Here is a 288,358-nt window from a genome sequence, read left to right on the forward strand (position 1 = left end):
TTAACAGTGAAGTCTATTTGGACCTTCACAAGAATCAATAAAGAGAGTTAGAGCCTGATTGCAAGTTTCGGTGGTCATGGAGCAGGCGGCACGCCAACGGCCCCTCCAAGACTGCCGAAACTCACCGCCACCCGCCAGATTATAAATAATCTTGTTGTCTGTCAGGATGATGGTGTGGCAGGCCCATGGCGGTGCTGTTTAAAGGCTGGTTGTGAAGCTTAAACAGCACCACCACAGGACCGCCAGTGCACGTTCCCTCACATGAAGTAATGCACCATATTGTGCATTCCTTCCCATGCAGGAACTGGGTGTGTAAATATACAGGGGGGGGCACAGCATGTGGCCCCCTGCATGCACCCCTGTGCACAGTGGCAAGAGGGGGACCGATCTTTCTTTCCTTGCCGCCAGCAGCTACATGGAGAAAGAAACTCATTGACACTGCTGCTAGTGCAGAAAGTTTTAATATGCTTAGTGGTGCCTCAGGGCACCATCTAGCATATTGAATTCCTCAGACCGCCGCAGGACCACCAGGAAACGCAGTTCCTTGGAGGTTGCAGCGGCCCAATGGTGGTCCAATCACAAAAGTCCTAATAGGGCGGTCAGACCGCCGATGACTGGCCCGCCACCGCCGTGCGCCAGTGAGTCTGCCCCTAGAGATGAGTTAAAGGATTTTTATTAACAAATCATTTTAAAATTGATTCATTCGTTTAGTAAATATTACATTTTAGTAATTACAAATTGAGATAATCCATTAGTCAATATATCAATACAAGATCAATTACCACAATATTAAGAATCACAAATAAAATAAAATAGAGAAAATACAGCAAGTGTGTTCCGTAAAGAAAATACCCGATCTAAATTAATCGAGGTTTTGCCAACAGAGGTCAGTATCTTCAATAAGCAAGGTACAGGGTCAGTTTCTTAGACCCAAATGAAGGGTTCTGATGAAAGAATGAAACTGCTTAGGCATGAAGCCTTCTCACTTTAGCTATGGAAATTTTGTGAAGCTGGAAAGAATTCTCAGCTATAAATCAGCAGGCATACCTAGACTCAGAGGGGTATCTCCTATCCAGTTCTGAACCGCCGTTAAAATTAATGAACGCACACAATGTCATTTTGCCAAACGTATTTGTAACAGATATTGCAATCTCCAAATCCAACAACCAATCAATCCTCAGCAAACTCTGGGAGCAGATAAACCCCCTAGTTTCTCACATTTTCACAATGAAGAACAGAATCAAGGCTTTGAACCAATACACTCGGTCATTCCTGTAGCTCAGACAATTCTTCCCATGAGTTACATTTCCTGCCATCTCCTCTCCTCCCAATGAGAATCTCATTATCAATTGTCTAATACATAACAAATGGCATTTAACTATCTTAAAGAAGGCTTCCGGAAAGTTAATACACATGCAGTGGAGAAGAAAAACGTCACGTGCAGGACAACAGTTTAATGTGAGAACAGGCCTCTTAACCCTAACATGTAAAGTCGACATTTTACATGACATCAGTAGTCAAGCTAACCTAAATCGGTACATTATGTCTCTTCATTTGTGTGATTGCAATGTCTAAATATGACTACCTACTACAGTTTCGCATTCATTATACATGTGTTATTCAACATAAAATCCACAATTTTCATAAAAATTCACTTGATTGGCAAAATTAGGAAATTAGCTCTATCAACAGCATTCCAATGTCATGTGTGTGCCCCAGAAATTTCAAGTTTAGGCTGCTGGTGATGAGGCGCCGACCACCAGAGTCTTTGCTAAGGGCGCTGCTTAGTCCACTAAGTCCTATTATTTATCATTAATATTTCCTTAACGTTTACCTCTGCCCACTATTATACCACTTTTAATTTTGCCTTATTTTAGTTTTTTTATACTTTCTACTTTTTTAACTGCTCTATCCAATTTTTGTTTAATTCATGTCATTCCAAACATTGTATTTTTTTTATTAAAAACAAAATATGGGGGGTCACAGGCGCTGTTTGGGGCAAACGTGAGCCATCAACACCGGAGCCTGCCATACCTGGGGTCCTGACGCTGTTGGTCTCCCCTGCCACTGCTGCCAGCACCACCGCGCGACTGCAGAGGGGGGAGACTACAGCTCCCAGGCTGCCCAGCGGTCCCGCCCACTTCACAGCAATCTCGCGCCCGGAGGCGCATAAACAACAGAGGCTACCTCGGTGGAGCGGGGGTCACAGACGCTGTTTGGGGCAAACTTGAGCTGATTCCCATCAACACTGGAGTCTGCCATACCTGGGCTCCTGACGCTGTTGGTCTCCCCTGCCACCGCTGCCAGCACCACAGCGCGGCCGCAGATGGGGAGACTACAGCTCCCAGGCTGCCCAGCGGTCTCGCCCACTTCACAGCAATCTCGCGCCAGGAGGCGCATAAAGAACAGAGGCTCCCTCCGCGTCGCAAAGGGCGGGCCGTCTTTGACCGTCCGAGGCAGGAGGAGGCAGGAGGAGGCAGGGCTGGGCCAGCCACCTGACAACCTACTATGGGTAAGCGTAAGAAAGCTACTAATGCAGAGGAGGGGGGTAAGAAGACCAAGGTGCCGAGACACTCAGGGACAATCATTTCCTACCTTTCATCTGCTGTGGGGGCCCTCACAAAGGAAATTGCAAATGCAGAACAGGAGCTCGGCTTGGCCCCTTCACCCCATACAAACCAAACTCATGTTACAGAGACTGCCCAAGCGCCTCATATACCATTAGAGCCTGAGATGGTTGTGATAAATTCTAATAACATTATTGTACCTACTGTTTGTCCATCCCCTGGAAAATCCCCATCCCCGCCTTTGTTACAGTGTACCCGGGCTACTGGCCACAAACTGAAGAAGACGACAAAAAGGAGAAAAAAAGCAGAGGTTATTCCAAATATTGCCACTGTGACTAATGATAATTTTGGCGAACAGTTAGAGGCCTTGTTCATTGCCCGTATTGAGCCTCTGTTATTGGGTATAGCGAAAGATATTGTGGAAACTTTGAACACTTGCCTTGCTGGTCTATTAAAGAAATGTGCCTTAATAGACACATATGTTGATAAACACACCCTAGTTCAGGAACCCCCTATGGTGGGTGTTGATCCTCTAGGCAAAAGAGTCAAGAAGGAAGTTAGACCCTCCGCATCCACGGTGACCAGTGTTGGGTGGCCCTAGATAACGCCAGGATCGGGGATTCCCATATAGGTTCCTCTAGTACTGACACCATTCGCCCAAACCTAGGCCCCTTAGGTAGTTTTGTACCAACACCAAGTCTAGTTATTAGTACGCTGGCAAGGGGCTGCCAAGTAAAATTAGACCTGCCCCCGGAGGCCTCCCCCTTATTGCCACATTCATTGGAGTTGCTCCACTTAAAGAGGGAGAGCCTGAACCAGTTGTTGACCTAATAAATAAGGCTAGAGTCTGGTGTGCTGATTCTTGTAGCGGAGGGATGAACATTTCAAATAGGATCATTATGGCAAGAAGAGTGAGTTGGATTGGGAAATGCCCAAAGAACATAGAGGGGGATTGTGTCATAGTGAACCTCGATCGCCCTGATTTGGCTGACAGGCTTTTCTGGGATGGCTCGGAGTTCTCACAAACAGGGCAAATGAGACCAGTTCCCTTGGGATTTTTTTACCCGCCCACAGAAATACATTATGGGGCACGTCGCCCAGCCATGGTAAGGAGAGGATGGAGCTCAGAACCGGGAGGTGCAAGACTAGTGGGGAAATCACGCAGGCATCCCCCAAAGGGGGGCGAGGGCGTCCCAGTGGCCCCCCACCCCCAGAAAACTTATACATCTGTTGAGGGGTGTGGGCCGGTCCTGGGCAAACGATTTGTCCTTCTTTCAGATTTGGAGGAAAATGATTGACAGCTAGTCATGACGCCGCCTGTCACGTTCGGAGTTCCTAACCCTGATGTGACAGCGGTTGTAAAATCATCAGTTGGAATGTAGCTGGTATTAGAGCAAAAAGGGCAGACACAGCCTGGGTTGATTTTGTCGCTAGCCATGACATTATAGCTATTCAAGAATCTTGGAACCCTTCCTCTAGCTTCTGGCTGGATGGCTTTACCAGCTTTGCAGTCCCGGCCATCCCAAGCACTGCGGGCAGAGCAAAGGGGGGCCTTATCTCCCTCTTCTCGTTAAAACTCATGGGGACACTAAACCTTTTGGAGGCTGGCTCACCAAACCTCTTAATTGTTGAATGGGTAGTTTCTTCCAACCGCAAAATCATCCTAATTAATTTTGATAATTCCTGGGAAAGGGACAATAGTAATGAACACATTTTCTCTTTGGAAAAATCTTTATCCAACCTCAGTCAAAATATTTACACTAATTTCGAGCTCATCTTAAACGGCGATTTTAATATTCATCCCTGTAGTGACTTATGTCACGCAGGAGAGCATGAGGGCCCAGCAGGCTCGGTGGCTCCTCACTTTGAGCACACAAAGTCAGGAGAGGCCCTCAAAGAGTTGCTGGCCAATTTTAATATATTTGAACTGAGCAACACCGTGGGGGAGGCAAGAGCAATTACCTTTAAGGGTACTGACCCCGGTTTAGTGATAGACTATATCTTTTTGACCCCTGGTATCCTACATAGGGTTGTGATCTACAAAGTAATTGTCTCGATATATAGCGATCACAACCCGGGTTTGCTTGAGTTGCACTGGGGCGACCCCATGGGCATTGAGTCCTGCCCCTCTCAAACGGGGCCTGCTCTACTTCCCATAGACCAAGGGAGAAGGCTAAAGTGGGCAAAGGTAATCCCTGAAAATTTCATCGAAGAACTGCTCCCCAAAATTGAGGGTAACATGGCGATTTGTCAGGATCTCAATGCTACCAATCTAGATATTATGGGGGCCTTTGAGTCAATATGCGTACAAATCTCGAATTATTTGACGATTAAATCAGGTCAGGGAGGAAACAATCACCATAGATGGTTTGACTCTAACTGTTCAAAAGCTCACAGGGCATTAATACAAGCATTGAAAACTACCCCGAGAGATAAGGCAGTCATTGCCAACTTGAGGAAGGTGTACAAGCTAACAATTAGCGGAAGGAAAAATGACATAAAAAAGGCAGCATGGGAATAACTACTCTCAATTGATGTACTGCGCGATAGCAGCCAGTTCTGGGCAACAATTAACCAGCCCTTTTTTTCAGACTCAGAAAACACAATTATGGACTGTGTTATCTCTGATGACAAATGGCTTCATCATTTTAGAGAAGTTTATGGTGACTCAGATTCTGACGCCTCATGTTGTTCACTGGTGGCCCCCGAGTCTGCCCCCCTACTTTTCAACTATAACGAAGTGGAGAGAGCAATTTCGGAGACCTCGAAAAACAAGGTTTCGGGGCCGGATGGCGTACCGGCAGACCTTTATAGACATTCACCAAAACTTTGGCCAAGGTGATAACAAATGTCTTTTGCGCTGCCAATGGTAACACTTTCCCTGCCACCTGGGCCACTTCAATCATCATGCCGATATTTAAAAAGGGGCAGCGAGATGATCCGGCATGCTATAGACCCATCTCCCTCTTAGACTCTGCGATTAAGATACTAGGCAGAGTCTTTGGGGTCCATTATGATGTCGGGCGGATTTCCTCCGCCAGGCTGGCGGTGGCTACCGCCAGCCGGATGTATGACGTTACAACGCATACTTTTACTCCGCATACCATTACAACGCGGTATTTACAACGCATACCGTTACAACGCATAGCGCTTTGAGGTGCTGCATAGTGGTAAGTATAATTTACTATTCTAACTCCAGTCCCCGTGGACCCTAGGGAAGGTGTTGGATAGTAAATTATACTTATTCCCTATCCTAGAGCGCCCCCCAGCGCAATGCGTTGTAATGGTATGCGTTGTAATGCCTGCGTTGTAGTGGTAGTGCGTTGTAAAAAATGCGTTGTAACAGGTGTATACCCCGCCAGCCTGGTGGAGGAAATCCGCCCGACATCATCAGCCCAATTCCCCCCCGCCATATTAGTATGGCGGGAGGGACCGCAGCGGTGACAAACACTGCCCGCATGTTTTCCACCCCGGTCGCCTTGCGGCCGGGGCAGACAACCAGTACCATGGTGGCGGTGTCTGTTAGACACCGCCCGCCATATTACAATGGGCTGTGGACAATGCCTTTCGGAAAGGCATGCGGAGACTCCCTGCGGGGGCCCGTTGCAGGCCCCCTGGGAGTCTGTGGCTTGGGGGGTGCACATGGGGGGTTCCTATGGTACTCCCCGCATTTCAAAGTGCAACATGGCAGGCACCGCTCGGTGCCTGTCATGTTGCCCTTTGAAAAGCACAACGTGCACTTTTACCATTGCGGCGGGCGGAGAATTCCGCTCCACCCGCTGTAATGGTAAACATACAGGATGCGCCCGCCTGCATGGCGGGCGCATCCTAATGCCTATGTCGGGACCCCTGCACTGTTAGCGGGCGGTCCACTTCTCCGTTAGGGTGGCGGGCGGCCAAAGCCCACCACCATCCTAATGGACCCCTTACTGTTTAAGTTAAGGGACAACATAGAGAGAAGTGGGGTTTTATCAAACATACAATATGGGTTTAGAGAAAAGAGAGGCACCGTGGATCAATGTTCAAACTTGCATCTTTTAATTTCCAAGTATACGGGAGCGAAGGAGGGGTCGTTATTTCTGGCCTTTATGGACCTCTCTTCGGCCTTCGATTTGGTGAACAGGGCTAAGTTGTGGCCAATCCTCTTGGAGATCGGGATTGACCCCTCACTTGTAAACTTTATGGCGTCCCTTCACAGGGAGTTGTCTGCAACGGTTAGGGTCACCAAGGAGGGCAGGTGCACGAGTCATTTTAAATCGGAGCGAGGAGTGCGAAAGGGCTGTATTTGGCCCCCCTCCTTTTCACCATTTACATTAATGGCCTGGGAAATTATGTAGATGTACCAGGGGTGGACGTGCCGCGTGTAGGAGATGCAACATTACCGTCTCTCCTATACGCGGACGACGCAGTCTTATTAGCTCGTACCGGAGTGGGACTCCAGAGACTGTTGGACCTATTTGGGGTCTTCATGGATCGGCTGGATCTAAAGATTAATGCGAAAAATTCCCATTCGATGGTGGTTGGTCATCATAGAAATAAGTGAAAATCCAAAACCTTTGTGTGCAAGGGTGAGGTGGTCTCCAGGGTGGCCGTCTTCTCCTACTTAGGGGTTCTCTTTGATGAGAAGGGGACGTAGGCCCCTCAAATCAAGGCAAAGAGCATATCCGTGCCTAGATCCACGTCAGCCCTGAAGGGCTTTTCAAAACGGCTAGGGGCTAGGCCCATGGAGGCCCTTTTAAAAGTTTACAACACTAAATGCATGCCAAACATATTTAAACTTACATTTCCCACTCTAATCAATGCAACAGTAGGGAAAGGGTTGGATAGTGGAGGGGTAAAAATAACTATTCCCACTAAAGTGAGTACAACAGTAGGGAAAGTGCTGGATAGCAGAGGGATAACATTTACTATTCCCACTCCAGTCAGTACGACAGTAGGGAAAGTGTTGGATAGCGGACGGGTAAAAATTACTATTCCCACTCCAGTGAGTGCAACTGTAGAGAAACTGTTGGATAGCGGAGGGGTAAAAAGGATTATACCCACTACAATGAGTGCAACAGCAGGGAAAGTGTTGGATAGTGGAGTGATAAAAATTACTAGTCCTACTCCAGTGAGTGCAATTGTAGAGAAAATGTTGGATAGCAGAGGGGTAAAAACTACTATTCCCACTCCAATGAGTGCAACAGTAGGGAAAGTGTTGGATAGTGGAGGGATACAAATTATTATTCCCACTCCAGTGAGTGCAACTGTAGAGAAAATGTTGAAAAGCATAGGGGTAAAAATTATTATTCCCACTCCAATGAGTGCAGCAGTAGGGAAAGTGTTGGATAGCGGAGTGGTAAAAATTACTATTCCCACTCCAGTCAGTGCAGCAGTAGGGATAGTGTTGGATAAACATTGCTATTGCCACTCTAATGAGTGGAAACGTAGGGAAAGTGTTGGATAGCGGAGGGATAAACATTACTATTCCCTCTCCAATAACTGCAACAGTAAAGAAAGTGTTGGATAGCAGAGGGGTAACAATGACTATTCCCACTCCAGTGAGTGTAACAGTAGGGAAAAATTACTCTTCCCACTACATCCAATTCAAAATTAAACAATCAAAATATCAACAACAAATATTTCAAAAACAAAATAAATAAAAAAATATATATAAATATGTAAAATATTGAAAAAATTAAAATACAAATATAGTTCATATTATAAATTTAAAAAAAATTATAATGTTAAATACATATCACTATTACCTACACATATTATCTAAATATTTTTCAAACAAAAATAATTTTAGTTACAAATTATTTATAAACAAAAACATTATTACAAACATTCATTTTATTTACGTCCTACCCTATTACACCACACAATTCATCGACATCTAAATTAAAAATAAAATGTACTTCCATGATTAACATAATTAATTAGCAATTAAATAAATATCATGAATTAAAAAACAAATTATACCACATAAATATACATTACTCCCCACCCTTTACCCCTGTAAGCCCCACAACCTGCACCTAAAAATCATTACACAATTTTAATATTTAATTTTCAATTCATTATTATTGATTAACAAATAATGATTAATTCATTAAAAATAAATTACTTCCCACCCTTTACCCCTATAAACCCCACAAACCATACTTAAAATTAATTACATGACTTTCATATTTAATTTTCAATTAATTAACAACAAATTGTTAATTATTAAAAATAAATTATGTCCCACGATTAACACTATAAAATATCAATTAAATAAATATTAATAATTAAAAAATATAATTAATTTCTTATAATTAAAGTACTTCTCACCCTATTCCCCTATAAACCAACAACCTGCTACAGAACTAAAAAAAATGCAAAATTGAATTAAAAGAAATTGATACCTACAATGTGACACATATATTAAAAAACATAAACAATACTTATTCACAAACATGTAAAACATATACTAAAATACATAACACTAATTAAAAAAATGATATTTTGAACAACTATTTTTTGGGAAATTATATTATTGACTTCTATATTTTTAAAAATGATATGTCTTACCTTAAATTCAATATTCTTGACCACATTATTCTTGCTGTCGATATTTCTCACTGACAATATTTAGGACTCAATATTCCTGTAGTTCCAACCCGCTATTTTGTTTGCACGCCGATGCAGATATTTATCCCACCCATCATCATCATTTATCACCCCCGTCGCTGTCCATGGCACTTAGCCAACCATGACCTATTGCAGCATGGTGCAAATTGTGACTGCAGTGTTGGCTGTGCATTTGATTGTGCAATGTGCATCTGCTTGAGGTTAATGCAGCATTTACAAAATGTTCCATGTATTGCAAACCAAGCACAAGGTGTGTTTTCTTTCGCCCACTCAGTCGCTTCTTGGTACGTTCTTCCATCTCAGCATTCCAAAATATTGAAAATTCCATTCTTGGGATGTGCAACATTTTTATGGGCATGTGAAGTGATTCAAAAATATATGTCATCGTTTCCATACCAGAGTTACACCTGTTCGAATGTTTCCCTTTTGTCCTCTATAGTGACTGAATAAGCCAAAGCTGAGGCACATGATGATGATCAGTGACACCATAATCTATAGCAAAAGCTCTACCTACCCAGTCCAATCCCTCTAACATACCCCGCAGTAGAGGCAGTCAAGCTTCCTTTCCTTACTGACAAGCAAATTAATTTCAGCCAGGCAGTCAGTGCTTTAATGTGAGGCTTGGGTGGGTGAAATATGGCCCAGTGACCCTCCTAATCAGATCAAATTCCATTGGCCTTAGGGCTCCATTAATGTACTGCTACTGTGCCCCTCACTATTTCATTTTAAACAAGTGTTTACACAGAGCATTGTTTCCAATAGGTCTTTTTACTTTTAGTTTTTTTTCTCTATATAGCTACTCCGGCTGCTCTATCACCATTACCACCACAGCAGGAGATAGCATCTCGTCTGCAGATACTGGAGACCATCCAGGATGAATACTGGCAGCTGCCCTTACCAAGGAAGCATCTGGCTCGGGATCCATTTCATCCAGCCATCCACAGCCTCCCGGCTAGTACATCACTGGAGCCACGGCCGGCTGTCAGGGGCCCAACGACCACTGCTGCCCCCAACCTGCTCAGATAGACTTTTCCAGTGGTGCCTCCAGCAGCTGATGAACAGATTTGAAAGCCAGATAGGATGGATAGAACAGAACCTGGATCAACTCCGGACCCACATTGACAATTTTCTTTTTTGAGCCCTCTTTAAAAAATTGTTTCTGTGGTTGTTAGTGCAGAGTGGGGAAGGGAGTTAAGACAAAGTATTTGTTAATTTTGGACAGTTGTATTATTTGGACATTAGTTTGGGATGGGACGAGTTGTTTGGGGATATGGGTGTTACTGTTGTGGCTGGAGAGCATGGATTTTATTTATATTGGTGAAAGAAAGTAAATCCAAAAAATATTTTACTACTTTATGTCTCAAGTAGCTTTTCTTTTTTTGTGTTTTACTTTTACTTTGCACTGCTGCCTATTTGTGCAGCCTGTTTTTTAATCCGTTTATCAAAGTGTATACCAGTTAGTTATAGTTAGTTTTATACCCTTGTCTTACTACTCCCTGTAACTATCTTGACCATTAGGGGGTATTCTGCTGGGATCTATATTGCCTACAACAAGGTAGACAAACAATTACTTATCTGCATTAGAAATTAGTTGCTTACTCACTAACTAAACTAGTTCACTTCACTTCATTGTTCTCTTAACTGAATAGCCAAAGTGATGGCTGCTACCTCTCTTAGTCTTCCAACCTTTTTATTTACTTCAGGGTTTCCCAAGGTGCCATTGTTATTCTTCATGGTGGTGGCAGTAGTAGAAGGCTAGTGCACTAACAGGGAAGGCATCACAAGCGCGTTCCCAGTCCCCACTACATGAGCTCCAACTGTAGGACTAATCGAAAGTCAACTAAATTGAAAGAAAAACACTGAGTTAGTGGGTTATATATATTTATATCATAGCTTTACAAAGACTGAGACTATCACCAGACTATGACACAACAAATACTATCTGATAATATAACACAAAATAGCAACAGTAATTTCTTCTGAGTAATGGGGAGCTAGCATTTAATTAAAACTAAAGTTGCAAAATCCTCAAGTCAGGAAAAGTGGACTCAAAGTTTGGAAAGAACAAGGTTAAGGGTTTACGCAATATAATGTTTGAATGATGATGCTGACAAATTATGTTTTTCTATATCTAAAATATGGATCAGTTGTATGTGTTGGTGGGTAAATGGGGCCAGTGTGGGTGATTGCGCAGGTAATAGAAGATCCGGCAGTAAGTTGGCGTCGACTTCACAACATCCGCACTACCAAGTGTGATCCATTTATGGTGTAAATTAAGTCACACTTCAATTAATCACACAGCCCGGGGAAGGAGGGTTATGGGTTTGATGAATGGATGGGAATGGGGATTCAGGGAAAGGTGTGACAAAGACAATCACTACACAACTACAACATTCATCTGGGTGAGGAGCAGCACATCATCACTCTTTTGTGGAAGGAAATGAAGGAATGAGTATGACAAAGTCCAGTTAAGTGTATTGCAAACATTCCTTTGGCCCTAGAGACCCACGTTATTATTATATATCTAAAAGTCGAATCATCTAGGTTCACACAGTTCTAAAAAAAAAATGTTTTAAAGAAAATTATATTGAATTGCCAAATTAGTAGGTGTATCTGCATTCTTCTCAGATCGTCCATCAATCTTGGGTGCCTGACTGAAGCGATCTGGTATGGTCAGCAGGAGCTTTTGCCTTTTGTGTAGAAGAAGAGAAGGCCTGCGGATTGTAAAACAGAAAGGATATTGTAGAATCAAGGAGAAGGACAGAAGGTAAGCTTCAAGGGGAGTGTACCATGAAGACTCAAAGGCAGAGTAAGAGCTTAGTCTGCTGCAATCATTACATTTAAGACTCATATGGGTTCGATTAACTGTGAAGTGAGAGCAAATTACAGCCAATCACAGACAAGTGGCAGCATGTACTGGGCTGATCAATCTCACAACTGTCATCATAACATTTAGCTAAGCATGTGCATATTGTGATGATGTGACATAACAGGTCGGTCTCCAGCTACTTAAGTTACAACATCAGACCCCTCCCCCGTCCACATAATAGAGGAGTTCCACATTTGAGCCAGGACACACACTGAGCCGCCTTGGATTTCCCAAAATAATGCACCTCTCACCAGTCTAAAGAGCTGAGTAGGCCTCTTAGAATCCCCATGATTTTTTCTCTGATTGGCCATCAATCATAGGTGCCGTCCTGTGAGGTAAGCAGGGGTGTTATGGAGCTTGTGCCTTTTATGCGTGAGAAGAGAAGGCCTATGGTTTGTGAAACATAAGCAGTATTGTAGAGTGAAGAAGTATAGAAGGTAAGCTTTATGAGGAGTGTATCAAGAAGACTCAGAGGAAGAGCATAATTTGCTGCAATCATTCATTTTAAGACTCATGTGTGATTGATTAACTGAGAAGTGAGAGCAAATTAAAACCAATCACAGACAAGTGGCTGCATGTAGCGGGCTGATCAATCTCACAACTGTCATCATAACATATAACTAAGCGTGTGCATAATGTGATGATATGACATCACAAGTCTTTCTCCATTTACTTACGTTATAACAACAGATCCCCCACCGACCATATAATAGAGAAGTTTAAAATTGGAGCCAGCACACACACTCAGTAGGATGCCTATTGCAAAAAGCCAGTAGCTGACTACACAAAATGGCCACCGGCCACATGGTCATACAACAACACAAAGCAAGGAGGCATGGACAAGAAAGAACCCATGCAGGCCTATGGTAAAAAAGCACATTGACTGGCTATACAAAAAGGCCCCTGGTCACATGGTCAAACAACAACAGCAAGCAAGAAGGCATGGCCACAACAAAGAGCATTTGTAGGCTGCACAAAATGAGAGCTGGACACATGGTTAAACAACAGCACCAAGCAAGGAGACATGGACAAGAGTGAATACATGCAGGCTTATGGCAGAATTAGAAATTGCGCTCTAGTTGCACAGCCTGTTTCTTTAGGGTTTATACTTTGTTGGTTGTGTTAAACCATGGGTTTACGGGTGCTCTCGAGGTGACGTCTTCCGCCAGGTGGCTTATGGCAGAAAGCACACTGGCTGGCTTCATAAAATGGCCACTGGCCACATGGTCAAACTACAAGCAAGGCAGCATGGATAACAAAGAACACATAAAGGCCTATGGGCACTGACTATACAAAATGGCGTCTGGCCGCGTTGTATTGGAAACAAAGACACACAATGGCTAATGGTAAACACACTTACAACCAGGCCAGATAAAAGAAGCATGGTAACACTGAAGAAAACACTAGCATTAATTTAGCAATGCCAAAAACAAAAATTGACTGAGCTGTACAATTTTACAACAACATACATCCTCCTAAGGCATCACATATATATTACCCGACTAATACACTTTTAGCAGAAAAAAAGTAAAATACCCCCAGAAAACACATTTGTAATTTAATCCAATGCAATCCCTGGCCTAAATGATGTTTCAATTCAACATGCACCACAGAAACAGTTGTTTAATGCAACCATGATTAGTACTGGACCTGCTGCTGGTTGACCCATTGGCAGACTAGAGTACATAGTAAAATAAATGAGCATTGGAAATGTATTTAAACATTTTTTGAAAATGTACTGAAATGCGCAACAATTTTCCTTTACAGAAGAAGAAAAATTATATGCAAAAAAACTAGGTCCCTACTGAAAGTGCAGGCCACCCACCACAACAAATGTAAACATAAAATAAAAGCACAAATAAATCATGGTGCATGCCCTCGATTGAACTAGCAACAGCCTTAGACAACAGTTTTGGAACTTACTTGAGATATCCCAATGGTTTATATGTAGTAGACCAAGATAATGATCTTTACTGCTCCAAATCCAAATAAAAAGTGAGAAAGAGATGGAAAAAGCACTGGGAAGAGCCTGTTGGACTGGAACAAGAATTTGGAGTCTCTAAAGCACTTCCTCCTTGTTGAAAAAATGAAGTACATTTTAGAAAAGGCTCCTTGCACTAAACAATAACTTGAACGGTCCGTTGGAGGCGAGTATTAACTTAAAAATGTATTTTCAAATAGATTTATCGGATTCTTGAGGAGAAAATCTCCTTGAGGATGCAGCCGCCATCGCTGGCGCTCACTCATGTTCGTTGTCAGAAAAAAGGAGTCGAATGTCACTCGTACGGCCTAAAGCCATGCTAGTGGCCTTCAAATCTCAGGAGGACTCTTAGGCGACCAGCAAATCTTGCTGGCCCTCATGATCACCCAGCAAAACTCGTCACACACGCCAGCACAGGTAAAAACATGACTTAAGTGCGCCAACCAAAACAAAATTCTGTCACGAAGCAGGAGGCCGAGTTCATTGGAAACTCCACGTTCTCCACGTAGCATGGAGTTCCCAAATTTTGCAAACTCCATGAGAGGAGCAGAATTTTACGCCCAGGCCTAGTGATGATGCAACCATTTAGTGCAGGAAAAGATTGCAGCACCACAAATGTCTAGGCATAGGCAGGCCAGTCATGTAAAGACAAGCACAATGTCCAGGAACTTTCTGACGGGGTCACTCAGCTGCCACCCATGGTAGAACACAAGAGTTCCAGTTCCCCAAAGTAAGTGCTGGCAGTGCACACCTTCAACCACCAGCTCAGATTAGTTACTGTACTTATCTCCTGTTAAAATATTACACAATATAATTTCTTTTATATCCTTTGTAAAACCTCACAAACTTTGTTGTGTTTCTCAAAAAGACACAAGGTCACATAAGGCGCGTGGTCCTCACAGCTGGGATGGCATAGTCACTGCATCTTATTGAATACTTTCTGACCTGGTGCTGGATTTGTAAAAAGTTTACTTCAAGAACCCATATATTGAGGGTCAAGGCATGGCATAGTAAAGGGGTGGAGTCATGAGGGTAAGAGCTTTAAAAACAGAGTCTGACATTGTACTAATGCATTTAAAAAAAATATATTCTGCAAAGAAATTGGCCTTACAGAAAAAAGGGGAGTGCAGGATACAAAACTGTTTATCATGAATCAATGTGAGCCAGACAAAAACAATGGGCCCCATTAGGATGGCGGGCGGATTGCCCCCGCCAGGCTGGCGGTAGCAACCGCCGACTTGGTGGGGGCAATCCACCCGCCATCCTTGCTACAAAGACCCCCCGCCATATTAACATGGCTGGGGGGTCCAAGGCGGATGGAAATACCGTCCGCCGCTTTTCCACCCGGTTGCCTTGCGACCGGGGCGGAAAAGGGTTTATTTGGTGGCGTGTCTATCAGAAACCGCCAGCCATATTAGGATATGCAATTTTCAATGCCTTTGCCACGGAAAGGCATGTGGAGTCTGTTCTGAGAGCCTGTTGCGGGCCCCCAAGGACTCTGGGTGGTGGGGGTGCACATGGGGGTACCTATGGTATCCCCAAGCAGTTCCATGCACAACATGGCAGGCACCGCGTGGTGCCTGCCATGTTGTGCATGGAAGTGCACTGCATGCCTCCTACCATTGTGCCTGGTGGTGCTGAGTGCACCGCCCGCCACAATTGTAGGAATGCTGGATGCGCCGCCACTGTGGCGGGCACATCCTAATGCCATGCACGGGACCCCCGCCCTTATGGCGGGCGGTCCCTAGAACCATGAGGATGGCGGGCGGGCAAAGTCTGCCCACCATCCTTATGGGGGCCAATGTGTTTTGGCCGCCCACTAAACAGTTAAAGCAAACTTAAATTTAATAACTTATGAAACCTTATTTTTTTGTGCTCAATCACAATTTCTTTTTCTTTTTGATGTGCTCAAAAATATCAAAAATATCCAATATCCTATGGCCGCTACTATATTAAATGTGTGTTTGACCTCAAATGTAAAAGCTTGTTAGTGGAATAAACCTGTACTAATTCATTAACCAAAGTATCAGGGGGTTTTGCCTTGGATTTGTAATATGTTGCCAGGCTTCGGACACTCATAACTTCTGTTTGAGGGTTGCTTTTATCTCACCCATGCTACTTGGAATAAGGATGAAGCCGCAGCACATTTCAGCCATCTTATACTTGGCATATGCTTTCCATCTCCTTGCTGGATCCATATTTCCCCCCATCCACCCGCCTCTCCCCCACCCACTCATTCCTCGGTCTCTGTCTGATCTGAACTACATTATGGTTCATAGAGTTATCTTCAAGCCCATTTGTGGCATCTTTACTGAACTGTAATTAGAACAGGCCATCATAGAACTACCATAATTTGTGCTGTGTTGTCACAATGCCTGCTACCATATAATTCAGACAACTCAAACCAGTACTCGATTTGTATAAAAAAATCTTCTCCAGAACCTAATATTTAGGGGTCAGGGTACGGCAGAGTAAATAGGGTAGAGTGACAGTTAACTTACACATTTATTTTAAAAAAAAGCTGCTAAGAAATTGTCAACAAGGACATATGTGATAGTAAACTGGTTCTAGCTCACTTACGGCTTGATTACGAGTCTGGTGGTCCACGGACTGCCAGACGAGTGGGGGGCGCAGCAGTGGCTGTCTCCTGAGTGCCCTATTACCAGCGACGGCCCGTGGAGGGAGTTACGGTGGGGCAGGAGGGCGGGGAGGGGGAGGGGCAGGGCGGAGGTTGCTATAAACCGGCATATGGATAATTGCAGGTAATTAAACAATTTAATTAATAAAACGAATTTCGTAGTGTGCCTTGCATCGCAAAATGCAATGCAGTGCGAGCTACGAAATTCGTTTTATTAATTAAATTGTTTACTTACCTGCAATTATCCATATGCCGGTTTTGAGCAACCTCCACCCTGCCCCTCCCCCTCCCCGCCCTCCTGCCCCACCGTAACTCCCTCCACGGGCCGTCGCTGCCTATTACAACTAGGATGGATGGGCCACCATAGCCTTCAACATCCGCAAGGGAACCGCTGTTCCCTGGCAGTGTTCAGGAGGCCACAATATGCTTTGCTGGACCGCCACGGTCATGCCAAGCATATTACAAGTTTCCTCTCCACCGGTGTGCTAAAAATGTTTCTACTCCATGAAAATCATGGCGGAGAGGAAACAAAGGGGGCCCAGCAGGCTCCCTTTGCCTCTGCCACATGGGAATGCTGCGGACCACGACTTTGGCGGTGCGGTGGCAGGGCAGACCCGGTGCCGCACCACCAAAGACGTAATCAGTCCTTTAGTTTGTAATAAAGAAGCTGTATTTTTAAGTATCTAGCAGCTGCAAAGATCATCGGGCGCCCAGCAATTTCAAAAGGATTATAGTAGTGGTAAGATAACTCTAGTGGCTAACATAGTTCTGGAGAGGGTCTGTGTTCAATCCAGTAATAGTTTTGACACATAAAGTAGCATAGAAGGTTACTATGACTGCATATGTGGAACATGCTGATCTTAGACTGGTGTTTTATTATCGAGAGGTAAGTGGGCTACTGCTTTTGCTGATATCATTTTGTTGCTTTCAGTTCATGTTTTGTAAGTTTTTTAATATAGCAGTGTTGAAGTTGAAGTTAAGGGACTTATAAAGCGCTCGATCACCATGCGCTTTCTTGGCGCTGTGGAACAAATGAACCGCTGAAGCAAGGAGGCAAATTAGACTAGGAAGGCTCGGGAGAACAGGAAAGTCTTGAGGGCTTTACGGAAATCAGTATAGACTGGAAGGGACCTAACAGTGATGGGGGGGGAATTCCAGAAGGACGGCGCCAGGGAGGAGAACTTTAGTCCCCCAGTTTTCTTCTTCCTGAAGCGAGGCACGCACAGTAAAGATTGGGAAGAAGAGCGTAAGTCTCAGCAGGGGATGTATGATTTGATCTTTGCATTGATAAAGACTGGTGCAGTGTCGGCCAAAGCCTGGAAAGTCAAACAGCCCATCTTGAAGAGAGAGCGTTCGGCAATGGGGAGCCAGTGCAGTGCTTTTAGCAGAGGGGTGACGAGGTGGGATTTGGGAAGTTTGTAAATTAGTCGAGCGGCCTGATTTTGAATAAGCTGCAGGTGCCGAAGATCGTAAGCAGGGGTGCCTGTGTACAGCACATTGCCGTAGTTAAGCCGTGAGGTGACCATGGCCATGAGAATAAGCTTGAGGACGGTAAAAGAAAAAAAACGGGAGATCTTACAAATAGTGCGAAGTGTCAGAAAGCAGGCAGAGACCACAGAGCTAATCTGGGAGCGCATTGTAAGCTCAGAGTTGACTTTGATACCCAGAGTTTTTACTGAGGAGGAGGGGGAAGAAGGAGACCCAAGAGAGGGAGGCCAGAAGATTGAGATCTAGGGACTGGAGATGCCGCCCGTAAGAACCAGTTCGGTCTTATCGGGGTTTAACTTAAGGTGGTTGCAGTTCATCCAGTCACTGATGAAAGTCATGATTGTATGAAAGTTCAGTATTGAGGCAGGCCATGAGAAAAGAGTAAAGATCAGCTGGAGGTCATTGGCATAGTTAAATACGGAGACCTCCATCTGTTGAAGAGCAGATATAAGAGGACAGATATAGAGGTTGAAAAGAAGGGGAAAAAGAGAAGAGCCATGTGGAACTCCGCAGGGAACAATACGTGTGGGACTAGAAAAGTCTGCAAGCTGAACCGCCTGGGTTCGGTTTCCTAGAAAGGAGGTGATGCACGCCAGGATGAGCCCTCCAATACCGGCGCCTCTGACAAGGTCGAGAAGGATGGTATGGACGACCGTGTCAAAGGCAGCGGACAAGTCCAGGAAGACCAACGCTTGGAGGAGTTGGCATCCATGCCTCCTCTTAGCTCATCCAGGACAGAGAGGACAACAGACTCGATGGAATGAGAGGGGCGGAACCCTGCCTGGTGGGGTGTTAAATAGCGACTTTACTCAATGAAGTTGCTGAGGACTTTGGTGACATGGCATTCTAGGATTTTACCCAGGAAGGGAAGAAGGGAGATGGGGCGGTAATTAGAGGGAGAGAAAGGATCCGCGCTGGGCTTCTTTAGGATGGGAATGATTTTAGCTGATTTGTGTGTGTCGGGGACAGTTCCCTGTGTAAGGAAGTTATTGAGCAAGGTTAAAGGAGGCTGAGGGCACGCAGAGAAAATTTCTTTCAGTATATAGGCCGGGCAGGTGTCCGCGGGCGAGCCAGATTTGACCTTAGTCAGCAAACCATGGAAGGTTTCCTTGGAACCTGCCGGAAATTGATCTAAATGGAAGGAATTGGGCGTGGGTGAGGGGCTGTGAAAGGATGGGGAGGGAATTTGGATGTTGGCCTTAATGGTGGCGATTTTCTCAATGAAATAGTTGTTAAAGGAATTACAGAGGAATTGTGAAGGGACCGGTTTAAGGGTGGCTCTGTCAGAGGAGGCTAATTCGTGAACTATGGTGAATATTTCTTTGGGTTTATTTTCAGCCAAAAGAATCTTGGAAGAGAAATATTCAGATTTAGAGTGCAGGATAGCTTTTTTATATTCCTGAAGTAAGGTGGTATACTGTAATTTTAGTGCAGGGCAGTAGTCGCGCCTCCAAAGGCGCTCTGCCTCTCTTAGTGCGAGTTTCTTTGATTTTAACTCCAGATTGAACTATCTGTTAGCCTCATGAGCTCGTCATGTTCTGACACATTTGAGGGGTGCGACTTGGTCGCATGCTGCGGAGATCCAACTGTTGATGGTATTAGCCTGTATATGAGGGGAGAGGCAGTCAAGATCAGGCGGCAGAGCTAATAAGGAGGAACAAAGAGTGGCTAGATCCACCTGGCTCCAATTGCGGGCCCAGATGTTGCTAGGAAGGGGGGGCTTAGTCGCCAAGTCCTGGTCAAAGGTAAAAGAAATGAATGAGTGATCAGACCAGGGGCAAGGGGAGACTGAAAGGAAGGAAATAGGAGTGTTGGCTGACCAAACTTGGTCTAAGATGTGGCCAGCAGAATGTGTAGGGGTGTGACAATGGGAAGTGAAATTCAGGTTGAGAAGCAGCTCTGTAAAGCTCTTAGACATGAGGTCTTCGTGGGGGTCAGTAGGCCAGAAGTTAAAGTCACCTAGGACCAGAACAGAGGAATTATTAACTATCAGGGAAGACAACAATTCATGTACTGCGGGAATGAAATGAGGCATTGGCTGCGGTGGCCGGTAGAGCAGTGCACAGGTAAGGGGGACTTTGAAAGAAGCAGAGCCACCAAGAAGTCCACCGCTTGAATGGGGGAAGACGGCAGTGCCTGGAAGTGAAGATTAGAGCGAGCAACCAGGGCAACGCTGCCTCCAACTTTCCCCTGTGGGCGGTCGGAGCGCACAACATAGTGCAAGCGGGGTAGAGCTGACAAGATGTCAGGTAAAGAGTCCGAGGAGTACCACGTTTCTGTAAGGAACAGGAGGTCGGGTTTACTGTTTCAAGAAAAGCAAAGAGCTCGAGGTGGTGTTTAACCGCAGACCGGGTGTTAAGAAGGAAGGCGGATAAAGGAGAAACAATACCAGGGTGCAAAAGAGGCAGAGGAGAGGGCGCCGGGGCGGTAGGGGTTGGGGGAAGCCCCAAGGGAGGGGAGTGGTAGAATTGGGTTAGAGTATGCCACGGTTGTCAATGTAGGTGACCATAGAAGCACTCAGCGCCGTGAAAGGCACGGAGCTGATCAAGGGTATAGTTTAAAAAAAAGGCATAGTGGGGTGCCCCTAGCCCCGGCCGGCCGCGGACGGGCGCACACGGGCTTGCCTTTGGCGCGCATTTGGCGCGCCGCAGGCGCGTCCGCTGCGCGTGTGCATGGGCCCAAGGTTAAGTAGGTCTTTAGAGCGCGAATACTAGAGCGCTGACCTATGCGGCCAGAAATAAGGTGCCTGAGATGGTGCTCGCAACCCCGTTAGCCCTCCGATAAAAAGCGGCACACAGCCGCGTCGGAACGAGGCTAGGGGAGCGAGTGAACAAGGCAAATACAAGTAAAAACAGTGAAGTTTTTTTAAAAACAAAAACAATGCCGTTACACAAGAAAAGCAGCCACGCAGCATGCCCAGCATACAACCACCCTCTGCCACTGGGTTCGGTTGTGTCCGCTGCGCGTGCGCATGGGCTCGAGGTTAAGTAGGTCTTTAGATCGAAGACTAGAGCGCTGACCTATGCGGCTGGAAATAAGGTGCCTGAGATGGTGCTCGCAACCCCGTCAGCCCTCCAATAACAAGCGGCACACAGCCGTGTCGGAACGAGGCTAGGGGAGCGAGCGAACAAGGCAAATACAAGTAAAAACAGTGAAGTTTTTTTAAAAACCAAAGCAATGCCGTTACACAAGAAAAGCAGCCACGTAGCATGCCCAGCATCCAACCACCCTCTGCCACTGGGCACGGTTGTGTCCGCTGCGCGTGCGCATGGGCCCAAAGTTAAGAAGGTCTTTAGAGCGCGAAGACTGGAGCGCTGACCTATGCAGCCGGAAATAAGGTGCCTGAAAATGTGCTCGCAACCCCGTCAGCACTCCAATAACATGCGGCACACAGCCATGTCGGAACAAGGCTAGGAGAGCGAGTGAACAAGGCAAATACAAGTAAAAACAGTGAAGTTTTTTTAAAAACAAAAACAATGCCGTTACACAAGAAAAGCAGCCACGCAGCATGCCCAGCATACAACCACCCTCTGCCACTGGGTTCGGTTGTGTCCGCTGCGCGTGTGCATGGGCCCAAGGTTAAGTAGGTCTTTAGAGCGCGAATACTAGAGCGCTGACCTATGCGGCCAGAAATAAGGTGCCTGAGATGGTGCTCGCAACCCCGTTAGCCCTCCGATAAAAAGCGGCACACAGCCGCGTCGGAACGAGGCTAGGGGAGCGAGTGAACAAGGCAAATACAAGTAAAAACAGTGAAGTTTTTTTAAAAACAAAAACAATGCCGTTACACAAGAAAAGCAGCCACGCAGCATGCCCAGCATACAACCACCCTCTGCCACTGGGTTCGGTTGTGTCCGCTGCGCGTGCGCATGGGCTCGAGGTTAAGTAGGTCTTTAGATCGAAGACTAGAGCGCTGACCTATGCGGCTGGAAATAAGGTGCCTGAGATGGTGCTCGCAACCCCGTCAGCCCTCCAATAACAAGCGGCACACAGCCGTGTCGGAACGAGGCTAGGGGAGCGAGCGAACAAGGCAAATACAAGTAAAAACAGTGAAGTTTTTTTAAAAACCAAAGCAATGCCGTTACACAAGAAAAGCAGCCACGTAGCATGCCCAGCATCCAACCACCCTCTGCCACTGGGCACGGTTGTGTCCGCTGCGCGTGCGCATGGGCCCAAAGTTAAGAAGGTCTTTAGAGCGCGAAGACTGGAGCGCTGACCTATGCAGCCGGAAATAAGGTGCCTGAAAATGTGCTCGCAACCCCGTCAGCACTCCAATAACATGCGGCACACAGCCATGTCGGAACAAGGCTAGGAGAGCGAGTGAACAAGGCAAATACAAGTAGAAACAGTGACATTTTTTAAAAACAAAAACAATGCCGTTACACAAGAAAAGCAGCCACGCAGCTTGCCCAGCATACAACTACCCTCTGCCACCGGGTTCGGATGTGAGATCTATTTATTGGTATCAAGCAGCTGCATGCAAACTGTAAGTCATGGGTCGAGACCCTTACTATTTTGTTCTTAATCTTTTGGTATTCTAAGATTGCTAAGGTTTCCTATGGGAATTAATAAACTGTTGTTAGTACAGAAAACCACAATCACTGTGTTATTTTTTCATACTTACTTTGTGTTTCTACCAACAATTCACAAACATAAAGGGCCTAATTACGAGCCTAGGTGGTATTTATCGCACATGCTAAATAATGACACCACAGGGCACGTTATATATGGAGCACAATAGATGCCACCTATTCCAAGTTGCTGGGGAATAACATGCAGATCAGTTTAGTGTTTAATGCATCAAAATGTGAATGATACAGTGAATACCCAATGCTCTTCTCTGTTAAATTTTGCCCGGTTTAACCTGCTGAAATGTAACAAAGTTTGAATAATTTAACCATCCGATACTTATGCATTACATACCTAACAACTAGTAATTTCAACCTGGGTTTTCAGCATGGGTTATAATTAATGGCCCAAAAAATAGTCAATCCCAAAATGTCTTCAAGTATGGCTGATATGTGATTCCGACTCCTTATAACCCTCATTGACTGATTTTTTGTGTAAATATCTTTATTTGTATTTTCTGTTTTTTTCATAACTGGCATCATAGTTTTATACAGCATTCTCAGTCGTCCATCGCAAAATTATAAAAGCCCATTTAACTTACAATGATACATGTGACAACAATAATAAAACAATATTCACACATCATTCCTGTTGACAGATACATATATTATGTTGAATACATATGAAAAAGTCTCAGTATGCTATTGCTGGCATGCATTGACACCTCATGGGCTATGTATCTGATGCAAGGCCATATTTAACATAATGAGGTAATTGAAAATGTTATAGTCAAGTATGTCCCCTAACGTGTACCCCAACGTCTCCATGTACAAGTTTAAAGTGCATGTAACTTCCCTCCGCAACCGATTCTGATGACGCAAATACATTTGCGTCCAACGTTAACATGTCCTCTATCAGATCCCCCATGAATGGATTGATTATTCAGTTCCTAACCATGCCTTGCCAACGTCTTTACATGGTGCACTTTCACGTTTTTCCTGGCTCTGCTGAGCTAGGCCCTGATTTCTGCCTTCGAACCACTTCTGTCTCTGCCTCTGAAAGCTGCAACATGGAGATGCATCCCTGACCTCTGCCTTACTTTCTTGCCAATTGAAGCGGTGCCTGGCTCGGCCTGGCCTGCCTGCCAAACAGTATTTTGCCTTCAAGTTATCAGTCAGCCTCCTCGAAAAACACATTCCAGTCCAGTGAAATAGGTAAACAGCTTCCCGGCTGCAGAGCAAAGGGCCTTCCTGTCTCCTTCATGTAATTCATTGCTCCCGTTACCATGGTAGGCCCCTGGCCCCGCGCATTGCACTTAGACACATATACATTTAGTATAGAATAGCCTCTGCCCGAGAGACCTTTTACTTCAGATTAACATCCCCCAAACACAAGATATCAGACATGTTATAGGAACAGGTCGATTTGACATGCCAGACTTCTGTCTCCCCTACTAATGCTAAAGTCAAGCCCTCAGTTTTCCCCAGATACACATCAATTACACGTCATACCAGCTGCACGCGCACCCAGGTCATAGGTTTCAGCTGACTCTGCAGAATCCTCTATGCACACACCCACTTATGACACGTTTTTGTGACGTTTCCAGCACACACCTCCGTGCACGCCTTTGTACACGCCTTTTTGCTACGCACATGTGTTCTTATCATATTCTTTTCACTTGTCACGCCTACTGTATCCATTGCCATTACACAGTTTTACTATATATGTCATGTACTGTTAATAAATCGTTGACATCTTTTTGCCATCATTGCATATACCCCCGAACCCTTGTATTGATGGAATTGATTTCCATGGCTCGAGCCATCCCGATTAAAGCCCGTATGACTCAGACACCACGGACTCTGACTCTCATTGATTGAGCTATTCTTTTACTTGTCAGTAATTATATGGAAAAACTTGTATACGGTAAATTATATTTACCACATAATTTGGCGCCCGAATAGGGACCCCTCCCCCACCCCACGCGCCGGCGATGCGTCGCAGGCCTTGCCCCCTACCACAGCCGTGACGGACTCCTATGCGCATCTGCAGGTTTTCCTGTATCTCCCTCAGGCCTACGGAGGTGACGGAGACTGCGGTCGACATCCAGACGAGGCGGTGAGGAGTGCGGAGGATCCCGACCAGAGCCCAGCCGAGAGAACAGTGTCCGAGGTGTCCAGAGGCCCACCTGTCCGAAGCGTCGAGGCGCATGCGTAGTGCGCGGCAGCAGCGACGTCGTAGCAGTCCAGTCCAGTCGAGTTTCCGAGGCCTTCCGTTCCGCGCTTCCCGGTGAGTACCGTTGCTGGGGACGCATCAAGACGGGTGCATTAATTTGTATCCGGTCAAGACGGGTTTGGGTACACAGATCCGGTCTGCACTGTTTTAGCAGTGTATCTCAGCAGTACATCTAGTAATTCAGTTATTCAGTGATTCAGTATTTTGTTATAGCATGTTTTAGTCAGTATCTGTTCGAAATGCTTCAATGTGTTTAATGTCGTGGTATGAGTGATTGTTTACATTTCATTACTGTGTTTATTGTGTTCACGTCCAGAGTAAGGTAGCAATGCCGTTATTCTCAAAGTTACGACAGATAGGAACCAGGAAAGGGATACTCGAAGAAGCAGTACCCGTCCCACCTAGGGACACTCCAAGACATTTTATGTACCACAAGCATGGCTTAGATGCCATACTGTACTTAGACTTATGGGTGGACTATACGAAAGACTTGGCAGAGAATCAGAGATGGCCCGTTACAGGGACATGGGATGCCGAGTGCATCATGAGAGTAGAAGAAGCGTTATGGAAAAAGAAAGCCAGACAATCACAGAAAGATGCCATAGAATTGTGGCGCAAAGAATCGCATAGACGGACAGAGAAAGAACTCAGAAAAGCAGAAAAGAGTAGAGAGGATTCCGAAAAAGCTAGAGAAAAGGAACTACTAGAAGAAGGACAGCGAGTCAGAATGGAACAACACGATAGACAGAGTAATACCCTTATTACAGGACTTTATCCAGTTCTGGCCGAGGGCCTGCCCAAGGCGACCCCGGAAATACCAAATGATCTGCCACCTCCATTGGTTCCGACTAAAGTACGTCATAAAAAGACCGCAGCAGATATTTTCCTTTCTTCCTATTTAGATGATGTAGCTCCCGCATATACCAATGTACCTGTACAACCTGCTAATAATAATCTGCCACAGCATATTCCTGCTGATCAAGCCACGACCCTTCCACGGCACCAATTTCCCGCACCTGGTGTCTCTTCCCCTACTGGTCCCCCTACTATTGGTCCTCTTAACCCTTTTGCCACAGATGCGACTCAGAGTCAGTCGTCTCCGTTAAATGTACCTTTCCCACACCCATTGACGACAAGTCATGCTCATGGTTCTGCCACAGGAGGTGCTTCAGGAGGTCCCTATCGTACTCCGCCACAATTACATCGATTGACAATGAGAGAATTAGCCATGCAGCGTACACCTAAAGCAACCCCAGCTGAAAAGCTTAAAGAAATAATTGGAGATTGTAGATACGATCCTGTCCCTGGCAAGCAAGGGGACCTGTTGTTAGCATCATTACGTTTAAGACGTGTTACAGATTACTTGATGACATTACCAGAAATGCCAGAACATCTAGACAAAATATATCATTTCATTCGATCGGGGGGAGGGTCCAGAATGTGTTTGTGAAGCCATGGCATATCAGAAATTCGAGACTCAAGGGTTATTAATGCGATTTTTGATTAATTGTTTGATTAGGGAACAAGATCAGCCAGGTTATTCTCAAAAAGAAATGGAAGGATTGACAAAATGGAGTCAGAATATTGCAGATTGTAAGCATGACAAAGAGAAATGTATAGATGCTATGACTTGAAAGATCCGTAAGGTAATAGTGGCAATACATGCCCGACGCAAAGCTGACAAAACACCCGAGTCAGACGACAAAGAATCCTCAGAGGAGGAGGAAGAACCAGAAAATCCAGCAGCGACTCAAGGCACGATAGCTTACGTAGGTAGGGCGAAACTCCCTAAACAGTATTCTCTTGATAGACCTTGCAACAGACCCATTCGTCCAGAAAGCAAGAAACGTTACCTTTCCCCGATACCAGAGCAATGTTCCCTTGAACATATTTTCCAAGTTACTGATAATATATTAAAAGAAAGAGTAGGTTATCATGAACTCAATACCTTACGTGATCAGGAACTAGCCCGGTCCGCAGTCCAATGGGCTGGGGATGACAGTATATATAAAGATGATTTAGTAGTGCAAACATTTTTGAGTCTTACTCCAGAAGAACAGCGACTAGCTGGTATATACATGACCCAACATCTTATTGTACAGTATGAAAACCAACAATCTGATCCAGGTCCATTGTATAATCTATTGCAAGACTTACTCCTGAATAGATGGAGAGGCCTAGGTACTGATTTGATTAATGTAATTCTCGAACAACGCCATAAATACAGAACGTTCTTGACTCCACATTTCGTTCCGGTTCCACCCCCAGTAAGCTATCCTTTTCACCTAGACAGACAGAATCCTTTACGAGAAGTACATCCAATCTGTAAACCAGATGATACATTTGAACGCGTATTTGTATACACGCCCATAACTAAAATGGAATTATTAGAAATGAAGAAAATAGTGCCTAGTCATGACAAAGATCCAGCAGGGTTTCACCGTGAAATAAAAGACATGTTACTCATGGGAGATTATACATATCCCGACATTATGAAAATACTGAAAGTATTATTGCCTGCCGGTACTTACGAGAAACTCAAAGAAAAAGAATGGGAGGTGGGAGATAAAAAGATTAATTGGACTGAATTGGAAAACGAAGAAACCGGTCGAACCCCAGGTTTAGGTCTTGGGGAGAAAACTAAAGCATTACCAGGATTATTAGTACAGGTTTTGCCAAGATTATTGACAACTAAAAAGGAGGACTGGGATGCGATCTCAGCCTGCAAACAGAAACACGACGAAGACACTAGTGATTTTTATTCTAGATTCGAGAAATGTTTTATTATTAATAGTGGCCTGAAAACAAGTAGCGAGTCTTACCCACACCTATTTGTGACCAAATTAGTCGAGAATTCATTACCCCAGGTTAAGAACCGTGTATTGAAAGTCGAGAGCACATGGCAAGCGAATACTCCTTCCCAAATGTTACAAATGTTACAGTACCACCAGAACAGAATTAGGGAGGAACATGATCACGAACAGAGACGTATGAAAGACACGAAAATGAAAGTGCTAGTTGCTCAGTCAGTTCCAGCTGATGGTCAGAAAAGGGTTACGACACAGTCCAATAATTCGGCGGCTCCTGTTAAAGGGACATGCAACTATTGTAAACAGCCAGGTCACTATGTAAACGATTGTGCAGTTCTGAAACACAATATAGCCACAGGTAAAACTAAAGAGAGACCTCGTCCACCTAGACAGGACCAGGTCCAACAACATATTCCGCAGAACGTGCAGCCTATGCAGGTTCCACAACAGACCGTAGCGGTACCACAGCCCCAGCCTATTGCCGCGACACAGCATGTCACACAGCAGATGTACCAGTATGCACAATCCGATTACCCTGATTATCAGCAATACACATGAAATAGCCTAGAGAGGGAGGTTGGCTTGCCTCTTATTGAGGTTCCTGTAGATCAAGAGGGTCCTTATGTACATAGTCAGGTATTAGGGAAGGATAGAAAGTTTTTGATTGACACAGGGGCAAGCAGAACTACCATTAGTCATGACGAGGTTCCAGGGGCACCCCTCTCAGGCTCACAGAATGTTTCCCTTGGATTTTCAGGAAAGCCTATTGTTAATGAAGTATCGAAACCTGTTTCCCTTGCAGTTGGTCCTTTATCCCGTACTACAGATTTATTGCTCACGAAATCATGTCCAGAAAACTTGCTTGGTATCAAGACCCTGAAAGCTCTAGGAGCTGTAATTTGTTGTTCTCCGGAAGGAGTAAGGCTGTTCCTTCGTGATTTCAAGGGTCATTATGTGTTGAGAGATTTTGATCCCAGGTTACAGAATGTTCCTGCACATTTATGGGCACAAGGCCCCACTGATGTAGGTTGTATGCACATTACACCATACCGTGTTACACTCAAGCCAGGAATTGTACAGCCCCGAATCAGATAATACAAGTTACCACCTGATGCTGTAGTGGCTTTACTGAAAATCATTGACGAGCTCATTGCACAAGGAGTGGTTGTAGAAACCGACTCAAATGTTTGTAATTGCCCTATCATTCCGATTCTTAAACGCACTGATCCAAATGCACCTCCAGTCTATCGATTAGTGATCGATTTACGGGAATTGAATAAATGCATTGTACCACAGTATCCAGTGGTCCCAGACATCTCTTCATTATTGACAGCTATTGATTCAGAGGCGACGTTCTTTACTGTAATCGATCTCAAGAACGCCTTCTTTAGTGTCCCCATTGATCCGGAAAGCCAGTACCTTTTCGGATTCTGTTTAAATGGCCGTAGCTTCAAATTTGCACGCGCCCCTCAAGGATTCACAGAAAGCCCCAGCATCTACAGCCAAGCATTGAAACGACAAATTGACAGTATTCACATGCCTCCTAACACTGCCCTACTCCAATACGTCGATGATCTGTTGATCACCGCCCGAAGTGAACAAGAGTGTGAACAAGCATCACTGACAGTTTTGTATTTCCTGGCGGACAAGGGACACAAGGTGTCTCCTTCGAAGTTACAATTCTGTGCCCAGCAAGTGGTGTACCTTGGGCACTTGCTGTCCAAGTGGGGTAGGCAGCTGACACCTGATCGTATCCAGTTAATTGCACATCTTCCGCAACCCAAGACACAGAAGGAAGTACGAGCCTTTATTGGACTCACTTCCTATTGCAGACAATGGATTCCCCAATATGCATTTCTAGCTAAACCACTTATACAGTTGACAACACAGGAGGCAGCGTCTTCGTCTGTCCTCCCTTGGACTCAGGAACATACACAAGCTTTTGACGAATTAAAGAAAGCCTTATGTCAAGCACCTGTTTTAGCGACACCATGTTACAGCAAACCTTTTACACTTTTTGTCACAGAACGCGATGGCACAGCGTTATCGGTTCTCACTCAGGTTCAAGCAGACAAACACAGACCGTGTGCTTATTTTCAAGTACATTGGATCCAGTAGCCCAGGCCTTGCCTGTGTGCTTAAAATCAGTTGCAGCAACAGCTCTAGCAATCAGACAAAGTGATTCCATTGTATTAGGACATCAATTGACAGTACAGGTTCCACACTCTGTGGAAGTTCTCCTAAACAGAACACAGACTCAGCACTTGACCATAGCACGACTGACAGGTTATGAATTGACATTATTCCAACCACACATAGAAATCAGACGCTGCAATACACTGAATCCTGCTACACTTTTACCATCGAGCACAACAGATCCTACTCCACATGACTGCGTGGAGGTCATTAACACAATCACGAAGCCCAGACAAGACTTGACAGATGTTGCATTACCCGATCCAGACCTGACACTTTATGTGGATGGTTCATGTATGAGAACAAGTACAGGAGAGCTAGTGGCCGCGTATGCAGTGACCACTGAAACTGAAGTCTTAGAAACACATCGCATTGACACCCTGTCAGCTCAAGCAGCAGAGCTCATTGCTCTGACCCAAGCCTGTATACGAGCCAAGAACCGTAAAGTAAACATATACACAGATTCACGTTATGCATTTGGAGTCGTACGCGACTTCGGTGTTCTCTGGCAAGAGAGGGGTTTCCTGACCTCTCACGGAGCCAAAATCCAGCATGGTCCCCTCATCCAAGCTCTGTTGGAAGCAATACATTTGCCTACAGCCATAGCCATCATGAAGTGCAAGGCACATACAAAAGTTACAGACACTGTTTCCCAGGGTAACGACCTGGCAGATCGAACAGCGAAACATACAGCCCAGACTCATACTCATACGACTGATATGACAAAGACTGACGTATCTTCACTGACACATTGCATGACAGTTAGGGACCCCACACAAGATGTCATCGACATACAGACACATGCTACTCCAGATGAAATAAAGAAATGGACTGAACAAGGAGGGGTCCAGACTGAACAGGGATTGATGACGAAAGGAAAGACCACATGGTTTCTCCCCGACTCTATGGTTCAAGTTATTATCAACACTGCACACAGTCCAGCACATTTAGGAGAAAAAGCCATGTTAGATAGTTTACAGAACCTCTGGTTTAACAAACATTTACGAGCAGCAGCGAAACAGAAAGTGCGTACCTGCATGATCTGTTGCCAGTTCAATCCAGGAAAAGGTATTCCCGTGGAACGAGGTGGATTTCATCCACCCGACCATCCTTTTGAAGTCCTCCAGATGGATTATATCCAGATGGACAGATGCCGAGGATTCAAGTATGTCCTCGTAGTTGTATGTGCCCTATCCCGATGGACAGAAGCATATCCCGTCCCAGATTACACTGCTCCGACCACTGCCAAGCAGTTGGTTCGTGAATTCTTCCCACGGTACGGTTTGCCCCGTGTCGTGTATTCAGATAATGGTCAGCCATTCTCGTCCGAACTCATGAAGCAGGTTTCACTTCTGTTAGGTTATCAATGGAAGTTTCACTGTGTCCGACATCCCGAGGCAGCAGGTCTCGTGGAGAGACACAATCAGACTCTGAAAACACGTCTTGCCAAAGTGTGTAAAGAGAAAGGCGTAGATTGGATAGTAGCTTTACCAGTTGCCCTCTTTTATATGCGAATGGTAGCCCATTCTAGGACAGGGCTATCCCCGTATGAGGTGGTCTTTGGTAGGCCTCCTAATATGTGGGGGACGCCTATGCCACGAAAAATAACTGATGTTGACAGTACTATGCTGACAGATTACCTTGCTTCCTTGATGTCTGCACTACTATCATGTCATTCACAGGTTGCGGCAGCTTTTCCAGACAACACCGTGGTGAAACCGCATGAGCTGGTCCCAGGAGATGTCGTCGTAGTTCGCAATTTTGATCGGTCAAGCCCTCTGGAGCCCCGCTGGAAAGAGCCGAAGATCGTTTTGTTGACCACAACTGCGGTGAAACTAGAAGGAAGAAAAGGCTGGCTCCACTCGAGCCATGTGAAGAAATTTCATGGACTTCCGCCAAAGACTGAATCCCAGCCCTATCGCATTCCAGACACTGATACTAAACTCCCCCTGGTAGAGAAAACTCCTCAGCAGGAATATCGAATGAAATTGAGGTCTAGTAAGTCAGACAGTTTAATTGTTTAAGTCCCCCTCGGGTGAAGCGGTTAGACAGTTTCTTGACATGTACAAGTTAGACCCCAATAGAGAGAGAGATAGACAGGAGATCAAGAAAAGAAATTATTGTAAAAATCTCCGAAGCCGTTGTATCTGCACGTTACTTATTATGTTTTTTCTGAGTCTTACGTTAATCTGTATCAGTTGGATGTTATATATGTACTTTCCCATTGCACATTCTTTTTCCAATGACACACGTTTAGTGAATTACCCCCACATGAATTGTCTTATCGACTTGCGCTGCGCAACAATACATTCATCCGTATGTTACACCATTCTCATCAGATCAACAATGCTACAAATTGTTGGATATGTGGCCGACTCCCTCCATATCAGAACTACAAGGGAGCTCTGCCCCTCTTTCCTTACCCGTTTACACATAATGGTTCCTGTGGTGCATGGTTTAGTTTAATATCCTCTTTAGATACTGAATCCAGAGTTTCCCAAGGCAAATGGATATGGGGAAACCTGAACACAGTCATGAACAAAGCATGTTTCCCAGACGAAGAAGGTATTCCACAAATGACAGGGACCGATCTAGAAAATGAAGTGTATGGATTAGGAAATTTTACACTTAACCTCATGATTCTAAATGTTCAGTCAGAAACTAGTCCAGACTTGCCATCTATATCAGTCTTACCAGCAAAAGGTGTATTATGCGTCAGAAAGAATGGTTCAGTACATCTAGGCCATAGTGACTGTACTACTGTGGTCGAATTCAGTGATGAAGGCAAGTCTACATTCAAAGCTTCCCGACATTCCTATTTCATTTGTGGTCATACAGCTTATGTACGTTTACCTCTAGATTGGGATGGTACTTGTTTCATTGCATTCCTATTGCCACCAGTTTTTCTAGCCCCATCTGATTATCACAGGAATTCCCGCCTCAATCTCGTTAGGCACAAAAGAGATCTCCCAATCGTTGATCAGACTGAAACTACATGGGAACAATATACAGATATCAATAAAGGATTCTTTCCTTATTTAGGCACTGTCTCAAATAGTAAACTGATACGCAAATTAACCAGAATCCTCGAAGCAGTAGTGAATGAGACTACTTCCGCTTTGGGCAACTTAACAGAGGAGCAGTCTGCTATGAGACTTGTTGTTCTTCAGAACCGCCTTGTCCTTGACGTCATCCTGGCCGATAGGGGTGGAGCTTGTAGAGTCATCAGATCCAGTTGTTGCGTGTTTATTCCTAATAACGCACCATCAGTCTATAAGGCCATCACCAGACTTCACGAAATTGCCCATCAGATACATCAGAACCCAGGCTTCTGGACTTGGTCCGGTTGGCTCTGGAGTGTAATAACAGCCTGGGGATGGAAGCTATTGTCATTCCTAGGGATTATATTGGCCATAGTATTCAGTTGTTGTCTATGTCTTCAATGTGGGCCAGCGATTTGCGGCTTGTGCGCCACAGCTTGTATTCCCCGCTCAAGTTCACGTTCCCATTCCCGAATAAAGAAAGAAGAACAGATGATGTTATATGAACAGATAGATGGTCTCATGAAAATAGATATATCCTGATGGGTCCGTAGGGGACAAGGAGGGAATGAGGTAATTGAAAATGTTATAGTCAAGTATGTCCCCTAACGTGTACCCCAACGTCTCCATGTACGAGTTTAAAGTGCATGTAACTTCCCTCCGCAACTGATTCTGATGACGCAAATACATTTGCGTCCAACGTTAACATGTCCTCTATCAGATCCACCATGAATGGATTGATAATTCAGTTCCTAACCATGCCTTGCCAACGTCTTTACATGGTGCACTTTCACGTTTTTCCTGGCTCTGCTGAGCTAGGCCCTGATTTCTGCCTTCGAACCACTTCTGTCTCTGCCTCTGAAAGCTGCAACATGGAGATGCATCCCTGACCTCTGCCTTACTTCCTGCCAATTGAAGCGGTGCCTGGCTCGGCCTGGCCTGCCTGCCAAACAGTATTTTGCCTTCAAGTTATCAGTCAGCCTCCTCGAAAAACACATTCCAGTCCAGTGAAATAGGTAAACAGCTTCCCGGCTGCAGAGCAAAGGGCCAAGCCGTCCTGTCTCCTTCATGTAATTCATTGCTCCCGTTACCATGGTAGGCCCCTGGCCCCGCGCATTGCACTTAGACACATATACATTTAGTATAGAATAGCCTCTGCCCGAGAGACCTTTTACTTCAGATTAACATCCCCCAAACACAAGATATCAGACATGTTATAGGAACAGGTCGATCTGACATGCCAGACTTCTGTCTCCCCTACTAATGCTAAAGTCAAGCCCTCAGTTTTCCCCAGATACACGTCAATTACACGTCATACCAGCTGCACGCGCACCCAGGTCATAGGTTTCAGCTGACTCTACAGAATCCTCTATGCACACACCCACTTATGACACGTTTTTGTGACGTTTCCAGCACACACCTCCGTGCACGCCTTTGTACACGCCTTTTTGCTACGCACATGTGTTCTTATCATATTCTTTTCACTTGTTACGCCTACTGTATCCATTGCCATTACACAGTTTTACTATATATGTCATGTACTGTTAATAAATCGTTGACATCTTTTTGCCATCATTGCATATACCCCCGAACCCTTGTATTGATGGAATTGATTTCCATGGCTCGAGCCATCCCGATTAAAGCCCGTATGACTCAGACACCACGGACTCTGACTCTCATTGATTGAGCTATTCTTTTACTTGTCAGTAATTATATGGAAAAACTTGTATACGGTAAATTATATTAACCACAATATTCAGGACATATCTTGTCTGGGCCAGTATCACAATACCTAGTATACATGCTATTCCATCACATAATAATAACCTGCTTTTCAGCCTTGAACAACATTATAAATAAAATACTGTAAATTGACAATGTGTGATAGGAAGTCATGCGTGGGTACCAATAAGACCTATTTTTTCAATAAACATATAATCAGAACTCAATCTTACAACACTACAAACTGCCATTGAAACTATATAAATCGGGTCGCAGCCACATATCTTAGCATGATGATTCATTGACTGCCAGCATTATCGTATGGCTTGCCTAGTCAGGGGCTAAATAAAGGCATGTACCTGGGTACAGCTATAAAAACAGCAGTGAGCACCTCCCCTCCCGGAGGCGTGTGGGGCTCTGGTGATCACTAGTGATGTATCAGGGATCTTCTGGATTTGTGATTGTCTGTATGTCAGGGTGCAACAGCCCCTTGTATTCATGCAACTGGGTACTATCATGTCTATTGCAGATCAGCGGATTGCGCATCCTCTTTGTTCACTGCGGCACCACCTTGAAGGGCCGTTAGCATAGCTTCCCAGCCCTGCACTATAGGCTATTTGCCTAACCCTGCCGTCTCCTCCCTATGTAGCACCGTGCTCTCCGTATGTGCCCATATTACAAGTGAATGTTTCCAACCAAATACCTCTGGTGGATCCGCATGTTTCCATCTTTTCGTTATTAATCTTTTCGCCGTGATTAAACCCAGATCCCAAAATCTCGAGGTGATCTTATTGTTTTTTAATCTGACATAGAGTCCCAGTAGGCAAATCTCCCATGACAGCGGTAGGGGTGTGTCGGTACATGTGGCTAGTATTGTGACCACCTCTTGCCAATATTGCTGCAGAAATGTGCATTCCCAAAGCATGTGAAGCAAATCCGCATCTAACTGCTGGAGGCACCGGCATGCAGAGGTGTCAGTATGGAAATATCTATTTATCTTGTCAGGTGAGAGATACGTCCTCTGTATGATAAACGTCTGTATACATTTGAATCTGGAGTTCCTCTGTATGTGTTTGGAGCTTGCCAGCACAGCATCTCATTCTTTATCATAACCCTCATTGTCTTATGTAACATTTCTTGTACATTGATTTACACATTTGTGTGATTTATTATGCCTCTGTGTGTGATGTAAGGGGAACCGACATCTTACACTGGGATGAGAAGCCCTATAAAAGTATTACATTAAAAAAACAGTAGGTGCCATAAATAAACCAATATCTGTTTAATTTCTCACACACAGAGATAACGCTTGCTTCCTATTAAGGAGTATGCAAGCACATCTCTTACATATGGAGTTGAACAAAGTTGAAAACCCACCTCCAATGGTTTTTCTTAAGTACTTGTGAGTGGTCACAAGCTCTGCGCGGATGTACCACGTTACCACGCGTACTTTTAGCACGCATACCATTACCACGGATTTTTTACAACGCAGGTCATGTTACAACGGATACCCTTACAACGCAATACACTACAACGCACATACTATTACAACGCATACCATTACAACGTAAGTATAGGTAAGTATATATATTTTATTTAAAAATATTTTTGTAATATTTAATTTAATAATTCATTATTATATTTAAAATAATTATTTTTTAAATATTTAATTTAATTATTTATTATTTAATAATTAAATAATTATATTAATGAAATTATTTTTAATTGTAAATTTTTAAAATATATATTAAAAATACCCCTGTACCCCAAAACCCATACCCAGCCCTAAAACCTAAAAATACCCCTGTACCCCAAAACCCAAACCCAGCCCTAAAACCTAAAAATACCCCTGTATCCCAAAACCCATACCCAACCCTAAAACCTAAAAAATACCCCTGTACCCCAAAACCCAAACCCAGCCCTAAAACCTAAAAATACCCCTGTACCCCAAAACCCATACCCAACCCTAAAACCTAAAAATACCCCTGTACCCCAAAACCCAAACCCAACCCTAAAACCTAAAAATACCCCTGTACCCCAAAACCCAAACCCAGCCCTAAAACCTACAAATACCCCTGTACCCCAAACCCCAAACCCAGCCCTAAAACCTAAAATACCCCTATTCCCCAAAACCCAAACCCAGCCCTAAAACCTAAAAATACCCCTGTACCCCAAAACCCAAACCCAGCCCTAAAACCTAAAAATACCCCTGAACCCCAAAACCCAAACCCAACCCTAAAACCTAAAAATACCCCTGTACCCCAAAACCCAAACCCAACCCTAAAACCTAAAAATACCCCTGTACCCCAAAACCCAAACCCAATACCCCAATACTTACCTTTAAACGTACCTAAATTTACGATGTAATGGTATGCGTTGTAATAGTACCTGCGTTGTAAAAAAATGCGTGGTAAAGGTATCAGTGGTAATGGATCCTGCGTGGTAATGGATCCGTGGTAACGGTACTGCGTGCTAAAAAATCAGTGGTAACAGTTACATACCGCTCTGCGCCTTTGTTTTTCCATCCACTGTATTAACATTTATGTGTTTGGCTCCAGATAGCTCCTGAACAAAAGGGTGGCTTATGCCCCTTAAAATAATGTGTTTTTTCTTAGGCCCATCAAACACAAAAGGAGGAATGACCGCAATTTGTCTAACCATTGGCAATTGCTCAGGGTAGCATCCCAACCCATTCTTCTGCTCACTATGCCACCTCAGTTTGGACCCAGCCAAATGCAAATCAGCCTTGACCATGCTCCTCATGGGCACAATCAAGCCCGAACTGCAAGGTCAGATCCTCACCTAACCAGATCACCAGAAGCAATCTAGGACTGGTTCTACCTGATAAGGGCTCTTCAGACATGCGTAGCTTTGTTCCAGTGGCACCGTGAGCTCAGGACCCATTTCTGAACATACCTTTGCCATTTGGAGTCATACATAAAAACACAATAAAGGTGAGGGGAGGAATGACTGCAATTTGTCTAACCATTGGCAATTGCTCAGGGTAGCATCCCAACCCATCGTTCTGCTCAACATGCCAAATCAGTTTGGAAATTGCCATATGCAAATCGGCCTTGCTCCTACTCCTCATGGGAATAACCCAGCCCAAACTGCCAGGACAGGTTCTCACTGTACAAGAACACAAGCAAGCTAGGGCGGGTTTTGCTCTGATAAGGGCTCATGAGCCAGGTATAATTTGGTTCCAGTGGCACAGTTTGCACTGGACCCATTTCAAGGCACACCCTTGCCACTAAGGGAGGTACATCAAACACACAAAAGGCTATCAGAGGAAAGCTTGCAATTTGTCTAACCACTGGAAATCCCTGGGGATAGCATCTCTGGGGATTACTCCTCATGCCACCTCAGTTTGGACCCAGCCATACACAAATCAGCCTTGACTCTGCTACTCATGGAAATAGTCCAGGCCGAACTGCCAGGCCAGATCCTCATTGAACCTGACACAAACAACCTAGGACCTGTTCTGTCCTGGGTCCATATTATATATTAGGGCACAATTTCCCTGTTTGCACTTGGTGCATCTTAAAACATGTGCACTGGGTGCAAACAGAGCAAGTGCACCCTATAACATAGAAGTTGCTGACCCCAGGGCAGATGCAAACTTGTGCAGCCCTGGGGGCAGCTCATTCAAGTGAAAGTGCACTCTTTGTAATACAGCCCCTGGTAAGCAGGGATGGACTAGGAGCCCAAAGCAGCCCTGGCAATTTTATTGGACTAGCTCCCAAGGACTGAAGAGGTTGCAAGTGTGAATCACTGCTGCTATTGTTACTGGGAGCTGATATTGCCACTACAAAACCGGCCTCCAGTAACAAAACTGTCCCCCCACCACTGCAAAATCAACGCCCACCCTTCCAGCCTCCTAGGGAAAAGCCTGATGCCCGTTATGGCCAGTCCGGCCCTGCTGACAAGGGTTCATCAGCCAGGTGTAACTTGGTTCCATTGGCATAGTGAGCACAGGACCCACGTCTGGGCATAACTCTGTCACTTAGGGTGAAATATCAAACACACAAAAGGTGATAGGAGATATGCTTGCAAATTGTCTAACTACTGCCAATTGTTTGGGGTGGCATCCCAACCAAATGTTCTTTTACTCACCATGTCACCTCTGTTTGGACCTAGTCACATGTAAATCAGCCGTGAACCTAGTCCTCATGGGAACAGTCCAGCCCCAACTGCCGGTCCACGTCCTCACCAAACAGGAACATAAGCAAACTAGGACTGGTTTCAAACTCATAAGGGCACATAACTCAGATATAACTTGGCCTCAGTGGCACAGTGAGTACAGGACCCACATCTGGGCATATCCTTGCCACTTAGGGTGGTGCATCAAAAGCACAAAAGGTGATGGGAGGAATGCTTGAAATTTGTTTAACCACAGGCAATTGCTCTGGGTAGCATCCCAACCATGTCTTGGGCCCAGCTGAAATCTAAATCAGGAGGCCCCATCACCACCTGCACTTTACAGCCCTCAATAGAATGCGGATCACGTGCAAGCACTGCTTGATGTGTCAGGATGTCAGAAAAATGGTACCAGGACAAATTTAGCATGTTTATCTTTGTTGGCCAGATCCCAAATGCAGCCCAAAACGAGCCATGGGAACCAAGATCTGGTGCAACCACCATATTTTCTGGCAATGATCTAAAAGGAAGTTGTTGGAAATTGGGGTTTTGATTGAGAGGGTGAAAACCCTTCTCAGGCAACAACCACCATTCTTGTCATGGTGAATAACAAATTCACTAAATTAACTTATGCTTAACCCTCTGTTAGCTTGCCACAGAAGCAGACAGGCTTAACTTTGAGGCAATGTGTAAAGTATTTATGCAGCACCTGGACAGAAATAGAGTGAAAACCAACACAATAAAACTCCCATGCCACTTTAGAAAAAAAGAGTAAAATGTAATAACTTATTTGATAGCAAAACAACAAAATCAAATCAGTAGAATGGGAGTAATGAATGTTTTAAGCTTTTAGTTAAAACATGTGCCTAAATGATCAAAGGTTCAATCTCAGACATTTAGTTGAGTGAGACCTTGGCAAAGTCGAAAGTTATGACCAACCCCGATGAGCCCAGTTTCGGATACATGAGGTGGATTGGGCCCGGTCTCGGCTTACATTTGGACGTAAAAGAAATTTCAAAGGAAAATGTTTGAGAGGGTAAAGTGCAGTGGGGCAGGGCAGGAGCCGGTATCTGAGGAGGAGTCATTGGGTAACCACTGGACATTTCTATATTTGGACTTTGTCACTTTTTTGGAAATGAAAATCTCGAGCGACGTGAATCTGCGGTCCATTGCCAACCAGAGCTTCACAAGGTTGGATACCACTTCTGCGAGGAGCTACTGAACAGGATTTTCTGCTGTGGAGAAGAATGTAGTAGGAGCTCCTGCGGAGTCAGGATGACAGACGATGTACCTTGGGCAGATTGGCGAGCAGATAGGTCCCAGTCTCCTTTCAGTCCTCAGAGCACTTTTTTGCTGAACATTTTCTAAATCTAAAGATTTGGGTTTTGGCTGTTGGGGCACTTTTAGCACCACTTCCATTGGACCAGGAATGGGTGCGCACCCCTTGGAGAGTAGGACTCACTTCAGGCAGGGTCAAGTGCACAGGGTTCAAGATGTTGAAGCTTTTTGTGACCCTTGAAGTCAGAAGAGGAGGTCAGCCAACTAGCACTTGGAGTGACTCTGGTAGTCCTGTGTTCAAGCAGGGCAGTTTTTAGGATCTGCAGGGCAGTCATCTAAAGTACAAAGAAGGTCTCAAGCAGCAGGGCAATCCTCTGAAGTACAGGACAGACATTCTGAGTATCCATCGGGAGGACCAGGCGTAAACTGAAGAGTGGGTCTGAGTGTCCTATTTTTATATCTGGTGCCAACTTTGAAACTTCTGAAGTTTTATCCCCACAGATGGTTCTAGGATTTCCTTCCTCCCTGCCCAGGCTCCAAGGGTTCTGGGATGACAAAAGACATGTGTGAAGTTCTTTGTGTGTGTGCTGGGGCAGCTCCTGTGAAAAGTAAGTGGGGCAGGGAACAGCTCCATCCTTCCCTTCTTGGCAGGTTGGCCCATCCTGTCAAAGCCTAGCCCCTCTTTGTCTCACTGTCAAAGAAGAATCAACAAAGGTCAACTGCTAACTATTCGATTATGTGACACAGGTAGGAAGCACCAAATGGTTAGAACAAGAAAATGCCAACTTCCTAAAAGTAGCATTTTAAGAATTGTGACTTAAAATACGACTTTACCATTAAAGAGGATTTTAAATTAGAATTATTTAGAGACCAAACATGACATTTTTACCTGTTCCCAAACAAAAGTCATCACTTTTTAAATGTATTAAGGTAACTCAGTTTTATCCTATGGGAGAGAAAGGTCTCACGGTAGAGAAAAATGAAACTTTTGAGTTTTTGTGTTGCAGGACATATACAACTTAAAAGTACATGTCCAACTTTTTTAATGCACTGTACCTTGCCATATGGGCAGTTTAGGGATTACCTTAGGGATGATTTATATGTATTATTTTATTTGGCCATGTCTAATTTGCAGTTTAAAACATGCACACAGGCTGCAGTGCCAGGTTTGAGACATGTTTTAATCGTCTACTTAAAGGGTGATGCAAGCCCATTAGTAGCAGTTAATGTGCAGGCCCTGGGTACTCACTGTACCACTTTAATAAGGACTTATAAGTAAAATTAAAAGTGCCAATCAGGTGTAAGCCAATGTATCTATGTTTTAAAGAATGAACACAAGCGCTTTAGCACTAGTTGTCAGTGGTAAAAAGCATTGAGTCCTAATTCCAACAAAATGAAATTCAGAAAACAGGAGGTGTGAGTGCAAAAGGTTTGGCAGTGCCACTACACAGATGGCCAAGTCCAACAGAAGTGAACTGAGCTGAATTACTAATGCTTCTTAACAGATAAAGGGAAACAACATTACTTATCCCTTTTTGGTGGCTCTCCACCTTGTCATGAGGCCGACTTCTTTTGGGCAGTTCATACTAGCCACCAAAGTCAACATTTTGGTAGGTTTGCATCCCTTCTCCCCATAATTTTTATGGGTGTTAATGCCAAGTCCACAATTATGCTCCAACAGGGGTAATAACATAGAGACCTTAATGGAATAATGGGAGCTTGCAATATGGACTGAGGTAATGAGCTCTAGCGCCCCTACTGTTTCTGAGTAAGACACAACCACTGTGTTTATTGTGAGTATTGCCTGCTTAAGCTAATTTGGGCTCTGATTATAATTCTGACACAATGTATGCATACTGGCTCGCTCACCTTGACAGCAACTTGGATCCATGATGTTTGAGTTTTGACTTTCATCCCTCAAAAGAAATATTTGCATCTTCCGGGTGGCTTGAGGTGGGCGAGACAACAAATTTTTCGGGAGAGCCAAGTTAAGGGTCTATTTCAAATTTTAGAGCCTGTGCAGGAGCCAAGCCCTGAAAGTTGTTGCTATGTAAATCATAGACCAACCATCACCATCACATAAAATATGAGATGGTGATGGTTGAATTTGAATAAAAAAAGAACCTGAAGACAATAAATTGAGAAACAAGGAACTTTATTGCGCTACCAATTGTGTATTGAAGTTGGTCTTACATGTGCTGCTGCTGTCTACGATTAAAATGTTAATGTGTGCTGTGGACTGTCAATACACCCCTACAGGTGGCATTACCAAGCAGGGCTGGCTCTAGGGCGGTGCGACCGGTGCCACTGCACCGGGTGCTGACTTCACACGGGGGTGCCTGTTTTGTGTTTGCTAGTTTATATATAGTGCTTAAAAACACCTGCTACCGCATTCCTGGCCTCTAGCAATGTTCAGGCAGCAACTAAAATGTCAAGAAATCTCCGGTGATTAATGTTCTTCCAGGTGAGATCTGAGTTTTGTCTAATAGACGTTTATTACTTGAAGTTTTGATTCATGGTAAGGTAGAGCAGAGGGTTAATATGCTTGCTGCAAAGAACATGTATGTACCATGCATCTAACAAAGTGAATGTAATGTAAACAGGTCAGTGGGTTACTGCTTTTGTCAGAGTCTTCCTTTTGTTAGTTGCAGTTTACAGTGAACTATTAACTGTCATCAAAGAACTGCTTGCAGACTTCAAGGTATAGATTAATGCTTATGGATTTTTTCTCCAGACTTTCCTTATTCTAATGTTGCAGAAAGGTTTCACTTGGATACAAATCAGTTCTTGTTATTAAAGAGAGCATTAATCCATTGTGTTACAATTTAAATTCAGTTTGTGCTTCTCCAGACCAAGTACTCTTCAACTATACTGCCTACCAATATGGCTGAATGTAAATTCACCCCTTGTTGTCCATTGTCTTATATAACATGTCCTATACACTGTTGTACACACCTATGATTGATAGTCTCTGTGTAATGTGTGCATTATGTACAGTGCTCTGACACCCTTCACTTTTATGAGTGACACTATAACATTTTATTAAATGCCTCTGAGAGAGAGTGGTATGGTGACTGTTAAAGGGTGATAGGGAGGGAATCCTTGGAGGAGGTGGTCATTGGTGGGGCGCCAAAATACATTGTCGCACTGGGCGCCACCAGTGCTAAAACCGGGTCTGTTACCAAGTATCAGTATTCAGTAACGACGAGATTTAACTTGACACGTACCCACGTGTTACCCTGAAGCTGTTTCAGTGTGAGTGAAGACAGTAGTTCTCCCTTGTATTTTGATAAGTATGAGGGTTTTCTGGTTAGAGGAACGGCGTTTAGAGTAGACTTTCATAACAACATTTTCCGTGCTTTTCAGCTTGTCTCGCGTTATTTCCAGTCACACGCCTTTTACTTATCGTTTTAGAGCACAGCAGTGCGTGAGATGGCTGAAATATGAAGGTGTCAGCTGCACTGCCTTGTAGACAGGTCGGCCTGAGAAGTATTGTGAAGCACGCACTTCCCATCTTCCCAAAATAAACTTTCAATTGGAATAGGAAAGTTTGGGTGATTTGTTTGACAGCCACTTGTGCGCGAGTGCTCACTTCCCTCACAGGTGGCCTGTCACGGGGCACAAACACCACCCTGGTCCTTCCGAGGAAGAAGGCGGTAAGCATCGAAGATCTGCTGACAGGAAGAGCTGGAAGCCGACATCACGTCCACCTTGAAGCAGATTGCTCTCGAAGACACTTCACCGAGCAAAACAAGAGCGAAGCGAGTTCATGTCGAACGTGCGTCCAAACAAGACAGTACAGCAAGCAAGCAACAACTACCTGCACCTGGAGGCAGCCCAGCATTTAAAAGTTACCCGGCCATATTTGGTCTTCAGCATCGCTGTTCCTGCAATTGGCGTATTTAGAATGTTAACGAGAATGGCTCAAGGTTCCAGACTGCCACTCCTACCGCCAGGAAAATAAATAGTGCTTTGTATAGAGGATAAAGTACCTTTACTGTACATAATCTATATAAAGCAAGATGTCAAGGAGCTCCATATTCATATATCGATATGGAGTCTCTAAGCGAGGACCTTTATAAATAAGATTCCCGTTTTTATGGTATTTATATTTGCCATTTCCGTCTGTATTTATCCATATTTATTTTTTGCTTATGCTATCTGTTTTTATCCATATTTATTTTAGGTTTTGTGGAAAAAGTAAGCTGAAATTAGTTTTATTCCACACTTATTTAACCAATAAATATGCACTCGCATGAATGTCTGCCAGGTTTCAGAGCTGTGAACACCCACAGAACAGAAATCAGTGCACTTAGATGAAGATATGCACATTTCAGTTTCCTCCTTGTGCATATCTACTGCTGTTAAAGCCTCTTTACTAAAATTCCTTTTTTAACCCCCTCATCTAGCAATTCACACATGTATTGGTCTGGCAGTCATGCCAGACAGTATTTAGAATTACCCAAAAAGCAACCCAATATCCGTTTTATCCACATTTAAAAATAAATACAGACAAGAAAAGGAATGTTTTCTGTCTGTATTTTACTGTAAAAATCAGTGAAAACGGAACACAGAGAGCCTTATTTATAAAGCCAAGAAAATGCGAGGTGGTCTGCAATACCCTCATTATGTGCATTTGGGTCATTTTATTCCTCGGAACTTTTGGCTTCCTCAAATTCATAATGCATATGTTCTGAGAGATGGTGAAAAATAAATATGCACACATTTAGTATGCACAGCTTGTGAATGCCATTGGAAACTGGCTGATAAAAGGGCTGTGTTTCTTGACAAAACTGAGCATGCCATCTGATAAGAGTACGTCACTAAGAATGCGTACACGGATATTTTTTAAACATTGAAAACATTTTTAGACTATTGGTCTAATGCACTTACAACGAAACAATAAGATCTGCAGCCTAAGACGTTTGTCTGTGCTTCCCAAACTTTTTAGAACCACAGCCCAGATTTTAGAATGATAAACCTTTGCATACCATCTATCTTTGATTGAAATGAGGCAGGGTGGTTTTTTAATGCAGTAACAGCGATTGTTTCTAAACACTACTTCCTTCATCACACCCTTGGCTATCGGGCTGTAATACTTGTGATATTAATCTGCCCATAAAAGTGGCAGATGGTGAACTGCACTGGAGTCAGGAGCTGAAACACTTTTCAGTGTGAGAGCCTGGCCTGTAGCCTCGGTTCACTAAAATCACATGGCTTCTGAATACATCTCGGTGCAGATAGCAGTGATTTAAGCAAATTTGAGAATTCCCTTCTGCAGTGCAGTATTTTCTAAGCTTCACCGCTATTTTTGTGTTGAAACAAGGCATAGTGGTGCATTTTGCACAATAGATAGATAGATAGATAGATAGATAGATAGATAGATAGATAGATAGATAGATAGATAGATAGATAGATAGATAGATAGATAGATAGATAGATAATGGCAGTCACTAGTAGATAGTTCTAGTTAGGACCTAGTTTCCATAGGAAAAGTGTTTTTTGTCTTGCCCATATCTTTGGCGGCAATTGACGAATCATCATGCCATTTGCAAAATAAAAGTGTGCTGCTGGGTCTCATTGTGCATGGAAAGTTTCAGGTTTCTGCATCAAGGAGACCCTAAGAAAAAGGGAGGGGTTCAAAAACAGTGTGTTACCCATGTTAATTCTTATAGGGATTTTAAACAAGACTATAGTCCGAACGGTTAGCTTGAATTACACTAAATTTGGCAGAAAGGTAGCTCTTGGTCGAGAAAGAACCCTTTTTAGGTTTAGCCTGCACAGTGCTTGCATGGTGCTTGAGAAAACTAAAACTATTGTTTTTTATATAAATTCCTCTCTTTCCTGGCTTTTCATTGGTTCCTGTGTGTGCCACTTACCTTTCCTCCATTTCTATTGGCTGTAGCATATTTTCCTGCATTAACAAATGCTAGTTCTTCGTCTGCTTCTCTTATCAATTTCTCACTGCAGAAATACTGTTAACATCCGCTTTGGTGGAACTATATTTTCATGAAGTCTTGCCTTTTACTCTTGCAGCATTTATATAACAATTTATCACAGGATAAATTAAGTGGTTTGCATAGAATCAGAATATGTTGCACAGCGTCGCTGAGACTCGTACCTGGATCCCCAGGTCTCGAGTCAGCAGCTATGGCCACTGTGCCACGTCCTCGTCCTCACTGTGCCACGTCCATGTTATCTGTCAGGGAGATCTTTCCTTCTCCCAAACGATAGCAAATTAAAACAGCTCTTTAATCATTACATAGATGAAACCGATGCATTACCAATACTTGTTGTTATTTGGTGTAAATCCATTCGGTAGTTTTCGAGATATTTAAAGAAAAACAAATTTGCATATCTAGATGTGCAAATACTTTCCAAATATTGACCATCTTGTGCAGAGATCCGATTGGCTGCCAGCACTTCAACCAGGAAGTGTTGCTGCCAACACTTCAACAAAGAAGTGTTGGCAGCCATTTTGGGACTCGACCTTAGCAGAGTCCCCCCCCCAAAAAGTAAAAATAAACAAAAGGGGACAGGATAGAAATCCTGGGATCCCCTTGGCCTACTCTGGGGTCCCTCAAAGGCTCTGTCAAAAAAGCATTTTTTAATCACATTTTTGCCTCAAACTAACAAGGATTTGTGAATTTGTGGCAATTAAAAAAAAAACGAAGTGTGGTCTCCCATGCTTATTTACACTTCCGCCCCACATTGGCCAGGCTCCAGGGGCATGCTTAAAATAAAGATTGGGGTGCACCTGCCCCTGGCCGCACAGACCTTCCTCCTTGCCCCAGTTGGGCACTGGGGACCACCACCTTCCAGGGGCCAGAAATATAAACTAAACACAGAGGGGTGCTACGCAGTCCCGTCCCGGGTCATATTTAGCCTTGGGGACCACCACCTCCCTGGGGCAAGCACTTGAAAATGAAAGAAGAGGGGCAGTGAGGCCCCCCTCCTGTAATGGAGTAATGATGTGATGTAATATGTGAGGTCATTAGTCGTGCATTGCGGGGGGCAAAAGTTATAGTCAGCCCAGGTAACTATAACTGCTGAATTTCTATGGTTTTGTATGAGTGAAGTCTGAGCTATATTATAATGTCTCTGTAACCTTTGGTTTTTGCAGTGAATATTATTTATATTACCTACTGGCGGTCGCCAGTAGGTAGTTATAGTTCGGACATAGTTTCCATAGGAAAAGCGATTTTTGTTATTCCAATAACTTTGGCGTTGTTTGACGAATTTTCTCACATTTTTCAAAACTAGTGGGGCTCTCAGGTCATTTCCTGTGTTGAGAGTTTCAGGGTGATTCGTCAAGCGGGGGCTGAGAAAAAATGGGGCTCCTAAAATGACTTTTTCCCCATGTTAATTTCCATAGGAAAATTTAGACAAAGCAACAGCCCGAACTGCTGAACGGAGTTACACCAAATTCGGCAAAAATTCAGGTCTTGGTCCAGAAAGCGACTTTTTTTTAAAATGGTATAAATCCGTTAAGTAGTACTTCCTGAGAAATTAGAAAAAGAATTAGTTTGATATCTGTCCTCCAAAGGAAACTTTAGACAAAGCTACAGCCTGAACTGCTGAACGGAATTACACCAAATTTGGCAAAAATGTAGCCCTTCATTCAGAAAGCGATTTATTTTTAAATGGAGTAAATCCGTTCAGTAGTTCCTGAGAAATTAGAAAAAGAAAATTTCGATATCTAGGGCAGCGTGGGTTCGCAACCCTCCCGGGCACGAGCTTCACTCTGATTGGCTGCCAAAACTCCAAACCAGGAAGTGTTGGCAGCCATCTTGGGACTCGGTAGAACCGAGTCACCAGAAAACAGAAAAAAGAGGGTGAAAAACAACAAGCAATTGCAATGCAATAGTTCTCGCATTAGGAAAGTTTGAGCTATTGGTATTGTAAATGAATTTTTTTTAAATTTATGTGTTGGTTTTGAAAATAGAGAAATTAATAGCTTTGTCATTTACAATGCCAATAGTTGTAACTTTTGCAAATGTGACACCTATAGCATTCGTAATGCAATATGTGTTGTATTTACGTGACTTAGATGTATTGATATTAAAAATAACAATCTTTTATTTTTTTTTACTAATTAATACTTAAATAAAAGGTATTATAATTTATGGCAATAGCTTAAAGTTTTGTAAATAACTTTTGTGAAGATTATGTTCAGTGTATTTTATTGTGACGAAAATCCAAGAACAGAAGTAAAATATTAACATCTTTTTTTGACATATGTGATGAAGCTTGAAACATTGAGAGAACATATTTGAACCAGTTGTTGTTGAATGGTTGCACAGAGTGATGCTGTGGCCTTGAGTGGTGCTGAGTGATGCTGGGGCGTTGAGTGGTGCTGAGTGATGCTGTGGCGTTGAGTGATGCGGTGACGTTGAGTGATGCTGTGGCATTGAGTGATGATGTGACGTTGAGTGATGCTGTGGCGTTGAGTGATGCTGAGTGATGTTGTGGTGTTGAGTGGTGCTGTGGTGTTGAGTGGTGCTGTGGCAATGTAAAATGTAGCAAGGCGAGAGCTGGAGGGGCCTTGTGAGGAACCAGAAACATTTGAAGCTAACGAGGATGGCAGAGAGCTGATGAAAGGGACGCTTGTGGATGCCTGACGCTTGTGGATGTCTGATGTTTGTGGATGTCTGATGCCTGATGCTTGTGGATGTCTGACACTTGTGGATGTCTGACGCTTGTGGATGCCTGATGCTTGTGGATGCCTGACGCTTGTGGTTGCCTGACGCTTGTGGATGCCTGATGCCTGTGGATGTCTGATGCTTGTGGATGCCTGACGCTTGTGGATGTCTGATGTCTGATGTTTGAGGATGTCTGATGCTTTTGGATGCCTGACGCTTGTGGGTGCCTGACGCTTGTGTGTGCCTGACGCTTGTGGATACCTGACGTTTGTGGATGCCTGATGCTTGTGGATGCCTGACGCTTGTGAATGCCTGATGCTTTTGCATGCCAGACCCTTTATGGATGCCTGACGCTTGTGGATGTCTGATGGGTGATACTTGTGGATGTCTGATGCTTGTGGCTGTCTGATGCCTGTGGATGTCTGATGCCTGTGGATGCCTGATGCTTGTGGATTTCTGATGTTTGTGGATGTCTGAGGTTTGTGGCTGTCTGATGCTTGTGTATGTCTGACGCTTGGGTATGTCTGACACTTTTGGATTTTTGACGCTTGTGGATGCCTGAAGCTCGTGAATGCCTGCCTCTTGTGGATGCCTGACGCTAATGGTGTGTGTGTGCCTATTAAGCATGCTCTGACCGCTGTTTGTGTCAGCCTGGTGGAAGCGTGCACTGACGGCTAGTAATGTGTGTGCATGGTGGAAGCGTGCACTGATGATTGGTGATGATGGCAGGTGGCGTGTGTGCCTAGTGGAAGCATGCACTGACAACTGGTGGTACGTATGCCTGGTGAAAGCGTGCAGTGACGGATGGTGGTGTGAGCCTGGTGGAAGCGTGCACTGACAACTGGTTGTGTGTGTGCCTGGTCGAAGCGTGCAATTATAGCTGGTGGTGTGACGGCTGGAGTGTGCCTGTTAAAACGTGCTCTGACAGTTGGTGGTATGCGTGTGCCTAGTGAAAGCGTGCACTAACGGCTGGTGGTGTGTGACTGGTGAAAGTGTGCACTGACGGCTGGTGGTGTGTTTGCCTGGAGGAAGCATGCACTGACGGCTGGTGGTGTGTGTGCTTGGTGGAAGCATACAACTATAGCTGGAGGTGTGTATGTTTGGTGAATATGTGCACTGACAGCTGGAGGAGTGTGCCTGTTGACATTGAGAGAACATATTTGAACCAGTTGTTGTTGAATGGTTGCATAGAGTGATGCTGTGGCGTTCAGTGGTGCTGAGTGATGCTGTGGCGTTCAGTGGTGCTGAGTGATGCTGTGGCGTTGAGTGGTGCTGAGTGATGCTGTGGCATTGAGTGATGCTGTGGCGTTTAGTGGTGCTGTGGCATTGAGTGGTGTTGTGGCAATGCAAAATGTAGGAAGGCGAGAGCTGGAGGTGCCTTGTGAGGAACCAGAAACATTTGAAGCTAACGCGGATGGCAGAGAGCTGATGAAAGGGACGCTTGTGGATGCCTGACGCTTGTGGATGTCTGATGTTTGTGGATGTCTGATGCCTGATGCTTGTGGATGTCTGACGCTTTTGGATGCCTGACGCTTCTGGATGCTTAACGCTTGTGGATGCCTGACGCTTGTGGATGCCTGATGCCTGTGGATGCCTGACGCTTGTGGATGTCTGATGTCTGATGTTTGTGGATGTCTGATGCTTGTGGATGCCTGACGCTTGTGGGTGCCTGACGCTTGTGGGTGCCTGACGCTTGTGGGTGCCTGACGCTTGTGGATGCCTGACGCTTGTAGATGCCTGACGCTTGTGAATGCCTGACGCTTGTGCATGCCAGACCCTTTTTGGATACCTGATACTTGTGGATGTCTGATAGGTGATGCTTGTGGATGTCTGATGCTTGTGGTTGTCTGATGCCTGATGCTTGTGGATGTCTGATGCCTGTGGATGTCTGATGCCTGTGGATGCCTGATGCTGGTGGCTGTCTGATGCTTGTGGATGTCTGACGCTTGTGTATGTCTGACACTTTTGGATTTTCTGATGCTTGTGGATGCCTGAACCTTGTGAATGCCTGACGCTAATGGTGTGTGTGTGCCTATAAAGCGTGCACTGACGTGTAGTGAAGGAGTCAACGCGTAGGTTAGAAGAAAGTAGTTTTAATGCAGGAATGACAACTTGACATCCACAAGCAGAGTAGCGCAGTTAACTCAGCGAGATCCAACAGCAGAATGGGCTGCTGACACAGGAGCATTCTACATGACATACAGAAGTTCTAAAAACGACATCATGTAGGAATACAACACACCTCCCACCGAAAAAAAAAAAAAAAAAAAAAAAAAACAATAAACCCAAAGATAAATAAAAAAAACAAAACATTGTGAGCAAACATAATCCTTAAGCTTTACAGGAGCATGTTTTGCACGAGAACTACTGCGTAAACAAACAGGCTGCGAATCACTGCGTGAACAAACAGGCTGTGAAGAGCACGCCTGGGAAACAGCATTTTGAGAAACATCAAGGGCATTGGAAGGAGCCACTTGTAAAGAAAAATTGTTAGAACAAGCTTGAGGCAAAGATACCTGAGGAGAATGCAAGTTATCAAAGACTTCATGAGAACCATGAAAACCGGAATCAAAATCAGGAACAGAAAGATTACCAGAAGAACAAGGATCCAAACGAACATTCTTACTATCCAGAACATTGGACTTGCAAACTGAAATACGCCTGAAATTCCAAATGTTACCACCCTCTACTCTTACGGCCTTACTGAAGACCTCCGTAACTTTGACAGGAGAAGACCACCTGGATATGCCTTTAGGAATGATACCGCCAAACTTCACCCTCACCAAGTCACCAACAGAGATTTTAGGAGAGAAAGGTCTTGGGGAAGAACTCTTAAGCATTTTGTCTTGGTATTTTCCCACGCGGTCTCTAATACTATTCATATCTAACTCTAGATACCCAGTGTCTTTCGTCTTCAGCCACCAAGGAAACATTTTGGTACCAGGTTTCCTGCAACTCAACATTTCAAAGGGGGATAAACCAGTAACAGAATTGGGAGACATGCGATAGGTGAACAAAGTAGCCTGTAGAGCTTTTTTCCACTTTAATCCACTGCGTAAAGCCAATTGGCAGGACTCCTTAATCACTCTGTTAAAGCGTTCCACCTGGCCATTGGATTGTGGGGAATAATTTGAAACTCTTTTGTGAAGAATGCCACAAGTTTCTAAAAATGCAGAAAAAACCTCACTTACAAACTGCGGCCCATTGTCGGAAACAATTTCTTCAGGTAAACCCTCTCTACAGAAGACTTCATTCAAAAGCTCAACAACAACTTCGGAATTAACCTTTTCAACGATTTTTAATTCGGGCCACTTGGAGAAGTAATCCACAAGCACCACAGCAAACATGTCTTTCCCTGACTGGTAATTAAAAGGGCCTATGATGTCAATTCCCAACTTTCTCCAAGGTCCACAGGCAAATTCAACAGGAGAAAACCCAGAGGAGACTGGTTTCACAGATTTGTCGCTTAGAGAACACGGAGAACAATTCCTTACCCACCTGTCAACCATAGCATCCATACTAGGCCACCAATAAAACTCTCGGATCCTCCTTTTAGTCGTGGACATCCCCATGTGACCTTCATGGGCTAAACTGCAAATGGATTCACGAACATTAAGAGGAGGAACAATTTTATCGTCTCTGTACACCATATCATCGATTACCGACAATTCATCTTTTACTTTGAAAAAAGAAGCTAAGTCACCACACAACTTCCTCTCCTCAGGCCAACCAGAACTCAAGAAAATTTTAACCTTAGCAAGAACCTCATCATGACGCATAGCATCAGACCAAACACTTTCAGTGATGGAGTTTTCAAAGTCCTTACCACCAATTAGATTAACATCACAAAGAGTGAAAGCAACATCACATTCATCACAAGTATCCGTGTTAGGAGTATCACAAACTGGAAAACGTGACATACAATCTGCATGTACATTAAGCCGTCCGGGGACATAGACAACCTCACACCGATACTCTTGCAATTTAGCAGCAAGACGAGCAGTGAGAGTTCTACCACCACCAGCTGACAACATGTTGACAAGAGGTTTATGATCAGTCCTCAAAGTAAATTTCGTACCCCAAAGAAATTGGCGAAAATGCTGAGTAGCCCAAGTGCAAGCAAGAAGCTCCTTTTCTATGGTAGAATAATTAAACTCGGCGTCTCGTAAAGTCCTGGAAGCATAAGATACAACATTTTCCCCAAAACGATCCTTTTGCATTAGAACGGCACCAAGCCCTACATTACTGGCATCTACACAAACAATGCAGTCTTTGTGGACAGAAAAGGGTTTAAGAAATGGAGCATTTACAATTTTGCTTTTTAAAGAATCAAAAGAGGTTTGCTGTTCTGTACCCCAAAGAAATTTGGCTTGTTTTTTCAGCAAAGACCGCAAGGGGTGTACAATAGTAGAGTAATCTTTGACAAATTTACCATAAAATTCAGTAAGTCCTAAGAAGGACAACAATTGTTCCTTTGAGGAAGGAATGGGAGCATCGGTAATACTTTTTACATGATTGAGTTTAGGTTTTATGCCATCTTTAGAAATCTCATGCCCCAAATATTCAACTTTAGGTTGTCTAAATTTACACTTGTTAAACTTTAAAGTAAGACCTTTTTTTTGCACATTGGACAGCACACAATGCAAATTGTGATCGTGTTCCTCAACATCTTCTCCAAAAATCAGGATATCGTCTTGGAACGCAATGGCTCCTTTACATTCAAGAAGAACCTCTTTCATCAGGCGTTGGAACACAGACGCAGCACTGGCGAGTCCAAAAGGCACTCGCAAATACTGGAACATGCCTTCAGGAGTCACAAAAGCTGTAAGTCTTTTTGAATCCTCGTGTAGCTCAACCTGATGGTAGGCACTAGCTAAATCAATTGTTGAAAAAACAGTGGCACCTGTGAGAGAAGAAATCAATTCGTGGATGTTAGGGAGAGGATGTTTATCTACCCAGATTTCCTTGTTCAAACTGCGGAGATCCACACACAGACGGAGCTCGCCAGAACTTTTGAGTGATAAAACAATGGGAGAAACCCAAGGAGAGGATTCTATAGGTTCAATGATCTGTTTTGATACAAGATCACCAAGAATAATAATAATAATAATAAAACACTTATAAAGCGCCTGGCTGCACAAACTGTGTGTCCCCGCGCTAACTGCTTATAAATCATCCAAAAGGTGGACCCAGAGCTACTAGAGAAAGGGAGTCATATCAGCTAGCTATTTAGGGAAGAGGAACGTTTTGAGTTTTGCTCTGAAAATTCTTTCGGACGGTTCCATCCGCAATTGAAGGGGGAGATCGTTCCAGTGCTTAGCAGCTAAAAATCGGAAGGATTTACCACCCATTTTAGCTTTTTTAATGCGGGGGATTTTAAATTGCATTGCACCAGATGACCTTAGAGCTCTCATTGGTCGGTGTATAGTCAGAAGACTACCTAGGTACAGGGGGCCTTTGTTATGGGCTATCCTGTGGGCATAGCAGAGATTTTTAAAAATAATTCTTTCCTTGATAGGAAGCCAGTGCAGTTTGGTTAGGGCAGATTTAATAGAAGTTTTTCTCGGGAGACCTAACACCAGACGAGCCGCCGTATTTTGAATGCTTTGAAGCTGGTGAAGGCCTTTGAGATTGAGACCTATTAAAAGGGCATTACCATAGTCCAAATGTGGCGTTATTAAGGCGTGAACTATGGTTTTTCTTGCTCCTATAGGAATCAAGTCAATGATTTTTCGGAGGATTTTAAGTATGCCAGTGCACTTTCCTATGGTTTTATTCACATGGGTTTTGCCCGACAGGTCAGAGTCTATCATGACCCCCAAATTCTTTACCACTTTGGCAGGGGTGGGGAGATTTCCCAGTTCACAGGGCCACCACGCATCAGACCACAACGATGTTGCCTTCCCCACCACCAATACCTCTGTCTTCTCTCCATTAAGGCGCAGACAGTTATCGTCCATCCAAATGGCTACTGCCGACATGCAATTTGAAAAAATTGCGGCATTTTCCTTACAGTCCGGTGTAATTTTAAACAGAATGTCCTTAAGTTTCTCACAATAGGCTAACGGAACATTCCTGACCCTGTGTCTGACTGGAATGGCATTGTCATTCAGGATAATCCTGTGCTTGAAATCAGCAAATTTACCTAAGGTGTCCTTAAAAACATCAGGATTTTTTTTTTTAGTGTTTTCAACAAACAGGGAATTGTCTCCCACATCGCAAATACTCAAAACATATGGTTCACCTAAGTAAACTGGGGGGTTGGCATTGGGATCAAGTTTAATGCCAAGTAAACGTTGATGTGGCCAACTTAAGATGGCAACACCTTTGGTGGCGACATAAACTTTCCCTTTTGCAAATCTATCAGCAACTTGAATGTCAGCCCAAAAGAAACCTTCCATATTTATTTTCTTCCCAGTGTAACCACCTGGAGATATATCAGACGTCAATAATTTCCTGTCGCCCCACAGATTTTTAAACAGATTCAAACCGATAATGGAATACCATGAGCATGAATCCATCATTAAAAGAATGGGTTGGTTATCAATTAAAATGGTGTAAGAGGGAAACTCTTTCTGCTCAGAATCATCCACAGATAGAATACAATTGAAACTTTGTAGAACTTCTTCCTCTTCCTGAGAAATATAATTGACCCTTTGGGAAGAACGACAAACATTAGCAAAATGCCCTTTCCTTTTACATTTGACACAAACTCTATCCCAAGCTGGACATCCCCTGTAATTTCCTAAATGGTTAGAACTACCACATCTGTAACAGTAAACATTTTTCCTGTAGGAAAACTTATTATCAACAATATTCTTATTTTCAGAAACTTTCTTCTCATTGTCTTTTCTAGGAGGTAATCTATTAAAATTAGATGAAGTATTTTGACTCTTAACCAACAAAACTTCAGTTTCAGAAACTTGAGGCTTGGATGTTTGACCTCTGATTTCCGAAACAAACAATTCGGATTGCTCAATGCCTTTAGCAATGTTGATAACAGCGCTCAAGGAAGATTCTGTACCCAACCAAAGTCTTTCTTGAATTTTCTTGCTTTTGGTGCGCATTATTATCTGATCTCTGAGAACTTGTTCGTAAGAAATGGTTTCAAACGCACACGAACAAGCCAAAGATCGTAAGGCAGAGACATAATCCTCAATAGATTCATCCTGTTTTTGAACGCGGGAATAAAATTTGAAACGTTCCATAACAGTATTTATCTTCCTTCCGAAACGAATTTTCATCTGTGCACAAGCTTTCTCAAAAACATCCATATCTCCTGCATCATCAATTGATGGAAGATTGTCAAATTCTTTAATGCCAGCACCACCAAGACAGTGTCTGAGAAGCGCTAACTTGCGTTTGGCTGAGCACCCATCTTTTTCTAAAACATCAACATAGGCTAAGAACATTGGGTGCCATAAATCCCATTCAATGTTAGGATCACCAGCAATTTGTAAAAAGTGAGGTGGAGCAGAGATATTGGACATGCTTGTTGTATTTTAATAAATTAAATTGACTTGAAAGTAAAAATAAAAAAAATAAAAATAATGAAGAAATTCAAGTACCTTATTGTTAGTAGGGCGCTAAGCAACAAATCCGGTAGAAAAACGAGGCAAAATGACGAAGAAATGATGAAAAAGAGAATAGCTTCGTGAAATTTGCTTTTCCGACTCACGAAGTACATAAGCAAGATGGCGGCACGTTGTGACGTCAGACGTAGTAGAGGTGAAAGGGTAATACCCAGAATGCACCTGATTTCCGGAATTGGAGCGATCGGCACGTAGAAGCAGAAGCTCTTCGGCGTTGCTAGGCGCTGCAATGGAGGTTCCTCCGTGTTGCCAAGATGCAGCGGGTGCAGAGGGAAGTGCGAGGCAAAGTTCCACGCAGTTTGAAGGATGCGTCTAACGGAACTTAGCACACGGTATGAAAAGTTATTTTTGCAAAGTTGGAAAAAAGTACAGAAAACTCACGGTTAGCACGTTGAAGGTGATAAGTTCAGGACACGACGATGAAAATGTCGGCAGTGCTAGTAGAAAGGCAATTTTCAATTTTTCCAACAGCTGAAACGTGAACGTTGTCATTCAATAAATCCTTCTTGTTAGCAGCTGTAGCTGTAGTTACCCAGTCGTCGCCAGAAATTATGTAGTGAAGGAGTCAACGCGTAGGTTAGAAGAAAGTATTTTTAATGCAGGAATGACAACTTGACATCCACAAGCAGAGTAGAGCAGTTAACTCAGCGAGATCCAACAGCAGAATGGGCTGCTGACACAGGAGCATTCTACATGACATACAGAAGTTCTAAAAACGACATCATGTAGGAATACAACATGACGGCTGTTTGTGTCTGCCTGGTGGAAGCGTGCACTGACGGCTAGTAATGTGTGTGCATGGTGGAAGCATTCACTGATGACTGGTGATGATGGCAGGTGGTGTGTACTGTGTACCTAGTGGAAGCGTGCACTGACAACTGGTGGTGTGTATGCCTGGTAAAAACGTGCAGTGACGGATGGTGGTGTGTGCCTGGTGGAAGCATGCAATTATAGCTGGTGGTGTGTTTGCCTAGTGAAAGCTTGCACTGACGGCTGGAGTGTGCCTGTTAAAATGTTCACTGACAGTTGGTGGTGTGCGTGTGCCTAATGAAAGCGTGCACTAACAGCTGGTGGTGTGTGCCTGGTGAAAGTGTGCACTGACGGCTGGTGGTGTGTATGCCTGGTGGAAGCGTGCACTGATGGCTGGTGGTGTGTGTGCTTGGTGGAAGCATGCAATTATAGCTGGTGGTGTGTATGTTTGGTGAATATGTGCACTGACGGCTGGAGGAGTGTGCCTGTTAAAACGTGCAATGACAGCTGGCATTGTGTGTCTGTCTGGTGAAAGCGTACACTAACGGATGGTGATGTGTGCCTGATGGAAGCGTGCACTAACGGCTAGTGGTGTGTGTGCATGATGGAAGTATGCACTGACTGGTGATGATAGCTGGTGGTGTGTGTGTCTATAGGAAGCATGCCCTGATGGCTAGTGGTGTGTGTGCCTGGTGGAAACGTGCACTGATGGCTGGTGGTGTGTATGCTTGGTGAAAGTGTACACTGACGGTTGGAGGAGTGTGTTGGTTAAACCATGCACCGACAGCTGCCGTTGTGTGTCTGCCTGGTAAAAGTGTGCACTGACGGCTGGTGGTGTGTGTGCCTGGTGAAAGTGTACACTAACGGCTGGTGGTGTGTCTGCCTGGTGGAAGTGTGTACTGCGGCTGGTGGTGTATGCCTGGTGAAAGTGTGCACTGACGGCTCGTAATTAGGGGTGGGCGTAGTTCGCGGAGTCGGACTCCGCGGAGCTACGCGAAGCCGTAGTTGCACTCCGCGAACTACGCGTAGCTCCGCAGCCATGCGTAGTTGCTTGCTAGGCCTGTTCGCGCGCCGTTTTTCGTCTTCGGGAGCGCGGTGCGCGTGTTCGGGGCGTTGCCTGCATGCTCGGGATGGCTAGCGCGCTAAGTTACCCAAGAGGTTTGTCCCGCCCGCTTGCGTTCCCTTATTTCCTGTTCCGGGTCACAAGTAACGTGGTCGCGTTGTGCAAGACATGTTCGGGAACTCATCTTCTCGTTCGCACTACAAAAGTGCGTGATCGCGCTAAATATCGCGCGAACCTACCCACGCGGTCGCGATGGGCGCAGCCATCTTGGATCACACACTCTGGCTATGGTTTTGGGCCTACTTTTGCATCTTGCTGAAATCTCTTCAATCCTGGTCTTTTTACCCACTTTTTCAAACTTTCTTTAGTTATTACCTATCTCTCTCTGTGCCTAGGTTTATATTTTTCATTTTATTTCTACTTTTACAACTTTTCTATTGTTTTATTATACTTCCTTCTTTTACCTTGCTTCTTCTTTCCCCTACTTTTTTGTCTTGAACTTTTCTTCTCCCCTCCACCCAGAACCATGGTCAAGGGCGCCAGCAGCAGCGGCGGCTCAAAGGGCATGGTGCCTGTGCCCCAAAAAACCCGGCTGCCTTGCGGCAGAATGCGCCCCCTAGGGGTGAGGCCCCGCCAACTTTTTGGGGAGGAGGAGGTGGCTGCCCTGGTGTTTTTTATCCAGCGCCACCTCCCCTTGATGTTGGCAGCAGGCGGCAGGCCCGGCTCCGGCTACCACCATATTGAAGAGCGTCTCCGGCGGTGGGTGAAGGTGCGCCGGGCAGTCTTCCGCTGCTCCGGTATCCGGCGTACCCACCATCAGCTGACCCACCGTTGGGCAGACATTTTGGACCGGGAGCAGGACCTGTTGGACCTGCTTGGCGTCGAGGTCGTGGGTCTTGGTGAGTGGCTACCCTAAAAAAAAAAAGTGTGTGTACAATATATATCTCTATAGTAGTATAAGTATTGGTTTTGTATCTTTGTAAATCTTGGCTGAATAAGTAACGCGATGACTGGTGCTCCTAGTTACATTTCCGATGTATTCCGTTATTATATCTACTGTAATTGTATGACACTGGTCTGTGCTGCGCTTCTTCATCTTCACTGACTCTTGCGTGTTCAATTTGGCGCTAGTTTTTGCTGTTTATTGATGCGAGATTTTCTTTATTGTAGAGAACTGAAGTTAGTTAATGCTATTAATAGAGTCTTGTCCTTCCTTTGTCCGTCAGTGAAATAGCCGTTGATGGATAATTGTACGTGTTTGCATATTGTATCATTTTTTTTCACGGCCTTCTCTTCTGCATGAATCCTCCTCTGGCAATGAATGCTAAAGTTACTTTGTTCTTCTTACCTCAGCCAGGGCCGGCTTTAGGCATGTGCAAGCTGTGCAACTGCACAGGGCCACCAAACGCCAGGGGCCACCCCACCAATATATATCCTTAATTTAATAATCCTCAGAGGATGGATACATATTTGCGTGGCGGCCCCTGGCAGGGATTTGGTGCCTCCGGCTCTGTTCCACTTTCAAAAACCCTGACTCCCCCCTCTTCACTGGCCTCCGTGCTCCGCCCCGACCTCCTCTTCCGGGCCCCCCTACCCACGCTCCCTGGCCAGTAGTCCAGGACCACCATGAGCCTAGAGCCGCCCCTGCCTCAGCCCTCCATAGAACTGATGTAGTTTGTTTAGTGAGTGGGTAGGGCAGCAGTAGCATTCAGCCAGTAGCAGAACAAAATATGATGCAATGAACGTACAATTTCGTGTTAGTATGCACAAAGTTAAGCATGTCTCCTCCTTGTGATCTATGCATTTTGCTGGCAAAAAATTAAAAAGAAATGCCTACTTACAGATAATTGATTGATTACCCCATTCTTGAATCGGTGGTGTTGTTCAGGTGTTACTGCCTCTGTGTTACTTAGTAATCTGCAATCAGAATGTTTATGGAACATTTGATTTGTTTTCTCCAAGTATATATACACTAGTCAGTGGATCATGCAAGGCAGTAGTCATTTGGTAGATCAATGTTTGTTTCTTTTAATGTTGTAGCAGTGGTTTTTGAAATGCTGTCTATGTTTCACAGCACTCAATGTTTTTCTCTTTCTTTATTATTTCTTACATGAACCACAGAACCCAGGGGCAAGCAGAAGGCTGGAACCGAGTCGGCGGGTGAACGTGAACCACAGGCACAGAGCTCCTCTACTTAGGATCCTGCTGCTGTCCCCAGTAAGTCCAACAGTGCTTTCTTTTGGAACAATGATATTTCCCTAACTTTCTAACTGAGCTTTTTTTCCAACCGATTAATGACATTTCACCTAATTAAATTTTGACAAATGCTTGTTTGATTTTGATTATGTTTTCAAAATTTGGGGTATTACTATCTGTCCCTGCCTTTCTGTTCCTTCAAAGAGCCTCTGCTACGACTCTCTGTGCTACTACTAGACTGTCTGTAGGTAAGCTTGCCCTGTTGCCCACTCTTTAGTTAAGGTACTAATCTTTTCAAAAAATCTGTGAAAGAATAGCGGAAGGCACAGGGTCCACTCCTGTCTTATGCTTTTTCCTCTGTAATGTCTCTTCTTTGCAAATTGACACCAACCAAGTATGCATCCAGATGTTGGTCTAGTATTTTGTAAGCGTTAGTATACCACTACTACTCTTGCGGGTATTCTTCTATGCAGTCACATACATAACTATGTATGCACCACAAAATTGGATGTTGGTGATAGGCAGGTTGGACCTTACTTACTTACAGTCTTACACCTCAGTCACAGAACTCAGAGGAACCCACAATTCAATGAACGACAACCTATATGGGCTCAGTCATTGGTCAATTATTCAATTACCCCTTTCCTGAACCCCAATACGAAGATGCCAAATGCTTTTATTACACAATCCATAACCTAAGTAACCCTCTTTTGCTCACTCTCTCGTGTAAGTCTACAAGACAACAGACACAGAAAATATACTTCCGAGTCAATGTGGTACTTCAAAACCTTTATTTTGTTAGAAGTAACTAAGCAAGTAACATCAATGTTTTTAAGTTGTTCCGTGAAATACGTCAAGGGCCACCAGAAAAAATCCAGAGTTAAAAAAGGCTGAATAAAGTAATCTACATTTGTAGAGCTACCAGTGCACGATAGGGAAATGTGGGAAATGTCGGAGACCCCTCACCATTGAACGTATACTGGTTACATATGCCTCTTTTTGGTAAGCCCTGGAAATCTTTGCTTCGTAGAAGGAAATCTTCTCATCTGCCGAAAAATAATGACAAAAGTGGTGCACGTTAGACAGTATGAAAAAATTAAATACATTTATGCAAGTTTTTAGCTGTCATGCTAAAAAAAAGGTGTAACCTGAGGCTGTAAGCAAAACTCGATTCCACAATCCACATTCAAAAAGTAAATACGGGCCTTTTTATTTTCTAAACTCTTCAGGTGTATGCTTTGAACAATCATGTGGCCTCAAAGGCGTCTTCTCGTACTGCGCAACAAGCTGCGAGGTAGCATGCGCAAAACTCTAGACATTGATGTACAAACTGGTTAGGTTACATGGTTCAGTCTAACTTTCCAAGGACTAGAGTAGCAGTATAGATGAGATGAGCTTGGGTACCATACCATAACAAATGAATGCTAATATGTGTAGTGAGTTAGTTACTCTGCTGTACTAGGCAATGTGGACTACTACTGATTACGTTGTACTTAACTGTTTTGCAGAACTCAATTCTTGGTGAACAAGTACAATGGGGGCTGTGCATCCATCTATAAAAGTGTACTTATTTTTATTTGTGCAGAACCGGTACCATCCACCAGTGCCGACGGGGACAGCGGCGCTGCGACGGCGTCAGCAGAGGCGATCCCGGAGGGGAGTGGCAGACCAGAGGCACCTACAGCAGCACCGGCAGCAGTGGGGGAGGAGCCAACAACGGTGGGCGATGGTAAGTTACATTCAATAGTGATCCGCATTACTTGGTGGGTGGGGAAAACTTCCTCACTGTACTCTGATATTTATAATGAACTTGAAGTTCTACTGGACAATATATGACGCCACCTTTGTCATTACCAAGCTTAGCAATAGCATTACCACCAGCGAGAATTGATAAAATAACAGGCCTCTTCTGTGTGACTACAACTCAGCTGTGAAAGGTTGGTGGCAGACTAAAAAAGTCTTATCCACAACATTACATGACCGCGATGGATTAACACTAAGGAGATTGATTTTAAGTATGATGAAAGGAGCAAGGAAAAAGCACCAATCATCTAATATAGAAGGATACTTTGGAATCAGCAATGCAGGTGGCTGATAGCAGTCGGATGCATGGGTTGTTGTGGAAGCATAGAAAGGGGAAAACACAGCTGCCTGCGTGGGTGGGAGACACATCCAATATCGGTGGGTAGTGGATGGATACTAGTGTCAGCAGCGGTGTTTTGGTTAAACCCAAAGGCAAGGGAAGGAGGGGACGACTGGATGCATTCCGGGTTGTTGCTGGCGAAACACAAACCACCTAAGGTTTGTTGCGCGATATAAAGAATGATAGTCTCTACTAGACATTTACTAGTACTAGCTGGCCCCTGTTAATTAATATTAGTTTGAGACTGTCACTGTTCCCGGAAGCACAGAGTATATGATATAAAAAAACGAGATATGAAAAAGACAGGTGTTCGTATGTGTGTGACCGTTGAAGTACACCCATGCTATGCTACTAGGGCAGGCATAATGCCGTGCCAAAAAGTCAAACAAATTAAGTATATAAGCCGTAGAATGTGCAAGATAGATAAAACACCATTTTTTGTACTCAGCTTGCTTGCTAGTGCTACTGTACTGTGCCACTATGTGTTGAATAAATTTTGTGTTCTTGATTTGCTGGGATTTTGGATTACAACAATTCTGTCTCTTTCTTTATAGTTACTCCTTCAAAACCAACCAGAAAGGAGTTGGCAGTCCGGGCCCGGCAGCGGAAACTGCAGGCCATCGTTGAGGCCTACCGCCGGCGGGTGGCTCAGGCCGAGGAGGAGGAGGAGGAGGCGGCGGCAGCAGCTGCTGCCTCTTCCAATGCCCCGGCCCCCAAGCCTGCAGGAGTACGTCGGCGTGGTCAGGCAGCCGCCCGCCGCCAGATTTTTCCAGCATCGGCCACCCCCCCACAACAACATGCATGCCAATGTAGGTGCCGCCAGTTCCAAAGAAAGATTCTCCTCCGGGTAGCCAGGCTGGAGGCTCAGAGTCAGACAAATACTCAAATAGAGGAGCGTGTGAAGATCATGGTTGATAAACACTTAAAAGCCCGCCGGCTTTGAGATGGACCCTGTTTGTTGTTTGCCCCTTTTTCAATCCTTTTGTTGGTGGGTGGGAATTGGGTGTTGGGGTTTTTTACATTAGAGTGAACGTTGGAATTTGGTTGGGGTTAGGGGAGGCGGGTAGGGACAGCTGTGGGGTAAGATTTGTACATATTTTATTTTTGTATCATCTTTATTTATATTATGTTAAAAATAAATGGCACAAAGTTATGTTCAAAAGAAAGCATTTGAAGTTCATTTGCGTTTCTTGGGGGGTTGGAGGGGGGACTGTTTCACCAAATAATGTATGTTGTGCAACATCGCAAGGTTTAATTGGCCATGCAGGTCGGTGGACAGTGCTTTCTAATAAAAAAATATATTGCCCACATCTTTAACATGCAGACAGATAGATGCGGTAAACCCTCACCGAGTTATATTTGTAGTATTAGAAGAACTACCAGTCTGTCTTGCGTTATACCTCACTGTAATGTTATCTTACCTGTGATTGCTGATGATGATTTATGATGAAGTGTGGCACAGCAAGGGCTGCATTTGTTTACCGAGACAATGGAGAAGAATCTGTGGTTCTGAACTTCTGTGATAGTAGTAGTAGACATACCCTGCCAGTAGCATTTTGAGACAAAAAGAAAGAGGCAGTCATTTGCGTGACAGACAATGTGGGGGTAGTATAAGTAAGTAAAGTACATTACACGGTTAATCCAATATTGCAACTGCTAAACTGAAACAAAACAATGGTTTTGGGGACTGGAAACTAAGTGCAAGAGAGAAGATAAGAAGTTCAACTGTAGTTGTAGTACTCACGGCAACGTCAAACTTTTCTAAATCATAATGCTTTAAACTTAAACCCAAACAATTACGCCAATTCATTAGATGTATTCGTTGTTTGATGTTAATGGTAAATTATTTGGCATTATACACAGAGCTTGAGTTGGGAAGCCGAAGAAGATCCTGGCCATGCCTTGTTGACATTTCACTATTGTTGCTTTCACCACATCTGCCCCAGCAAGCGCGTGATCAAATTGTTGGTGTATATTTAATGTAAGAAACATCACACCTCAATGAAACCACGCAGCCCGGGGGAAGAGGGTTAGGGTTTGTTGAATGGATGGGTACGGGGTTTTGGGAAAGGTTTGAGAAAGAAAAACAGTACGCATGGAGATTGGAGACAACAAAAGCAAAACAATGAAGACGATGATTTATGATGTTGATCCACTAGCCAATGAATGTAAGGAATAAACGTAAGAAAAGGACACGCTGAATATCATTCTTGGTTTCCCGCCATCCAATTGCTTGATGATGAGGATTAGTGCTAAGGGTGAGTTGATGCTCATAGTATAATAGCAGTGGGTGAAAATCGTCCAGCCTGAAAAAGAAAAGGCAAATACAAAAGAATGTGAATGACCTAAACAAATTGTAATACAGTGAAGATAAAAAAAATAATACAAGAGGAATAGTCGTATGAGAGGACTTTCAGACTGAGGCGGCTTGGATACAATATGTATAAGTCTACTAGTTGCACATCATTATTAATCTAGAAGTACAAAAAAAGACAGGTGCCAGCACAGAACAGGCCCACGACGACACAGGGTCGCCCGTAATACAAACTGCATTTCCCTAAAAATTTCACAGAGCCACAGAAAGGTGAATGAAAAAGCAACCTAGCATTTACAAAATTAATCAACAAAATCAATGCGTCATTCTCAGTCATCAATCATACCACTATTGTACTCTACCACTGCACAGTGCACACACATGTAGTAGCCTGGGTCTACTGTGCTGTGCCTCTTATTTGTATTTATTACCTTGTATTCCACTCCAAGAAACATCGTACATCAATCAGCTCAGATCCAACTGCCTGACAGCAAAGATATGGTGGTCACCATCATTATCAGCAACAGCAACTCAGTCTGTAGTGAGTGACTACGATAAATTAAGTCCTGACTGCATCTGTAGTAGTAGGAACACAAGTGCGTAAATAATTTATATTATTAAATAACATGGAAAAATTGGCTATCACGTGAGTCTGAAGTTACTAGTATACTTCAACGCCATGCACATTTGCTCAGAGTCAGCAAAACAATACATCCAATGCAATGCATGGCTTCATTCATTTAATATACCTGTCTTGCTCTTCTCTTTCACTGTCAGATGATTGATCACAGATGCTGCCGAGCCTTTGTAATGCGAGTCACAACAAGTTGACTTCAGTTGTGGATGCCTGCTCAAGTTTCTTTTGACACTGAAGAGTCGTCTATGAATGCCTGCAGACAGAGGTGGTAGCCTTAAGACTCAGTAAGGCAGTGATGAGTTGCTGATTTCAAATGAAATAGAGGATGGCTATAGTCATGTACGGTTCACTTGTTATGGAGGGACTGTTAGAGGCTACATTATTGTTATTGTACTATACTCCATCTACAACATCCAATGTATGGCTGGCAAGATGGAATTGTATTGACTTGAGTGGGAGCCAAGAAGATGGAGGAAGACTCTGAGGAGTGCAGTCAACATGGAACATAAATGCACAGGCGTGCAACTCCAGGAGGTAAATAAAAAAATACAGTGAAAATAGCCGTTGATGGATAATTGTACGTGTTTGCATATTGTATCATTTTTTTTCACGGCCTTCTCTTCTGCATGAATCCTCCTCTGGCAATGAATGCTAAAGTTACTTTGTTCTTCTTACCTCAGCCAGGGCCGGCTTTAGGCATGTGCAAGCTGTGCAACTGCACAGGGCCACCAAACGCCAGGGGCCACCCCACCAATATATATCCTTAATTTAATAATCCTCAGAGGATGGATACATATTTGCGTGGCGGCCCCTGGCAGGGATTTGGTGCCTCCGGCTCTGTTCCACTTCCAAACACCCTGACTCCCCCCTCTTCACTGGCCTCCGTGCTCCGCCCCGACCTCCTCTTCCGGGCCCCCCTACCTACGCTCCCTGGCCAGTAGTCCAGGACCACCATGAGCCTAGAGCCGCCCCTGCCTCAGCCCTCCATAGAACTGATGTAGTTTGTTTAGTGAGTGGGTAGGGCAGCAGTAGCATTCAGCCAGTAGCAGAACAAAATATGATGCAATGAACGTACAATTTCGTGTTAGTATGCACAAAGTTAAGCATGTCTCCTCCTTGTGATCTATGCATTTTGCTGGCATAAAATTAAAAAGAAATGCCTACTTACAGATAATTGATTGATTACCCCATTCTTGAATCGGTGGTGTTGTTCAGGTGTTACTGCCTCTGTGTTACTTAGTAATCTGCAATCAGAATGTTTATGGAACATTTGATTTGTTTTCTCCAAGTATATATACACTAGTCAGTGAATCATGCAAGGCAGTAGTCATTTGGTAGATCAATGTTTGTTTCTTTTAATGTTGTAGCAGTGGTTTTTGAAATGCTGTCTATGTTTCACAGCACTCAATGTTTTTCTCTTTCTTTATTATTTCTTACATGAACCACAGAACCCAGGAGCAAGCAGAAGGCTGGAACCGAGTCGGCGGGTGAACGTGAACCACAGGCACAGAGCTCCTCTACTGAGGATCCTGCTGCTGTCCCCAGTAAGTCCAACAGTGCTTTCTTTTGGAACAATGATATTTCCCTAACTTTCTAACTGAGCTTTTTTTCCAACCGATTAATGACATTTCACCTAATTAAATTTTGACAAATGCTTGTTTGATTTTGATTATGTTTTCAAAATTTGGGGTATTACTATCTGTCCCTGCCTTTCTGTTCCTTCAAAGAGCCTCTGCTACGACTCTCTGTGCTACTACTAGACTGTCTGTAGGTAAGCTTGCCCTGTTGCCCACTCTTTAGTTAAGGTACTAATCTTTTCAAAAAATCTGTGAAAGAATAGCGGAAGGCACAGGGTCCACTCCTGTCTTATGCTTTTTCCTCTGTAATGTCTCTTCTTTGCAAATTGACACCAACCAAGTATGCATCCAGATGTTGGTCTAGTATTTTGTAAGCGTTAGTATACCACTACTACTCTTGCGGGTATTCTTCTATGCAGTCACATACATAACTATGTATGCACCACAAAATTGGATGTTGGTGATAGGCAGGTTGGACCTTACTTACTTACAGTCTTACACCTCAGTCACAGAACTCAGAGGAACCCACAATTCAATGAACGACAACCTATATGGGCTCAGTCATTGGTCAATTATTCAATTACCCCTTTCCTGAACCCCAATACGAAGATGCCAAATGCTTTTATTACACAATCCATAACCTAAGTAACCCTCTTTTGCTCACTCTCTCGTGTAAGTCTACAAGACAACAGACACAGAAAATATACTTCCGAGTCAATGTGGTACTTCAAAACCTTTATTTTGTTAGAAGTAACTAAGCAAGTAACATCAATGTTTTTAAGTTGTTCCGTGAAATACGTCAAGGGCCACCAGAAAAAATCCAGAGTTAAAAAAGGCTGAATAAAGTAATCTACATTTGTAGAGCTACCAGTGCACGATAGGGAAATGTGGGAAATGTCGGAGACCCCTCACCATTGAACGTATACTGGTTACATATGCCTCTTTTTGGTAAGCCCTGGAAATCTTTGCTTCGTAGAAGGAAATCTTCTCATCTGCCGAAAAATAATGACAAAAGTGGTGCACGTTAGACAGTATGAAAAAATTAAATACATTTATGCAAGTTTTTAGCTGTCATGCTAAAAAAAAGGTGTAACCTGAGGCTGTAAGCAAAACTCGATTCCACAATCCACATTCAAAAAGTAAATACGGGCCTTTTTATTTTCTAAACTCTTCAGGTGTATGCTTTGAACAATCATGTGGCCTCAAAGGCGTCTTCTCGTACTGCGCAACAAGCTGCGAGGTAGCATGCGCAAAACTCTAGACATTGATGTACAAACTGGTTAGGTTACATGGTTCAGTCTAACTTTCCAAGGACTAGAGTAGCAGTATAGATGAGATGAGCTTGGGTACCATACCATAACAAATGAATGCTAATATGTGTAGTGAGTTAGTTACTCTGCTGTACTAGGCAATGTGGACTACTACTGATTACGTTGTACTTAACTGTTTTGCAGAACTCAATTCTTGGTGAACAAGTACAATGGGGGCTGTGCATCCATCTATAAAAGTGTACTTATTTTTATTTGTGCAGAACCGGTACCATCCACCAGTGCCGACGGGGACAGCGGCGCTGCGACGGCGTCAGCAGAGGCGATCCCGGAGGGGAGTGGCGGACCAGAGGCACCTACAGCAGCACCGGCAGCAGTGGGGGAGGAGCCAACAACGGTGGGCGATGGTAAGTTACATTCAATAGTGATCCGCATTACTTGGTGGGTGGGGAAAACTTCCTCACTGTACTCTGATATTTATAATGAACTTGAAGTTCTACTGGACAATATATGACGCCACCTTTGTCATTACCAAGCTTAGCAATAGCATTACCACCGGCGAGAATTGATAAAATAACAGGCCTCTTCTGTGTGACTACAACTCAGCTGTGAAAGGTTGGTGGCAGACTAAAAAAGTCTTATCCACAACATTACATGACCGCGATGGATTAACACTAAGGAGATTGATTTTAAGTATGATGAAAGGAGCAAGGAAAAAGCACCAATCATCTAATATAGAAGGATACTTTGGAATCAGCAATGCAGGTGGCTGATAGCAGTCGGATGCATGGGTTGTTGTGGAAGCATAGAAAGGGGAAAACACAGCTGCCTGCGTGGGTGGGAGACACATCCAATATCGGTGGGTAGTGGATGGATACTAGTGTCAGCAGCGGTGTTTTGGTTAAACCCAAAGGCAAGGGAAGGAGGGGACGACTGGATGCATTCCGGGTTGTTGCTGGCGAAACACAAACCACCTAAGGTTTGTTGCGCGATATAAAGAATGATAGTCTCTACTAGACATTTACTAGTACTAGCTGGCCCCTGTTAATTAATATTAGTTTGAGACTGTCACTGTTCCCGGAAGCACAGAGTATATGATATAAAAAAACGAGATATGAAAAAGACAGGTGTTCGTATGTGTGTGACCGTTGAAGTACACCCATGCTATGCTACTAGGGCAGGCATAATGCCGTGCCAAAAAGTCAAACAAATTAAGTATATAAGCCGTAGAATGTGCAAGATAGATAAAACACCATTTTTTGTACTCAGCTTGCTTGCTAGTGCTACTGTACTGTGCCACTATGTGTTGAATACATTTTGTGTTCTTGATTTGCTGGGATTTTGGATTACAACAATTCTGTCTCTTTCTTTATAGTTACTCCTTCAAAACCAACCAGAAAGGAGTTGGCAGTCCGGGCCCGGCAGCGGAAACTGCAGGCCATCGTTGAGGCCTACCGCCGGCTGGTGGCTCAGGCCGAGGAGGAGGAGGAGGAGGCGGCGGCAGCAGCTGCTGCCTCTTCCAATGCCCCGGCCCCCAAGCCTGCAGGAGTACGTCGGCGTGGTCAGGCAGCCGCCCGCCGCCAGATTTTTCCAGCATCGGCCACCCCCCCACAACAACATGCATGCCAATGTAGGTGCCGCCAGTTCCAAAGAAAGATTCTCCTCCGGGTAGCCAGGCTGGAGGCTCAGAGTCAGACAAATACTCAAATAGAGGAGCGTGTGAAGATCATGGTTGATAAACACTTAAAAGCCCGCCGGCTTTGAGATGGACCCTGTTTGTTGTTTGCCCCTTTTTCAATCCTTTTGTTGGTGGGTGGGAATTGGGTGTTGGGGTTTTTTACATTACAGTGAACGTTGGAATTTGGTTGGGGTTAGGGGAGGCGGGTAGGGACAGCTGTGGGGTAAGATTTGTACATATTTTATTTTTGTATCATCTTTATTTATATTATGTTAAAAATAAATGACACAAAGTTATGTTCAAAAGAAAGCATTTGAAGTTCATTTGCGTTTCTTGGGGGGTTGGAGGGGGGACTGTTTCACCAAATAATGTATGTTGTGCAACATCGCAAGGTTTAATTGGCCATGCAGGTCGGCGGACAGTGCTTTCTAATAAAAAAATATATTGCCCACATCTTTAACATGCAGACAGATAGATGCGGTAAACCCTCACCGAGTTATATTTGTAGTATTAGAAGAACTACCAGTCTGTCTTGCGTTATACCTCACTGCAAAGTTATCTTACCTGTGATTGCTGATGATGATTTATGATGAAGTGTGGCACAGCAAGGGCTGCATTTGTTTACCGAGACAATGGAGAAGAATCTGTGGTTCTGAACTTCTGTGATAGTAATAGTAGACATACCCTGCCAGTAGCATTTTGAGACAAAAAGAAAGAGGCAGTCATTTGCGTGACAGACAATGTGGGGGTAGTATAAGTAAGTACAGTACATTACACGGTTAATCCAATATTGCAACTGCTAAACTGAAACAAAACAATGGTTTTGGGGACTGGAAACTAAGTGCAAGAGAGAAGATAAGAAGTTCAACTGTAGTTGTAGTACTCACGGCAACGTCAAACTTTTCTAAATCATAATGCTTTAAACTTAAACCCAAACAATTACGCCAATTCATTAGATGTATTCGTTGTTTGATGTTAATGGTAAATTATTTGGCATTATACACAGAGCTTGAGTTGGGAAGCCGAAGAAGATCCTGGCCATGCCTTGTTGACATTTCACTATTGTTGCTTTCACCACATCTGCCCCAGCAAGCGCGTGATCAAATTGTTGGTGTATATTTAATGTAAGAAACATCACACCTCAATGAAACCACGCAGCCCGGGGGAAGAGGGTTAGGGTTTGTTGAATGGATGGGTACGGGGTTTTGGGAAAGGTTTGAGAAAGAAAAACAGTACGCATGGAGATTGGAGACAACAAAAGCAAAACAATGAAGACGATGATTTATGATGTTGATCCACTAGCCAATGAATGTAAGAAATAAACGTAAGAAAAGGACACGCTGAATATCATTCTTGGTTTCCCGCCATCCAATTGCTTGATGATGAGGATTAGTGGTAAGGGTGAGTTGATGCTCATAGTATAATAGCAGTGGGTGAAAATCGTCCAGCCTGAAAAAGAAAAGGCAAATACAAAAGAATGTGAATGACCTAAACAAATTGTAATACAGTGAAGATAAAAAAAATAATACAAGAGGAATAGTCGTATGAGAGGACTTTCAGACTGAGGCGGCTTGGATACAATATGTATAAGTCTACTAGTTGCACATCATTATTAATCTAGAAGTACAAAAAAAGACAGGTGCCAGCACAGAACAGGCCCACAACGACACAGGGTCGCCCGTAATACAAACTGCATTTCCCTAAAAATTTCACAGAGCCACAGAAAGGTGAATGAAAAAGCAACCTAGCATTTACAAAATTAATCAACAAAATCAATGCGTCATTCTCAGTCATCAATCATACCACTATTGTACTCTACCACTGCACAGTGCACACACATGTAGTAGCCTGGGTCTACTGTGCTGTGCCTCTTATTTGTATTTATTACCTTGTATTCCACTCCAAGAAACATCGTACATCAATCAGCTCAGATCCAACTGCCTGACAGCAAAGATATGGTGGTCACCATCATTATCAGCAACAGCAACTCAGTCTGTAGTGAGTGACTACGATAAATTAAGTCCTGACTGCATCTGTAGTAGTAGTATTAAATAACATGGAAAAATTGGCTATCACGTGAGTCTGAAGTTACTAGTATACTTCAACGCCATGCACATTTGCTCAGAGTCAGCAAAACAATACATCCAATGCAATGCATGGCTTCATTCATTTAATATACCTGTCTTGCTCTTCTCTTTCACTGTCAGATGATTGATCACAGATGCTGCCGAGCCTTTGTAATGCGAGTCACAACAAGTTGACTTCAGTTGTGGATGCCTGCTCAAGTTTCTTTTGACACTGAAGAGTCGTCTATGAATGCCTGCAGACAGAGGTGGTAGCCTTAAGACTCAGTAAGGCAGTGATGAGTTGCTGATTTCAAATGAAATAGAGGATGGCTGTAGTCATGTACGGTTCACTTGTTATGGAGGGACTGTTAGAGGCTACATTATTGTTATTGTACTATACTCCATCTACAACATCCAATGTATGGCTGGCAAGATGGAATTGTATTGACTTGAGTGGGAGCCAAGAAGATGGAGCAAGACTCTGAGGAGTGCAGTCAACATGGAACATAAATGCACAGGCGTGCAACTCCAGGAGGTAAATAAAAAAATACAGTGAAAATAAATGCACAGGCGTGCAACTCCAGTAGGTACATAAAAAGAATGAGTGGTGGGGATGGATTTGGTTGTGGTTTTTAATATTAGCAGTTTTGCACCAGAAAGCCATTTTTAATAAGAAAATAAATAACACAAATAAAAGAAGGGAGAAAGTACCAATTTAAAAGCCTATTGGTCAGGGAAGAGGAGCTCGTCCTCAAACTCTGGGGGTTCGGACAGAAGTAAGTCATGTAACACAGTAGTGATGATATCTTCGGGCTCGCTTTCTTCATCCTTCTCTGATTCACGTACAGTATAGTCTGGTGGTATGAAGTGTTGATTCATTTTTATCATTGTCAGCCTCTCCACGCTTTTGGGGGAGAGACTGGTCCTTTTCGATGTCACAATGGCACCAGCAGCACTGAAAACCCGCTCAGAGGGGACACTGGCTACAGGACAAGCCAGATACTTTATCGCCAGCCTGCTCAGCACTGGCCACTGTCTCCTTCTTTCATACATACCAATAGACCAATGGGCTTTGCTCCATGAACACCTCTGTTGTGTCATCCAGATAGGCCTGAACCATCCGCTCAGTGTTCATTGGTGCTCGGCTTTGCTGGTCCTCTTTCTCCTTTGCAACAGCAACGGACTTACCCATCCCCTTTTGTAGAAAAAAAGCAGTTATGCTTTTGGTTGTGTCTGCTGAATCAGATTGTGTAGGTGCTGCTTTTGGTACTGTTGGTGCCTGCTGGGAAGGGGACGCACTGCTCTCATGCTCTGATGAACTTGCCTCAGGAGGATGGCCTGGAGTACTTTGACTGTCCTGGGCTGGCACTGGCAGGCCTTTAAGGAACAGCCGTTCAGTTTCTAAATCATTAGCTTCCACAGCTATGGAAGTTTTGTAATTGGCAACATCCCCATCTGAAAAAGGAATTACTGCCCTACTGCTGACAAACAATTTGTACCGTGGATCCAACATTGTTGCAGTTATGTAATTTTGATCTGACACAATCATTTGAATCCTTGCATTTCCAGATAAGCGGTTGGCTAAGGCCTTGGCCAAGGTATATGCATCAACTTTTTCTTCGTCACCTTCGTATGTTTCACAGACCTCCTTCAGCTGTTGCTCGAGCATGTACAACAATGGGATGGCTTGGCCCATAGTACAGTCCTCCCTGCTAACTGCACGTGTGAAGACCTCAAAAGGTTGTAGCATCTCTGTCAAGCATTTAATGATGTCCCACTGCCACATCTCAACGGTCAGGGTTTTAAGATTATCAGTAGGATCCACTAATCTTCTTGACATTACATAAGCATTCAGTGGTATGTACTGCTCAAAGAGACGCTCAAGCATGAAATAAGTAGAGTTCCAACGTGTTGGGACCTCCTGGATCAGTGCCTTGACTGGCAAGTTATGCTCCCGCTGAATGACGCGTAGCAGCTTCCGTGCTTTAAAAGAATGGTTAAAATGCGTGCATATTCTTCTGCAGATGGTCAGTATGTTGCTGACTTTGGCTTCAGTTTTCAGAAAGTCTTGCACGACTAAGTTAATGCAGTGTGCCAAACAGGGTACCCTGTAATACTGTCCTTCTCTCATTGCCTTCACTACATTACTGCCATTGTCGGTGGCAACAAAACCAATCTTAAGGCCTCTTGGTTTCAGCCATTCAAAAACCTTGCTGTTAAACTCAGACAAAATGTTTTCAGCAGTATGATTTTTCTCCATATCAAACATGGCTACAGTTGCATGTCTGCGAGTATCATTAAAAATCCCAGCAACGTCAAGAAGGCCTGAAGTTAACTTGTCTTTAACACCTGCAAAAGAGATCCAGTGTGCGGTGATGCACATGTAATCTGCTGTGGCTTCGCGACTGCTCCACATGTCTGTTGTCAGGTGGATACAATGGACAACACTCTGTTGTAAGGCTTTCCCAATCAATTCCAGCACGTCGTGGTGTAGTGCTGGAATAGCAACTCTTGCAAAATAGTAGCGACTGGGAACGTCCCATTTTGGGGCGAGTGTTGCCACTAATTCCGGAAATCCCACTGCCTCAACAAATGAAAATGGGAGAAGGTCGAGTGCCAACATTTTTGCAAGTTTCGCATTGTACAAACGTGCTATTGGGTGGTTCCGCTCGTACTTTCCCTCCTGCCTAAACATGCCAGTAATGGTAAGCTGCTTGGTAATTCTTTCTGTTCTGCTAGACGGACCACCTTTCAACGCAGACTTTGCACTCCTTGGTGTCTCCGGCTGACTCTGGTGCCACTGAGAAGTTGCTGATGCGGAGGATTTGGACTGCACCACTCCAGTGCTGGCGACAGGGCTCATTTGTATACCACTCCCAGATAGAAGGTCATCGTCTCCCTCTTCTTCCATGAGTGGACCTTGTAGTACTGTATCTCCACCAACACCAGTGCTTACATTTTTTAAGCTTGCAAGGTGGTTCTCCCACTGAATTAAGTGTGTTTTTTTCAAATGGGTCGTTTGGCCTCCAGTACCATAGTTTGTACCAATCTTACCACGACTAACATTGGTATGACAAATGGTGCATATAGCAATGTTCTCCTGATGTGGGTGAACCGTAAAAAAATCCCACACTGGAGAGCTAAACTTTTGTCTCCTGCCATAGGAAGAGGACCCACTTCCAATGCCGGATGAACTGGAGGATTTTTGTTGAATTTCCCTATGTGACAGTTCAGTACTAGTACTGCCACTACCTCCTTCTGTTGAGGTGGCTCTTGTGCTGGATGTCGCACGCTGCCGGGCCTTCGCTGATGAAAAAATGGGAGCTGGTGTTACTTTGGGTGCTGAGTGTGTAGGAGTTAGACGTGCTACCTGCTCATCACTAATCGCAGCCCTTCTGGATAGGGTGAAAATGTTGGTTTCTACATCCTCTGCACCAGGAATAACGCTCGTGATGATGACATTGTCAGACCCGTCTTCTTTATCACCAGCAGTATCCTGCTCACCTACATCGACCTCCATTAGTTCAAGCCTTGAAGGATCCTTCCTTTTTCCTAGCCTGGTCTTGGGATGTCTCTCCTTTGAATGCTCAGATACTCGTGGTGGATGCCATTCCTTATCAAGGTCATCTGAAGGGATGCTTTGCGAAGAACTCGATGCACTGCCACTAACCCTCCTTTCCCTTGGAAAAATTAAAAGGCAATAGATCACCTCCAGAAGTGGCTTCCTCTTCTTCTTGCTCGGAATGAGGCTCTACTTCCTGAACTGCCCCGACATCGGGAGGAACAACTACTACTATTGCGTGCGGAGATGGTGGTTGTTGTTCTTGAGGAAGTACTATAGCGGGCTGTGGTTCTTCAACAACTAATATTGTGGGATTTGGTTGTTGTTGTTGAACAACTTTTGCGGGCGGTGGTTGTGGTTGTTCAACAACTATTGCGGGAAGTGGTTGTGGTTGTTGAACATCTACTGCTGGCGGTGGTTGTTGAGCACTTTCATCTTGCGTGGATTGTGTACTACTTTGAGACAGCTATAGGTTTAGTTCAGGCTCAGTATCACTGCTTTGTAACACTAGGCTGGCTACCTCTTCGACCCTCATGTGCTTGGCCCTGGGTTGGTGGCTTGCCCCCGCTAATGCGGATGTGCTGGCCCCAGCTTGCACCCCGGACACCGCTGCTGCAGGCGTACCTTTTGGGGGCCCAAAAAAGGTTTTGGGGTCCATACCAGACTTAAGTGACACTTCTTCTGTACCTTCTTGTCAGCAACTTTCTTGGTGGTGGAGGACCTGGTACCTGCTTTCTTAGGGCCCATCTTCTTCTGATGTCAGCACACAGCAGCACTCAGTAGCACAAATTGCAGAGATGTGTGGTCAGATGAGTCACACCACACGTGGCGTACAACTGAAGGACGTCCGTCTGGCAGTAGAACGGGCGATGGATGAAAACAACCAGCACCTCCTCAGTCTTTTTTTGTGCACCTACAAGCAAAGAAGACAGAACAACATCAGTCAAACAAGCAGTAAGCCAACATGAACAATTGAAAGACACACAGGCCAATGTATAAAACACAAAACAGAAGACTAATACTACCAGCACCACAGCTCCCAGCCACATGAAGTCCAGAAAGAACCAATAATAAAGTCAAGCAGGCCTATATACCAATATGGACAGAAAAAGGAGGATGCCTGCTACACATGACAGGTTAATGCAAAGAAAATACCCCATGGCTAAGAGGTTGGAAACCTACACCGCAAAAACACATACAAGGCATAAAATTATTACACACACACAAAAAAGTTACCTACACCCCTGCCCAGACAACAAATTTGGGAATGCAATGGCATACACACATGCCCTAATGATGGTAATTGAATAGACCGAATAGAAACAGCTACATAAAGCAGCCCCGCTAACTACTAACTACCTCTGGGACTCTGGCCTACTGTCAGATCAGACCAAAAGCAGGGAGGCCAATGATAAATGCACAAAGGAAGTACCTATAAAATGGCCACCACCACATGGTCTGTCCACCAACAACAACATGGCAGAATCATCACAAAGGAAGTACACACAAAATGGCCCCCACCACATGGCCTGGCCACCCACAACAACATGAAAAGAAAGAGAAGACAGACAATAAATGCCTATGGCAAGGGGACAATGCTTAGCTTCACAAAATGGACACACCACACCACCGCCCTAATTGGTCACCCCAACCATAAACAAGAAATCATTACATAGAGGACAGAAAGAAACTGGAAGTGGTCCATGCTCCAATAAGACAAAACTACAACCAAATGACACATAAATGAGGACTTTTTGTAGCACAAGAAACACATTAAACATTTTCGAGGAACTTTTATGCAACTCGGGACATATTGTTCGCGAGATTGCAAAATCGGCGTGTTCGGCAGCGCGAATCGAATGAAACGTCGTTATCGCGTTCCCGAGCCAGTACATTGAGCGCGCGAACAAGACAAAAAATGTAAGGTCGCGTGTCCACACTGTGCGACGTTACCAAAAGTACGCAAGCAGTATTCCTAAGGTTACCTACTGGCAGGGAGTGCCATATTAGTTACACACAAGCAACCAAAAGCTGAAAGTACCAACATAAAAACAATGTGAAGCAATCCAAAGCCATACACGATGTAATTAAAGATACACCACAAAAAGAGTTGATTAACTTGAATGCACCTATGGCTGTGAGTAGTAGTACCTCTGCCCTACTGCCAGAATAGTCTAAAACCTTGGATGCCTAGGGCAAAAGCACAAAGGAAGGACACACAAAATGGCCACCACCATAGGGCCTGGCCACCAACAACAACATGAAAAAAGGATGTACCCAAAATGGCCTCCACCCCATGGCATGGCCACCAACAACATGGCAAAATCAGTCACAAAGGAAGCATACATAAAATGGCCGCCACCACATGGTCTGTCCACCAACAACAACATGGCAGAATCATCACAAAGGAAGTACACACAAAATGGCCCCCACCACATGGCCTGGCCACCCACAACAACATGAAAAGAAAGAGAAGACAGACAATAAATGCCTATGGCAAAGGGACAATGCTTAGCTTCACAAAATGGACACACCACACCACCGCCCAAATTGGTCACCCCAACCATAAACAAGAAATCATTACATAGAGGACAGAAAGAAACTGGAAGTGGTCCATGCTCCAATAAGACAAAACTACAACCAAATGACACATAAATGAGGACTTTTTGTAGCACAAGAAACACATTAAACATTTTCGAGGAACTTTTATGCAACTCGGGACATATTGTTCGCGAGATTGCAAAATCGGCGTGTTCGGCAGCGCGAATCGAATGAAACGTCGTTATCGCGTTCCCGAGCCAGTACATTGAGCGCGCGAACAAGACAAAAAATATAAGGTCACGTTCTCACACTGTGCGAAGTTACCAAAACTACCCAAGCTGTATTCCTAGGGTTACCTAATGGCAGAAATTGACAGATTAGTTAAACACACCCAAAACCTGACATACCCCACACATAAAAATAAGATTTTCAAAATCAAACCAAGCCATCCATATTTTTCTAATTAAGGGTACACCACAAAAACAGTTGATTAACTTTCATGACCCTATGACTAATACCTCTGGCCTACTGGCAGAGTAGGCCACAAGTTTGGAGGCCTATGGCAAGAGCAAAGTGGCTGGGAAACATAAAATGGCCGCCAACACATGGCCAGGCCAACCACAGAAAGTTAATACTATGAACTCAAGCATGCCCACACACTAACTACATGGAGTACTATGGTCAGCTATTGGCTTAAAAAAATAAACAACATTTAAATTACACAAACAGAAATTCCACAACAGACATTGCTATTGCATAATGATGACCATAATCCAATGCCAGCCATGATGTTTGTTTACAAACTTGAATACAAATTTAAACACAGACCACAGAATTATGATTTTACCCATGGGTACCTCTCTATGTAGCCTGGATGAAATTTAAAAAGAAATACAAGTTGGGACCTAATAAAAGTACAGGCACCCATCAATAATTTAAATCCAGGAATGAATACTGTAGTTAAAACATCTAAAATCAAACAAGCACAAGACTACAACATCATACTCACTCATACATTACTGAAACTTACTTGAAAAAGAGAATTCAAAATCCAAAAGTCCTCAATAAAATCCAAAAAAAAGCAATAATGCAGCCAACACACACAGAAAGTGATCCTGCCAGCTCAAAATCCAAATGAAAGTGAGCACCTCATGGACAAAGCACTGGGAGGAGCCTGGTGGACAGGAACAGGAAGTTGTAAACTCAAGAGCCCTTCCTCCTTAATCTTCAAAAATAGAGTAGAAACAGAAAGAGGACTCCTTCCCCCCAAAAAATACAGCCAAAGGTACAACTTTAAGGGGTTTCTCACTTTTTTGCTAACCAAAATGGTACTTTATTATTATGGGTTAACTTTTAACATGCTCGCGAGTTATTCTGTGCAAGATTGCAGGTTCTGCGTGTTCGGCAACTCGATGTTACCAACAAGCATCCTCGCGCGTCCTTATGGCGCTATCGCGCATCCAAATGACGTTATCACGTTCGCACAGTCGCACGGGAGGGTTTACAAACATGGTGGCACACGCGACCGGGAAAAAGCGAACGCAGAACCAAGGTAAGCTATTGCCGCGCACGCGATAATGTTATTCAGCACGCGACAACTACGCTACGCACTGGATCACGGAGTAATCGACAGCTACGCGTACTCCGCGGAACGCGGAGTTGACGAAACTCCGCAAACTCCGCGAACGCCCAGGGTTACTCGTAATGTGTGTGCCCAAGACAAACTGTGAAACAAAATTAACAAGTGTAAAATAAAAGTGTAGAGTGTGAGACAAAGAGATCAAACATGTGAGAGCAATTTTAATCTCCATTCAAGATACATAATGGATAGTTATATACCTTTTGCGTTAATGTGACATAAAAAAAAGAGAGAAGGAAGAGAAACAATCATCTAGTGTACTGTGTAAACTTAAAATAAGGTACAAATGTCATTTAAGCTAAATAATACAAAACCTCCTTGACGTTGCCTGTGACTAAAAAAAAACTTACATTGGCTAAAAGCCCTTACATATTGCTAACAGGGGGAAATACTTAGATGCGCCCATCAGAGTGCCGTTCCAATTTTACAACAAACACATTACTGTTTAAGATACTATATATTTCTAAAAAAGAGAACCTTTTGTATGTTAGGAGTTACGTGTAAAATAACTCGGCTCCCAGAGGAAACAACACTTAAGGAGGATGTCTCCGTGTGGCTTGAGCTCTGCTGGCGCCTCGGGCATGTTTAATGTTTTCACTTGCAAATGCAAATCCATTAATTAAGCAGGATGGCTGGATGGCTCTGTCTGGCTTCAGGCCCATTGGCGACTGTTGTCTGTTAAATGCGTAGTATTCAAGAATGTAGCATTGTAAAGCAAGGCAGCATAGACAGATTGATGCCATGATTGTATGTGCTCTATGTAAAGCGTCACGGCTGGGGGTCTAGCTGAAATACAACGAGAGTTAGAGCTATTGGCGCTGGCCTGAATGGCAATATTTTATAGTGTTGGATGTGCTAGGCTGAGTACTGTGTTAATACTGGGGACACCACACAGGGGTTGACGGAGTGAGCTGTGTGAGGCAGCACACAGCACTGCCGGGATGCACACTTTATGGCACGGCAGCCTGGGGCTGCGGGATGCATGGAAGTTAATATGTCCTGCACTTACTGATAGCTGTTAAAAGCAGTCACAGGCTAGCTTCAGACCCTATGTACTGGGCACAGAGCAGAAGCAGGTAGAGCCCATGGCTGCAGCTTCTTTGCACAGGATGCTGGTGGTGGGTACATTACCATCTGAATCTTAAAAATGTATTAACAGCAGCAATTAAGGAGTGGATCGAAGTCCGCAACCACAGCCCCTCTGAAGTGAGAGCTGCAGGGGAAGCAACCAACAACAGGGGCGGAGTTGCATGGCGCTGCAGAGAAATAGAGCTGAGAGTTTTGAAGCGTAGCTCTCAGCTCTAGCCCTTAAATGTAAAATAAAAGCAGTGTTATTGATAATTAAATAAAGGTGCAATTTCATGCTGTGTCGGGAGGTGGAAGAGGTGTTATTTTGAGGAAATCTCACAAGCAACACACCAAGCAGATGAGCACAAAGTAAAAGCAGTGCTGTTATTTAATAAATAAAGGCGTAAGGGCATGCTTTGTCAGAGGTGGGAGGGGTCTGGAAGCGGCACTGTTACTAAATAAATCAAGGAGCCCAGGCATGCTGTGACAGAGGTGTGAGAGGTCTGCTTTTGAGTAAAGGCAAGAAATAATTATGAAGCACGTGGCACAGATAAAAATAAATAAAGGCGCGCGCCCATGCTGTGTCGGAGGCGGGAGGGGTCTGAATGCGGAGCGGTTATTAAATAAATAAATAAAGGGGTGCAGCGATGCAGTGTCAGAGGTAGGAAGAGTCTGCTTTGAAGGAAAGACAAGAAACAAGTTTTAAGCACACAGGCGCTGTTATTAAATATATAAAGGCATGCAGCCATGCTGTGTTGGGGGTTGGGAGGGTTCTGCTTTGGAGGAAATCCCACAAATAACACTCCAAGCAGATGAGCCCAAAGTGAAACCAGCACGGTTATTAAATAAATAAGGGAGCCCGGCCATGCTTTGTCAGAGATCTAATGGATCTGTTTGGATGCGAGCTAAGAACTTTTTTCAAAGCACACGGGCACCGTTATTAAATAAATAAAGGTGCACAGCCATGCTGTGTTGGGAGTTGGGAGGGGTCGGAATGCGGCGCTGTTATTAAATAAATAAAGGTGTTGAGAGGTGGGAGAGGTCTGCTTTGTAGGAAATCCCACAAAAAACACTCTAAGCAGATGCGCCTTAAGTGAAACCGGTGTTGTTATTAAATAAATAAATGGCAACAATAAGGGTTCTGGCTAAAGCAGTAAGGCTGCGCCAATATGACAATCAACAAAGAGATGCCAGTACTGCATTTGAATTCAATATATTGGTGAATTGAGTAACAATCCTCAATTCAATGAGACCAATGAATCAGTATATAGTCTTATGAGTATTTCTTTTTATTTTGATTTTCTTTTATGTGTTTTGTTTTCTTAAGTTTGAGCAAAGTGCTTTTAAACGAACAATTTTTTACAAAAGAAGAGACTTGTAAAGTGCATACAAAAACATCAATTATATACAAAACCAACAAAAACAATTAATCTCCACTCTAATTCTATATGTATTGTTTTGCAACACGATTAGAGGACACATATAACATTTAAAAGGACTCCACTTAGTGCACTTAGCGACATAGACACACAAGACAAGACAATGTTACAATGGTATAACAAGGATTCACCGTTCCTAAAGAAAAATGTAAACGCCATGTTGTCAATAAAGTTTCCGTTAGAACAGGTGCGGATACTGGTGTTAAGTACAAAGTCTGTTTAAACTTATTTTATATGATAGACCATCCAATAATTCAATTTAGTCAGTTTTAGTCATGGAATGATTGGTCTAATGCAAGGACGATGATTTTTCAAAGGGACTGAGGTCAAGGGACTGAGGTCGACGCGTTTCGAATCCCTTATGTGGCAGGGATTCTCATCAGGACCATGTGGACTCAATCTAAAAAATAAATCAATAAACATTCTGTCAGTCGTACTGGGTGACACTCAACTTCAAACAGTCATACATTCTCTCAGATCGTACCTGTATATAAGATTACAGTGGTCGGTCTCCCAAGAGATGGAATGCTCATATAGCTGTAATGTAAATGAGCATGGTTAGGGTCAATGTGCCAAAGAAGTAAATCAAATTGATGTGGAACACCAATCTGTGTACTTACATAGATCTGCAATTTTTTCCGCGTGGTCAGATTATATTCACTTTCTTCCAAATGTTCTAAAAAAAGAACAAAGTATTTTTAGCTTTGGCACTGCTAGTGCACATGTGGGCATTTAGATTGCACGTGTAAGCATTGGGGTGCTCAGTGGTGAGCATTTTTTAATTTGCGTGCCGGGGTCGTGTCACGGAGGGAGAGTATGGTAGAGGGAAACTAATTGCCGTATCCGCGTATAATGGCGGCATGCAGAGCTTTAAGTTACTAGTTTATCTTTGGCACTGTAAATGCGCCTGTAGACATTATAAATGCTAGTATGGGCATCTTTGCGTTGAAGGTGCTCGGTGGTGAGCGTTTATTAAATGCGTGCCGGGGTCGTGTCACGGAGGGGGTGGGTGGGTGAAATAAGTTCAAATGGAAGCGTGTGGAGGTGGGAAACTAATTTAAAGGAAACTAATTTAAAGAGAGCGCTTCCGTAGTCCGCGTACAATGGCGGCATGCAGAGTTTTAATTTGCGGGTTGGTCCGGTTTGTGGAGTCTCATTACGCGTAGGGAAATCTTACCGGTGTTGGTATTAAGAGTTGCCTCCATACGCATCCATGTCAATTGCTGAGACGCGTGAATAATGGTTCCGGTTGACCCGGATGTTGAAATGAATATGGAACCGCTGCTGGGGTTGATGGGATTTGTAGTTTCGCTGCTTGGGTTGATGGGATATGTAGTTTATTGGCCAATGAGGCAGTGTTTGTACAAAGTATGTGCTTGATCCTTTGTCTGTGGCATATTTAGCGTAACACATTTCGGGTAGATTGGGAGTGTTTCCGGTTGCTTCATCTCTGGAGGATTTGATATGCTGTATAAGCGACGCTGTCGCTCATTTAAATCAGACAAGTGAAGGGTCACACATGATTATTTAGAAAGTGTCGAGAAGTATGTGAATATACTAGCTTCATGGGAGGACAGACCTTTCTGTTTATAGGTTATAAAGTTCCGACATCTCGTTTAAGCCACGAGTGGCTGAGTTAAATTTCAGGATCAACATTGCTTCTCGTTGTTTGAGTTTGGCCTCTAAATCTCCGCCCCTCTGGTCATGCTCTAACTTCGAGATGACAGTCCATTTAAAATCGAGGTCGCCATGTGACTCATCGATCCAATGTTGTACAAGGGGTGCTGTGATGATTTTTCTCTTTATTCTAGATTTATGTTGAGAGATTCTCTGTCTGATTTCCTGATTCGTTTTGCCTATGTATTATTTGGCGCATGGGCATAGAATGGCGTAAATCAAATTCTTAGATTTACAATTTGTGAAAGCATTGTGCTTCCATGAGATTCCTTCGTGTTGGAATACATTCCCTTCAATTGTCGAGTTGCAACACAGGCATGTGCCACACTTTTTGTGTCCTGTGACGGGTGGTAAATTGACAAACTCCCGTATTGTAGGTGCCTTCTTGACAGGGACGGCTGCTCTGATTATTTGGTTCGCAATGCTCTTGTCCTTTTTAAAGGCAAAAAGTGGTTTGGCGTTTAATTGTGTGTCAACATCTTTTATCAAATGCCAGTTCTGATTGATGATCTTTTTGAGAAAGTTAGATGAAGCTCCAAATGTGGTCACACACACTGTGCGCTCCAAATTTTTCTTCTCAGTCTTCCTTAGTAATTCTTCTCGTGGTGCCCACCATGCGCGTTTTATTGCTTGTTTGACCAATTTAGATGGATAACCGCGATCCAAAAGTCTCTCTGAGAGTATGTTAGCATGATACATGTACTCGTCTTTGAATGAACAATTTCGACGTATACGGAGAAATTGGCCTATTGGTAAGTTTTCTTTCAAGCTGCGCGGGTGGTTACTTGAAAGTGTAAGGATTTATTACGGTCAGTCTCTTTTCTAAAAAGAGTGGTCACTAACTGTCCATTTGTGCAATAGACTTCCACATCTAGGAAGGAAAGTCTTGTAGATGATGACTGAATGCTGAACTTAATATCCCTTGTACGATCATTTAGCCATCCATGGAAATCAGCTAGTTGTTCCGTTGTGCCTGACCATGTGAAAAAAATGTTGTCAATGAAACAAAGCCACCCCCCTATCCATTGTGAGAAGGGGTTGTTGTTATGTACGTGTCTGTCTTCGTATTCACTCATGAAAAGTATGGCCAGCTCTGGGGCGAAAGGACAGCCCATGGCTACTCCCTTTATTTGTAAGAAGAAGTCCTCCTGGAATTTAAAGTAATTTTTGGTCAAAGCCATTCTAGCCAGTTTCAGAATAAAGTCCGTAGGAATTCTTGCTGGGCGGAAGCCCATCGACAGCTACTTGACATAGAATGTTATCGGAAAATACGATCAGATCCAACGACTGAATTCCAGAGAGAACTTGAAAAAATACTACAGGATGGTTTTGACCAAGGATTTCTAGGCAAACAAGAATTCAACTATTTAGTTAATAAACACCCAAGAACTCCCTTGTTCTATGTACTTCCAAAGGTACATAAGAATGCCAAATCGCCCCCAGGACGCCCCATAATATCAGGGTGTGATTCACTTTTTGAACCTATTTCCAAGTTCATCGACTTTTTCCTTAAACCGTTCACGTTGACAGTCAAATCTTTTTTGAGAGACACCTCAGATTTTCTGTGTAAATTAAAACAATTACCATTCACTGAAGGCCGGGATTTATTAGTCAGCATGGATATAGTTTTACTATATACTCAAATCCCCCAAGACCAGGCTCTGGAAGTGGTGGAAATCGTTCTGGACAAAAGAGATCGACCAGCAAGAATTCCTACGGACTTTATTCTGAAACTGGCTAGAATGGCTTTGACCAAAAATTACTTTAAATTCCAGGAGGACTTCTTCTTACAAATAAAGGGAGTAGCCATGGGCTGTCCTTTCGCCCCAGAGCTGGCCATACTTTTCATGAGTGAATACGAAGACAGACACGTACATAACAACAACCCCTTCTCACAATGGATAGGGGGGTGGCTTCGTTTCATTGACGACATTTTTTTCACATGGTCAGGCACAACGGAACAACTAGCTGATTTCCATGGATGGCTAAATGATCGTACAAGGGATATTAAGTTCAGCATTCAGTCATCATCTACAAGACTTTCCTTCCTAGATGTGGAAGTCTATTGCACAAATGGACAGTTAGTGACCACTCTTTTTAGAAAAGAGACTGACCGTAATAAATCCTTACACTTTTCAAGTAACCACCCGTGCAGCTTGAAAGAAAACTTACCAATAGGCCAATTTCTCCGTATACGTCGAAATTGTTCATTCAAAGACGAGTACATGTATCATGCTAACATACTCTCAGAGAGACTTTTGGATCGCGGTTATCCATCTAAATTGGTCAAACAAGCAATAAAACGCGCATGGTGGACACCACGAGAAGAATTACTGAGGAAGACTGAGAAGAAAAATTTGGAGCGCACAGTGTGTGTGACCACATTTGGAGCTTCATCTAACTTTCTCAAAAAGATCATCAATCAGAACTGGCATTTGATAAAAGATGTTGACACACAATTAAACGCCAAACCACTTTTTGCCTTTAAAAAGGACAAGAGCATTGCGAACCAAATAATCAGAGCAGCCGTCCCTGTCAAGAAGGCACCTACAATACGGGAGTTTGTCAATTTACCACCCGTCACAGGACACAAAAAGTGTGGCACATGCCTGTGTTGCAACTCGACAATTGAAGGGAATGTATTCCAACACGAAGGAATCTCATGGAAGCACAATGCTTTCACAAATTGTAAATCTAAGAATTTGATTTACGCCATTCTATGCCCATGCGCCAAATTATACATAGGCAAAACGAATCAGGAAATCAGACAGAGAATCTCTCAACATAAATCTAGAATAAAGAGAAAAATCATCACAGCACCCCTTGTACAACATTGGATCGATGAGTCACATGGCGACCTCGATTTTAAATGGACTGTCATCTCGAAGTTAGAGCATGACCAGAGGGGCGGAGATTTAGCGGCCAAACTCAAACAACGAGAAGCAATGTTGATCCTGAAATTTAACTCAGCCACTCGTGGCTTAAACGAGATGTCGGAACTTTATAACCTATAAACAGAAAGGTCTGTCCTCCCATGAAGCTAGTGTATTCACATACTTCTCGACACTTTCTAAATAATCATGTGTGACCCTTCACTTGTCTGATTTAAATGAGCGACAGCGTCGCTGATACAGCATATCAAATCCTCCAGAGATGAAGCAACCGGAAACACTCCCAATCTACCCGAAATGTGTTACGCTAAATATGTCACAGACAAAGGATCAAGCACATACTTTGTACAAACACTGCCTCATTGGCCAATAAACTACATATCCCATCAACCCAAGCAGCGAAACTACAAATCCCATCAACCCCAGCAGCGGTTCCATATTCATTTCAACATCCGGGTCAACCGGAACCATTATTTACGCGTCTCAGCAATTGACATGGATGCGTATGGAGGCGACTCTTAATACCAACACCGGTAAGATTTCCCTACGCGTAATGAGACTCCACAAACCGGACCAACCCGCAAATTAAAACTCTGCATGCCGCCATTGTACGCGGACTACGGAAGCGCTCTCTTTAAATTAGTTTCCTTTAAATTAGTTTCCCACCTCCACACGCTTCCTTTTGAACTTATTTCACCCACCCACCCCCTCCGTGACACGACCCCGGCACGCATTTAATAAACGCTCACCACCGAGCACCTTCAACGCAAAGATGCCCATACTAGCATTTATAATGTCTACAGGCGCATTTACAGTGCCAAAGATAAACTCGTAACTTAAAGCTCTGCATGCCGCCATTATACGCGGATACGGCAATTAGTTTCCCTCTACCATACTCTCCCTCCGTGACACGACCCCGGCACGCAAATTAAAAAATGCTCACCACTGAGCACCCCAATGCTTACACGTGCAATCTAAATGCCCACATGTGCACTAGCAGTGCCAAAGCTAAAAATACTTTGTTCTTTTTTTAGAACATTTGGAAGAAAGTGAATATAATCTGACCACGCGGAAAAAATTGCCGATCTATGTAAGTACACAGATTGGTGTTCCACATCAATTTGATTTACTTCTTTTGCACATTGACCCTAACCATGCTCATTTACATTACAGCTATATGAGCATTCCATCTCTTGGGAGACCGACCACTGTAATCTTATATACAGGTACGATCTGAGAGAATGTATGACTGTTTGAAGTTGAGTGTCACCCAGTACGACTGACAGAATGTTTATTGATTTATTTTTTAGATTGAGTCCACATGGTCCTGATGAGAATCCCTGCCACATAAGGGATTCGAAACGCGTCGACCTCAGTCCCTTGACCTCAGTCCCTTTGAAAAATCATCGTCCTTGCATTAGACCAATCTTTCCATGACTAAAACTGACTAAATTGAATTATTGGATGGTCTATCATATAAAATAAGTTTAAACAGACTTTGTACTTAACACCAGTATCCGCACCTGTTCTAACGGAAACTTTATTGACAACAGGGCGTTTACATTTTTCTTTAGGAACGGTGAATCCTTGTTATACCATTGTAACATTGTCTTGTCTTGTGTGTCTATGTCGCTAAGTGCACTAAGTGGAGTCCTTTTAAATGTTATATGTGTCCTCTAATCGTGTTGCAAAACAATACATATAGAATTAGAGTGGAGATTAATTGTTTTTGTTGGTTTTGTATATAATTGATGTTTTTGTATGCACTTTACAAGTCTCTTCTTTTGTAAAAAATTGTTCGTTTAAAAGCACTTTGCTCAAACTTAAGAAAACAAAACACATAAAAGAAAATCAAAATAAAAAGAAATACTCTTAAGACTATAGACTGATTCATTGGTCTCATTGAATTGAGGATTGTTACTCAATTCACCAAAATATTGAATTCAAATGCAGTACTGGCATCTCTTTGTTGATTATTAAATAAATAAAGGCACACGGCCATGGTGAGGTGGGAGGGGTCTGCTCCGGAGGAAAGGCAACAAAGAGGGATTGGAAAAATGAGCAATAAAACGAGAGTGATCGGGCACAAGAGTTACACTAACAAAACAAGGCTGACCAGGAGGGAGGGGGAAAAGAGAGGGGTTACGGCGGACGTGAAAGCGGAAGTGATGGGGGGAAGCAGCCGAGTGGTGTATGTATGCCTAAGCGAGGCGCTAGGGAGAGCGCGGCTGACCAGGAGGGAGGGGGAAAAGGGAGGGGTTACGGCAAGCAGAGGAGCCTAATTACATCCACAGCTTGAAGTCTTTGAAGTCTGATGCGAGGCACAGACAAATGGGGCAGTGGGGCAGAGCCTGTCGGGGAAAGCACTCCAACGTGAACTCGAGCGGCCATATGGAGAGGGGGGGGGGTGCTGCCTAGTGAGTTTAATGCCCGTGGCAACAGAGGGAGAGCACGGCGCGCGCGCACCAACTGTCTGGGAGCAAATGGAAGCTCTTAAAAAATGCGCGTGGTTGTGGCAGCTGTTGACAATGCGCGTGATTGTGTCCACATGAACTGTACGTGATCCGCAGTTGGTAGAGATTTTCAACTTCCTACTATATACTCGCCTATCTATCCCTGGGGGATAGAATAGTCTAGACCTAACAAAAGGGGGCAGGGTAGAAACACCCTGACCCCCTAGGCCTGCTCTGAGTGTCGCACAAGGATCCCCAGGGCCAAAAAAAGCATTTTTTAAAAATAATTTTGGTGGAAATCGCGATGGGGTCGCAAATCCCACCAACATTTTTTTAAAAATCGAAGCGCCAGCTCCTGCGCTTCGTTTTCAAAAAGCCCCATGGGTGGGCCAAGTCCCGGGGGCACTGCCAATTAATTAGTGGGGGCCCCTGCAGCCCCAGAGACCGTCACCTCCCGGGGCTGTAAAAAGAAATGTGTGGAGGCGTCTCAATCCCCCCGCGCTGCCTCGGGGACCACCACCTCCGCGGGCTGTGAACAAAATGCGTGGGGGTCCCATTCACCCCCACACTGCCCCGGGGACCACCACCTCCCCGAGGCCCTATGTTTTTTAAAAGAAAACCTGTGTGGGGGGATTGAGCCCTCCACAGACCCCGGAGCCACCACCTCCCCAGGGCACTAAATATGGAAATGCGGGGGTCTGTTAAGGACCCCCGAGCCCCAGGGACCACCATCTCCTCGGGCTTTGCACTGGTAGGGAGTGGGGCATCGCGGCCCCCCTCCTGCAGCCCTTGATGGCACTGGGGACCACCACCACCCAGGGCCTGCTCCTGCAGTGTTCTAGTGTCCCAGGGGGCCCACCCCCAGGACACTGCTGTTTGCTATGGCAGGGCGGGAGCCGTGTGGCTCCTGCCCTGTCATAGCAAACACTGATTTGGAGCGAAAAATACAAATGGTTCAGAGAGGCATGACAATCTCAGACATTACTCCTACCCCTCCTCCTACTTACTTACTATCTCTTTCTTCCCCTCCTCCCTCTCCACTCCCCCTCCCTCTTTCCTAGCTCCATCCTTACCCTCCCCTCCCCCTCTCCACCCCCATTGACCTCCATCCCCTACCCTGGCACACTCACAGGACCCCGCAAGCTTCTGCCTCCCCCCACTCACAGTCCCTCTACTTTGGATGTTGAATCACCCGCTCTCGCCCTCCTCCAAACACTGAGGGAGACGGCTGAGAGTAGAGCGGTTACCATGGCAATACGGGGGACATGCACATCTAGGGATAATAGGGGAATAGTGGCAGAGTCATGGGGCATGCTCTCCTTCCCCTCCATCCTCTTCCCGGTGGATAAAATACGACTCAACCCAGTCCCATGGCATATAGACTTTCCTTCAACAGCCACATCCCAGATCCGATTGTAGCAACCCCTGTATTATTCGCAAGATTCAATACCCAGGTAAGCTCCCCTCTATTACGCTCCTCCCTCTGGGATGTTGTCACCTCTCTTCTTGGAGCCTTATAGGACCCTGACAAGATTCTAACCGCCTAGATAGAACTCGTGCCTAACCAGCATGATTTTATATACCTGGACCCCCAAAGGCACTCAACAACTTTGACACGCGACTCTACGCCTGCAGAGACCAGCCCCACAGAGGAAGGATCCACAAAACGCAGCGTGGAAGGTACACAAAGCACCCTTGACTCTTATGCCTCTTCCCACCTCCCTCCTCCACCACCCATATTAGGTTAACACTACTTGTTGCTCTTACGAGCTAGTCACCAAACATCTGAGGTTTCCCCTTACTTATGCAGATTTGAGATAATGCACTGATGGCTGAAACTGATTATTATGTATGTATACACCTCGTCGGTGCAAATGATGTGAAAACTTATTTAATAAAGAATTCAACACAAAAAAGTGATGAAGGACTAATTTGTAATGGCAAAAAAAACTAATGGTTATGGTAACATTATGGTTAGGTGAATTTATCAATGACAACATTAATGTTTTGAACAAAAAAAAACACAGAAATTCAACCGTTTATAGCTAGCAGCACTAACTATAACTTGTGCCCACGTCATTCCCCGCTTTTGACCTCACATATGACATCACTCATGACATGTTCTATGAAATCATTTAAGACATCATTGATGACATCTCAAATGACATCATTGACCCTGAAATTTTCCAGGAAGGAGCTGAGGTGAAAGTTTTAAGGTATTAGCAAATCTAAAAATGCTCATTCTATTGAAAAGTAGACCTAACTATAACTACCTACTGGCAACCACCAGCAGTTTTATATAGTACAAACACAGCCCAAGGGCATTGTAGCACTTTACATTGCCACCATATTATACAAGTCAAATTTATTTTAGCCTAAGCATGTGAATTTAAGTGATTTGCCCAGCATCAAACGATGTTGAGTCAATGCCAGGGCTCAAACCGGGTTCCCTGGATCCAGAGTGACCAGCTCTGACCATTAGGTCACATCCATATTTCTCAAGTTATATGTGAAAGTCATACACATGTGGTATGTTGTGTATGATTGCATATGGTGAGCACATTCTCAGGTAAAATGTCTTTGTGAAGTAAAAAAACAACAGCAGGCAATACTGTAAAGTTCACCCTGAGTCTTGCTTGGGAATACTTGCCAAAGTTTATTTTAAAAGTGAATTTAGGAACATTGATCAGCACCTTTGCTCTGGTGCACAAACACAGCTAACCATTTTAAATATAACTTACAAGTAGACCAGTACTTTTGTGACACACCAAAAATCAGCTTGCAATCCACCGTTGGATATCAACTCCCAGTTTGAGAAACGCTGCTCAAGACATTTTTTCTTTTTCATGTTCCAACTACTTACATTCAGGGAACAACTTTTTTTTACCACTCCAGGGGTCTGCACCCTCTGGTGCTTACCCCTTCACACCCATGGCCCTACTCTCCTTGTTGTTTACCAACCACCTGTGCTCATCCAGTTCTGATTTATTATATAAACCCTTCAACACCACCCTTAAACTCTCCCCACAATCCAAGCTACTGCTGCCACTACTCCATCGAACACCAGTTTGCTCATATTATGGCTTTCAACAAACATTTGCAAAGTCAACATATGAGCAATCCAATGCTTATTGCAAGGTATCTTGAATGATTTCGACATTCTGTTCTATTTTCATTTATTAGGTGATTAACACAGATAGATGAAGCTGCCTCAACCTCGTCATGTAGTACAAATTGTTCATATTGGATAGTATTATATATATGTTCGGTGAAGTAAAAGAGTTTTCCCAGAATTTTCGTAGATTGTCTGCTGCCACAGTTCTGTCTCTATTAGCATCCATGAGAGGATGAAGTTTGTTTCTCATGTCTGATCCTTGATAGTACAGAGATTTAATCCCCCTCACCACGGAGAGGCTGAGCCCTACTTCTCTTAATATACTGACTCTAAGGCAATCTCCTTTGTCCCCCTCACAAATGTGCATGTTTTGCGTTTCGGCTGGGAACTTACAAGGGCATCTCTTTTGGCACTTTTCAACTGTGTGGTCGCTGAGGTTCATCTATCTAGAGGACGGTCTCCAGTCCTTTGTTGAAATTTGAAAAGTCATGATCTGGATCTTTAGCATGCAATCTCTCTGTGAGCCATCAGTGTAGGAATGGAGCACCAGGACTGTGGAGCTGATGATGGGATACCATCAATGTTCAAACAACATGAGGGATGATAGTGAGCCCAGCGGTTCACTGCATCCACCCTCCTCTCAGGTGATAGGTAGGATCTCAATTTGACTCTTTGTTGCAAGTAAAAAAAAAAAAATTAATCATCTTATTGATTCATCTAACATGGAGGTGTCACACCTGAGACTTTAAAATAACAGGTCAGAATCAACCAAGTCGAATGCTGCAGACAGGTCCAGAAAGATACGTCAAATCATTGCCGCCTTCAGCAAGAGCATCAGACCCCAACACCAGCCTTAGTGTCTCTGTCCCAGAATGAGATTTCAATCTTGGCTGTTGGGGGTCCAAAACTTGTTGTGATTCAAATATACCCCCGGTACTCAGGTAACGTCCCTCTCCGGGATTTTAGAGACCAACGGTAGTTCTGCAAGGGGGCAATAGTTTTGTAAATCGTCACGGTCAGCAGGGAGATTTTTATCAATATGGTTTGTATACTTTGTGCAGGAAACTCCACGCCGTAGCGACTGCTCTACCTCCTCTTGATGCAGGGTGCTTGCAACTAGTCCAGGGAAAGCATCTAGTGAAAACAGGGTGGCTTGGTTGACTGGTGCTTGGGTGATCACATTATGCTATTTATACTTAGTAGTATTGTGCATCCTTTAAGGCGCTTTTAGGCTTAGAAAGGCTGGTTTTTGTCCTTCATGTCTGAGGAAATATTTACATTACCCCATACATAATCACACAATTGTGATACCACAACTGTGTTTGATTAAATTATATTTGGACAGTTATGATGTCAAATGGAAATACCTTTAAGAGTTTTGAGTTAAATTATTTATGTTTATTTAATCCAGAAGACACTGTAAACAATAGTTTTGCCTAAATTATGGATTGTGTTTTCATTTCCCCTTTTACAAAGTCCCGGAAAGAGTTTATTGGCTTTGCTTTCTTTCTCATGGCATCCTTTCTTTAAGGTTGCACATACAATGTTTATGATTTACACCACTCCCATTAGAATAATGGCAATGCTGGCTTCTTACTGTTTTTTCTTGAACATATGTTTGTGCAGCTTGCACGGAGATTGAAAAAATGTCCCACGGATGCCACTGTAAACATTTTTTTGTTTGTGCACTGAAAAAATGGAGCGCATTAGATTTTTCCACAGCTGCCTTGACAGTCCAGGGCTAAATCGGGCCAAAGCTCCACACACAGTGCTATAAAATGGGAAAGGAAGGGTCCTCAGCGAAATGCCTGCGAAATAAAGAAGCTCTAGGGAGAATTTTTTCTTGTCCCGGGAAAGTCTATGAGGACTCAGTAACGAAGCAGAGACTTTTTTTCTGCTTCACCCCCTCACCAGGATGATGTGGAAGAAATGTGAGCCTTTTCTGCTTGATAACCCTGCAGCTGCCCAAAACATTTAATATCCGACCAGCTTTGAGACATAATTCTGAGATAAAATCTTCACAGAGCCATACACTGTCATGCATCAAACATCAACCATATGCACGTGGTAAATTTGCAACTGTCTGGGCCAGCACATTTGTAGTTTGGAAACCTGATCCCATAAATCCTCCCTCCAACAGTGCACTGGGATCTCTGAAATCCATCTTAGCCATACAATGCTGAGTGCTGGTACAAACCCATGGCCCAGTGGAGCACCGTTGGTCGGGCTTCGAGCCGTGCTGCCTGAAGTGCAGTCCACGGCCCTGCGGGTATAAAAGCCTAGAACATGAACAGCAATGGAGGCATCCCTGCCATTTTCCCTTTGTCCCTAGATGTTCCCGTAGATTTCTGATTTCGGCGAAGTTGTGGGGTAAGAAATCTCAAGTACCCTCTGAAATTTGAGAACTAGAGCTTCTCAGGGTACCGTTGATATGTCCTGAGAATGGGATGCAAGTGCATTGGTCTCTAATCCTAGTAATCTTATATCCACAATGCCCAAGCTAAAGCCCTGGCTGGTGGTAGCTAATTAGAGTTTTAGGATATATATATATATATATAGATGGACACGGGAAGGTTCCCTAATAGCCTCCCTGTGTATATTGATGTCCAGTGCCTTTTGGCAGATTGGGGTCCTCTTGTGTTCATTTATGTAATAAAGACAAAGTTCATGAACATTACACGCAATCATCAATGGTGTAACCCTTTCACATTAGGGTAAGTTATTTATAGTAATAGCTTTGTGATCATTACATGTGCCAATGCCATTAGCAATAATCAGATATCCTCCAAACATTTACTTTAGAGTAAGAATGGAGTTTGCATGATGGAGGATTAGCACGGTCAAAGGACAAATACGTACCTCAATTTGTCTCCCTCTCAACTGCTGTGTAAAACATTTTTGGAAGCAAGCTGTACCAGAGGTCTGGCTAAGGATCATAATTCTATCTCAGCCTGACTGGATGGTCCTTTCAAATTGCTATGTTTTCGATATAGTCTCAAAGTGCAATATTCTGGATATAGTTTCAACGTGCTATGTTCTGGATATAGACTGGCACCAACCCAGTTCCTGGGCTTTGTAATACGTTGGAAGTACTGAGCAGCTCACTGAACCTTATTTCGTTTAAGACCTGTGTAGACACTGCTGCTGAAGGCGTTTTCCAGCATGTGGAGGGGTACTGCTCATTCATCCTACCTAAGGCTGAACCCCAAGGCCCTTTGATGGATGGTTGGCCCGCATTGATGCGGCGGGTCTTGCCCAGCATGAAAGTCCTCAGCCAGACCAAGGGTACTTGAGAATGCATCCAGTGACTTGAAACCTTCTCTGCTTCAAAATGAAACCATGGACCTCGGCGTGTTTCCAGCTCTCTGGGAGGGTTGCTGTCTCAAAGTGGATGTTGATTGTTTTCCGGAGATTGGGTGCGATGGCTGTGCTGGCTTTGTTGAAAACGTGGTGAGGGCATGGGTCAGATGGTGATCAAGAGTGGATGGAGTTCATGGTGTCTTCGTCGCTGACGTTGGACCATGCGGTCAGGCGACTGGTGCGGGTGGTGGTCGCAGGGGTGGTGGTCTCGGTGGTGGATGTGGGGGTGGCGGTGTTGAAGCTGTCGTGGATGTCTGTGATCTTGCCGTGAAAGAAGGTGGCCAGTGAGTTGCACAGGTCTTGTGATGGTGGAATGTGGTTGGTGTTGAAGCTGAGGTTGGAGAGTTCTTTCACGATGTTGAAGAGTTCTTTGCTGTTGTGTACGTTGCTGTCTAGGCGGTCCTTGAAGGCGGTCATCTTGGCGGTCCTGATGAGTTGGTGGTGTCTGCGGGTGGCGTTCTTGTGGGATGTGTAGCTGTCTGGTGTTCGGTCGCGGAGCCAGCTCTTCTCCAGCTTCCGACAGGTGCGCTTGGAGGTCCAGAGGTCTTCGGTGAACCATGCTGCTTTCTTGTTGGTGTGATTGGTGGTGGAGGTCTTGAGTGGGGCGAGGGTGTTGGCGCAGTCATTGATCCACTGTTTGAGGTTGATGGCGGCGGTGGAGGTGTCGGTGGGATCGGCGGGTGGTCCCAGGGCAAGGGTGGTGGTCAGTTGGCCCTCGGTGACCTTGCCCCAGCAGCATTGTGGCATCTGTTGGGTGTGGTGGTGTGTGGTGGGTTTCCTGAAGGTGAAGTGGACGCATCTGTGGTCTGTCCAGCGGGGTTCGGTGGTGTGGTTGAAGGAGACGTGGGGACTTGCAGAGAAGATGGGGTCCAGTGTGTGTCCAGCAGCGTGGGTGGGTGTCGTCACGAGCTGTTTGAGTCTGAGGTTGGCGAGGTTGTCGATCAGGGCGGTGGAGTTGGCGTCGTTGTTGTTCTCGAGGCGGAAGTTCAGGTCCCCGAGGAGGATGTAGTCCATGGAGGAGAGGGCATGGGTGCTGATGAGGTCAGTGATGGAGTCGCTGAACTGTGGTCGGGGTCCGGGTGGTCTGTAAACGAGTGTTCCTCTGAGGGTGGTGTTGGGGTCGGTGTGGATCTGGAAGTGCATGTGCTCGGCGGTGGTGAGGGTGGCGTCGGTGTTGGTCGAGACTCTGAGGGTGTCCTTGTGGATGATGGTGATTCCCCCTCCCACTCCTTTGGTGCGGTCTCTGCGGGAGATCTTGTAGCCTTCTGGGATGTCTATGGCGATGTCTGGTGCCGAGGTGGTATTCAGCCAGGTCTCCGTCAGGAAGGCGACGTAGGGGGTGGGTGAGTCTAGGAGATCCCAGAGTTCGATGACGTGCTTGCAAGCGGAGTGGGTGTTGAGGAGGATGCATCGGAGGTGGTTGGGTTCTCTGGTTGATGGATTGGCGGGCCAGATGCTGGTGAAGCTGCAGTTCCGGCAGGTGAAGGGTCCTTGGGTGCGCTTCGGGGTGGCCCGGTAGCAGGAGTGATCTCGTCCGGGGTTGAGTGCGTGGAGGGTACCGGAGTCGTAGTACAGGCTGGTATTGTGGCAGCTTCGGGGTCCAGGGGTTCTAGCTCTTGGCCCGGTCCAGGCATGGAATGGTGCAGATGGGCTTGCCTTTGGCGCACCAGAGGCGCGCCTGCTGCGCACGGCCGCCACGCAGCGGCCACCATAAGAAGGGGAGGTGGGAGAAAGGACCAGCGAATGGGCAGTCAGGGGTGCGGGGCTGCAGGGGAGGCAGCGGCGTGAGCGGAGCGGGTCGACAAAGGGAACGGAAGGCAAATAGGCACAGGTGACGGGGGCAATAAAGCTTCAGAAGGCAAGGCAGGCAGAAATGGAGTTGCGGGGCAGCGAGGGGAACAGAGTTGAAAAACTTTGATCTTAACCTCCTTCTAGGATTCTGTTTTGTAAAAAACCTTTTGACTTTCTGCTTGAAGGTGGATGCTGACGTGTTCGACCTGATCTCCAAAGATAGAGAGTTCCATATTCTTGGTGCTGATCCAGAGAAGATACAGGCGTAGGCCTTCTTTTCCCTGAATCTGGGAGATTATAAGAGAAGGGAGTTTGCGCTATGCATGGATAGGCTTACTAATATTGTGAGGTTATTTTTGATGTGCCTAGGTTTATCATGGTGCAGGGCTTTTTGTGTCAGGCAATCTAGTTTTTAATTGGAGTCTGGTTTCTACTTATTTATCATTGTAAAATTACCAGCTCTTCGCGTAATTAATGGATTGCATTTGGGTATTGTATTCTGAGAGATCTCCACTTTCTGACTACTAACACAATGCAAATATATTTGACCTATAAACAATTTTATTGAAAGTGTGGTGTACTACAAAATCTTGGTTAGATATTATATGTATTTATTTAGTGTTCTTTCAATTATAGTTTATTGCAACTGACATAATAATGTTGCTATGTAGTTGTACTTTCTCCACACAACTCCCTAGAGTTTTTGCTTTGATTGCTCACTATGTCTTATCGGAAAAATCTTCCGATGACCGGTTTCTGGCATTCCATCCAACGGTTATGGATTAAACCGAGATCTTTTGACTGGGTGTGAGTGTTTGATTGATTCAGATGCTCCGTCCATCACCACCCCCTTTTGTACCGCTTTTGGCCGCCATAAGTGTGGCAGGGTATGCTCAGACGTGAGTCCCTTGCTCACTTTGCCACTGGATTCAAGCAAGCCGGGCTGAAGATGGCTGGAATGCCAGAAACCGGTCCTCGGAAGCTTGTTTCCGGTCCAGGGAAGACATGGCTTGGCAGTTCAAGCCGGACTGTTCCCATGAGGCACAGGGTCAGACTGATTTGCATATAGCCATGTCTGAACTGGGGTGGCAGAGTGAGCTAAAGAACGGTGATAGATTAAACCCAGATCTTATGACTGGGTGTGAGTGTTTGATTGATTCAGATGCTCCGTCCATCACCACCCCCTTTTGTACCGGTAGTGTTGAATGTGACAGTGGACATTAATGCATCAAGGGTACATCACCCCTTAGGGCTCAAAAGTTGGGCTAAGTAAAATAAACACAACCACAGGTCTCCATAAAGCGTATATCTGCCTGTATCAGCATATCCTTCTTGGTTGTAGGCCTCTCCAGCCTCTTCATGTTTTTTTTATTACTAAAACAGCAATCTGCACAAGGTGAACCCGAGACTTTTATCTTTTAGAATACTCATTTTTTAGGTTGAGCCTAGGCAGCGACTATGCGCTGCATGCAAGATATGCTGTATTCACTATGTGGGCTTTCATTCTACCCCTCGCTACTAATTTGTTAATGGGCAATTTGTTGTGAAAAGCTTGCTTCTATGTGGTTTCTTTTACTTATATGTCCCTCATTCTCTCTAGTTCTGTGCCCTTTAGTATTGACCTATTACTAGTCTCCTGTCTGTGTAGCGTTTACCCTTTGTGTTTTTTTGCACTCTTTTATTTTAATGTTTACTTTAAGCTTGTGCGCAATGAGTTTTAAGTTTTTCATTGTATAATATGCTATCTTGGTTTAGCACGGCATGCTTATGTCTACAGCTTTTTGGGATTTTATGTATTTTTTTCTTAAGGTTCCCTTATTTTGTATGTTGTTTTCACTATGGTACCATCATCTTAAGGATATAATATCTTGGTCTTCAGGAGGAGAATGCCCTGGATTTCATTAGTTAATCCTTGTACTAGAACGTTGCATTTTTTCTTTTGGATAAAGCCCCTCCCAGGAGTGGAAGATAACCAAAGAGCCAGCAGGCTGGCTGCCTGGATGATAAGTCATGAGCAGCCCCCCCACCACTCCTTTCACATCACTGTCTAGATCCACTCCCTAGAACTCCGGTGTCAGAATTGGAGCTGCTTGTTTTCTAGCTCCTTTCTTTAGTAAACAAAATAAGTTCACTGCTGGATGTACCACGTACAGTTACGAGATGTGTCCAAAGTGATGCCTTTTGCTCTCTTTCTTACCAGTTAGTGGTAGACTACAAGCCATCGTCTTTCGGGAAGCCTCCTGCAGAGTTCAGTAGGGCTGGCACAGAGTTTTTCATATGCACCCACCTACTAAATGTGTATATCATTAGAGAAATCTAACAACCTAATTATAAAGCCAGCCACCTCCAGTTTTTTGCCGGAACACCACTTCTAGGCTTTAAGTTGCCTTTCTTTTTTCCTCGTGACCCATGTCAATGGATGGATGTTTTTAATGTTTTTAGGGGATAAATTGTCCTCAGCATCCTATTCTTTACCTGGGGCATAAGTAATGCGCTTCACAGTAGAGCTGGAGTGGTCCTTAACGTAGGTTTTTCAGGCAACGGCAAAGAGGACGCTTAAAATCAGTAATAAGGCTTATCTAAGCTATCCAGAAATAGTTAACACACAAATAAGATACAATGGTAAGCTGTGTGTAACAATATTATTGGTCGACGGCGTTTCGATCCCAAACAACAATTAACTGGATCGTCATCAGGACTTGTGAATATTATGTGCCTGAATGTAGTAAGCAAGCCTGTGGAGAAATGGGGGAGAAAGGCAGGGACGGCTTTAGAAGAGAGCAAGCCGCTAGGTTTCATTACATATATAATGTGACCATGCACGTTGGGGCTACTTGGTGTAAGGCGGTCAATCAGCGTTATGTGCCAAATGGCGATGAACACAGTTAAAACAGAAATGCCATAAAAAATGGTGAAAAATAGACACGCATCGGCTCGGGCATGCAGAAAGTGAAGAGGGCAGTGATTCCGTTGGTGAGCAGTAGCCCAATACTACTCGTGAGAGAGGATGACCAGTGACTAAGTACGGTCGTGATTTGGAACTGGCGGTGAGAATTAGCGAAGCGAAGATGACCAGTAATGTATTGTGGTCGTGATTTGAGACTGGCGGTGAAGAATGGTGAACGGTTCCGTTGCAACTGAAGTGCATAAGTCGGTGAGAGCTGGCCCGGGGAACTGGCACGGTAATGCCAGTAAACACATAATGACCACTAACTCTGTATGGTGGTGATATTTAAACAAGGCGGGTGGCGAAATGATGATCGGTTGCGTCAAAATGCACGGCGGGTGAGATACGTGAAAATATGGGGAAAGAGTCTAACCTGTAATAGTGGAAATTGCGGGGAGGAACTGGCCTGAGGAATGGATGGAACACAGTGGGTTCACTCCGGGTAGGAAAGGATTGTCCCCATATGTCAGTGGAATACCTGGGAGCGCCGGTAGGGGAAGGAGGAAGTAAGCCAATGATTCATTGCCAAAAGTGGATGCCGGGTGAGAAGAGTGCTGGCAGCCCTGAGTTTACCTTGGGTTAGAGATGAGAATCAAGAACTGCTGACATTGGAGCACCGGGGACCGTGGGGAAGAATCTCCTCGTCGGTTTCCCTTACTGGAGGAAAATGCCTGCCAAGGGAATTGTTAGCGGCATTGGCGGTATGGAAATTCTTGAAAGGATTGTATCACGAGAGGCACGCTTACCTTCCAGCCGGTGGGCGATTACACAGGACTGCTTGTCGCAATGGCGTTTTGCGGTAATGACGTACCGGTGTAGTCAAAGGTTTAAATAGGTGGAAGTGAAGGCGGACTCGGGCGGCCATCTTGGGTGAGCGAGTGAGGTGAATTCAAGGATATGTAATCCGGCCGACACGTGAAAGTATAGCAAGAAAGAGAATAGAGCGTTTAGGAAAACTTATGAAGACATTCATCAATTGGACACAGTATGGTGAAAATAGGGTAAAAAGAGACATTTGCATATAATTTTGCGATAACAACCTGAGCACCAGCACAGCATCACTTGAGCACCATCAAAGCATCACCTCAGCACCAACTCTTCACAAGCACACAACCACCTCAGCACCATCTCAGGATCACTCAGCACCAACTCAGTATCACTCAGCACCATTGCAGAATCACTTCAGCACCAGCACATCATCAGTGCAGCACCACCTCAGCATCAGCACAGCGCAACCTGAGCAATCACCACAGCTGCCCCTCAGCATCAGCATAGCACCACCTCTTCATCAGTGCACCACCAATGCAGCAGCAACTCAGCATCAGTGCCTGCACCACCTCAGCATCAGTACAGCACCACCTCCAGATCAATGCACCACCACCAGCACTGCCCCACTTCAGCACCAGCATAGTCCCACTTCTGCAGCAACTCAGTACCACTTCAGCATCATTGCAGCACCACCCCAGCATCAGCACAGTATCACATCAGCATTACCCAGGATCACCTGTGCACCAGCTCAGCACCACTAGAGAACCAGCACAGTCCCATCAACTTAGCTTGACTAGCAGCACCACGGCATCACTAAGAACCACCACAGCATCACTGAGCACCACCTCATCAAGTTCAAGTTCGGTCATTTGTATAGCGCACTACTCACCCAGAGGGTCTCAAGGCGCTTGGGGAGGGGGTTCATTATTTGTCGAATAGCCAGGTTTTAAGTTCTTTTCTGAAGGAGATGTGGTTCTGGGTAAGGCGAAGGTGAGTGGGGAGTGAGTTCCAGGTCTTGGCGGCAAGGAAGGAGAAGGATTTGCCACCCATGGTGGATTTTCGGATGCGCTGGACTGCGGCGAGGGCTAGATTGGATGATCTAAGTTGGCGGGTGGGTTTGTAGATGGACAGTCGAATGTTGAGGCATTCAGGTCCAAGATTGTAGAGGGCCTTGTGTGCGTGGGTGAGAAGGCGGAAGGTAATTCTTTTGTTGACGGGAAGCCAGTGGAGGTCTTTTGGTGACCGGTGATGTGATCTTGGCGAGGGATGTCTAATATAAGTCTCGCTGATGCGTTTTGGATGCCTTGGAGTTTTTTTCTGTAATTTTGCTGTGATTCCGGCGTATACTATGTTACCATAATCCAGTCGACTCGTCACCAGTGCGTGGGTGACAGTCTTCTTGTCTCGAGGGGGATCCAGTGGAAGATCTTTTTGAGAATGCGAAGTACGTTGAAGCAGGAGGATGAGACTGCGTTGACTTGTCTGGACATCGAGAGAGAGGAGTCTAGGATGAAGCCAAGGTTGCGTGCATGGTCTGTGGGTGTGGGTGCTGTGCCCAGAGCGGAAGGCCACCAAGAGTCGTCCCAGGCAGAGGGGAAAGATCCTAGGATGAGCACCTCCGTTTTGTCTGAGTCGAGTTTGAGACGGCTATGTTTCATCCATTCGGCTACTTCTTTCATGCCTTCGTGGAGATTGGTTTTGGCGGTGTTGGGGTCTTTGGTGAGGGAGAGGAATAACTGGGTGTCGTCGGCGTAAGAGATGATGTTGAGGTTGTGTGCGATGGAAGCGAGTGGACTCATGTAAACGTTGAAGAGGGTGGGACTGAGTGAAGATCCTTGAGGTACACCACAGATGACTTCAGTGGCCTCTGAGTTGAATGGGGGAAGTCGGACTCTTTGAGTTCTCCCGGCGAGGAATGAGATGATCCAGTCCAAGGCTTTTCCTTGTATGCCGATGTTGCTAAGGCATTGTGTAAGGGTGCTGTGGCAGACTGTGTCGAAAGCGGCGGAGAGGTCGAGTAGAATGAGGGCCACTGTTTCTCCGTTGTCCAGTAGTGTTCGGATGTCGTCAGTCGCTGCAATGAGGGCGGTTTCGGTGCTGTGTTTGGCTCGATACCCGGATTGAGATGGATCGAGGGAGTTGTTGCATTCAAGGAAGGCGGCGAGCTGGCTGTTGACGGCTTTCTCAATGACTTTGGCCGGGAATGGGAGGAGGGATATGGGTCGGTAGTTTTTAAGTTCGGAGGGGTCTGCTGTGGGTTTCTTCAGAAGGGCGCTGAGTTCGGCGTGTTTCCAGTTTTCTGGGAAGGTGGCAGAGTTGAACGAGCAGTTGATGATGTCCCGGAGATGGGGTACGATGATGGAGTCAGCTTCGTTGAAGATGTGGTGGGGGCAGGGGTCGGTTGGCGAGCCAGAGTGGATTGAGTTCATTAGGCGGATGGTGTCTTCAGTGGTGATTGGGTTCCAGGCGATAAGGTTGTTAGTTGGCGGAGCGGGATCTGAGGGGGGTGGGGAGGGTTGATCGCTGGGAGTATTCTCGAAGCAGAGGTCTTGGGAGGGAATGATGTTGTTAGATGCTGCGGTGGGGTTGGTGAATTCTTTGACAATGTTGAAAAGTTCCTTGCTGTTGTGAGTGTTGTTGTCGAGACGATCCTTGAGTGCTGATTTCTTGGTGGATCGAATCAGTTGGTGGTGTTTGCGGGTGGCTGCCTTGAGGGTGGCCATGTTGTCGGTGGTTGGGTTTTTTCTCCATGTTTTCTCCAGGGTGCGGCATAGCTTCTTGGATTTTTTACGGTCATCATTGAACCAGGGAGTCTTTTTGCTGGTTGATTTGATCTGGTGCTTTTTCAGGGGTGCTAATTCGTCAGCACTGTGGGTAATCCATTGCTTGAGATTGGTGGCCGCTTGGTTTGGGTCCAATGAGAGGGTAGGAGGGTTTAGGTTGAGTGATGTGAGGAGTTGGTCGGAGGTGATTTTGTTCCACTTTCTCCTAGGAATAGGTTGTGGGCGGTTGTGGTTCAGGGTGGTTTTGTAGCTGAAGTGAATGTAGCTGTGATCCGTCCAATGGAGAGCTGTGGTGCGATCGAAGGAGATGTGTTTGCTGGAGGTGAAGATAGGGTCGAGCGTGTGTCCGGCTGAATGGGTGGGGGTGTCAACAAGTTGTTTGAGTCCGAGATTGGCCATGTTGTCCAGAAGGGTGGTGGTGTTGCTGTCGTGTTTGTTTTCAAGGTGGTAGTTGAGGTCTCCTAAAAGAATGTAGTTCTTGGAGGCGAGGGCATGTGGGCTGACGAAGTCTGTGATGTCATCGCTGAATTGAGTGCGGGTACCTGGAGGCCTGTAGATGAGGGTGCCTCTAAGTGTAGTCCTAGGGTCGGTGTGGATCTGAAAGTGGAGATGTTCGGCGGTTGCAAAGATATCGTCCGAGCTGGTTGTGATTTTGATGGTGTTCCTAAGGATGATGGCGATGCCTCCTCCTGTTTGATTGGTGTGGTCTTTTCGGATAATCTTGTAGGCGTCTAGTATGGCTATGGCGATATCGGGTGCAGATGATGAGTTCATCCATGTTTCTGTAAGGAAGGCGATGTCCGGTGACGTGGTATCGAGAAGGTCCCAGAGTTCAGTTGCGTGTCTGTGGACCGAGCGGGTGTTCAGCAGGATGCACTTCAGGCGGTTAGAGTCGGAGCTGTGTGTGGAGGGATTGGGTTTGGTGAGGGTCCTGAAGCAGTTGAACTTGCAGGAGAGGCAGGCGGATGGACCGTGGGTACGTCCTGGGCTGGCTTCGCAGCATTGTGGTGCGCATCCGGGGTTGAGGGCGAGGAGGGAGGCGTCGTCGTATGTGATTCTAGAGGGATGGGAGCGGCGGGGGCCAGGGGTACAAGCGCTGGGCGCGGTCCAGGCGCGGACGGGCGCAGACGGGCTTACCTTTGGCGCACCTTTGGCGCGACTGGAGCGCGATCGCTGCGCGTGAACGCTGCGCGGAAATGCATCTGTCATATGCGGATAGTGGAGGGGGAGGGGCGAGGGAGGAGCAGCTGGGAGGCGGGTGCATGCTGGGGAGCCTTGCTACGAGGCACAACAAACAAAATGGCCGTGCAACATAAACAAACAGCTAACCAGGCGGCCAGTCCGAGCTACGATGCAGTTATTAAATCAGCAAATCACTTCAGCAAATGCGAGCGCACAATGAATACTTCTATTATCAGCAAAATGCAAAATGCGAGCGCACAATGAATACTTCTATTATCAGCAAAGTGCAAAATGCGAGCGCACAATGATTAGTTCTATTATCGTCAAAATGCAAAATGCGAGCGCGCAGTGAATATTTCTATTATCACCAAAATGCAAAGCAGTCCCACTACGATGCCCAGGCAGCCAGAGCGAGCGCATCACTCAGCAGCATCACCTCAGCACCAGGGCATCAGTGCAATACCACCTCAGCACAATCTCAGCACCACCTCAGCACCAGCCCAGCACAAACCCTGCACCAGTGCAGCACCACCTCACTACCAGCGCACCACTACTTCAGCATCTGTGCAGCACCACCACCTCAGTATAAGTGCAGAACCAGTAAAGCATCACTAAGCGCTATAACAGGATTACTCAGCGCCACCACAGCACATCACCACCTGAGCCCCATCACATCATCTTCACAGCACCACTGCAGCACAACCTCAGCATCAGTACAACACCACCTGAGCACGAGTCAGCTTCACTCAGCACTACTTCAGCAGCACCACTGCAGCACCAGCTGAGCATCACTCAGCAGCAAATGAGCACCACCACAACAGCAGCACAACATCATCACAGCATCACCTAGCCCCTGTAAGGCACCACCTCAGCAAAAGTGCACCACCTCAGCACCAGCAGAGCACGATCTGCACACCATTGCAGCACCACCTCACTACCAGTGCAGCACTACCTCAGCTTCAGTGAAGAACCACCACCTCAGCCTCAGCGCAGGACCAGCACTGCATCACTCAGTGCCACCAAAGCATCACTCAGCACCAGCGGAGCATCTCCTCAGCAGCACTCAACACCACCTCAACACCAGTGCAACACCACATCAGCAGCAACTCAGCATCAATGCAGCACCCCTTCCGCATGAGCAAAGCACCATCTCAGCATCATCACCACCTCCTCACCAATGCACCACCACCAGTGCAGTATCAACTTAGCATCAGGACAGCACTGCCTCAGCACCAGCTCAGCACCACCTAAACATCAGCACAGCACCATCTCAGCGCAGCACCACCTCAGCACCAGTGCAACACAACGTCAGCAGCAACTCAGCATTAAAGCAGCACCCCTGCAGCATCAGCACATCACTACCTCAGCATAGGCACAGCACCACCACAGCACCACCTCACCATCAGCACAGCACCACCTCAGCATCACCACAGCACAGTGCCAACACAGCATCAGTCAGCAACACCTGAGCACCAGTGCAGTACCACCACCTCAACATGGCTCAGCACAACCGCAGCATCAGCAGAGCACCACCTCGGCACCAGTGCATCAGTGCAATAACATCTCAGCACCTCCTCAGCACCAGCACAACACCAGCAAAGCACCACCTCTGAATTCGTGCAGCACTACCTCACTACCAGTGCATCACTACCTCAATATCAGTGCAACCCCACCTCAGTATCAGTGCAGCACCAACAGATCATTGATCAGCGCCACCACAGCATCACTCAGCACCTACAGAGCACCACCTCAGCACCAGCACAGCACCACCTAAGCTTCACAGCAGCATCACTGCAGCACCACCTCAGGACCACTTCAGCAGGAGCAGCACCTGAACATCACTCAGCAGCACCTTATCCCCACCACAACACTAGCACAGCATCACCTCTGCATCACACAGCACCAGTGCAGCACCACCTCAGCATCAGCACAACACCACCCCAGTGCCACCTCAGCACCATTGCAGCACCACTCTACATCACTGCAATATCACCTCACTACGACCAAATCAACACCTCAGCACCACCTTGGTATCACTCAGCACCACTTCAGTCTGGCCTCGGGATCTCGCACCTATTGATTCTCCCCTAGTGATCGTCTGCTGCTCATGTAATTCAGGTACTATTTACCAAGCTGCACCCTCCCGTTATTTATGTCCCCCCACCCCAATAACAAACGAAATCTATAACAAACACGTATTAGAACTGGCAGGTAGAAGTTGCCAGCATTGCGAAGACAAAAACACTCTAAAACCTTTTTTTTATGTTAGTTTTTTTAATAGGGTCATTCAGTTGTACAAAATGTCTTCTTGATAATATATAAGGTAGCAAAAGTGCTCATCATTGTTTTTACATGCTGCACAGCAGACACACACTTCTACAACATAGCTTAAAGACATTAGTAAAGCCAATAGTTCAAGCTAACACTTATAATGTCCCACAGGTGCGACCTATAGACTATGCCAATGCTTGTTTTACTTCTGCTGACATTTGGGACCTGCTTACAAAGTGACTGCCATTACATTGTCTTTGAAATTGCATTCACTTAATCTCTATTGAAACTCCTATAAGCATTGAACTGGCTTGATACTTTGGCCAGTCACTAGAGAGACATTCTATCAATACTCAACTGTGAAATGTTACATTGTGTGACACATAGGCAGGTGAATTGTGCACTACACTACATGTTCACAACGTATTGAATCTGGAAGAGTGTGAGTTTGTAGATTTGAAATGTAATTACAATATCCAAGATTAGAATTCAAAAATCTTCTAGAATTCACAATTTTTGAGAAGATATAATTTGATTGTTTTCATCAGTGAGCGATGAAATGTGCAAGTGCACACCTTAACAGAACAGAATACCAATTATTGTTTCGTTTTTTCTGCTTTGAGTCATATGCTCGTCCTGACCATGAGAGAACGCCACAAGGAAAGGTACTAGAGGATTAGGATTTCAAGAAATGTCAAAGCCTCCAAAACAAGGTAAGGTAAGGAGTAGTCTCTCTTCTCTCCTGGGAGCTCGCTGGACACACTGGCTTTATGATTCAAAGTTGCATTTCTGCTTGCAACCTTACCATTAAGTGTGGGATGTCTTTGCAGCACATTACATGGGTTGACTGCCCAGGAACGTAGTTTGAGCAGGATACAGCCTGTGCTAACTCCTTAATAAGAAGTGAGGCCTAAAAAAGCTTTCTAGTACTTGTTGCTGTAAAGTAATTGGAGGTGTGAAACATGTTAGAATATCCCCAGGAATCGGTCCTGTATGAAAGGCAGACACTTCCATCTTGTTTTGTGGAGGATATGACCAGGTAGATTTCCTTGACCATAAACCCAATCTAAACTAATTCTCAAGGACATGATTTTGAAGTAAAAGAGTGTAGCTGTGACTTGTTTTGGAATATCTTCTTTACAATTCCATGTGGGAAACAGAGACACTGAGTACCAGACTGGACAGGACCTCTTACGATTGATTAGGAAAGACTAACTGAGCTGTCCAGTCCTCTGCATGAATCTTTTCATAGAGGTACTTTGTACAGAGGCAGGTAGAATCCTCGCTAGCGTTTAGGTGTATTAGAGTTGCTCTTCTTTTCTAGGATTTACACCCTGTCTTTTTTTAAGCCTTGAAGAGCCTAGAAGCTGAATGGCGTAGATTGAGGAATGTTAACAATTGTTGCTATCTGCATTGTAAAAGGACAAACAAAGACTTAAAAACCAGGTGAAGAGTGTAAGGTAACCAGCATTTGGTAAACCCACACAGGAAGGTTTTCATGTAGACTGAGTTTGTGCAAACAATTTCAAAAGAACTACCAGAAAACATTGAGGTGAGTTTGCTATCCAGACATAGAACCTGTTTACGAGTTGCTTAATAAATTCTGACACATGCATAAACTTAGTTTACTCATGGGTCAAAATTATGAGTTAGGTTATATTCAAAGTATCCTCTAATTATTGGATGTATTAAATCACGGAACATTCATTACATTTCGGTAGGTCAAACCTGCTGACATTTAACGTGGAAAAGTATATGGTATATAGTGTATCATGTGGATTATGGTGCAGTAAACACCAAAATCTGCATACTATTCTGCAGAAACTCATAATACGTGCTATTTATTATAGTAGATAAATACCAAACCCATGGTATCTTTATTTACCATGAGCGATAAATAGCACCTATACTTGTAATTAGGCCCACAGTGGTTTACCTTTTTTTCCCCACCAAAAGGTATTCTTTATTTCTGAAGACTTTCTGCTGAAGGACCGAGGGAATCCTGCAACACCTTTGCGATAAAAATCCAAGCTCCTCAAATAGTAAAAGTGACTTGTTTCTCTTGGATGGATCTATCTCCACAAATCCAGTTCAATGTAAGCAAGGAGAACCACTAGCAGGACTCATGGAGCCCTTGTTTATTGCATGCTGCCCATCTACAGCACTTGTGGACACTCAAGTAATATTGTAAAGCCAAATCTGAGGAGGAGAACCTACACTTCTACACAGCTAACACAATGGTTCAGCACCCCACAAAGTACACAGTGACAAGAGTAGTCAGAACAACAATTGATAAAATAAATTCAGTAGGACTTAAAGTTTTCGTTCTTGCTTTTATTCAAAGTCTTCCTACAAAAAACGTAGTCAACGCGTTTCGTCCGAAGGACTACTTCAGGGCTACAACAAACAAATATACAAAATACAAATATTATACAAAACTATTTACAATAAAAACAATGATTTGTGGTGTCTTAGAATTCCCTCCTCACTTTTCTTGGACATATAGAGGTTTAAGAGCAAATCCTCTCAGTAGGCGTACCATGCTTGTTAACCTAATGATATGTATAAATGTGCTGGTGTAATTATGATGTACCACACATCATTGTTTTTATTGTAAATAGTTTTGTATAATATTTGTATTTTGTATATTTGTTTGTTGTAGCCCTGAAGAAGTCCTTCGGACGAAACGCGTTGGCTACATTTTTTTTGTATGAAGACTTTGATCCATTCAAAAGCCTTTTGAGAATGAACATCCCAAAGGAATGGTACATTTTTCTTGAGCATGTCAGTGAGAGGTTGAGCCCTAGAAGAATAATCTGGTACGAATCGAGAATGAAACTCACAAAGTCCAATGAACAACTTAAGCCCATTCTTGTCTATGGGAGGTGGGCTATCAACAATGGCTTTGATAAGGGCAGGTCTGGGTTCAACACCTTGCTCGGACAAAACATGACCTAAATATTCAATCTTTTTGACCTTAAACACACACTTTTCTTGTTTCAAGACAACACCACTGTCCTGCATAACTTCAAGAACGCGAAAAAGAGCTTCATCATGAGAATCACTTGTATCACAATGTATCAACACATCATCTTGGAAGACTACTACGCCTTTTATTCCCTTGAGCATACCTGACATAATCCTTTGAAAGACTGCTGGCGCAAAGGCCAACCCGAATGCCATACGACAATATTGGAAAGACCCAAAAGGCGACACAAATGCCGTGAGATGTCTTGAAGAGGGATCAAGGATAATCTGGTGGTACGCCGACGCCTAATCTAACTTTGTGAACCACTTGGAACCACGAACCAAGCTTAACATGTTAGAGATCTTAGTTAGGGGATGAGAATCCACCCAAATGTTTTTATTTAAGCTGCGAAGGTCAACACAAATGCGAAGATCACCATTTTTCTTCTTCGCGACAATCAAAGGAGACAACCATAGTGAAGGTTCTATAGGTTCTATGATTCTTTTTTACACAAATCATTAAGTTCTTTCTCCAATTGGTCCCTAACACTAAAAGGTACATTTCTTGGTCTGTGTTTGACAGGAATGGTGCCATCTTTAACTTTTATGACGTGAGTGAAACCTTTTATCGTGCCAAGTATTTTGCTGAATACTGAAGGATGATGTTCAAACATGTTTGTCAACAACATTATCAGAACCAACTACAGAAACTTGATCTTTGGTACCTGGCCGCAGTACCATTTTAAACAACCCTTCGATGGCCACATACATTTTTCCATGGATATTTCTTCCCCTGAACTCCAAAGAATCTTCAAAGAATCCAGCCAACTCAATTCTCCTTCCCTCATAAGAAACGGGAGATCTATCTGGAGGGAACAAAGAACGAGAACTCCAAACTTCAGCAAACAATTCCATTACCATTGTAATTCTCGCCCCTGAGTCCACTAACAAATTAACAATTTTTCCTCCAATATTTATATCTACATAGGGGTCAACACATTCAGAAATATCCTCCTCCACAGTGCCAGACATGTAACTCACAACAACAACCATATCCTTTAGGTCATCTTGTATATTGCAGAGGTTCCCCTCACTGCTCTCAACATTAGACACATTCGCAACAGGTGACCTAAACTGTTTGACTTCAGGAAAAAGCTTTCCACTTTGACAAATTTTAGCAAAATGTCCAAATTTTCCACAGATCCTACAGACTACATTCTTTGCGGGACACGATCGACCAGACTTAAATGTGGAAGATTTCCACAGCGGTAACACATGTTGTTCTGTCTGTATTCTTTATTCTCAAAACGTGGAGGACTATTACCATTATTTTCTTTTGTGCAGATGACAGTAACAGATTCATTTGACACAACGTTTTCATCTAGTTCTTTTATAAACATTTTTGAAAGTTCAATGCTTTTTGCTGTACGTATGGTTTCTTCAAGAGTAGGATTACCCATTGACAACAATTTTATATATCCTAGATCAATTGTTCCGTGAACCCTTCAAATTGATAGTCTGCACTCAGTTTCCATAGAGCAGAAATAAAAGTTTCTACATCTTCACCAGGCTTTTGTTCGCGTTTAAAAAATGTATGTCTAATAACTACAATGCTGGGTTCAATGTCAAAACGAATTTCTAATTTCTCAACAGACTCAGTGTATTCATCAAGTTCTTCATCATTCTCTGCGCGAACTAAAGCAGGTAGATGCTTATACACAGATCTTCCCTCAAAACCTAAAGAATTGAGAAGAAGAAATTTCCTATGTTCTGTCATAATACGTGACGCCCCTATTGCGCCAATATAAGTTACGAAGGCTTCATACCAATTCCTCCATGGTATAGGGGGATTACCTGGTGATTCAAGAAAAGGTGGAGGTGGAGAAACTGGTTGCATATTCAGATAAGCGATATGACAGCTAAAATAAAAAATGTTAGGATAACTTAGATCTAATGAATGTACATTTCACTGTCTCCACTAAGCCCTTGAAAAGCTGATTTTATGTAAATAAAAGTAATTTTGCAATATATGTTAATTGCTTGACTTAAGAAAAGATCATTATGCACATTACTGTGTTTCTAGCATACAATAAAAGTGTACCTAACTATTTGATGAGTATACGTGAGCATAACACTGCCTTAACACTCAATTCAACATGTAGAGCTTTTTGTAACAAAAAGACTGCTCCTGAGATAATTCACACATAAATTTGCAAGAGCGTGACACTGTACTTTATCATTTGAAATATGAGATTCCTTTGAGAATAACATACGTTTCACTGTTTCATCTTGACACACTGATTATAAAGTGTGCATGTCACTGTTCATCTCAACACGCAGATTTCAAAGTGTGCGTGTCATTGTTTCGCCTAAACACGCTATTTGACCTACAATAAGTGTGCCTGTCACTGTTCTCCTTTTTGCACTGTGAACATGATTACAGTGCAACTTGCACTTCTGAAATACCCTCTTTGTGACTGTGTATAATGACTTCAACACGCCGTAATAATTACGATGAATAAAGTGTGCGTGTCACTGTTTATCCTTGGCATGCTGTAAAAATACTTTCGTAACTTCTCTTTTTAAACACAGCATTTCAATAAAGTTAAATTTGAATTGAGTAATTTTAAAAAACTCGGTGGTTTAAAGCCTAGTTACAGACGCCTTCTCTTTTCGCGAAATGGCCGTTCAACGTACCTAACCATTCACTCAGCGTGTGCGTTTATAATCCAAAATGGAGTCTTAATTGGAGTGCATCGAAACTGATGATGCATTTCAGATGTGTGTCAGTGACGTCAGGAGCGCAAATAAAGTTACTGTGCACTTCCCTTTTCGTGCTAAAGACTGTTCTCCCAATTCTTGCAGGATGCTGTGTGTTCCTCCCAAAAGATAATAAGGAACAAAATACCTTCTCGACTTGACAGGAAACCTCAAAACGATCACCTCGTCTCCATTGATCAGGAGAAAATCATTTTTCTTCTATTCTTCAAACGTGGATGCACTCGTGGATTCGGCGGACACCTGTACCTCGTCCCCACAGTTTTCTGTAGTAAGTAAGCACTGTACACGTAGTAGTTGCAGAAGCAGTATCTTTATTTATCACAGGTGCCGCGCAGCTACCGGCAAGGGGGAGAGTCACACAGCAACTGCCCCAAAGTATGAGTCACCTTAAACATTCTAAATAGGAACAATACAGCTATCTGGCACGAAGAAGCTGGCACGTGGAAGATAGCAATGTACTCTATTAATACAAGACCACTACAGAGACTCTGTCCTTAGCAATGATAGAGTAATTTTGGAGGAGTGGTTATTGCTGACATAATTTAATGCAACTTATGAATTCCGTGTTTCCAGGTAAATTGGCTGCCTGACATGATACAATATTTGATTCTCTTTTCTTTACTGATTTTCGTGGTGTGCACCCATCCTAGCTAGATAATGACCACCAGGTGCCACTTTGAAATGTTTATGAGAGGTATACCTGTCAAGGTGACAAACTAAAGCAGGATCCTTTGATAAGAGGTAAATTGTCTTTCTTGAAGACAAGGAATTATGGCAGCCTCTTGACCAGGCACCAGTCTGCAACTTCCACCAACTGTAATCACAATATTCCTCAAAGGAATCATCTGCCTGAAGCTACACTTCTACATGCTGACCCAGCCCTCGCTGTGCTCAGATCCAGGCCAGATATATTCGCTCTTCTTACAATTAATCATTAAATGAAACCTAAAGACACATAGACATACAGCAATGACTACACCACAACTACCATAGAACAACATTCACACGACAAAGAACAAACAACACTTAGGGTTACAAGTTGAAAACTTCAACTAAACTAAAACACCATGTAGAGTTATAAGTAAAGAGGCCCAAAAAACCTATCCCTAGAGCGCAACTACAGAAAAGCATCTCAGTGGCATTCATGTTTTTCAGAAATTTCACTGTCAAGACTATTCAAAGTAACAATTCTTGGAATAAGACAGGGATTAGGGAGTGAAAAAAATGTGGAAATCAGTCCCATTCTGGAGACCTAAGAAATTGCTGTGCAATTGGATAAGAGTTTCAGAACTGTGACAGGAGTGGACACTTCACAAGAGTACAGAAGTGCAGGCAGGAGTAAAGTATTTGTAGTTCATGAAAGCATAGACCAACCCAAGATGCTATGTATTCTGGAGACGGAGAAGAGTAGTGGAAGAAAACAGACCATCAGCATTATTCAAAGCTAGTGATCAAGAACTAAAGCTAACTGTGGATTCTCGCGCACTTTATAGAATAAAATGAAACCAAGAGCATAAAACCCATTCACGTTGCTGTATTGTTAAGGTGATAAATGAAAGCAAAAGCCTTTGATAAAAGATAAATCTTTCATATTGAAGATAAAGACTTGTGACAGCCTATTGGCCAGAAATAGGCCTCTAACTGCCACTAAGTGTAATTGCAAAATTTCTAGAAGGAAATACAATCCTGGCAGAGCTCAGGGCCAGGCCAGACACAGGTATAACATTAGCTTAACTCATTGTTGGTGTATATTTTGAAATCACAGATTGAGTAATTTACTCCTCAGCATTTTGAGATATTTTCAGTCCTAGAAATAGAAAAATATTGGTGACCTGTTTATTGCAACTCTATGAATGATCTATTCACAACAATTGCATCTCCAACCTGATTATGAATTTAAAAGCAGGATAATTCTCTCTAAATTTAGGTTGCTATCAGATCCTTGTCCTGAGGGAGACCTGTTTAAAGTTTTGTTGGGAGTCGAAACATCAACAGCATTCTACTTGGTCATGCATGTATTATGGACCGCATACCCTTGACTAATAGCATGTATGGAATTCTAAATATTTATCATTGTGACATTTTGTACATATTCTTTCTGTGCACTCATCACTTTTCTCACTGTCTAGTGTACTGTGTCTTCACCTGGAGCACCTATCGCCAAAGAAACTTATTTGTTGGTCCATATTATTTTGTGTCATTTCAATAATACATGTCTGCCCATCTACATGATGTACTGTTCATTTATTTGTTCCAGGGTTTATATTAGCAACTACTGAGGCTCCTCAAGTTACTATTGTATTTAAATAAATCAGGAGAACTACTTTCTAGTTTTATACTATCAATCCACATTATGACATGCAGATCAAAGCAATATGGTGAAGCACATTTTGAGAATACTCTGCCCTACACATTTGTACTTTTGCATTTGTGGCAACCCTGAATCTGTTGGAAACGTAGTGACAGTATCTCCAATGATAATGCTCCAGAACTCCTCTGTAAGGAGACTAAAGAACTGGGTTTGACAATTCTCACCACAGTGAACACATTCTCCTGAGAGGAAAATGGACGTTTGTGGAAGAAAAAGAGAGAAAGACGATGGATACATGGTCCTTCTCTCATCTGACACAACAACCTTATGCAATGATCAAGGTGAAAATTGGTCTCCTTCTGTGTTAAGTGGATAATCTGAGAGTGGATACATAGGTAACAGAAATACGTTATGAAGGAAATATATTGTTTCTTTGTTAAGGTGTCAGAACCCTTTGCAAAGGTCTGTCTATACTGCAATTGTTTTACCTTCTGCTCCAAGCACCACAGCTGCCAATAGCTCTAGAATGTACCAGGAAACAACCCCCAGCTTGAGAACAATGAAGAAACTTTGAGCAGCAGTATCATCAGAAATTTCACAGCAGCAGATGTTTTCACAGAATCAGAGCAGGACAATAAAGCATGTTTGGAATACGTAGAGAACTAAAGAGAAGGGAAAACACACAGAGGGAGGGGGAAAACACAAAGCCACACTCGCCAGGATGCTGAATAAACTGTATGAGAACAGGAAGCATAAAACCAAGAAAGCTGTGAGACAACATGATTCTACAACTGATCCTCTTGCGTTGCTCCAGAAGTACGAAATTCTATAATTTTGACAGTCTGATTGGCCACACTCTGAGTCACACTAAATAGCTCTCCTCCTACTCCTCTGCCCCAATCTCCATAGACCAGCTATCAAGATCTTCCAGACTTCTTGATTAAACCACTGGTTTCGAGTTTTCTGAAATCTTCCTATGCAAGGTTGTCTCCAGCTCTATACCTTCTTCAATCTTAATAGACTTTTCTATTGGATCATGACAGCTTATGAGTGTAGAAATGTTACACAGTCACAAAAACAATGCTGTAACTCTTAAATGTAAAATAATTAATGTACTACTAACACTGAAGTCCAGTATATAGAAGGAAAATATATTGCTCAGTGTGGGAAACGTTATAAATCCAATTATTTATTACGTTAATTGATTTGTAATTCCCTAATATGTTGCCATAACCGCTTCATAGAGCAAGGAAAGCTAAAGTAAATATTCAGTCTTCAGTTCAGAAGGACATAGGGGCCGATTACGATGGCGGGCAGATCGCCCCCGCCGGGCTGGCGGTAGTCACCGCCGGCTGGCGGGGCGATCCGCCCGCCATCCAGACATCAAAGATCCCTCGCCTCTTATGATGGCTGGGGGTCCGTGGCGGACGGAAAGACCGTATGCCGGTTTTCCACAACTCGTCGACCGGCGGAAAACAAGGTTAATATGGTGGCGGTGTATGCAAGACACCACCATCCATAATACAATGCAGGTGGTAACTCGCGTTTCCATGGCGGGAAAGGCTCACGGTCCTTTCTATTGGGGGCCCGTAGCGGGCCCCCAGGGTGTTGGGGGGGTGCCACAGGGCGTGTTTACATAGTGGGGAAGGGAGGGGACGGGGCCTGAGGTAACATGTGCAAGCACGCCATGTAGCGCATTTTAAGTTGTGCAAATGATTCCCCCTCAATTCTGAGGGCCCCTGGGGGACAACTAGCAAGCCAGGTGCTCCCAGTTAGTGCCACTGCGCTGCGTTGCAGAGAGGTGGTCCAGGCTGTGCCCCTTTTCACACCTCTGTGCAATGCAGCTCTGTGGAGCTTACTGGAGGTACCTAGAGGGCTAGTTGGACCCCAGGGACCCTCAGGATTCAAGGGGACTTATTCCCCAACTTAAAACGTGCCACAGGGCATGTTTGCACACATGTCACCTCAGGCCCACCCTCCCTTCACCAGTGTGGAAAAGCGCCCTGTGGCGCATTTTAAGAGGTAGTTTTAATCCCCCTGCCCTATTATATACTAGGGACTTACAGAGGAGGTCATGCTAATCATAGGGATACCCCAACGCATAGTGTTCCCTAGTGTATGTAGGTGTTTTAAATGTATTCTAAGTGTCTTTTAGTATAGCACTGGTTCTAGGACTGGTTAGTCAGTCAGTTACCACCAGTATCCATCTGAAAAAGTTGAGGGTACAGGATGATTTTGCAACAAGGCCTCTCTCTGCTCCTCTGTTTGTTCTTTCTTCACGTCTTCCTTCTTCCTGCACTTTTCTTCGTCTTTGAGAACTTCTGTTGCTTCTTTCTGCATTTCTTTTGCTTCTTTCTGTGTGTTATTCTTCGTTCTTCACATGTCGTACCTCTGTAGGCATTGGTAGAAACTACCATTTAAAAAACCTTAGAAATTCACTGAAAAAAACATGGGATTCAGGCACGTTATAGTTACAAATTAGCATTTAAAAAAACCTTTGAAATTAACAAAAAAAACCATAGGTTTCAGCCACGTTATAGTCAGGAATCAGCATTTAAAAAACCTTAAAAATTCACAGAAAAAAACATAGGTTTCAGGGGCGTTATAGTTAGTTGGACATTTCACCCATACAAAACCATTGAAATTCCCCTGTTATAGTTAGTTCAGCTAACTATAACTCGCACGCCCGCAATGCACTGCTGATGACGTCACATATTACATCACTCATGGCATGGTCAGTGACATCACTCATGACATCACTGATGACATCACTGATGACATCATCCTTGTGATAGAGTGGCAGGCCTCCTCTCACTCTAATATAACCTTTGATGCACACACTCAAAAATACAAACTAACATTTACAAAACAATGCACATACCAATACCAGTTACAACCCACCTATTGATTATATATATATATTTTAAACATTTATTGTAACATTTGTATTTCCTTTGATAAAAAACGAGTCATTTTTTAATAGGTGACCTGCATTCTGTGCAGCTTAGGTTTAATGGTGATGCGTCTATTAGTTACAGATAATGGCATTACTTCTAGTCCTACTCCCTCATCTTCCTTCTTTTTTATTTTTTTAATATTTTTAAATTGTATTTATTGATTTTCTCAATCAAGTACAATAGATCATGCATAAACAAACAATTAACCAAGACATTGCACATTATATATCCTCAATTGGATGCTAGTCATAATGCTTTGTTACACAATGGCATATAATTTTCAATTTTACAAACATCAAGGCAATAGAATTAGATACATATGATTAGTCCCAGCTGTTGGGGTCAATCCCTGCTTTGTTCTTTTTCCATATAACAATAGTTTACTGTCACAGAGTACAGTTCTGTGCCTGTGCTTGATTGTGAACATCAGTCATTAGATTCTACCCTTATAAGTTTATTAATGGTTCCCAAATGTCTCTGTGGCAAGATGATGCAGAAAGCAGTTCGGCATAAGTGATAAGTTGGTCCTTGCAGTAAATTAGGTCAGTCAGCCATTCCTTGAATTTGGGGGCATGCCCCCGGCCCCACCTGCATGCCAGCCTGCCCCCGGCCCCACCTGCATGCCAGCCTGCGTTTAGCGAGCAATAGTCCCAGTGAGACAAACCTCCTGCACGATCTCGGCATGTCCGCTGTGTATCCCAGGAGTGTTGTCAGGGTGGTGTCTGGAATAGTGAGTCTTGTCAATTTGGCTAGTGCCTCTAGTACCTCATCCCAATATTTACTAAATAAAGGGTAATGCCATGCCAGGAGAAGGAAGTCCGCTCACTCCCGCCGATATCTTAAGCAGCGGTTGCCTTTCCTTAATTTAAACTTGTGCTGCTTAATTGGGGTACAGTAAATTCTTTTCAAAAACTTGAAATGGGTAATGCGCAATCTGCTGCTTACAGCGATGGCCTCTGTTTGCGAGCAGCGTTACGTCCATTGGTCGTCTGTAAAGGGCTCCCCTAGGTCCGCATCGCAGTCCGGCCTGGCCCCATGTGCCCCTTGCGGTCGCTCAGTCAGTGCCATCCGGTTGATTTTAGAGACCGCATGGGCCGGTCCCTCTAGTTTTAGTGTTGCATGGAGAGTCTCCAGGATTGCAAGCTCAGCTGCGAACCCAGGGAGATGGGCTGGGATCTTGTGTCTGAGTCTCATATAGAAACGTACCGCCAGTGGAGTGGTCCTATCGCTTGTCAGTAGTTCCTGACGGCTTTTAAATTGTCCCTCTAGGTAGAGCTCTCCCCACACCCTTAGGTCACGTTTGCGGAACATTTCCCGACATGCAACCCCTTGAGTGATTGGTACCTTGGGCAGATGCGATAGCGACATGAGAGGCGAGTATAATTCTGGTTTCCCTAGTATGTTGGACAGTCTCTTCCATATGTAATTGAAACATCTAACTGTGTGGTGTTTGACCCCTTCACTAGGAACCGTGGTTGCTAGGAAGGAATTTAAAGGCGTGGGCCACATGTATCCCTGTTCGACCTCACATTCCTTCTTTTTTTTAAATTTCTGTTTATTGACATTTTCAAAGACAATAACAATCTTACATATAGATGGAATAATTTGAAAATGAAATAATATTAAGCAGTGCATTGGACTTCTACAGTTCTTAGGTGCTGAATAGAATATCATCACAAGATACAGTGCAAACAAAAGAAAATGCATATCATTTGGAGGACACAGTCGAGCCGTTCCAGGCAGTCAAATAGATAGTACTTCACTTCATAATTAAGAGGCAATATATTCCAGAACAGGGTAGATGCATACGTCTCAAGGTCAACAATAACCACAGTAGATGCATTAATCATCAATCGCGGCAGAGGTCAGCCACTGCTCATAAGGTGCCCAGATGTCTTTAGGCCTGGACTTGGCCGGCATAAGTTCCCAATAATTGGAGAGCTGTGTCATGCAGTATGTCGCGCTTGTTATCCATTCCAGTTTCGTGGGGGGTCTAGTTGCCCCCAGTGCATGGCTATCTGTCGTTTTGCAAGTACTAATAGTATTGCTGGCAACTTGCGTGTCTTGTGCTGTACAGTGTCAAGCACTCCAAGGAGCGCCGCCAAAGGCATGCAGGGCACCACCACCCCTGTAATGTCGTGTATGTGACCCAACACCTTCTGCCAAAAATTTGCTATTGACCTACATTGCCAAGCTAGATGTAAAAATGTAGTCCCGGGAATACCGCAGCGCCAACAATGGTCATTCTCTCTGAGCCCCATTCTGTGGAATTGAACAGGTGTACGGTAGAGGCGATGTAGATATTTGAAATGTATTAATCTGAGCTGGTAGTTTGATGTTAAGTGCTCTAATTGTCTACAACCCAATGACCACTGCATGTCAGTGACAGGCTCCCCCAGGTCCGCCTCCCACTCCCCCCGCGAGGCCGGGACAGCGACTGGAGATGTCTTTTGTGTAATTTTGTATATGCTGGAGATGAGCTTGTGACCCGACTCCACCAACAGCAGGTTTTCCAGCACCGGCAGTACGAGCGACGGGCTTGGGAACGTATCAAATCTGCCCCTGCAGGAAGCACGCAGCTGATAAAAGAGAAGTGTGTCCAGAGCAGAGGGGGAGGGTCGGTGTCACAAAATTGTTGTAAGGTAATGAAAGTGTCTGCGGGGAAAATATATCCTTCCACCCTAAGGCTATGTGCCATAGCGTGATCTTGTGCCCTCCTGTCCATGACAGGCCGACAGTGTGGATTCTGGAGTAGGGACATCGTCAGTGGATATAATAGATCAAGTCACGCACTTTCGCAGATTCCCTCTCAAGCCTATCTCATAGCTTGCACTGTGTCTATTTCGTCCCATGGACATTTATTTACCTGGAATAGGGCAGTGGAAAGCAGGAGTGGGGCAACCCTGTCCACTTCAATGGCCACGTGTGGTTGGTAAGGTGTAGGATGAACCCAGAAATGCAGGAATTGTGCCTGTGCACTTAGGGCATATAATACAAAACCTGGAGCGGCCATGCCCCCCTGCTCTTGTGGCAGGGTCAGGATCTCCCAGGCAATCCATGGCTGTTTACCAGCCCATACCAGGTACGAAAACAAAACGAGGAAGTGCAAAGGCAATGGTGATAGAATCACCCTCCTAGACGCTGTACATAACCAATGAGATTCTATCAATGTGGGGAGTGAATATTTTATTCGTTTTTATTAGCTATAGACGGTAAACAGACAAAATATCGACTACAAAATATCGAATGGACATAATATTGAGTAAAAAATATAGGCTGGACAGAATATCGAATGGACATAATATAGACATCAAAAATATCGTTTTGAAGGTAAGTAATGTAATATCGAATTTTAAAATATAGATAGTCAAAATATCAAAGTACATATTATAGGTTAATAAAAATATCGAACATTTAATAATATCGAATTTTGTATAGTGTATTTTATGTGTTAAAAGTGTTTATTTATGTTATAATGTAATTTAATTAATTAATGTAATGTTATTTAAATTTTGCGTTATTTAATTCTGTAGCGGGTTGTGGGTTTATAGGGGAATAGGGTGGGAAGTAATTTAATTATAATTAATTAAATATGTAAATGTATTTATTGGTATTTGTTTATATTTAATTGCTAATTAATTTTTATTTTGTAATTAATTACATTTTAATTGCCAATTAATTTTATTTAATTGATTGATAATTATGTTAATTTAAGTAATTTAATATCTGTAGCGGGTTGTGGGTTTATAGGGGAGTAGGGTGGGAAGTAATTTAATTATAATTAATTAAATATGTTAATTTATGGAGTGTTATTTATTGATAATTAATTGTTAAATACTTGTTATTTGGTAATTAATAAATTTTATTTGAGAACTAATTTTATTAAATTGATTAATTAATAATTACGTTAATTTTACTAATTTATTTTCTGTAGTTGGTTGTGGGTTTATAGGGGAATAGGGTGGGAAGTAATTTAATTATAACTAATTACATATGTTAATTTTTTTGGGTATTAGATTTTAATTGTTAAGTAACTTTTTAATTACTAATTAATTAATTGTTAATTTGCAATTAATTAGAATTAATAGATAACTAATTGTAATGAATAAATCAAATTAGTATTTGTAATTAATTAATTATTATATTATATTAAATTGGTAATTACTTTTAATTAATTTTTTATAGATATTAATATATATATATTATTAAATAATATATGAAGTATCTACTTTCCCTACTGTTGCACTCACTGGAGTGGAAATAATAATTGGTACCCCTAAGCTATCCAACGCTTTCCCTACTGTTGCACTCTCTGGAGTGGGAATAGTAATTTTTACCCCTACGCTATCCAACACTTTCCCTACTGCTGCACTCTCTGGAGTGGGAATAGTAATCTTTACACCTACGCTATCCAACCCTTTCCCTACTGTTGCCCTCTCTGGAGTGGGAATAGTAATTTTTACCTCTATGCTATCCAACGCCTTACCTAATGTTGCACTTTCCGGAGTGAGAATAGTCATTTTAACCCCTACGCTATGCAACGCTTTCCCTACTGTTGCACTCTTTAGAGTGGGAATAGTAATTTTTACCCCTACGCTATCCAACGCTTTCCCTACTGTTGCACTCTCTGGAGTGGTAATAGTAATTTTTACCCCTACGCTATCCAACCCTTTCCCTACTGTTGCACTCTCTGGAGTGGGAATAGTAATTTTTACCTCTACGCTATCCAACGCTTTCCCTACTGTTGCACGCTATGGAGTGGGAATAGTAATTTTTACCCCTACGCTATCCAACGCTTTCCCTGCTGTTGCACTCTCTGGAGTGGGAACAGTAATTTTTACCTCTACGCTATCCAACGCCTTATCTAATGTTGCACTCTCTGGAGTGGGAATAGTAATTTTACACTTCCGCTATCCTACGGTAATAATATTGGATATTTTTTAATTATATTATGTTACTATATATATATGTTTTAACAAATATGATTGTAAAAATGTTTTATAACTTTAATTAATCATTTAATTGTTATAAGGTAATTTAAGTATTTTTAAGTATATTTTAGTAAATAATTTTTAATATTAATTTAATTTAACATTGTTTTTAAATAAGTCAATATTTTTACAAACTGTATTTTTGTAAACAATATTTTTTACTCGATATTTTTGTACTTACCTGTTTGTAGATACAAAGTCGATATTCTGTCTGTCGATATTTTTTCGCTGATATTTTTGGTAGTCAAGATTATGTCCCTCGATATTATGTCAGTGATCCGCTATAAAGACCTGGGGCCTCATTTATGAAAAGTGACGCATCGCTGCGTGAAAACAGCGATGTGTCACTTTTCACTGCGCACTCCTTGGGACATTTCTGATGCGTCATATTTAATGTATGACGCATCGTGTCGCAAGGAGTTACAGATACGTCAGTATTTCTGACGTATCTGTATGAAGCGTAAAAAAGGGTTGACCTGTTGTGGTCCCTGTAAAAACAAAAAGGGGGAAAAAATACAAATGTTGTGAAAAACACATAAAGAGAGACTATTCACATATTGATCAAGACCTGCTTATTTGCGTGGGTCACATTGTGGCATAGTATCCATGCGGATATAAGGTTTAAATCTCTCGTAGTCACACTGGACATAGTAAGAACCTTGATGTATTATTCATCATATTCTTTATACATGGGGTCTTGTGGCCCTACAAAATCTCACACAGAACAGTACACACACCTCAATACATTCCACACACACAATCTACAGCGATCCCATGGTGTATGGGTCTGATCGCAACACAGGTTCCAAATAGCGAATGAAAATGCAATTCTCGGAGACTTAATACTTAGTGGAAAAAAAGGGGGGGAAACACTGGTATGTTTTCTGAAAAAACGAACGAAAAGCAAAGCGTGAATGCATCTACATCTCTCCGACGATGTCTGTAATTAGGCGACCTCAGGAGCAGAGAGGCCTGCACCGGCCCCCGTAGCACACACAGATTTCAAATGCGGCCCTCAGTCGGACTGCCACGCAGTCCAGCCCTCGCAGCCACCTGCCCGCCGCGGTCCCAGGGGGGAGGGGTACCGATGTCCAGCGCGGGTAAGGATAGGAGGGGGGAGGATAAGCGGAGGCCCTCTCACCATCTACCGTGATCCATAGGTCCCCGCAGTTCGATGAGAGCCCAGCAGAACAGGCTCTGTAGTGTGCTCAGGTATTCCCACCGCGCGTTCCAGATTTAAACAACATGGACCATTAACTTAGAACGAGGCTTGAAACGCGGTATTATTCCACCGCGCGGTACAGACTCATATAACATTGACCCTGTACAAACTAGAAAAACTGTCCCAAAGAGACGTAAATATCCAAAGGACACTTGCCAAGATAAACGAAAGTTTTTTCATTAGAATAAGAATTACAGGGCTAGAATGGCCGAGACTCTCAATCATGATACGCAAAGCGTAGCCAAAACGAGGAGTGCTTTAAGCTAATACGAGGCATGGAACGCGGAAGTAAATTAACCCGCGTCGCATCAGGCATAAACAAGATCCCGCCTAGACGCGGACCCCACACAGCTGTTTTAAATTAAAGACATGCCAATTATCTGCCAATAACGGAGTATAAAAAAAGACTGCCACCGCCAACGAGAATTAGCACTTTCTCGGAAGACGGAAGACAGAGAACAAGTCAGAAGCCACACGGACGGGCGGGACGAGAACAGATACAGAGAGACAGGTATGGTCCCACAACCTTGGGAGCCTCGCACTATAGAATGAGAGAGCTAACTAACTACTCTCCTCATCTCCACTATCTCTTAGGCACGCCAGGCTTTTCTGAGAGGGAACTAGGCACCCTGCCACTACCACCCGATCCCAAGACCCCTCATTCGTTATTAATAGGTAAGATCCCCTGCAAGCTCCCCACTGAGAATGGCTTCAGAATAGCGGAACCCCTAATACTACCTACATTTATTTTAGGACACGAAGTAAACGGAGGGTGGCCCCTGTCAAAAACAGCAAATAGCAAGCGGAAAGGAACAGAAGTACCAAGCTGAGGATAACATTTCTTCAGGTACTTTTGTACATGCAACCCTATAGTGACCAAGAGACCATAGAATTAAAATATAATTAATGACAACACCTTCGTATAATAATACCTATATTTGGTGTACAGGTGTGATTGCATCCATGCCCCCATATCTCCCAATTCAGGAACAAGAATGTTTAATCAGGACTAACATTTTCCAAAGGGGAGACCATTTCCAGGTAATCTAAATTCTTTAAATATCAACATTAATATAGTACTATAAATAGAATATGTGAATCCAACTTTGGCTACTTATATCTTTGCAGGCCAAGACAGTTTCAGAACACCATCCATTAATTCATAATGCTTAGAGCGTTAAACCACACAAGAAAGATGATTTAAGGTAATCTACTCTTTTGCCCCACCCCCCAATATACAATGGGAGTAAACTCAGGGCTTGTACAAGTGAGGATTCATGCCCTTACGAGTTACCAATATGACGGGTACCCAGTTTGTTAGCTTTTGGGTAATCCTTACAACAGAAGCCCACATACTGGTAGGACAAACAAGTTGTGATGTAAAGATGTTTTTCCAAAAGTATGTGCGTAGAAATTTTCCAGGGATGATACCACAATAAGATGTAGTTGATCATTGCTCTGTCAACCTTGTGGATATAACAAATGTAAAATGGTAATGATAAATGCCGATAACATTATCCAACATAAGCTGATCATGCCTAAAGTAATCTTCACAGTGACAATAACATGTTACTTTATGCTATATACTTATTGAAATATATTTACCAACAGGATCTATACATAAAGGCAACCATCCAGTGCCACTGTAGGAGAGTCATAAACAAGATTACAAGTCTTGATAAAGATGGCAATCATCTAAAAAGGCCATCGAAACGCGTCGACGCATACTAGTGCACAATTAAACTACCAAACTCGCCCCAAGAACATCGAGAAGAAGTCGGGTTTTGGTTTGAGCTAGATTGGATATTTAATGTGCATAATCTAATGACAAATTGTGACTGTCTGTGTTTGTTTAATTTCTCTCCCACCAAATGTCTGTCCTATATGTCTTTATATAACTTGAGCAGGTCTTTCTTTCGATCAATTGTTTAGTAATTTTGTATATACATGTTTCATTCATGTTTTTTAACACATTTATGTGATGATGTTTTTATAATTTCTGCATAGAGTTGTTTAACTCTATTTTTATCAAGTGTCGTGTTCATACAATTCGGAATTGTTAATTGTTTTAATAAAATATTTTTTATATTTTCATACAAATACTGTTGCCATGTTTATGATTTAACCTGTAGTCGCTTGTGTCCAAGACGAGTATTTGGGCTTCAATATCTATTGAACTGAGCCAAGGGATAGTCTTATTCACACTGTGTGCTCAGGCCCGCCTCTGACCTCAGACCTGCCGCCGGGAGAATCGCGGAGTTCGGGCCCAGGCGATTCACACCGCTCCGTCCGCTCCAGCCATGGCACACTCTGCCCACCGCCGCCCCCTGGGGATTCTCCGTCTGGTCGCCATGTTGGTTCCTGCTGCCAAGCCCCCAGGTGGAGGACTCGTTCCCCGGCAGCGTGGGCCCAGTTCCCTCCGGTTGCGGTCTCCGCTCTAATACGCCAATGCACGGGACAATAGACAATTACGCCCCATCCCGTGCAGCATCGATTTCTCATGTCTGGGTGGCGAGATGCGGCGATGATGGACGGATACCTGCAGGATAATAAACTTGGCCGGCAGAGCCTCTCTACACAGCGGCCATCTTGATGCTCGGCTCGGCTTAACCGATGAGGCATGCTTGCCTCCAATAGACCCATCCCACTACAAAATAAAACACACCCCACCTCCTCCTGTAGGTAAACAAGCCAACCAGCCACTCAATTGTTTTGTACTAGAATGGTAGAAGGACCTTGAATCATAGCGAGGGAGTATGACTAAGAGTAAGGCCATTATTCACAACTAATGGATGCTTTACATTCCGTCCCTCCCTCATCTTCCTTCTTAACCAATGAGATATAGCAAATAAACAGAGACAGAAAAATGAGTCATGAACATCAAAATTTAATACAGCATAAACAGAAAACCCTTCCATTAAATCATTGAGGACAAGACTCTGCGACCCAACACGTTATCCAGACATTCCAAATCAGCAATCATATAGTGGCGAACGAAAGTGGAAGCAGGTTACAGCCTGACAAATCTCCACCACAGAAGTACCCTGCAATTCTGCTACAGTAGCCACCATACTCCCTTAGAGCACTCCTGAACACCAAGGGGGCGATTCCGATTCGGGGAAAAAAACGTCCGTACGATTTGTATCCGGAGCCCTCTCCGTATGAATCGTACCGGTCCGTCCGAGTCGCGTAGTACGATCCGTATTACGTGAATCTGTCCGAATCATCGCGATCCGTACGTATTGCAAGGCTGAAACCGTGAACCGTACGACTCGTACACATGCCGTACGACTCGTACACATGCCGTACGACCCGACGAGTACGATCCGGACCAGGGTATGAGGACATGATTCGTACGGTCCACGTCAGGTAAGGGCGAGCCGTACGGAAAAGCACACAAACACATACACACCATACGGTCCGTACACCCCATGATCGCAGGGGTACGCACCGTCCCCCTGCGATCATGGGGTGTACGAGCCATACTCCATGTACGATCGGTGTACGAGTCGTACCCCATGTACGATTGGTGTACGAGCCGTACCCCATGTACGATCGGTGTACGAGCCGTACCCCATGTACGATCGGTGTACGAGCCGTACCCCCATCGTACATGGGGTACGGCTCGTACACCGATCGTACATGGGGTACGGCTCGTACACCAATCGTACATGGGGTACGGCTCGTACACCGATCGTACGGAAAAGCACACAAACACATACACACCATACGGTCTGTACACCCCATGATCGCAGGGGTACGCACCGTCCCCCTGCGATCATGGGGTGTACGAGCCATACTCCATGTACGATTGGTGTACGAGTCGTTCCCCATGTACGATTGGTGTACGAGCCGTACCCCATGTACGATCGGTGTACAAGCCATACCCAATGTACGATCGGTGTACGAGCCGTACCCCATCGTACATGGGGTACGGCTCGTACACCGATCGTACATGGGGTACGGCTCATACACCAATCGTACATGGGATACGGCTCGTGCACCGATCGTACATGGGGTACGGCTCGTACACCGATCGTACAATGGGGGTACGGCTCGTACACCGATCGTACAATGAGGGTACGGCTCGTACACCCCATGATCGCAGGGGTACGGTGCGTACCCCTACGATCATGAGGGGTATGCACCGTACCCGGGGGGGGTAGCGTTCCGTACCTGTTTCGGCGCGAACTCTGCTTTTACGGCTGTTTTCGGCTCCTGTAGAAAAAGGGTCGTACGGTGCGTACCCGACACGAATCGTACTTGCTGGGTCGTAAAAACCAGCCGCGAACCATACAGATGACGTGTACAGCGGGTTCCGAGGGAGAATCGTACGGAGATTAGAGTCGTACGGTGTCTTGTACGACTCGTACGGAGTACGGCTCCTGGTACGAATCGTACTTCGTCGTATGTACGGGGGACGTTGCAGGGTACGATTTGTACGGGAAAAACGCTCCGAACGGCTATTCGGAGCGGTTTTTCCAGAATCGGAATCGGCCCCCAAGTGGGTGAACCACACCCATCAACTCATAGATCATCAAAACCATGGAACTAATCCATCTACTCAAAGTGGCTGCAGTCGGTTTCTCCACCTTCTTGACAGGCCTGAAATTCAAAAACAAAGCATTCCCTTTTCGGAATGACTTCACCACACCCAAGTACCACATTAAAGTATGCCTCACATCCAAACAATGCAATCTGCATTCCACCTCCGAAGTAGGCTCAGGACAAAATTCAGGTAAAATAAACTCCTGACTGACATGAAAAGCCAAATTCACCTTTGGCACGAATGAAGGACCCAGGACCAGAAAAACCTATCCTGAAAGACCTTACAACAAAGACACTCACAGGACAAAGCCCTCAACTCCCCCAAGCACCTAGCAGGAGTGATGGCAACCAGGAAACAAGCTTTAAAAATCAAGAGCTTCAAGGGAATCAAACTGGGGACCTGTAAAAACTTCCAAGACCAACTGAGAATTCCAACCAGTAAAAGACTCCACCGGCCTAGTAAACAAATTCAAAAGCCTCTGAATAAACCTAGTCATCGGCCCATCCTCATATTTCAAATTACGCCAAGAACCATGAAATGCCGTAATCGCTGCCCGCTTCACCCGCAATTTAGTAACTGGCCAACCCATATTGATGCCATCCTGTAAAAACTGCATAGTCAGAAAAAGATCTGTTAGAGCTGGATCCATCTGCTGCCTCTAAAACCTTGCTGAAAATGCCCTCCAATGGCAGGTATAAGAATGAGATGTAGAGGGCCTTGTAGATGCCTTTAAAGTCACCACCAATGACCCGGGAAGAACATAGGAGATGGGACAATGGAAAACCCCATTCCTGACTGCACCTCAACAACTCCAGATGCGGGAATCAATTAACACGGGGCCTATGAGGAGCAACCAAAATCACCTGGGTCTACTCCCTATGGACCCGCACCAGAAACGCCTTATCAAATGAAAGGGGGAGAAAGCATAAAGCAGACCCAGAGGCCAACCCATCTATTTAATAAGTCTGAGGACACCGTCCCCTAGAACAAAACCAATGCACCTTAGCATTCCCTGGGAAAGCAAAGAGGTCCGACACGGGAAGGCCCCACCTCTGAACCATCAGAACGAAGAGTGCAGCAGGGAGAAATCCTATGATGAAGGAATCTCCTAGCTCAACAGACCCGCCCTGAAATTCTCCTTCCCCGATTGTATAGAGCACTCAGAAATAGACCCCAGTCCTGAGTCCAGAGGAATATGTCTTGTGTTGTTTATTTTATTTGTTGGGCTCTTAAGCTGGCATATATATTCCACCGTGGGATTTGAAACTTGGGAGCATATGCACAAGCCCCTATCGCCACCACAATGTCACTTTTACAGATGTTGGGTGGCGATAGGGGCTGCACCTTATGTACAAGGTAGCGTTAAGCCACTTCAAGTGGCTTAACGCTGCCTTGTACATGAGGCCCACTTTCACTCTATGGTTAGAGTGAAAAGGGTGGTCAGTGGGTGTTGCAGTGGGTGTTCCACGGCAACACCCATTCATTTTGATGCTGCCCCATATGTACAAGGGTGGAGTACATAGGAGGCAACGCCAAAATTAAGACCGGGTAAATCCTGGTCTTAAGTTGGTGAAACAAGGAGAAATGCATTATTTCTCTTAGTTTTTGCTTTTTTCAGCAGCACACCTGGAAAAAAGCAAAATGCCATGGTTTGTTTATGTACAGGAAGGTGTCCCTTCCTGTACATAAACAAACCTTTAAAAAAAAATCAATTTTGTCAGTTTCATGTGTGCTGTATGAAACAGCACACATGAAAGCGACAGAATAGCATTTTAGGATTGTTTATGTGCAGGAAGGGACCCCTTCCTACACATAAACAATCCTCCCCTGCACGCAGACATCCTTGCACTATGGTGCAAGGGTGCCTGCATTGGCGCTAAGTTGCTAAACTTAGCGCCATCACAGGGGGAAATGTAAGGCTGCACCACATTTTTGTAAATATGTGCAGCCTTGCGTTTCAAATTGGCGGAGCGTGGCGTTCAGCCAAGGAGGCCAACGCCAGCTACTCCACTTCTTTGTACATATCCCTCTTAGTATTTTTAATTTTATTTGCAGTGGTTACTACTTCTGTTACTGGTAGGCTAGAGACACAATATTTTTAATTTCAAAGGCAAACTCACTGTTTGTTGTACATTCCACACTTGTTTTAGATTTCACCATATGCTTTGATAAAATGATAATAACAGCTTAGTATGGCTGTGTGTGGGTAGATATTTGAGAACTGTTTGTATTATTGCCTGCTGAAAATCTAGCAATATTTTTTGAGAATATGAGGTGTTAGGATGAATTTTACTTTGATTAAGTAATTCATAATAAGTTTCACTTTGCTTGTTAAGCATTAGTGGGTAAGTCAGGCCTACAGTACTATTATGGTATTCTCAATCTATGGTGTGTATTTGTGTGCATGGTGGAGGGCACGATTTGAAGGCATCGTCCATCATTCATGTTGAAAACACAGCACACGGAAAATCCCACACCAATTTAGAAAATATAGTACATTTTAATGAATTATTTGACATTTTAATGAATAAGTTGACACCAAAATCACAAAAATGCTTTCAGTAGTACTGAGTTATTAGTTTTTAAACTAAAGCCTAAGAGAACAAAGTGCCTAGTTACGCAAGACCCGTTCAAATTTGAAAAATATGTCTGATCGTGATAAGAGCACGAGATGGATATAAGAAGTGGAGTGTGCCCAGCCAGCACTAACCTTTAGACCCAAATCAAGAAAAATGTACTGAGAAGGTAGAAGTTGAGCAGGGTAAGATGTTGTCTGAGGAGGAGTAGTCATCATCGCGGAGCCGCTGCACGAAGTGGCGGCGAAGATTTCCATGTTTTTGGAAGTCAAAAATATCCAGCTGTACAAGGCTTGATGCTCTAGTTGAAGAGTGCACCACGAGGCCGGCTACCCCTTATTCAAAGGACCGCTGAACAGGATTTGCTGCTGCAAAGAAGAACGTAGAGGGAGCCCCTGCAAGGTCAGACCATCTTATGATGCACCTTAGGTGAATAGACGAGCAGGTTGATCCCTGTCTGCTCTCATTACTCAGAGCAGTTTTGCGCCCAAAAAATGTACCATGATTTTGAATTTGGCTATCTAGGCAACTTCAGCAAAAGGGGTCCTGGACTGTGGAGGCACCACTTATAGAGGTGGCACTCACTCAGGGTAGGTCTATGTGTGGGTTCAAGATGGTTGAAGCCTTCTCTGTCATTGAGCTCTGATCAGGGGGCAAGCCAACTAGCCCTTGGAGTCCCTCTGGTAGTCCTGGATTCAAGCAGTGTAACAGAGTTCAAGCAGTGGGGCAGGTCTCTGAGGGTTCAAGGCAGGTTTCAGGCAGCAGAGAAGTTGTTCTAGGTTCTGCAAAGCAGTCCTCTGAAGTACACAGCAGACCGTAGCAGCAGGCAGTACTCTGAGAGTCCTTCCAAAGGTCCAGAAAGTTAACTGAAGTGTGGGTCTGAGGGTCCTATTTTTGTACCTGGTGCCTTCTTTGAAGTAGGAGAGGTTTCTAGAGATTTTCCTTTAATGTGCTTGGAGTTTCCTGCCTCCCATACTCTAGCCGCTGCATGAGTAATTAAGTTGTAACAAGTCCTTTGGGTGAAGGCAGGTCATAGTCTACTGATTTGCCAGGGGGCTGTGCCCAGCTCCATTCCCCACCTGGCATCTACACCCAGTCATGTGCCCCAGGGACAGGCTGCCAGCACCAAACAGAACAGGACATTGCCAACTTTCTAAAAGTGGTATTTTCAAAATTGTGACTTAAAATCCAGCTTTACCATTTAAGAGAATTTAACGTTTCAATTTCTCGGACATCAAATATGAAATATTTATCTGTTCCCAATCAAAAAGTAGCACTTATTAAATGTAATAAAGCAACCCAATGGTATCCTATCTGAGATGTAGGCCTCACAGTAGTGAAAAACACATTTGTGAGTTTTTCACTACCAGGACATGCAAAACTTAAAAGCACATGGCAAACCTTTTACTTACAATACACCCTGCCCTTCAGACCACCTAGGACCTACTTCAGGGGTGACGTATATGCAATAAAAGGGGAGTTTAAGGCTTGGCAAGGGGCTTATTTTGTCAAGTCGTAATGGCTGTGTAAACCGCATTCAGGCTGCAATGGCAGACCTGGGGCTTGTTTAAAAGGACTACTTAAGTGGGTTATAGGGAGTGAGCACAAGCTCTTTAGCAATGGTTAGCAGTGGAAAAGTACACAGAGTGCGAAGGCCAACAAAAACGAATTCAGGAAAATAGGACGTTGAAGGCAAAAGGTTTGGAGAAAGTGGGGGGGGGGTCTAAAAACAGGACTAGCTGTAATGAATGTCTTAGGAAAGCTAGCTTGCGCAAATTCTGCTAATACTCGCTCCATATTCTGACTCTCTGGACTCAGATAGAGAACGATGTCATCCGTAAACAATTTTAATTTTGCCATACCTAATACTGGAGCTCTAATTGTCCTATTGTTACAAATGTTAGCGGTCAAGGGCTCAATAAAGAAGGTAAATAAGATGGGTGAAAGCGGGCACCCCTGTCTGGTCCTCTGATTCACATTAACTATCCCTGCTAAGTTTGCATTGATAACTGCCTGACCCTGTGCCCCCTAGTAGATATGACATCAAATTTTTATAACCAAGGGGGTGGAACCCCATACTTGCCCAGACCATAAAAAGGAAAATCCCAATTAATCAAATCGAAATCCTTTTCTGCGTCTTCAATCATGACAGGAGCTGGAGTTTGATTATTATTAAAAAGGTTGAGTGGCTGTACTAAAAACCCTGTGCTTGCAGATATTATCCTCCCTGCGACAAACCCTGTCTGGTCTCTGTGGATCACTTCTTGTGCCAAAGGGGTAAAGCGATGTGCCCATATTTTCTTTAAGATTTTATAGTCTGCATTAGGTGGACTAATTGGTTTATAGGCATTAATATCCGTAGGATTTTTTCCCTTTTTCACAAAACTAACAATGATGGAGTCTTTGAAAGTTGGGTGAACAAAGCCTCCTGCCTTAACATCATTAAAAAGCTTGGTCAGGAAAGGTGTTAATTCCTTAACAAAAACCTTATATAATTCTATTGGTAACCCAACATTTCCACAAGTTTTAGCAGCCACCATTGTATCCAGGGCTGCCAAAATTTCTTCTCCTGATATATCAAGTTTCATTTTCTCAGCCAGGGTATTTGACACATGCAGAAGATTTACGCCCTCGAAATAATGCTAGATTAACTCTGGCTCAACCCTATACTTAGTAGCAAATAACTTCTCATAATGCTCCACAAATACTTTGGAAATCTTATCCTTGTCCGTCACCCTATCCCTGGTCCTAGGATTAATAACTTCAGTAATTAAGGCAGCTTCCTGTTTTAACTTAGTTGACCAGGCTAGCAGTTTACCTATCATTTGACTTTCTTCATAAGTTCGTTGTAGGAGCTATTAATTTCTTCTAACAGAAAGAATTGTCTTAATTTCTTTTTTGCTTTTTCAAGCTGACTATCAGCTAACCAGACACCCCGTAAAGAGGCATTCTTCTGCATCAAAGCTGTATAGACTGCCTGCCTGAGTTTGGCTATATGAATGCTTCAATCTTTAGACTGAGTGGCCATAAAAGCAATCATTTGCCCATGCACTCCCCCCTTAAAAAACCCCCATACTGAAAAACCTCAGTTGTTCCCTCATTGATCCTAAAAAAATCTTGTATCGATTCCCTTATGCCTACTACCCATTGTTGACTTGAAAGAGTCCATCCATCTGCCACCTGGCTCTTGTCCTCCTTCCCTCCTCAATTACTAGATCTAACTTAACCAAAGATTGGTCTGAAAATGAGTTGGCCCCTATTTCCGAGTCAGTATGTTTGAGGTAGCGGGATATTATAAAAAAAATCAATAAGGGATGCAGTTTGGAATCGACTGGAATAGCAAGTGTATGTGAGCGCTTCCCTTTGAACTTTGCGCCTTGGGTCAATTAACTGATGATCTTGTATTATTCTATCTAAAAAAATGCAGTCTTTGGCTTTAATTGTTTTTTATTTTTATTGACGTATCCTTTAGCAAATCTTCAATGTAAATAAAATCCCCTCCAAAAATAATCTGCCCCGGAGCTCCTCTTAGTAGTTTGTTAATCTTTATCATGGATGTGGGTTCATCCGTAATTGGACCATAATAGTTAACAGAATTTAAAATGGCCCCATTTAAATTCACCGTTATCCATAGCCATCATCCAAGAGGATCCCTCTGAACTTGAACAAATTCGCAATCCTAGCCCCTACTAAAATATATTGCTACTCCTCTCATTGCCAGCCCAACTGAAGCAAAAAAGCTTTTAAAATGCACTTGGGATAAAGAGTTTTGATGAATTTGTTTTCAGATGAGTTTCCTGGAGAAAAAGGACTTGTGGTGCACAGGAAGCCAACCATCTAACTAGTCTTCCATACTTTTGTTTGTTTAAAATTCCATTGACATTAACCAAAATATTTCGACATTTAATACCCATCTCTATGGTTTATTAAAAAAAAATAATAATACTTAGCTCAAAACCCTGTTTTCCTCCCCTCTCTCCACTATGCTTCTGGTCTTTTTAGTGCCATGCACCTCTTTGACTGCTTCCCTTATCCCATACCCTGTCCCTCAAGAGATGTGCAGAGGCTCAGGAGCCACATCTCATCCTCCCCAAATACTCTTATGGGGTGCCCTGGTGCTGCACTCTTGAGTGACCATCCCCGCTTCCTTACTGATCCATCATTACACTCTGTAGATTCTGTTCTATTTCACAGAGGAAATTTCTCTTAGCAAATTCTGCGCTTCCTCTAAATTTGTAAACATATGGAACTTGCCTCTCACAAGTACCCTCAACTTCGAGCTGTTGAAGCCTGCGCACCTTGAGTTTTAAAAAGATATAAAAATTTAATGTACTCTATTTGTCTACGTGCGGCTGTGCCCAGCAAAGATTCTACAGCTAGAAACTTCATCAATCGAAAATTGCCTCTGCTGGATTGCCTTATCTAGAATCTTTTCTTTAATACAATAATCAGCAAAATTAATCAAAATTGTGTGTGCAAATTTTGAATACGGAAATGGGTGGGAGGGGACCTAATGTGCCTTTGGTATCGCGAGGTCTCCAAAAAATTCAGGCAACACATTCTTCTTAACAAAAATCTTGACCCATTGAAGTGTTTGGGGCCCTCTCACTTTCCTTCGGAACCCCAACTATTTGTAAATGTGCACGGCATGAGTGGTTCACGAGTTCCTCAAGTTTACTCTCTAAGTTCGCTTTTTCCTTTGTTACTTCATTCACTTTTTGATGCATAGTATTTATTTGGTCTTTCAGATGTTCGATGCTTGATTCTGCTGAGTGTATTCTAATTGGAAACTTAGACACTGCCTCCTCAATTTTTCCAAGGCGTAGATGGAGGGAGGCTATTTTGTTCACTTGACATTTCTCCATTTCTCTTATTTCCTTTAGAATAAGATTCAGCATAGTCTTTATATCCATTTGTTGGATGGTGTCTTTTTCTTGAATTCGTTCCGGCGAGCTATGATGAACTTCTCAGTTTTCCTTCTGGTACCTGACTTTCCGTCCTAAAACTTCCAGTCTTCCTATGCTAGATGATGGGGGCTGAGGGGGAAACTAAAGTTGAGTTGGCTGCAGCGGTAATATTGAGTCTTGTAGAGATGCCTGAGCCTGGGCCTTCGCCTGGGCCTGAGCCTGTGGCAATAGTGTCAATACCTGACCATGCTGTTGGAGATCTATTGAGGTATTATTGGTCTTTTGAAGGGGATTTTTGAGAGCTTTTTCCTCTAAAATGGCTATCTGTTGTGAGAGTTATTGCGCATTTTGAGAAGGACTAACTGGCGTCTCCTCAGAGGACCCCTCAAAAGGTCTTTGTGGTTTTGCTGGCAATTTTGCCGGTGCAGACTGAGCAGCCTGAGAACCCTGCGATGCCTTTCCTTTTAAAAATAGAGGGAAGTCCTTATAATTTATCATTTCCTCCTTGCTTCCTTCAGCAGTTAAGTCGACTGCCTGCTCTTCCTCCGATCTTGTCCCCTATTCTGGTACACCTTCTATTTCCTTCAGTGTGTCAGGATCTCTTATTCCCACTTCCTGATGGAATTCTGGCGGCTCTTTTTCATAGCTCTCAAAGCTAGCGTTTATGCCAGGTCACTTTTCTCAGTTGTGCTCATCTCTAGCCGCGGTTGACACAGCTTTTGATTGCGCTTATCGCATTTTGGCTTTAAGACCGGCTGCAGAGTCGAATTTAGCCATTAGATTTGCCTGCTTTAAATGTTTTCCCATTTTTTATTTTTAAATTTGGGAGCCTTCCAGTGACTGCACTTAGATTTGCTCACAAAGCCCAGAATTATGGTCAATTGCCTCTGCCCAGCCTGGCTCAGCTCCGCTCTGCTTAGGTCTTAAGGTTTGGGGGCTGACTACTCTCCCACTGGCCCCTTAGATTGTTTCTGAGGCTTCAAATGCCACGAAACAGGAAACAATTAGACCAATCAGCCCAAAATCAATCACAGTTCAAAATTCAAAGACAATTGGAACGAAAGCCTGGTCTCCTAGGGTCAGCCTCCCCACCCATAAATAAGCAGCCGTGCCTCGCTGCTGCCAGCACTACAGTTATCGCTGTGAAAAAAATGGCCAGGTTCACCTTTTTTAATCAAACTCGCTGAGCGTCTTCCTTTCCTTTCCATTTCCCTGGCGCTCAGCCAACAGTCCCGAGCCGCCTTCTGCCCACTGTACACTCGCAAAATCAGCCAAGAAGGGCTCCAGTCTAAAGAACTCAAACTTGCTGCACAAAGAAAGCCAGCTCCTGGTTTTAGCGCGTTTCAGCGTGTGCCGCTGCTGCACTGATTCCCCAGGCTGCGATGTCCATTTGCCGTACGTGGATCTGGAGGTTGGGGGAGGAGCGCTGGTCACTAGCAGCTGCTTGCGATCATGCCGCCTACTGTCCCATTTTCGGGACCTCTGACTGGGGACTATAAAATTAATCAGAATAAGACTGAGATTTTAAAAGCCCTTAATACCGATCCAATTCAATATCTAGGGATATATGTCACTAGTCAATATGGGGAACTCTATAAATTAAATTGCGTAGTTATGCGGAATAAAATGTAAAAACTGCTAGACGACTGGTCATTATTACCCCTCACATTGATAGGCTGTGTGGCCCTTATTAAAATTACCATTTTGTCTTTACTTGTTTTTCTTTTTACAAATATCCCTATAAAAATTAATACCATCTATTTTAAGGAGCTTGAAACAATGTTTAGAAAGTTTATCTGGAGTAAGAAGGCACCCAGGGTGAAACTCTCGGTGCTCCAATTGGATATTAACCGGGAGGGGCTCGTACTTCCTCAAATTCGTACATATTATGAAGCAGCCATTCTACATCTGACAGCGCGCTTTGTGGACTCAAATGGATTAGTAGATCATTTTTTGGGGGATAAAATGTTTCAGGAGGCAGGTTTGCAGATTCTGACATTTTTGAAAACAGCAAAACTTCCTAAAAAACTAGGTACAAGACTTTTCCGGACTATTCGTATAGACTGCAGACTTTCTTTAAGCAAGCAGGTGCAACAGGGTTTTATTATCTAAAAATAGGAGAATGTAAAAGTCTGGGTCTTCCAATACAGACTAGACTTTAAGAGGTTGCAATAACTGTGGCCTGGAAGATCTAGGACATTTTCTGATGGGCAATAGAGTGATCACTTGGGAAGAGGTCCAAAGTAGATGTGTTGACCGGAGTAAGCCTCGATTTTTTTAATATATACATATTGTATATTTTTTTAATAGATAAAATCTCTCTTCAAGTGCCGGTCCAATTAAGCTAGTAACAGCACAATTGTGAGCAAAATTAAGATGGGTGAGAAATTGGTACCATCTTTTGTGCTCAAAAAGGGAATCAAACCTTGTCGAAAAATTTCCACAAAAAGTCACCCAGGAGACACAATGTGCACTTTCGAAGTGGGACTGGCAGGCCATATCACAGTTAGGGAGTGAGGCCCTAGGAGCAGCCAACTTTAAAAGAATGGCTTTTTTGTCCCGATGGATGGCATATTATACACCCAAAGCACTACATAAAATATGTCCAGAATTGGAGAATAGATGTTTTTGCTGCCAGGCAGAAGGAAGGGGAGATTGACTACATACTTTTTTTACTTGTTCAAGGTTAGGGCAATTATGGGAAAGGTTCTTCGCTGCCTGAAGTCGAGAGATCCAGAAGAGATTAGATCCAGAGGCAAATGTAACTCTCTTCGGAATTAATAGGCAAGGTGCAAACCTGGCAATAACAAGAAGTGGGGAGAAATTTATAGCAATTGCATCCCTTGTTGCACGCTCTTTCATACTTCAGAGTTAGAGCTCTTCAAAATTACCTACTTATGTGGGATGGCTAAATAAGATGAAACGAACAAGGAAATTGGAAGAAGCGTATGCAACGAGAGAGGGGCTACTAAAAAGTTTACTGCTGTTTGGAATTTTATGGCGAAGTTAGACATCACGCCGGAAGAATAAGATTATATTGTATGGGAAATTTCGTCTTAAATGAAAGGGGGTTGTTAATAAAAAAATTAAAAATGAAAAAGAAAAATGCACTTTAATTTCGCACTTTAGGATGGGGAGTTTAGGAAGATGAAGGAAAGTTGGCACTGGATGCACTTTACTACTTTAAGTACTGCACTTTAGAATAAAGTAAGGATATTAACCACTGTATTTTATAAGAATTGTATCCAACTGGATATTTCTGGAACATGCCATACTGCACTTCATGAGTATCTGCTTAATTGAAATGTGTTTTATATGTATAATAAATATTGGTCTAATGGTGTTTTAATTCACTGTTTTAAGATATGGTTGTTTATCTTTTTTCTGCTTCTGATCAATAAAATAAATTAAAAAAAACAAAAAAATAAATAAAATGCTTATTTGAAAAAAGCCTTGAAATATTAGGGCAGGTTTGCCAAATTTTACCACAACACAGTCTGGGAACCAAATTAGTTGCACCACTTTCCTCAAGGGGAAGAAAGCAGCGCAGAGCCATGCTTTGTAAAAAATGTGTCACTGCTGCTCCTCCCCTACGCTGACTCGCAAACAGGCTACCTCCCTCCACACACACACATTATTACCATGATGCAAAGGAGTGTGTGGGGTGTCTTGAATAGGTTTTGTACTGGAAATATTCAGTTTCAGTACAAAATCCTATGGGGCAGATTTATGTTAACGGGCGCATCCCCAGGGATGCGCCAGTTAATGTGCGCCACTGCTCCGCCACCCATGGTGCGCCGCATTTACAATGCGGCGCACCATGGTGCAAAAACGGCACAGATGCGTGACGCATCTATGCCGGAAAGGTGGTGCATTGCTGGAGTTGCGTCGCAAGCGCGACGCAGCTCCAGCAAGGCTCGGGGGTGCCCCATCTTCACAATGCTGCGTCAAGACCTACGCCTGCTTCAAGCAGGAGCAGGATTTTGACGCAGCATTGGCCTGAAAGTGACTGAGTGAAATCTCATAGATTTCACTCAGCCACTTTCAGGAGGCGTTCCTGCGCAGGAACGCCCCCCCTGCGCAGGAACGCCTCCTTATGGATCAGGGCTTTACAATGTGACGCATCTCCTAGATGCGTCACGTTGTAAATAGGGCACATTGTTTGCGCCGCCATTGCGTCAAATAAAGTGACGCAATTGCAGCGCAAAGAAGCGCAAGGGCATCATAAATCTGCCCCTGTGTTTTGACAATTTTTATATCATTCCTTACATTGGATTGGTGCTGCACATTACATCATACATACAAATTGTAAAAGTTTGGATGTGCTACAATAAGTTGTTATTTTTGTATGCAAAGCTCTGCCTCAGGATCTTAGTAGATATGGCTTTCCCAAGTACCACTCTTGAAACAAAGTGGAGCAAAACAGAGAAAATCCTAATTTGAGCGAAAAAAGGGTACCTTTCCAGCATAAGATAGTGTTTGCGCTAGAAGGTAAATCCCCTTTCCAGACTTCGTGCCACTTGTGTGACTTTGCATAAACTCTTAGTAAGACTTCCCTGTTGGTTTCCTATAGAGAGAGAAATACCCACTTCAAACAAGCATTGACCAGGAAAATGGGTCTGGCGTTGGTCGCCATTATTTTGGCAATTCTTTTTTGTTTTGTCATGGTTTTTACAAAACATTATTGTTTGGAAAGCTGTTGGGCCCTCATTAAATCTAAAAGAAGCATTAACAAAGGCACAAGGGAAAGGAAGGAGGAAAGAAAGAAGGAAAGAAAAAAGAAATCAAAAAAAGCAAGAAAGAACAAAAGAATAGAAGGAAAAAAGAAAGAAGAAAAAAAAAGGAAAGAAAGAAGGAAGGATATTGGATACTAAAATCAATCAATCAATCGATCAATCATTCAGTCAATAAAACAGTACTTGTTATGCATGGCTTATCACCCATGAGGGTATACAGGATCTGGGCTGCGGGTTTCAGTCGAAGAGCCAGGTCTTGAGTTTCTTCCTGAAGTCTGTCAGCCAAGGTGATGTTCTGAGGCGGAGGGTGTTCCAAGACCTTGCAAGGTGCGCGGATACATGGTGTCTTTGAGTGTGAGGTGGGCAGAGTGGAGGTTTCTAGATGGTTTGTGGAAGTTCAGGCACTGGTTCAGTTATGCTGGTCCTTGGTCGTGGAGGGCTTTGTAGGAATGGATCAGTAGTTTGAACTGGCACTGGATGGGGAGGCAGTGGAGGTCTCTCCTATACTGGGTGATAGAGTTTCTTTTGGGCTGGTTGAGGATCAGTCTGGCTGCTGCATTCTGAATCATTAGGAGTCTTCTCATGAGTTTTCTGCAGTGTCTGCATTGAGTGCATTGCTGTAGTCCAGTCGGCTGGTGATGAGGGCCTGTGTTACTGTTTTCCTGGTGCTGATGGGGAGCCATTTGAAGATATGCAGGGAGTGTGAAAGCATGCTGAGGAGACTGCATTGACCTGTTGTTTCATGGAGAGGTCACTGTCCAGGATGATGCAGAGGTTGCAGGTGTAGTCTTTTGGAGTGGGTCCGACTTCCAATGGCCGAAAATCTGCACTTTAGTTTTGTCCGTGTTGAGCTTCATGCAGTTGTTCTTCATCCTAGTGGAGACATTTCTCACACAGTTGTGGAAGTTGGCCTTTGCCTTTGTTGGGTCAGCTGAGAGCGAAAGGATGAGTTGGGTGTTGTCGATGTAGGAAATGATGTTGATGTTGTGGGTTAATGGTGAAGAGGGTCGGACTGAGGGATGAACCTTGCGGGATGCTGCAGATGGTGTGCTAGGATTGTGAGGGGAAGGGAGGGAGATGGATTCTCTTTGTGCAGCCTGAGAGGAAAGATGCCATCCGTTTAAGTCAGTTGTCTTCCATCCCAATCTGGCGTATTTGGTTGATGAGTATGTGGTGGGAGACTGTGTTAAAGGCTGCGTAGAGGTTGAGAAGGATCAGAGGGGCTGATTCTCCTCTGTCAAGTAGGTTGCGGATGTCATCTGTCACGGCAATCAGGGCCATCAGGGTCATCTCAGTAATGTGGTTGCCTCTCAATACTGATTGGGAGAAATACTGAAACATCAATCCCAACTCCACCTGCCACCCCATCTCACTGCTCCAGCTTCCCACCACAGTCTGGCCTTCTCCGGGACGTTGGTGGGAAACTGGAGCAGTGAGATGGGGTGGCAGGTGGGGTTGGGATTGATGTTTCTGTATTTCAGTTGTGGAAGTAACTTACTAGAGCATCGTACATTTTTTGTGATGGGGGATCGAGTTTTCGGTGGCACAAAATTGATGCCCTGCTGTCTAAGGTAGTGTCATTCTCTTTTGTTATATCATTAGAACCTTGAGGAAAATCTTTCCTTTTATCCCCAGAAATACTAAGAATTCTGTTGTCTCCTCACTAATTTATCAAAGCTGGACTAATGTAAGGGCTTGTATATGGATCTCTAGGTAAAACTACTTGGGAAGCGCCAGGTGGTGTGGAACGCAGCATCCAGACTGACTCTAGATATTCTCAAATAGCAGCCCATATCCTCAGGCATTTGGGAACTTCATTGGCTCCTGGTGCGGCAGCAAATTAAATTTCAGGCACTCAGTGTGGCCCATAAAGTCTTGCACAGAGAAGGACCAAAATTTCTTTAGAAGGTTTTTAACTGGCGTACTCCAATCAGACATCTTTGATCAGCCATTGCTAGATTGAGTCAGGAAAGTGAACTGGGGAGGAAGGAGTTTCATTAACAGCACAGCCAGGCTTTGGAACTCTCTTCCATTGCATCTTAGGACCATACCCACCCTTCTTGCTTTCAGAAAGGAACTCAAGAATTGTTTGTTTAGCAATTTGTAATACCCCGGCTCAGTATGCTCATGTTTTTGCAAGCGCCTAGGCACCTATGGGTAGACGTGCACTATACAAGTCTTTCTAACATAACTTGGCAGGTGAACTTTCTGACAATGGTGAAACGTTCCTAGGTCTGGTTCGTGTTGGCCTTGATGCCATTTGTGAAGTCCTCCTATTTGCTTCCCTGAGTTGGTGGTGGTAAGTGTTGTGGGCAGAATTGAAAGTGACTCAATAAGTGTTTCTGCGCCAACTTCTTTCTATGTGTTTGCATCTGCATTTCATCATGCTGTAACAGCTCAGTCATTTGGTGGACCAGTGCATTTGGGCTGGTTTCGTGGTGGAAAATCGGTCGGCGGCACTGACAATCCAGGCATTGAGGTCCTCTACTGCCTGATTCAGGTTGGCAGAGATGTCGGTTGGGTGCTGATGAGGCCATTGGTCCATGGGTGCTGTGAAACTGGTCCAGCTGCTGAAGGGGGGCTGTGACAGTTGGGGGTGGTGCAGGGTGGTTCGCCGGAGTTGACGTGTACGAAGTAATGATCAGACCAGGTGAGTTCCGTGGTGGCTATATCTGACTGTTGCTTTATGTAAAAAACCCAAATTATACCTTAAGTAAGTTTTAATAAAACATATTTGCTGCAAATGAAACTCGATAAAGTTTGGTTTTCTTCCAGGGAAAAGTTTATTAAAGAACCATTAGTGAAACTGAGTACAGGAACCAGCCGCGGTCGGTAGTGGGAGTACCTGCCGGGCGGTGATATGGGGAGGCGGAGGGGCAGGGTGGGGAGTAGTATTTTATGGATTTCTGAGGTTTACAGGAAAGTAAACATATAAATAAATAAAAAGAATTTCGTTGCATGCGCTGCATCACATTTGGGGATGCAGTGCACGCAACAAAATTTGTTTTATTTATTTATATGTTTAATTACCTGTAAACCTCCATAATCCATAGTTTACTACACCCCACACTGTCCCTCCCCACACCACCGCCCAGCAGGTACTCCCACTACCGCCCGCGGCTGACAGGAACACACTATTATATGTTATGAAATAGCAGCAGTCCACTTAAAAAGGAATTTACAACTGCTTTGGAAGGAGACTGGAACTGATAAAGCTACAATGTGTCCTGCGCTCATTTAAATGCATCCTACTATCACATCAGGCAACAATGTCACTTAAGGGAACTAAACTATCCTGTATGCAGATGTGATCATTGTGAAAGAGCAAAATGCAGACAATTAAAGTGATGTTAGCAAGAGGCTTAATTTGGCTGCCCCACTGCCCCATGCTGTAAGCTGTAGTGGGTGTAGGCAAAATGGTAATGAAACAACAAAAGACCAATGAGAGAAGAGGGGTGACTGAAAGTTCTTTAAGTAATTATATTGAACATAGTGGTTGAGTAAAATCAAAATGTCTTGGCTAACGCCAGACATAACAATGAAGATTTAAACCCTGTAGTTCACCTATGCATACCCTACAGTGACGTGTACAGCATTATGAGTATCCCTTATAAAGCACTATTTTTGTAGCTGACCATGCAGGAACAGTTTCTCTTATTATTTGAAATTAAAGGAATTTGCACCTCTTTAATTCGAACTTGCATGCTGAACGTATCCTGAGGTAAATTACGGATCACTGAAATAATATCGACCTCAAAAATATCGAGTTGCCATAATATCGTTGACAAAATATCGATGACAAAATATCGACTGGCTATCTTTAAACAGGTAAGTACTAAAATATCGACTCTAAAATATCGAGTTACTAAAATATAGACTGTAAAAAATATCGTTTTTTTAAATGTCTTTAAATTAAGTTAAAACTAATGTAGTAATAAATATATTTATTATAAACTTACTTAAAATTATTACAATAATGTTATATTAATAAATATTTATTTTAAATTAAAAAAATATATAAAAAAATAATACATATATATTTATATAATTTTTTTAAATTAAATAAACATATATAATAATTTTACCGCAGCATAGCAAAATAGTTAACATTTATTGTAACAACTGTAGTGAATGCTACAATAGCTAAATCGTTGGATAGCGTAGGGGTAAAATTTACTATTCCCACTCCAGTGGGTGCAACAGTAGGGAAAGCGTTGGATAGCGTAGGGGTAAAATGTACTATTCCCACTCCAGTGGGTGCAACAGTAGGGAAAGCGCTGGATAGCGTAGGGGTAAAAATTACTATTCCCACTCCAGTGGGTGCAACAGTAGGGAAAGCGTTGGATAGCGTAGGGGTTACAATTACTATTCCCACTCCAGTGGGTGCAACAGTAGGGAAAGCGTTGAATAGCGTAGGGGTTACAATTACTATTCCCACTCCGGAGGGTGCTACAGTAGGGAAAGCGTTGGATAGCGTAGTGGTTAAAATTACTATTCCCACTCCAGTGGGTGCTACAGTAGGGAAAGCGTTGGATAGCGTAGAGGTTAAAATTACTATTCCCACTCCAGTGGGTGCAACAGTAGGGAAAGCGCTGGATAGCGTAGGGGTAAAGATTACTATTCCCACTCCAGTGGGTGCAACAGTAGGGAAAGCGTTGGATAGCGTAGGGGTTACAATTACTATTCCCACTCCAGTGGGTGCTACAGTAGGGAAAGTGTTGGATAGCGTAGGGGTTAAAATTACTATTCCCACTCCTGTGAGTGCAACAGTAGGGAAAGCGTTGGATAGCGTAGGGGTTAAAATTACTATTCCCACTCCAGTGGGTGCAACAGTAGGGAAAACGTTGGATAGCGTAGGGGTTAAAAAAACTATTTCCACTCCAGTGAGTACAACAGTATAAAAAGGCAAAAGTTCATAATTAATTATAATTTATAGAAACATTAGTACCAAGTACATTTATTTTCCTATACCAATAACTTTTATTTACCAATTATTTTTATTTTCATGGACAATTATTAATTAATTAAACAATTTAATTAATTAACTTAATTAATTAATTAATTATTGATTTTCTTCCCACCCTATTCCCCTATAAACCCACAACCCACTACTGAAGCTAATTCACTATAAAGTAATTATTTATCAATTAAACAATTATTATGAATTACCAATTATTTTTTATTTAATTACCTATTAATAATTATTTTACAATTAATATTAATTTACATAATTAATTAATTATATTTAAATTACTACCCACCCTATTCCCCTAAAAACCCACAAGCCTCTACTGAAACTAATGTACTATAAATTAATTATTTATCAATTAATCAATTAATATTAATTACCAATTATTCTTTATTTAATTTCCAATTATTAATTATTTGACAATTATTATTAATAATTACATAATTAATTAATTCTATTTAAATTACTTCCCACCCTATCCTCATATAAACCCACTACCCGCTACAGATTTATATTACACAATTATTAAAAATTAGTAAAAACTTACCTTATTTTCCATTTTCTTTTGTCTATATTCTATTTAGTCGATATTATGTCTAGTATATATATATATATTTTTTTTAAAATTTTTAAAACCTTTATTGTGCAACATAAGCATACAAATACGGGCCCACAACCATGCAGGCCGGCCTCGAAAGCAATTGGGAGCACAAAAAAGTAAGGATAGGTTGGTCCAGCAGTCCTAAAGACAAAAAGCAGCGAGTGTCCAAAACATGACATATGAAAGGAGGGACCACCGGGTAAAGGAGAAATTAGGTTAATTTTTAAATTTTATAAATACGAAGGATCAGACGCATACAATCCACCGAAAGTACATTACAGGCAATGAACCCAGCAAGTTGGCTACAAAACGAAGGATGATAATCGACAAGCAGCATACAATAACACTAATCAGGATGATAGCACAGTCCAACAGAGCATACTGGCCATTGCCCGCCCCACGAACGTAGAACATCTAAATCCAAAAAGGCACAGGACCATCAGCGGAAAGAAGAAGCAGCTCTACACCCAAGGATCCTACTGACCCGAAAGGAAGAAAAAGTGAAAGAAAAACAAGAAGAAAAAGAGAAAGAAGGCCCATAGAAACTGAAATGAAACAAAACCCCCACCCCCGACCCCCCATCCTGCACGCATGCGGAGGCTACGGCCTACCCCCCCTAGCAGTGTGCCTGTCGCCCATAAGAACCCGAAATTTAGAATAAGAAAAGGGAAGAAGAAAGAAAAAGAAATAACACAGTTCACATAAGACCGGAGGAGGGCCATACGGGTATACCCAAAACTACCAGCATGTATTACTCTGGCCGCCCTTACCCCGACCCCGCTACCAATACAATACCAATGTGCAATATCCCCGGCAGTCCATCAGCATCTCAGCAGTACAAGGAGGACAGTCCTGACTTGAGAGGGGACACCCTCAACCTTGCCCCCTACGGTACGGTGTAGCGACGCAGTCCAACTGCACAATAGACATCCTGGAAGAAGTGAATGAACAAGGGGACCACATCAGAATGGGAAGACGGCCACCAAAGTCCATCCGACACATAGCCATGTGGTCAGCAGTGGTATAAGAAAAAGCGTCACACGGCAGTGGTCCACCAAAATCAGCTTGTCCAAACGGTAGCAACCGCTCCAGGAGAAGGGAATGAGTCCCGCCAGTATTCCGCGAAGAAGCCGCCAGACATGGTGTCCAGTGACATCTCCCCAGCCATAGCACAGCTCCAGAAACTTCGGACCTCCTTAAGGGTGCTCCTGCCGGCACCTCAGCAGTGTTGGGGTCTCGCAACCCCAGCGTTTCAATGGCGACCGGGGCGGAGGAACCACAGACATCAGATACAGGGTGTGGCGCAGTGTCCCGCTCTAGAAGGCATCCGCGGTCAGGCAAGGGGGTTGCAGACAGAATCTCATCCAGCCGATCCCCCAATCCACAGGCAGCAGTACACAGGGCAGCTCTCAAAGTGCCTAGGGTGCCCAAAATGTCGCCAATCAACAGTGGCGCCTCAGGGAGAGAGGACGCAGTATTATCCTGTACACTGGGCAAACAGATGCGGAGCTGTCCCGATAGTCGGCCGCCATCACCCTTCGCAAACCTTTGATCACCCTGCCAATGCTCAGCATGGCGAAACCAGTCTGGGGGCACAGGGGCAGAATTTTCCATCTCCCCACAGTGTTGAAGTGGCGTGGGCAGACGCCCGCATCCGCAATAGCAGCCCAGGGTCCACACTTGCAGGAGCTGAAGGCAGGCAGGAAGATGGCGCCCACTTCGGCGCTCGGGGAGACAATGTAGCAACGGAGCCGTCCCCGGGCCAGAGAGACGAAACAATGTTTCCCCTTCAGCGGCGGTGCCCAAAGCCCATGAAGCGGCAAAACAGGATGCGGGGAGTGCGATGCAGCTGCCACGTTACACCGGCCGGCTCCGTCCTGCCTGTGATGGCCGCCGTCGTTATGTGCAGGGCCGGGCGCACTCGTAGAACAAAGACCCGGACACAGCCGCGGGGCGTCAGGAGGAGGTGAGAGCGTTTCGGCACTTCCACTGCCGGGATCGAGCAGAGAGGCACATCGGTAAGACCGGGTTCGCCTCCCGATTCCGCTGCCGCCACGCAGTATGAGGATTATCAGCAGGATGACGCGGAAAACCGGAGAATGGCGAGAGGGTCAGCGGAGCCGAGGAGTCAGGCGGCCATCATGGTTGCGCGCCAGGCTCCTCCCCCCTAGTCTATATTTTTGAATCGATATTTTGGCTATTAATATCGATATTACTTGATATTTTTGTAGTCGATATTATGTCTGGTCGATATTTTGTCTAGTCTATATTTTTTACTCGATATTATGTCCTGTCTATATTTTGGATTCGATATCTGTTTACCGTAAATTACGTGTTAATATGAGCTAACAATTTCCTCTGAAAAACGATCTTTTGTCCTCAACCTGCAAGACCTGCCTGCTGTCCATTGCATTTGGAGAAGAGGGGCCAAGAATTATTATGTGGTTCCTGGCCTCAGGGCCGGACTTGGAACAGAAGCCGGCCCTGGCAAACTGCTCAGCTGCCTTCCCCTGGGGTGAGGGGGAGTGCAGCCGCAGTTTGCGGGGCCGTTTTTGTTACCGGGGCCGATATTGCCGACCCTAGGTAACAAAAACAGCCCCCCAGGGGCCCAAAACCGGCCCGAACCTAGCGGCCTCCCTGGGGAAATGCCCGGTGCCCGCTATGGTCAGTCCGGCCCTGCCTGGCCTCCCAGCCCCTAACCCCACCCTCCAACGCCGTTTAGCTACAGCCCTGCCTTTGGCCAAATGGTGGGGATAAGTGTACTGTAGTCAACTCGTGGATTCATACAGACTCCATCAAAGCCTTAGATCAGGTTCCAGAGCAGAGGTAGAATTAACTGAATATTTCAGCAAATCATGTCAACAGATACATAGAATTCAACACATGTAAAAATAGATGGAAATGTAGTCCAAGAAATTGGCCAACCAACAGCATCTGATAGGGGCATGTGATTCAGTTTATTGTTTTAAAAAACACAGCATTATGGGAAAATGTTTTCAACCACATTGGATGTTTAGATAACATATCGGGGAAAAAAAAGTTTGGACAAAATATTGTGTCACGAATATTCAGGGTAAAAGTATTGTGAAGGGATGGTAGTGTGGGTAGGTAAGGAAAGTTTTACTTTATAAAACTCCACATACTTTTACCTTGGCGATATATATATATATCTTTAAGATACGTAGATGTGGAGTTAAGAATTGAAAATCTATACTTACCTATTTGCCCTTATCTTCTCAATATTTTGGTCCTCGATATTTTTGACACAATTTTCTGTCCATGCTAACTTTTTGTTACCGATATTCTGTTGGTAAACCAGCACATTGAAGTTGGATAATACTTTAAGGTGTGTAACAGACAAAGCCTCATTAGCAGATGTAGTAATGACCAAATCTAACCAAAAATATGGCAACAATATCGTGAACCCTTTTCAAAACTATGACATTTGTGAGGAAAGGTGAACTCAAGTTGCGAAACTAGAAGGAAAATGCTCAGGATATTCCTGGGGGGAGTCAGTGTGTGCCTACGGAAGATTCTTGTATGAGACAATCATGGATTGTACAGCACATTATTATCTCCCAAAGGCTGCAGCTGAGGTTCCAATTCAAAATTCATGATAGAAATACAGGTTGGGAATCACCCCCAGATAGCAAGGAGGCTCTGTAGATACCACAAACCAGACAATGATTAACTAGTAGAACATGAGATTCACACTGTGTATACATATAATGAAAGAGGAAATCTGTCTGATGGATGAAGGAATCAACATAATCAACTGTGACAGAGAAGAGACTCAAAGACAGTTTCACCTGAAGATCAGATTGAACACGAAATTAGTAAAAACATAATTGGAGTTTATCATGTAAATATGAAGAGAGTTTACAAGGGGGTACAAGTTTAGGTTCACCTGGATTTCAGGAACACATAGAGACCTGGATGCTACTAACACATGACAATCCCACATCTAATGTTCACCGGACCATAACTACCCCACATAGACAAAATGAGTCACTCGCACACTGATGGTAGGCATGAGCAGATGCAAATGTGTCATTCTTCCACTTCAGTGACGTAGCTGCGGGGCTGGGAGAGGGCGGTCCGCCCCTGGCAGCACTGTTTTTCGAGGCGGCAGGAGTTATGTCTTTCAACTACCACTTTCACCACCCCGAAAACAAGTAGCCAGCCATCCACCACCCTCCCGGCACAAGTTGACTATCGGCTAACAACCCCACGCTTACCTCCACCCTCGTGGCAAACTTAGGGGCTGCTCCGGGTGGCAGTACAGCTAGCTACACGCCTGCTCCACTTTGTTCCGCTCCTCACAGAAGGAAAACCTATTTCGTCATCAAGCAAGACACCAAAACACTTCGACATAGAACATTTTTGCACACAATTTATCAACCACTTCTGCACACAATTTATCAACCAAGCACACACATGGTATGTAGAAGCTAAAGCAACTGTGTTTCGCTACTTTTCACTCCACATTGAAATACAGCTATGCGTACACTTCAATGTTGTTAGGAGCCCATTCTAGTTCTCACACACGACACCAAGGTCCTTTTAACATATTGTGAGCATTGGAAGTACTATTTTAAGACAGGTCTCTTCCACAGTTTTGTACAGACTGGCATCTTAAAGAGCTGAAGAGCTGGTACAGTGGTATTTCACAATTTTAGTCAGTGGTAAATGCTTGATTGTCATTGTAATCTTAAATGTATGTGCTGCTTTTGAATGGAAATGTAGCATCATTTGTTGACATTTCTAAATTTAAAAAACTAAACATAATACAATAACATACACAAAGCAATATAACAACACAATTATACATAACCGGCCACTACACAATAAAAAAGCCAAAAGGGAGCACAAACAATGGCAGGGCAGCTCAAAAACATCCTTTTGCAACGCAGCGCAAAAATACTAAAAACATCATTACCACAACAAAATTTGACACAACAAATATGATGCACAAATATTTTGGCATATATCAATACCTTCAGAAATCTGTTTTCATAATACAGAGGTACAATGTGTTTGCATCACGCACTGCTTCAACTTACCAACAACGACATGAAATAGTCCCAGTCAAAAATGCTTTATGATCTGATTTACCCTTAGGCAACACTATACATTGCAACCAAACACATTGAAAAGAGTAGAGCACTCCCTGTTCCCAATGAGTGCTTGGTGGTATAAGGTATTATACAAATGCAGCTACAATACAATGCAGTGGCATTGGCATTGGTGTGGCTACCTACAATCCAATTAGACTACAGTGGGTGTAAAAGGGGTAGAAGAGTACTGTACAAGATTGCTTATTGTTGTGGACCTGCACACTGTGCCCTGCTTTTGCCTGGATGATTCTTGGGCCTTCTTGGTCATTTGCAAATAATGTAAGGGATAAACCACCCCTTGCCGTACACTAGAAGGATATTGCAAGTCACTGAGGAGTTCCTTAACCCCTTCAATGCTGATGACGAGCTCAGCTCGTCATCAGCCACGGGTGACGTGTGCGGATGACGAGCTGAGCTCGTCATGTAACGCGGTTATTCGAAAACAGCCGCACAGCGCAAAAATAACCGCAGCAGCGATGCGGTTAACCATATAGAGGAACGAAGCTGAAGGCTGAGTTTCTTTAAAAGGTTATGGAACTCCTCTGTAATTTGCAATATCCTTATCATTTACACCAGGGGGTACTTATAATATATGGTCACACCATCACCTCTCCCACAAATCACTTAAAACCTTGGTGTGTAGTTCTTTCATATGAAAGAGCGAGCATGTTTGCAACCATGAAAAATAAAAATAAAACTTCTAGTACAAAAGTAAACACATCAAAACGTATTAGTTATTTGTTACAAACAGGTATTAGAAACAGTTCAATACAAGGGAGTTTAAAGAAAGGCTGCACCAGTTCCAATGTGCAGAAACATGCAGAATGATTCTAGCTTTTTTTGTTTTAAGAGTGAAAACATGAATATATTCTCTCTGCTTGTCATTGTAAACTGAAAAATGGAGCAGAAGAAAGAAAAGCACTGTTCCTTTTATTGTTTTTATCAGTACCTGCCTTTCACCTTGGCAGCTGGCTCTGGCAGCAGGCATTGTGAGGTCAGAACTCGACTGTAATCTCTTATAATAATTCAGTTCTGATATTTTTTTTACAAATTGGCGACTAGGTGCGTCACAAGTCACCGATTATAAAGAAATTAGAGACGGACGTTTATTCGGGGATTAAAGAATCCCATGCTTTATAATAATCTATAGTTGACAAAATTCCACCTGCCTTCAAACCAACTTTCTCTGCCGCTTCCAAACAGTCATCTGAGAGCAAACACGCAATGTTGACTCTGTGGCAGTTTTCATGGGGGGGCTGGGTCTGAGCGGTCCAGAATGTTACTGCACTGAAAGGCCCTGCACTGCCTGCTGCAGCAGGTTTGTGAGCGCGGCCGTTGTGATCAGCAGCTGCAACAAAGGCTTTTTGTGATTCTGGCAGTCTAGACTGGTGTGGAAATGGCTTCTGTTGTTTCTGACAGAAACGATAGGAGTGTAATTACATCTCTGCTTCTGCTAGCTGGAAATCATTGTTCCACCAAATGATATTGTTTGTTAAAAAGAAAGCGCTCCATATAGTGCCTGCTGCTTAGTTTTGGATTTACTTAATTGAAGTTAATCTGTCTTGATGCTTTTTCTACAAGCTCCAAAATCTTATGAGCTTTATTTCTTCGGGGCAGAATCACCCACCATATATTTTTCTGATACACAAAGAGAGACATTGTCTACACCCAGAAGTGGGGGAGCAAGAGTTGCGAAGTCTCTGTATTAACTGGGGTTAAACACTGCGCCTGTAACACACACGGCGGCGGCTCCATGGAATCACTTGCAGGCGTGACACTCCTTTGATGTAGCTACTGAAGAAAATTCCAGGTAATTAGGCGTGGGTGGCTCTCTCCTTTGTAACACACAAACACTTAGGGCGTGATTCACAGAGGTAAACTTACACTTTAGTGTAAGAATACGATTGTTTGCTATTCACAAAGGGATTTACAAGTAGTTTCTTTAAGAGTGCGAACTCCCCATACATAAAAATATCTATCTTTTTATGTGCAGAGACTCTGCACTTGTAAAGATACACCATTGATGTTTAGAAGGACACAAAGCCCCATTCATGCTCTGAGGTACAGAGATATGCGCTTGTGCTGCTGCTCCTTCCTTGGGGGCGCGTGCACTGCCCTACATTTGGATTGTCCCCCCCTGTGTGCCCTGCAAGGGTCGTACTAAAAACTTCCTTCAAGAAATGATGCGAAGATTAGTTGGACTTTGTCACAAGACACCCCCTCAACCAACAGTGGTCCATCCTTAAGGACGAAAAGCCCTGCCCTTCACCTACTTCTGAACGTGAAGAGTGTCTGTCAGGCTGAGCAAAGGTCATCCAGACAGACACTCTCATTGTTAACGTCAGTCAGCTGTCCGCTCTACTTGCACTAAGTGTGCAAGCTCCTGGCTTGCTGAGTTCAACTTTGCAGGGCTACAGATGTCACAGTCCTGTGGGTGTGACCTCATCAGCCCAGCAAAGTGCTTGTTGATCCTCCCTTCTTGACAAACGGGAGCGCCACTAAAAGACTCAGACCTGGGCACTGCAGTTCAAAGCCCTGAAGTCACCTGAACTGAGTGCCCATCAGTGACCCTTGTCACAGATTGGGGGGTGAGCAATATCACTGACCCCATCCGACTCGTTGACGAGTAAGGGACTACCACCTCCTCCTTTCAGTGGCTGACTCGTAACAAGTTCCAATCACTAGGAACCACCCAAGCTTCAGTCCTGCCTCCCAAGAACAGAACTGCTGCTAAGTTGTATTTTTTTTAATGTTTTGTGTGCATGTGTGTATGTATGAATGTATGTGTCTTTGTGAGTGTGTGCTTTGAATGAGTGTGTGTGTGCGTGTGTACATGCTTGTCAGTGGTAGGTATATATGTGCACATATGTGAATGCATGGGTGTGAGTGAGTGTGTATGTATGCATACATGACTTGCCACTGCTTGAATTTCTGGCAACCACTGCCCTCAACATAAATACAAAGTTGAGTTAGTCCATTATGATGAGTCTCTCAGGTAACTTCACGTGTCTGGGAAGACAATTGAAATAACTGAAAGGCATAAACTGTGGTAGAGAAGAAGAGGAAGAAAAGGGAATGAACAAAATAAGAAGTCAGTGATAGTAGTTATAGTACTCGGCCCAAGCATATCAGTGTCCATTGAAGACTCATGCGTGCTGCCATCAGCCTTACATGAGCTTCCCAAGGCATCTTCAGGCTCTGGATCTGTAGAAGCATCAGAGTCACGCAGGTCATCCAACGATAACAGCTCATCAGAATGACCTCGAAACACCCAAACATGGGAAGAGCTGGTTGTAGCAATCTCACCAGGCTACGAAGTCTAAGGGGCCTATTATCATGGCGGGCGGATCACCACCGTCCGCTTGGCGGTGGAGATCAGCCCACTGAATCTCACCACTGGACGGCCATTTACCCCCCGCCACATTAGCATGGCGGGGGGTACCGCGGCAGACAGAAAGTCAGTCTGCCGCTTTTGCACCCGCAGGCAATCATCACGATTGCCTGCCGGGCGGAAAGGCCCATATTATGATGGGTGCAGTAGGATGCCTTTACATGGCGGAGACTCCGCCATGGAAAGACATGCGGTCTTTGGTTTAGGGAGCCTTTTGCTATCCTCTGGGTGTTGGGGGTGCATTTGGGGGGGTACCCATGCTACCCCCCTTTATTGGCATGCACAAGGTGGCAGGCACCGCGCGGTGCCTGTCACGTTTTATTTATTTATTAAGAAGCTTATAAAGCGCACAGCTACCCCAACGGGGGTGTCCCGGCGCTACAGACTGCAAGCTAGAGAGCAATGAGCTGCACGTTGTGCATGCCAATGCACAACATGCCTTTTTAACAATGTGGCGGGTGCTGCTTAGAGCACTGCCTGCCACAATGTTAAATATGCGGGATGTGACCACCAGGGTGGAGGTCGCATCCTAATAGGCACAGCGGCCATGATAATAGGCCCCTTAGCAAGTCAACGCTAATCTGTGTGTATTGTCTCCTCTTGCCTTTTATTCTGGCTTAATGAGATCTGGGCTTGAATGAATGTCCAATGATGATGTACTTTGGTTTGTATTTTTTTCAAACAAATACCATTTCTCAAGATGATACATTTGTAGTGATATGCACTGTCTCACTAGCTATGTAGTGTTTAGCATAGTGATTCTGAGATAAAGGACTTGATGAGCTTTACATCCAGTACAGCTTTTGTTAATGTCACTATAACCTTTCCACCACTCTGATTGTGGCTAGAAAGAGTTTATTTTGTGATGTTCAAACGTGGACAGAAGTAGCTGAATTGTCTGTCATTGATAGGTGCACCATTGTCTGACTTGACTACGGTGAAATGGAAAACATGTAGAATAGTTCCTTCAGCATATGTAAAACCATTTCTGTTTTCATGCTAGTTACAGCTATCATGTTTGGGAACCTTAAAGACTCATCCATGACTACCAGGAAGAGCTGGTCAGTGACACTTGCACCAAAAAAGTCAACAGCTACTTTTTCCAGTCAGTACGGGCAACATTTGGAGAAGTTAAGGGACGGTGTCCTAGATCAACAATTGACATTTGTGGCATTAACAAAAACTGACATATGTGGCATTCACCAACCAATCTAATAATAAAACCACACATATTGGTGTTTTGCGGCCAATATTCCCTAGTGGTCTAATTGTGCTTGCTTCATAACTTAATTCTGGAGTGCATGTGGTATGACGAAATGAGTGCCTTTGGGTTGAGTCTATGATCGCTGTTGGCCAGTTCCAATTGAACATGCCTAATTGACTTGAGGTCCTGTAAGCGACTGTGAGTGTGACATTTACGTGCATGTCCCAGTTATTTCAACTGTGAGTATTAATGTGTTAAGTAGCAGCTTGCTGTAAAGGGTCACTGCATGATGCTTGGAAGATAATCTTTGATCGCATACCCAAAGTATTCCTCATTCACTAATGGTCTGATTTTGACATTTCCCAGGGTAAAATGGGTATGAAATATGCAGCGTTCTTGTCTTTTCCTGGCCTGACAACAATACTAAATTTGTTCTCTTGCTAATGAATGTCCCATCTTTCTTTGAGGCATTTTTTTCCTTCAGTTACCAAAGAGTTAATAAAGTGCTTGAGTGCAAAGGAAGAGATGAAAATCCTTGCAGGGACAAACAGCCAGACTGTCCTTTTCTGCTTGAGAGTAAGCTTGGTGTGGCTGGGTGAGACTTAGACTGGCATAGCGGCATAAGCTATGATCTGGCATGGTGCCTTAAGGTCCTGCTCTTTATGCTCCTGTATGGCTTCTATGCCCACAGAACTTGCATCAAAAATCACATCAGTCTGCAGTGAGAGATGATAACATTCCAGAATTTCTGCAGAATCTATTCTTGTACATATGACTTCAAAAGAAGATTAGAGATCCAGGGTGCACCTGAAAATAATACCTTCCTTTTACGGTCACGCCTATGCAGCGCGCATGCGCTGCATAGGAAAAGATCTTTAGCAATCGCTTCAGCTTTGCTGCCAAAAAAGTGCACGCATTGCATTGCTTTGAATGCAACGCGTGCACGTTTGGCGATTCACTTGTGGGAGCGAGCTTTCAAACCATGTGTTAATTACAAACATATGGTTCCTGCTCGCTCCCACAAGGGAAACTGGCACAGGCCCCCTCCTCTCTCCCCTCCCCCTGCTGCCTTGACCTCTCCTCATCTTTTTATTCCCCCTTCAGCGCGAGGCGCGTGCGCTTGTTATTTTTTGGATCCATTTCACAGGGAAGCAACTAAAAGAAAGAAGGAAAGAGAGATTGTGAACCGTTTCTTCAAGTCACGGTTTTCAGTAATTGAGGAGCAAGAAAGAAACAGAGGGAATAATAGGAAGGGGGCAGCTGTCAACACAGAAAAGAAGAGGACTTTAGACAGAGCTGTCTTTCAGGTAAAACTGAACATCCAGGCTTTGGAAATATATAGCATATCTAACAGGGACCAGGTCCACTTACTGGGGTGCGAAGTGATGCACCGTACAGGCCGGTAGGTTCGCATCAACACTGGTTCTGTTCACATTGTTATTGTTAGTGTTCTTGGGGCTTCTAGCTGTCCCGGCATTGGACGTCGGAGAATTAAGAGAGGCTGGCAAAATAAAGGGTCAGGGAGCTTGTCGACGGACGGAGGTCGGGCGTGCAGCAGGTAAATGGTGTGTCAGAGGGGCAGTGTATTGTCAGAGACACCTCACAAACTAAATGCTGTTCAAGTCTCTTGCTCAGTTCCCTAATTGTTAGAGGGGGGCGCCCCTCGAAACAACAGGGTTCCTTGTCCCTTAAAAATGTGAAATTTAAGGCAGCAGCACCGTATTGGCAGAGTTGCGGTGCACAGGAGGGCGTGCTGCATGGGGCCACAGCACCGATGCCCGTGACGCACTGTAGAGCCCAGGTGGCCCCTATTGGCATATGTCCGCTCACTAGCACTGCTCCCCATCACTGGGGTCTTCCAGTTGGCTCGGGCCCGTGGCTTACAGGTTGGGGCAGGCAAACCACAGAAGAGTAGGGAAGCCTGTCTGTGGACGGAAAATTGTATGTCCAGCTAGTAAGTTCTATACCAGAGAGGAGGTGCCAGCAGCCCCTCTTAACATGAAGGGTTGAACCCAGTGTCCTCGGTGGGCTGCGCTGTTTCCTCCAGGTTGGGTGATCTCACCACAGTGACTGAGCAGCAGTGCTGATATAATTGTTTAAGTTGCCGCACCAAGCAGTTACCGGTGTGCCCATGACTATGGTCGGAAATGAGGGATCTGGCGGGTCCAGCTAACTCTGGGCATTGGGAAGCCACGTCCTCTGTCTCGTTCCCTCTGATTGTGGCCGACCCTGCCCTTATAATAGTTAATGGGTACAATTGTTTGTGTTATTGTTACTTGGGATGCATGAGATGTGACGTCTCCGCTAGACATGACACATTATCAGTACTTAGCTGACCCGGCATGTAAGTACAAGAGTTGACTTGCCTGCCTCTCTGCTATTTCTTGGTGCTTTGTTTTTGCACTCCCGGAAGCGGTGGCTCTGAATGTCCTCTAATATTACTCAGCATCGACCCTGGCAAGGTCCACCACCTGACTGTTGCCATTCATTCCTGGCAGAGCACTTCACGCTAACCTTAAACAAGCATTTGCAATGCAATAGGTCTCGCATTTGCGAATCTTTCAGCTACAGGCATTTTAAATGACAAAGCTTTTATCTATGATAAATAAAAGGCATTGACATTTACAATGCCAATAGCTTACAATTTCGCAAAAGCGAGTTCTATTGCATTGCAAATGCTTGTTTCGATTTCTGACAGCCGTATTCATGCTGGCAATTCAGGGATATAGTGAGGAAAGTAGCTCGCTAGGCTCAGAAATAAGTTTAGGGCAGACACATTGTCAAGCACCAGTGCAGATACCAGTGCAGCTACCTTTTCAGGATCATGGTGCATTCGGTACTTGAATAAGATGTGACAAAATATTTCAACAAGGACTTGCGAAACTACACTTGTACTTGTTGAGTGAGAACTTTTCATTCTGGAGTGCCAGGTGATCTTTCATCAAAGTCTTGTTGCGTGAAAAGCTTGATTTCTTCTTCAGCCTGCTGTTGAATATTAAAAGGTACAGCTCTGAAAGGTTTTGCAACAGCTTGGACTGTTTTGTAAATGAAGTCAGGGTTTACATCTGCTTTCTCATGTAATACTTCTCAAGATCTCACAGTTCTTGTGAAGCCTTTCTGATTAATTTGTATGCCTAGCACTTTTTTCACGTGGCTAACTCTGGTCATTCATCATTGCTCCTTGCCTTCTTCTCATCATGCAGCATCAACTGAAAGATCAAATCTTAGCCTATGAATAAATGAAACGTATTTTCATCACGTTTTAGTTGACTGTAATAATCTTGGGAGCATGTGGACTGTTGATTATCACCCTGCAAGTTATTTTGAGGTGTGCAAGTAAAATTTCTTTCGTCTTTCCTAACATAGCTTTTTTAGGTCTCGGCTACAAACAATATTTAGGTGTCTGTTCTAGAAAAGCCACAATACCAATGCCTACAGTAGGCTTTGGGTCGGGCCATTTCTTATCATTGGTTGTTTTTCATTTCAGCTCATTTGTGTGCTTCCTATTTAATGGCTAATGGCTTTCCTCCCTCTTCTTGTTTTTGTTCTTCCTCTAGAGTAAAGCTTCTTTAGTATCCTTTTGACTGGATGACTTGTATACTTCCACAGCTGACATCAGAAAACTACTTTTTTCTCTTTTTTTAGTATTCCATAGTAGTACATGTGTTTTCTAGCTTTATCCCCGCGTGGTGCTGCTTCCCCTCACATCCCTACCCTTAAACTCTCTGTTTTTATTCCTCTACCCAGCTTGTGTATTGCTGCCTCAACCCTACCTTGTCCCTCTTTCATTTTTTCTTCTCCCACTTGCACCCCTCCAGCTTCACCATTGCTCCATGCCGCTTGGTGGTTTTTGATTCATATATATGATTCCAACCTCACCTTACTGCTCCAATAACCTTGAAAAAGACCAGCGTGGACCCAAGATTTCTTCAGTGCATTATTTTATTTTTGCCAATGCCACCATGACGTGTTTCGGGAGATCCCTCCCTTGATCACATGTTTATATAGATATATATATATATATATATATATATATTCCAGCTCCGAAGTACGCAACGTACAAAGGAGCACCCGCACCTCAGCTGCACACAAGGAGCCTTGAATGGTAAGCACGCCTCCAGCACAACGATATCCTTTGACTGTTCAAACTGCCCTGGATGCCTGACGCGTTTCGAAGTGTCCCCACTTCTCTTCAGAGGCTTTGGCAGTTATGAAGAAGCGCTTGAGGCACCACACCCCTTCTTGCTTAGATGCATGCCCTAGATGAGACTTATGGGACTTGTAGTGCCTCACGTCGCACTAATGTTCAGTTGGTCACTTTTCAAGCCCACAGATGGGCCTCGCTGTGTGGAATGCGTGCAGAATCCATACGCTGCTGTCCCATTGTTTCGGCCCATAGTCAAGACCGCATGGCCCCCGGTTCTTTCAGGGTGGTGCTCCTTCCGCGGCATGGGCCGCCGCGTAAATATTTCAGCTCCGGGGTACCCAACGTACAAAGGAGCACCCGGGCCTCAGCTGCATGCAAGGAGCCTTGAATGGTAAGCACGCCTCCAGCACAACGATATCCTTTGACTGTTCAAACTGCCCTGGATGCCTGACGCGTTTCGAAGTGTCCCCACTTCTCTTCAGAGGCTTTGGCAGTTATGAAGGAGCGCTTGAGGCACTCCTTCCTAACTGCCAAAGCCTCTGAAGAGAGGTGGGGACTCTTCGAAACGCGTCAGGCATCCAGGGCAGCTTGAACAGTTAAAGGATATCGCTGTGCTGAAGGCGTTCTTACCATTTAAGGCTCCTTGTGGGCAGCTGAGGTCCGGGTGCTCCTTTGTACTTTGGGTACTTTGGAGCTGGAATATTTACGCGGTGACCCATTCCGCGGAAGGAGCACCACCCTGAAAGAACCGGGGGCCATGCGGTCTTGACTACCGGCTGAGAACATGGGACAGCAGCGCATGGATTTTGCATGAATTCCACACAGCGAGGCCCATCCGTGGGCTTGAAATGTTACCGACTGAACATTAGCGCGACGTGAGGCACTACAAGTCCCATAAGTCCCATCCTGGGCGTGCATCTAAGCAAGAAAGGGTGTGGTGCCTCAAGCGCTCCTTCATAACTGCCAAAGCCTCTGAAGAGAAGTGGGGACACTTCGAAACGTGGCAGGCATCCAGGGCAGTTTGAACAGTTAAAGGATATCGCTGTGCTGAAGGCGTTCCTACCATTTAAGGCTCCTTGTGGGCAGCTGAGGTCCGGGTGCTCCTTTGTACGTTGGGTACTTTGGAGCTGGAATATATATATATATATATATATATATATAAAATTATTTTTCATGTTAGTTCCGTTTTTGTAAGGCCAGGCAGGTGCTGTCACACACTTTCTAAAAATGTACAGCTTCAAGATTGGCATCATCTTGGACTGTTAAATAAAAAGTAAACAACATGGCCACTTCACCATCATGATGTAATGTGCATGAGGTGACCCACATGTGTGCATACGTTGTAACCCTGCGGCCATCTAGTTTGCCTTTTTACTTTGTTGCTAACACTGTACAGCATAAACAACAAGCATTGGCAAAGAGAAAAGGTTGGGTAGTGACTTTCAAAGGTGAGACCCTTGGGCTTTGCAGTTATTGTGTTTTTTGACACCACAGAAGCATCTCGGGCAGTAGACAACCAGTGATAGCTGACTGATAGCTTGTCAGGTGGTCATTTGACTATTTTATCTTAGAACAGGGCCGGACTGGAGGTAGTGAGCATCAAGCGTTTCTCGGGTGAGCCTCCAGGGTGGGGGCCGGTTTTGGACCTCTCGGGTGCTGTTTTTGTTACCCTGCTGGTTTTGCAGCTGAAGTGTTTTAAATGCACCCCCCCCCCCATGCACAGCTGGCCCGATTTAAATGCGGGGCTGGTTTGCGTTCCCAGCCTAGCCCTGTCTTAGAGGAATTGGTTGTTAGGTTAGCTTGAGGCAATTTGTCAGTGCAAATAAGGAATGCTGTGTTGCTATTGTCACCTGAAACTAAAGGGAAGGTTTAACAAGGTCACAACCTCATTGGGGTAGAGGAAAGGGCAGCAACATGACTGGCTTGGCAAGGGAGTCTGCAGAATTAGCAGAAATGATCTCAGTAGAATCTTTGACATTACTGACAACAGCCACTATTGTGGATTCAGATCTGGTAGGTATGAGGTTGAGTAATTTATGGAAGACAAAAAGAGATTCACGAGTGGTGGGTTTAATGATTATTGTGACCTATTCAGGAACAAAGTAAATAACTGCAAATCATAGATGAATTTATGATGGTGAGTCTTAGAGTTGGAAGGAAATGGAAATCCTTTATACTTCTGGCCTGCAGATCAGTCACAAAGGGAATAGGGACGGACTTGGAAGTGGTTGAGATGATAAAGGATGAGTAGGGGACGGGCAAGCAACAAGAAAAGGAAGGGAAGAGAGTTTCAGAGGAAAGATAAGGACAGGGACAGGGTTCCCTACCTATGCCATAGGCATAGGTAGGGAACAGGTAGTAAACAAGCAGAAAAATTTAATAAAAAAATTAAGTTGGTTACAGACACACTATAGGATAGAGAAGTGTGTATTAGCACCTGCCAAAATGGAGCTAGATCATGAGGGAGAAGGGGTGAGGGATGGCAGGGCACAGAGAAGGATGGCCAAATAGGGGGAGCTGAGTAGTCGGTGACTTCACATGGGTCAGATAAATCCTGTTGTTGGGTGAATTCGAAGAGGAAACAGTGACACAGTTTGGGGACACATGGGTGGTCCTAGAGAAAAACCTGCATAGGTAGCTAATGCCGAGTACATGTGCTAAATTGAGATGGCCATTGTTAGAAATTAGGTTTTTAATAAATACATCGAATTTAGGTCTCACCACTATTCCAAGACAAACTCTGTCTGCCCCTGTTAGCTGTGGCATTGCCTCAGTAGGTTCTCTAGAGAAATGCACATTTGATTCTGGCTGATTCAACTATTTTTAAGTAAAATATACCCAGTAAATCTCTCAAACAAATTAAATAGAGATATAGGGCCAGTTTTATGCCACTTTTTAGCATGCACAAACGGGTCTCAGACCCGTTCACGCATGCTAAAAAGCAAGGGCCCATGTACAGACAGTATTTTGTGACTCACAAATAAATTGCGAATCGCAAAATACTGTTTTGCGACTCGCTATTAGGAAGGGGCATTCCCTTCCTAATAGCGACCGCAAAGCTGCGTACCAATGTTTTGCGACCGCAATTGCGGTCTCAAAACACTCGCAAATTACCACCTACTTCAAGTAGATGGTAATGCATTCGCAAATGGGAAAGGGTCCCAAAGAGACCCCTTTCCCTTTACAAATGCATGCAATATTATTTTTTAAGGGTAGGCAGTGGTCCCAGGGACCACTGCTTGCCCTTAAAAATTAAACGAAAACCATACATTTTTTCTTTTTTAAATGCATCCCATTTTTCTTTAAGGAAAACGGGCTGCATTTAAAAAAGAAAGCTGCTCTATTTAAAAGCAGTCCCAGACATGGTGGTCTGCTTAACCCAGCAGGCCACCATCCCTGGGAGGGCCTGTCATTGCCAATGGATCCCAAAATGCAAGAGGCTCATTAATATTCATGAGCCTAGCTATTTGCAACCCCATTGGGAATCACAAACAGCGTTAAACACACTATTGTGCATGCCAAATAGCACCTCGCAAATTGCGAGTCGCAAATGCGGCTCAATTTGCAAGGCGCTATTTGGCAGGTCGTACATGTGGCCCAATATGTTTAAAAAATGTAAGGCAAAAAGTGTCAATATAATGTAAACCCCAAAGCAATTGTTCAGTTTGAGGTTGATTAGGGCGTAGTCTGAATGCAAAAGAGTGGAGTTCAGTTACGGCAACCTGATAGCACTAGTAATAACTTTTACCTTGGGGCTTAGTCGACATTTTGGAGCTCAGGGTCTTTCATAAATGCAAATCCCGAAGCTAAATCAGGCGCGGGTCCCTCGAAGTTGGATACATCATCATTGAGACACTCTTGGAGTGGTTGTTTTTGGCATCAAAAGCTCAAGGCAGAACAAAGCTGGATTTTACAGCTCCAAGATTGCTTTGCCACCTGTTTTGGTCCAGGATTTTAGCATCAGACTTGAGGGCAATTTAATTCCTGTGAAAGTACTGTTGTTCTGCCAGGGCAACATAGTAGATTACGCCATCACCCTGGCGGAGTGTCGGCCCATTAGATTTTTAAACGGCGGCAAGGTGCCAGTCATTGAGAAGTGTGGCTCAATGGTTAGAGCGGCAGACCTTGATGCAGAGGTCTGACCCGGGACCAGGGTTCAATTCCCCACCTCGGCGGGTCTTGGGCTCAAAATGCCACGGACCTGATAATTCTCCCCTCGGTGCCTATTCCAATCAATGAGTCCCACTCTGCAACTCTGGTCAATAGCTTGCTTAATCTCCACAACAGCCCCCACAATGCTAAGGATGCCTGGCCTCCACCTTGGGGGTGCCCAGGAGTGGACGCCTTACAGGAAAAGCCAGGATGGGTTCCACAGCGGTATTCGTACAAGCGCCTTGAGTAGTGCGCTATACAAGTATCAATTTACATTTATAAAGCATTGGCAGGCACTGCCAATGAATTTTGCTCTTTGGTGCAGGGTTCCGTCAAAATAGCCTTTACTCCACAGGGCCGTCTGAGGGGTTTAATCAGAGTAGTCTCCATCGTGATGAAATTTACAGTACGCCCACATCTAAATCGGACAGGTAGACCATTATCTTATGTGATGGAGTATGCTTACAGCCAAGATATAAATTTGGCCATTAGTCAATTCATTGGTTCTTAAATCCATAAGTGGAGCAATGCTAAAAGCTATAGCTGGGTAGGACCCACAAAGCAGGATATCTTTACCACAAGGTCTCAATGAACTACTTTTAAGTGCAGCAAAAAGCTCGGAACTGGATAAGCTTTGTTTTCTTGCTCATCGAGGGTGGACCCTCCTTGGGGAATCCTCAGCACCTTGTCCCTCTCCTCTGTAGGTAGAAAAAGACTACTTTCACATTTTTCTCCTACTGCAGGGAAGGTTCCTCCTGGTCACTCTTGTAACCCTCGTGTTCTCATGAGTGGTACATAGGTCACCAGATCTCTCTTAACCAGGGCTCCTGCAGGATCCTTTTGGAGCCAGGAATTCTTCTACTTTTAGTGTCCCTGGAGTAGGCAAACAGGAGGTCAACCACTGGACGCATGAAGACTTATTATGTCTCAGTTCTTACATTCCATTTATTTGGGTGCATCTTTTATTCGTTGTGTGTTTTTAAGTGGTGCTGTCTGTGCAATACCTATGTAAAGGACAACACTCTGCACATTAAATTTTATGAAATTGTCTAATGATTTTACCTGCCCACTTGGTGTTAGAGGCAACCTTTCTATCTTCTCTTTTGTTTGCTTCACCTCCTCTTCAGTTTGCTCTCTTTTCTGAATAGAGATTTTCTCTTTTGTTTCAAGGAATCACCCAGTATATTAGTTTGGCCCTTTAGTATTACACTAGAGATACCTTCTAAGTTATCACAGGCTCTAATGGTCTGCATCTTATGATGTGCCAATCATTCTTTGGCTATTTAGGAATGACTGGGGCATGGCGGTGTGCAGTGGGTGGGCCGCTGGTGCATCAAAGCCACACCTAAGGCAAGTAGGACAGGCCTATGGTCAAGAATGCTGTCAAAGTACTCAGGTAAGCACAGGTCATTCTGTCTCACTGTGTGACTCTCTTCTCAGTATTATCAAACCTTCATGTCTGATTTTTCTCCTGAGTTCAACATCAGTAATTTATTTCCTCTCTCCTGTGCTTCTGGCAAAATGTCCCCCTCATTGTCTGAGTTTCGACATACACCCATCTTCCTCCTCCGTGATCATCTACCTTCAAGCCTCCTCCTTCTAGCTCAAAATGTGAATCTCTTACTGCAAATAAAAGTTACCAAACATAAACTGTGTTCTTGTTGCTGCTCGCTTGCTGGAGGTTAGGAATCTTCTCTTTGACGTTGACCTTGGCATAGGTTTCATAACAGAGACATGGTTCAAAGAAGATTTAACCACAGATATTGCTCTCCCAGTTCCCTGTTGCTATCGAATAAAGCAACGTAGCCCCTCCTCTCAATCCCATGAGGCAGTGTCATGATAATTTTCAAAGCCTTTTCTAAGTATCTATCATTGTGCTTAAACATATACATTTCTTATGTGCTGATATAACATTTAGTCCAACATTTTCCCTAGAAATTCTGTTAAAATACAGACCATCTCCCTGTAGAATCCCTGCTTGAAGCTATTTTCACTATTGATCCCAACACCAACCACTTCATTGTTTTATTGGATTTTAATTTACACATTAATGATACCTCCTTAAAGGGGGCCCCAAAAAATGTTAGCTTTTGTTTGGCTTTTCAAATTGTTCAAGTTGTCTTTAGGCCTGCACATGCTGCTGGTCATACCATCTACCTTATTTTCACTTACTAGGTGCTACTTAACTTAACGTCTTCTGTTGAACATACACCGTCTGACCATAAAGCTTTATTTTTTATATCTCCTGTCCTAATAAATCTAAAAGGGAATTTATTACTTGGGCTATTCAATTATATAGCCCTTGGTCTTAAAAAAATTATTTAATTTAATATATTTTAAATATTTACATTATAAATGTATTATTCTGTAACCACTTTTAAGTTCTACATTTAAAATAAACATATACACCCAATTAACATTAATATCTGACATAAAATATTTTTTTCCAAGTTTTAAAGAAAGTTTAGGAAATATGTACACTTTTCCCTATACTTTATCATAGAAAGATCTCTCTTCGATTGTTTAGTGTCTGCCAAGTGTGTGGAACATCAAATTAGGTTACAAAGTCAATACTAGAAGTAACTTTATGGTCGTCTGTGACTTTTATAGCGCTTCCACCCTGTGGAATGCCCCACATAAGTACACACCTTTGGGGATTTTACACTGGCAAGTAGTGAATGCCCAACAGTATTAAGACTCAAAAGTGTAAGAGTACATTTACTTGTAGTAAATCTACACATATAGATTTTCCTGTGTGAACAGGCCACAAGGTTCACAACCCAGCTTTCATACTGAGTAATACTGTGCTGACTTCACAGTCAGATGACGATTCTCCTCTGACCTTTAGAACAAAGGAATTGGAAAGGGGCGACCACTCGGTCCCCCCGAACGTATGGTTGAGGGCCCGGATCCTCCCGGGAAACCATTTTGGGCGGGGGGCGTGTCACGGCTGGTATGCCTGAAGCGGCGTAGCCGGGGTGCGCCTTTTTCCCGCCCAAGAGGGGTTGTCCTAGACACCTACACCGATGGCCACGCCCAGTAGGCGTACCAGCGGAGGGTTCACGCCCTCCCGAAGAGGAATAAAGAGAGCGGGAATCCGAAGAAGCATCCTCTTGTTCCTGTGCTTGGAAGCTGCACCCGCTCGTTGCACGTGAGCCCTCGACGGAACAAGGAGCAAATTTGAGAACTTGTAATTCTTGTGTTTCTCTTTCAGCGACTTCGAGGCTAAGGATCCAGGATCGTGTTGATCAACTTGGATCGAATATTCGATAACAATGCCTGGCAAGAAGGCAGGAAAGAAGTCCGGAACTGACCAGATGCTTCTCATGCTGGTAAGAGATATGGCGAACATGAAGAAGCAGAAGGCTGCGATGAACAATCCGGGTAAACCCAAGAAGGTAATAGGCCCGGCATTGCCGGGAGTTGCCCCCGAGGGTAGGGGGAAACGGGTCAGGAATAGGGCGGCAGAGGGGGAGATCCCGGTCCCCGAGGTACCCCCGGCGAGCCCCGCCAGTCCAGTCGAGGCCCCGGTACCAATCCCGGACGCGGGTCAACCGATTCCGGTTGTTGTTACGCCCGCCAACGAGGAGGACATGCCTCCAGAATTAGCCGCCCAGTTGGCCGCATGGCTCGGCAGAAACACGGGGGGCGCTACGGCGCCTGAAGACACGGCCAAAGAGGCCAAGTTACTAATGCAGCAGTTGGGCAGTCGCGAGATGCCGCAAAGGCGAATCTCCCTCTTGTCCCCCCACAGGCGACCTTGGAAGGACCGGCAGCTGGCATCGAAAAAACAGCGGGAACGACAATGGAGCCGGGTAAGCAGGCATTGCCAATGGCAAGGGAGGGGTCTTTGCCCTCAAGAAGGGAGAAGGTGGTCCAACATATACCGTTGGCCACGAAAGAATTGATATGGGCTGATAAGAATGTAAATATGTTTTCTCTGCTGACTGACCATCGCGAGATGGAGTATGCTAAGACGCAGAAAGATTTGTGGCACCCGAGTCTATGGCGAGCAAAAATGGCGGGATTCAGGGTTGATGAGACAATCACAAATTGGGCCAAGGCCTTTGCGATGTTTACTGCAATTATTGGGGAACGTAAGCCCGAGGTTTTGCCCGAATTGTCTTGCTATCAGGCACAAATAATGGATTTTTATGAAACGTATGAGGGCAATGAGTGGATGGGTTACGATATGAAGTTCCGTAAGGCCAAGGAGTACGATTCATCTCTGACGTGGGATTGTCTCGACTCGATTTCTTGGCAGAAGCAGCTCCTGCCGGGCGCGACGAAGTCGTCCTCGCTAGGCGGAAATGGGTCGTGGCCTTCCCGCCAACAGCCCGCGGTGCCCTTTCGAGCGGGCCCCGGTGGCGACCACCAAGCAAGGACTGGTGGGAATGGGGGTAAGAGAGGGGTCTGTTGGAATTTTAACAGGGACAATTGCACCAGGCCACAAGGAACATGTAAGTTCAGACATGCGTTTGCAGGTTGCGGGAATTCCTTGCACCCCGAGAGTTCATGCAGATCCAGGAATAGTGGGACGGTGGGTAGAGGAGGGTCCAAACAAGACTGAGGGGGACCACTGTGTACCGCTACCTCCCCCGTTGACATCATGGCAATGATCCCCTGGCTAAACGAATACCCTGATCATGTCTCCGCTGGGGTGTTGAGGAATGGCTTCTTATATGGTTTCCACATCCCGGCGGGGGATTTTCGTGGGGAGCCACTTTGTAGAAACCAACTTTTGGCTCAGCATAATCCAGCGGTCGTGGAGAGGAAGATTGCAAAAGAGGTTGCCCTTGGCCGGGTTGCTGGCCCATATAGGCACCCGCCAGTAACTAATTTCATCTGTTCCCCGTTAGGAGTGGTTTCCAAGAAGGACCCGGGGGAATTTAGGCTGATCCATAACTTGTCAGCTCCAAGGGGTCTCTCGGTGAACGATGCGATTGACCCGGGAGTTTGTTCGGTGTGGTACGCATCCTTCGATGATGCCGTCACCATGTTGAATCGCCTGGGGCCCGGAGCGCTGATGGCGAAGTCAGATATCGAGTCGGCGTGCCGGTTGCTCCCGGTACACCCACGGGATCAGCGTCTGTTAGGCTTTGTGTTCCAGGGACGTTACTACGTGGATAGATGTATGCCAATGGGTTGCTCCATCTCTTGTGCTTATTTTGAGAAATTCAGCAGTTTTTTGGAATGGGCATTCACCAAAGACACTGGCCATAGCCATGTTATGCATTACTTAGATGATTTTTTGTTCTTGGGGGCGGCCGGCGACACAAAATGTGCGCAGGCGCTACAGGAATTTTGCACCCTCATGAAGGGATTCGGAGTGCCATTGGCACCAGGTAAGACGGTTGGACCATCTACTTCACTCGAGTTTCTGGGAATTGAGCTCGATTCTGTGGGAGTAGTAGGGAAAGTAGCGAAATTCAGGGCTTCCCTGGAACTGTGCCTTAGCAAGGAGAAAGTTACCCTCCATCAGTTACAACAAGCAGTGGGTCAGCTTAACTTTGCCCTAAGAGTGATACCAATGGCCCGCCCCTTTTCTCGCTCTATCGCACAAGCTATGGTTGGTCTCAAGGAAGGGCACCACCGCACGAGACTGTCTGCAGAGGTTCGCCAGGACATGCGCATATGGTTGGCATTTCTGGCGGATTTCAACGGTCGAGTGGTGTGGAACAAGCCGCCAGCGTCTTCGGACGAGCTGGGTTTGTGGACCGACTCGGCGGGGAGCGTGGGATTTGGTGCAATCTTTGGTAATCGATGGTCGGCGCAAACATGGCCGACGTGGTGGCACACCAGCGGTCTCACAGGTAACATTGGGTTCCTCGAGTTATTCCCCATTTTTGTGGCTCTGATGGCATGAGTTCAGAGATCGCTCTGTGGTGTTTTGGTCCGACAATATGACTGTTGTTGAATGTATAAATAATCAGGCAGCACGCTGCAAGTGGATATTGCGATTATTGAAGGAAATTGTACTACTTTGCATGAGACTGAATGTGCAATTCAGGGCGAAACATGTGCCGGGTGTACTGAATCAGGCTGCTGATGCACTCTCTCGTTCACACATGCAGGCTTTCAGGGGTTATCTACCTACCGCGGACCTAGCGGCGGCACCATTTCCCGAAGCACTCTGGCTACTCGGTGCCCCGGATTACAAGACCTCGTGGCAGCAAGCTTAGCCCCCAGGACGAGGAAGGCATACGAAGGAGCGTTTTGTTCCTATTGTGCATTTGTGGGTCCGGCAGGGGAGGACAAATGGGGTCAGGAGGATTGCTTCCTAAAGTTTCTGGTAGCATTACAAAGGGAAGTCCGATCAGTAGCAACGGCCAATAGGCACCGGGCCGCCATTTCATTCATGGGGCAGGCGCATGGCATCAAGGACCCGACATCGTCCTTTTTGGTAAAGAAAGCCCTTCGTGGCTGGCAACGCCTGGAAGGTCGTACAGTAGACGTGAGGCGCCCGATTGGGTTAGAAAGGTTGTCCCTGCTTATGTCGGTACTGCCCACAACATGTTCCTCCCATTTCGAAACAGTTCTGTTCTGGGCCGCTTTCGCATTAGCGTTCCATGGGGCTATGCGGGTGAGCGAACTGGTCGCAAAGAATAAGAAAGATGTGGAGGGAGGTCTGTGTCGGGATCACATCCTGATTAGGGGTGATTCAATGGTAGTCACAATAGCCAAGTCCAAGACTGACCAGAGAGCTATGGGAGACAGTATTGTTGTCCAGCGCATGCGAGGGTCCCCCATGTGCCCGGTAAAGTGCGTTGAGGAATATTTGGCGCGAAGGGCGGATACATGGGGGGGGAGCCTGCTGAGCCACATTGATGCCACCCCACTGACGAGGCTTCAGTTTCAGAGGGTGCTAACAATGGCAATCGCAGCGGCGGGCTTGGACCAATGCGATTTTGGGACCCACTCCTTTAGGATAGGGGCTGCTACTGAGGCTACAGCCAGGGGTCAGAGTGTTGAAGAGGTGAAACAGTTGGGACGATGGTCCTCGAATTGTTTTAAAAGGTATGTGCGATTGCACATGTTGTGAAGTCAAGTTACATGCACTCACGCTTCTTGTCTTCTGTTTGATTTACAGTTTCACGAGCATGCTATGCGGGGCGGAATTTGCAGTCGACCCGGCACCAGGGGACCAGCGGTCAGAGATCACCGGCTGAGGAGAGAGTGGTGTGGGTCGTGGGCCACTCATACGTGAGGCGGGCCGGGGACGTATTCAAAGAAGGTGACGCGACTCACGCAGCTGGGGAATACGGGTACAGAGTGACCTTCCACGGAAGGGGCGGGCTCTGTATTGACCAGTTTGAATCTTTTGTCGAGGAACTCTTAGGGCGGCAGAGGTCACCGCCATCTGTAATCATAGTACACCTGGGGGGCAATGACATGGTGACACTCGGTAGGCGAGTACTACTCGAGCGAGTTTTGTCTACTGTTAGCTGGCTGGCGAGAAGGATCCCGGGGTGCACGATAGCATGGTCCCACATGATTCCCAGGAAGGTGTGGCGGGGGGGCCTCTCGGTGTCAGCACTGAACCATTCAGTGAAAAAGGTCAACAACAAACTTGGTAGGTTGTTTCGCTCGGCGCAGTTGCACAGTATTCCGCATGGATGTATTCGGGGGGATCACATGTATCTAGAGGATGGGGTTCACTTGTCCCGGGAGGGGAATGTCTTACTCATAGGAGACTTCATAGCTTGGCTAAGGGGTTTGAGGAAGCATGACCTTTAGGAGGAGTGTGGGGGGGCCGGATAGCCGGTCAACTATCCGGCCTGTGGCGGTAAGGTCATGATCGGTGAGCAGTAATTTCAAGGTCCCTAGAGGGGGGCGCCACCCACTATGGATGGGAGCGCCCGGGGGGAGGCGGCCATTGGCCCCTCCCACGGGGAGGCGGCACCCACTAAGTATGGGTCGCCTAGGGGAAGACGGCCATAGGCCCCTTCCAGGGGAGGAGGGGGCTATATGCCCCTCCTACGAATTTCCCGGGGCCCAGATATCCGCGACGGCGGATGTGATAGACAGTGTGGAGTGGGAGGGGGAGTCCACGCTGCCTTCTTACAGACACCTCACACGGGTCCTCGGACGACCTTTAAGATGGCTTCGAGTTAAAATGGGGGGCCCCACAAGACAAGGGAAATTGGAGTTGGCACAGAGGGTACAGTCCTCTGCGCGGCCGCCACTCACACCGTGAGGGCGAGAGTTTTGGTAGTAGGGATCTGACACCGGTAGCGACCTTGCCGTTGGCCCGTAATGCTAGGATGTACAATTTTAATTTAGAAAGTATGCATTTGCAGGATGTTAGACTCGGCTAGGAAAACCTTTGTACTAGAGATTTGTTAAGGTTAGCCAATGAACATGTCTTCATCGAAATGTAATAAATGAAAATTGTACATGATATGAAACGTTTATTTTAATGTTTTAATTTTGTTTCATATTTTAATAAATACGGCCGGGAGGGTAACTCCCTCCCGCCTTCCAAAAGTTCAGAACTGCGTCCGTCTTCCCATCCTTGGGGATTTGTGTGGGGAGGGAGTGACAGGCATCCCGGCCATGTGAAAATACAATAGATGCCACCTTCCCTCAAAAATCCAGAACCTCTCACAGATTACTTTCTGCAGTTCCTTGATATTTGGAAGAACATTTTATAGCCAAGAGATGCTGCAAGACATCAGAAAGGCAACGAAGACATGCCCATAATCCTTCTGACAAACTTCTTCTCAAAATTGAGCACGGAATCTATATTAAAAATGGCTCGAAACACTTGAGAAAGTACTTCCATGAGCATGATTTATCTGCCTAAAATCCTTCTAAAGAGCTCTTTATGATATACAACGATCTTGTTCATCCTGCTGCTGTAAATACTTCTGACATTGATACTCCTACTCAGCAGCTTTGCTCTGATCCTTTGGATTTCTTTCAGGGTAAACTCATGAGGTTGCTTAGCTCCTTTGCCTTTGAGAGGATGCACACCTCTTCAGTACGATATTTCTCTACTGCTTTGCATTTGCATGTTTGGTCTCCTCCCCGGTGCTCCTTTGACCATGTAAACTTAAACTCTAAGCTTCAATTTGGTCTCCCATGATATGCTTCAGCACAGGCTTGACACCAATGTCATGAACCCCTTGTGTGCTCAGGACAGCCCCTGGCCGTCCTACGTCACGCTGGGCGTGTGCCCAGGACGGCTGGGGGCCGTCCGAACGCCGCCGATCCCCAGTGCGGTTCAAATTCCGTGCCTGTGCTGGTGAATGAACTCCTACAAACTTTCGCTTGTAGGAGTTTGAGAAACTTATAAGTGTTCTGGGGTGTGACCTTGAATGGTCCTACATGTTTCTGGGTCGCATTTAGGACATCACTTGGTAAAGAACCCTTTGATATGCACTAGCTCTATGCCTTGAAAAAGTCTTTTGTAAGACGAAACATGTGTCGGCAAGTCATGTGCTGGGAAAATATTTATGAAGAAATTAACTTTGAATAAAAACAAGTGAACAGCAAGATCACTACTTGTTCTGGATTTTCTGTTTTGGAAGAGTATTGTAGAGAATGTCCCTGTTGCTCATCTAATGCGTTTGCACACACTGATGGTCATAATATAAGTGTATAAAACGTAATAATTGATACTAGGTGTGCTGGCATAGCCCTATCGACTTGTCTTGTCTTGATGCACATTTAGGTGTGATAATAACACCTCTAGGTAGTAGGTGTTCATGGCGAACATAGCACCCATACCCAATACTAGGAATCGGATATATATACTGCATGCCTTTACTTAATGATCTTTTATAATGTGCTAATGAATGTACGGCTGCATCCCTCTTAGGGAACACAACTACCTATTTCTCTTTTTGTGTACAGTCTATAACTGGTTCTCATCCTTTCTTCATGGTCACTCCTAAGCAATGTCTGTAGTACATTTGTGCTGAGCTTTCAAATCCATAAACTGTGGGGTTCCATAGAGCTTCTCTCAAAGAGTGAGGTCACTGTTTTTTTCAAACTCTATAGCTCATTCTATAACTGGTGGCTTCGCTCTCTTGATACTCCTCCCATACTATCTTCCAGAGCTCGGAACATTATGGTAATTCTGGAAAATCTTGGTCAAGCCATTATTATCTCCAGCCTAGATTACTGTAATTCCCTGTTCATAGGTGTACCTAGCTATTTTATCCACAAATTGCAAACCATTCAGAATGCCATTGCCCACCGTATCTTGAAGTAAAGCAAGAGAGCTGATATCTCTGTTCACCTTTCTTTTCTTCAGTATTTGCCTTTTTGCAAATGCTGTCTTTTTGAAGTCCTCTCCTTCTGCCACAAAGACTAGCATAGTTTTCCTCCTGACAGCTATATGCCCTTCCTTGTTCCTTACATTTCTGTTAGATCCCTTTATTCCACCACTGTTCATTATGTCAATCCTTCCAAACTCAATGAAACAGTAATTATTTTACTGTTATCACTTCCCAAGCTTGAAATGCTCTTCCTTTGCATACACAAGCTGATAATTTACTTTTTATATTTCACAAACTGCTAAAAATCCACTTGTTTTCTATGTGAGTTCTGTTTGCAGCCTAGTTTCGTTTTCCAGTGCCAGGAGACCTCTTTTGGAGAATTTGTATTTAAAAAAAAAATAATAATAAATCAACCAATCAAATATAAGGAGCAAGGAGTGCTTGAGTCTTCTTCCAACAGTCAGACAGAGTCCTCTTCTTTAAAGATGGTTTCTTCCCAGGTCCAGGAATGTTCTGAGAAGGGGGTGATGGGGTCCTAGTATTAGCATGTGAACTAGTAAATGATAAGAGAATTCCTTTACCAAAACCTAACTATTTTCTTTGTTACCAATTCCTACCTACTTTTGCAAAGGTTCCTTTCCCAACTTACTGTAAACCTTCCCATGAGTCTTAAAGCAAGATCCTACCAGCACCCATCTGGAAGAGTTCTGGTCTGTCCCCAATTTAGATGAGACGATCTTTCATCTGTTTGAGTCCAAATAGGTTTTCCCTTCTGCTGAGGTTGTAGTTTTTCCCACTAACCACACTTAAGTTCTTAAAATCGGAAAAAAAAGTTGTTAAGGTTTTCCTTTGATCTGTGAATTGTTCTGCCAACTTTTAAATGCACACTTATTGACAACACCCTAGCCTTCTTGGCAAGTTTGTTATTAGCCAGACAAGGCTGCATATGGTCCTCAAGACAGGGGCTAAGAAGCAAACTTGTTCTAAACTAGTTTTTTCTAGCAACCCAAATTAGACTTTCTTAAAGTCACTTGTCCATGCATTGAGAAACTCCCGCACATTCACTGTGTGGGAAGCAAGCCCTCCAACCAGTTCTATCTACTAAAGCAAAGCAGTGTGGACCTGGTAGTCCTGTGAACCTGGAGCTATCAAAAATAATTGACTTACCTTCTAGTAAACTAGAGGCATTTATGCATTCACATTATATTTTTAGAGTATGAACTAAAAAATGTCATATGATCCACTCACACTTGAACAAATATGATTTATACCAGCAGTGTACCTTTAAAATCTGCACGAGTCCTTCCGTTATGTTTTACATCGTAGTGTATTTAATCTACTCACCACTTGCCACTCTATATTTGCTTATGTTTAAGAACTGAACAGGTAGAAATGAGTCATGTCAAGCTGTGGTCTGCCTGCTTGCTTTGAACAAAAGAAGTTGCCACAAACCATTCTCGGTGGAGGGCTTGCTCTCCACCGAGAATGTAATGCCAAGCTACTGTCATTTTGTGTTTTGGAAACTGTTCCCAGTAGGGAAAGAGGAGGTGACAGAATCAAGGAAATGAGGAGATTAGAATCAAGACTCATAATCAAATACAGAACCACACAACCTGATGGTCACAATTTACATGAAGAACTAACAGAGAATTTAGGCTAGTTCTTGAACTTGGGTCATATATTTGCTGCCGCAATTATATTGTTTTTTAAACTCTGTTTCATGAAACTGTAATGTTTTTATCACACTGCACTTTGGTCACCCCTTGATATTATTTTCTTGTACGTTTACAGAACGTTGTGATGATACATTATGGGAATCTGTTCGGCACTCTGTGAGCGACTGCACATTTGAAAGAACCGTATGACTGTGGAACTTCTTAAATATGACAGCATTACTTTCAACAATTACGTTTTGGCATTTGAATATGCCGTCTACCGCCATGGATGGCGCCTCAAAATATGCTGCGCTATTATTTTGTGCCCACTGTGGCTGTTTTCGTTGGACGCTATTCAGCACAACTTTGATATTTTGCCCACATGGGCATTATCAACATTGAGGATCAATGAAGGCGATGTGCAATTATAGACGCTTAAAACTGAGTTTCTTTGGGTGGCGCTCCATTTAGAAACACTGCGTCTTGCTATGACTATGGGGCGGTTAACACTGGAGGTGGATGAATGTGAAATAACAGGTGACTGTGAGCTATAGCCCACTTGGGCAGCACTTAGTCCATAATTCCTACTTACTCCGCAAATTTATTTTGTTACCGATAGTCTACCGTCGGGTATGCGGAGTACTCGAGATGGCTTTTTTCAGCCCACAAGGTGCACTTTATTGTTTCCCTCCACACGGACAATGAGGGTAGGCACAAACTCTATCGGTGTCTTTCCTTTTAGGAGTGGTTACATGTCATTTTTAATCTCAAACGACATTTGAAACGTAATGTTGATAAATTACAGTATTGCATGCTGTGTTCTTTCTATAATTTAAAAAGCACTGTTTAAATATTTTCGTTCACACTTTGGAAAGTATTGCCTTTACATGAACTCAGCCCACTTGTTCGTCAGCAAGTCTGTTGTTTATTACCATAGGTATGACGTCAATACCAGGTGACTTTGTATATTATGCACACAATGCAGTTCACTCGTTCTCGTGAGAAAGCAGGTTTCACCTGCGAAACGCGTCAAGAATAAGCATTTTGAATTAAACACGCTTTGCAACTCTAAAGTGGCCCGGACTTCTTTATTTCACAAAGGAGAGTGCTTGGTTGTGTATATATATATATATATATATATATATATATATATATATATATATATATATATATATATATATATATATATATATATATATATATATATATATATTACCTACTGGCGGACGCCAGTAGGTAGTTATAGTTAGGACCTAGTTTCCATAGGAAATCCTCAACATTCTATCTGGAATAACTTTGGCCCTGGTGGATGAGTGTTTGCGAATTTCTCAAAGAAGATGGCTCGGTCCGCTGCGCTCCTTCCCTGAAAGTTTGGGGGGGATTGGTCAAGTGGGGGCTGAGATATAAGGGGGGTCCCAAAACGTGTTTTCTCCATGTTATTTTCCATAGGACCTTTAGACTCGGCTACAGGTCGAACGGCTGAATGGATTTATAAGAAATTTGCCAAAAGTGTAGAGTCTTGTTCGCAGATTACGCTTTTTTTGGAATGGTGTAAATCCGTTCAGTAGTTGTTGAGAAAATTAAAGTTAAAGTCAATTATATATCTATAGGCGCGCACACGTGCGCGCACCCAAGAGGCTGCGCGTGAGCGGAATTTTTTTTTGCTGCGTGACGTCTGTTAACGTTCGATTCGAAGGAAATCAGGAAGTTTTGTCCGCCATTTTGTCACTGCGAGTAAATATATTGTTCATTTCAAAGCGTTGAAACATGGAAAGGGGACAAGGTAGAGATTGTCTTGCTGCCTAGGTTTTCTCGGGGTGTGCAGTAAGGCCCTTAAACGAGAAAAGATATTTTTTTTTCGGGGAAAAAATAACGGGGTGCGCGCACCCGGTCGCGCACACTTATTCACAAGAGTGTGAAAATGGAGATAAATCAGAAGTTTGAGTGCTTAGATATAAGGTGGCTCTGAAAAGAGCCCTTGTGTTAATTGAGTATTTTCTGCATTTATAAGTAAGTACCGATGCAGAGCCTGATGTTGCAGAGGAAGATTCTGTTTCCCTCATTCGTGAAATGAACACCGTCTCTCCTATAGACGTCTTGCATGTGGTATCGCAAGTTGTTGTGGTAAATAGAACCCATGCTGTAATCTCTGAGGAACGCAGAAACAGATTTATTTACATGTCTCCTTGCTTTCTCAAATTGTGCACAATGTTGATTGGACCAATTCCATTTCTGTCTTTGGCATATATTGGAATATACCAAGGCAGATCGAGGAAAAAGTGTCATCAATTGTCGAAAGGTGTCTTGTAGAAGCATTTCCAGACCTACCCCAGTGATTGTGCCTAGATCGTTCCCACCACAGTGCACAATTATAAGGTCTGGTTCTGGGAGATGCATAAAGGTTTTCACCAATGGAATCAATTGGTGACATTTCAATCCTCTTTTGGCAATCCATGTTATGTGTACATTTGGTAAGCTGAGGTTGCAAATTCGTCTGCTTACTGCATATTTTTCACTCCAGTGAATATAACTGTGTCCTATTAGCTAGACCTTCATTTTCAAGGGATTTGTAGTCGTCCTCCGATTGGTTCTGGAAGTGGAATGGTAGTTAGAAGTTGAAATTCTAAATAAAGAAAAAGGAAGAGGCTGGGTGTGGTTTAAAAAATAAAAATGATTGGTTGATTGTAACAAGTGGAGATTGAACTGTACGTTCCATGTTAATGTTTATGTTAAACGAAAAGTACTATTGGGTGTGAAAAAACAAGATATGTAACAGAGCTGTGTATTGGCAGGTGTTTCTGGAGGGAAAATCGTGTTCTTAGTTTGTTGTAGAACGTTAAGACATGAACTTTTGACCTGTGCCTTCAGCAAGGTGCAGAATGAGGTGTAACCATGGAAACAGCCGGAGATGGCAGTTGGTGATGGGTTCACTCTTTGGTGCCTCTGCATCTGAGTCTGTTCTCTGGTGGCAGGCAGAGAACTGTTTGTTATTGTGGAGATGAAAGGGTGATAAGGAGAGAAATACGACATAGCGCCTGGCCTGTAGAAGCGTGGGAGCAGTGATTAACTCTGAGTAAAGCGGAACTGTGTCGGTGCTTAGTAACAGTAAAAAAAAATGTTAACAGTGGTATAACTGTCTTTACGGTGCGCGACCTACTAAGAAAGAGTTCACGGGCCGTAATTGGCTTGCAGGTTCTAGTATCAGTAAGTGAGGTCGAGAAAAGAAAACATTCAGGACTTTATTTATGAAGGCCTTGCGCCACCGGTGCGTTACTTTTTCACATTTTAAAAAATGAGGCACTGGCGGCGGAAGTTCTTTATAAATAAGGTCTTCAGTGTCTGCAGTTAAGGTTATGTGGAGCCCATGAATAGTTTTTCAATATGAAATCATTTCAGTTCAGATTATGGATTAAAAGAGAAACCGTGAATATTTGAAATGTTTATTTAGAAATGTACTGTTTTAAAGGCAAATCATTATGTAATATGAGTACAGAAATTGCAAAAAACACAGTAATTGGTATTGTCAGTAGTACATGGAATACAAACGCTATAGTTGAAGAAAAATGAATATAGTTGGAAAAAAACATTGTACACTCTTATAAGGAAGTATATTAAATTTTAATAAATGGAAGAAGGTCTCTGGCCTTTCAGTTTCGGAACGATATATGAAAATGCAAGTGGTTATACATCATTACTTTATGAATCAGCTGTCAAACAACACGAAATCATAATGTCCACTGTTAGTAAAGCCAATAGGTCTGTTCTTCAAAAGAAAATATGGAAAAGAACGTGAAGAATATAGAAAACCAAAAGGAAATGAGGACGTCAATGGCTTGTATGAGAGTTATTGAAGCATTGTTTAGGCAAAATAGGTAGCTTCTGCTTGTAACAGGAAATCAGTTTTATCATTTGAAAGTTTGTCAGCTATCCAATGGAAAAGAGTAAAGCAGTAGTGATAATCTGTTATAATCGGAGCCTCTTTTACCATCAGACTGCAGGTCGGTGGGTTTTCGATGTAGATCGCTGTTAGGAAAGAGTTAACCGTCCATTGTGTAGGCAAAGTATGCAGCAAAGTGCCTCTAACATGAAATCATTGTTATCATCTGAAAACATGTCAGCCATCCAATTGAGAAGATGAAAGGAGCATTCATGATCTGTCATTATTGGAGCGTCTTTTACCATCATTGGGCAGCTCAGTGGGTTTTCGATGTAGCTCTCTGTTAGGAAATCTTGCGCCGCTGCGAATATATTCCAATGACCCAGAACTCCTTGTATCGCTGCAAAGGCCATAAACCCTCCGTTGTAACAAAGCTGTTCATGATCAAGTAACGGATTCATGAGGTGATTGTAATTCGGTTCAGGAGGTACCAAATTGCAGAGACATAAATCCAGGGCCCACGTGAAATCACAGCTCAGGCAATGAAATACAGGCTGCACACAGGTGAAATACGAATATCGAAATGATAATCGATATGAAGTATTCAAAGTTGAGAGTGGTAAGGTGCCGTAGTACAGAAGCATTCTCTGTCGAAATAGTTCTAAGTGGCCCGGCTCGTTTGCGAAGGCAGGAGGGACATCCATTTTGAATTTTCCAAGATGGTAAAGGAAACGGCGCAGCACCGCTGGTTGTATAGCAACTCCACAGAATTAGCTCGCCGGCTATGCAGTTGAGAGGAGCAGAATGAGTTGATACATTTTCTAGGAGTCTAGTCACTTATATATTGCTTAGTAGTTTTCAAAAAAGTAGCTTTTTTTGAACTGGAGGATGCGTTAAAAAATAAGGGAGTGATTTGAAGGAGTTGTAAAGCAAGGTCAATTTTTTTTACATCAATGCTGTTTTCTGTGAATGTTAGCTTAGTGAAAGATATGTGTGTGAGCAGATGCAACGTTCAGTTTTAAATGTGACAATGGCGGTCTTGTTCATGTCTTCCGATTCAAGGTCGGTATTCGCTGCCAAATACAAAGATCAAGAAACGCATGCGTGGGGTACATAGTCTGCATTCTTAAAGGAAAGCAAATGAAGGGTTATTTTTACCGCGTTAGCATTGTCGTTTAAAAAGTTACAGTGATTTCTATTATATGTTAAGAAAGTGTCACTGATGAAGACTGAAAATAAATCCTTATAAATGATAGGGACTGGTGTATTTTAGAAAAGGTGTGTAACATTACATGAATTGTGAAAAAAAAAATAATGTAATTGAAAGTGTATGGTTTGAAAATGAAAAGTAGAGGTTTATAGTTCACGTTTTGAAAGCAGTTCTAGAGGGTCAGATGAAAGTGTATGGTTTGAAAATGAAAAGTAGAGGTTTATAGTTCACGTTTTGAAAGCAGTTCTAGAGGGTCAGATGCATGATAGATTTATAAAAAATAGCACATTTTTTTAAATAGTATTATGGAAAAAATATGTGCCTTTATGTACTATTTACATTATCTGCCTGTTGCGTATTCTTTGAGTTTTAGTAATCCTGTGTCTTATAAGTTTTCTAGGGGCGGTTTGAGGTTCATGGTGGGTTTGTGCAGGGAGGGTAGGTTGGGGGTTTGTAATAGGGAGTCCGGGTGGGGTGGAGTGAGGAGTTTAGTGAAAAGTGAGGGGGGCGGGGAGTTACGGTGTTTGGTAATGGAGCAGAGTCAGAGGACGCTACATTTGTGTTATGGGGTGCCACGGAAATATGTATTTATTCTCAGAGGTTTATTATATTAAGGATATATATCAACATGGTGGCTCTTGTCGTTTTGTGGTTCTGTGCATGTTTATAATGCTGGCCCTGTAGTTTTTGTTTATGGACCTTATTACGACACACAGGGGAGCCACGTTGCACAGTTGGAGATCAGAGACTTAGGAAATAAAACTTTATAATTGTAAGGGCTCTAAGCGATACAAATCGCCCGTTGTCGGTGTAAAAAATTTCACCGCTATTGGTGGTATTTTCTACGGTGTTAGTGCTCGAAGGAGAATAGTAACATATATGTGAAAGCAAATTGTGTAACAGGCTCAGCATTTCACATTATCGCGTGAAAACAAAAGTTGCTTTTACATAGCAACAAGTCTCTTATAATTAAGGGACGGAGTGTATATAGTGCTATTTAGTACTCTGCTATGTGATTGATGTCGAATATTTCATAAGAGGAGGCTTTAAAAGTTTTTCGATAAACTGGTTTTCTAGGGAAGTGGGTGGAGTGTTCCGTGTAAATTGCAGAATAGAAACTAGTAAGAACCAATTGGAAGTGTTGTTTTAAAGTCACATGACTGTACATGCGTGTCTCGACGCCTGTACGCGATAGGTGGGTGCGCGCACCCGGTCGCGCACTATAAGAAAGCGGCGAAAAAACATCTCATAATATGCTCTTGGAGCTCGTTTTGGTAGAAAGAGTTAGTTCTGAAAATAACTTTTTTTTTTTGGGAAACAAGTGTTATGATGCTTTTGATGTCTTAAAGTTGCTACGACATTTTTCAGTATGTCATACTATCCAAATAAAGTGAAGAAATTTAACTTTTCTTGGAGCATTTATGACTCTCAATTTTGTGTTTAATTAGAGTATAGCTTTGCTCTCCGTATACAAGAAGTTCTCCACAGTTCGTGCATTTCATGTGCACGTTCGCAAGATATGGTCTCAAGTCCATTTCAGCACTCGATGGAGATACAGGTCGTCCACCGGAAGATGTGCCGATTACTTCTGATGGTAATAGCGTGGCCTCCGTTTTTCTTGTCAAAGGTGGTCGCTCATTTCCTTCAGATTCGGAAGATGAATGCGGAACGGTAGCCATTGCAGCGAAGTCTTCGGGAAGATGTTCGACGTTGTTCTCTCTTGAAGTGTACAAAAGAAAGTGATGGAAGTGGGTGGAGTGCTGCGTGTAAATTCCAGAATAGAAACTACCAAGAACCAATTAGAAGTGTTGTTTTGAAGTCACATGACTTCACATGCATGTCTCAGGTCCTGTACGCGATAGGAGGGTGCACGCACCCGGTCTCGCACTAAAATAAAGCGGCGAAAAAAACATCTCATAATAAGCTCTTAGAGCACGTTTTGGTAGAAATAGTTCTGAAAAGAACTTTTTTTTTTTTTTTTTTTTTTTGAAAGAAGTGTTATGATGCTTTCGATTTCTTAAAGTTGGTACTACATTTTTCAGGATGTAATACTATGAAAATGAAGTGAAGAAATTTATCTTTTCTTGGGGCATTTGTGACTTTCAATTTTGAGTTTAATAAGAACGAGGCTCTGCTCTCCATACAAAAGAATTTCTCCACACTTGTTGCATTTCATATGCACCTTCGCAAGATATGGTCTCAAGTCCATCTCAGCACTCGATGGAGATACAGGTCGTCCAGCAGAAGATGTGCTGGCCACCTCTGATGGTAATAGCGTGGCCAGGGCTCTTGTCGATGCTTTTGCATAATGCTCAGGATGCCTTTGTTTAACATGCCGCTGCATGGTGTGTATAGAAAAGGAATATTTTTTATCTGGATTTCCCCTTGAGAGCTCCGAATTGCATATCGTGCAGGTTACTTTTGGCGCATTCACTTTCTTTTGATCTTCAGGATAAGTGAAAAATTGCCAAATGAAAGATTCCTTTTTTCTTCTTAACGGTGGTCGCTCATTTCCTTCAGATTCGGAAGATGAATGCGGAAGGGCAGCCATTTCAGCAAAGTTTTCTGGAAGATGCTCAACGTTGTTGTCTCTTCAGAGTAGAAAAGATTGTGAGGAAAGTGGGTGGAGTGCTTCGTGTAAATTCCAGAACAGAAACTACTAAGAACCAATTGCAAGTGTTGTTTTCAAGTCACATGACTTTACATGCGCTTCTTAGGACGTGTAGGCGGTGACACTATCTAGTTACGAACGTGATTTCATACTTAGGAACTAGCATTCAAAAAACCTAAGAAATTCACTGAAAAAACCATAGGTTTTACACAGGTTATAGTTAGGAAGTAGCATTTAAAAAACCTATGAAATTCACTGAAAAAACCATAGGTTTGACACCAGTTATAGTTAGCTGGAAATTTTACTGACATAAAACCAATGAAATTCCACGTTATAGTTAGTTGGACTCACTATAACTTGCGCGTGTAATGCACTGCTGATGACATTACATATTACATCACTCATGACACTGATAAGACACAAGCCTGTGGTGGGAGAACCGGCATAGAAACGAGGCACTGAAGAAAGCCTATGCTAAAACGCGTCTGCCACAGGTGTTCATGTTTAGACCAAGTAGCTGGAGTCTTGGTCACCGACACCCCCTCTCGGTCTGGAGTGACACAAGCAAACCAGCAACTTTGTGGACTGTGTACTTAGAAGGTACAGCGTGTAACCCCCTCAAGCGTAGATATAGCCACTGTGCGAAATCGTCTACTCGAGGAGAGACTGATGTAGATTTTCTACTGGGGAAAACAACTGGTTTCAAGCGAAAACTGTTCTTCTGGGGTCCGAAGCCGAAGATGAAAGAAGCTGCGATAATGCCACTTGGTGTTTGGTAATACCCCTCACTGTATGGGTTACCACATTGCACTATGTTCACCAGAATGCAACAGGACCCAGGCCAGCGCGAGAACCTATGCAGCGCACCTGACAACAACTTCACCGTGGGAGTGGCCAAGGAACCATTCTGATAAGACACAAGCCCGTGGTGGGCGAACCGGCATAGAAACGATGCACTGAAGAAAGCCTATGCTGAAATGCGTCTGCCACAGCGTTTCTAAATACCTGCAAGACACACGCTGTTAAGACTCTCTGAAATAAATCCAGTTGCAAAATTTCCTGGTGTGTCGGGCTCATTTGGATGTAAGTGAGCGTCTGGTGTTCATGTTTAGACCAAGTAGCTGTAGTCTTGGTCACCGACACTCCCTCTCGGTCTGGAGTGACACAAGCAAACCAGCAACTTTGTGGACTGTGTACTTAGAAGGTACAGCGTGTCACCCCCTCAAGCGGAGATATAGCCACTGTGCGACATCGTCTACTCGAGGAGAGAGTGATGTCGATTTTCTACTGGGGAAAACAACTGGTTTCAAGCGAAAACTGTTCTCCTGGGGTCCGAAGCCGAAGGTGAAAGAAGCTGCGATAATGCCACTTGGTGTTTGGTAATACCCCTCACTGTATGGGTTACCACATTGCACTACGTTCACCAGAATGCAACGGGACCCAGGCCAGCGCGAGAACCTATGCAGCGCACCTGACAACAACTTCGCCGTGGGAGTGGCCAAGGAACCATTCTGATAAGACACAAGCCCGTGGTGGGAGAACCGGCATAGAAACGAGGCACTGAAGAAAGGTTATGCTGAAACGCGTCTGCCACAGCGTTTCTAAATACCTGCAAGACACGCGCTGTTAAGACTCTCTGAAATAAATCCAGTTGCGAAATTTCCTGGTGTGTCGGGCTCATTTGGATGTAAGTGAGCGTCTGGTGTTCATATATATATATATATATATATATATATATATATATATATATATATATATATATATGTATGCTCCTGCTTGTGCCTTCAATTGAGAGTCACTCGAACAAAAAGCACGACCTTCAAGCATAGGTCGATTCGAAGGTATGAAGGATTGCTGCGTGCTGTTCTCTTTCACAGTCTAAACACCAGCTGCCTGACGCGTTTCGAATTTCTTCTTTCTCAAAGGCTGTTTGGTGAAAGATTTGCACAAACCGGTCTCCGCTTTTAACGTCCAATGAATACATTATGGCACGCCCTCTGTGGGCTGTTCAGGATGAAGCTGCGCTTGGTATTCTGGAATTTGTAGTCCCGGTTCTGTTCAGTGCTCTTAGTATACTGCTGAATTAAAGCCCAGGATGGGCCCCAGCCGGCAGAACCCTTCTCAAGCCTATGCTTTCTGCCCCACGTAGTAGTGGCCTGTGGATCCTGGTCACCGTGGCCTCCCTCGTAGGTGGAGTGGTGCACTCTCGGCGGCAAGGCAGCCGCCTGAAAAATGTATGCTCCTGCTTGTGCCTTCAATTGAGAGTCACTCGAACAAAAAGCACGACCTTCAAGCATAGGTCGATTCGAAGGTATGAAGGATTGCTGCGTGCTGTTCTCTTTCACAGTCTAAACACCAGCTGCCTGACGCGTTTCGAATTTCTTCTTTCTCAAAGGCTGTTTGGTGAAAGATTTGCACAAACCGGTCTCCGCTTTTAACGTCCAATGAATACATTATGGCACGCCCTCTGTGGGCTGTTCAGGATGAAGCTGCGCTTGGTATTCTGGAATTTGTAGTCCCGGTTCTGTTCAGTGCTCTTAGTATACTGCTGAATTAAAGCCCAGGATGGGCCCCAGCCGGCAGAACCCTTCTCAAGCCTATGCTTTCTGCCCCACGTAGTAGTGGCCTGTGGATCCTGGTCACCGTGGCCTCCCTCGTAGGTGGAGTGGTGCACTCTCGGCGGCAAGGCAGCCGCCTGAAAAATGTATGCTCCTGCTTGTGCCTTCAATTGAGAGTCACTCGAACAAAAAGCACGACCTTCAAGCATAGGTCGATTCGAAGGTATGAAGGATTGCTGCGTGCTGTTCTCTTTCACAGTCTAAACACCAGCTGCCTGACGCGTTTCGAATTTCTTCTTTCTCAAAGGCTGTTTGGTGAAAGATTTGCACAAACCGGTCTCCGCTTTTAACGTCCAATGCCGAGAGTGCACCACTCCACCTACGAGGGAGGCCACGGTGACCAGGATCCACAGGCCACTACTACGTGGGGCAGAAAGCATAGGCTTGAGAAGGGTTCTGCCGGCTGGGGCCCATCCTGGGCTTTAATTCAGCAGTATACTAAGAGCACTGAACAGAACCGGGACTACAAATTCCAGAATACCAAGCGCAGCTTCATCCTGAACAGCCCACAGAGGGCGTGCCATAATGTATTCATTGGACGTTAAAAGCGGAGACCGGTTTGTGCAAATCTTTCACCAAACAGCCTTTGAGAAAGAAGAAATTCGAAACGCGTCAGGCAGCTGGTGTTTAGACTGTGAAAGAGAACAGCACGCAGCAATCCTTCATACCTTCGAATCGACCTATGCTTGAAGGTCGTGCTTTTTGTTCGAGTGACTCTCAATTGAAGGCACAAGCAGGAGCATACATATATATATATATATATATATATATATATATATATGTGCCACATTCTTATATAGTACGCAACTAGCTGGATGGGTATTAAAGGCACACTGTGAGGGTGACTTATCTAATATAGAAACATAGGTTTTTCCCTTGGCACAATCACTTTTCCCTTCCATATGTAACTGCAGTGCTGTCTAAAACTGTAGTTCAGCCAGACCGCAACAGGGGTCCCTGAAAGCATATATTTATGTTATACACGTGGATGGTGTAAATACATTCTGTAACCCACATATAGCAAATAACTTTCTTGCACCATCCGACCTTCCAGTATAGGAAAGTTACATAAACCAGTTAGGTGTATCTAATCCAGTCTAATGCATAGTACAAACTTTAAGTGGAAAGCACATGTCCTGTGTTATTGTTTAAAATGGGCACAGTCCAGAGAGTCCTACAGACAGAAAATTCGGAAAGTAAAAATTAAGTCAACAAAATTGATGCCTTTTCTTAAATGGGTTTTCTCAAAATTAGAGATGAGGCAAGCCTAATCGTCCCCTTTAAAGTTTTCATTCCTTGGGGGCGCTAGAGAGCGCGCAAGCAGTATGGCCACACTTCTGTGAGGCTCCTGCTTCCTGGGATTAATATCCTTCATTTATCCTGTGTGAATGAAAGAAAAAATACTCTGTAACCTTGGAAATTGTTAGGTATAACCTCCCTAACAACCCGGTGAGAAGAGAGGAGCGATCGGAGATCCGCAGACAGCGAGCCGTACATCAGCAACTGGGGCTGTGCTAGGCACAGGAACGGAAGTGAACCGCGAGCCGGCTGCCGAGGTCAGGAAACACCGAGGCCTCCCGAGCTCATCAGAAGTTGGGAACTTGATACCGGAGAGCGGCGCCCACGCATGTCAGTGCAAGTAAGCGACGGGAGGCTGGTGGTGGAAGATGAGATCCCCAGGGGGTGCTGAGTGCAGCGGAATACCGGCATAAGGGACCTCGGCCGGGAAACTGCGGCTATGGGTGCTCTAAGAGGCCATTACTAAGGAATGCACAAACTGTGCGGCATAAGCAACAAGAAGAGCTGAGGCTTGGAGACTTAGATCTATTGATGAAACGTACTGAGGATTAGCAGCAGTGTGCCAGGTGGCTTGTGGGCGCAGAGGCTAATGCTACGAAAGATACCATAACCGGCAGTCCAGAAGAAATACCCCCCTCACCCTTCGCCGCCCCCCTTGGCATGGCATTGCCTAAGGACCGTGGTGCGAGGTTTGAGTGGCGAAGCGCCCTAGGAGTGGCACCACAGGCCACACAAATAGTTAGACTATAGCAGGCGCCTCTGGGGACTTTTCAGGACATAAGCGTTGCACCGGGGAGTGCGGAGCAACGTGTGACCATCCCCCCCACTACTTGAGACCATTGCCCGTGGTGGTGGAACTGAAGGACCTGGGGATTGCGGGTGGACGTGGAAGCTCCCCTCATAACCATTGTGAGCTGTGAGTTTATTTGTTATTGAGTCGAGCACGGTGCAGCGGTGGTGACCAAGGGGGGTCGGAGACCAGCGATTGTGTCTGCCACGTCAGGGGGAGGATATCAGAAGTGTGACACGCCACCGCAACAGAGCCACGAGGGAGCACAAAGGCTGTAGTGCAGTGGTGCAGAACAGAATCAGGGAACAGCGGCCCCCTACTAGGAAGCTTTGCGTACAGCACCAAAAAGCGGCTACAAATAAGTCGGAGCTAGTGTCGCCGAAAAAAAAAGGGAAAGGAAGAGCCAACTTTGAGATATCTGGAGTGCCCGTCCCGGGGCCCGCACGCTTCTTGCATTATGGGCAGACCTGACGCCAAGCAGCCAAAATTTAATTTTGATGCCGGGAAAAAAGGAACTAAACCGGCACAAGAAGATCAGGACCAGGAGACAGTGGCACGCGCCAGTGGAAGCACTGCCCCGCAGACATCAGACATAAATAACATTTTGCAAGAGATCCATCAGGGATTTGCAATGGTGGTGGACAAGGTAGATCGAATGTCGTCCTGGATGGATGCAATAGCACACAAGTTGGATGGACATGAAGACCGCATTAAGGAGACGGAACGTCGCATATCTGAGACCGATGACGTCACTGCCCAGCACACGACGCAGCTCACAAGAATGGATAAACTATTGCGCACAATTGCAGCCAAGAATGAGAACTTGGAAGCGCGCAGTCAGCGCAATAACATCCGCGTCATAGGAATTCTGGAGTCGACGAACACTGGTTCATTGAGAAGCTACTGCTGGCAGCAATTGGACCGGGAGGCCTTCTCTTCGCAGTTCATAATAGAAAGAGCGCACATATCACTTGGGCCGAGGCCAGCGCCTGGTAACCCGCCGCGTCCCATCATCGCAAGATTACTGAATTACCGCGATTGGGATGTGGCCCTCAGACAAGCAAGTAACAAACAGATGCTGGCCTGCGATGGGAACACCTTCTCCATATACCCAGACTTTACACCCATTGTACAGGAGGAGAGGCGCAAATTTATGGAAGTAAAGAGAAAATTACAAAATGCACAAATTGACTATGCACTCCTGTACCCTGCAAAACTCAGGGTGACACATCAAGGGAAACAGAATTTTTTTATGAATCCGCAACAAGTGGAAGATTTCCTTCGATCGCTGAAGCAGGCGAAAAGGGGAGGAAGTGGCCAGGAGGCACCGCAATGACGGGATCGTGATGAAGACGATGAACATATGGAATAACTGCTCTTCCGTGCTGAGTTTAAAAGGCATAGTTTGGACTCATGCGGGCTGGTGTATCATATAGCTTGATCCAACTGATGGGAGGTGAGACCTTTCCAATTGACTCATTTGCATGTAGGTTATCGAATCCCAGGCTCTGCTCCCCCAAGCCGGGGTCTGTTGCAACATCACGGTGAGGATTGAGGGGAGTGGAGGGACTGCGTAGCTGTCTAGTTGTGCACGACAAAGGGGATACCCCCACTAAAGACTATTGTACATTGGGTGCACGGGTCATGACATGTTGGTTGTTGTTTTGGGGAGGTAGGATGGGGGGGTGGGTTCTGGATTCTGGCAAGATTGGGTTGCTTTAGTGGGTGGGGGGAGGGAGGGCACTGAGTTTGATTATTTGGGTACACGTTTGGGGGTGGGTGGAGGGGAGTGATTAAAAGGTAAACATGATCGGCATGCTTTCTAACTATTTATGCTTTACAGGTAATTACAGATTTGCTTTGTGTTGGGATGGGTGTGCACGTTGCATAATCACTAACATCATATGGGTGGCGAGGTTAGGGAGTGGGCACCGCCATGGTACAGAGAATTACAGGGATGGTAACCTCTTGGGCCCATGCATTCTGCAGCTGTTAATGAGCTGAACGTTATTACGTGGAATGTGAGAGGGCTGGGGGATCCGCGCAAAAAGCGCCAATTGCTGTTGTATCCGGACAGGCATCAGGCCCATGTGGCATTCTTGGAGGAGACACACTTTAACCTGCAAAAAATCAACGCCATTACTAGTAGATGGGCGGAACACAGGGTATTTTCCTCCAATTCCTCGTATGCGAGAGGCACAGCTTTTCTGATAAAAAAGCGTACGCCGTTCACATTGGCAGGGGTGAGGTGTGATACACAAGGGAGATACTGCGTGGTCTGGGGGAGATTGGGACCCGACTCCGACACTCTGGCCTGTTGCTATGGACCAAATATAGATGACCCAGGGTTCTTTACAGAGTTATGGGCCCAAATTATAGACATAGGGTCCAACCACATAATATGGGATGGCGACTTTAATGTTACACGCAATCCAGATGTTGATAGGTCGCACCCTGCCCCCCATCATTATACAAAGGCACGTACGGTATTGCACACCACACTAACAGAGTACAATTTAATAGATGCCTGGAGACATCTGCATCCCCACGACCGGGGGGTACCCATTTCATTGCACATGCAGCATCGTGGCTAGATTATATATTCCTTTCTGCGGGACTGTGCCTTGTGGTCTCAAAGGTGCAACACCTGGCCAGGACTTACTCGGACCATGCTCCTGTGCAGCTTACCTTGTCCTCGGCGGATTTGGCCCACCGCAGAATAGTTGGCGGTTGCAACCTTCTATGTTACTTGACACTGTGTTCCAGGAGGAACTTAGGGAGGAGGTGCAGGATTTCTTTGCGCGAAACAAGGATTCTGTTGACAAAGTTGAGACTATATGGGAGGCATTTAACGTCACATTGAGGGGTTTTTGCATAGCTAAAGGGGCTGGCATGCTTAAAGCCAATATGAACACATTGCATGCACTTGAGGCTGAGCTCAAAGTGCTGGAGGCATCACTGGCTCTCAAACCAGATAGTGCGATTCAATCGAAGATTAGAGAGAAGCTTACAGAATATACAGAGGTGGCCCGTAGAGAGTCAAAGTTTTGGGGATGGTACTGGACAGTCCGCCGATATGGCAAAGGTGAAAGACCGGGTAAAGCATTGGCAGAAACAATATGAAGAACTCGGAGCTCCAATGTGGTGCTTGAGCTGGAAGGGTTGGATGGGCAGATATACAGGCACACTACAAATATACTGAATGTTTTCAGAGCACATTATACTAAATTATACACTACAACACGAGCAGACAAGCTAGATTTGGAAGAATATTTGGGAGATGCTTCCCTGGGGTGGTTGAGTGACGCACAGAGGCAATGTTCGAGTACCCCGTTTGAGCTAGATGAGGTGAGACAGGCGATTATGCATATCCAGTCGGGGAAGGCCACGGGGACAGAATGCATCCCAGTAGAGTTTTACAAAACGTACATAGACCTGATAGCCCCCATACTATGTGAAGTGTATGAGGATGCGCTGGAAGTGGGACATCTCCCCCCTCTATGAGGGAGCCCCTCATCACCTCCCTCTTAAAACCGGTAAAATCTCCACAGCATTGTGATTCTTACAGGCCCCTGTCGCTGCTCAATTGCGATGTGAAAATACTTGCTAAACTCATTGCCACAAGTCTCGGTCTTCTTATGGAAAACTTAAATTTTCCCAACCAGTCGGGCCTTGTACCAGTTAGAGCGACATCTCACAATCTAAGAACATTATTTACGATCACAAATAATGTCTCATCGGAACTACCTTTGGTGGCTATCTTTTCGGATGCCACAAAGGCTTTCGACTCTATTGAATGGGACTATGTGTTTGGTGTGATGTCGCGCATGGGATTTCCTCTTATTGTTCTCTCCTGGATAAAATTATTATACTGCTCACCAGTGGCTAAGGTAACCATTAATGGTAAAGTCTCCCAGGGGTTCTCGGTTACAAGAGGCACGAGGCAAGGCTGCCCCCTGTCACCATTACTTTTTGCGATTGCTGTGGAGCCGCTGGCAGCAAAATTACGACAACACCATAGGGGGAGAGCACTGAGGTGCAATATGAGACAGATTTTAATATCCCTGTACGTGGATGATATCACGCTCTATTTTCGTAATCCCCAGCAGAACATGAGCCCCGTCCTTAGAGAATGTATAATTTTTGGGAGGCTCTCGGGTGTTCAAATAAACTGGAGCAAGTCTTGCCTTTTTCCACTTACCGATGCGATGGCTAGATTTCCATTGGACTAACCGATAGCATGGTGTGAAGATGAGCTGAGATACCTAGGAATTTGCATAACCAGAGATAGGGACGAACTGATGCGTCTTAATTACGGGACCGCTATGGTTCGCATCTCAGATAATATAACACATTGGATCACTCTCCCCCTGTCCATAGCGGACGAGCGTCTTTGATTAAGATGGTGATATTACCCCAGCTACTTTACCTATTTCTAAATATCCTGTTTCATCCAGGAGCATATTTTTTTAAACATCTGCGGTCTGCACTAACACGATTGGTGTGGGGGGGGGTAAAAACCCAAGGCTCCAGTGGAGTGTTCTCACTAGGCCGTTTTCTCAAGGGGGGTTTGGCATCCCCTATTTCGAATTATATTACTACAGCGCACAAGCGCACTACGTGTATTTCTGGGTGCCTAGCCACGATATATGCCACAGGTGGCTGTGGAGCATTGGCTTGCTGTGCCGGTTCCTATTGACAGAGCATTGTTTGTCCCACTTCCTAGCAGAGACAAGACGCCAACTACAGTGACATGCACGGTTGCCGCTTGGACGCAAATAAGCAAGATGTTAGCTGCATCTAAGCTTTACTCGCCACTTCTGCCTCTGGTGTACCACCCATCAATGCCCCTCCTCCAGGAGGTTCTTTTTCATAAGTTTTTGGAACGCACACAGATTAGGAACTGGGGGGACTTATATCATGAGGGGAAATCTCGCACGCTGGAACACCTATTTCAGGGAATACAGCAGACACCACTGGACACCTTCCTGTACATTTGCCTCAGACAGGGACTCCGTTCTGTTACCCCAGATTTTCCCACTGAGCCCCAAGCCCTTGCGCCACTACAGATGATACTTCAGGGCGCAATGGCCAAGCGTCTGGTATCAGTGATATATAGGACAGTGCACACACAGAGGGAGGAGCCTGCTGCAATAGCGAGAACTAGATGGGACCGTGAATTGGGTACAGAACTAAAAGACAGGCAGTGGGAATTCTGCTCACAACAGATTTTGGCGAGTAGTAGACTTAGGATGATTCACTATAAGCTCCATCACAGACTATATTACACGCCAGTTCGTATGCACAGATACAAACTAAGGGACTCGGACACATGTGACCGATGCCATGCCCCGGGGGCTGACTTCTTACACCTTGCTTGGGAGTGCACTGGAGTGCAGACATACTGGATACAGGTTTTTACTGCACTGTCCAAAATGATAAATGTCCAAGTGGAGCCTTCACCAGTGCTTGCTCTACTGGGGTACATTGAACCGGTACAGGCGGTGCACCGCAAATTTGTAGCTCTGGCACAATTACTGGCTAAGAGGAGAGTGGCATATAGATGGGGCAGAGGGAGAGCACCCAAATTCAAGCTGTGGATTGACGATCTAATTTACTGTCAAGAACAACTCACGACTTATGCAGAGTTACTACCTGTAGCGTCCAGACCCAATGATGTATGGGCCTCGCTACAGTGCTACTTGCTGACCCACACTCGATCAAGCCCCCAGAGGGCAGCGGGACCTGAACCCATAACATAGGAAATTGTGATTGCATGCTTACAATCATCATGAAGATGCATGGGAGAATGGGATGTTGGAGAGATAAGCGGATGGGGAGCTATTCACAGTCTTTTATAAGTTCTTGATATGCTAGCATTAAGGTGGAGCTAGACCCCTGGCACACTGTGAGAGTGGATGTTATATGTTGCTTGATTTACTTTTGATAGTGACCCCTCGTTGTCAGACCTGCTCTCGTACAAACCTCCTGGAGGATTTGCCAGGAGGATGCCATCTGTTTCTTTGCGCCTGTGTTAGTTAAATAGACTCTTAATCATTGAGTAGATTGTTGTCCACTATTATGAGAGATTGTAATCAATTGCCACTGCCTAAAGACATTGAATGTAATAGATGTGGACTTGTACGAATTGTGTATGACTACATGTGTACCATGTTGTGTTTCAGAAAATTAATAAAAAGAATTAAAAAAAAAAGTTTTCATTCCTAAGTTGGAAAAACCTTGAGAGATCATCAGTATTGGCCCACGGTTCATTTTCCACTATAAACTCTATTCTATGTTCAGAGATATATTATCTCTACCATTTATTGTTCCCCCAACATCTTCCTTAACCATCTGAACAGACTGTAGCCTGTCTGAACTCGGGAATGAGTTCCAAACCGTTGTAGTCTAATTGTGTTCAGAAACAATGACAGTGCCTCACTCTCAATTGTACTCCTCCACTGTTCACTGGGTAGTAGCCATCTGCTAATGATTGCTACAGTTTTGGTTCTGTCCTTCATCAATACGGTGTGGAGGAATTGCCCCTGTGCCATGCTCTGAAGCATCTGTATGCACCACCTTGCTGAAGTCAGGTGCCTTGGATACTGGCATAGAACGCAATGCCCCTTTCAGGGTATCAAAGGCCATCTGACCCTCTGTTGTCTAGATAACCTTATTCGGTTAATTTCTGGCTGTCACTTTTATGAGTTGTGCAACAATTCTTCCATACTCCTTCACAAACCAATGATAGTACACCTTGAGGCGGCAAAACATCTCTCACCTGAGCCTGGGTCTTGGCCTGATTGTCTGGATCTTAGGCTAAAGTGGCTGCACGTGCCCCCTGCCAACATGGTGGCCAGAATACCACATAACCGTGCCCAGTCTGGCACTTACAAGTCTTGATAGTCAGATTTGCCTGCACAGAGGCTGATGAGCTAGGTGGTACTTCCATTTAGAGCTATAGTTAGCAATGTCATGGAAGGAAACAGCATTGAAGACTTTGAGTCCAGACCAGACACGATTGACCAACCTTTGCAAGTATCAAAAACCTGCTCCGGAATTTTAAAAAATTAAAGGGAAAGTTGTAGCTCTGCAGGAACAAGGAAACAAGGAAATTAAAAGGAGGCAATGTGGCATGTAGAAGGGAATACCTGACACCTGGCAGAAAAAAGGATAAAAGGGTTGAAGAAAGGAATAGGTTGGTGGGGTCTGGGATCTGAATACTGCACAGAAACTGGGAAATGTCTGTTGGACACAAAACTAGAAAGACAACAAATATATTGTACAAAACAACAGTAAAAGGCAATAGGGAATTACATCAAAGAAGAATATTTGGGCATTATACGTTTGTAAACTCTGTGTGGAATTGTTCTGTCCGTGTCCGAAACAATATAACAAAAAGGAAAGGAGCAGGTATTTTTACATAGTCATGAAATACACCCAGCTGCTCTTATGGCGGATGAGCGCGAAGTGGATCTTTGTGCGTGCGGTGTTCAACCTAAAAAAGTATTGGCACCCTCTTGTAATAATAAATATGTTTTAAACACAAGCACAAGAAAACACAAAACAAACTGAGCAGAAGAAACAGATATCAGGAAGAGGTTCAGGAAAGACAGAGCAGGAGTCTCCGAAACAATGAAAGGAACAAAAGTAACAATACAGAAACAGACCTCAGAAAAAGCAGGACAAGATATGAAGAAACGTGGATTGAGGCAAGCAAGACAAAATGCATAAAGAGAAGACAGACGGACCTAACTGTGAAAAACTGAGACTTACTCATGAAACTGGGAATAGCAAATATGAGGACTGATGATAGATGGTTTACACAACAGAACAAGGAACCATGATGTTTAGTACAATGGTTCAACAGCATAAGAGCTGCTGAGAGTTGTGTTTGCGGAAACCGCAGGTACATCCCCAATGAGGCACACCAAGAGTGATCACACAAAAGTGCTTCGTATATTTCTTGATTTAGTTTTATTTTCTTCAAAAATATTTCATTTCAAAGTTCTTGGTAATTCGCTGATATTTAAAGCATATCAAGAGACAACTTCGTTGTACATCCAAACTATGATATCCTATGCATTTCGGGCTGTGTGGCCCTTGGTCACGGATAAGCTGAGGAGGAAGAGTAAAGAAGCGCGTGTAAGGAAAAAGACTAAGGCGTTTGAGCGTGCATGCAGTGTGCACAGTGCTCACAGTGCAATTAAAAAACGGATTTGATTACTGTGGGTGGCGTGCGGAAATTGTGGCCAGAAAGGGATGGAGGGACTATGCAGACGTAGCTGGCTCGTAACGTGAGGTGGTGAAATTCATGCTAAACAGGTAACATGCAGGTCTCAGGCAAAGTTTAACGCCGGCGTGGGAGTGCTCCGTAAACAAACAAACGGTTGCATGTGGGTATAAGAATAACCAGATAGCGCGAGTACTTACTTCAGGATGGAAAACATAGCGGCGTATAGACGCGTGCTCATTCGAGTAGCGGGTTGTCTGTTGTGTCAGAGATCGACACGGGTAGATATGTGTTTAGGGAAATGAAAGTAGACAGAAAAAGCGGACTAACAAGTCATGGTGAACCTGAAGAACGGTGGCGGCCATATTAGAAGGGTGAAAATAAAGTTGAAGATAGGAACAAGGTACATTGAATGTGTGAGCAATGCCAGAATATACATGGTAACATTATAAACACTATATACAGAATTATAAAAAACAACTGAATTCAGTACGATCATTTAGCCCGTTCGGCTTAAGGGTCTGTAGCATATAAATCCATTCAAGTTCTCTCCTGAGTAGGAACTTGGTGTTATCAATTCCTTCTCTTTTCACAACCATTTCAAGGATTATAAATTTCATTTGAGCAATGGTATGGCTGGCCTCATTGAAATGCATAGCAAGATTAGATTTTTCAGATCTAAGTCTAATGTTAGATTTGTGTTCGTTGAGGCGTATTTTCATTTTTCTTTCAGTCTTGCCAATGTATAGTTTGCCACATGGGCATTTCAATGCGTAGATTACATTGGCAGTGTCACATGTCGCGTCCACCTTGAGTTTAACATCATGACCTTTCATCGGGTGCTGTATGGTATTTCCTTTGATTGCGCTATTGCAGTGGCTGCAATTACGGCATGGTTGGGTGCCTCGATGGTGTGTGGATGGCTCAATAGATTTAGTCAGGATTTCTTTTAAGTTGTTGCTTCTGGTATGAGCGAAGATTGGCGGTTGCTCAAAAATTCCCATAAAATCGGGTTCATTTTTTAACACAGGCCAGTGTTTATGGATGATCTTTTTGAATTTACCACTAGCTGTTGAATATTTGGACACGAGTACCATGCGTTGTTTAGGGTCCTTTTGAGCCTTAGTCATGCTTTCACTTCTAGGGATGGTGGTAACACGATCTCGTGCTTGTTTCAGAATGCTGTGAGGATATCCTCGATCCAAGAATCTGTTTTCCATTTCTGTAATGCGTTCTTCAGCCAGCAGTTCATTAGACACTATGCGTTTGACGCGTAGCATCTGGGAGAATGGAAGGTGCTTTTTAAGGGAGCCTTGATGGAAACTCGAGTAATGCAGAGCATTGTTTCGATCCGTACTTTTCCTGTAGAGGTCGGTGACCAATCCTTGTCTAGTATTTTTTATATGTACATCCAGGAATGCGATATCTGTATCGCTGACGAGCCATGTCAGCATAAGAGAACAGCAATAGAGTGAGAGGAGTTATAGACTCAAGAAAGGGTATCTCAGAACATTGAGCTCAGAGGGAAGATATATCTGTCAGCTCAAGTGAGGAGCATAGGGGAATGCCAGGTGAATGCCATTAGCCAAGTGATGAAAATCTGAGCTCCTCCATAAGAGTGAATGCTGTTCTGAGACCAAGAGAAGGAAAGACTAGAGAAGTCAACAGGCACAAGAAGGGACTGGAATACAGGTCAGAGCTAAGGGAGAAGGAAGTCTGAAAAATGCATGTTTAATCATCAGTGATGCTGTGAGGACCAGGAACAAGATAACACATTTTATTTATAATTTATTTATTTATTTATAAAGTTTTATATAGCGCAAACATGATCCAGAAGGATATCAGAGCGCTTTACAATTGGAGGGAAGGAAGGTAATAAATACAGTACCATCAAATAAGAATAACAAACAGGACAGTTACAAACAAAAGGGTCAATAGAGAATAAGACAATAACTGGTACATAGCGAACTAGTAGGGGAGCAAATGATAAGTTAAAAGAAGAGTAGCACCCAGCGCAGGTCTTAAAGTTGCAAGTCCAATACCTTACTCCAGACCCCTTTAAGGTAAGAACTTGTTCATAAGGAATCTTTTAGCTTTCAATTTGAAAGCAACAGTGGAGGAGAGTCTGCATACCTCCGGTGCCAAGGAATTTCAGATCTTCGGGGCAGAGCCGGAGAAAGCTCGGTGACAAGTTCTCTTTTTGCGAAAGATAGGTGGTTTCAGAAGGAAAGAGTTAGCACTTCTTGAAGGTCTACCACCTCTGGATAATTCTAGCGTTTGCACTAGATAACTAGGGGTTTTGAAATGGAGGGCTTTGTGGGACAGGCAGGCGACCTTTAGCTGTATTCGTGCTTCGTATGGCAACCACTTAAGGGATTTTAGGACTGGGGATATGTGTGCATTTCTTTTAGTAAACAGAGCGTAGCACTGCCATAGTCTAACCTTGGCAAAGCAAGCGCTTGGACCACCTGCTTGAAGTCAGATTGTGGAAGAATGGTTTGAGATTCCAGAGTATCCTCATCAGGTGATTAGCTCCCTTGCACACATTGCTAATATGATTCTTCATGTTCAGATGCTTGTCCATGGTGATTCAGAGAGATTTGGCTGAGTTGATAATGAGGGGGCAGTAGCTGAAGGAAGTGAGGTGGTTCATCACAGGTCTAACTTGGGGATGTGATTCAGAGGAGAAATGAGGAGGAATCCTGTTTTGGAGGTGTTGAGAAGGAGGTGGTTCTCGGTTAACCAGTGTTGAGTGATATGTTATCCGGGGAGGAGATTTTCAGATAAAGTTGTGTATCTTCACATACATATGGAAGAGAATGTCAGTAGAATTTAGTGCATTAGCTAATGGTTCCAAAAAGAAGTTGAAGAATATAGGAGATAGGGCGGACCCTTGGGGGAGCCCCATGGATACTGGAGAGGGCTGGGAGAGAGAGTGGTTTGCCTTGACTCTCTGGGATCTGTGGTGGAGAGAGGACGAGAACCATTGCAACACCCGATCAGAGAGGCCCATCCTGTTCTTCAAAATGAATAGGAGATTGTTGTGATTGACAGTGTCAAACGCAGAGGCAAGGTCAAGGAGGATTAGGAGAAGATTCATTTTGGTCAAGCATTTTTTAAATATCATCCATAATGTGCGTGAGAGCCGATTCCGTGCTGTGCCCACTTCGAAAGCCAGATTGATGATGGTCCAGGAGGTGGAAATTCTCGATGTGAGCACAGAGTTGTGATTGAATGCATTTTTCTAGGTGTTTGGCTAGAGTGGGGATTTTAGAGATAGAAACTATAAGTGTGGGACTTGCACAGCGGTAATACGACCTTTGTATTCACAATGTATCTTTGTAGCGTGCAAACAGGGTTAGACGCCGTCTGTGCCTGCCAGCGAAAGTTGAAAACTAATACATAGCTCCTCCCATTGGAAGGAGGCACTCTGTTGCACAGCTTGATAATTCAGACGTATCAGTCTTTCTGATTAGTCATCAAATTAATTCTTCCTCATTTTGGGGTTCCAAAAAATATATTTTATTTTCCATCAAGGTTTCCGAAAAGTATCAATTTCTGTTTATATATCCAACATTACTGTAATCCAATCACATTCCTTCCCCAATGCATTTCGGGCTAATAGGAAAGCCCTTCCTCAGGGGACAACTCTACGAAAAAAGGAACAAATCAACGTGTCACTGTATATAACGGAAAATTACTGTGCATACAATGTTCAACATTTCTACCTGTGCAACCGTCATATCACGTTCATCTAAAAGTGCCCAAAAGTCCGTGCGAACATTAAAAAACCATGCGTGTATTGTACTGTGAGGAAGTCTAAAACACGGTGAATCAGAACCCAGGTGTGTTAGTATAAATCAATCCAATCCGTCAGTAACAATGTGTGTTTACATAGCCTGATGCCACGGTCACTGAGTGGTGTATTCAGAAAAAAGCTCCAAACATTAAAACGCGTTACGCGTGAGCAGCATACTCACAGACTGTTAGTTAGAACCGTAGCGCTGTCACTGAAACAGAACGGCGCGTGTTTAGAAAATAAACGTTTAACTCATTAATGCAATATCTTTCAGTCTCGTGCCTCGAGTACTTACTAGGTGTTGTGGTTAGTAGTGCGCGTAACCGTCGGTGAGTCAGGAACCCCAGCGGTGTTCTCACAAGGTGCTGTTTTTACCGGCTCGTGGGTGCGTGTAAAAAGTAAAAAGTGAAAACGGACTAAGACCCAAAACTAAACCAAAACGCGGCGGCCATCTTGAGTGAGTGAAATATGGATAGTATACGAAAAATATATAAAAAACCGGGGTGCGTTAGTTTCTGTTGACATTCAGGTACTTTCAGAGGAATTCACATACACAAACAAATATTATGAACATTACAGATTACAGATAACACAAAAATTCCATTCGATCATTCAGACCGTGTGGCTGCATCGATGCCATGTAGCGAATCCAGAAGTTCTCTCTTTTGAGTAGTGTCTGTTTGTTATTGTGAGTGGGGATAATCTGTTCAAGGATGACAAATTTCAATTGAGCAACAGAGTGTTTTTGTTCAACAAAGTGTGCAGCCACAGTGGATTTCAAGTTTCCTGTTCTTATGTTCTGATTCACCGTGTTTTAGACAGTACAATACACGCATGGTTTTTTAATGTTCGCACGGACTTTTGGGCACTTTTAGATGAACGTGATATGACGGTTGCACAGGTAGAAATGTTGAACATTGTATGCACAGTAATTTTCCGTTATATACAGTGACACGTTGATTTGTTCCTTTTTTCGTAGAGTTGTCCCCTGAGGAAGGGCTTTCCTATTAGCCCGAAATGCATTGGGGAAGGAATGTGATTGGGTTACAGTAATGTTGGATATATAAACAGAAATTGATACTTTTCGGAAACCTTGATGGAAAATAAAATATATTTTTTGGAACCCCAAAATGAGGAAGAATTAATTTGATGACTAATCAGAAAGACTGATACGTCTGAATTATCAAGCTGTGCAACAGAGTGCCTCCTTCAAATGGGAGGAGCTATGTATTAGATTTTAGAGCTAGGGCAGAAGTTGTTAAGGTCAGTACTATCTGCAGTAGTTTTCTTTAGCATAGGTGATACCTGAGCTGCTTTTAGGCAATCTGTTATTGTAAATGTAAATTGTAAATGTAAATTGATACTTGTATAGCGCACTACTCACCCGCAAGGGTCTCAAGGCGCTTGTACGAATACCGCTGTGGAACCCATCCTGGCTTTCCCTGTGAGGCGTCCACTCCTTGGCACCCCCAAGGTGGAGGCCAGGCATCCTTAGCATTGTGGGGGCCGTTGTGGAGATTAAGCAAGCTATTGCCCAGAGTTGCAGAGTGGGACTCCATGATTGGAATAGGCACTGAGGCGAGAATTATCAGGTCAGTGGAATTTTTGAGCCCAAGACCCGCCGAGGCGGGAATTGAACCCTGGTCCCGGGCTAGACCTCTGCATCAGGGTCTGCCGCTCCAACCATTGAGCCACACTTCTCCACCTTGTACCTTATGTCAGTGACGCGTTGAGTTTTTTTTCCAGATGGGGATGATTTCTTTGACGATGGAAGGTGCAATGGGTCGCTGAAGTGATTAAATGGGTTGATACCCTGAAGAATCTTGTTAATGTCCCTTTCACTGAGGGGAGTAAAGGGCCCACATGAGGCATTGTTCTTGGGGCTCAGGCTGATTGGTTTGGGCTTCTATAAGAGGGGTGCGGACCCATAGAACGACAATAGAGCCTTCTTAAAAACAAGTTCCAAATTGATGAATCTTGTTTTCTCAGTAAAGAAAGCAGCCAAATTGTTGCATAAGGGTGGGCTGACTCCAAGTTAGAGTGGTTTGGAGCTTCCACAGATTGCTGTTTAACCAGTTTAAAAAGTTTCTTGGGGCGATTAGCAGCTTGATTAAGTTAGGGTCTGAAGTAGTAGTCCTTAGCGCTCTTGATTTGTTTGTTGTAGGAACTCCTAACCGCTCTCAGGATTTTTAGCTGATCCGAGGATGGTTGGATCTCCAAGATCGTTCAATTGCCCTGAGGTAGCGGCGTTCCTTGTTTAAGTTGCCATTGAACCACGGTTTGGATATTTTTGTTGAGGTATTTTTGTTGGAGTAGTGGAATGGAATCCATGATGCTAGATATAGTAGAGTTGTAGAAGTGAGTGAGTACATGAACCTCATCTTGCCAAGGCTGGAGAAAGGAATACATAGACCATAATGCATCACTATGGTAATTTGAATTGCAAGACTGGAGTCACACATGGAGTGAGGTCTGCATGGCATCAAGAAGTGTTCTGTTGTACACTGTGGTGAAGATAGGACCTCCCAATGACCTAGAGAGTGCCACCAGTCAGGATGACAGTCTACTGACAGGAATTTGACAAGGGCATACTCCAGCCCAAAAGCTACCACTTTAAATTTACAGTGTCCTTTTGAGGTAGAGAATGCAGATCTCTCCTCCGTACCCTCCTTAGGGCAATTTGCCTATATCTGAAGATAAATCAAAAGTACTGAGAATCTTAGCAGCCCATACCAGGTCAATTATATTGTAAGCACAAGGTATCAGGTGTACAGCAGTCTTGGTGATAACATAGAGACCCCACTAGTGCTCAGTTCTCTAATCCATCCTTGTGGGTCAGACGTTCACACCAGAACTTCTGGACTGAACCAAGGACTGCTGGATAGTTCAAACATCCTGAGTTCCATCTTCTTGGATACTTTTGTTTCCCTTCATGCTGGTCTCCTTGTATCCAAGCCTCTAAATCATATTTGAAGCAGATGTTATGCCACCTTAAACCATGCAGGATGCCCCACATTTATAGCCCAAGTTAAAACAGAGGGGAAAGCTGCCCCAGAAGATGGCAATAGTTGCTCTGTCATTCTTCAGTCAAAATGGATGAGAGAGTGTACAGCTTCCTTCTCTGAGCCATCTTTCTCATTGTTTAACTGTAGATCAGTAAGGGGCTTACTCTCCTTCTCTTCTCCACCATTGGTCACAAAGATCATAGTGATGTCTGTCCTACCATACTGGGGTTGAATGCAGTTGACATAGAAGACCCTCAAGGGGGCCTTCGATGTGGCAAGATCCATGACGGTAGACATCTTGACCTTCTATTCAAGTGTAGCATAGGGCCTGGCCCATCTATCTTAAAGAGCCTAGACTGATACACACCTTCTGGCCTGACTGATAATCTAACATATGGACATTCTGGTTATTCCACTAGTTGAGCAGCCATTTACTTGCTTCACTATTTGTGTTTGTCTTTTCAAGTAGTGGGACATTTTGCTGGTCAGCCCTAGCACAAATCAACACCATCTTGTGTAGTGTTTTAGTGAGGCACCAGAAAAATATATGGGTCAGAAAACAAAACTCTCTTTCCTCGACACATAGAACTGCAAAATCTCCTAGAAAGGAGATACAGATCAGTGCCCATGATGAGATTTTGGGAATCTTACCACAAGGGACAGAGGAGCCCATTATGGAAGTCAGGGGGACATGCACACTAAAATAGTAGCCACGATTCTTGCAATAAAGAGTCCCTACTTAATATTAATAATACTTTTCTTCAGGTTTAGTATGAAGGAGGATAAAAATTATGATGAGTTCCTGGTGAAGTTGAATAATGAAACTGTATTTAGCAGTAACATCTTGTCCAGCCTGTTCATAGAGCTTCATTAATGTATTTTTTCATTTCTGTAATTTTATCAAATGTGAACATGGCCCACGGGCATTAAAGTGCTTTACAAAAGAAGAATTCAGTATCAGCATGAGAACAAAATATGATACTTTTCAGTATAGTTAAACCAAAATATTGACATAGGAGCATAATGCAGGGAGAAATGAATAAAAAAAACATAAACATTTGACTAGGGGGTGGTGTTGAGGGCCCTTGTAAAGCTAGGTTCTATAGTAAAAGGGAAAGAGCAATACAGTGGAGATTTTTCACATAACAGGTGAAAATAGTACAAATTATATAGAGTCATGGGGCAAGTATAAGGAGTGTCCAAGTATGAGGAGGCCCATTTAGAAAAGTCCTGATGAAAAATGTGTTTGATACTCTAAGAGATTCATGAACATTGCCAATGATTTGACATAAGTTAGGTAGGAGATTGTAATAGCACTGCCTCAGAAAGATTGAGCCATTATATGTTCTTTCATAAATGTGGAAGCTTTCTGCACTGCTGCCCCAAGAAAGAATTCCTGGGTTTTCCTGGTGGTGATGGACAGTCAAAAGTGATCTGTATGTCTGCCCATCTAACTTAGGTAGGCAGACATACAGGTCAACCTTCAAGGGTCCTTATTCCATCTGGCCACAGGAGGGGTTAACCACGATGGAGACTGCATTTAAATTAGGTGGGAGGACCATTATGTTGGGCAAAAGAGTACTCCATTGTGAAGTTCCCTTTCTGCTAACATATACATTAGGCTCTTAGTCTATATTTCAGATTTGGCTAATTACTACATCTATTTTAATTGCTAAAGAGCCTTTAAGCTACTGATGTTTATGTCTTATAATAGTTTATTTTTTATTTCTGTATCGCGCTTTAATATTTGAATAAAACTTTATGGTTTTTTGATTTTCTGATCTCAAGCTTCATTTTTGAGACAGTCTCATTTATTGACTGTATTTGAAATTGTATTTTGAATCTTTTCTTTAGAGATACATCACCTCATTTATTCTTGAGGACAGCACCTTTCCTAGCCCTGCACTGGGCTCTTCAATCATGCAGATTATCTAAGAGATAGCACCCACAAAATCAAGGATGCTGCACAAATCCATCCAGGATGGAATCAGTGAATCAACATGATCCAGTAAAAATGAGGAGAAACCCAGATTTAGAGGGATTAAGTTTCAGATAGAGGGCAGTCATCCAATTGTGTACTTTATTCAAAGTTGGAACAAGGGGCAGGGTGTCAGTAGATGAGGAGACCTTGAGGCAAAGCTGTGTATAATCTGTATAATGATGTAAAAGATTCCTGCATGCTTAACCAAAGCTCCATGAGTTCCAAAGTAAAGGTTAAAAAGAGGTGGAGCCAAGCTGAACCCTGTGACAAGGAGATTGACCATGAGATACAACTGCCAAGTTTAATTTCTTGAGATCAATTAATCAGATTGAAAATTAACTAACTGAAGACAGTGTCGTAAATGTCCGTACATTCACCCAGAATAAGAATCACATGGTTAACAGTATTTAAGTCAGGAATAAATCTAGTAGAACAAGGAGAAAAGAGTTGCTGGCATCAAGTATGTATAAGGCATCGTTTATCATCCAGTGTTCAAGCTTTTTCTGAAGCTGGGTTGTAAATCATGTAAAAGATACCTTTCAACAATCTGCTGAGTGAGTTGTGTACAATATAATTTTAAAATACCTTAGGAAGGAAAGGAAGCCCCAAAACCGGTCAATAACTATGGAGGTCTTGTGAGTCGGCAAATGGTTTCTTCATTAAAGCCATGATTGGCATTGGCTTCCGCAGAAATGTTTCCAGCGGGGAACAACATTTTAACATCATCCATCCTTCGACATGATGTGTGCCAGGTGAGGCCCAAGAAACAGTGGGGGTGCAGGAGGAGCCACAGGGCGCAGGAAGAAGGCCCCATATGTTCCTTTACATCATAGGGGGTTTAATTACAAGCCCCTTGTGCTGCCAGTGCATCACTTTTTGTGATGCACCGGGAGCGCAACCTGCTGTCCAATATTTACAAGGACAAGTAAAGCCACCCTGTAAATTTGGTCCATTCACATGCAACACTTTGTTTGAAAGGAGCATGCCATGCCGCAATTCTAGATTTACAAGAAATCGGAAACCTGGAAATGCATCAGAATGCCCACCCTCCCCACGGGAGGTGTAGGGAGGCACAATGAGGAGAAATGTTTTAATTTCTCCTCGTTTCTTTCTTCTTTCTACGTGTGCTGCATTTTGCAGCACACATAGGAAGTGGTAATGACCTCTTGTGATTGTTTTGTGCAGGAGGGTATGCCTTCTTGCACGAAAACAATCATCTCCGTGACGCAGGCACCCTTGCAACATGCTGCAAGGGTGCCTGTGTCGGTGCATGCCAGCTAATTGTGCGCCAGCACAGGGGAGAGCCAAGGGATCTGTCATATCATTGTAGATAGAATGCATCTCTTTGCTTCGGAAATAATACAGCGCAGCACAGCCAAATGGCTTGTAGCACCACTCTGTGTTAATACCTTGAATGCCCTAGGTTTGTTGTGCCACAGCCATCTTTTTCTTTGTGGCCTTTGGTAGATATCACACCTTATAGCAGAGCTGCAGGCAGGAGCGGTTCCTGGCTAAAGATGAAAAAGCACACACAGGCAAAGGGTTGAGAAACCTGATGCAAAAGCTTAATACAGCAAGATTGCGGTGCGGAAGGAGATCTGACTGGTAGCTCCGAATGACAGGATCACAAATTTGTGGAAATCCTTGTCCCCTCTTCCCTCCCCCCACATAAAAACGAACGAACAAGACAACAGGAGAATCGTGACTTACTGGCCCCAGAATCCTGTATCCCTGAAGACTGGCTCGACACGAACGGTGTGTGCGCTTCTAAGGACAGTAGTGCCCGCAGATCCGCACCGCGTCACCCCCAGGTCGTCAAGAAGCACTAAAAAGGGACAACCGGAGAATTACACCATTGGAGGTCCCGGTGAAGACATAGCTATCTGTGACCAGGATAAAGAAGACCACCTGGGCACTCTGGTCGAGCGCTCTCTCCCAGATAATGCCGACCAGCGCAGGACACCACCATTAACTCATGAACCACCTTCAATGATCCCGAACCGGAGGCGGACCCCACATGCCCTCTGAGTACTCCAGGTGTCCAGGTCGAGAACCACAGATAATGCCGCCACCACATGAGAGCGACAAGATAGCAGCGGTAAGGATCGCGGAAGTGCTGACCCTCGGAAGACTCCTGCTCTGGAGAAGGAGCTAGGAGTCGAATCCCCCGTTGTCGCCTGCACGCGACGGGTGTGGCCAATCATTACCGGTGAGTGCGGGGAGACAATTGGATTAAGTCTGATAAGCTGATACCCTAGGAAAGGTATTGCTTACACGGCGGGAGGCCCGGTGGGTCTAGAAAGAAGGCCCCGGTATATTGTCCCGGTGTGCCTGATCCTAAAATGGCGTCATCTTGGGGCAAGACATTCAAATAGGCGGCAATGTAACCAAGTAGAAGTCAGCACGATCTCCTCAATCCAGCGAACCCACACAAATAAGGGCCTTGCATTAGCTCTATAACTGAAACATTCGGGAGGCCTGACTCCAATATGGCGGCCATGTGGGGACTAGCACTCCGGCAAAAAGGCCTCCATGGTCCTGTTAGTACCCGGTGATACTAATGACCAACAGGCAAGAAAATAAAGACATGAATTTCCATACAGCATCTTCAACCAACTGAACATAAAGTCCTAACCCCTAGATCACAATCTCAAGCAGAAGCCTGACCCTAAAATGGCACCCACCCAGGGGCTGACACACCCGCATAACAGAACAAATGAATCACAGGACAGTCTAACCCCCATTGGAACCAACTCAACACCTGACTTAAAACCCCATGGCCAGAACTCATTTTCCGTCATCTACTCCTAACCTCTCGCCTAAAGCGAGAAGAAACTTTAAACAAAGGCTGATCAGACAGCACCTAGAAACACTAATTGCAGACACTTACAAACTGCGGCGCAAAAGGCATGCAGAAAATGGATCTTATTTTCCACACCCACAATCCGGCAGGATGGATTTCCACTCTCAGATCCCACCTCCACATCTCAAAATCAATTATCACCCCTCACAGCTGCAAACTCATGTTCACAAACCCCAACATCCACACACACAACAGAAACACTTTTGCGACCATTTACCGTAATGGAACAGCTCTGATCCAAGCCAACAATGAAAACCTAGAGGCATTCGCCTCACTCTTCCCCACGCTACGCACCGCCTTCACGCACATATCCCACTTGAAAGCAACCCAGCGCCAGTCATCCCGGGAGAACTATCAAAATACTCCCTTGACGCAAACCTACCACTCCGACCCATCTACTCCCGGCTCCCCATCCCATCCAACTCCCCCCCAACTCACACAACTCATCCATATTAAATGCACCTAACACAAGGCCGGCACAAGATGCTATACTACTTCCCTTATACTATTGCCCCGCTCCCTATACTCCCCTTCAGCATCCAAGGAAACTGGCCCGCAGACAACAACAACTCCGAACTCCTTTACAGCTCATAAACCTATGAAAGTGCCACACAATTCCCGAAAAAACCACTCACAACCACCCCCACGTTTCTCCCCAAACATCACACAGCCACTAGAAGTTCTGGAAGCCTCACAGGCACAGTTAAGCTTCACCCATCCCTGAACCTAACCAAGCACCGCCCATCCAGAGATGACCAGACTCAGGACACACAGAGTCGAACCCCCCACTCCCACCTCCATGAGGTAAGCCCAAAGATTGGCACAACTGGAATTCCAGCTAGAAATAGTCATACAAGGTATTTATAAAATCCTACCTACATGACCCACCTCCACCACCCAATGCCCACCCACTACTCACAGAGATACTACCAACAAATACTCAGAGCACCACACAGCAAAACGACTCAGTTGGAAGACAACACCCCTTAGAATCCATACTCATAGACCCAAAAGGACAAGCGCTGCAATGTCCAGCCAAGAGGCGAAGAATCTTGCAGAATCCTATGAAGCTGGTTCACCAGGTACCCCCTGTTCTGTGATACAAGTAATCACTGGATTTGGCAGAGAACATGCCGCACCAAGAACAGTAAGACATGCAGCTCACCTCTCTAACATTCCCATGGCTAGGATCCAAGTATTCACTGGACTGGGTAGAAAACATAACGCGCCGATAACAGTGAGACCGCCAGCATACCTCGCCAATGTTCCTATTGACCTCCCAAGGGAACAACACAACAACGAGAGGGTGACTAACTGCATGCTCATTAACTGCAGATCTGCAAACAGACATGCAACCGAACTGGCAGAAACCATCCTAACACACGACATAGACATTACCTTCATCACAGACACATGGTTAAATGAATTTTCACCCCCAATCTTCGATATGCTAGTACCGCCAGGGTTCTCAATCATAAACAAGGACAGAAAAAAACAGCGAGGTGGGGGGACCGCTATCATTCATAAAAAGAACATCTCCATAACAGAAACTGACTCCTTCAAATACAATACAGTGGAATACCTAACCGCCACCATCAAGACCGCAGACAACAAATTGCTTCACTCTCACCTCCTCTATCACCCACCTGGCAACACTCCGGCATTTGGTGACTACCTTGCAGACCTGATCTCACACTGTTCACTATCAGATGCGAGCTACATAATTCTAGGAGACCTAAACCACCACTGGAATGAGGTAAACAACCCTCTGATACAATCCTTAAATGAGCTCCTCTACAATAACAATTTGACCCAACACTGCATCGAACAAACACAGAACAAAGGCTCAATTCTCGATGCCATCACGCAATCACCATAGACTGTACCCTCCCTGTGGACTGGTCAGACCACCATCTCATTCTTTTTCATATCAATCAAAAGTCACATCGATCGGCCAACACAAACGATCACTTCCACTGGACGAGAAACCTGAGACAGATCCCCCTCGAGGTACTAGAAGAAAGGCTGAGTACACTACCCTCCTCCAGCACAGGCGACTGGTCCACAACAGAACTCACCTCACAATACAATGCGGCTCTGACCAACATGCTAGACCAAATAGCTCCCCTGAAACGGAAAAGAACCAAGACCATCCCATCGAGATCGTGGTTCAACACTGACCTAAACCTGGAAAGAAGACAACTAAGAGCCGCAGAAAGACTTTGGCGTAGTAATCCTTCGGCTACACAACTGGAACAACTCAAAAAGGAACGTAGAAGCTATAAAAAGTACGTCATAAATGAAAAATCCACCTTCTTCTGCGGTGCACTCAACAATGCTGAAAATTGACAAAAAGAACTATTCAACATCATCAGACAACAAACATCCAAACCATCAACTTCCACAATTCCGGCCTCCAGAGACCTATGTAAAAATTTGCCAATTTCTTCAATGAAAAAATATCAAAGATTGAGCTCTCACTCAAGGACCACCACAGACCTCCCAACGAAGACCTGCTACTCGACATAGATGTCATGAACCCACTCAGGTACTCCACAAAAAACTGGAGAACATTCAAAGCAGTCACTGAAACTGAAATTATGGAACTGACTACCGGGTCTAAGCCTTCATCACACATGGAGGACCCTATCCCCGCGCAACTGGCTAAAAATCTCAAACTCTCTCTAGCGGCACGCTGGTCAGAGATCATAAACAGCTGACTGGAAACAGGAGCCATACCTGACTGCCTCAAAATCGGTCAGGTAACACCATTACTGAAAAAAGCAGGCGCTGACCCGAGCGACCTCAACAATTTCAGACCGGTCTCCAATCTCCCATTCCTAGCAAAACCACTAGAAAAATGTGTTCTCTGACAACTTTCCCATCACATGGACAACAATGATCTCCTGTACCCTCACCAATCAGGCTTTACAAAAGGATGCAGCACCGAGACTGCCATTGTGAATGTCATTGACGACAACCACAAATCACTGGACTCGGACCGATGTTGTCTACTTATACTACTAGACCTGTCGGCGGCCTTTGATACGGTCGACCACAATCTACTCATAAAAGTACTACGAGAAAGGGTGGGAGCAGATGGAATGGTCTTACAATGGTTCACATCCTTCCTGAAAAACCGCTCTCAAAGAATAAAAATCCAAAACTTCATGTCCGACCTACACCCCATAACTAGAGGCGTTTCTCAAGGCTCTGTACTCTCACACGCACTGTTCAACATTTACATGGAACCACTCACTATCATCCTCAAAAATGCCAACATTCCCTCCCATCTTTACGCCGATGACACCCAGATCTACCTTGAAACCTCCTCCATAGCGGACGTACAAAGACTCAATGTCACCCTAATAGAGGTCCAAAAATGACTGTCCCATAACCATCTGAAACTTATCCAAGATAAAACGGAAATCCTCCTCATAGCCAACAAAGAACAGACCCCTCGAATCACGGAATGGCTAAAGTCTATTGATGCTCTCAACTGCACTCTCATCCCGGCAGACTCCGTGAAGTCACTGAGAATAACTTTAGACCCCAACCTTGACATGGTCAAACACACCAAGAACACGGCAAGATGTGCCTTCCTCAACTTAAAACTACTAAAAAAAATCAAACCCTTCATCCCTCCAAAAGACCTCAAGCAAGTCACGCAATCCCTTGTGCTATCCAGATTAGACTATGGAACGCCACCCTCACAAGCACGGCCAAGCTACATCTTGCTCCTCTTAGAGCTACCCTAAATGCAGCAGCCAGAATGGTGATGGGAGTGAAGAAATACGAACACATCTCCCCCGCTCTCAAAGAGCTCAATTGGCTCCCAATTGAATTGCGTGCTAACTTCAGAACTACCTGTCTCACCCGCAAAGCTCTGCACACTGGCAAACCCACCTATTTAGCCACCAAACTCAACAAAGCAGGACAGACTAGAAACCTTAGGAGCACCAGCACTATGCTACTCATCCCCTCGAAAACCTGTAAACAAAGGACCTTATCCCGGTCTTTCTCTGGAAATGCTTCCAGAATTTGGAATGCCATCCCTATTCATGTCAGGATGAACCCTTCCTTCAAAGAATTCAAAAGCCAGCTCAAAGTGCTCCTCCTCAATTGATCTCTCTTGTATGACAATGGTCATACAAAGGCAGATCCGCCACCTACTGAGGATCTAGGTGCCACGATTAGACTAATTTCCTACAGCATCTTACCCTTGCCTGCAACATTACCACCTCCTTGAACTCGTATGCAACAGGTCCTTCACTGATACCCACCGTTGAATACTGTGTTTAATGTTACCTAATTGTTTTTTGACAAATGCTGTCAAGCGCTCCGATACCTTCGGGTCTGGCCAGCTCTGCAGAAAACTCCAAAATAAAAAAAATAAAAAATAAATAGAAGGGTCAAGCTGCCATTGACTGATTAGCAATTAGCAATTTCTAATCTGTTTTTATGTTACCACTTTTGAATGCACCTCATTATTCATACACACATCTTCAAGGCAAAATCATAAAAAACAAATGTAGTATCTGTTTTTGGTATTAATGGTCAGAAACGAATGACAATTAAAATATAGGACAACTGTATTATGGAAATGTGTTAATTTAGATATATTAAAATAAATAAAATAAAATATTTTAAATCAAATAACAACTGTTCTCATCCAAATTGGAAAATAGAACATATACACTTAACCTGGATAACTGTTGCAGATTAGGAACTGCAAACATCTAAACTCTTGCTGAAATGTCAAAATTGCATTTTTCCATGAGTAGTTTTATGTGTTTTTTTCACTAGTCAGTGATCTCAAAAAGGTAATCGTCAGTAGACCTGTGTAAATTCATCAATTATTTTTTAGCAGTTGTTTGTTTTCATCAATATTTGCTAGATGTATGCTCATCATGCACAAACCCGATAAGCAATCATCTGCCATTCTTAACCTCACCCAGGTTTTCACCCTTCTCATTGTGCTGAAAGACTTTTTCACTGAGCAACTAGTCACTGGTAATGTGAGAGCAATGAGAATTGCTTGTGGGACTGATGAAATAGATCTGTGGGGTTTAGCAAATTCCAAAATCCATTGTCAAACTGCTCATCCTTTGTTGACCAGATCTCAAGCCATGTGACTGCTTCGGCTTCCAGATTTCCAATGTTAGAAATTTCTCTGAAGTTTGCAATATGGCATTTGTATTGCTCAAGTGTCACTTTTGCCATGTGTTTTGAGTAAAGGGAGTACAGGCTTAAAGTTGTCTTGTATTCATTTCCAAACCATCTTTCTAATGATAGGATGATAGAGTCCATATATGGCACATAGATAGACTGATGACAGTATTCTTCCACAGAAGAGGAACCAAACTGAGAGCTAAATACTTGCTGGCCACACTCTCCGGGAACACAAAGTTCGATGTTCAATTTTTCTGCCATTGTTTGAACATTTGAATACATTTCCTTAAGTTGCTCTTCTGCCTTTTGTCTGTGATCATGAAACACTCAGAAGGTCTTCCAAGTGATTATACTTCTTGAGGATCTCAAGCTGAACAGATTGGAGATCCTGGCTTACAGATTCCTATCTTGATGAGTAATCCGAAAATATGGACAAGCAAAAGAGAAAGCTCACTGTGCTTGAGGAACGTTGCCATTGATATGCATCCTGATGAGTTTTTCCAGATGCTGTAGTAACCAGTAAGCTTAATTGCTTAAACATCTCTTGAAGGTTTAAGCTAAAAATTCTAATATTCTTGTATTTTGCTGTCCATCATGTTTCACTCAGCAATGGCACATTGGGAATAAGAGATCCTCTTATGCACTCTCATTGAAAAACTTGATGATGGCTTTCACTATGCCAATAGAATTTCATATATCAGGAAAAGCATTCAGGTCCTTAATAACCAAATTAAGTTTATGTGCAGCAGAGTGAGCAAAAGCAGCTTTAGTTTAATCCAAATCAGCAATGATTGAAAATCTATTATACATATTGACTAAGGATACCAGATCTTCTCTTAATGCTTCTTCACATAATGTAATCAATTTATGTTCAACCCGAACTGATGTGTAACGTTCATTAACTGGTGCATTTTCAAGATAGTTCTTTAGGAGCACATCTCCTGCTTCAATGTGAAATTGGTATAGACTTTGCATGTTTTCGGTTGTAGTTTTTTTCCCAATTAAAGCAATGTCATGCGTGCCACAAAATATTATACTGGACAAAATTGAAAATAACGTTTACCAAATTTCTTCAACATGCCTTTTTACAGTGCGGTCCATTTGGCAAACAATACTTGTTTCTGGTTTCTTTCTGATAGCCAAAGAGTAAGTTGCATCCACTTGTGTGTTTTTATGCTAAGACAATAAACATGGTTGTGTGCACTTTCATTGAAGTCTTTTTATTTAGTGAAAGGCGTAGTCATGAATGCTCCTTGTGTCCCACGACGAACTGACTGTGAAAAAACTGTTTAATACTTGCAAATCACACCGTTCAGTTGTGAAGAGTGGCCAGGCCATGGTGAATATTGATTAATCCACACATTACGGAAACAACGTGGATCACCTGAATCCTTCTTGAAGTTATACTTTTCTGATGGGGTATACATATTCCTCAGTAGATTGTATTTAAAATCGTCCATTAGTTTTATTGATGAATTAAAATACAGTCCAATATCATTTAAAGGAGCATCAACATCATGGATACATTCTGCTGGAGCTGAAACCGTACCTGCAGAATGTCTAGATTTATTTCTTGTTTCCTCGATATCAGATTCAAATTCATCCAATGCTTTTGCCCACGCGGCCCCTTCCCCCTGACAATTCCTCCTCCGAGCTGTGCCTCCCTTCCCCTCGCCTATTTAATGGTGGCCGCTGCGCAAGAGCACGAGCAACACCTCTGACCTCAGGGCCAGACACCTGATCTCTCCTGCCACAGCTCTGCTGCTGTGCCGCAGCCCAGAGCAGCGATTAGTGCAGTTAGGGGTTCAAGTCCTGATCCAGAGTGTATTGTGCCTTTTTTTCAGGTAATTCTCTTGCATTACTGTGCTCCTCAATGCGACTGTTGGGTCTCCAACTGCGCAGACAAACTCGCACCCCTACTCAACCCCAACAGACAGCACCCCAGGAAGGCCAACTGGTTCACCACCGAGCTCCAAGAAACCAGGCGCTCCTGCATACGTCTCAAGAAAAACTGGAGGAACAGCAAAACATTAGAAGACCGCACCACCTACAAGAACGCCATGATGAAATAACACCAATAAATCAGAACCACCGAAATGAACTGCATTCAAAACAAAATCCTCGCCAACTCCAGTAAATCCAAGGAACTCTTCAGTGTCGTCCAGGAATTCACCAACCCCCCAACGGTACGACGGACATCACCCCTTCCCAGGACCTCTGCAACAAGCTCGGATCCTACTTCCATCTGAAAATCAAGAGCCTCTACTACAATTTCAATGACTGGACAACTGACTCCGAAACCACCCCTGTCTCCAGCAACGACAGCCAGCCCACCATCTCGTCCTGGACCCCAGTCACAACCGTTTAGACCATGAAAGGCATCTACTCAGAGGCCCCCAGCGTAGGGCTATGCGGCGCTTGGCCAGCAACAGGGCCAAAGCTAGAAGCTTACGTCTCCTGGCCAACCGGATTGTATACTTACCCAGGAGACACACCAGGTGTTCGTTAGGAACCAGCTCTGACAACATGTGTGTAAGAGTACTGGTCACTTCTTGCCAGTAGGGTTGGAGTGTGGACATGACCACGCCATGTGCTGAAAATCCGCACCAATGGTGCTACATCTGTGACATTTGCCTTCTGATCTCAGTCCATATTTGTGAAATTTTGGATAGGATAGGATATATATTTATAGAGCGCTCGAATGTCGCGGCGTCTTGGCGCTGTGTGTGAACAGGAGGAGATTAAGTTGTAGAACCGGAGAATTAAGTTTTAGTCTTGAGGGAACAGCCAGGTCTTCAGCCTTTTCCTACATAGCAACCGATTCGGTTGGAGTCGCATGCTAGAAGGCATTTGGTTCCATAGCTTGGCTGCACAGAATGATAGACTCTGTCCCCCCATCTAGCTCTACAGATTTTAGGGGTGTGGATGAGCCCTGTATTTGTAAATCTGAGAGTTCTGATGGAGACTACCTTGAAAACACCTTCTGGATCTCCACTGCCCCTCCGTCATAAAGAGCCTTGTACACCAAACAAAGGGACTTGAATTCTACTCGTTTTTGGACAGGGAGCCAGTGGAGAGACCTTATGCCCGGCGAGGTAGAATGGCCTTTGGAGACATGTAATAACAATCGTGCAGCCGCATTTTTCAGTGATTGCAATATCCTGATCTGGGACTTATTAATGCCCATGAAAAGCATGTTACAATAATCTAGTTTTAAAAGCAAGAGCCCTACTACAACAGTTTTTTTAAGCTCCCCTGGGATGAAGGGAAACATCTTGTATAAACACTTTAGTAGGAAGAAACAGGAGGAGGTCAGACGATTGACCTGGGCTGAGAAATTGAGCTGATAATCAAAGATCACTCCCAGGTTCCTGACCTACTTGGTGGGGCAACGGGCAATCACCTACCTCTATCAGCCACCAGGTTTAATTTCACAGTGAAAGGCCCTCGCCAAACTCCAGCACCTCCGTCTTATCAGTGTTTATTTAAAGAAAGTTCAGACACGTATGAAAGCATTTGGTGACTGTCTCTGGTTGTTTAGACACAGAAATTACAAGCTGGGATTCATCAGAGTACGAAACCAGAGTAAAACTGTGCTATCTGATGAGTCTGGCCAGGGGAGTAACATAAATGTTAAAAAGAGTTGGGGACCAGGTCGAACCTTGTAAACTATCCCAATGTATGGTTTGCTCCCTTGCTTCTAGGTAGGAGGAGAGAAGGGCCAGAGCAGTATCCTCAATTCCCACGTTCCTCAGATGCTGCACTAACACTGTGTGATTCACAGTGTCAATTTTACTGGTGTTTAGTTTGTTTCATGCATAAATTTAAAATGTATGATATGCAAGTTACAGTTCGATGTGAGCAACTGCATCTGTCCACAGCTGTAGTCCCGATCTTCTTTAGTAATGGGGCTGCCTACGGCATCTTCCCATCTTTGAAATGATTTATTGAGGGGCTGACTTTGTTCACCTTGAGATGCGTTATACATTTGTGTTACCAAGCGTTGACGTGTAGGTGTGGTCAGCAAAATCTGTAATGCATTAAGTGTAGCAGGTTCGTCGAAGAATGCTGAATATAATTCCCTGACTGCCATTCGCAGTCTCAGGTACGCAACTATCTTTAAGGGCATGCGGTGTGCACAAAGAGATGGGTCGTCTTGTGGGATAAACCGGCTATGTGGAAATAGAGCACCCATGGTGCCTAATCCCATTGCCCCCAGTAAAGTTAGCATATTCTTTTCAACACTGTTATTTTTGGATGGTGGGATATGGGCAGCACTGGTGCATATATTGAGAGTTTCTGTGCGCGGTGTGCTAGCATGTGCAATGCTCTTGTTGTGCAAATTACTGGGCGTATGACAGCTCTCGATGCGTTCTTTACCGGGTCTGATATAAAAGTGATCAGTGGGGTCGGCTGTACACTCTCATGTTCTACTGCTTTGTGAGGTGTATGGTCATGCGGATGTAACCAGTAGTGGGCATGTTGAGCCTGCACGCAGTAGAAATATAATTGAAGATCTGGTGCCCGAAGCCTCCCTGATGGTAGGGTCTAGTCAGAATCTTCTAACCCACTCTCGCCTGATTGTCGACCCATGTCAATCTCCTCATGGCAGTACTCAGCTTAGTGAATAGCGCTTGTGTGAGCCTGATAGGTATCTTCATAAATAGGTATAAAAAATTTGACAGGACCACCATCTTTTGTATGGAGACCCTATCAGCTAGTGAAAGTGGTAGTTTAATCCACCTATCTACCTGATCCTCTAGTTCAGTTATTGCTCTACCATAGTTATCTCTTATCACAGTCTCTGGATCTCAGTGGATCCATATACCAAGGTATTTGATGGGCTCGGTCTGCCATTTTACTGGGTAGTCCAGAGTGGGCTGTGTTGTGGCTTGAGTGAGTAGTATTACAACTGATTTATCCCAATTCATGCTAAGACCTGAAAAATATTCGATCCTAATATATTCTCTAATAATAGAGTTCAAATTACGATCTGGATACCATGCATATAGAACCATATCGTCAGCATATAGAGATATGCTGACAGGTCGGAGTTGAAATTGGAGAGCAGTTTCTGCATGCTTTTGCCGTATTTTACATGCTAGCGGTTCCAGCGCCAGTGTAAATATGAGTGGCGAGAGCGGGCATCCCTGCTGAGTTCCACGACTGATACCAATGGGGTCCGATGTATTAACTCTAACACGTGTACTCTGCCCAGTATATAGTAATGCGATCCAGCACAAAAATGGTTCTAGAAAACCCATCCTGCGCAAGGCTGTAAACATGAAGATCCATTCCAGTTAATCAAAGGCCTTCGCCGCGTCCAAAGGGGCTGCAGCTGATGGCAAGTCGGGGTTCAAATGGTGAAGCATTGCAAATATGGTCCTCAGGTTTTGCATAGTGGAACGCGTCTGTATGAAGCTAGCTTGATCTGGCAATATCAAGTTGCGTAACAGCGGCTGTATCCGTGCTGCAATAATTTTAGCTAGTATTTTGGCGTCTATATTTATTAATGACAATGGACGGTAGAACTCACATGTTACAGGGTTTTTGTCTGACTTAGGGAGAGTAATCAATAATGCTTCACGCACGGAGGACGGAAGCATGCCATCTTCATATGCCTCCTATTACAGTTCAGCCAGATGCGGAATTAATAGATCTCTAAATTCTTTATAGAACTTCCCAGGGAGCCCATCTATACTGGGAGCTTTGTTATTTGGGAGGCAGTTTATTGCCTCCTTTATTTGTTCTTTGGTAATGTGGTGACAAAAATATTTGCGATGTTTATATGACAACCATGCCAGAGCTATGTCATCCAAGTATTGGCATATTTCAGGTGGAAACGTGGACGATTGTGTGGAGTAAAGATGAGTGTAATATTCTGAAAAGCAATTCAGAATCAATGGGGTGCCATATATGAGTTGGCCTTTCGCGGACCGTATCCTGTGTGATAGCGTTCGTCCCGGCCTACCTCCTTCTCCACACAATATATTTTTTATCTCATCCTCTGCAAATTCGAGATATGTATCTACCTTCTTACTGATTTCTGCCATTTTTTTTGGGTCCTGTGTAGCTGCATATTCTACCTCCAGTTGTTTGATATCCCTTTCCTTCATAGTCATTTGCTGTCAAATGTCTTTTAAAATACATGCGTGTTTCCCAATGCAGTGACCCCTGATCGTTACTTTGAATGCCTCCCAACGTTTTGGGGCTGCTGACTGAGCCCAAATTATGGTCAAAGTAGTAAACAATAGCCTGATGTAATTCAGAGTGGATTACTTGATCCAGCAGTGCACCCCGCAGAAAACGCCAAGTATACTGTCTTGGAGTGTATGTGGGAATGTCAAGCACAATGCGGACAGGTGTGTGATCCGATAATGTCTTGGGCATGTGTTCTACAGATGGTGTCCATGTGCAGACATCCTACGCTGCAAGCCAGTAGTGTATTCTGGACCATGTGTGATAGGATGTAGCCGTACAAGTACCTTCTCTGCGACTGGGATGTCTCAGACGCCATACATCCAACATTGCACATTCAGCAATGCCATCTTGAAGCGCTTTTGCTGCTTTCTTCCTGTATCTTTCGTTACCTGTGGATCTATCCATAGCTGGATCTATGAAGGTGTCAAAATCTCCTCCCCAGATGTTAGCTGTGGTTGCTAGTGTGCACAATTTAGACCATATTTGTACAACAAAGGCTGGGTCATCATTATTTGGGTTATAAATTGTGACTATAGTTGGAGCTGTACCTCCACAGTTGCCCTGTACAATAACATAGCTCCCCTGATCATCTTTAATAGATTTAATTAGTAAGTAGGGGGTGTCACGCCGAACCAGGAGCATTACACCTCTGGCATAGTTTGAGTATGAGGATGCCATGAGATAGGATGCCCACCTCATGCCTATTCTCCCTTCCTTGAGGACAGTTAGATGTGTTTCCTGTATGCATGCAATGCCTACTCTATGGCTATCCAGGTAGGCAAGGTCTTTCGAATTTTCTGCGGGTTAGGGAGGCCTCTCACGTTTCATGTCATGAGTGTCAGCAGTCTCGTACTACCTGAACTATTTGCCGTACTCGGTGTCGTGTTTGGGATGAATACGCCAGTGGTTTTTTTAAAACACCCTGCCCACCTCCCTCCCACTTCACCATTCCCGTTCCAGGAAAGGCAGTCCCAATGAACTTGCATCTTACCCGACTACCCCACACCCACCCCTTCGACAAAACCATGATAACAAAGTGTGGTGCAAACATGTAGGTGCGAGCTGCCAGCCTTGTTCCCTGTGAAAATGCTTCACATGGGTGGGCGCTGTATTAAGCATAGAATCTAATGCACACTCAAACCTGCAAACTAGCAACTAAACAACATAATTTCGTAGATTTTGCAGTGATCATGCAATCACCTAAACACTCAGTAAATTTTCATGAGCACAGGCAAACAGGTTGTGCTTCATTTGCTGATACAGAAACCAACGTGTTACTTTTTTGTATACTTCGGTTGCGTGGTCATGAACTGTCCAGTCATAATTGCAAGCAATGCATCCCAGTTCTAGGATAATGTTGTGGTGTCATCCGAGTTGACAGATACAGTGACTCATCTACAAATACACTGCATCTCCAAAGACTGAAAGCTATCTTGTGTGTCCTCTAGTGAAAGTTCATGACAACAACCACTATATTCACCAGTCTGCTTCTCTATAACCATACCCAGTCTGCAAGTGGTGTCCTACTATTCGACGTCTGAGGTATTAACCTGCTCTTCTTGGTGAGCTCCGGCATGTACTCTGGAATACTTTCTGTTGCAGGTATTTGAGCACTTCCTTTGATTCACTGAAGACTGTAGACTTGCCGCCGTCTGTGACTTTCAATCTAGCCAGTTATAGCATTGCATATGGAATATTTTGATCTCGCAGTTTCTTCTTTTACGGGCACAAACTTCTTTCTCGCCTCCTGAACAAGCGGCGTAAAATCAGGTTAAATAGCAATGTCCATTCCATCCTGTTTCAGGCTACCTAGCTCGCGGGCCATACGGAGTGCCGCATCTCGATCCCTATAATTTAATAGTTTCGCTATTATCGGCCTCGGTCTAGCCCCGGGTGATGGTGGCGGGCCAGTAATCTGGGTGCCCTCTCAATAATAAATACATTGGAAAAAGTTTCCTTTCCCATGAGAGCTCTGAGCAGTTGTTCCACATATCGTTCCATGGGCTCAGTGTTTGTTGTTTTCGCTATTCCCATGAGGTGAAGGTCGCTGTGGCGGGATCTCGCCTCAGCTTCTTCGGCCCTCACCATTAATGCAGAAAAGGTTTTTTCCATTTTCGCTTGTTTGGTCTCCGCTTTTGATGAGCATCTTCAGCTTCGGAAATGCGAGGTTCTGCTATGTCAAGCCATTCTGTGTGCTTGTCCAGGCGTTCAGACATGCAGTCAACTCTGAATGTTAAAGAGTCTATTTTGCCGTTGATTGTAGAGAGGGCAGTTTGTACCGTCAAGAACATTGCTTGCACGCCTCCGGTTGTGACTCCTCTCGTGGCCACAGAGGCCTGCTGTGTATTCAGTTGTTCATCCGGTACCGTCTCAGATGATTTTTTGGACTGTTCGAAGGAAATTTTAGGCTGTTTCCTATCAGATTTACCCATGGCGCAGTTTTAACAACTATCTAGTGCTGTCCACCCATATCCGTATGACTTGTGAAGCGCATCGCGGGAGTGACCTCAGTCAGCACCGCTCCACACGTGGCTTTATGGATCGGCCAGAGCTGTGCAATCACTGTATTCAATTTAGTGTGCAGTGATGACTCGTCAGAGAACCACGGCACACGCCTAAGTAGAGCGGATTACTAGCTAGTTGATCCCCTTCGCGGTTTGTAACTGTTCACAGCAACATGCAGATAGTGTCCACCGCTCTCAGCATATAGGCAATGAGTGCCCCAGAGGCTGTAATGTCGTATAGCACGCCAATGACAATGTAAAAAGCCTGGAAGGGTGGGTGGCTGTAGGGGTTTGCGATTTGTGACCCAGCAGCAGGACTCTCAGTGAAGATAATATGTGGCAGGCATTTGTTGGTCTACTTGTTGACACTGTATACACCCAGCATCATCGATATAGGTGCAGGACCTCACCTCCGGCCGCATCTCAGCTCAGCAATGCACAGCCCCAGGACCCACTAGCCCACCACAGTATCGGCCTCAGAGTCTGCGCAGGCAGAGCACTACCAGTCTACATTCCATCGGCGGTGGGGTCCCCAACCTGTTTCAGCCCTCTACTAGGTATGCGCTTTGCTGTGTGGCTCCTTAGCCATTATGGACCATGCACTATGGGGGTGTCTGTGCCGTGCCCTCTGCTTGTGGTATAGTGCCTCTGGGTCGCCCCGTTGTTTTTCCTGGATCCCACCTTACTTGTAGCGATCGTCTGCCTGAAGGGGATATTTTACTGGCTCCAGACTCACTCCACAGTCACAGTCATCCACACGGCCCGCTGTCATCAGCCTCTCAGCAAGAGCGCAGGTCTTGATTTTCTGCACAGGTCAGCCTATGTATAATGAGCCGCTTCCTTGCAACGCCCGGCAGCACTCCGCCACTCTCAGCAGTGAAATCCGCTCTCCCATGTAGCAGGACAATAGGCACGGCATGCGTATATGGCCAGGTACTACCTAGACCCCCTCCTCCCCTGTTGAAATCCAGATAATAACATGAGAAGGTTTTGAAATAGGGGGTCGTCAACCCCCCGGCCGTATTTATTTACAAAATTATAAAAAATGAAAGTTATATACAATATTTACACAATACGCAGAAAACCATTACATTGATAGTTGCAGCTATCAGATGGCTAACCTTAACATGTCTCTTATACAAAGGTATTCCTATCCGAATCTAGACATACCATAATCAATAATCGTAATAATAACATTTAATTTTTCTGCTTATCCCTATTGTGAGCCTACGGCAAGGTCAATAACTGGTGCCATATTCTTATCAAATTATTTGTGCACGCCAAACAGAGTGTGCATGTGCAGGGGGCCCGTTCACCGTGAGGGTACTTCCCCCCCCAGGTCACCCCCGTACGCCTTAAAGCCCGCCCTCCAAATGGAGTGCGCATGCGCAGAGGGCCCATTCCCCGTGAGGGTACTTCCCCCCCCAGGTGGCCCCCATAGGCCCTGTAGTTTATCTCCATAATGGGGCCCTTGCAGTTATGCGCCGTTTACTCGCGTCATTGTGGACGTGCGGGATGGCCAAGCAGCCTACCGAAAAGCGTGACTCTCACTCCCCTGCACCCATCCAGCCAACCGGCTGTAACTGCCCCTGGAGTTCTATGAGAGACCACTCGTCCCTCCCCCTTGGGGGACCCCATTCAAGAATGGCGCCGGCTCTAAGGACTTTATATTTACTGCTCACCGATCATGACCTTACCGCCTGACCAAGGAATAGCACTAAAATACGACATTAGACATAACTTGTACAAGGAAAAACCTCCTAGAACAATGGGAAAGAAAATCATTATAAATATTATAAACATAACTATGTCAACCTGTGACTTAAAAGATTCCTAACAATACACTCTGCAAACTCTGCTTCTAGGGGACGGTGGGTGGGGAAATTAATTACAGCATCCTACCAAGGCTGGCTTAACTAAAGGCAGGCTGAGATATCGGCGAGCTTAGAGGCAGACTCTGCCGCTGCCCAGCCTTTTATTAACGAGATCCCAGCCAGGCCAGTTCTAACTGGCCTGGCGTTAGCCCAAGCACATGACCCGGAAGTGCTTTCAATCACTTCCGGGTCACGCCCCAATTGCGACCAAAGAATGGCGAGACACGCCTGTCGTGTCAACACTGCGAGCGACAGGCCCACCCCTGAATGATCGTCGGGGGGCCGGCTCGACCGCCATACCTTCGGCGTGGCCGATGCCGGCCCCACCTTTCTATATGGCCAGGTACTACCTAGACCCCCTCCTCCCCTGTTGAAATCCAGATAATAACATGGGAAGGTTTTGGATTAGGGGGTCGTCATCCCCCCGACCGTATTTATTTACAAAAATTGTTCAAAATTAGAGTTATATACAATATTTACACAATACGCAGAAAAACATTAGATTGATAGTTGCAGATATCAGATGGCTAACCTTAACATATCTCTAATACAAAGGTATTCCTATCCGAATCTAGACATACCATAATCAATATTCATAATAATATTTCATTTTTCTGCGTTTCCTATTGTGAGCCTACGGCAAGGTCAATAACTGGCACCATATCCGTATCAAATTATTCCCGCACTCCATCCGGAGTGCTCATGCGCAGGGGGCCCGTTCACCGTGAGGTTACCCCCACCCCAGGTCGCCCCCGTACGCCTTAAAGCATGCCCTCCAAATGGAGTGCGCATGCGCAGCGGGCCCATTCCCCGTGAGGGTACTTCCACCCCCTGGTCAACCCCATACGCCCTGTAAATTATTTCCATAATGGGGCCCTTGCAGTTATGCGCCGTTTACTTGCGCCATTGTGCACGTGCGGGGTGGCCAAGCAGCATACCGGAAGGCGTGACTCTAACTCCCCCGCACCCATCCAGCTAACCGGCTGTAACTGCCCCAGGAGTTCTATGAGAGACCACTTGTCCCTCCCCCTTGGGTGACCCGATTCAAGAATGGAGCCACCCTCTAAGGACCTTAAATTTACTGCTCACCAATCATGACCTTACCGCCACAGGCCTGCATAGTTGACGGACTATCAGTTCCCCCTCTCCCCCCCCAAGAGCTCACTGAAAGGTGATGCCCTGTCCCTATAAACAACTAACTAGGCCAGAAGATCCTCCATAAAGATTCAATTCCCTAATTTGGACAAATAAACTCCAACTTTTAAGAAGCACGACTCTTCAGATTCCACCATGGGTTATAGACTGCAGGTGTAAAGCCCTAGATAGCCTCACTAGTATGTTAATAGTTATCTAACAAAGTAGCTCAATGCTCTCACAGACTCACTTCCCACCCTTTGGAACCTCTGGAGTCTCTGTGCCAGGGTGTACCTCGGCCATAGACGTGTCGACCAACCCACTTCAGTGATTAGTGTTCCGACCAAACCCCCGTCTACCCCAGGCATACCCAGTCATTCCTCCCCCCCAAATACAGGATAATAATGCTAGAGCTGGCTTACTCAGAGGGAATTGACAAACCATCTTGGAGGCACTAAATGGCCTCAATTGATAGTATCACGATTGTGCCCCATAAATACGTCGCCCCAGGCATTTTATACTCACTGCTGGTGCAACTTCACCATTAGGAGGCTACCCAGGAAGTGCCCCACAGGACCCAAGCTCTCCCATAAGCATATGCATGGAAACTGTGAGCAACCTACACCTGACCACTATGTTCTGGGATAGGCTCTGTGTAAGCCTATCCCCCTACTACGGAGCATCCCAACACAGTGCAGTGTCCGCAACAATGGCACCTGGGAGCACAGGCGCCGTAATGGCAGAAAACCATTTCACGACAAGGGGCGTTGAAGTGTTGTATCCGCCCGTAACACCTGGGTTTGATCAAACTGGTAAGGCATACCCCTGTAAGGCGGCGTACTGCTAAATTACCGAGGCTGGCAACAACAACTAGTTGACACACTTATACACCACCACTATAGTGCTGCACCGTCTCACCCATGCATGCTGGCACCTCTTGAGCCCTTGAATTGATCACCCATCACATTTGATGTCGTCGCTTGCCATTCTCGTTCCAGATCTACCAGTCCCTTTAGCTGCTCAAATCTTGCAGTCATTGCAGCGTGGAGCACTTCCCAGGTATCGGTCATGGATCCAGCCATACATAAATAAAATCAAAGATAAATGATTAGTGCTTTTTGCCTTTAGACAAAAAATTACAGTTCACAAATAAGCGCTACTTCGTGAGACTGTACCCCCCTTTTCATCCACACCCCCAGCTAGGATGCATAGGTATTGTTGTGACACCACCCGACCACATAATTTGCCGGCCCACGGATGTATCGATACTGCGTGATACTACATTTGCACCCAATGGTTCACAGGTACTGTCTGACAACATAGGCATTTGAAACGTGCACAAGCCCTAGGCGGAGCAGGATCAGTGAGACCCAACACAGGAATAGCTTGCTGGATTGTACTGGCCCAAGGACGTCAATAATATGTGACCCCACACGGACATCTCAGTGTGACAGCCTGGTGGGGAACATGCCTAGGCTCCCATTCCCCCTCTGAGAGCTGAACCACGTCACTCAGACCAATCACAACACTGCTCTAAGGCAGCGTTGTGACTCGCTAGGGATGCCTGGGTTCCTTCCTGTTCCTGCGTGACTCATGGACGAAGAGGACGGAGGAGAGCCGACCGCCAGCAAGTTGAATGCATTTTTCTTTTTCTTTATTCCCCCTTTTCATTTGATTTAAATTCCCCGCCCCACCACTACTCCCTGGTAACAACAGCTACTGGTGAACTGGCATCAAAGTGCTGCATGCTAATTCCGTCATTTGTTTCCTGCATGGCCCATTGTAGTTTTCCCTATGTTTTCCTAATTGTGCTCGTTGTAAGCCACATTTTCATTTGAACACGTCCACAAATAAACCTGCATACTTTTACACAGAACCTGTATATATTTTTATGTTCTGTTCTTTCTTGGGATTTAGTCTGAACACCACAGACAAGGCCAAACAACAATCACCCCTTGTTATTCTCTCTGTTTCGGCACTAGCACCTAGACACAGCACAAGAAAGGTGTGTGCATTGGCGCAAGGCAGTATAGGGTATGGCAGCATTATTGAAGACAACAACAGCACCATATCTTGGGAGATATGGTGCTGTTGTGCTTTCCCCTTTACATGCAGTGCAGCACAGCAGCGTTAGTTACTACACTGTGTGAAAGCTTGATGGATCAGTTCCTATGTTTCTCCGGACCAAGCACTCTTAACATATAATACCTACCAGTATGAATGAAAAGTGACTCCTATAGTCCTCATTGTCTTAAGTACATTTCCTATACATTGATTGTCACACTTGCATGACTCATTGTCTCTATGTAATATGTTTATGATGTAAAGGGCTCTGACACAACATTGGTAGAAATAGTGCTATAAAATAAATGTAAGTGAGGGGTAAGGAGAGATGAGGGGCACTAATGGAGGATGGTAGTGAGGGAATCAGTAAAGACGTAGGTTATGGGGGGCAGCAAAGATGGTTCTCTGGGCGCCATCAGTGCAAAACCTGGCCTTGTGGGCCAACAAGACAAGCACACACAAAAAATGTACATGATCACGCAGACAACACTACAGGCACTTAATTAAAGGCACTGAAATAAACAAAATTATAAATGATTGTTCATCCATAAAATACTTTTGTGAGGCAAGGGAAGATAGAAAAAAAGAAAGAAAAAGGTAAACATTAAATGCATTCAAGTGTGCACTTTCTGAGAAGAGGAAATATATTAATAGCCACATTTAGAAACACATTCCATATAGGAGGTGAGAATCTCTGTTTTTCTCAAAACTGCTTTATTACACAACATAAAACCCACAATGGTAGTTACTCATTGATTTTTGACACCATACACCACTAAAATAACTAAATGGGTTAAGATAACTGCCACTTTAATATATGCCACTTTAATATATGTCAGGTTTGAATTCCAGCAAGATAAAGTGATCTCCATCACTACTGGTAATAATAATAATATATGTTTTACATAGCGTTTGAAGCTACACTACTGTGTCAACAGGCATTGCACGTTTAATAAATACTTTGCATTCCAAATTAGTTGCTGACGATCTTAAACAGGCGAACAGTTTCATTCTGCATGGAATGGCAGTTCTAAAATGCAAAATTTCTCACGTAATTGGAGTGTGACGGTTCAATGAATCTCAGTTCCCTCATCGTGGCTGAATTTCTTGGGTCTGATTGAAGTGCACCGCTCTGCTGACAGGGTGTTATTTGGCCTTCAGACAAATATGTGTTTCCATATTGTCTACTATTCATGTGTTTAAAAAATAAGATGCCATCAAATTCATGTTAAATGAGACATAAAGTAATAGTTTCCTGTATTACTTTTTTTTCTTTATAACATTTAGAAATGCTAAGTAAATCTGCATTTCCAAAAGATTGAGTGCAGTTACTAAACTGCGGAACATGCAAATAATCCAAGAGTAAGCAAGGAAAAGTAAATGGTGGATGTGCCATAGACCTCATCCCCATTAAGACACACCATTTTAACTGTCTAATATGTTTTGCAATTGCTGTCCTGTATGCTGAAAATCTTGAAGTTGCAGGAGTCTTCCAGACATATTGTTACAATTTCTGTAAAATACACATATAGCGGAATGCTCTCAGAGGCTTATTTCTCTCTCACCTCGTGCTATTGGTTGTTTCGGGTATCATTCTAATTCCTAGGGAGAGCTTTTATTGTAATGCACAAGGGAATATTTTACATCTCAAAGTTCACTGACGTGTTTCATATTAAGTTCCAGATTTATTAAGAAGTCACACAACGTGGCACAGCAAATACAATTGTTGCAATGATAAATTAAAGTTGCTTTGCTACATTGTGTAAAAGGGAAAGAGCAGAACAGCAGGATATTTACTAGGATGTGGTGCTTTTCTCCTCTTTCCCTGAAATGGCACACTTTTAGCCAACAGAGACACCTTTGTGCCATAGTGTGGTCTTCAAAACATAGGTTTTGTACTGGAAGGGGTCCTTTTAAGTATAAAAAACTATGCTTTAAGGCTTTTCCCACTTTGTATGTGCGCTTTTCAGAGCTTAATTTGTAAACAATGGGTGCCAGGGCTCATGTCAGGAGGTCACTGAAGCTTGCACCATACATTGCCCCTGCCAAGCTGCTAATGATAGTAAAAAAACAACTACTGGCCATTACACTCTACAAATGTGATAATTCTGACTATTCCAGGCCCCCAAATCTATAGGAATGGCTTGGGCGGCAGATAATAGTAATTTTTAATGTATATTGAATTATTAATTTACTGTTGTTTTGGTCATCTCTAAATTAGCCAGACGGCGGCATCATGTGGCAATCTGTCACAAGTGATGGTGTTGAAAATGAAATTCTGGGGCTGAGCACTGGAAACCACCGGCTCAAATTAAGCACTGTGTACAACGCAACACACATGTAAAGTAGAAAAAACAAGGAGAAATGAAATCACTTCTCTTGGTAGCACCTGCCTTGAGGAGGTATAGGACTTTGGTGCACATCTCTGGCTAATGTTCTTAGTAGATAAGGAATTGTGTCAAAACCCAGTGGTGCTTGCATGGGAATGCACATGCTCCACCCATAAAAATGCCCCCTTGCTATATCGTAATGCAGGGTAGTGCTTTGGAAATGACCCAAGGCAAATCCTGGTTTGCTTCAGATAGTAACTCCCATCTAACACTTTGCTTCGGGTTTGCATTGCAAAAGTAGCGCAAACTGGACACAAAGCATTATTAAATCTGCACCTAGATGGTTTATGCCATACATTCATAGCATACAGAAAGCAATTGTTTGATGATTTGTTTTCCACTGTAGCTTTTTAAAAATGTTTTAGTCAGGACTCAAAGCACACCAAACAGTTGACTTTGCAACTGTTTGCTTCCCAAATTAGTAAAGAGCTGGACAACACAAAGAAACCAAAAACATAAAGCTCTCAGGCTACTCATCTCACTACTTCGCCAATGAAAAGGCATATGTCTTAGTGAAGTACAACATGCCTTTAAACAAGAATGGAAGTTATAATCAACCAATAGCTGATAAATTAGATGATTGATATTAAGTTACCAATGTCTGGGAAGTAAGAGTGGACATCTGTCTCTGTGCAAATTGTGCTAGTTCTATGAGTAAGGTTGTTTAGCTGAGTCTGCCACACCTAAAAACGGTCACACCAAATAACTACATGCATGTTTTCCTTCAATAAAACACACAACACTGCCTAATATTTTCTACTTACATTAATGTTTCATTTGAAATTAAAAACAGGCTGTATAAAAATAATTTTGACTTTGTTCATATAGTCTTTTCATTTTATTAGTGCATCCTATTATGTAACTATAACCCTGTTCTATTTTTGATCCTTGTAAACATTTAACTTTTTGATAGAAGGTTATCACTCTTTATTACAGCAAGTCTCCAGCACACTAAATCCTACTTCATTTATCAGCATCACTGCATTTATTATTTAACCAAAAGACCCAATTGATATTTGAATTCTTGCCTGGTTACTTTGTAGTGTAGTTCCTATATTCCCAATAGGCTCTGCACATTGGAATAATATATCCCGTAGCTTAGACATAGGACTGAGGTCTACTAGGTCTCTACCGGCTATATTAGACTTAATTGTGAGTGCCAGCTAGCTCAGAGGTCACTAGAAACTTTCTCGAATGAACAAGAGGGGATTAGTTTCTGACAACCACCTCAAACATGATAACTTTGTTTCCCAAGAATAAGAAATCAAATCTCTAGAGTCGTGGAAACAATAGATAACTATTTCACCTAGTCAATCGTGCATGCTTAGTTTCACCAGAGGTGCAAGAGAAATAAAGAGACGGGCGTTTTCAACAAAAGAGTATTTATGAACATTCTTCTTTCTCAAGCATTGGCAATGAACTGTTACAATAGCAAAGCTTAATATAAAGTATAATGCATATAATACGAACAGTATTATAAAGTAGTACTGTAAAAGTATGATATGGTTTCTAAGCCATACAGTGCATAAAATGTATAAAATACATAAAATACATATAATGATAAATAGATGACTAAAATACTCAACTGGTGCTTCTAAATACGCCTACCCCGGTGTACCTAATCTAGGTCTAGTACGAGGGAGGAAGTATAAGAGGAGTAGCTTAAGTTTTAGGAGTTCTCTGCCAGGAATCTGATTCCAATAATTCTCTAAGAGGTCTAATCAGCTCCGTACCTTTGCTCTAGAAGGAAAGAGGTCTTGTATCTCGTTCTCGGGACTCGATTTCCCAGATAGCTGCAAGGGTAGCCTGGAAACACTGGAGCTGGATTTCTCGGCAGGAGAAATGACAGAGTCTCGCAGTGCGTCTGCTGGAGGGTCGCCTTCCTTCGGCACTTTCTGCTGCAGGGCGTCGGGCAAGTAGATAGTCGATCTGCTCCAAACCACTGTGTGTTTGTTTAGGCAAATAAAGGCATATTTATACTTTGAAGGTGCCGAGTTTGACGCCTGTTTGGACTTAATAACATCACTCAAAGGCTCATTTCTTGGAAAACGGCGGGAGTTCTAGGAGAACTTAATATTCAAGCAGGGGGAAGTCCCGGGCTGCTGTAGGTGGGTTTTTCCAAGAAAACTTAGTTAATTCTTGGAGCTTAGTGGAAGTATCCATCCCGTATTTGGGCTGTATGGTTTAGGCCAAATATGGTAATGATTTCTATGCCTATATAAGGAAATGATAAAGTATACCTATATAAGGGCATGAATCAGGAAATTTACACTAGGGTCCGAGATTCATTTACAACACCCACTCCACGGATATTAAGTTCAATAAAGCTAACTTAGCAAGCACTGAACATATCTAAAGCTAGTGTTTACAATCCCACCCCTATACAAGTAATGCATTTGAGCTGGGTATGCAGAAAAAATATTTTTAGCATTTTCTACAGTACACAATATACTCAAGAGAAACATTTCTAAGCATACAGTCTTTTGTCTAATTTATGCAATTTGAAAATAATCGTGAGATTACATTTATGATAACAACTCTTAAGTACAGAAGAAAAGTCGAGATCATTACACAACATGTCATAGCAATCTTACTATTAATAGGGATGAGGCTAAATAGTTCTTTTAGTCAGTCTTCAAAAAATGACTTGTTCTCTAGGAATAGTTCTTCCTTAAGCAGATTAGTCTGTGCCAAAAGTTCAATGTTTTGGAAAAGAGTGAAAAAATTCAATTTGTTGTGAAAATAGTAATTATTAGAAGTCATTGTTTTGAAAAATGAAGGCAGAATTTCAGAGTTCAGAGAACACTGTGTGCATGAAGTTATTCTCGGTGTCAGGAGAAAACATCAAGTCATCGAGGCTGGCAAAGAAATCGTCTACCACAGTAGGTGAAAGAGGAACCACTTGATCTAGCAGATGAAATGTGCATAGATGAAAAGCATTGCCGTCAGCGCTTGTTGCCGCGTCAGCAATGGTCATATCAGATGGTACCTGTGTGCCTGGTGTTTCTCGTACCTCACCCTCAGTTAGACTTACTGGTGAGATCTCAATGAATGCCGTCATCAGGATCTGTAGCCGTTGGGGGCAACACAATGCATGAGCTGTTACAGGACCTAGCAAGGCGTCGACATCCGATGACAGGACTGATGAAAGTGTAAGACAAATGTCTAACACGCATTCCTCTCCGCAAAGCAGGCATCGTAAAACAGGTAAGATGCAATCCTGCCAGATTGGTCTGAACGAGAGAAGTCATGTCGTATTCAGATCTCTTAAACGAGCCAAGCCGAGAATCTGTGTTATTCTCTCACGATACCTCTGGGCACGGACCGTTTGTTCCATGAGGTTCTGGGTATCGCCGGTTACTGGACTTGCCATATCGGAGCAGAGGAAATAAAAATAGTATTCCTGCTACCAGTCCCAAGATGAGAGGCAGGCCGCCGAACACAGAGTGCACGAAATTTGGGAAAATGCAGAGGACTGCTTCAAATGGTGATAACAGTCCCGAAAAAATCGTCTTAAATACATGTGCGATGCCACTGGTATCAGACATGTTTAAGATATGACTTAACATTTCTGCGAAATGTACAGGGCAGTTTGTTGATAATAATGCATGTATCTCTGCAGATGTCCTTGCGACTTGCAGATCAAACGTTTCTTTTGATGATGTCAGTGGCACAGATTTTTGCAAAAGAATAGACTTTAGTCTGCTTAAAGTATCAATTCGTATAGAAGAGACATTCAATGAAGTCCATATTGCCGTCTGACTGTCTGACTTGCGAGTTGGATACAATACTTGCATACAACAAGTGACCATGAACGACACACTAACCAGATAAACTTTTCCTGGCACCATTCCACAGCAGCTGTGATCATTCAACATAATGTAACTGCCATTGGATAGCTGCCTGAAAACAGGTTCTATCAGTGTGGAGGGAGTACCGTGCAGGTGGCATGAAAGGTTATTTGCAGAACCATCGCAGGCTCCATGTAAATTAATACCCAGGCACAGAAGTGTACCACTTAGTGAGTTTTTACAATTTTTCCCACTAAGGAATACTTCTTTCCCCTTATTCCAACATTTGTGTGTATATGGTAAAGTCCATGTTGACTTAATGTATTCTTTACCCAACCTTTCATATAGGCCTTCAAGAATATGCTGTAGACAATACTGAAATTGGAAAATCGTCACTGGAATCATGATGGTGCCATGAATTATCCATTCTATTACAGGTTTCTCAGAAACTGTCAATGTTAATATTTCCAGTTTTTCAATGCTCAGCACCGTATAGTCTGCTCCTCTTAGTGCCAAAGAGATTTGTTTATCTGTAAGGTTAAACCCAGTAAGCAATGACCTTGTGTTGATAAGCCTCCATGACACATAGCCTGAATGCAGATTTTGTAATGTCCAGCCTAGCTGCATTATAGAACGTAATTGAAACTGGCCACGTTGTAACATTAGCAAGTCTTGTTCCTTATGTCAATTGCAGAGGATACAATGCTGTCCAATGTATATATTCTGGAGGACAGAGTAGTTAACCCATTGTCCACTACAGAGATTTGTAAGAACGCTACTTCCTGAGGCGGAAGCCGAAAAGACTCGAGCTACTTGTTTTAATATTTTTTAAAAACGTACTTTGCCCAATTGTTTGCCATTTTGCACAATTTGCACTTTAACAGTGTGTTCCCCCACTTCCAGCCGAGTAGGTGCTGGTTGGTGGCGTGGAAACCGACGATCTCTTCTTTGGCCACCATCTTGCTAGGGGTTCCAGGTCAGCGGTCTAGCTGCCCTGCCCTCCCGCCCTTGCAAGCTTAAAAACCGCGCTTATGCTCATGCGCGTAGATTTGTAAGAACGCTACTTCCTGAGGCAGAAGCCGGGAAGACTCGAGCTACTTGTTTTAATATTTTTTAAAAACGTACTTTGCCCAATTGTTTGCCATTTTGCACAATTTGCACTTTAACAGCCCGTTCCCCCACTTCCAGCCGAGTAGGTGCTGGTTGGTGGTGTGGAAACCGACTATCTCCTCTTTGGCCGCCATCTTGCTAGGGGTTCCAGGTTAGCGCTCTAGCTGCCATGCCCTCCTGCCCTTGCAAGCTTAAAAACCGCGCTTTTGCCCATGCGCGTAGATTTGTAAGAACGCTACTTCCTGAGGTGGAAGCCGAAAAGACTCGAGCTACTTGTTTTAATATTTTTTAAAAACGTACTTTGCCCAATTGTTTGCCATTTTGCACAATTTGCACTTTAACAGCCCGTTCCCCCACTTCCAGCCGAGTAGGTGCTGGTTGGTGGTGTGGAAACCGACTATCTCCTCTTTGGCCGCCATCTTGCTAGGGGTTCCAGGTTAGCGCTCTAGCTGCCCTGCCCTCCCACCCTTGCAAGTTAAAAAACGTGCTTATGCCCATGCTCGTAGATTTGTAAGAACGCTGCTTCCTGAGGCGGAAGCCGGGAAGACTCGAGCTACTTGTTTTAATATTTTTTAAAAACCTACTTACCCAATTGTTTGCCATTTTGGACAATTTGCACTTTAACAGCGCATTCCCCCACTTACAGCCGAGTAGGTGCTGGTTGGTGGCGTGGAAACCGACGATCTCCTCTTTGGCCGCCATCTTGCTAGGGGTTCCAGGTTAGCGGTCTAGCTGCCCTGCCCTCCCGCCCTTGCAAGCTTACAATGACACCACCCACAAGGAGGCACAGCGGGCACGCCGATGGCATGCCAAAGGCGCGCCAAAGGCAAGCCCGTCTGCGCCCGTCCGCGCCAGCCGGGCCAAGGGCTAGGACTTCCTGCCCCACTCTTCGCAGCTCCCAAATGCTACTCATGTGAAACTCTTCTCCAACTGAGAAGTCCCACACACACATCATGTCTCCACTCTCTTTCCATCGACGAGCAACTACACCATTGCTCTCACTGCCCCTATACCCTAGTTCCACCAAAAATGCCTAAGGAGCGGTCTATCAGGATGCCCCTACTCAACTGTAGGTCCCTTCCAAAACATCGTGTGGAAAAAAATCTGCTCCACCAAGATTTAGAACTAGAGGTTCTGTTCCTGTCAGAAACCTGGCTATTTATTTGTTTTTATTTTATTCAAATTTGTAACGCGCAACAGCTACCCGCAGTGGGTTTCCCGGCGCCAGGGACAGACTCAAGAAGGAAAAAGGATAGGCATACTGAAGCTAGCTGATAGCTACATCTCATTGATTAAAAAACAGAGTTTTGGCCCACATGCATCAAAGTCCGTTTTTGTGATTCCTAATTTGCGATTTTTACCGAATCGCAAATAAGGAATCGCAAAACGGGATGCATGATTGAAAGTGCATAATATTTGCAATTCGGTACAAATCGCATTTTTTACCGAATCGCAAATAATATGCAAATTCCAATTTGCGATTTCGCAATTCCCATTGATTCCTATGGGCCAAAAGGCCCATAGGAATCAATGGGAATTGCGAATTCGCAAATTGGAATTCACAAAATGTTAATGCATTCCATGGGTGCAGGGGGGGGTCCAAAGGACTCCCCCCTCCACCCCTGAAATGTATTTTTAAATGGATGTTTCACACACACATGTCCTAAGGACATGTGTGTCTGTAACATGACAGTGTTTAAAATGCTAGTTTGAGCATTTTAAACCTTTTTCGCAAATTACCACGAGGTTCACCCTCGTGGTAATTTGCCCCCCCTAATTGCGAAATCGCAATTTTAAAATTAATCATGCATTGCTTTTAAGGAATCGGAAATTTGCGATTCCTTAAGAGCAATCACATTTTTGGAATTCGCTAAAAATAGCGATTTTTCCAAAAATGCATGATGCATACTAAAAAGGTATTTAGGAATCGCAAACGGACGATTTTACGGAACCGCACCGTTTGCGATTCCTAAATACCTTGATGCATGTGGCCCTTTCAGTCCTTTGCGGAAACGAAACAAATTTGTTTCAGATTTTAAAACCGTGGGTAAGGCATTCCAAAATTTTGGACCTAGATGGGAAAAGGACCGACCGCCCATCTTTACAAGTTTAAATGTTGGAATAGTAAAGTCACCATTCATTGAAGATCTCAAAGTTCAACTTGGCTTATACGGTTGTACTAGGCTCTGTAGATATTTGGGGGCCGAGCCTTGTCTAATTTTAAAAAGATGACACATGGCTTTAAACTTGACACGGCTTGGGATCCTGAGCCAATGCAAGTCACGTAGTGCATGCAAGGCCGATGTTCTCCTCGGAACGTTGTGGAGAAGTCGAGCAGCCGCGTTTTGTACAACTTGCAATTTGTTAATAGTTGAAGAGTCAGCTCCGAGATAGAGAACATTTCCATAGTCCAGGCGGGATACCACCAACGCCTGGACTACAGTTCTCTGAGTAGAATGGGGCAGCATCCACAAAACTTTTTGGAGCCATCTCAGAATGGCAAAACAGATGGAGGCCACCTTAGTGGCCTGCTGCCTCATTGAGAGCTTGTCATCGATGAGAAAGCCGAGGTTACGAACTACAGCGACAGGCTGGGGGGTAGGCCCCATGTCACTGGGCCAATGCTGGGGACCCCAAAGATCTTTATTCTTTCCCAGTATCACCACCTTGGTCTTGTCCCCATTGAGTTTAAGGAGATTGCTCTGCATCCACTCAGCCACGAGACAGGCCAAGCTTCAAGGCAGAAGTCTTGTTGCAGTCACTATTAGAAAGGGAGAAAACAATTTGGGTATCATCGGCGTAAGAAAATAGCGTCAGCCCAGCGTCCTCCACAATAGTGGCCAGGGGTCTAACATAGATGTTGAATAAAAGAGGACTAAGTATAGACCCCTGGGGGACGCCGTACGCCGATGAACAGACTGCAGATGCAGCTTTCGCGGAAAAGACCTGGAAGGTACGCCCGCTTAAAAAGGAGGCGATCCAGGCCAGTGCCGGACCATCCACACCCAGGGAGCGGAGAGTTGCCAAAAGAATAGAATGGGACACGGTATCGAACGCAGCACTCAGATCCAAAAGGATGAGTGCAGATGTTTCGCCGCGATCGATACGTGCCGCAAACTCTCTGTCACTCCAAGGAGCGTGGTCTCGGTGGAATAGTGTGCTCGAATGCCTGACTGGGATGGATGGAGAAACCCTAAACTCTCAACAAAATGACTTAACTGGATATTAAAGTACCTTTCCAGGCTTTTAGAAAACATGGGCAACAGGGAAATAGGTCTAAAATTGGACAAGTTGGATACGTCCGCCCCAGCCTTTTTAGGAGGGGAACAACCATCGCGTGTTTCCATTCCTGTGGGACACAAGACTCAGCTAACGATGCATTAAGGTGGTTCATGATTACACGACGAGAGCTCAGATCCAATAGCTTCAGAACTTTGGCCGGCAAAGGATCTCGGGGTGAGCCTGATCTGACACTGTTCAAGCAAGAGAGAAAAGAAACATCATCAAACAGCTGCCAATACATAAGCTTCGCCGACGAAAAAGATGTTTCCTCCAAGCACGGTATTGATCCTGACTGGGGTTTGTTCGCCGTAGTCAAGGAGCTCAGGGAATTATGAATACGCTCCACCTTGGCAATGAAAAATTCCGATAAGGAATTACATTGAGCTTCATCCAAGGCAGGGGGAACCGGAGTCGTGACAGCTCCTGTTAATTTCTTAACCACAGAAATGAGTATCCGGGGACAATTCTGTGCTTTCGTCACCGTATTGGCGGTATGGGCTGCTCGCGCTATTTTACACTTTTTGTGGTACACTTTAAGGGCTTCTTTATAGGCTGCTTTACGGGAAAGGGAATAAGAACATCTACATTTCCTTTCAAGGACCTTACAATTAGCCCGCAAAGGCTTCAGGTCATCTGAGAACCATGGCGCTGGAGGGCGATGGGACAGAGAGTGCTTAGGCTTCAGGGGAAGAAGAGTATCTACTATCTACGGCATTTCTTAGCCAATGTGATACCACAGTGTTAGACTCAGAGACAGACTTATCTGATTCCGGAAGAGTATTAAGGAGGTGCTGGTTAAACTTTGTAATATCAAGTTCACCCCACCGACGTACCAGCTCGTCCTTCCCCTTACAGTGCTTGGCCATAGTCTTGGCATAAGGCAGGGGAAAATGGACGGCATAATGGTCCGACCATTCCAGCGGACGGGCACTCAAGGAACAATCAAATTGCAGATTAGAAAGAAGTGGATCTAACAGGTGCCCAGCAGAGTGAGTAGGTCCTGAATTACACAGCGAGATGTTAAGGGCTTCCAGGTCAGATATAAAGTGTTTGCTAATAGTACAAAGAGGGTCTTCTAGGTGAAGATTTAGGTCACCAAGAATGGTGAAATTTGCAGCCCTCAGAGATAGTGGAGCTATTGCTTCAGCAAAAGAGGTCGCCCAGGTGTGGGAATAACCAGGAGGATGATAGACCAGGAGACCAGATAACGTAAACTGAGGACTGATCGCTAATTTAAAGAGATCAGCTTCGCATCCAGGCAAAGGGAAGGCTTCGAACTTACAGCTGTAGCTGGATTTCAAGATTATCGCAATACCCCCCCCCCCCTTTGCCGGTGTCTCTGTCCTTCCTTACCATGACATAGTCATTAGGAACAGCCATGGCAATATCTGGCCCAGAACTCTCGTGAAGCAAGGTTTCAGTAAGAAACAAGGCAACCGGCCTCTCATCAACTATAAAATCATAGATGTTAAATGTATGTTTAGGAATGGACCAACAGTTAATACTCCAGAACTGGAGTGGGGGGCAAGTAAAGGATACTTTAGTGCCCTTCGGTCTACCCCGCCTATGGGTGCGTTTCATGGCCTTGCATCTGGTCATTTTTCCGGTGGAAAAACCACAGCCAGAGCAGTTGAAATAATGAACTGGCAGAACACAAGATGCACAGTGCGTACGTGAAGGGGGTCTCAGAGAGTGTAAAACCTCACCAGTATAAGTAAGTGCGGTAGCTTGATAGGTGGGTGCATCCGGAGTTGGCGAAAGAGTTTTGGCCCCTGGGCCGCCCCTGCCTACGAGCCAGACATTGTCCATGCCCTCCCGCCAGGCTACCCAATTCAATGTCATGACAGGTCCACCGGAACAGGCGGTGGATTTGCTGTTATCTACAAAAATCATCTTTCCTGCCGGCTCCTAGACAGCCCTATTCAGGGCAGTGAAAATGCCCACTTTTCCATCCAAATCTCCCTGCTAAAATCACTCTCAGGCATCCTCATTTACCGCCCCCCAGGAGCACAGGGACAGTTCTGTAGCTCCTTGATGGAAGCCACCATCTCCCGGGCCTGGTCATCTCCCAAATTTACAATACTGGGAGATCTAAATCTCCACTTTGATGATCCTGCAGACAAAGTGGCAGGAGACCTAATCCTAGACTTAGCCTCCTACAACCTCCACTTGAAAAAGTCATCTGTCCACCCATGTTAAGGGCCATCTTCTCGACCCCATCTTCACGAGTATTTCCGAGCTATGCACGGACGAGCCCCTCCCCATCCCTTTGGTCAGACCACTGGCTAATTCCTTTCAAGTACCAACTCTGTGCTGAACTCCCTGGTAGACCTCCCCCCGCTTCCATCTCGCCCATGGTCAAAACTGGTCACTGAAGACTGGAAACTCAATCTCGAGGCCACGATACCAGTCCTACAATCCAACCCAGTCCTAGCCGACTAGCAATTCTCCACCTGGATTGATAAATCCCTAGATCTGGCTCTGCCAAAAAAACTCTCCCCAACAAAAGGGTAACCTTTAAATTCCCCTGGTTTACCCCTGAGCTTCGTGACCTGAGGAAACAATGTAAAAAACTCGAATGCCTATGGAGGAAGGACTGGTCAAACAGGAAAAAATCCAAATATAAATTAGCTATACAATTCTATAAAGCCAGCCTAAAAAGCACCCAGGCGGCCTTCTTCGAAGATAAAATTCAAGCCTCTGCCAACTCCTCTAGGGAAACATACCATATCATCAGAACTCTAATGAAAGTCCCCGACCCGCAACCCGCCTTCGACCCCTCAGGTCGAAGATGCAACAAGCTAGTGGAATTTTTCTCCACTAAGATCCTTAACATCCTAAAAACCCTCCCCTCTTCCGATTTCCCCGGACCTTCCCCCCAAGTCACCGCACCCAACTCCGCCTGCTTCGACTCCTTCTCCCGCTGACTAAGGATACTCTCCCCACTATCTTAAATTCCATTTAGAGTGGCTCCCCTACTGACCCAGCTCCTCTCAATAAGCTAAAACTTGTGACTCCCACTGTGACCCCTCTCATTATCAACCTAATAAGCTCCTCCCTAGGAAAAGGCATTGTCCCCCCCAACAGGAAAAGGGCCACAGTCAGAGCCCTACTAAAAAAATCCCACCTTGACCCCTTAGAGCTGGGAAACTACCGACCCATTTCCCTGCTACCTGGAATCAGTAAGGTGGCGGAGAAATGTGTTAATCAACAGCTCTGCTCCTTCCTAGAATCCAAATATCTCCTACATCTCTCCCAGACAGGATTCAGACCAGGTCAGGGCACCGATACTGCCCTGATAGCAGTAGTTGAAGAAGCGAGAAAGATCCTGGATGCAGGGGGTTCAGAAGCAGTGATTCTGCTGGACCTCAGCGCTGCCTTCAATACGGTGGACCTTGCCATCCTCGTCCACCGGCTGAGCAGGGTTGGAGTCAAGGGCCTTGCCCTGTCCTGGCTCAAATCCTTCCTGGAACACATAATCTTTGAGTTCGCCGAAGGACATATACGGTCTAGAGCTCTCCCTCTTCAATGTGGTGTCCCCCAGGGCTCCTCCTTAAGCCCCACACTTTTCAACGTTTATATGTCACCTCTGGAGAAAATTGTAGCACCTTTTGACATAAATGTAATCATGTATGCTGACGACACCCAACTTGTCATCTCCCTAAACCAGTTGGCTCATTGTCAGGAGAACCTATCCTCGTGCCTCAAAAACATTTCCAAATGGATGAGTGAATCGCTCCTCATATTAAATGGGGAGAAATCAGAGATCCTATTGTTAGGTAACCAAACCAAACTCCTCACCAAACTGTTGTGGCCATCTTGTATGGGAACAACCCGCATCCCCAAAAAAGAAATAAAGAGCCTAGGTGTCCGGCTCGATCATGATCTCAACTTTCAAATACAAGCCAGGAAAACCTCTGGAATCTGCTTTGGCCTCCTGCGTACCGCACGCAAAATCCTCCCCCTCTTACCCTCTAAATATAGGAAACTCCTCATTCAGGGCCTCATTATGTCTAGGCTAGATTACGGAAACGCTCTATACCTTGGTGCTCCAAAACCGACCATCAACAGGCTACAACATGTCCAGAGCGCTGCTGCTAGGCTGCTAACAGGCACTAAACACCGATGCTCTGCGAAGCCTGCCCTAAACTCTCTACATTGGTTCCCAATCCCTGAAAGAATCACTTTCAAAACCCTGTGTATCACACACAAAATCCTTCAAGACAAGGGACCCCCTATTTTGAGATCCTTGGTCAAACCGTACAAAGCCAATAGGAAGCTAAGATCCGACTTCCTCTCCCTGGCAAGCATCCCCAGAATCAGGAAAGCACAATCAGGGGGACCTCTATTTTCATATAACGCCCCATAGCTGTGGAACTCTCTAGACCTCAACATCGGTAGGGAGACCAATCTACTAGCATTCCGCAAACTATTGAAAACTTGGCTTTTCCCCTAGGCCACTCTGCCACAGATACATTCTTACAAGTCCAGCGCTGGGACGCCCACGCGCTTTATAAATCCACTTCCAATTCCAATTCCAATTCCAATTCCAGAAAGAGCTTTCTCCAAGTTAATACGATCAATTTCTCGTATTCTTTCTGCAGTTTCTAATTGTATTATTTTCCAAGCCTCGTTGTACGCAGCATATATACATGTGTATATGAAACGTTCTTTCTATGGTTTGCGATGTCCCAATAAGAAATCTCGTAAATCATTGCTTTCTTTAAGTAAAGTCAAGTGTTGTTTAATTTCTGGAAGTGTAGAAGTGTTCAGCCATTCAAGGCATAGTTTCCCTACACTCTATGTTGTTACTATCCCTGGATGTTGTTTCTGGGAGTATCTTGGATCTGGCCTGTTAAGAATTAAACCCTGTGTTTTGTTCAGGAATCTATCTTGACAGTTGTTGGTGTCTGTGGGCCAGATTAACCATTTTTTCCATTCAGGACTAGTTCTGTTCAATTTGAAAACATATTGTACGTCTATCTCCCCTTCTGTCTCATTGTTATTTTCAGATATGGGCTTTGGTATGGCCGGTTTGTTTAAATCTTTTATTTTTGCTATGCCAAGACAAGATGTTTGTTGCACAGTGTCATTTAAAAACATTATTTGTTCAGGTATAATGCAGGCTCTGAATAAAGCTTATAAACCTTGCACCTGCCATTCTTTTGTACCCCAGACAGTTTTTGTCTCGATGTTGTCTTTCCAGAAGTTGTAACCCAATGTGGACAACTTAGCATAAAAGTTTGCAGAATAAATTTGTTTGGTATTGGTCAACATTGTTTTCAATCTTGTCTTATTTACATTTTTGAAATAAAATGTTTCTGGATCTGTAACATTAAACCCTCAGAAGTAAGAAAACTTTTCATAAAATGTTTTAGAGCTGCCTTTTTGTGGTGTTGAACAATGTTCCCATTGGTTATACATAAAAACATTTCTAGGGCTTGCAGATTTTTGCAAATAGTGATGACCAAAATGGTTAAAACAATACATTTGTTCATAGTCTGATGACCCTTCTAAATAGTCATGTTCAGTATATTTTGCAGACATTTCTAAATTTGACATCATATTATTAATTGTCTCAAGGTCCCAATCATCAGAAAATGTGCTGGATGTTACAAAGTCGTTCAAAGAAACCTTGAACTGATGTGGAATCCTCAGCATCTCTACCGGGCCATAGATATCATAATCAGTTCTATTCCATGCTATACCTCCTGGTATAGGGATGGCTGTGATGTTTACTGATGACAGTTCTCTTATTTCAACATGTGATGATTTGTGCGGTTTTAGGAACAAGTTGATTTTCTGACTTGCTGTGTCCATTGTACTGTATTTTCCATCTATCATTTGTCCCAGGCTTAAAACCAATATTAGCCAGAGCAGGAGGAAAATGCACCTAAACCAATCCAAAATTCAGTCCATGGTGAAACCAGATATATTTTTTCAAGTTCATGAAAAAGTTCTGTAGTTTTTTCTTTGAGAGTTATCTTTGTTTGTTTGTATCTTCAGGTTCACTTGGATCCTCAGAAAAGTTATCAAAGTTGATGAAATATCCAGATGCAGTTCTGTCAATTGTTTGAATGGCATCGGGGTTTGTTGAAATCGCTGGAACTGATTTCTCCTTTATCATGTTAGTGTATTCAGGTGCTACATCATTGTAGACTGGTGTTTCTGGTCGAACATATATTTGGGTTTCAAGAGGCACGAGTTCCATTGCTTTATTGAATAGTCCTTCTTTTCTTACTGCAGGTTTATCAAAAGTGATCAGTCTTTCAGTTTGAACCTCTTGGATTGTAGCAAGATTTGGCTGTCTGCTACATCTTGGGAGTCCACTTGGCCTACTACTTATTATTGGCCACATGTTGTGGTTTTACCAGGTCCATTGACACAACTCTGTTCTCCTTTTCACCAGCAAGGGGCGGTAGTACTACTAATCTCGTTCCTTGGATTGCTAAAACAGCTACTGCTTTTCTGTAAGAAGGCCCAAATTCCTTCTTCACCGCTATCTTTTCCCTGACTAGATCCCCAATTTTTGAAATCCAGACATGTCTTGCTGGGACAGGTGGTTTATCTTCAGTGGCTGTTGGCTTTTGAGTTGTGTTACTCAGACTTCTTGTTTCATTTAAGTCCTGTAAGATGGCCGTACGATCTTTGATATCAAAGGGTTTCTGTTTTACCACTGAAGTCTGACAATCGAGATCCTCGATCATCATTCTACACCAAATAGTAGCTGATAAGGAGTGATTCCCCCCAGAGAATTTCTTGGCAGATTGTTAACACTACGTTGGACACTTATTAGATGTTTGACCCACCTATCACCCAAACCTAATACCTTTGCTGTTATGAATTGCTTTATGTCACGTTTTTTTCTTTCCACTACCGCATTACCCTCAGGATGGACGGGACGGTATAGAGACAAAATATCGACTCCAAAATATCGACTGGACATAATATCGAGTTTTTAATATAGACTGGACAAAATATCGACTGGACATAATATCGACTACAAAAATATTGTTTTTCAGGTAAGTGAAGTAATATCGACTGTATAAAATATAGATAGCAAAAATATCGATTTTTTAATAATATATAATATTTTATAGTGTATTTTTATGTAATAATATGTGTGAATAGTGTGTATTAATGTTATAAAATATTTTATTACATGAATTTTGTTTTGTTAATAATTGCGTAATGTAATTCTGTAGCGGGTTGTGGGTTTATAGGGGAATAGGGTGGGAAGTAATTTAATAATAATTAATTAATTAATATATGTGTGTTAATATTTTTAATTAATAATTATTTGATAATTAATTAATATTAATTAGTTAATTAATTAATATAATTTTGAATATGTTTTGTATTAGTAAAAAATTGTTAATTAATTAATTGTAATTAGTTAATTACATTAATTAGAGTACATTTTAAATATATATAATTTTGTGTTATTTTTAAGTAATTAATTTTCAAATAATAATATTAATTATTAAAATAATTACACCTAATGTTCTAATATATTTATTTTATTGTTATTGTTAATTAATAATTAATTGGTAATTAAGTAATATTGTTAAATTTTGGGTAAAGGAGCATTGTTAGGGTTCAGGGTCAGTTTTCAGTTCATGGTTAAAGGGGTATTTTTAGGGTTCAGGGTCAGTTTTCAGTTCATGGGTAAAGGGGTATTTTTAGGGTTCAGGGTCAGTTTTCAGTTCATGGGTAAAGGGGTATTTTTAGGGTTCAGGGTCAGTTTTCAGTTCATGGGTAAAGGGGTATTTTTAGGGTTCAGGGTCAGTTTTCAGTTCATGGGTAAAGGGGTATTTTTAGGGTTCAGGGTCAGTTTTCAGTTCATGGGTAAAGGGGTATTTTTAGGTCAGGGTCAGTTTTCAGTTCATGGGTAAAGGGGTATTTTTAGGGTTCAGGGTCAGTTTTCAGTTTTTGGGTAAAGGGGTATTTTTAGGGTTCAGGGTCAGTTTTCAGTTTTTGGGTAAAGGGGCATTTTTAGGGTTCAGGGTCAGGTTTGGGTTTTTGGGTAAAGGGGTATTTTTAGGGTTCAGGGTCAGTTTTGGGTTTTTGGGTAAAGGGGTATTTTTAGGGTTCAGGGTCGACAAATAAGATTTAAAAAAATTATTTTTATTATTTTCATTTATTATTTAATTATTATAATTTAATTTAAGTCGTTTTAAGTATATTTTAGTAATTAAAATTTAATATTAATTTAATTTAACACTGTTTTTGATAAAGTCGATATTTTTTACATCTATATTTTTGTTAACGATATTTTGTACTCGATATTTTTGTACTTACCTGTTTGTAGATACAAACTCGATATTTTGACTGTCGATATTTTGTCCACGATATTTTGGCAAGTCGATATTTTGTCAGTCGATATTATTTCAGTGATCCGGACGGGACTAGAGTACCGCAATGCAACGCCCAGACTAACCATGGCCTCCTTGTTGGCTCGAGAGCTAAACGCAGGACCCTGATAAGAATGTAGCGTGCCTATTGCGTATGTGCCGATAAAGACTCGCAAATCCTTTATAACAGTTCTGGCCTCAGCCGAGCGCTGGGGCCATAACCAAATAAATCTCGTCCTAGTAGTTGTGGGACCGCATTTGTCTGTAGGGACGCCTGCGGGTAGATAGCCTAATGCTGTCTAACAGAGGTGTCTGTATCTGGCTGGTTACTCTGTAGTCAGGTGTCTGCGATCTCTGTTGCAGTCTGGGCAATTAATTGCGAAATTGTATACATCAACTCCCAATCTTGGCCACCAGTACATTTTTTCTAACTCTATTAAAGATTTCAAGATCCCTTGATGTCTCAGACCCTCTCCCATATGTGCTTCTTGAATCAAGTAAGCTCTCTTCTTCCTGTTTGGAATTACTCTGTCCCCCACTCCAGAGATTTGAGCAAAAGGAACGGAGTTTGCATCAATTATGTATGTATTTCCGAGTGGATTGCCATCCATTGAGGCTTTTACTGCTAATAGCGTTTCACCATCTATCGATCTTTTTGAGCGTTTAATTGTAGCTACGGAAGCCGCTTGCACAGCTGACTTCGCGTCTTTATCAGCCAATGAATTCCCTGCAACGTGAACGCCATCACGCTGATGACTCAGTGTATGTATCACGTGAGTCTTTTGTAGTTCTTTCTGTAAAAGAACTACTTGTTCCCAAAGCAACTTATGCTTGACTGTGCCACCTTTCGCGTCTTTGAATCTGTTTTGAACCCAGTTCTGCAGATACTCATTGTAAGATTGGACGCAGTAATACAAATCACACACTATAAGTGTGGGGAATTCGCGATCGGTATTTTCAAGCGCCATCTTGAAAGCTTGTAGTTCAGCTCGCTCAGCTGTACAGTCTCCGAGTGACTGAGTTTTTGTGACCATAGGTCTAAATTTGCCTTCGCGCCAGCGACCTTTAACAGTTGTGCACGCAGCACGATAGGCATGTTTACCCCCAATTGCGGGCTGTGCTGATCCATCTGTATATATTATACAGCCATAATGTTCAAGAGGAAGAATTTCGATCGGCAGAGGACATTTGTGTTCATATTGGAGAAATTCTTGTGTCTTTAGACTAGGGTCAAAAAAGTATTGAACATCTGTTGCAGCAAGAGAGTTAACCCATTGTATCCATCTTGGATGTAGAGCTTTTGAATTAGGAATGCTTGCTCTTGTCACTGCCACTAAGGCAGGTACAGGTGTAACGATCATTATGCGTTTACCCTGTGCGAGAGCTCTCTCTTTTGCTACAGCAGTTTGAACCGCTGTCAGAATTTTCTCTGTAGAAGTGAACTTCATTTCTGCTTGTGTGTACAAGTGTGATTTGTAAGCTATTGGTACAGTTTCTCCTTAATTAAAGGAGAAACGGTCTCCGCATCTTCCTGGGATGATTCGGATTACAAGGTTGAGCACGTTTTCGCGTGTGTCTAGTTTAGTTTTTGCTAACATGTCTGTTTGGACTGAATGCAAATTTTCTGTGTGTGTTTGAGTCCAATGTGTGGGTTTAAAATCAGGTTTGATTAATCCGTAGAGAGGTTTAACCCTCTGTGCGTAATTCATAATGTAAGTTCTTCCAAAATTCTGGAAACCTAGAATTGACTCTAAGTTTTTCAGCATCTTTGGAGGTTGGAGCAGCGCACATTTCTTTAGAAAGTTTGCTGCTAGGCTTTTGCCTTCACTTGACAACTCATATCCTATGAATATGACATTCAGGTGGGCAATTCTTGATTTTTAAAAATTGAATTTATACCCCTCAGAAGTGAGCCCAAGTATTATGGTGTTCACTCTTTTCAAGTGCTTGTCCAAGTCGTCATCTGTAAGATAGATGTCATCGACATAGGATAATGTTCCATCATCGTACGTTTGGAGTAACTCCGTTATTCTTGCTGAAAATAACCCTGGGCTATTCTTGAATCCTTGGGGAGATGACAAAATTGTAGCTGTGTCCCCAAAATTGAGAAAGCGGTCAAATGCCTGCTTTCTGGTGAAATATTTCGACAGAAAAATCCATTTGAAATACCTAAATGTTGTTTTATATTGCTGCACTGTGTGAGTTTTGTACTGCAAATGTTTTGCAACAAGAGTTTAAGTGTCTGTAATCCAATACTAGACGATATTAATTGTCTGGTTTGGATACAGGAAACAAAGGATTGTTCATAGACGAGGTGCATGTTTCAATCACCCCTTGGTATTCAAGTTGATTTAAAATCTCCCTGGCCTGTTTTTTAGCTTATTGCTTAACTGGGTACTGCCTTTGTGCAGTGGGCTGGTTTTTTAACTGGATTTTATGGTGAGGAGAATCCTCATCCCATCCTGCGAGATTTTTATATAATGCTGGAGCTTGGGCTACTGCCTATTTTCTGGCATATGTATATTTTTTATGAATTGGAATGTGATTAGAGAAGGCTGGCATAATTATCTCTTCAAGAAAAAAAGGGAGATACCCTATGTACCAATATGGGACAGGGTGAGATAATCTAAAACACAAAAAAGTCCCTAATTGTCGGAATATATCCTCCGTCAAGGCGCCCCTTATACTAAAAGGCACACAGCTTGACTTGAAAAACACACTTATAAATCAAACATAGTCCTTAAATTCAACCGGACCACAAATAATATACAAACAAAGAACAGTTCAGTTAGGTACTCAAGGTCCAAAAAATATAGTATTTCAAGTCTTGTGGCATTCAAAAAATAATCCTTATTTTTTTGTGTCTTAAAAACAGTAATTTATTAAAAATCATCTCGTACAGTACATCACATAACATTTAATATTAGATAATCATACAAAACAATGTCATAAAAACCAAAGAGTCGACGCGGCGTTTCGGTGTCTTGACGAGTTAGTCACCCCTTCTTCAGGACGGTTTTTAAAATCACTAAAAAGAGAATGCCACAATTACACATTGTTTAAGACTTATGACAACAAGACCTCAAGGGGCGCCTTGACGGAGGATATATTCCGACAATTAGGGACTTTTTTGTGTTTTAGATAATTATCTCTTCGCCATGTGGGCACTCTCTGACAAATTCAGGTGGCCAGTCTTGTTCATCTAGAAGAATGTCATAGCCCTTAGAGAGCTTCTCCCAAAAGAGTGCTCTTATTTTTCTAATTATGTCCCCCTCCATCCGGAGTGTTACTTTATATAACTTATGGGGTACACTAACCCTGGTGTCTGCAGTTTCAACCTGAATGCATTCATTCAAGTCCACTGTCTCCAGATGATCCATCAGGATCTTGCGAACTATTGTTACTTCTGCTGCGCTGTCTAGCATTGTCTGAGCCCACTCCCCGTTCTTGAGTTGTGTCCTCAAGATCCTCGGCATGTCTGACTTTTATGCTGGCTACCTTCTTTTTGGAAAACTGAGCTTTTTTACGTTGGTGAACGGGTTCCTTGTCTTTGGACTTGACGTGTTCTTCCTTGTGTTCTGAACGTCCTCTTCTTTCTGATTTCTGCGTGGAAGTCTGAAAACATCGAGAGGGATGTGTATCATTATCTTGATATCTATCAGGTTTTTTCAAATTATGCCTATTCCTAAGATTATATCTCTTTTCAGAGGGCTCCCTTTGGGGAGACTTGTCTCTCTGTTGGGGAGACCTTCCTCTGGGTTGAGAATCTTTTTCTCTAGGAAGAGTTTGTTTATTACTCTCCCACCTCTTCTTTGGAGTAGTGAGAATATTCTTGATGAATGTTTTTTCAGGATTTTCAGTTAGTTGGGGCTTCAATGGTTTTCCACCCAAACTATCTCTACCTAATTCTTCATATGATTTTTCAATAATTCTAGCAAGTTCATATGGTTGGTCTGCTATATCTGTTTCTTTTAACTTCTGGCGGCAGGTTGGACTGTCAATTGGCAATTGAACCAATTGTATATATGCTTTTATTAATTGTTTTAGTTGAGCTAAAAGTTCTCTATCTGACATTTCTTCAATGTCAGGATGTGGTGTATAGCTGGCTAGTACCGGCCATGTAGCTCCTGATCTACCTAGTGGAACGAGCCTCGTAATGTGATTTTGTTGTTTTAGGGTGCCATTAAACCAGAGCTGATGCTCTTGGTAAGTTAGTGGAATTTTAACGTCCTCGAAAGGAACGTATTCCGCTGTCCTCTGTTTTGTAGTAGTGGAACTCCTGTGTTATTGGATTTGCTTGTGGAAAAGTAATCCATGAATAGAATACCTCTGTCTGCCGATATTCATGTGCCTCTATCACAAATATAACTTTACCACCTCTCGATGATACCCCATTTTCTATAAGTTTTATAGTTATGGTTTTCCTTATATTTGCCGAGATGAATATAGCATCCGGGTCATTTTGTTGGAGAGTTGTGTCATCTAAGACTGCTTGAGCTGCTATTCTAGCTCTCTCCCTTTCGTCGTCACTCTCCGACATTTTTATTAACTGAAAGTTTTGCAGTACAAATTTACAAGGAAACAAAGATTAGGTGCACAATATTTTTCCTTCAACGTTTAATAAACCAAAAACTATTGCATAGGATTCTCGTCCTACTAAGTTTTGGCGGATATTATGCCCTTTCACACACTCCAGATGTCTATTGGAGTTTTTACGGGAAAGAGGGGTCTGTGTGAAAAGCATGACTGAGTTACTCTAGTATCTAGCGTTAAATTATCGTCTTATCAAACGTTGGGCGCCATGTAGTTCCTATATTCCCAATAGGCTCTGCGCATTGGAATAATATATCCTGTAGCTTAGACGTAGGGCTGAGGTCTACTAGGTCTCTACCGGCTATATTAGGCTTAATTGTGAGTGCCAGCTAGCTCAGAGGTCACTAGAAACTTTCTCGAATGAACAAGAAGGGATTAGTTTCTGACAACCACCTCAAACATGACAACTTTGTTTCCCAAGAATAAGAAATCAAATCTCTAGAGTCGTGGAAACAATAGATAACTATTTAACTCATTCAATCGTGCATGCTTAGTTTCACCCGAGGTGCAAGAGAAATAGAGAGGCGGGCTTTTTCAATAAAAGGGTATTTATTGAACAGTCTTCTTTCTCAAGCATTGAAAATGAACTGCTACAATAGTAAAGCTTACTATAAAGTACAATGCATTTAATACGAACAGTATTATAAAGTAGTACTGTAAAAGCATGATATAGTTTCTAAGCCATAAAGTGCATAAAATGTATAAAATACATAAAATACATACAATGATAAAAAGATGACTAAAATACTCAACTGGTGCTTCTAAATACGCCTACCCCTAACCTACCCCTAACCTAGGTCAAGTGCGAGGGAGGAAGTATAAGAGGAGTAGCTTAAGTTTTAGGAGTTCTCTGCCAGGAATCTGATTCCAATAATTCTCTGTACCTTTGCTCTAGAATGAAGGAGGTCTTGTATCTCATTCTCGATTTCCTAGATACCCGCAAGGGTAGCCTGGAAACACTGGAGCTGGATTTCTCGACAGGAGAAATGACAGAGTCTCGCACTGCGTCTGCTGGAGGGTCGGCTTCCTTCGGCACTTTGCTGCTGCAGGGCGTCGGGCAAGTAGATAGTCGATCTGCTCCAAACCACTGTGTGCTAGTTTAGGCAAATCAAGGCATATTTATACTTTGAAGGTGCTGAGTTTAATGCATGTTTGGACTTAATAACGTCACTCAAAGGTTCATTTCTAGGAAAATGCCGGGAGTTCTAGGAGAACTTAATATTCAAGCAGGGGGAAGTCCCTGGCTGCTGAAGGCGGGTTTTTCCAAGAAAACGTTGTTAATTCTTGGAGCTTAGTGGAAGTATCCATCCCGTATTTGGGCTGTATGGTTTAGGCCAAATATGGTAATGATTTCTATGCCTATATAAGGAAATGATAAAGTATACCTATATAAGGGCACGAATTGGGAAATTTATACTAGGGTCTGAGATTCATTTACAACAACTTATTTTAAGTTCTTATAACTTATTATAGGGTATAGCATCCACGGGGTGTTGAGTGAGGGCCAGGCCACAGACCAGCCCTGCGGCCTACCCAAACCCCACTGTGAACGGCTGGAGTGTTGGGCGCCAGTGGCAAGGTTGGTCACAGGGCCTTGCTGGAAGGCATGAAAGGATTAATTCTATTGTTTGTTAATATACGAGAAAATAAGGGCTAGTTCTCTCAATCAGATTTCAGTTTTGAATATAAAGCTTTTGGCTGCAGAACGGCTTAATTACTTTTTGCCATGTTGAAATTCGCAAATTTCTACGCACATACAGCAAAGTGGAACAATTCTGAAAACACAACAGGGCTCTGTAATTTGTGTAAGGGAGGAATGCAAGATCTAACTCATGTATTAGCAGTTTGCCCAAATCAAACTTAAGTAGAAGCCAGGCGGAGGTATCTAAGGCCTATTAGAATCCGATACAATGTTCCTTCTGTACAAAGCCTAATCACTCTCTGTAAATTACCACTGGATTAATTTGTTTGTTAACAACTGTATACATTTTTAAAGATTTTTCTAAAGCTGTTTTAAAGTTTATGATTCTAACGATTTTAAACTTCTATATATCCAAAGCTGATTTTATGGCCTATCCATAACAGATTCAACCTTATTTCCTCATAAGGTCTATTTAAATCATGAAAATTAACCCCCGGATGAACATAAATGTTGTAAGTGGTATAACTCTTAAACAGATTTGAGTTAAAGTTGTCTTAAAAAGCTATGATGAATGGATTTAACATCATAAATGCTTAAGGTTGATGATATGAGTTTCATTTTTAATGTTTTAAAATTGTGTTTGTATATCTGTTGACCTCAGTCATGGTCTATATCCAATTAAAATAAACTGTAGTATGCTCTTTTTTAAGTTTCATAACGCACAAACATAAAACACTCATAAAATGGGAGAACCAATGACTAGTTCTGGGCCACAAATCTGGGTACAAAGGTAGCCTGATCTTAGGAAAATTGCACAAAAAAGAGCAAATAATTTTCATGCATGCTAATCTTGTAAATTCCAAATACCTTGAGAGTAAGGCAAGTTTTTTTCCGTAATGTACAATATACACCAATTTCTAAAGCTCACGAGTTTCAGTAAATGTGTGTCCTAAAGAAACTTAATGCATATATAAGACACCACAATAAGCAAGGATGAAGGACAGAGAGAGTGAGTTGGTATGAAGATAGGCTCAGGTCAATCAATGAGGCACAATAAGAAACTCTTTCAGAAAGTACATACATACAAATAATTTAAAAATTGCAAGTTAAGACTTAAGATTATCAAGGACTGTATGAATTTAAAAAAAAAAAGAAAAAAGAATCAGGCCAATAACTGGGTGCAAGGCCTCTTGTGATGCATGATTAGTTGGGCTCTTGAGCTGCATGGTTGGTTGGGCTCAGGACCTTGATCCAGGCCAGTCCCAGCATCCAAACATTGTAGCGCACAGCAGATGTCACTGCTCTGAAATGGTTCACACATGGACGGATGGGTGAAGGTCCTGTCCGCAGACCAGACCTTGCATCGTGCACCCGCTCCACAGAGCAGCAACAGGATTTGAAAACATTATTGGTTCAGTAACAGTCCTTCATCCAACATCTAATGCATGCAGCAAAATGCCATTCTCTGCAGAAGCTGGACAAAATAACAGTTGGAGGCGGGGATGGCCACAGGTCAGGCGATACCTCCCAACATTTCTAAAACCATGGCTGAAAGCCGTGTTTGGCAGGAGTTAAATGCACAATAGCTGAATGCAGGACCTGGCAGCAAGCCAGGCTCCGCAACCACCCATGCTATTCATGGCCTTTGTCCATTTGCAGCAGGAGCTGCATGCAAGGGCAGTAAAACACACAAGATGATGGACGGAATGTTGCACAAAGGCAAATCATTCACCCCCAGTCATAGATCTGGGTTTAATCCATCGTTATTTTTCTCACCAAGCAACCCCAGTTCAGACATGGCCATATGCAAATCAGTCTTGACCCTGTGCCTCATGGGAACAGTCCAGCTCGAACTGCCAAGCCATGTCTTCCCTGGACCGGAATCCAGCATCCAGCATCCTAGGACCGGTTTCTGGCTATCAGCATATATGCAAGGCAGTGGCACAGCATGTAACTGCTAATGCTCCTTTAAAACACACACACTAATATGTACTGGAATAAAATAGCAAAAGGAAAATTATGTTCAGGTAGCACAAACACAGTAACAATCACTTGGGAAATTCAGGGAAAAAATCCAGTTATAGTTACAATCATGATCCAAAACAAGACCAAAACATTCATGCAATTCGCCAGTTATGGTTTGCAACACAAACCATATCAAGGTGTATGGTGAAAATGAACATGGCTTGGGCTACTTACGCCTGAGACACCTCAAGTTGTACTATATAGTTAGATAATGAATAGCAACTAAAGGAAAAGTGGTGATGAGTCAGAAAACCAAGTAAACATTATTCATCTGTACATTTGCAGTAGGAACCACAAACATGAGACACCGCCCTTTAAAAACCCTACACTCCTTCTCTGTCTGGCAGTCACAGGTTATTGTATAACTTAAAATCCAGATGAATGTATACAATTATATAAGAATAAGCCATGGTCTTCTACCTTTGTTATATACAATTGTTTTTTTATTTAGTTAGGCAGCCAGTAGTGGAAATAGAAGAAACAATGCTGGCAAGATTATTGATACAGTACCTTGGAAAAAAAGTAAAAAATGTTTGCATTCAGGGGCTATTGGACGATGAAAGAAGTTCCACCTGAATGCTTGCAGTCAATACACAACCCTCCAGCCACAAAATATATATGGTATTACCCGCTGCCATACTTTATAAGACATTGCAAGTCACCAACGAGTTTCAGAACCATATAGAGAAATGAGGCTGAAGGCTGAGTTCTTTTATAAGGATATGAAACTCCAAGGTGACCTGCAATATCCGTACCATGTACTGTAGGGGGTGCTTTATTCCTTATAATACACGGTAACATCATCCACATTTCCACACACCACTTAAATCCTTGATGCTTATCTCTTTCATATGAAAGAGAGAGAACGTTGGCATACTTAAATAATAAAATTAGAATCTCTATTGCAAAACTTAAGACATGAAAAAATATGTTAGGTATTGGTTGCAAAAATGTATTATAATAATTTTTACTTCAAGTCAGTAGCTCAGAATTTGTAGAAAGATGCAGAAAGAATCTAACTTGTCTAAAATTATGCAAGGAGTGCAAACAATTAACATGCTGCCATAAATATATCCTTTGTGCTTGCCACTGCACAGATACAAAAACATAGCACAAGAAATAAAAGCTATGAATTGTGACATCAGAACACAATTGTAATAAGTTATTTCAGTTGAGCGGCTACTTCTTTTCTTAATAGTACGCGACTAGGAGTGTCACAAGTCGCCTATTATAAACAAAATTAGAGACTATTGTTTATACAAAGATTGCGGAATTCCACGTATTATAGAGATTTTATCAGGAATCCGCCACCTGCTGAAACAAAGCTGCTATACTGACATCAGCAAAAACTGCTGCAGGCAGCAAGGATGAGCTGCTGAGCTCCCACCCACGCTCAATATTTACCTTAGTTGAATTTCATTGGGGAAAGATGTATACACTGACATTACACAGCCTAAACTATGTACTTTGTAAGGTGATTTTCACTTCTTTGACATGCACCGTATTTATTACTGCAATCTCAAACAAACTGTGTTGGGGTTTGTACTGCCAGTTAGTCGATGGTGGAAAGTGTAATTACCACCAGAACATCTCACTGTAGTAGGGATACATTAAAAACCTCTAACACACAAAGAATACCACAAATCCTGCTAAAACTGCTGCTACGGATGCCGTCAGTGCTGCGGGGAAAAACAGCTGTTCTTAATTTTGCATGGAGTGATTACTTTGAATGTTTCCAAAAATTTTAAGTCTTTCTTGACATTGCTTTAAATATTTTATGCATGTTCAGCAATGGAATTATTTAAAGGTTACAGTTTTATTGTTTTAAATTGCCGATTATTCTGGCCTTCACTCAATATATCACATGAATTTCGGTGAAGTAGTTACACACTCAGATTTTATTAGTAATCACCTACCTGCTCTTATGGAATGGGGAATAATATGAAGGACCATGATGACCACACCGATTTATGCATATCATCCTGACAAATCCTCCAGTTTTGTTCTGGAGTGTTTGTCCCTGGTAATGCAATGTTTGTTTTGAACCCTAAGTAGGGGAGTGCCTGACAACAGTCTACAGCATGGGTACTCACAAACTTTCTCACAGGGGCCAAATTTACAGTGTGGTTTGCGGCCGAGGGCCGCACCGGTGGGGGCGGGATCAGTGAGAGAGGGGGCGGGCTAGAGTAAAAAAAAAACTGTGACCATGAGGTTGAACACAGGCCCCTGCGGCAGATGTCTTCGTCCACTGACTCACCAGATCCAGCATACACACATATCTCTCTCTCTCTCGCTCCCTCTCTCTCTTCCTCTCCCTCCCTCCCTATCTTTCTCTCCCTCTTCCCTCTCTCCCTCTCCCTCCCTCTGTCTCCCTCCCTCTCTGTCTCCCTCCCTCCCGCCCTCCCTCTCTCTCTGTCTCCCTCCCTCTCTCTGTCTCCCTCCCTCCCTCTCTCTCCCTTCTTCCCTGTCTCCCTCCCTCACTGTCTCCCTCCCTGTCTCCCTCCCTGCCTGTCTCCCTCCCTGCCTGTCTCCCTCTCTGTCTCCCTCCCTCTCTGTCTCCCTCCCTCTCTCTGTCTCCCTCCCTCTGTCTCCCTCCCTCTCTGTCTCCCTCCCTCTCTCCCTCCCTCCCTCTCTGTCTCCCTCTCTCTGTCTCCCTCTCTCTTGCTGTCTCCCTCCCTCGCTCTTGCTGTCTCCCTCCCTCTCTCTTTCTGTCTCCCTCCATCTCTTTCGGTCTCCCTCCCTCTCTCTCCATCCCTACTTCTGCCTTCCTCCCTCCCCCTTCTCTCCCTCTCTCCCTCCCCTGACTCGCCCTCCCCCTCCCTCCCTCACTCTCCCCTGACTCTCCCTCTCTCACTCCCCTGACTCTCTCCCTTCCCTGACTCTCTCCCTCCCTCTCCCTCCTATGCCCTCCCCTGTCTCTCTCCCTCTCTCACCCTTCCCTCACTCTCCATCCCTCCCTCGCCCTGGCTCTCCCTCCCTCACCTTGGCTCTCCCTCACTCTCCCTCCAGCCTCGCCCTCCCTCCCTCTGTCTCTCCCTCCCTCGCCCTCCCCTTACTCTCCCTCCCTGTCTCTCCCTCGCCCTCCCCTGACTCTCTTCCTACCTCGCCCTCCCCTGATTCTCCCTCTCTCCCCCTCCCTCACCCTCCCCTGACTCTCTTCCTACCTCGCCCTCCCCTGATTCTCCCTCTCTCCCCCTCCCTCACCCTCCCCTGACTCTCTTCCTACCTCGCCCTCCCCTGATTCTCCCTCTCTCCCCCTCCATCGCCCTCCCCTGACTCTCCCTCTCTCCCCCTCCATCGCCCTCCCCTGACTCTCCCTCTCTCCCTCCATCGCCCTCCCCTGACTATCCCTCTATCTCCCTCCATCGCCCTCCTCTGACTCTCCCTCTCTCCCTCCATCGCCCTCCCCTGACTATCCCTCTCTCTCCCCCTCCCTCTCTCACCCTCCCCTGACTCTCCCTCTCTCTCCCTCCATCGCCCTCCCCTGACTCTCCCTCTCTCTCCCTCCATCGCCCTCCCCTGACTCTCCCTCTCTCCCTCCATCGCCCTCCCCTGACTCTCCCTCTCTCTCCCTCCATCGCCCTCCCCTGACTCTCCCTCTCTCCCTCCATCGCCCTCCCCTGACTCTCCCTCTCTCCCTCCATCGCCCTCCCCTGACTATCCCTCTCTCTCCCCCTCCCTCTCTCACCCTCCCCTGACTCTCCCTCTCTCTCCCTCCATCGCCCTCCCCTGACTCTCCCTCTCTCTCCCTCCATCGCCCTCCCCTGACTCTCCCTCTCTCCCTCCATCGCCCACCCCTGACTCTACCTCTCTCTCCCTCCATCGCCCTCCCCTGACTCTCCCTCTCTCTCCCTCCATCGCCCTCCCCTGACTATCCCTCTCTCTCCCTCCATCGCCCTCCCCTGACTCGCCCTCTCTCCCTCCATCGCCCTCCCCTGACTATCCCTCTCTCTCCCCCTCCCTCTCTCTCCCTCCCCTGACTTTCCCTCCCGGGAGCCCGCCAAGCCCCAGCAATGCCTTCTTGGGGGCAAAGGGCAGCAAGGCTGGTAAAATTAAAAATATGCATTTTAGCAACTCTGCAAGTCGCGCTCTGACAGCAATGTAAAGGCTGGTCAGCAGCACACGCACACTCCGGCCACCCACTTTCCCTGTGCCTGTGTCCGGCACCGTGATAAGAATAAGAAAAAGAGTGTTCAGAGTTGTAGTTGGCAGTTTGGCTCCTGTTGCGAAGCAAGTTATTTAAGTAATTCTTTCAAGTGCAGATGTACTTGGCACAACGTTTAACATTTGCTGGTTAAAGACGACATACACTGAAGTTCTTAGCACCCTGCCACCCCCTTGTCAGCCCGGGATGAGACAGCTTGCCTGGCACGCGCACATCCGCGCCGGGGCATTTCACACGTCTTTAAAGACCATTAACTTTTTAATGAGTCTTTGTTCTGTTTCACCTCTTCTGAAGCCCCTGCAGCTCCACTCTATGGCTGTAATCTCTCAGCCCCCAGAGAGCAGAGCCTCTCCTAGTCCAGGCTACTGCAACCGGTGGTGTTTACTGACACTCGAGAATTAATATTTTTTTTAAACTGGCACATGTCTGTAAGGTCCGCGGGCCGCCAAGGAAGGCTTGCCGGGCCGTACTATGAGTACCCCTGGTCTACAGAGTCTAATGCACAGAACGTTTGCACCTTGGGCAAAAACAATTTACCTGTCAGATAACGCTGAGTCAAAACATCTGCCTGCCTGAACATATTTCAAGTTAATTTTCCAACACAAGGTTATTGTTGAATAACTAAACAGGCATCCCTTCAATTTATTACATTTTGTTTATTACGGTTGTAATAATTAAACATTGGCATTTTACAATTACACATGCTCTTCAAGCCACCGAACTTGTTTAATGATTGCAGAGTTGCGTGTTTCTTTTTGTTCCTGCCTTGAGCAGCATATCCTGTTTTGCATTTACAAGTACGGACAGCTTTTTAGAAGCGTCTCACAATGTCTATTGCACATTTCCTTAGGGGCTGCCAGGGCGGGGAACTTGTAATAGCAATCATTTGTGAGAGACAGGACTTTGCTCGAGACGCACTTGACGCCACCACGGTGAACTCTCAGACTCGCTAGTTTACCACAGTCTTTCTAGATCCGGTGTCTCTAACCCTTTCTGTAACTAGAGCTACTTATGTTCAATGAAAGTGATCCTAAGCTACTAATATTATTAGTGTTGTAATAGTGACCAAGTACGATAAGACTACTTTAGTGGGCACTCCATGCAAGAGTTCCAGCGATGATCCTTTCAGTGTATCATGCAGAGGTGTCACCATTAATTTAAAAAGTTTTTTTTCAGATTGGAATTCCTCTGCATGGGTAATACTGGGAAGAAATAGTTGCAATGCCCCAGTTACCAGGGTAATTTTTGTAATATTGCATGATTTATCACTCAAATATAAGCTTTAATTATACTTAGGAAATCCTTTTTCCTCCAAACATCAGCTTATGAGTTTTGAAAGCACACACCTTTTCACTGCAAAGTAGCAGCTCGACATGGTGCGAGGAGCCGGGAATCATGGCATCCTGACTCGCGGCCCGCCGAGCCTATGCATGAGAGGCTGGAACGATCAGTGGGGCCTGCGGGAGTCACGGGCCACCATTCTCACATGGAACCAGCCACCGTATCAGCAAACACCCTTTCTCCCCGAGTCATGTAACACCAACAAGTTACCCCCGTGCATTACCTCCAACCCAGGTGAACTGTGGGCGATGTAGTCAGGATTCCAAGACTACAGAAGGCGTGCATACAAACAACAAGGGGCGGAGCTCTCCGACTAATGAGGGAGCAGGAGGAGACACTTTATGTGGAGAGGTTATGGCGGTACCTGTGTGGAGGCATCTGACGAGGCGAAGGGTCGCCGAAATGCATAATGCCCAGTGTCCACATTAAAGGCTCTCAAAAAGGATTCCACCGTGTGGCCTCTCACTTCTTCATAGTGAAGGTGTGTTTTGGATGTTTTACACGCTGGCCAGTAGCGTGTTTAGAGGCTCCGTTCCATTTAAGAGGCCGGAGCATTTCTGGCAACAACTGTGTACTTTACCAAGGTTTTGGTAGCTCCGGCCAGCCTCGGACTGCGGAAGCTCGGAATTGGACTGTCTGCCAAGTAGCAGCTCGACATGGTGCGAGGAGCCGGGAATCATGGCATCCTGACTCGCGGCCCGCCGAGCCTATGCATGAGAGGCTGGAACGATCAGTGGGGCCTGCGGGAGTCACGGGACACCATTCTCACATGGAATCAGCCACCGTATCAGCAAACACCCTTTCTCCCCGAGTCATGTAACACCAACAAGTTACCCCCGTGCATTACCTCCAACCCAGGTGAACTGTGGGCGATGTAGTCAGGATTCCAAGACTACAGAAGGCGTGCATACAAACAACAAGGGGCGGAGCTCTCCGACTAATGAGGGAGCAGGAGGAGACACTTTATGTGGAGAGGTTATGGCGGTACCTGTGTGGAGGCATCTGATTAGGCGAAGGGTCGCCGAAATGCATAATGCCCAGTGTCCACATTAAAGGCTCTCAAAAGGATTCCCCCGTGTGGCCTCTCACTTCTTCGTAGTGAAGGTGTGTTTTGGATATATATATATATATCTATATATATATATATATATATATATATATATATATATATATATATAGATTATCCACCAAATTGTACATTTACAAGTGCACACTTTGCACGGCCGGTGCAGGACAGCGGAGATGAACATCCCCACAATAAAATTTTCCACCAAGAAAAGATTAATGTCCGCACTCGCTCAATACATTAAATTGGGTTTATTTAACAAGAGACTGCAAACAATCCCCTTCACTGCAGGTCTTGGTCACACTGTATTACCTACTGGCGGTCGCCAGTAGGTAGTTATAGTTAGGATTTTTTTCAATGTTAAATCTTAAAATTCTATTTGGAATTACTTTGGCACCGGTTGACGAATCTGCCTGAAAATTTCCTGAAAATGGCCTCGTCAAACTCCGGTCCTTCCTTGAAAGTTTGGGGGGGATACGTCAAGCGGGGGCCGAGATAAAAGGGGGGTCCCAAAACGCGTTTTCCCCATGTTAATTTCCATAGGGCGGTCGATTTCACTTTTAGCCCGAACGGCTGAATGGATTTCCACCAAACTTGGCAAAATTGAAGGGACTGGTAGTCCGATGTGCCTTTGCTATGTCTCAAGATGTGTGCTGCAGTGGATTTTGAGTAATTTAGGTTCAAAAAAACATATATATCTATAGGCGCTCTCCGGTGCGCGCACCGGAGTGCGCTCCTGGCGCGACACGCGACTTGTGCGCAGAAAGCTGATTGGCTCTTGGGTGTCTGTAAACATTCTAAACAGTCTGGAGCGGCCGCCATCTTGTGTCTCGGTAAAATCGAGACACAAGGGGTTTGAAAAAAAAAGGGGCAAATGACCATAAGGGGGAAGAGTAGACCCCCTAGGTTTGATGTGGGGGTTAAAATAGGGTCCTGCGGGGCATTACATTTTTTATTTTTTTTTTCGTTTCGCGCGGGAAGCGCATGGTACGCGCACCGGGAAGCGAAGCACGGGGAAAATCCAGGACCATATTTATGAAGGCCTTGCGCTGCCAGTTTTGCGCCGCCTGTGCGTCAATTTTTGTGACGCACCAGCGGTGTAAAAAAATGCGCATTGTTACGCTATATTTAAAAAGTGACGCATCTATCTAGATGCGTCACTTTTTAAATATAGTGGAACGAGGCACATTTTTTTACACTGCTGGTGCGATGCGTCACTTTTCTGTGCGCACTCCTTATGACATTCCAGATGTGTCATATTTAATGTATGACGAATCATGTTGCAAGGAGTTACAGATACGTCAGTATTTCTGACATATCTGTAAACATAAAAGTGACGCGAGGCAGGCGCAAGATTTTGACGCAACAGCATCCTAAAAGTGATGCAGAGAAATCTCATAGATTTCAGTACGTCGTTATTACCAAGCTTTTTGCGGGGGAATGCCCCCTCTGCATACATTATACCTGACGCAGATATAATGTGGCGCAGAGTTTTAAAAAGTGACCCATGTACCTAGATGCGTCACTTTTTAAAAATAGCGTCAGGTATAATGCATGCAGAGGGGGTGTTCCCCCGCAAAAAGCTTTGTAATAGCGACGCAGTGAAATCTTTGAGATTTCACTGCGTCACTTTTAGGATGCTGTTGCGTCAAAATCTTGCGCCTGCTTTACAGCAGGTGTTAGACTGACGCAAGACCTTTCACATGGTGCTTTTTCCATGTGAAAGGACACATTACTGGAGTTGCGTCACTTTTGTGACGCACTCCAGCAATGCGTTACTTGGAATGTCATAAGGAGTGCGCACAGAAAAGTGACGCATCGCACCAGTGGTGTAAAAAAATGCGCCTCATTGCGTTATATTTAAAAAGTGACGTATCTAGGTAGATGGGTCACTTTTTAAAATCAAGCGCCACATTATATCTGCGTGAGGTATAATGCATGCAGAGGGGGTGTTCCCCCGCAAAAAGCTTTGTAATAGCGACGCAGTGAAATCTTTGAGATTTCACTGCGTCACTTTTAGGATGCTGTTGCGTCCTTTAAATATAGTGCAACGAGGCACATTTTTTTACACTGCTGGTGCGATGCGTCACTTTTCTGTGCGCACTCCTTATGACATTCCAGATGTGTCATATTTAATGTATGACGAATCATGTTGCAAGGAGTTACAGATACGTCAGTATTTCTGACATATCTGTAAACATGAAAGTGACGCGAGGCAGGCGCAAGATTTTGACGCAACAGCATCCTAAAAGTGACGCAGAGAAATCTCATAGATTTCAGTACGTCGTTGTAGGAGAGTAGGGTCTGCTATCCTATGGTCACCCCAAAATTTTTGCTTTTTGCTTCACTGGTTTCTGACTTAATGTGGCTGTGGGCCTGCTAATCAGACCCACAGCCTGCTGTTCTCTCTCTAAATTACTGCCAATGCACTCTAGGTGCATTACGAATTGGAACTGGTTCACCTTATGAGCCCCTGTAATAGTGCACCCTAGGTGCCCAGGGCATAGGTGTATCCAAGGCCTACCAGGGGCTGCAGCACGTATTGTGCCACCCCTGGCCTGGCCTCCATAATTGACACAACTGGCTGATCACTCAGCTGGGGTAAGTCGGTGTAACCACCTCTTACTTAGGTACAGTATGTCTGTGCCTAACCCTAAACTGGGCACATATGTTCCTATCAGCCACTCCTATGGAAGGCCTCATCAATCCTGGAGGCAGAGTGCTTGGAAATATGTGAGATGGTGCTCTAGCATGAGCTGAGCCTGTCTGCAGCGGTCGGGAACAACTCCCTAAGCTGTTCCGGGATATTGCCATACCATATACTCTTAAGTGCATTATAATCCTCGCGGTTAAATGCTATCTTTGGTTTGGCTTTATCAAAACATGTCGAGTAAGGTGTCATACGAATTGGAATACTATCCCCTCGCCAATTCTGGCGACGGGGATAGCATTCCACCCTTCTAGAGGGACACGACATGTGTGTAGCCTTAACCCCGGTTAAAGTTAAACAGAGCCTCAGCTTCACAAAATGGACGCTGCCACCACAGACACAAGTCTGGCCTCCTGCTGCTGACCGAAACTCGGCAGATGGTGGCCTGGACAAAGGGTTTCCTGCCTTGGGAGGTGCGAGCACCACCCCAGACAGGATTTTGTGTATTGGGTAGGACAGGGCTGAATAGAATCAGACATGCCCGGGGCACACAAGGTGTCCCCGTGCATAGGCCAGCCCAAACCGGTTCTGGGGCCTTCCAGCCCCAGTCCTGGCGCGGAGCTGGACAAAGGAAAGGGGGTGTAACCGCCCCCCTTCCTGGTTCCTCCCAGAGGAGGGACCTAGTAGGTGATCCACCCCCTAGATTGGAATAAGAGGGGGAGCAGTGCCATTGCACAGCAGATCATCCCGAAATCAACTTAAAACTAAGAAGAAGACTGGACTTCGACATTCTGCTGCACAGAAGACTGAAGAAGAATCTCCCTTGTGGCCAAGGAGTGACCACCCTGTGAACACAGGCACCAACCAGCAACTCGACGTCTGCTTTGCCGCCGCCTCCCGCCGGAGCCCGAGCCCAGAGCCCGACAAGAACCAGATTCCCAGACCTCTCAGAGCCCGATCCACAGTCCCTGCAAAGAAGGGACCCGTGGAGGCATCGAGTGACGTGGGACCGGACCTCTTGGAAGACACTCGTAAAGCTGACTGCGCAGCTTCTGAGGCATCCTCGACGTTGTGCTTTGGGGACTGAGAACCCCCACCACCGAGCAGCCCTTGCACCGAAGATCAGCCCCCCAGCATCTCCACGATCTGCGTGGGGCCCTTTTGCACTGTGCCACTCGACGCGCCATCCCGGCCACTAGCCACGCGGCCAGCGGCCATCTTGGCGACGAACCCGAAGATTTAAACAGCAGGTCTGGTTGCTCCAGACCTACCCAAGCTCCTGTGAAAAGGAGCACCCGCTCTGACCTTGCTGGTCCGAGTGAACAGCATCTTTCGACTTCTGCGTGGCTTGCATTTGCCAAGGCCTGTTTGCTCCGATCAGGTCGCCGACATCGCCAACAGCGAGAAGCCTACGTGGGACAGCTCGTGACCGACTCCTGGACGTCCTCGACCCCGGGTATCCACGTGGCTGCAGAAAGAAGCTACCCGACAACGCCTGTTTGCACCCGACATCGCCTGGTTCCAATCTGGTTCCACGGTAGTCACTGGCTAGTGACTTTGAACACTGTCCCCTCTGCTTTCAGGTCTTCAACTCTTCAGATCCACCCTTGGATCCACCGGAACTCTTCTCATCGAGCCGCCTGCAGCATCTTCAGCTCCAAGCACCATCGACCAGCGTGACGAAACCCGACACATCTTCGACCCTGTGCACCCGCTTCCTGTGGGTGAGGTAACTCAGCTCCGCCGGTGCTCCTGCACTGGTACACATCCCAAGGGCCTGTGTTTTAAGTTTCAGCTCCGTAGGTCACTCGGAAGGTTCCTAACTTTCTAACTTTGTGCTTTTTACGCACCATAGACTTTGTATTGTAAAGTGCGTGCACTTTGAACACTGCATCCGAGTCCCGTGGGCCTTTCCCGACTTAGTTATTTCCAGTCTCGAATAGCTCCAGCGATTCCCAAGGCCCTAGGCCTCTTCACTTTCCTCCTGGTATCTCTTATACCACTTATTTAGTATATGGTTTAGGTGGCCCCTAGGGCTCATCCATATTGTGCAACTTTTGTGTATTTTAAACCGTCTTGTGATTTAACGCTTGTGCTTCTGTGCTCATAAAGAGTCCAGGGGATTTTAATAGTTAATAAATCAATATATATTTTCAATATATATCTGTGTGGTGTCCCTTTCATTTGGTATTCAAGGGGGTTGTGTATGGTATAACAGCTGGCTTCACATGCCTTTCAGAGTTTAGCCTAAGACTGCTTTGTCCACGTTACCACTAGGATAACTGGTCTACAAGGTTGAATTACAACCATCATCATAAGGGTTGCTTGGCATGGTACAAAGTGATCACTAGAATTAGTGAGCATTATATACCAGGCCAACTTCTCACATTGGTGAGCAGCGGATTGGGATCTGAGCTTGCTGTTGTTTTACCATTACAATCTTTGAGATTATCATCTGAAAGATCACACAGGTACCTGCTAGGTACATATAAAACAAGACTAGTATACTTAAGTTCTACTGAACTTAGTTGTTGTAGAGCAAAGGGAGTAGCACACCCTAGCTACAACTACTAGATAGGTTTAGTAGGTAAACACCAGTGTAGGTAGATTGCAACACATCCACCCACACTAGAGCAATGTCTGGAACAGAGGGGTCCAGTGGACTTACTCCTGTTGAGAGTGACCCTCCAAGGGCACCATCCCAGTTTGCTATTTTTCCTTTTAAGGAACTAAGACAGCTTTGTGTCTTAAGGGGTCTGAAGACAGGGCCTTCCCCTACTGCAGACCACCTAAGAGAGCTTTTGGATCAGTCTGAAGCTCTAAAGACCTCTAAAGCAAACCCCACAGGGAATGCTGAAGGAGGCCATCCTTCAGAGGATGACACTGTAGACACCCCTGCCCCTATCATCCTAGAAGATGAGGAAGCCTCCACCACTGGAGCTCCTCAAGTAGATGTAGAGGAAGAGGAAGAAGAAGAGGAGGAGGAGGTGGAAAGCAGTGAGTCAGATGATGACAGAGATAGTCAGGTGCTGGTCAGTAGACTGAACCAGGCTAACTTAAGTCAACTTGGGAATGAATCAGGTAACAACCCATTCAGACCCTCAGGTGGACTTAACCAGAGCCATAGGAGGAGGAGGCATCACTCAGGTGAATCCAATACCTCCCATGTCTCTAGAGGCTCTCATGGTCACTCCAGAAAGGAGATGACTAGCCCTCAGAGAAGGGAACATGAGGCCAAGATGAGAGAGGCTGAGCTTAGGATCCAGAGGCAAGAATTAGAGGTTGCCCTGGCTAAGGAGAAACTTGCTAGAGCAAGACAGCCTAGAGAGAGTGGGGTAATAGAACCCACTGGTGGCAGCAATATCCACAAGGATAAAGACAGGTCTTTTGATAATAGAAACCTGAGTAAGATTGTGCCCCCCTACAAAGCTGGGGATGACATCCATAAATGGATTACTGCAATGGAGAGAGCCTGCAGAGTACAGCAGATCCCTCAGGAGCAGTGGGCAGCAATCTTGTGGCTCTCCTTTGAAGGTAGAGGCCGAGACAGACTCCTCACAGTTAGTGATGGGGATTCTAGAAACTACCTGGTCCTGAAGAGTGCTCTGATTGATGGGTTAGGCTTAACCACTGAACAGTACAGGTTAATGTTCAGAGATACCCAGAAGACACAGACTCAGGACTGGTCTGAATTTGTTGAGTGTGCCACTAAGGCTCTGGAGGGATGGTTGCTGGGAAGCAAGGTTACAGACTATGAAGGATTGTATAATTTGCTGATGAGAGAACAAATTTTAAATAATTGTCAGAACCAGCAGTTGCATCAACATTTGGTTGACTCAGATTTGACCTCTCCCCAAGAATTGGGAAAGAGGGCAGATAAATGGGTAAGAACCAGAGTTAAGCAAAAGAACCAGAACCAGAACCAGGGTGGTGACCAGAAGAAAACAGACCAGAAGGGTGGGGAGCAGAAAGCTAAAGACCAGAAGTCTTCAACAGGGCCCCAAACTGAGACAGAGGGTGGGTCCCAAACTTCCAAGAAGAAGAAGAAAGAAGGTCAGAAGAAACCCTGGTGTAAAACTTGTAAGAACACCTCTCACTGGACAAGTGAGTGTAAAAAGGGTGGAGCCCCCAGCACTGCAGCCCCTAAGGCACCTGCACCCACTAGTACAGTTAGCAGTGCTGGTCCTCAAGCCAAGGGTTTAGTGGGAATCACTTTGGGAACTGGAGGAGATTCTGACCTAGTCAGAACTCTTACCCAGGCTGTTTTGGTTTGTGAAGGGGACCTGGATTTGGTCCCTGACATAAGTCCCAGTAATCTGGGCAAATACAGACAGACGCCTTTGATTAACAACAAAGTGGCTCAAGCTTACAGGGACACATGTGCCAGTGTCACTATGGTGACACCTAACTTTGTGGACCCTGGACAATACATGCCAGGCGATGATTACCTGGTGACCAATGCCAGCAATGTCACTACTACACATAGTGTGGCACTTGTTAACTTTTCCTGGGGAGGGGTAACTGGCCTAAAGAAAGTTGTGGTTAGTGCTGATCTCCCAGTAGAATGTTTGTTGGGCAATGACCTGGAGAACTCTCTATGGTCAGAAGTTGAGTACAGGACTCATGCAGAGATGTTAGGGATATCATCACATGTCCTTGCTGTGACCAGGTCACAGGCCAAAAAGTGCCTCTCTGAACCTCAGGTCTTGGATCCTGGAACAATGGACCAAGTACCTCCCAAGAAGAAGAACAGGAGGGTTAAGGCTGTGCCTTCCCAACTGCCTACAAGTGAGGATCAGGCTTCAGAGGAAACTGATCTTGAGACCCCTGAAGGAACTGTCCCTGAAGAACTTGAACCTGATCAGGTTGAGTTTCTGGGGACAGGGGGACCTTCTAGGGCAGACTTGGGGCAGGCTCAGTTAACCTGTCCTTCTCTTGAACCCCTCAGACAGCAGGCTGCTGCTGAGGCTGCTGGGAATGCTCAAGGTGCCCATAAAGTATATTGGGACGATGGACTCCTTTATTCAGAGGCTAGAGACCCCAAGCCTGGTGCTACCAGGAGGTTGGTTATACCTCTGCAATTTAGGGGCTTCCTACTCACCTTGGCCCATGATATTCCTTTAGCAGGACACCTAGGCCAGAACAAGACTTGGGACAGGCTTGTCCCTCACTTTCACTGGCCTCACATGTCTGAAGACACCAAGGAGTTTTGTCGCTCCTGTGAAACCTGCCAAGCCAGTGGTAAAGCAGGTGGAACAACAAAGGCCCCCCTGATACCACTACCTGTGGTGGGGGTTCCCTTTGAGAGAGTGGGGATTGATATTGTTGGTCCAATGGATCCCCCTACAGCATCTGGGCACAGATTCATACTGGTGGTAGTGGATCATGCCACCAGGTACCCAGAGGCAATTCCCCTTAGGACCACCACAGCTCCTGTTGTGGCCAGGGCCCTACTTGGAGTTTTCTCCAGAGTGGGGTTTCCTAAGGAGGTAATATCAGATAGAGGTACCAACTTCATGTCTGGATATTTGACAGCTATGTGGAAGGAATGTGGTGTAAACTACAAGTTCACCACTCCTTATCACCCACAATGCAATGGGCTTGTTGAGAGATTTAACAAGACCCTAAAGGGCATGATTAAAGGATTACCTGAAAAGCTCAGGCGAAGATGGGACATCCTTCTGCCCTGCCTTTTGTTCGCTTACAGAGAGGTCCCTCAAAAGGGGGTTGGCTTCAGCCCCTTTGAATTGTTGTTTGGGCACCCTGTAAGAGGACCCCTGTGTCTTGTGAAGGAAGGATGGGAGTTACCTCTCAAAAAGCCTAAACAGGACATAGTGGACTATGTACTTGGTCTCCGCTCCAGGATGGCAGAGTACATGGAAAAGGCATCCAAAAACCTTGAGGCTAGCCAAGAATTACAAAAAGCTTGGCATGACCAAAAGGCTGTCCTTGTTGAATTTCAGCCTGGACAGAAGGTATGGGTGTTGGAGCCAGTGGCCCCAGCAGCACTCCAAGACAAATGGTCTGGACCCCATACAATTCTGGAAAAGAAGGGAGAGGTTACCTACTTGGTGGACCTAGGAACTCCCAGGAGCCCCCACAGGGTGCTCCATGTGAACAGATTGAAGGCATATGTCAGCAGGGCAGACATGGGCTTGCTCATGGCTACAGATGAGGGACAGGAGGAAGAGAGTGACCCTCTCCCAGACCTGCTCACTCAGAACCCTGAGGATGGCTCAGTTGATGGTGTGGCCTTAGGTGGCAGCCTCACTGAACATCAGCAACATGACTGCAGACAAGTTCTACAGGCATACAGGCATATGTTCTCCTTGACCCCCAGTCAGACTAACTGGTGTACCCATGTGGTGGACACTGGTGACAGTCTTCCTGTAAAGAGCAAGATTTACAGGCAACCTGACCACGTCAGGGACTGTATAAAGACTGAGGTGCAAAAGATGCTGGAATTAGGTGTCATTGAGCCTTCAGAGAGCCCCTGGGCTAGCCCAGTGGTTCTGGTCCCCAAACCTCACACCAAAGATGGCAAGAGAGAGATGAGGTTCTGTGTGGATTACAGAGGACTCAATGCTGTCACCAGGACAGATGCACACCCTATTCCAAGGGCAGATGAGCTCATTGACAAGTTGGCTTCTGCCAAATATTTGAGCACATTTGACTTAACAGCTGGCTACTGGCAAATCAGGTTAGCTGAGGAGTCTAAAGCCAAGACAGCATTTTCTACCCCTAGTGGGCATTATCAGTTTGTGGTGATGCCCTTTGGTTTGAAAAATGCACCTGCCACCTTCCAAAGGTTGGTGAACCAAGTCCTCACTGGGTTGGATGACTTTTGTGCAGCTTATCTGGACGATATTGCTGTCTTTAGCTCCACCTGGGAGGATCACCTGATCCACCTGAAGGAAGTGCTTGAGGCTCTGCAGAAGGCAGGCCTCACTATCAAGGCAACAAAGTGCCAGATAGGGCAGAGCAAGGTTGTATACCTGGGCCACCTTGTAGGTGGAGGCCAAGTTCAACCACTGGAGAGTAAGATCCAGACCATCAAGGACTGGTCCCCTCCAACTACCCAGACTCAGGTCAGAGCTTTCTTGGGCCTGACTGGGTACTACAGGAAGTTTGTTAAGAACTATGGGTCCATTGTGACTCCTCTTAATGATCTGACATCCAAGAAGATGCCCAAAAAGGTTCAGTGGACAGAAATCTGTCAAAAGGCATTTGATGACCTGAAGAAGGCCATGTGCTCTGCACCTATCCTGAAGAGTCCTGACTACTCAAGAGAGTTCATTGTCCAAACAGATGCTTCTGAGTTGGGAGTGGGAGCAGTGCTTTCACAGCTTAATGTAGATGGCCAGGACCAGCCCATTGCTTTCATTAGCAGAAGGCTGACCCCCAGAGAGAAACGTTGGTCAGCTATAGAGAGGGAGGCCTTTGCTGTGGTGTGGGCCCTGAAGAAGTTGAGACCATACTTATTTGGCACTCACTTCAAGATTCAGACCGACCATAAGCCCCTCCTATGGCTTAATCAGATGAAGGGTGAAAACCCCAAACTACTCAGGTGGTCCATTTCCCTACAGGGGATGGACTTTACAGTGGAGCACCGCCCAGGGACTGACCATGGCAACGCAGATGGTCTCTCCAGGTACTTCCACTTAGAACATGAAGACACAACTGGTCAAGGTTAGTCTAATGTCCCTGCGTTTGGGGGGGGGTTATGTAGGAGAGTAGGGTCTGCTATCCTATGGTCACCCCAAAATTTTTGCTTTTTGCTTCACTGGTTTCTGACTTAATGTGGCTGTGGGCCTGCTAATCAGACCCACAGCCTGCTGTTCTCTCTCTAAATTACTGCCAATGCACTCTAGGTGCATTACGAATTGGAACTGGTTCACCTTATGAGCCCCTGTAATAGTGCACCCTAGGTGCCCAGGGCATAGGTGTATCCAAGGCCTACCAGGGGCTGCAGCACGTATTGTGCCACCCCTGGCCTGGCCTCCATAATTGACACAACTGGCTGATCACTCAGCTGGGGTAAGTCGGTGTAACCACCTCTTACTTAGGTACAGTATGTCTGTGCCTAACCCTAAACTGGGCACATATGTTCCTATCAGCCACTCCTATGGAAGGCCTCATCAATCCTGGAGGCAGAGTGCTTGGAAATATGTGAGATGGTGCTCTAGCATGAGCTGAGCCTGTCTGCAGCGGTCGGGAACAACTCCCTAAGCTGTTCCGGGATATTGCCATACCATATACTCTTAAGTGCATTATAATCCTCGCGGTTAAATGCTATCTTTGGTTTGGCTTTATCAAAACATGTCGAGTAAGGTGTCATACGAATTGGAATACTATCCCCTCGCCAATTCTGGCGACGGGGATAGCATTCCACCCTTCTAGAGGGACACGACATGTGTGTAGCCTTAACCCCGGTTAAAGTTAAACAGAGCCTCAGCTTCACAAAATGGACGCTGCCACCACAGACACAAGTCTGGCCTCCTGCTGCTGACCGAAACTCGGCAGATGGTGGCCTGGACAAAGGGTTTCCTGCCTTGGGAGGTGCGAGCACCACCCCAGACAGGATTTTGTGTATTGGGTAGGACAGGGCTGAATAGAATCAGACATGCCCGGGGCACACAAGGTGTCCCCGTGCATAGGCCAGCCCAAACCGGTTCTGGGGCCTTCCAGCCCCAGTCCTGGCGCGGAGCTGGACAAAGGAAAGGGGGTGTAACCGCCCCCCTTCCTGGTTCCTCCCAGAGGAGGGACCTAGTAGGTGATCCACCCCCTAGATTGGAATAAGAGGGGGAGCAGTGCCATTGCACAGCAGATCATCCCGAAATCAACTTAAAACTAAGAAGAAGACTGGACTTCGACATTCTGCTGCACAGAAGACTGAAGAAGAATCTCCCTTGTGGCCAAGGAGTGACCACCCTGTGAACACAGGCACCAACCAGCAACTCGACGTCTGCTTTGCCGCCGCCTCCCGCCGGAGCCCGAGCCCAGAGCCCGACAAGAACCAGATTCCCAGACCTCTCAGAGCCCGATCCACAGTCCCTGCAAAGAAGGGACCCGTGGAGGCATCGAGTGACGTGGGACTGGACCTCTTGGAAGACACTCGTAAAGCTGACTGCGCAGCTTCTGAGGCATCCTCGACGTTGTGCTTTGGGGACTGAGAACCCCCACCACCGAGCAGCCCTTGCACCGAAGATCAGCCCCCCAGCATCTCCACGATCTGCGTGGGGCCCTTTTGCACTGTGCCACTCGACGCGCCATCCCGGCCACTAGCCACGCGGCCAGCGGCCATCTTGGCGACGAACCCGAAGATTTAAACAGCAGGTCTGGTTGCTCCAGACCTACCCAAGCTCCTGTGAAAAGGAGCACCCGCTCTGACCTTGCTGGTCCGAGTGAACAGCATCTTTCGACTTCTGCGTGGCTTGCATTTGCCAAGGCCTGTTTGCTCCGATCAGGTCGCCGACATCGCCAACAGCGAGAAGCCTACGTGGGACAGCTCGTGACCGACTCCTGGACGTCCTCGACCCCGGGTATCCACGTGGCTGCAGAAAGAAGCTACCCGACAACGCCTGTTTGCACCCGACATCGCCTGGTTCCAATCTGGTTCCACGGTAGTCACTGGCTAGTGACTTTGAACACTGTCCCCTCTGCTTTCAGGTCTTCAACTCTTCAGATCCACCCTTGGATCCACCGGAACTCTTCTCATCGAGCCGCCTGCAGCATCTTCAGCTCCAAGCACCATCGACCAGCGTGACGAAACCCGACACATCTTCGACCCTGTGCACCCGCTTCCTGTGGGTGAGGTAACTCAGCTCCGCCGGTGCTCCTGCACTGGTACACATCCCAAGGGCCTGTGTTTTAAGTTTCAGCTCCGTAGGTCACTCGGAAGGTTCCTAACTTTCTAACTTTGTGCTTTTTACGCACCATAGACTTTGTATTGTAAAGTGCGTGCACTTTGAACACTGCATCCGAGTCCCGTGGGCCTTTCCCGACTTAGTTATTTCCAGTCTCGAATAGCTCCAGCGATTCCCAAGGCCCTAGGCCTCTTCACTTTCCTCCTGGTATCTCTTATACCACTTATTTAGTATATGGTTTAGGTGGCCCCTAGGGCTCATCCATATTGTGCAACTTTTGTGTATTTTAAACCGTCTTGTGATTTAACGCTTGTGCTTCTGTGCTCATAAAGAGTCCAGGGGATTTTAATAGTTAATAAATCAATATATATTTTCAATATATATCTGTGTGGTGTCCCTTTCATTTGGTATTCAAGGGGGTTGTGTATGGTATAACAGCTGGCTTCACATGCCTTTCAGAGTTTAGCCTAAGACTGCTTTGTCCACGTTACCACTAGGATAACTGGTCTACAAGGTTGAATTACAACCATCATCATAAGGGTTGCTTGGCATGGTACAAAGTGATCACTAGAATTAGTGAGCATTATATACCAGGCCAACTTCTCACAGTCGTTATTACCAAGCTTTTTGCGGGGGATTGCCCCCTCTGCATACATTATACCTGACGCAGATATAATGTGGCGCAGAGTTTTAAAAAGTGACCCATGTACCTAGATGCGTCACTTTTTAAAAATAGCGTCAGGTATAATGCATGCAGAGGGGGTGTTCCCCCGCAAAAAGCTTGGTAATAACGACGCAGTGAAATCTTTGAGATTTCACTGCGTCACTTTTAGGATGCTGTTGCGTCAAAATCTTGCGCCTGCTTCACAGCAGACCTTTCACATGGTGCTTTTTCCATGTTAAAGGACACATTACTGGAGTTGCGTCACTTTTGTGACGCACTCCAGCAATGCATTACTTTTGTGTTTACAGATACGTCAGAAATACTGACATATCTGTAACTCCTTGCGAATTGATTAGTCATATATTAAATATGACATATCTGGAATGTCATAAGGAGTGCGTCCAGAAAAGTGACGCATCGCTGTTTTCACGTAGCGATGCGTCACTTTTCAGAAATGAGGCCTCCAGTTTATTCACTGTGTCACCTCTACGACCGTTTCTTGTGTCAATACGTCCCTTTTGCATACATTACACCTGAGGTAGGAATAATGTGGCACAGGGGTTTACAAAGTGATGTATTTACCAAGAAACGCCACTTTGTAAATATGAATAAATAAGGTGCATTTTTTATTGGAATGTTGTGTCACAAAAAGTGATGCTTTGGTGGCGTTAAAGTGATGCATGGCTTCATAAATGAAGCCTTCTACCTTCAACTCCAGCAATGCATCTTTTCTTATCCTTCAACACTCCTGTTCTTTTTCAACATTTTCATTGAATATCAACATTCCCCATATTCACTCTTCTTCTCATAACTTTCTTTTCTAACACTCACCTTCTTTCATTCCTCCTACTTCACTTCTTTTTTCCTCTCATACCTTTCTGTTCTTTCTTACTCATTCTCCTTTCAATTATCAATGCACTATATTTCACTTACTCTTCATTTTTTTAAGAATATAGCTCTTTGATGAGAATTGGAGGTAGTTCTGAAAAGAACTTTTGGTTTTCTTCTTTTAACTGAAGAGGAACAAAAACAGGGAATGGAAACTGCTCAACAGGAGCAAAAAGAAAACAAAAAAATTAGGGGTGGGAAGGGCAGCGATGGTTCTCCAATGCTCAAACCATGAGCTGGACACTTTGCTCCCCATAGGTGAGGAGTTGATTGCAGTATCTGCATCTGAGGACACCATGGTTAAAAGCAGGTTGTATGTTTGGCACCTGCTCCTGCGATTGCCCTCTCCCAGAAGAAGTTGCTCCTCCGGTTGATGTAGAGGCCCCATCTCTGGGAACCTCTTGTGCCAGAGCCCTGACACTTTCCCGGGCAAAATTCTGGGGGTGCCTCCTCTCCACATGTCGGATCATCGTAAAGTTCCCAAAAGAGTACTTTTTTTGGGGGTCACCCCGTGACAGGACCTGTTTGCAGATCCTGCACTCCACTTTTGGTGCATTCACCTTCTTCTGGTCTGCTGGAATCTTAAAAAATTTCCATATGAAATGTTCCTTCACCTTTGGGGTAGGAGGCTCTTCATTGATGAACTCAGGTTCATCCTCACTGCTGGATTCTCTGGCAGCCATGGTAATTCACAAAAGATCCAGGTGCAAAAAACAGATCTTTCAGTCACAAAAGTGAAAGAAGAAGTGAAGGAAATGGGTGGGGATTTCATTCATTGTAAAAAAAACTGTTAGCAACCAATGAAAAGTGTTATTTTAGGGTCACATGACCCGACGCGTTTACGCTGCGCGCTCCGGAGCACTTCCGGGTGCGTTTACGCAGCGCGATCGTAGGCGCTTCCGGGGCGCAAACGTGGCGCGATCGGAGGCGCTTCTGGGTGCTTTTACGCGGCGCGAACGTAGGCGCTTCCGAGGGCACTTACGTTGCGCGCCGAAGTGACGTCATCAAACTTTTACAGAAATGCATAATCATTTTCCTTATAAAAAAAACTGATTTTATTTGTATGGTAGGAAATGTTTTGCATTATTATTAACTTTTCATTCATATTTTTTTTCACGAACGACAGTAGCGCTCTGGGTGCGCTTTCAGGAGAGCTCACCGGAAAGCTTACCGGAGAGCTTAGCTGAAAGCTTCCCTGAGCGCGCACCCAGAGCGCAAAAAAAAAAATTATATAAAAAAAAAGAATACTTACAAAAAAACAGCAAATTGTAAAAAAAAAAATGGTTAGAAACTCGATATAGAAAGGAATTAGCATTTAAAAAACCTATGAAATTCACTGAAAAAAACATAGGTTTCACACCAGTTATAGTTAGGAATTAGCATTTAAAAAACCTATTAAATTCACTGAAAAAACCATAGGTTTCACACCAGTTATAGTTAGCTGGAAATTTTACTGATATAAAACCATTGAAATTCCCACGTTATAGTTAGTCGGACTCACTATAACCTGCGCGTGCAATGCACTGCTGATGACATCACATATTACATCACTCATGACATGGTCAGTGACATCACTCATGACATCACTGATGACACCATCCAGTGAATGTGTGTCTTTCTGAAAAATAAATATGTTTTATATATGTATATGTAAAGGTCGATGGGAGAATAAATGTTTAAATAGGTGTCTAAATGGATGGTTTAAAAAAAAAAATATTGAATAACTGGCTTATTAAGTGTATCTTAGTGAATACATATATTAGTGAGTAATGTTTAAATATTTAAATATATGTATCAGTGTTTCACTTTGTGTATAAGTGGCTGCATGGGTTGGTGAGTAGCTACATATGTGTGTATATGGGTTATTAGATGTTTTTTTTAGTATCAGTATAAGTGTCTGTATGATTTGGTGGGAGTGTTACTTAGCACATAGATGCATAAATGACTGACTCACTGTTTGTATGTGTTTTGAAGACAGCATATGTGCCGGACTGTATGGGTGAATGAGTGTGTATATGTATGTGTTAGTAAGTGAATGACTGTCTTACTAGTGTCTTTATCAGTAACTACATATGTTTTAATCTAGTATATGTGAGTATTGATGTATATAAGTGAGTATATATGAGAGTGAGAGATTGAAAGAATTCTTGTTTTAATAAGTATGTGTTTCTATAAGTGATTTTTTAAGAGAGTAAGTATGTGTAAGTTTCTTTAGAAGTAAGGTGGTAGTGTGTGTATAGCTGTATATGCAAAAAAATGGATGTTCAATAGTTTATTTGCATGTGTGAGTATGTGTGTGAGCAAATTTTGGAAGACTGTCGGTGTGTTAACGGATGTATAGGTGTCTCACTACATATGATGAGTGAGTATATGTATGACTGACTATATAGAACTGTTGATGAATGAGTGGATGTGTATATAAATGGTGGAATTACTGAATTGGTTGTTGTAACTGGTATAGGTATCTCCACTTTTTTGAAAATGTTAGTTTCTAATTTTGAATATGTGTTTCAAGGGTTACTTTACAGTGAAAGGAGGTCAGTCACTCTGTCACAAGGACGGTGTCATCAGTGATGTCATGAGTGATGTCACTGACCATGTCATGAGTGATGTAATATGTGATGTCATCAGCAGTGCATTGCACGCGCAAGTTATAGTGAGTCCGACTAACTATAACGTGGGAATTTCAATGGTTTTATATCAGTAAAATTTCCAGCTAACTATAACTGGTGTGAAACCTATGGTTTTTTCAGTGAATTTAATAGGTTTTTTAAATGCTAATTCCTAACTATAACTGGTGTGAAACCTATGGTTTTTTCAGTGAATATATATATATATATATATATATATATATATATATATATATATATATATATATATATATATATATATATATATATATATATATATATATATATATCATGATGCATATATTAATTCAAGCCAACAAAAGTTTCTAATTTAGTATCCTGGCTCCAAAAGGAGAGCTACTTCAAGGTAGCTGGCGAGCTACTAGTAGCTTACGAGATATACTCGTTGGAGAACCCTGTTCTAGATGCAAACTAGAGCAAGCACATGAAACTTCACTTAAATAAAGCAGTATGTGAATTTATGAGGACAGCATGCCACAGACGAAGATGATTATTAATGCCTGAACCAAGGCCCTGACCGAGCAAAGTCCAAATGAGAGTATTTCCTAATATCGAGGTCAATATTATCGACCTGCACCTGCATTGTTTTCTAGGTACCCATATATATAGTGGATATACTTACTATTCTGATTCCAGATCTACTCAATATGTGCAGGTTGACATTAAAACGTTGATATTTTGACTCCCCTTCATCCAAGTTTATCTGCAAATGCCATGGGGATGATCCATAATAAACACCATCTTAAGGACAACACAAGGTCTATGTCCATACAAACTAAACAAAAAGATCCCAAAACACCATTGAACAAACTTCAGAGACTATATGACTGCCATCACACCTTGCACAATATGTGTTGTTCAGATGAGGGCCCTAATGTAAATCCTCTGCACTAGGGCAGGAGCGCTCGCTATATGGTGTTTGGCTGTGCCGTTGAATTACCTAATAGGACAACGTTTGAATGGGCATATTATCAACGCTGTGCAAAAAATAAAGCACAGCGTTGATAACGTGGAAAAATCTATCACCGATTTCACATCGCCTGTTAGCACCGTATTCTCAACGCTAAAGCCAACAGGCGATGTGAAATCGTCGATAGGTCGCATTAGCGCGTGAACACAAGCGCTGTTTTCATGCGCTAATGTGTGCCTTGATAATATGGGGGGGTGGATTCAGCTTTATGATCCACCCCCTCATGTTAGCAATGCCTAACACATACTAAAATCGGGCGTTGGGAGACCTGCGATAGACGCGTTTATCGCAGGTCTCCTTCTCCCAAGGTCTGCCTTGTGAATAGGGCAATCCCACCTCCAACCACATTTTACATGTGGTTGGACGTGGGAACGCCCACCCTGCATCTCATTAGCGTTATTCATCGCCCCCAGCGTGGGGGCGATGAATAACGCATGAAATGCATCGCTAACTGGAGTTAGCAACGCTTTGATAATAGGCTGATAATTAATTCATGCGTTAGCAACCGGAAAAGTTAGCTAACACATGAATTAAGGCCCTTGATAATATGCCCCTAGGTTCTTGGTGTTTGCATTTTTGATTGCATCAGCAATGACTGCCTCATACCATGAAATCAGAAAGTATTTGGATATGTAGTACAGAATAGTAAAGCATCATAGCCCAAACTTGAGGGAGAGGCTGGTTCATTTTTCAAGACATGAATGCCACCAATGGAGCATCTGACTAATTTTTTTTACTTTGTGTACTTCGGCATTTCAGAAAACATGTTTTTTTTTGTATTTAATATTCTGTTAATTCAACATTATGCTCAGATACAATATACATGTTCCACGATTATATTTTAAACACAGGTTTTGACACATTAACAGTTGTTGTGCCCCGAATCTGGGGGCTCTCAGAGACGGAACACCATGAAGGAACATCCACCCAGGCCCATGCGCAGGAACACGGCAACAAACAGATGATTTATTTCTGGAGCCCTGAACAGCCCCACTAGTACCCCCTAAATTCCTTCCACCTCCCCCACACCTACTCCCACTTCCTGGGACAGCCTCTGTTTTGATATATTACCTTCTTTACTTGACTGCACCAGCCCAGGTCCTGTTCCCAGGACCTCAGGCTCGGCGGAAGATCTGCACCCCAAGCCCTGGCCACGTTCCTCTTTGCCACCATGGCAGAGGTCTCGAGCCACTGTTTCTGCTATCTAGACCTCGGCTCCTCGCCCGTCACACACAGGATAAGCCATCGTGCTTCTAGAGGGACCTTCTTTCCTGTGACGTCTGACATAACATTAGTGATCTCTTCCCAATACCCCTGGATAAGAGGACATTCCTAGAGTATGTGGAAAAAAGAGCCCACAGCATCGCAGCCCCTAGCACTTTGATTGGTGGCACTGCACCCCTTTTTGTACATTAGCGACCTAGTGGAGTAGGACCTATGTAGTATTCTTAATTGCACTAGACGGAAACAAAACCTAATGGCCACCTCCCTCTGACCCTGAGGCACCTCATCTCAGTCATCATCCCCCAGCAGGCCTAAGTTTGTCTCCCAGGCCTCCGGTAGTAGTACAAGGGGATCCGTGGAGTTATTGAGAATCTTCTTAGATATAAAAGAGGTGCCTTTTGACAACATTGGGTCTAGTAGGAGCCTGTCCTCTAGGAGCATGTACTTCAGTAAGTGATCTCCCCTCGTGAAATGTCTCTTAAATGCATGACAGCAAATCACTGTCCCAAAGGTGGGTTCTCTCTGTCAGAGTGTCCACGCACTTCAAGTCCCCAAGGAACTCATGCCATATTTGGATCACTGTCCAGGTGTGTAGTCACATTTGTCATACTCCCTTCTCACCGTAGAGTGTCGCCGGGTCGCATCGCTCGTCCATCACCTGACGGTCCACCCGATAAGCCGACTCCTCTCTGTCGGTGTATGCCCACGCATTGACCATGGTCAACTGCGCTGCACAGTAGCACCGCTTAATGTTCGGGACAGCCAAACCACCATCGTAAACCCCTCTCTGCAACTTGTAAAGTGCAATTTTAGCGCTCCCCCATTCCAAAGGAGCCCGCGTAGTTCCCCGTCTATTTTCTGAATGAGTTCGGAAGGGACCCTAAAGGGTGTGATATGAAGAATGTAAAGGAAACAGGGCAGAGACATAATTTTAAATAGGGCCGCTCTGCCAATCAAAGACAAGGGGAGAACTCTCCAGTGTATCACATCCCCTTTAATTCAAGGAGGGAGGAGATTGTCTACTAGGAAATCCTTAGGGTCTTTGGAGATCTGAATGGCCAAATACTTGAACTGTGTCCGTACTAGCAAGGGCGTGTCTCTCGCCAATCTAGGCAGGGCGTCTTCCGACAAGGGGAGCAGAAGGTGAGGTTCCGTGACAATTGTAAGTGGTGTTTTGGACTCGCACGAATATAGTCGAGTCTGGTATCTATGAACCGCAAATGACGAGTTTAGTGGGTGTACGCAGTTTCGCTGTGCTAACCTAAACCGTTCGTCTGTTACGTGGGTATTTCTATCTGTACCCACGGGTTCCATCTTAGATACGGCATCCATTTTGTCTCTTGCCCTCAAGTAGCCAGCGAACGGATGTTGTCCGCTTCGCGACCCTGGGACTCCCAAGATATTTGCGGAAGACACATGTCCTTTGTAAGTGTCTTTATGATGAGGGGGATGATACTGTAAGGCAGATGGCGCCGCTCGAGGCTCATCTTGCCGCACGGACTTATTGTCTCAGCCGTGCATCTCATTAGGCACGTCCCTTTGATGCCTGTATCTCGTGTTTCCTGATACCTCCCCTTTTACACCCTTTCCGATCTCCCCACTGTTTCCCTCTTCCTCTGCACCTGTCCCTGTTCCTATTTCGATCTGTTTTACTACTGATTGGAATGCGCTAATGGTGGGAAGATGGGTTTTTACAGTTGGGAACCGCCAAATGTTTCCCCACTTATGTCCCGGACCTTGTGTGTATCAAAGTGACCAAAGCGACCCCTCTGGGGGATAATTATGGGAACCGGGTCATAAACTTTTGTGTTCAATGTAACTCTATGGGAAAATCGTGTATAAAAGGAGCGATCCACAGAACCAATTTGAAGCAGTCTCCCCAAGTTGCACGTGTTGTACTTGTCGTGACTTCTGTGTTCCCTGCAGCAAATAAACCTTGAATCTTTGACGTCGAAGGAAGTGTCCCGTGTCTCTGTGATTCGTACGCCGGAGCAGGTTACCCACGAAGGTTTCAGGTGTTGTGCCCTGGCACCGCTGGGTTCTAAATAACCCAGTCCTTCAGTTGGCGCCCATGTGGGGCTGCATCAGTGGTACCGGTCCAAGCCCGACGATCGTGAGGAACTTCGTGTGAAATCTCCAAGGGAAGGTGCACCCCGCTTCATCGATCCTGTTGTCGAAATAAGTGGCCCGAAGACTTTTCCCGCGAAGATTCCCGCCTCCTGACGGCTGCGACGGACTGCTGCCCTGACTGTAGACCTGTTTTGGCGCCTGGCGTAGACCTTGGTAGAGCGAGACGATTGACGGGCCTTCCTGGTGACGCCATCGATCTTTGAGTTAAGTATTTGTGGGTCGCTCCCAGAGTCCTTGGTTGTGGTTACTTAGTGGTTGCATGGTTCCATTGCATTTGTAGTTCTTGGTACTTTGTTGTGTTGTTTGACGACTGCAGCCGCCAAAAACCGAGGGTTTTGTTCTTTGCTGGGACTTGGTAAATCCCGTAACCCTTGACGTTTGTGAAACTCGGCTAGTGTGCAAGATGCCTGGTCGCAGTACTTTGTTTAGTTGTTTCAGACCTTGTGGTATGGATTCCCGACTGGAGGACTCGTGTCCGATACCTCCGGTTGGAACTCCCACTTATGAGCTCTACAGTAAACATGGGCTAGGCCTGATTACTTTTAATGAATACTGGATCCGTTACACGAAGAAGGACGGTGACCTTCGTTGGCCACCTCATGGTAGCTTTGAGGCCCCGATCTTAGATAATCTAGAGGCTAAATTGTTCGAAAGAAAGTCAAGGCCGGCCATGTTTGATGCCTTTCGGTTGTGGCGTAAAGAAGCCCGACAGAAAGAAATCAGACAGACTAAACGAAATCAGCGAGATAATGTTGCTACCATAGTGAAGAAAGCAGAGCAATTTCAGCGCGACAAGGAGGTTAAGGATAAGGAAGTGTTCGATAGACTACAGCGTATGACCATAGATAAATGTTATCCTACTTTGCCTACGGAGTCGGAAAAGAAGGAAGAGGCAGTTGAGGATCCTTTAATGTCTTATCTTATGAAGTCGCCACCTCCGTACGTACAGGGTACCGCAGCTCCTGTGGTTCCTGCTGTACCTATTCTTCCGCCTATTCTTCCTCCGCCTGTTCCTCAACCTGCACCCGTTCTTCCGACCGTTCCTGCTCCTTTGCCTACTGCTATCCCTACTGCTCCTCTGCTTCCACATACTCCTGCTCCCGCTACTGCTCCTGTTCTGTTAACTCCTGCTGTTGCTACTGTTTCTACTCCTTCACTTGTTAGTCCTGTGTCCTATACTTCTCCCTCTACTCGTTCTCGTACTTCCCCTCTTGCGGCTAGCTTCTTTCATTCGCTCGGACCTGTTCTTGGGTCTGCTGGTTCCGATGGTCCTCAGAGACGTAGTCAGCTTCCTGGTAACAGGGAACGCGCTTCGCTATATAATATGGCGATGGGTTGGATGACAAATCCTCTTAGAAATCCACCCCGTATTGTACTCAACACATTTTGTCAATTCAATGTACCAACCCAGAGATTTGTGTTCGAGGAAATGTGTAAGGTCCTTCGCGATCAGATATCGGCCGATGCACCTGACGAGGTGCTGACCGCTTTGTCTGATCTTCAGCTTCAGTTCTCGAACGGACTGATAGTGGATACCAACGTTCGACGTGCTGTTGAGCGGTTGCTATCTTTCCGTCCCACTCCGATACCCCAAGCCTTGTTTGTTGAGGATATTGAAAGGCAGACAGATGAGTCTGGTCAATTTCCTATGCGCGAAGTTCCACCGGTGTGGATGCCACCTAATCCTAATGCTGCTCCTCCGACAGTGGGGCACTTCCAGAGAGTATGGATACATCTCCCATGGAAACGCTCTGAAGTGTTACAGGTGAAGCAATCTTTGCCTGACCCTCGCAAAAATCCTACAGGGTATTACAAAGAATTATCGCAGCTCGTAGATGCTACCGTAATGAATCTTGCTGATATCGATATGTTGTTCGGCAATGTCGTACCGCAACCGGTATGGGCTAAGATTCGGCAGGAGAATCATCCGAATGAATTAGGTGGTGATTGGGCTGCCATTGTAGCGGCGGATGGTTTACAAACTGGTGGAGCTAAACCTGAGCAGATGATTACTGCTCTTCCTCAACGAATAATAACGTTAATGAAAACTCTCATGCCAGCTATGAGGGTGAACTGGGACAAATTGTCAGCTTGTAAGCAAAAGAAGGACGAGAGTGTTTTTCCGACTTCTTTACGAGGTTCGAGGAAGCATTCATTGACCATAGTGGACAGGATATGGGCACCGAGGGTGGTCAGCGGTTGTTTGTGGATAAATTTGTTTCGAACTTATTGCCCGATTTGAGCAATAAATTGAAGAATTCAGAAAGTGCATGGGCCGTTTCTACCTCAGCTCAGATATTGGCTACAGCGCAATATTATGAGAATAGAGAGAAAGAGGAGAACGACCGTGCTGATAAAAAGACGAAAGAGCTCAAAACTAAAGTGCTGCTGCAACAAGCATATCCTCCGCGTTCAAATCAGAATGCATCCCAACAGAATAGATCGCAGTCGCAATCGAATCGATCGCAGCCGCGTAATGACTCCTCCTCCCAAAGATCATCGTTAGGGTACAATCAATGTGCTTATTGTAGACAGGAGGGACACATTAAATTCAATTGCCCTGTTCTGAATGATCGCAATAGTGGTAATTCGTCCAAAGGAGGTCGTGGTGGTTCGCATCAGGTATCACGTGGTAGGGGTCGTGGTGCTCAGAATGATCGTTCTGATAACTCATCTAATTCGAATAACTGTTTCGATCAACGTGGACCATCGCAAGGACGATCTGCGCAGTACAATGTAGACGATTATTACGTCGATCAGGGAACTGACGACAGTAATTACTAGGACAGCCAAAGACAAGGAGAGGGAGTGGTATCAGTTCCGGTTGATCAGAGTGGGCCTTACGTCGCAGTTGCTACATCGGGCGTCGTTGAGCCTTTTCTGTTGGACACTGGTGCAGCGAAAAGTTCTATTATGCATTCGAAACTCCCTGGCGCACCTTTGTCTGGCTTAACAAATGTTTCCGTTGGATTCTCTGGCGCCCCCGTTAGCAATCCAGTTTCGCGCCCTTTGCCCCTTACAATTGGGCCACGTGAGCTTCAAGCTCCGTTGATTTTGACTACTGGTTGTGGTGAAAATCTTTTGGGCCTGGATTTGCTTAAACGTTTGTATGCAACTTTGTATTGTTCTCCTGCGGGTGTAAAGCTTACGTTAGGAGAGAGGGTTGTCTCTCCTATGTACTTGTCTCTCGATGAGCTTCCACCGGAATTGACTTCTCTTCCTGCGTCTTTGTGGGCAACAGGTCCCAATGATGTGGGCCTGCTTGACATCTCCCCTTATGTTGTTCAGTTGAAATCTAATGTGCGATTGCCACGTATTCCCCAGTACCGTATCTCTCTTGATGGTGAACGAGCACTGCTAGCGATCATTTACGATCTGATCGAGAAAGACGTTATCGAAGAGACTCGGGGAAACGTGTGCAACAGCCCTGTACTGCCCATTCTTAAACGTACTGATCCTTCAAAACCGCCTGTTTATCGTTTTGTTATCGATTTACGGGAGGTGAATAAAATTGTGGTTCCTCAATTCCCTGTTGTGCCTGACATCACGGCGCTACTGACTCTGATTCCAGCTTCTGCATCGTGGTTTTCGGTGATTGACTTGAAGAATGCGTTCTTCAGCATCCCGATTGCCGAGGAGAGCAGAGACCTTTTCGGTTTCTCTCTCGGTGGACGCAGCTTCCGGTTTAAACGCGCTCCTCAGGGCTACTGTGAAAGTCCATCGATTTACAGTCAAGCCTTGAAGGGTCAACTGGATGCGTTTCGGTTGCCGGCCGGTGCGGCCTTAATCCAGTACGTCGATGACCTATTGGTGGCTGCTGATACTCAGGACATTTGCAAAATTGCTACGGTGTCGTTGCTGCAACATCTCTGCGAGTTAAATCATAAGGTGTCCCCTTCTAAACTCCAATATTGTTGTCAAGAAGTAACCTATCTAGGTCACTTATTGTCAAAGGAGGGAAGGAGGTTGACCCCAGAGAGGATTGCAGCAATTGCACGAATGGCTGTGCCAAAAACCCAAAGAGATGTGCGTGCCTTTCTAGGTATCACGTCGTACTGCAGGCAATGGATTCCTAATTTTTCATTGCTAGCGAAACCATTGGTGGCTCTTAAGTGTAAGGATGTTTCAACTCCTTTACCATGGACGGAAGAATGTCAGAAAAGTTTTTCTGAATTGCGTGATTCATTGTGTTCGGCTCCTGTGTTGGGTACTCCCGACTACAGTAAGCCGTTTACATTATATGTTCACGAGAGGGAAGGTTGTGCTTTGAGTGTTCTAACGCAACCTTTTGGCGGTAAACAACGTCCATGTGCATATTTTTCCTCGACCTTGGACCCGGTAGCAAGAGCATTGCCGAGTTGTTTGAGAGCAACAGCGGCAGCTGCGGTCTCCATCCGACAATCAGCAGGATTGGTCATGGATAATATGCTTACGGTGATGGTTCCGCATGCAGTCGACACTCTTTTGAATCGTACAAAAACCCAGCACTTGACGAGTGCGAGATTGTCTGGGTACGAGCTGACGTTGCTGGCAAGTCATATCCAGATAAAACGTTGCAATGTTCTGAACCCGGCGACTTTGTTACCAATTAGCTCAGAGTCAGATGAAGTAGCAGAACATGATTGTTACTTGAGGACAGAGGAGGAAACAAAAGGTCGAGTGGACCTTAAAAACACCCCATTGGAAGACCCAGATGGAACACTGTATGTGGATGGGTCATGTTTTAAGTTGCCGAATGGCGATGTGACTACTGCTTATGCTGTTGTAACGTTGAATACTGTTGTTGAGACTGCAAGGTTGAATCAGAATTCTGCCCAAGCTGCAGAACTGATCGCTCTCACTAGAGCGTGCGTGTTAGCAAAAGGGAAACGTGTGAATGTGTTTACCGATAGCCAATACGCGTTTGGTGTTGCACATAGCTTTGGACGATTGTGGAGAGAGAGAGGTTTCTTGACGTCGCATGGTACGAAGATTCAGCATGGCCAGCTTGTGAATGATCTTTTGGATGCACTGACGTTGCCTAAGCAGGTAGCGATTGTTAAATGTAGTGCGCATCGTAAGGTGACGGATGATGTTGGTCGTGGTAATGCGTTTGCGGATGAGATTGCTAAGGAGACTGCCCGGAACCTTAGCACTCGAATGTATGTGACGAGTTCGGTTAGGAGGCCTACAGAGTCGAGCATGTGTGAAGACACTATTGAAAGTGTGAAAGAAATTCAGAATGAGGCCACCGAGACTGAAAAGGCGAAGTGGAAAGAAAGTGCGGGAAAGTTGGATGCGAGTGGTTGTTGGATTGATTTGTCGGA

This window comes from Lissotriton vulgaris, chromosome 4_1 (assembly GCF_964263255.1).
Source record: "Lissotriton vulgaris chromosome 4_1, aLisVul1.2, whole genome shotgun sequence".
NCBI classification, from domain to species: Eukaryota; Metazoa; Chordata; class Amphibia; order Caudata; family Salamandridae; genus Lissotriton; species Lissotriton vulgaris.